General features: G+C 38.8%; 3 protein-coding genes across 7 annotated transcripts; all 3 read left to right on the top strand.

Annotated features, from left to right (window-relative positions):
• Positions 1 to 17,673: 17,673 nt before the first annotated feature.
• LOC130920725 (lymphoid enhancer-binding factor 1-like) lies at positions 17,674 to 192,868 on the top strand. 4 transcript variants are annotated; one of them, XM_057844123.1, is made up of 11 exons: positions 17,674 to 17,742; positions 31,459 to 31,695; positions 33,292 to 33,349; positions 47,182 to 47,309; positions 134,981 to 135,110; positions 146,040 to 146,130; positions 149,826 to 149,945; positions 150,144 to 150,306; positions 153,898 to 154,005; positions 162,747 to 162,795; positions 187,278 to 192,868. In XM_057844123.1, the coding sequence occupies exons 2-11, from the start codon at positions 31,498 to 31,500 to the stop codon at positions 187,355 to 187,357; spliced, it is 1,125 nt and encodes a 374-aa protein (XP_057700106.1). In that variant the 5' UTR covers positions 17,674 to 17,742; positions 31,459 to 31,497; the 3' UTR covers positions 187,358 to 192,868. The 4 variants fall into 4 exon arrangements, with proteins under 4 accessions (XP_057700106.1, XP_057700108.1, XP_057700109.1 ...); XM_057844125.1 differs by lacking the exon at positions 17,674 to 17,742 and adding an exon at positions 167,210 to 167,251 and having other exon boundaries at positions 31,071 to 31,695; XM_057844126.1 differs by lacking the exon at positions 17,674 to 17,742 and adding an exon at positions 167,210 to 167,251 and having other exon boundaries at positions 31,071 to 31,695; positions 162,753 to 162,795.
• Positions 192,869 to 197,262: 4,394 nt separating this feature from the next.
• LOC130921015 (zinc finger protein 431-like) lies at positions 197,263 to 226,061 on the top strand. Of its 2 annotated transcripts, none has more exons than XM_057844616.1 (6): positions 197,263 to 197,557; positions 203,915 to 204,046; positions 206,231 to 207,147; positions 211,479 to 211,674; positions 213,101 to 213,187; positions 215,683 to 226,061. In XM_057844616.1, the coding sequence occupies exons 2-6, from the start codon at positions 203,917 to 203,919 to the stop codon at positions 216,387 to 216,389; spliced, it is 2,037 nt and encodes a 678-aa protein (XP_057700599.1). In that variant the 5' UTR covers positions 197,263 to 197,557; positions 203,915 to 203,916; the 3' UTR covers positions 216,390 to 226,061. The 2 variants fall into 2 exon arrangements, with proteins under 2 accessions (XP_057700599.1, XP_057700600.1); XM_057844617.1 differs by having other exon boundaries at positions 213,104 to 213,187.
• A 1,829-nt stretch (positions 226,062 to 227,890) lies between these two features.
• On the top strand, positions 227,891 to 251,796 carry gaa2 (alpha glucosidase 2). The gene is made up of 21 exons (XM_057842368.1): positions 227,891 to 228,038; positions 232,464 to 232,563; positions 232,689 to 233,222; positions 233,935 to 234,080; positions 234,160 to 234,325; positions 234,420 to 234,516; positions 237,835 to 237,954; positions 238,048 to 238,166; positions 238,760 to 238,891; positions 238,960 to 239,070; positions 239,134 to 239,247; positions 239,341 to 239,425; positions 242,015 to 242,132; positions 242,207 to 242,340; positions 242,416 to 242,567; positions 242,685 to 242,833; positions 248,133 to 248,274; positions 248,357 to 248,455; positions 248,532 to 248,696; positions 248,768 to 248,914; positions 251,070 to 251,796. Exons 2-21 carry the CDS (start codon positions 232,483 to 232,485, stop codon positions 251,130 to 251,132), a joined length of 2,874 nt encoding a protein of 957 aa, XP_057698351.1. The 5' UTR covers positions 227,891 to 228,038; positions 232,464 to 232,482; the 3' UTR covers positions 251,133 to 251,796.
• The last annotated feature ends 13,628 nt before the right edge of the window (positions 251,797 to 265,424 follow it).

Below are 265,424 nucleotides of genomic sequence, written 5' to 3' on the forward strand. Positions count from 1 at the left end.
TAATAAATGATACTTATGTTTGTTTGTGAAGGAGTTGCCGAAGCTTATGCCAATAAACGGCGCGGTCTAATGAACGCCTGTGTCCACTCACCTTTCTCTGACTCTTAGCTCTCAATGTGCAAAAAACTGGCGTCATTGTAATCTGTTTGCGGTAATGCATGAGCGGGTCATTCCGCGCATGCGTTAAATGCGTGAAATATTTTAACGCGATTAAATCCAGCACCTCCGCGACCCTCGTGAGGAATGAGCGGCATGGAAAATGAATGAATGAATAATTCAAAAAAATTTATTACCGCCCGCTAACGCGATAGATTTGACAGCACTAAATGTAACATTGGCAAAATTTGTGACCGAGACCTGAGCCACAACTGCCAGGAAGATTAATTCATAGCATTCATCATGTCATATTTTATGATCGTTTTTTTTTTTTTTTTTTCGTGTGTTCGGACAAGTGTTGTTATTTTACATCACATTACACCCTTAAAATCTGGCAAGAATATTGTTTGAAATTCTAACAAAAACATGTTTATTTCTTCATCGATCCCGGCCACCTGGTATGTCGTATGTCTTTTGAACGACAATCAAACGGACGACCCTCTTGTTTCCGCCATTGCTGCGCAGGAAAAAGGTGACCTCAGCACAATTTGGCAATTGCGGACATATCAAAAGGTATTCGGACTTCGCTGGACGGAGATGAAAACGGAGACTTTACCCAAGGGTGGCTTGTTTACGAGCATTAGTCCGAGTCAACGCCAAGGCAACTCCGTGGGAGCAATGAAACCAGTGCTGGAGAGAAAATAAAGGCTTTGGAAGGTCAACAAAACGGAAGTCTTTCTGCTACTTTTTATTCAAACACAAGGACGTTCGGTACACGAGTGAATGTTTACTGAGCATTCCGCTATTGTCACGTGCCTCGAAGGTGTGTCGGTGCGAAAGGGCACCCTCGAAGGACTTTTCTTGAGCAGGCTCTGCGAAGCAGATGGCGAGCGAGACGTGGCTGGAAGGGGTTTGGCTTCATGGGACTTCCTTTGGGATTTCACGGATTCAAACTTGGATGGAGCCCTGCGTCTATGGCGATGACGAATAGTCCCGGCAAATATTTTCAGTCATAGTTTTACAGCAAGTGGGACACTTACATCGAAACGGTGATATATAGTGATACTTTATATCCCAAAAGGTTATCGATTAATTAATTGGAGCCACCTGGAAGGCAAGAACTATATGTAAAAGTTGTCAGAGTTTAGAGGACGCTTGCTGTTAGCATTTGCCTGATGCTAACGTGAACACGACTGCTATGCTGCTAACGCTACGAGTTACATTTATCGTGTGATGATTACTCAGCACAGACCTTTAAAGGCTAAAGCAACCTTGCATCTTCTCTCTGGCCAAGGAAACGAATCTTAACGTGTGTGCAAGCCGGCATGGAGACTGGAGATGACACAGTGTTGAGTTGGGAAAGGGGGAGGCGCAGCACGTCACGAGTGACACAACCATACACTTCTACGATGCAGGCTGACTACTGTAATTTTCAGACTACAAGTAGGCTTGCCACCCGTCCCTTGAAATACGGAATGGTTCCGTAATTGGGAATTAAAAGTTGCGTTCCGTACTGAACCAATACGGAACGCAGTTTAATCCGTATTTCACAATTGTCCCATGGGGCGGTGCGCCCAGCCCATGCACATCTGGCACACACAAACACACACCTGCGCTCATGAGTGAACACTGAACCAACAATAATGAACAAAAAGGGAAGGAGATATTAAAGACAGCAAGATAGTTATCTGCCTGCCCTCTGCTGTCTGCCCTGCACTGCGCTCCACTTCCGGGTTCGTTGCCTAGTTATCTCGCTTGCTCTGCTCAGTGCACCGCCCCGCGCGTTTTCAAAACAAAGGTGTCTTCAACACCGGACGCTCAGGACACCCCACCTCATCCTCAAAAGAGGAAACGTCTCCAAAAAATAGACTGGAGTGGGAAGAGGGTATATGCTCTTGTATATGGATAACATAGAGGCTATATTTATATTTACCTTCATACATCTTGCATTGATAGGAGCATAGCTAGGCTATTTCAGTTGCTACTATGGTTGATTATTTTCCGGAATGTTGATTTTTTAAAATTTTTTTATAAACATGCATATATTATTAATCAATATGGAATGAATTTAGGTGCACATAAAGAACATCTTATTGTGTTTTGCTAACTAATGCTCCTCATTTGGAATCATTCCTAATAGATTAACAGCAAATAAACACTGAATAAATAGTCCTACTGCTAATATGTATTATCTATTGATTGATTAATAGTGATACAAAAATTAAAGCAATAATTTGACATCATCCTACTCCTACCCTCTAAGTTACTGCAGCTGAGGTGACACAGGTATAGCACACAGTAAAACGTTGCCAGAGCTACAATATGGTAAATGGTGTTATACTTGTATAGCGCTTTTCCACGTGCTGACTGTGGACACATGCTCAATCAGAAGATTTTTATGTGATTCCAAAATGGTGAAGAAAATGACTGGGGAGAACAAAGCAAGAGGCACTGTTGAAACAAGTCCTGGGTCCAAAGGCAGTGGGTGACGTGCTCAAGATCTTAACATCACCCATCCCATTCTCCATACAGACCGATGCCTCGAATAAATTGAGCAGGAAGATGTTTCCCCTTGCTGTCCAGTACTTCAGTCCAGCGTCTGGGGTCACCAACAAAATGCTGGACTTCATAGAGAATGCAGACGAGTCAGCTGCTGGAATTGTAGCTCTCCTGGAACATTCCCTTAAGAAATTTGGCTTGTCAATGGGTCACGTGACTGGATTCAGTGCCAACAACAACTCATTTAACATGGCTGAATCCACCTGCTCCCTGTTAAGGCCAACATAAGGTAAATTTTTTTGTTTGAGCTAATATTTTTTTATGCATTTGTAATTTAATTTAGAGATATATTTAGCTGTTATTTGTGGGAATATGTGCTTGAACAATTTGTTTAATAGCATTGTAAAAAAAAAGTTAGCATTTTATAGCATTTAAGCTTGCAAAAGTTAGCCAATTGTTCTCTTGTTGGACTTAGCTACAGCCCTAATGTTGTTGTTGCTTTAGCAGACTGCAAGGCAATGCTGTCGGCGCTGGACAAGAGTAGAAGTGCGGCCACTGAATTACCGTAATTTTCGCACCGTAAGGCGCACCTGTGTATAAGACACCACCCACCAAATTTGACACGAGAACGGCATTTGTTCATAGATAAGCCACACTGGATTATAAGCCGCAGCTGTCCTTACAGTATTATGGGATATTTACACCAAAAGGTAGTAACTGGTAACATTTTATTTTTGACAGCGGCATCATAAGGCTGTCATAAGACCAAATGAGCCACCATGAAGCTTTGAACCAATTGGCTGCAAAGCTTCATTTCTTCAAGACACTTCATTTGGCCAACACTGTTCTTTTGAGGGAGACAATCAACCTGTGCGTCCACCTGCTGTCAACACTGTTGTTGTCCAACATGCCTCCTAGCATGCATTGCAGTGCTACAGATATAAATAACAGTCATAATTCATGTTCTAAGCTAATTATTTCTTCAGTTACTGTTCTAGTTGTTTCATGCTAGTTATAGAATTTGGTAACACTTAATTTGACAGTGGTGCCATAAGACTGTCATAAGACCATCATAATTATGTTATGACACTGCCATGAGCATTAATGAATGCTTATTACAGACATTTTATTTAAACAGGCAAATTATCTCACTTTTGAATGGATGTAAATGATCCGAGCTGTACATAAATGGAGTTAGTGAAATAAATTATTAATTCATTCATAAATGCCATGTCATAATGTCATGTCATAATTATGATGGTTTTATGGCAGTCTTGTGTCGCCGCTGTCAAATTAAATTTTAACAACGCAACAAATAAGCCACACTGGACTATAAGCCGCAGGATTCAAAATGAGGGAAAAAAGTAGGGGCTTATAGTCCAAAAATTACGGGAATTATGTCCACCAAAAACACACGTGTACTAGAGGTGTGGAAAATAATCGATATGGATTGTGGTCGAGATAAAAAGGTGCGCGATGCGAGTCTATCGATTCATTCACTGTACATCGGTGTAAAGACTGCATTCAATCAAGAGGCATTTGTTTGCTGTGTGTTTTATCGGTAATCTTCAACGTTGCATCGATATTTTCCACGTTGTACTGCTTTCTGTCCTTTTTCCCGAGGTGTCTTGAATGCACCATCGGCTAGTGCTACAAGTTAACATGGCGGAGGGTAGCAGCCAGTGTTGTTAATAACGGCGTTACAATATAACGGCGTTACTAACGGCGTTATTTTTTTCAATAGTGGGTAATCTAATTAATTACTTTTCTCATCTTGGCAACGCCGTTACCGTTACTGAGGACGGAAAGGCATGCGTTACTATACGTTACTATATTGGTCGAAAAGTCTGACGGAGACGGACTCACCGAGACGACAGAGCAGAGCAGGAGTGGGGAGGAGGCAAGAAAGTTGTGACGGCGAGCAAATGCGATGCTAGGTAGCTCCAATAATACATGTTGTAGCCGATAGCCTACAAACTACGCCCGCATGTTATGGTAGATATGGTAGACATGGTAGATATCACATGTACTGTATATAGATATAACTAGATGCAAAATAACAGACATGGCACTAAATGCGTTAGTAGACAGCCGCCATCTTAAAGCAGTAGACTTTTTAGGACGGCTCTGTTGTAGAGAACCTTCCTAGCGAACCTATAAGTAACTTTTTATCTAAAATACTTCTAAATCGGCAAAATCTTGACTTGAATCTATCTTTAAATGATGAAACAGTTTTAAAACTTTCATATGTCAAAAGTAGAGAGAAGGGAACTAATGCAATAATGGGAGCAATTTTAACAACTTTTAACAGTTGATTCAGGGTAAAGGGTAAATTAGGGTAAAGAATTGGGCTCGGGCCAATTGTACCAAAAACTTTCACAAAAAACTTCACATAGTGTGGCCAATGTTTTTTTTTTTTTTTTTTTTTTTTTTGAGGAAAAAAAAAAAAAAGTAATTATCACCAATTACTTTGCCAAGTAACTAATTACTCTTACATTCAGGTAATTGAGTTACTAACGCAATTACTTTTGGGAGAAGTAATTTGTAACTATAATTAATTACTTTTTTTCAATAAGATTAACAACACTGGTAGCAGCAATGGCGCTGAAGCGGATCAGATTTTCAATGCACCCTCAAAGTTAAAATCCCTCGTTTGGCAGTACTATGGATTTTACAAGAAACATGGCAGACTTGACAAGACTCACGTTATTTGTAAAGAATGCCGCGCTTCTAAACCTTACAACGGCAGCACAACATGGGAACTCACTTGAAGAGAGCATGGTATCGACGTCGCGAAAATGACGACAATGCAGGGGGCTAACAACAAGACTGTTGAGAAGGAAGAGAAGATAACTGATTATTATGGCAAGAACAGTAAAGCTACTACTTTTGTGAAAGGTTATTATTTATTGTTTTTTTAAGTATGGACATTGCACTTAAGACACTGTGAGAGTGGTCAATTTACAGCAGATGTCACTGCCAAGTTGTTTGTGGTCTTCTTTGCACAATCAGTTGTGTGTATTTCATATTAGGTTTTGTCTGGCAGACAGGTATGTAGACATTGTAAAGTGTTACTTTAATTCACTCATCGAGAGTGATTAATGTTACTGTAACGTTTACACGTACAGAATCTTTAAGCTATCTTTGTTTTGTTTTACTCTTATATTAATAGACCAAAGCCTTTTGTAACATACCGTAATTTCCCGAATATAAGGCGCACTTTTTTTCCCCCAAAATCAACTTGTAAAGTCATGGTGCGCATTATAAACGGGTACATGGATGGAGACAGAAATATATATTTATTACATATATATATATAAACCGATTTTTTTTCATTGACACGGCCACGTTGTGTTGAAGAAACGTATGTGGCAACCCGTTGCCGACCATTACGGTACGTGACGTCACCGTTTTGTTTCGGTAATACTTCACTCTAATCGGCCGAATGATTTCGTCTGTGATAAATTCTGCTTTTTTCACTCTTCATAAAGCACAGAATTTAGTTTCTTGAACTCATTTGAGTCGACGTTTATTGCAGCTCCGCAATTCGGACCATAACAAATGTAAGGACACACACTTCCTGTGTCCGTCAACTATATCGGTCCCTCGGGAAACTCAAACCCAAATAACAATAGTTCCTTTTGTTACTGACGTGTTGACAGCTATGAGCTCTCACGGATTTCTGATTTACGTTCTCACTTTCATTTTACCGTATCAATCCATGGAAGAAACATTTATTCATCATGAGGAAACGAGCAAGTTATACAGAAGCCTTTAAAAGAGTCACATCTGTTTTGTTTTCTCTTAGAATCTGGTAAGTTGGAGAAGTTGTCAAATCATATTATTACCGTAAATATTGTCAGTTTACGGTCATGTTTTGAACTACCAATGTGCTATGCTTGTGCTGTGTTTCACCAGTCAGTAAAATGACATCTCTGTATCTGTACACAAGCTCTGTTTTCTTCTAAAATTAGGGTGCGCGTTATAAATGGGTACAATAATTTTCCCTAGATTTTACAAGTAAATTTGGGGTGCGCATTATACACGGGTGCGCCTTATATTTGGGAAATTACGGTACTTAATTGCCATATTATTTTTTGTTTGTTTGCTTGCTTAGTAAATAAAATACGATATATCATTTTTGCTTCACACTGAATCGCGTTTGATTGAACTCATTTATCAAAAAGCATCACAAACAGGTGTATCGCACTTTATCGAAGTGCATCACATCGTATCGGGAACAGCTTGTATCATTTTAAATTGGGATGGAGGGTGAATCATATCGCATCGTATCGAAAACATGGATTAATCGCAAGTACCGTATCGGGCAGGGATTCAGTGTATCGCAAATTATATTGTATCGCTGGCAGGGCATCGAGATGCATATCTAATCGCCACAGTAATGGAGATCCACACCCCTAACGTGTACAGAACGATACAAACACTGTATATGGCAGAATTTTTTTCTTTTCTTAACACCCCTACACCAGACACTACGCCTTGCCACAGTAGTGTGTTGCGGCACAGTAGTTGAAAGACACTGGATTAAACTCTCCAAAATATCCTTAAGTGTAAATGTACTCCCCCTTTATTGTTGCGAGCAATTTTTCAGAAGGTGCTAACCAGATTCAAACTACAAGCTCGTGAAGCAAACATACTAACCAGGATAGAACCTACTTTCTGACACCAATCTAATAAATCAAGTGGAATCCAAACAATGACATAATAGGAACCCGCAGCCAGAAGTGACGTTACTCTCCGTCAGGATAAAAACTGATAACCCTCCACACGCACACGAATCCGCTGAGAGCCAAAGCAGACTAGGTGATGTTTACTGTTTAGCCCCGCGTGTTGATGAGATGGGACAAGCAAGCCGATAAGAGCGGCCCGTTCTGTTTGATCTCCGGCGGCTACAGACGCAGGAGCGGGGTCAGTGAGGTGCAGCGTGCGCTGATAGGAACTGGATGAGGTTAGGTTGAGAACGGAGGGGGGTCAACCCTGACCCCTACACGGCGGGCCCTGGCGCAACGCTCCGTGCTCTCTCCAATAACACAGTAGGATGAAAGGAGCGGCGGTGCGTGTGTGCTGGCAGGACCGCGCCACTTCACTTCCCCTTTGGACCTGAAGAATGCAACACAAACAGAATGTAGTGGAGAAGCCATGCCGGGCCACAATAAACAAACAGTGGTGTGCCACTGAACGGATCAATTGCAGTGTATACTTTCTCCTTTGTTGGTATTAGTGTTGGGCCAAGTGAATCACCAATTTGGAGACTATGGTGAATCCTAGGTAGAGATTTTGTGTGCTTTTTAAAGAGGCACTTGACTCAGTTGCCAATATTTTGAACTGTTTCATGCATAAGATCCAAATGGAACTGTGCCATTGGTTGAAGTGTGTTATCCAAGTGTTTTTTTTTTATTTTCTTGCGATCACATTGGGAAACTAAATCCTCTGGCAGATGCTAGGATTTGAAATTTTGCACAGTTTGACGTGACACTGTGCGCACAAATGTGCAAGTACCCACCCCTTTTTGTTCATTTTTCACGCCCAATATTATCAGGAGCGCACACTTTTGGGAAAATATTTTGTGGACTGATGAAACCAAAGTTGAATTGTTTGGGAGCAACGCACACAGTCATGTGTGGAGGAAAAATGGAAGGGTTCACCAACATCAACACCTCACCCCTACCGTGAAGAATGGTGGAGGGAGCATCATGATTTGGGGCTGTTTTGCTGCTTCGGGGCCTGGACAACTTGCAATCATTAATGGAAGAATGAATTCCAAAGTTTATCGGGATGTTTTGCAGGAAAACCTGAGGCCGTCTGTCAGACAGTTGAAGCTAGAAAGAGGATGGATGCTGCAATAAGACAATGATCCAAAACACAGACGTAGAAACACTTCAGAATGGTTTCAGAAGAACAAAATACACATTCCGGAGTGGCCAAGTCAAAGTCCGGACTTAAACCCCATTGAGATGCTGTGGCATGACCTAAAGACAGTGATTCATGCCAGACATCCCAGGAATCTGACTGAACAACAGCAGTTTTGTAGAGAAGAATGGGCCAATATTAGTCCTGAATGATGTGCCAGACTGATCTGCAGCTACAGGAAGCCTAGTGGAAGTTATTGCTGCCAAAGGTGGGGGCTGCTCAAAATATTAAATGTGATGGTTCACTTACTTATATTTTTCCTCCTTCTGTCATTCTTTGCATACTATCTCTATCAGTAAAATATGAAGAAGTATAAATTTTTGGGTGGTTTTAGTTAAAGCAGAGACTGTTTTTTTCATCTGTGTGGGTTTGACAAAGAGCAGATCATATTTGACGGTGATTTGAAATGTGAGAAATTCCAAAATGTTCAGATACTTTTTCATACCACTCTACCTTCACGAGGCTAATAGGATAAGACAGAAGCAAAATTAAAATAATTGCCATTCTAATAAATGACACAATATGAAGTAAGTAATAGTATATACAGCTTAAAATGTAATTGAAAGGTAAATTAAATACTGCACATTTTAATGATAAAGTGTCCAGTTTTGTCAAGTTGACCAATTCAAAATGCTGTATAGACATTATTATTATTATTTACTGTGCCGTCCCATGCATTTCATAATCCCTGTCTGGCGACAGGTCTGCATGCATTTCTAATTCCCCGCCCATAGACCTCATAATGTGTTGACGGGACATGGGGCGCGGGGCCGATTCATTGAGGAGCTATCTCCGTCAAAGCTGACCGAGTGGAAACACAGGCAAAGAGCTTTTTCCATGAAAATTATCGTGAATAAATGCTTAAATCCCTGAATTCTTTATAGATATGGACGTAAAAGTCTCGATTCTTGGTTAAAAGCAAAAACAAAACGTGCAGTTAGCATTTATTTTATGTAAATATCGCAAACTATGATGCTAGTCAGTAAGCAAATTAGCGGCCGCCATATCACAGACAAAGAGCTTTTTGTGTTGAAAATTCTTGTGAATAAATGCTTAAATCCCTGTATTCTTTTAAGATATGGACGTAAAACAGTCTCGATTCTTGGTTAAAAGCTAAAATACCGTGCAGTTAGCATTTATTTTATGCAAATATCGCGAACTATGATGCTAGTCAGTAAGCAAATTAGCGGCCGCCAAATGTAAACAAAGAGCTTTTACTGTCGAAAATTCTTGTGAATAAATGCTTAAATCACGGAATTCTTTATAGATATGGACGTAAAATAGTCTCGATTCTTAGTCTAAAGCAAAAAAAAAAAAAAAAACGTGCAGTTAGCCTTTATTTTACGTATATGTTTCGAACTATGATGCTAGTCAGTAAGCAAATTAGCGGCCGCCATATGTAAACAAAGCGCTTTTTCCGTTGAAAATTCTTGTGAATAAATGCTTAAATTCCTGAATTCTTTATACATATGGACGTAAAACGGTCTTAAATCTTGGTTAAAGCAAAAAACCGGGCAGTTAGCAGTTATGTTACGTAAATATTGCGAAGAATGTCAATGCTGTAGCGGTTAATTTCTCCCATTGATTTTTTTTCACAATGTTTCAAAATGCATGCATGGTACGAAAAAAATAATAATTACCTTGAATCCTTGAACAAATCACTCCTGAGCTAATCCTTCCTGTTTGTATGTGGTACAGCTTTCATACTTTTTCAACCTAAATCCAGCATTAGATCGCTGCATGTGACCGATTGCTAATAAATGAAGCGGAGTGTAGGACTGCCCCCTACGGGAAGGTGTGGTGCAGTGAATGGGGAATGTGTCACGTAAATAGATTATGAAGTCTATGCACTGCCTGCCGACCGGTTTGCTTGAAATTTTTTCTACTTGTGCGCGGTGTACATGAAAAATTCACTCACCTTACTGACGACGAAGTAAACATTTGACGTGTTTTTCGCCAATAAAAGTTCCTTGTTAAATCCTACTACGAAATATTTGTAGCCCTCAAGGCTTTTGTAGGTTTTCAGAGTTTGGTCAGTCTAAGTACTTTTGGGCGTTTGTCAGGTAATGAACATTTTGGCAGCAAATATGGATCCGTTCACCCGATATGTGTAATCTTAGTAATATAGCTCTGACAATCTACAGTATGCCTGGGAATCGTTGTATCTTGTCGAAAATTTCGCTAATTTCCATTTTTTCCTCCCTGTGACGTAAAATTACGAAGAAATGCTGTGTGAAGTCCAAGCTGGCGGTAAATTGTCATCTGGGCGGAAATTTGATCATATCATGATTCACGTGACGTAAAAAACCTTCCATACATATACAATTACTGCCGTCTAACTTTGACATGATGGCTCCTCAGCCTGTTACGTAACCCTGTCAAATCCTGAAGAAAATAAGTAGTTTTCGCTCTATTGCTTTTTATTATAATTATTGTTTACAGGCTTGTGAACACGAAGCTGCATTGATTATAAAGTTCCTCAACTGTGCAGAAAGTGTAATTTTGTGTCGATTTCCCACCGAAATTGACCCGAAAATTTTTGCATTCTTATAAGAGCCAATTTTAACCATGTAGACACACAGATAGGGATTTTTATCATTTTATATGGGCAGAACATGGCTGCAAATCTTGACAAATCAACATTAAACATGAAATTTTTAATCCATTGATGGCAATCCAATCCATATTTGACTGGGACCAGTTCAAATGGCTTGGATGTCTATTGCCGTCTATTTAGGAGAACGACTTAAGCTAGCATGCTAACCTTATATTGATTGACTCTTCATAAAACATTCTTGTGCGTGTGTTTGTGCCTGTGCAGCCCTATCCAGCTGTCACCTGGGAAAACTAATGGGCGGTTTAACACTTGGCTGACCCAGAAGCCTCGAGGGAAGTTCATGCTGTATTTACCTACAGGCTTCACCCAACTGGGATGCCCGCCATATTGGCGACAGACTGGAGGAATTGATGAAAATGTTAGGTAAGTGTTCATTTGAAAGTTGTGCCGAAGAATATTTCATTTTCAGTTGATGTCAGATGTACAATCATTTTTTTGTCGATAGGGATGTCCTGATGCAAATTTTAGAGCTATCGATCCAATTTTTCAAAGATTTGTTTTTCTAAAACTGTTCCAACGCCGATCAGATTATTTTTAGACCAGTACGAATAATGCAAAAATAATGCAAGCAGTACATGATAAATCATACTTTTTGTATGAAAGTAAGCCCTGCTACTACCTCCTCAAGAAATGTGTGGCACCTCAAGATAAGAAATCAGTTCGTTCCAGAGTGGCTTTTCATATCACGATTCATTATACGACGTATAATGAATCACATTTTACATGTATATTCATTTCGAGTTCTACTAACACATCACATAAATTTGCTGTGATGTTGTCTGATTGCTTGTCTTTATTTGTAATGTACTAACGAGTTTGTAAGGCTCGTTCTACAGATGTTATCACATGACTACTCAAGCTCATAGCAAACACTGAGTGCTAAAATATGATCTAACTTCAGCAGCCATTGCTTACTGCAAGTACTCCCCGGGTTAAGACGTACTTGACTTACACGATTTCGACTTAATGACGTCGGAGTCTCGTCCGCCATTTTGTCTCCAGTCATGCAATTGTGCTTTTTGAAGCTTTTTTACTTCCTCCACTTTTGACAATTTGTAAAGCTGTAACATACATATGTTGGATGTTCAAAACGACACGCATTTTAACAATAAAACACTTGACACAAAACAATTGGTGTTCAAACGTCCATCTAGTCTGATCAATATGTAAATTTAGTATATTAAATTAGCCTAATATGTCAAACAAAACTCTGCTATCTTAAATGCTAATAATGCTAACGTATTTACAATTCTCATAGCAAATAGCTCACACAACTCCACAAACTGTAGCTGTAAACTTAATTACAAATGCATACACAAAACATATATTAGCTGAAACAACTTACAGCCTTATGTGGGCCAAACCAGAGCGCAGCTATCCTTTATTCATGTCAGATGTCGGAGTCTGCTTTTTGGTCTTACAAGGAAACAGTCCGGCCAGACCCAACGCTGCCACCAGAGGTCAAAGTATCCTCCTTCATTAATCAAAATACAATACTTTTGGAATGAAATCTAGAGGTACTTAAAGTGTTAAATCTGACTTACGCGGAAATTCGGTTAACATCGCCAACGTGGGAATGGAACTCTTTCGTAACTGTATTTTGCTGTTTGCGTCTTAATAAAGCATCTCTTGTCAGTTAAAGTCTTCTTTAGCCCCTAACTGATTTTTGGAGCCGATATTCATTTGCAGTAAAATTGTGAACATTGGTGTTAAAAAATTTAATAATGCAAACTTTGAACTTCATTGAAATGCCTAAAGTGTGTTTATTGAATCACACAAATAGAAAATAATAGCTTCAGAAGTGCCTGAATTTACTAGACTCACAACCCAGTGGTTGTGGGTTCGATTCTCCGCGCTGATGACCTCGTCAAAGTATGCTTAAGATATTAGGAAGATATTAAGTAAGATATTAAACCTAACGTTGCTCCTGGTGCTGTGTCACCAGTAGGCAGATGAGGATGTAGTGTGAAGCGCTTTGAGGGCCTTTAAAAGGTGGAAAGTCACAATACATGTGTAACTCTATTTACCATTACCATTTAACCAATCAGAGGATGGGGCGAATACTATTGCAGGAGACAGCTGGCAGGTGAGAGAGGCGCAGCTGCATTTGAGCCGAAATGATGCAGTTTTATTTTTTTCCCCCCATATCGGCCAGTCAGATCTAAAAAAAGACTGATACGGATATATGTCAAATTTCCAAATATCGGTGCCGATAATCGGTCTATCTCTACTTACGATGGCTCTGAAAACACATATGAATACTGGATCTGTCCTAACGTTGTTACTAGATGTGTGCATCGGCACTGCCCTCACGATTCGATTCGATTACGATTTGGAGGGGCACGATTCGATTCAAATCAGAGGGTCACGATTCGATTCAGTTCGATTCGGCAATGCATCGCGATGCATTAAAGCCTGGGATGCATTAAAATTCTAGAGCAAAGCATATTTTTCGTGAATCATGAGGCAACACAAGCGGTCAGACATTAAACAACTTTTTATTGGCTCTTGTGTCACTCCTGGTTGAAGTCAAATGAAAATACTTTCAGATATATATATTAAAAAAAAAAAAAAAAAAACAGATCACAGCATTTAATTAAGTCTGAAACCTCGGCGTAATTATTGACTCAGACCTAAAATTTGATAGCCATCTAAAGTCCGTCACTAAATCCGCTTATTACCACCTAAAAAATATAACCAGAATTAAGGGGCTTCTGACACAACAAGACATGGAAAAACTTATGCATGCATTCATTTTCAGCAGATTGGACTATTGCAACGGTATATTTACAGGTCTTGATAAAAAATCAGTCAGGAAGCTGCAGCTAGTACAGAATGCTGCAGCCAGAGTCCTCACAAATACAAGGAAGCTGGACCACATTACACCGGTTTTGAAAGCGCTACACTGGCTTCCAGTGAGTCAAAGGATAGACTATAAAATACTACTGCTCGTCTACAAAACACTTAATGGCCTTGGACCAAAATACATGCTTGACTTGTTAGATTCCTATGAGACATCTAGACCCCTAAGGTCGTCTGGAACCGGTCTTCTGCATGTTCCAAGAACAAGAACCAAGCAGGGTGAGGCAGCATTTAGTTACTATGCTCCTCACCTCTGGAACAAGTTACCCGAACCTCTGAAGTATGCTCAAACTGTTAGCTCTTTTAAATCAGGGCTAAAAACGCTTTTGTTTAGCACAGCATATCCATAACTGTCTATATATTTCAATCTACCTGCTTTCTATTCCTCTTGTGCTTATCTCCATTGCTGATTTCAATTATTCTTAGGAGTAGTAGTTTTTGTTTTATTTTTTTATTTTTGTTTTATTTGTATTTATTTATTTTAATTCTGTGATCAAGTGCGATCTTTTGTCTTGGTTACGTTGTATTGATTTAAATGTGATTTTTATGATCTTCATGTGATGTAAAGCACTTTGAATTGCCTCGTGTTGAGTTGTGCTATATAAATAAATTTGCCTTGCCTTGCCTAGTGCTTTGAATGAGACCATGACTTTCTCTTTTTTTTTTACACACAGTAGCAGCCTTTCACACAGTACAACATCTGAACTCATGTGCAAAATCAGTAATAACAGTCACTGTATTTTAGTCACAACGACCCATTAATAAAAATATTCAAATAAATATTAAAGAAAATGACAAAGAAAATATTGTAGTGCAGCAGCATCTTTATCGCAATATCAATCCAGGGATCAGTTCAGTTGCAAACAAAACATCAACTAAATTGCAATGTAGAACAAAAGTCAAATGTAGGCCTAGCCCACTATATATGTGCAATAGAGATTAGATCGGGCCTAAAAAATCCAGCCCGACCCGAAACGGCCCGCTGGTATTGAAGCCCGACCCGGCCCGATCAATAACTAGATTTGCAGGCCCAGCCCGAAAAACCCGATTTTTTTTTTTTTGGAGTGACGCAGAAAAAAAACGCTGCAACGGCAATTTATTTTCATTTCTTTGAGTTGGCAGAAAAAAAATGCAAGTTTTCTTAATCTTTAAATAGATTACATATTTTTATGATCATTATAAAAGCATTTACACAACGAAATAACGATGGGAAAATTATATATATATATATAAAAAATAAAAAAAAACCTTGGGTTTTGCAGACACACAGAGAAGATTCAAAAGGATCACATTTCTGTTGCGTTTGTGTGCATAAATAAAAGTGTCCTTCGTACGAATTCTCAGTTGGCAGAAAAAAACGCAAGTTGTCTTACTGTTTAAATAATCTACATATTTTTATGATCATTATAAAATCATTTACACAACGAAATAACGCCGGGAAAGTTTAATATTAAAAAAAAAAAAAAAAAAATTTGGTTTTGCAGACACACAGAGGAGAAGATTCAAAAGGATCACATTTGTGTTGCCTTTGTGTGCATAAATAAAAGTGTCTTTCATAACGAATTCTCAGTTGGCAGAAAAAAATGCAAGTTGTCTTACTGTTTAAGTAATCTACGTATTTTTATGATCATGGTAAAATCATTAACACAACGAAATAACGCTGGGAAAGTGTAATATCAAAAAAAAAAAAAAAAAATGCGGGCCACGGCGTTCATGTGCGAGCAAATGCACAATACAGAGAGCCTGCTCTCGGTTTTATCCCTTTTTTGTTTAAAAAATTTTTTAATTTTTTTTATTTATCAGTCCGGCGCGGCGGCCCGACCCGACCTGAACATGAATGCTTAACATTTTGGGTCGGGTGTTAATCTGGTTCGGGCACAAGATCTAACCTCTAAGAGATAGGACATAATATAACAATGGCTGAAGTGGAGAAAGAGGGAGTGAGAAAGATTATTGATGCACCTAAGACATTGAAAGCAGACATCTGGAGACATTTTGGCTTCTACGAGGTTGGTGGGAAACTTGACCAGAGTCATGCGGTGTGTAAAAAATGAAACTTGAGAATAATAATACAAATGGGGAAACCAAATCCGTTGCGTCACCGGAATTGCGCAGGGAAGATTTTTGAACGTACTTATATATTTTAAAATGCGTTGAATCGATTCGGCTTGTTGCCCGCATCGAATCGAATCGTCCGTGCCCCGCATCGGGATGCATCGCCGCATCGATTATTATTGACACCACTAGTTGTTACTAAATTTGATAACTGTCTGATACTCCAAAAAATAGCTGAACTGGGCGCTGATACCGATACCGAGTATCGGGTCTGATTTCAAACTTTGCTGGAACTTTTTACGAGTTTGTTGTTGCATTTCTAAACACATTTTCGAGCGCTAACTTTGCCGACGTGTGTGCTCGCCCGCAGCTTCTCCTTCCAAACGTCAGCGTTTCCGTCCCGATCCTTTCATTTTAATGATAGTTTGGCTGCGAGGGTGGCCATAAATCACCAGATCATACATCTTCTCCTTCTCCGCCGTACCCCCAAGACACTTTCCTCCCCTTTATGTAGCCGCCTACCAATCCAAGCCCGATAATCACTCACCTCGGTCGGACCTCCCCCGAAGGAGTTATGAGTTGAACTTTTTGTTTTTGATTAATGGCGTCTCATCACACTTTTAATTGCCGGCTCTTTTCATCCTAATTTGACGTTTGTTTCCCGTCCCGGCGGAGGGCTGTAATTTTCACATCAAGGAAGTCGTAACGGATGACGAGCAGGTGAAGGGATGAAGGAATTAACCTCTGAGCCGGTAAGTGACGTATCGGCCGCGCTCCGCAACGGCAGCAGCGGGGCGCCAAACTGCAGACAATTAGCCGCGTGTCTTGTTTGAAGTGTTTTCGGTTGCGGCGAAACGAGAGCAGATTACAGATGAGACAATAATAGACAAACTCCAGTCTGTTGTTACAACAAAGAGAATTTTGTAACAATTTTGAAACAAATATAGATGTTGTTTTTGTTTTGTCTTTTTTTTTTTTTTTTAACTTTTTTTTTCCCCCTACTCTTTTTGAAATATGTTTGGCTTTGTTGCTCCAGTCTTTTTTTTTGCCTTTAATATTCCTCTTTTGAGTTTTTTTCTCCATTATTTTTCATAAACTTTGGTGCCATCTTACTGCCTAGAATGTTTCATTAACTCTTTCAGTCCAATAGTGTGGCTCTTTTCATCCTTTTGCTGCAAATTTAAATGAGTTTGTCACTAGTAGACGTCCAATCAGTTAGAACTGGGAGGCTTGGCAGTGAACGGACGAATGTTCAACCAACCACTATCAAAAGATTGAAGCGGGAAAAATCCCCTTTGGGCTGCTAATAAGTGCTTCGTAATGGAGAATTAAGCTGGGTTATCATACCAATGTTACATTTCAATCAGAAAATACAAAATGCCATTGCCGGTAGCCTTGCTGTATTGGTGTCATGCCCTGAGTTGAGTTTTCTTAGGATTTTAGTGTGCCTTGTCCATGTGATTACCCATTGATTTCACCTGTTGTGGCCTGCTCTTTGGGTCTTGACCAATCCGCTGCCTCTTGTATCAACCACCTGTGTCTCATTGTCTCGTTACCCCATGTCTGTATTTGAGTTCCCTATGTGCGGTCTGTTCTTGTTTGGTCATTGTCTATCCAGGTGCCTATCCCAGTGTTGCAGATATCCTATAAAAGCCTTCGTGTTGATATTCCCAAGTTCCAAAGTAAGTTACAATTCCTGGTCTTTTGTTTGATCCCACTGCTTTTGTTTGTGCTTTGTTTGTTGATTAACTAACATTAAATCGTTTTTGAGTTCGCCGCCGCCCTGTTTTGCCTCCTTTGACTGTGACAATTGGTTGGTATTAGAGCCTAGTTCGGGCCTAAAAAATTCAGCCCGACCCGACACGGCCCGCTGGTATTGAGGCCCGACCCGGCCCGAGCTCGATCACTTAACTAGATTTGTAGGCCCGAGCCCGAAAAACCCGATTTTTTTTTTTTTTTTTTTTTTTTTTTTTTTTTGAGTGACGCGGAAAAAACGCAGCAGCAGCAATTTATTTTCATTTCTTCGAGTTGGCAGAAAAAAACGCAAGTTTTCTTAATGTTTAAATAATCTACATAATTTTTTTAGAATTATCAAAGCATTCACACAACGAAATAACGCTGGGAAAGTTTGTTAAACATATTTCTGAGTGTGTGGGATATTGTTCTCACATGGACGCGCCTCTCTGACAAGGAGAGGGAACAGGAGAGGGCGGCGCCTCGGCCGTGCAGCGGGAGGACAAGAAGAAAAAGCGGCCGGCGCCACGGCGTTCGTGCACACGCACAAGCAAAAGCGCAATACAGAGAGCATGCTCTCCATTTTTGTTTTTGTTTTTTTTTTTTTAAATAATTTATTAGTCCGGCATGGCGGCCCGACCCGACCTGACCCGAACGTGAATGCTTAAATTGTGGGTCGGGTTCGGGTTCGGGCACAAAATCTAACCTCTAGTTGGTATACGTATTTGTACTTGTAGAACAAGCTCAGGTACTTGCAGTAGATGCGCGTGTACTTGTCCTGCAAGTACATTTGCTTGTGTGTACTTATTCTACAAGTGCGCGTACTTGCGTGTCTTGTTGTACAAGCGCGTGTACTTGTCCTACAAGCGCGTGTTCTTTTGTGTACTTGTCCTACAAGCGCGTGTACTCGCGTGTACTTGTCCTACAAGCGCGTGTACTCGCGTGTACTTGTCCTACAAGTGCGTGTACATGTCCTGCAAGCGTGTGCACTTGCGTGTACGTGTCATACAAGCACGTGTACTTTCGTGTACTTGTCCTACAAGCTCGTGTACTTGTGTTTACTTGTCCTACAAGCATGTGTACTTGCATGTACTTGTCCTACAAGCGCGTGTACTCGCGTGTACTTGTCCTGCAAGTGTGTGTACTTGTGTGTACTGTCCTACAAGCGTGTGTACTTGCGTCTACTTGTCCTACAAGCGTGTGTACTTGTCCTACAAGCGCGTGTACTTGTCCTACAAGCGCGAGCACTTACGTGCACTTGTCCTACAAGAGCGTGTACTTGCGTGTACTTGTCCTACAAGAGCGTGTACTTGCGTGTACTTGTCCTACGTGTGCGTGTACTTGCGTGCACTTGTCCTACGTGTGCGTATACTGACGTGCACTTGTCCTACGTGTGCGTATACTGACGTGCACTTGTCCTACGTGTGCGTGTACTGACGTGTACTTGTCCTATGTGTGCGTGTACTGACGTGTGCTTGTCCTAAATTTCCTTGTACTTGTGTGTACTTGTCCTACAAGCCCGTGTACTTGCGTGTACTCGTCCTACAAGTGCGTGTAATTGTCCTAGAAGTGCTTGTAATTGTCCGAGAAGTGCGTGTACTTTTCTTACAAACGCGTGTACTTTCATGTACTCATCCTACATGCGCGTGTACCTGCGTGTACTTGTCCTGCAAGTATGTGTACTTGCGTGTACTTGTCCTGCAAGTACGTGTACTTGCGTGTACTTGTCCTGCAAGTACGTGTACTTGCGTGTACTTGTCCTACAAGTACGTCTACTTGCGTCTACTTGTCCTACAAGTGCGTCTACTTGTCCTACAAGTGTGTGTACTTGAGTTTACTTGTCCTACAAGTGTGTGTACTTGTCCTTTAAGCGTGTGGACTTGCGTGTACGTGTCCTTTAAGCGCGTGGACTTGCGTGTACGTGTCCTACAAGTACTTGTCGTACAAGTACGTGCACTAGTACGAAAGTTATGTGTTTGTACACAAGCACGTGTACTTACACTAACAGCTTGTGTATTTGCACATGTAAAGTTTTCTTTATTTTCTTTATTTAAAATGAAAAAAGAGGGAGCAAAAATAAAATTTAATTTTTTAATTAAAAAAAATTGTTTTAATAATTTTAACAATAAAAAATAGTAAAAATACAGGAAAAAAATACTTGTGATCATATATTTTGATCAAATACTTGCGATCATTCACTACCAACCCCTCCCAGTTCAAATGGATTGCACGTCCTTTATCGTCAATTGCGGCCAATGAGTTGAAATGTGGCTGACTGGGTCCAATATGAATATTTGGTCACTCTTTATTTGAATGCTGCTGATGACAATGTACCAAAACTTTCATAACATAAGCATGACACCTGTCATGAACATGTATGAAGGTTTACAATATCCCCAAAACTCAAAGACATTTGAAACAAAGCCAACTTTGCATCAAAAGTAACATAATTTACAGAATGACACTGTCATAAGCATTCATTCAGTTTCATGACAGGTGTCATGTTTTTCAGAACAGTTTTATGACAATGTCATAAAAAGCATTTAAATAAAGTTTAACCTAGTATTCAATACTTAAATTCTCTCTTACGGTAAACGGTCTCTTACTTTAAACTTTTTTTTTTTTTTTTTTAGATTATAATAATTCAAACACCAACATTTGCATCTTTTAACTCATTCACTGCCATTAACAGTGATGTACATCAAATCTTCTTCAATTGAGATAGCTGACATTAACTAATCATGTTTCACTGTCATCGACGGCGACAGACGTCCAATCAGATTAGATGTCTGTGATAATACTAATCTTTTTATCTTTTGAGCAATATAGTTTTTGAGTGAATGATAATTATATGTATAAAAAAACTACAGTACTGTATTCAACATTGGGACCCTTCTCGTCTAATTTGGACTGAAATAAAAAAGGAGTAAAAGAGGAGGAGAATAAGTAAGAGCGCTACATTAGCATTTCTGCGCTAATGAGTTGATCGGAGTGACCCCTCTGGATGGCACATGAAAAGGAAGCGTTCCTGCTGCGTTGTGACCTCAATTCACTTTCCTCGCACTACGCGCATACTACATTTTGCATGGTATATTAAGACAAAGTGTATATACTGTACTACAGTCGCATACACACACGTTGGAGTCATATTTCAACATCAGCACAATTTGATCGCCCGTATAGGGTTACATACTGTGTGAATGTTCTAAAAAAAGGCAGTGGATTATGTATGAACTGGATTTTTATCGGATAATGTGAATGGACGGTGATTGTTTTACTATAAAAATGTTCAATTTAGACAGAAAACGTGATACTTTGCTGGAGAAATTGTATTTTTTGCAGCAAAAAAAGGCTTGTTTTGCAATAAAATGGGATCTTTGTCCACCTTAGTATTTTAATCTGCCACAAAAATTACCCTGCAATTCTGTCAGATAATGCTCAATTTCTCCCACAAAATGATTGCAATTGCAAACGCTTTGGCATAGAGATGCCGATCGATCGGGTCCGATCACGTCATTTTCAAAGTATCGGCATTGGCAAAAAAATATCGGCCATGCCTTTTTTTAATATATATATATATTTTTAAATTAAATCGTTTTCTAATTGTATTTAACGTTACAGACATAAAATGTTACACTCATACAGAGTCTTTAGTTTAGGCTTAAAGTAGGGTTATCAAATTTATCCCAATAACGGCGGTAATTATTTTTTTAAAAAATATATCACGTTACAATATTTAACGCAATTAATGCATGCGCTGCACGACCCACTCACGCATTGTCGCGCTTAATCTGTAATGGCAACGTTGGGGGTCTCAGAGCGGAACTTAGTCACATGAGTGTTTTCCGCCATTTCTTACCTAAAAATGCAATTACGCTTGACAACACACATCACTTAAAAGTTAGGATTTTTTCCCACGTGTTTCAATTGAATTTCTATTCGTTTCAAGCTATTTTTAAGTTCTAGTTAAGTTTTAAGTTAGTCTGAACTGTAAGTCCTGATAGGATTTTGAGTTTTTGCAGTGTTCAAAATAAATGTATGATACAAGCTGTATTGGAGCACATTAGGGACCAGTGCTACTTGGTGTTTTATCCAGCAATGACTACTGAGCCAAAAACTGATAGTTAGCATGATTAAGTTTTTATTTTACACCCTCATCACTCCACAGCGCTATGTTATGTTAAAGCCTGTATGTAAGACACGTTAGCCACGCATCGACAGTGGTCATACTGTAATTAATAGAAATCTAGCCCTCCGCAGGGCTAACGTTACGTGAGCGAGTGACAGTAACGTTAATCTTATTTATTAGTGCTTAGCGCTCTTTATTAGCGCTTAGCGCTCTACTGCTTTAAGATGGCGGCTGTTTACTCACGCCGCTGACTGTCATTTCGCATCCAGTTCAAAATACATGTGATCTCTATGAGACGCATCAGACGCTACCTGATACCTGCTACCGTTATGCGGGCTAGTTATTAGCAACGTCGGCATCGTTTGTACCGACTGTCGGCTGCTTTTTTTTTTTTTTTTTTTAATTGCTTCTTCCTCTACGCACGTGACATCAGCGCATTGTCCCGCACTAAAAGTAGTCCGAGCAAAACGTGATGCTTAGAGCTGTCAAAATTAAACGATTACTCGAGGTGAATAAAATTACTCCGATCAGTTTTTAAACTCGAGTTACTCAAGTATTCGTTTCAGCTCTAGTATACACATGATACTATATGTGTGTATTTTTATATATATATCTATATATGTATTTGTTTTTCTACTTAAATATTTATATATGTTTATATAAATATAACTTGTATATGTTGATATGAATATCGAAAATTACTTAGGTGCTATAATTATAGTTGAGACCTGGTGTCCACTTATGTGGATATCACATTTTGGGTCATGTAGGCCACAATATTAACATTTGGTATCCTCGTGTGGCCTACATAACCCATTTTGTGATGTCCACAAATTTGGACTACAGCTCTTTATAAGGTTTTTTTTTTTTTTTTTTTTTTACCAAAATTATTCACTTGCCTTATCCCTTTAATGCCAGCAATATGAAGCAATTATCAGAGAATCCTAAAATTTGAAAAATAAGGTCCTAATGAAACCTTTGTAAAAAGAAAAGTCAAAATTAATATGCGTAATAAGCGCTCATATATCTATAACCCTTGCTAAATCCTGTTTGTTTTTCTCATGGAACCTGCAGATGCATGTCTTGACTTGCATCCATAATTTTTTTTTTTTCAAAAAGAAATGTCAAAATTCTGAATTCGTCTCAAAATCATGAAATTTTAAGTGTATCAAATGTGATACATTTGGCAATATAGGGTTAAGAATGGTTAAGAAATGATATATATTTACGCTTCATAAAAAGAAATTGTCTCGCCATTTTATTGATTTTTTTTTTTTTAATTCACGAATAATTTTCAAATTTAAAACATGACTTCATAATTTTTAGATGGTGACAATGCACAATTTGTGTCAGAATACAGCATTTGTATTGCATAATCTAGCATAATGTAACAGAATGGGCCCTGCAGGCCTGCACTTTAATAGGCCACAAATCCTCTTTTCCCCAGCATTAAAAAGCATATCCAAGGTAAAATCACCTTTAAAACAAATTATAAATGAAAAAAAAAGACACACTTCCCGTTAAGGTGCTTTTAGGGGGTTGAGTTGTGAACAAGGCGACTAATTAAATTAAAGAGTTACGGTAATGAGGCAGAACATGCTGCATCTTCTCGTGTTTTTTTTTTTTTTTTCGTGGCTGAAAACAACACGAAATCTTCGAACGATTTTCTTTTTTATAAAAGCTGGCTTGTTGGGCTCTAATTAACTCTCTTATGAAAGTGTGTGTGTGCTCTTTCCGCTCTACTCTGGAATGCCGCCAGTCCCAGCTCTTTTCCACGCGCGCCTTCCAAAACTCCAAAAGCCTTTGATCTTATTTTTTTCACCCCCCCCCTACTAATGTCTCCCTAGATCTCTCGCTCTCTCTCTCTTTTTCTCCCTCGCTCTCTTTTTTTCCTCCATAATGTGTGTACGTCTCTCGCTCAGCTGCTGGAAATGTTGGCCCGGCTCCACGCTCGGACCAAATTTAGTCATACAAAGGGGAGGGGGGACATGGGGGGTGTCAAGGGGGGAGGCGGTGAGGAAGCGGGTCGGGAAGAGGGGAAGGAGGGGGGCTACAGGGATGAAAGAGCCAGCCGCTGCCAGATCAAAGGCAGCCGCAGCTCCGCCCCCACTCACCCCCCACTCCCACCCTCTTCCTTCTCACCCCCTCCATCCTCCTCACCCCTCTCCTCACTTTATAAAGTTGAGCCGGCTCAGTCTGACTGGGATTCTCACGCATGCCAGAAACAGCGTAACAGAGAAGTTGATGATTTTCTAAGGACATTTTTTATATGACTATTTTAGTGTTTTAAAACATCGCAGTTTCGATCCAGATCGATGTACAGTGGTACTTCTAGTTACGAAATTAATTGGTTCCGGCAGTAGTTTCGTAACCTTAAAATTCTGTAAGTAGAGACACGTTTTCCATGTAAATGCCCTAATCTGTTCCAAGCCCCCCAAAATTCAGATATAAATCTTTTATACTGCATAAAAATGCATCAAAATATGGAAAAAAATACATGTTGCAATTAGATTACCGTATTTTTCGTACTATAAGTGTCAGGAATGAGCGGGCAGGCAGGTGGTGTGGACCCAAATGCAGGGAAACAAAAAAAGGCAGCAAGGCAGTGAACTCAAAAAACGTTTTAATAATAACTAACAAAAATCACAAAGTACAAACAAAAGGACTATGGATCAACAAAACTTACTTAAACGGATGGACAGGTACGCGAGGGCTTGGACGGGTCTTGACTTTGTTAAAGACAGACATAGACAATGACGCAACAAGGAGTGACAAGAAACTGGGTCATTATATACGCAGACAAGGGGTAACGAGACGAGGAACAGCTGGGTAACACAGGTGGATGCAGATTGCAGGATACACTGGGAAAACACACACAGGTGAGAGCAATGGGTAATCACAGGGACAAGTCACACAAGGAGAAACCAAACACAAAACCTAACAATAAGTCGCAGTTTTTTTCATAGTTTGACTGGGGGTGCGACTTATACTGAGGAGCGACTTATGTGTAAAATTATTAACTAGGGCTGTCAAACGATTAAAATTTTTAATCGAGTTAATTACAGCTTAAAAATTAATTAATCGTAATTAATCGCAATTAATCGCAATTCAAACCATCTCTAAAATATGCCATCTTTTTCTGTAAATTATTGTTGGAATGGAAAGATAAAGGCACACGACCGATATATACTGTACATACAACATACTGTACATAAGTACTGTATTTGTTTATTGTAACACTAAATCCACAAATGGCATTAACATTCTTTCTGTTAAAGTGATCCACGGATAGAAAGACTTGTAGTTCTTAAACGATAAATGTTATAGTTACAATTGATAATAATTTTATATTAAAACCCCTCTTCATGTTTTCGTTTTAATAAAATTTGTAAAATTTTCAATCAAAAGTAGAGTTAATATAATAAAAATAGAGTGACCAAAGTCTAAGTTTTACGTGTATTTTGCATAGCTATTTTGATATGGAATGCCAGTTCATTTTGCATTGTTGTTAAACTATGTCAGAATAGGGCCTCATTACTATAGACTGAAGTGCTTTTCTTTTTGTGAACATTATTTTTTTTGGGAGAGATAGCACAACAAAAATAATATTCCTTTCACTAAACGGTACTTACAGTGAGGAGAACAAGTATTTGATACACTGCCAATGGGTTTTCCCATTGGCAGTGTATCAAATACTTGTTCTCCCTACTGTATGTTTGTTGTGAAGGAGTTGCCAATAAACGGCGCGGTCCAAAGAACACCTGTGTCCACTCGCCTTTACTGTATAACATATCTGTACATATCTTACCCAAAATACAACAAGAGACACATAATTGCCACTAAAAGAAAGAAAACTTAACGAAATATGTGTGGAGCACAAATAGCAATCTGCATTGCATTGTGAATACAGCATAAACGTCTCACAACTACTAATTCTCCCACGTTGAGAAGAAATAACATGAGTATGGAACGGCGCTGCCCCCAAGCGGCCGGCGGCATTCTCTTCACTCTTAATGTCCATAAACGGCTTCACTGTAATCTGTTTGAGGCAATATGCGAGATGGTCATTCACCCAAGCGCCAGCAGAGGGCGGCAGAACTCCATAACAACATGTAAGCGTTTCACTGTACTGTCATTTAAATCTGTCGGAGCGGGACATCTGCGTTAATTGCGTCAAATATTTATATGATATGATTAATTTAAAAAATTAATTAACGCCCGTTAACGCGATAATTTTGACAGCCCTATTATTAACACATTAAGATAACATGTTATTTTGGTGTTTTGGAGTGACACTGAAGGTTTGGTAAACTTGTTAGCATGTTCTTTATGCTATAGTTATCTGAATAACTTAATAGCTATGGCCACGTTCGCGTTCTGCCTTTGGCAATGTGTGTTCAATTGTATTATTGACTTTTTTTATCTTGAAATGCATGCTTTTAGTTTGTGGCGCTTTCACGCCCACGTGGGGGCGCACTTGCACTTGTTTACGTGAAGAAGAGCGCTCACACGCCAGGTGAAGACCGACAGCTACGTAGGTCTCACTGAGTGGGCGAGTTAGCTAGACAGAAACACTGCTGCGAACCTACGTTCATTGTTTATGCTTGTAAAATATCTCTACACAGGCAACGACTGTGTGTATCATCTTTTCTGTTGTTGTTGTGTGTTTTCCACCAGCGATCGGACACTTAGAGCCAGTTGTGTGGTTGTTTGAACGATGCGCTAATGCTAGCGAACGCATGCTAACCGTTTGTGTCATTTAATTGCTGTAAAAGCACCTAATTAACATTTATTTACGTCGACGCGAACCTGTTTGGTATCGAGGACGAAATTGATTCAGCAAATTATACGGACGTCCAGCATCGTCATTTGGGAGTTTAGTCCGCTGAATAGCCAGGACCGAGCCGTAGCGTCCTGGTGAGGACAGTATATTTGCATTTCGTTGTTCATGCACTGTACACTGTACACTTATTCAGCATGTTGTTCTCTATTGTATTTTTATATTAAATTGCCTTTCAAGATGACATGTCTGTTCTATGTGTTGGATTTTATCAAGTAAACTTCCCCCAAAAATGCGACTTATACTCCGATGCGACTTGTATGTTTTTTTTCTCTTCGTTGGGCATTTTATGGCTGGTGCGACTTATACTCAGGTGCGACTTGTAGTCCGAAATATAAGGTATTGCACAATAAACATAAAATCAGAGTTGTGCATAATGTAAAAAAAAACAGGGGTGAAAATGGGCCAGAACGGTCAGGAACGCAGTTCTGGTATAAGACTCAGGGCCGGAACGCTGTTCCGGTATACGGTGCTTTGATTCCGAAAATCTGACGGCAACTGTCAAAACTCGATGTAAAAAAATAAAAAATAAAAAATACAAAGCTGCCACACATGCATTTAATGTCCAAGAAGAAAACAATGTACCAACATCAGATTTAAATACACAAGTGTTGACAACAAGCATAACAAAGTGCTTGTGTAGCGTAATCCGTTTCCACCGATATTTATTATTAATTTTATTCCGATATTTATCATTTATTTTATTCCACGGACGGCATGGAGGTTTCCCCAGCTGCTGCAGTTATCCAAGTCTGACGATGACAAGTCACGTCAATGTGCGAATGCATGCAGCAAAGCAAAACGCCTGGACTCATTTATCCGTTCAATTGGGTGACATACTGACATGTGATCACCAGATAGTTACTGTAGCTCTGATTGGTTAAAATGTGCATGTTTTCTGAAACAGCTAAAAAAAAAAAAAAAAAAAGGGGGCAATGCAACAGAAAATGGATCAAATCTTTAAGGGCAAGGAAAGAGTTAAGGTGGCGTATTTATAATATTTAGCTTTATTTGCTCTGATGAGGAGGTTCAGAACATCTTAGCTGTTAATGTGCATTCTGGACTTACATTTGTTCATTTATGTTAGGCTACTCATTCATTTCCTTATGATTTAAAAACGTCAATGTTTGCGCAATCTTCTAAATATATTCCATTTCACTCTGCATAATATAAGTCATTAGTACTTATTTTTCTGAATGTAAGTTACTTATCTTTATTATTAAAAACACAACAAAAAATAAATGCTTACATTATCTTCAATTTTAATATACATCGTATGTTCTTCTAAGTAGTTGAAAATGAGATTTGGCATTTAGTATGTGAGGAAATGAGGGAAAATAAAAATTAGGAGATGGAGGTTGGGGTTATAGCTGTTTTTGTTAACATTGTTTTGCAAAAATTTTGAATAAAAATCAGTTTTGTATGTGTTATAGAAATAAGTGACCAAACAGTTTTCTTTGCATTTCAGTAGTTTTGCCCCCCCACAAAAAAAAAAATAAAAAATAAAATTTCGGGCTCAGTGGCGACCTTCACGTTGAGTTCCGGCAAGAAATTCTAACCACTTTCACCCCTGAAAAAAACTAAGAATAAAGAATAAAAGTTCATGCGCTCATACAAAGTTGTCGGAACATGAGGGGTAAATGAAGAGGATGCTGGGATGCGCACATACCGTAGAGGTCCCTTATAGCCAATTGGATGGCAGGAATGCTAGGCAATAGCCAATGGCAGAGCAGCTCTAAGTTTGTTACGATCAGTAAACTCTGGGAGCTGCGAGTACTTGCTGTACTGTATTTTTGTCCTTCTTAACCTAAAATTTCTTTCGTAACAAGAGGCAATACTTTCCCGTTGAGGCTTGTCGTTACCTGAAAATCTGTATGTAGAGACATTTGTAAGTATAGCTAGTCCCCGGTTACAGAACAGGAAGTGAACCAGGAATCTCCCTAAATGAATAGGCAGTGACTCATACTCAATAGAAAGTGACCTTTAAATATCCTGAAAATCAGATACACTGGCTGCGAATGCTCTGGTTTTAATTGAACGAATGTTCATCGCCCCTCCCGGTCCTAATACAATGGGCGTCTACCGCCTTCAATGGCAGCCATTGAGTTAACAGAGACACTTTTCTAGTGGAAGATTTTGGAAGCAACTTGTTGGTTTGTTTTTATTTTTATAAGCAGTGACAACTTTTAAAAAAGGATATATTGTTTCCTGGCAGGAGCATATCGATAACCTTTTAGGATACAAAGTATCACGATATATCACCATTTTGATATTTTGTCACACCCTTAGTTCTCAGCAGACAATCGCATGAGTCACTATGATCTGAGTCACAAGTGAGTACTGAGTCTTACCTGTTGTGGGCAAGTCGAGTGGAGTCATGAGATTACGTCGAGTGGAGTCATAAGGTTACGTCGAGTCCAGTCACGACGTTACGTGGAGTCGAGTCACGAGGTAACATTGAGCGCAGTCATGAGGTTACGTTGAGCTGAGTCACAAGGTTACGTCGAGTGACGAGGTGACGTCGAGCAGAGTCGCGAGGTAACGTCAAGTCTGGTCATGAGTTTACGTCGAGCGGAGTCATGAGGTTACATCGAGTGCAGTCACAAGGTCGAGTCGAGTCACGAAGTTACGTCGAGTCGAGTCACGAAGTTACATCGGGTCGAGTCAAGTCACGAGGCCACGTCGAGTCGAGTCACGAGGCCGAGTCGAGTCAAGTCACGAGGTCGAATCGAGTCACGAGGCCGAGTCGTGTCACGAGGTCGAGTCACGAGGCCGAGTCGTGTCACGAGGTCGAGTCGTGTCACGAGGCTGAGTCGAGTCACGAGGCCACGTCGAGTCACGAGGCCACGTTGAGTCGAGTCACGAGGTTACGTCGAGTCGAGTCACGAGGTTACGTCGAGTCGAGTCACGAGGTTACGTCGAGTCACGGGGTTACGTCGAGTCGAGTCACGGGGTTACGTCGAGTCGAGTCACGGGGTTACGTCGAGTCGAGTCACGGGGTTACGTCGAGTCGAGTCAAGTCACGGGGCCACGTCGAGTCAAGTCACGAGGCCACGTCGAGTCAAGTCACAAGGCCATGTCGAGTCACGAGGCCACGTCGAGTCGAGTCACAAGGTTATGTCGAGTCGGGTCACGAGGCCACGTCGCGTCGAGTCACGGGGTTAAGTCGAGTCACGGGGTTACGTCGAGTCGAGTCACGGGGTTACGTCGAGTTGTCACGAGGTGACCTCGAGTCATGAGGTGACGTCGAGTGACGAGGTGACGTCGAGGCACGAAATGACGTCGAGTGATGAGGTGACGAGGTGACGTTGAGTCACGAGGTGATGTCGAGTCACGAGGTGACGAGGTAACGCCGAGTCACAAGGTGATGTCGAACGGAGTCACGAGGTGACGTCGAGTTTGGTCACGAGGTTACGTCGAGTCACGAGGTCGAGTCACGAAGTTATGTCGAGTCAAGTCACGAGGCCACGTTGAGTCGAATCATGGGGTTACGTCGAGTCGAGTCACGAGGTTATGTCTAGTCGAGTTACGAGGTGACCTCGTGGCGAGTCGAGACTCGGGTCATGTCGAGTCAAGCCGAGTCACAGGTTAGTCAAGGCCTTCACAATGGTTTCCTAGCCCACCCACAAAGTACCCAGGTTTATCTTTGAGGAAAACCTTCCTGTCAATGTAAGTCAATGTAAAAAAAACTATGCAGTATAGTCTATAGTGAGTTTGATTGTTTTTGGATTGCCAAGCTGCTCCGTGAGGATGTGGGGAGAGTGACCAAAGCGACCAAGCGGACCACTGGGAGGTCGGAACCAATCTACTATCAAAGTTGTTTGAGTCAGCTTGTCGAGTGGCGTCTTGCGGTTATGTCGAGTCGAGTCTTGAGGTTGAATCGAGTCTTGAGGTTGAGTCCTGAGGTTGAGTAGAGTCTTGAGGTTGAGTTGAGTCTTGAGGTCGAGTCTTTGGGTTACGTCGAGTCTCGAGTTATTGCCTCAAAAGTCAAATCGAGTCTCGGACCCTCCCAGCTCAAGCGAGTCAAGTCCGATTTGAGTTGCGAGTCATCCAATTTGCGACTCGAGTCTCAATGACTCGATTGCAATTGTCTGGTTCTCAGTGTTTCAAAATTTCCATGCAGGATTTAGGAGAAACGTCCCCTAATGCAGAAAAAAGGGGGGCCCCACCACGCATGCTTGTTTTGAGCAGCGGGTGCACGCGCCCATTTGTTTGGGAGAAGTACGTAAAGTGGGAGTGTCAATCAGTGCTGACTGGAGAGGAGGAGGAAAAGAAGGAGGAGGAAAAAGGAGGAGGGAGCAGCTCCATGACCAACACACGCTCACACACACCGGTTACATTACACCGTGGAAACGCTGCGGGAGCGCTGGGAAAGTCTTCTCCGCGGACTGTGCGTGTTTTGTTTTTATCATCTTTCCTTTCCCCTTACGTTCCCATTTTCAAGACTGGATGCGCACATCCGCACCTTCTTTTTTTGCTTCTCCTGCTGGACCTGAGAGGGACTATCACCTACTTTTTTGGGTTTTAGTGTGGATAAATCATCTTTGACTGAAAAGTGGTGATTTGTTGGACTTTGCTGCGCTTTTGTGTTTGCTTTCCCCTCTGCAGAGGGGTCAACAACTTGGCTCCTTCCATTGGGAGTTGCGACTCTTTCTCCAACGCATTTTTGTGTGTTTTTTGGTTTTGTTTTTGGAGGTGGGGGGCGATTGCGGGTGCGAAAAGAGGCGAGACAACATGCCTCAGTTGTCAGGCGGAGGGGATCCGGAGCTGTGCGCCACCGATGAAATGATCCCCTTCAAGGACGAGGGAGAGCCGCACAAGGAGCAGATCTTCGCCGAGCTCAGCCACTCGGAGGAGGAGGGAGACCTGGCGGACATCAAGTCGTCGCTGGTCAACGAGTCCGAGGGAAGCCCGAACAGTAACAGCCTCGATGTGAGTCATTCATTTACTCTTAAAAAAATTAGCAAATGTTAAAAGAAAAACAAAAAACGAGGCCTACACCTTTCATTCATGCTAAAATAGGGCTAAAATTGGAAAATTAGGTGCTCCAAAATCTATTTTCAATGCATTATCATTTTGATTTAGTTGATATTTTATAAATGTTTGTCTTTTAATCTGTTGCGAATTTTTGTGAAGGTTTAATTTTGCACTGTGGACCGGATAAAATCTCTCGCCGGGCTGTTTTAAGGCCCAGGAGCCCTATGTTGTGCATCAATTTAGACAATGCATTATGCAATTTTTGATTTATAATTTCAAAAGTATAAAGGTATTAATGCACTTTAGATCAATTGGTTAATGCATTTTAATTAATTTGAATTGTGTTTTATAATATACATGTTCAAAAGAATCATCTTAATTCTAAACAATAATTGTAATACGTAGAAGATAATGTTTTGAATATTATTATCACTTGACCTGACGTAATATTTAATGTATTTCTTTTTTTGTTTTTTTTGCGAGAATGCATTTAGGTTCAATATACAAAAATGCTGCAGTCGTTGGGTTTCAACAGAATTAAATATGATTTTTTTTTTAAAATTATAAATGCATTGAGAGGAGTCAAAATGAACAGTGGTGTTTTTTTTCTTAAAATTGATACATTTTCCATTTTGTGGTATTTTTCAAAATACTTCTAATGTTTTTTTCTTCAATATTTAATATATTTTCAGTTAAAATAAAATGTGTAATAAATATTATCATGGTGTGAACTCCATTAAACATCAAATGTCTCAACATAAAACCAAATAACTGTGGCATTCTGACATTATTTCAGTAAAATATTCACTCCATTTATTCAAAATATTTGTATCATTTTCCAAATGATGCTTGTTTTTCTTTTCTATATAAACAATTGCATTTTTCCCCATATAATATTACAAAAACAATGCATTTTTAACTCTTGCATCACAAAGGATTTTGCTTCACGTACACACACACACACTTACAAAAAAAAAAACCAAGCAACTTATTGGAACGTTCACTCATTAACCGCCGTGTTAATGAAATTTGGGGACCCCTATCCCGGATGAGACTGCGAAAATACCCGAGACGTGACGTCTGACGTGGTCTGAATGTCAATGAGGATGCACGACAAGTTCCTCTCCGCTCAGCTGGAAGCCATCCTAAGGCTGTGTGAGTGCGTACCAGGTCTTCTTGACGTAAATTGAGTGCACGAAATCCACCTAAAACTACAAATTCAATTTGGTTAAAAGAGAAAAAAAAATGACAGCCTTGTTAGACGTTGAATCGAAGCTGGAATGAGTGAAGTCCTAGGAAAACAAGTTAATTTGTTAAACCCCTCAAGGCCACTGCGCCTTAATTAAGTGGGAGAGACGCTTGTCTGAAAAACGTTTCAGCGTGCGCCTTGTTGACAAGCAGCAAAAAAAAAATAAAAAAAAGGAGCAAATTCATCCTGCTTTGGGTTCTTCTGCGGTCTTCTGACCACATCAGCGACTTGACGTGTCTAACAGCATCTGAAGGCCCTCTCAATCAATTCACCGCCATTCAATTTCTCTTTTTTTCTTGCAGGCGGCGAGACAGTCCCAAGACTCGTATCACGAAAAGCACAGAGAGCATCCCGACGATGGTGAGTGATGCGTAACGATTTGTTTTTTCGGGGAATTCTGTTCTTAGGCGAGGAAATAATGTGTTCAGACTGCTTAATATGAGGCCTTTTTGGTCAAAATATTTCATATACATGGGGAGAACCAATAAAGATCAACGACAAGGTTTAAAAAAATTAACCCCATTAATAATTATTAATTTTAAAACCCTCACAAGGCACTAATTGGCAGTGGTGGATGAAGTACAGGTAGTCCCCTGGTTACGACGTGGTCGACTTACGTGATTTCGACTTTACACCGCCGCCATTTTGACCCCAGTCGTTTTTATTTAAGAGTACCTTACCTCACATTATCTTATTTTTCACTTTAATTTATTGATTAGGGCTGGTAAACGATTAAAATTTTTAATTGAGTTAATCACAGCTTAAAAATTAATTAATCGTAATTAATCGCAGTTCAAAACATCTATAAAATATTCCATATTTTTCTGTAAATAATTGCTGGAATGGAAAGATAAGACACAAGGCGGATGTATACATTCAACATACTGTACATAAGTACTGTATTTGTTTATTATAACAATAAATCAACAAGATGGCATTAACATTAACATTCTGTTAAAGCGATCCATGGATAGAAAGACTTGTAGCTCTTAAAAGATAAATGTTAGTACAAGTTATAGAAATTTTATATTAAAACTAGGGCTGTTCCGATCATGTTTTTTTTTGCTCCCAATTCAATTCCAATCATTCCCGATAATTTTTCCCAATCATATACATTTTGGCAATTCATTAAGAAAAAAATGAATATAAACTCGGACGAATATATACATTCAACATACCGTACGTAAATACTGTATTTGTTTATTATGACAATAAATCCTCAAGATGGCATTTACATTGTTAACATTCTTTCTGTGAGAGGGATCCACGGATAGAAAGACTTGTAATTCTTAAAGGATAAATTTGACTTTGTATATTGTGACTAAATATTGCCAGCTAGCTTGTTGAGCTTTCAGTAAATGATACTGTAGCCATTTAACTTGTGCCGAAATACATGATGGGAAGTGCAACCATGACTGTGCGTCGTGGTACCAATTGATATATGTTCTCTGCGTTGGGAAATAACATAGGGTGTTAAGAAAAAGATCAACTATTACGTTTCTTTCCCACATTGCTTCCCACGATTATTCTAATCGTTGGGAGAGGGATTGTAAGGCTTTAGCCATTTAAAAAAAGGCTCCAAAGGCTGCCAAAATTCACTCTACTCATTTTACGCTGCCTTTTAGCTCTATATACTGTATGGGTAATACGCCGCCATTATAGATTGAACGCGACAATGCGTGAGTGGATCGTGCAGCGCATGCCTTAATTGCGTTAAATATTGTAACGTGATAAATGTAAAAAATATTAATTCTCGCCGTTAACGCGATAAATTTGATAACCCTACCTTAAGCTTAAACTAAAGACTCTGGAAGAGTTTAACACATTATGTCTGTAACGTTAAATACAATTAGAAAATGATTTAATTAAAAAAAAAAGTATATATATTAAAAAAAGGCATGTCCGATATTTTTTTGCCAATTTCGATACTTTGAAAATGATGTGATCGGGCCCAGTCGATTGGTAAATAAAACCCCTGTTAATGTTTTCGTTTTAATAAAATTTGTAAAATTTCGACTAAAAAATAAACTAGTAGCTCGCCATTGTTGATGTCAACCCATAAAATCAGTCGCACCCAAGCGCCAGCAGAGGGAGACAAAAAACACAAATAACAAGTGGACATGACACTGCTGTCATTGTAATCTGTTTGAGCGGGGCATGTGCGTTAATTGCGTCAAATATTTTAACGTGATTAATTTTAAAAAATTAATTAACGCCCGTTAACGCGATAATTTTGACAGCCCTATTATTGATATGACGTTTACTTACCTCACTAAACGTGAAATTGTTCAGTTTTACAGACAAAAAACAAGGCAACTGTGCTTCTTGAAGCTTTTAACTTCTTTCACTTTTGACAATTTGTAAAGCTAAAACACATACACTCAACAATAAAACACCCGACACAAAACAATTGGTGTTTAAACGTCCATCTAGTCTGATCAATATGTAAATTTAGTAGATTAAATTAGCCTAATGTGTCAAACAAAAGTCCGCTATCTGAAATGCTATGAATGCTAACATATTTACAATCCTCATAGCAAATCGCTCACACGTAACTAGACGCGTGCAAGATTTCCGATTCTCAGATTATCCGCGATTCGGTCGTGGAAGATTTGAGAACGATTCACAAACATCCAAATTCCGATTATTGAAATATGCCAAATAAAGCGGAACTAAAACACAGTCACAGTCGTTAAAAAAACAATAATACCTGACTGCAGCCGACAGCCGCTTCTAACAACGCCCACGTTTCTAAAAACTACATCCACATAATGCTACGGTAGATATCACATGTTTATAGAACTAGATGCAAAATGACAGACTCAGCGGCGTTAGCACATATATGGAGAACTAGATAGGAAATGACAAACTTGCTGGCGTTAGTAAACAGCAGCCATTTTATAGAAGTGGACTCCTCAGAAAGGCTGTTGCAGCGAACTTTCTGAGCGAACCTAATTAACTTTTTTATCTAAAATACTCCTAAATCGGCAAACTCATGACTTGAATGCATCTTTAAATGATGAAAGTTTTAAAACGTTCACATATCGAAGGTGGACAGAAGGTAAATTATGGAATAACGGGAGCAATTTTAACAACATTAACGGTTGATTCACAACGTTAAGATAATTGAGTGTAGTTTAAAGCTGCTGATACAGAATGGGGACTTGAGTATTTTATTTACTGTTTGAACTGTTAACTTGATAGTAGTAGTTTGTTTAAGCCTGAGAGGATTTTTGTACAATTTTTGTTACTAATGTATGAAACATTAAAAGCAGCTAATAGCTGGGGGGGTGTATCAATAATCGATTTATAATCAAATCGTAGCCTCTGAATCGTAATCGCAATCGTCTTGTTATGTTAGGTGCTCCAAGATTCTCACTTCTACACGTAACTCCCTAAACTGTAGCTGTAAACTGAAGTACAAATGCATACACAAACATATATTAGCTGAAACAACTTACAGCCTTATGTCGGCCAAACCAGAGCGCAGCGATCCTTTATCTAGTCAGACGTCTGACCCCAGTAATACACCAGGCAGATTTATGGCGCGTCAACGTTGCTGCCGCGTCAACGCAGTGAAACGCAGCCGTTCAAGTCAAGCAGGGAGTGCACACCAGTCGCGGTGCGGCCGCGTTTTAGACGCGTCCTAGAACCAGTTCAATGCTGTAAAGCTGTAATATGTACACTTATGTTTAAAACGACACGCATTTTAACAATAAAGCACTTGACACAAAACAATTGGTGTTCAAACGTCCATCTAGTTTGATCAATATGTAAATTTAGTAGATTAAATTAGCCTAATTTGTTAAAAGTCCCCTACTTTAAATGCTACGAATGCTAACGTATTTACAATTCTAATCGCAAATCGCTCTTCTGCAACTCCATAAACTGCAGCTGTAAACTGAATTACAAATGCATTTACAAACATATATTAGCTGAAACAACTTACAGCCTTATATGGGCCAAACCAGAGCGCAGCTATCCATTATCTAGTCAAACGTCTGACCCCGGTAATACATTAGGCACGTTTCTGGCGCGTCAACGTTGCCGCAGCGTCAACGCAGCGAAACGCAGCTATTCAAGTCAAGCAGGGAGTGCACACCAGTCGCAGTACGGCCGTGTTTTAAACACGTTCTAGAAGCGGTTCAATGCTGTAAAGCTGTAATATATACACTTATGTTCAAAACGACACGCATTTAACAATACAACACTTGACACAAAACAATTGGTGTTCAAATGTCCGTTTAGTCTCATCAATATGTAAATTTAGTAGATTAAATTAGCCTAAATTGTCTAACAAAAGTCCGCTATCTTAAATGCTACGAAAGCTAACGTATTTACAATTCTCATAGCAAATCGCTCACACATAACTCCATTAACTGGAGCTGTAAAGTTAATTACAAATGCATACACAAACATATTAGCTGAAACAACTTACAGCCTTAGGTGGGCAAAACCGGAGCTTAGTTATCCTTTATCCACGTCAGAAGTCTGAGTCTGCTTCTCAATCATACGAGGCAAGAGTCCAGTCAGACCCAACGCTGCCACCAGAGGGCAGTGTATCCTCCATCATTAAAAAAATACAATACTTTTCAACTTTTTGGATTGTTATTTTGTAGGGGTACTTAAGAGGTCAATTCCGACTAATGTGGAACTCGTTCGTAACCTACCTGTACTACCTGTACTCATTTTTTTCTACTTAAGTAAAAGTACAGATACAGGTGCAAATAATTATTCAATTAAAAGTACAAGTATCTAAGAAAAAACTACTCTAGTAAAAGTACTTGCTTTAAAATTTACAAGTAAAAAGTAGATGCAAAAAATATAATATACATTTATTATATATACACATACACTACCGTTCAAAAGTTTGGGGTCAACGCGACCCCCTAATTTTTTAACCGTAGTGTACATACAAAGATCTGAGTCAAAATTCAAAGAAAGGACCGGAAAATTCATCGACTGCTCAGTTTTATTTAAAACAATGCAGTATTCAAAAAACAAGCAATAAAATTGACTGCACTGTAAACAGAAGTTTAACAAGGTCAAAAACGCCAAAACTTTGCTTAATGGCGGATTGCAAGCAACGATCAGGTGCAAACCGTCCCCTATTGGACAAGAGTGTGGTGTTTTTTTATTGGTCAATATTTTGTTCATCTGCCTAATCTTGCTTGTACTCTTGTTGCTGCCTCTAGTGGTATGGTATGGTATAGTTTCTTGGAGTTTATCGATTGCGCCGGAGGCATGAAAACTAAACTATCAATTCACAATGAGAAAAAAGAACAGGTGACAATTTGACTGGGACTTAAAAAGTACAAGTACCTGCTGTAAAATGTAGTGAAGCAAAAAATACCTCTTCATATTTGTACTCGAGTAAAGCAAATATACACAAAAATATACTTAAGTACAGTAACGAAGTACTTTTAGTTTGTTACATTTCACCAATCCTCATTGGACTCACTGGCTGTCATTCACGGAGCTAGACGTCCAATCCATTTAGCTCCCAGTCTAAATGGATTGGACAGCTAGCGCCGTCAATGGCAGAGAAAGTTCAGTTTGAACAGCCAGTCTTCTCGGTCAGATAGGAAATTTTCGATTGACCCCCCCAAAATTTTCCCTTTGCCTTTAAACACAGGTTTTTTGTAAAAAAGTTTCAAAATGTATCTAATCCTACAATTTTTTTACCAGATCACATAATTTACACATCAAAAATTCCTGGACGGTAAGGGGCATAAAAGTTGTAATAAGAATTTGGCAAAACTGTCCCATTCATTTCTAATGGGATGCCATTGACAACCATGTACGTCCAAATTTCACATTCATTTTTTTACCATTTACCATGACAGCCCATTGACATTAGACTGGCGCCCAAATAAGTCGATGCCATTGACAGCCATGTACGTCCAAATTTCCCATTCATTCTCAATGGCAGAAAAACCAGTGTGGTTGTGATTTTTGGCCAGAAACTAATACCATTACAGCCCAGTGACTTTCAACTGGCGCCCAAGTAAGTCGATGCCATTGACAGCCATGCACCAGTGTCTCTGATATGTCCCCAAATCAACAGGAAGTGACCTGATATCAACAGGAACTGTCCCCAAAATGTCCCCAAATCAACAGGAAGTGACCTGATACCAACAGGATATGCCCCTGAAATGTCCCTAACTGATATCAACAGGACTTGTCCCCCAAATTTCCCCAAATCAACCTGGGCGGGCCTTAGATCTGTATCTCCCACAATGGAGTTTTGCTACGTGGTTACCTTTGACATCACAGTTTTTCTCATAATAACTTCAAAATAATTACTGTCCAGAGCCTGAAATCATAACATTTGAAGTCAAGCAATTGCCCTTAACGATTAATCTATTATGGAAATAGTTTTGAATTACTCTACGCTGGAGTTTTTCTAAGTGGTTACCTTTGACATTACAGTTTTTTCATAATAACCTGAGAATTATTATAGTCCAGAGCCTGAAATTATACCATTTTAAATTAGGACATGACTAATACTGATTAATCTATCATCAGAATACATGTAGATTAATCGACAATATTGTTTTGCTCCGTGTTTGCTTTTAACATAACCGTTTTTCTGGAATAATCGGAGAATATTTACAGTTCAGAGGCTCAAATCAGACAATTTGAAGTGAAGCAATGGCTTTTCATGATTAATCTATTATTGAAATAACTGTAGATTAATCAAAATTGAAATTTTGCAGGATGGTTACCTTTGACATCACAGTTTTTTCCTAATAATCTGAGAATTATTACAGTCCAGAGCCTGAAATCATACCATTTAAAATTAAGACATGGCTAATACCGATTAATCTATGATCAAAATAGTCGCAGATTAATTGACAATATTGTTTTTCACTGTGTTTGCGTGTAACATAGCTATTTTTCTGGAATAATGAGAGAATATTTACAGTTGAGAGGGTGAAATCAGACAATTTAAAGATAAGCAATGTCCCTTTACAATTAATCTATTATTGAAATAACTGTAGATTAATAGAAAGTGAAATTTTGCTAGGTGGTTTACTTTGACATCATAGTTTTTTCCTAATAACTTAAGAATTATTACAGTCCAGAACCTGAAATAATAACATTTTAAATAAGTACATGGCTATTACCGATTAATCTACGATCAAAATAGTCGTTGATTAATCGACAATGTTGGTTTGCTCAGTGTTTGCTTTCAACATAACCGTTTTCTGGAATAATCAGGGAATATTTACAGTTGAGATGCTGAAACCAGACATTTTAACGATTAATCTATTATTGAAATAACTAGATTAATCAAAACTGGAATTTTATTAGGTGGTTAGCTTTGAAATTCCAGTTTTTTCCTAATAACCTGAGAACTCATACAGTCCTGAAATCATAACATTTTAAATCAAGACAAGGCCATTACCGATTAATCTATCATCAAAATAGTCGTAGATTAATCGAAAATATTGTTTTTCTCAGTGTTTTCTTTTAACATAACAATTTTCCCGTAATACCATGAGAACATTTGCAGTCCAAAGGCCGAAATCAGAACATTGTAAGACAAAAAAATTGGGTATTGATGATTCATCTACGATGAAAATCGACTTAGATTAATAGACACTGCTGCGCCATTTGGCGTTCATCTGTAACGTAACGGTTTTTCCATGGTGATCTAAGAATACTTCAATCAGGGGCCTAAAATCAGAAATTTTAAGACAAAGTAATTACTAGTAATGATTAATCTATGACCAAAATAGTAGATTAATCGATACTGAAGTTCTGCTTATAACATGCACTCAAATGCATTTGACGTCCATCATCGCCAATGAGCTAATTACACAGCCCCGTCTCCAAATTTAGCTCCTTCCCGCCGGCACCATTCACGCGTCGGCCGCAATAAACGCGGCGTCGGGGTTGCATGCGGGCGCCGCTCGGGGGCCGGGCGGGCCTATTGTGGCGCGACCTCCGCTTGGCGGGTCATCGGCGGGGCCTCTGAGGCGGAGTGTGCCTCCCCCTTTGTTCCCCTTTCTCTCCGCCCCCCGACACCCCCGTTCCTCCTCTCAAACCAAACACTGTCTTTCTTCACCACGTTGCCGTCGGGCTAAATACCACAAACACACCCGCGAAGCCCCCCCCGCCCGCCGCCGGCTTTATTACACAGTCGAGTGGCGAGTGGCGCTGAATTGAATGCTCTTGTATAAAGAGCCGCCTCCTCCTCCTATTCTTGTTGTCGGGTCACACAAGAACAGTTGGGGCGTCTCCTGTTTTGACACACTCTGTATGTTCGTCTAATTGCTGCTAATTGGCACAGAGGGGCTCCATTGTTCCTGTGCATAATACAGTTCAGTCCGAGTCTTGTGTGGGGCCTCGGGTTAAAAGCCATGTCATCATTCAGGGTGATTTATTGACATGAGTCGTAGCAACACATGGACTACTACTACAAACTACCACATCTACTTTTTGGATACAATAATAATAAATACATGGATAAATACATACAAAAAACGTACAAAAAAAATATAATTCATGGGGTGAGATTTTTATAAATCTTGTCAGAGGAGATTTAATAGAACATACTTTGCAATCATACTTGAGCATATAGTTAAAAAAAAAAAAAGCATCTAAAAAATTGGAACATTATGTAGTTTTTTTCTCTGTGATTTTAATGATTAAACTTTTCCAGAAAGTCAGAGTCATATAAGTAAAAATTTTTTTTTAGTTTTCCCTAAAAATTGAATTTACAAAAATTGGAATACATTTTTTTAGTAGTTTATTTATTTTATTTTTTTTAATGATTTTTTTTTTAGTAAAGTTTTAAAGGATAGTACATTTTTTTTTTTTTTTTTTTAAAGTGCAAAAAAATAGAAACCCAATAATGCATAATATACAATAAAAATAAAATAAAAATTGGAATTTTTGAAATTCCAATTTTGGGGATTTTTTTTTTTTTTTTAAATAAAATAAATAAATACAACAGGTAGTCCCCAGTTTACGACATACCCAACGTACGTGATTTTGACGCCATAGTCTCGTCCGCCATTTTGTTGCCGTTTTGTACTAAATATTATTAATATGACATGTAATATGTGTTTTTGGATAGTTATATAAGATTTAGGGGGACTTAAAGCAACACAATTTTAATCAATACATGGATAAATACATAATTTTTTTTAAAAATCATAATTAATGGGGTGAGGTTTTTATAAACCTTGTCAGATTACGTCATTTAATAGAACATACTTTGTAATAATACTTGAGCATATAATTTAAATAAAACAAACCAAAAAAAAGCATTTCAAAAATTGGAATATTATGTAGTTTTTTTTCTCTATGATTTTAATGATTAAACTTTTCCAGAAAGTCAAGAGTACTTCATATAAGTTAAAAAAAAAAAATTGTTTTCCCAAAAAATTGAATTGACAAAAATTGGAATAATTTTTTAAAAGTAGTTTAATAGTTTTTTTAAATGATTTTTTTGAGTGTAAACTTTTAAAGGATAGTAAATTTTAAATTTAAAAAAAAAAATCCAATAATGCATAATATACAATAAAAATAAAATAAAATTTGGAATTTTTGAAATTCTAATTTTTTTTTTTAATTAAAAAAAAATTAAATAAATAAATCAGGTAGTCCCCTGCATTCGACATACCCAACGTACGTGATTTTGACGCCATAGTCTCGTCCGCCATTTTGTTGCCATTTTGTACAAAATATTATTAATATGACATGTAATACATGTTTTGGGATAGTTATATAAGATTTTGGGGGACTTAAAGCAACACTAAGTTTTGGTCGATTTTCGCGACACCGGTGGACAAAAGCGGTAGCGTTTCGCCTGAAGAAGACTGCGTTTCCCATTAGGACCAAAATGTCACAATTAGGGCTGCAGATATCGATTATTTTATTAGTTGATTAATCTATTATCTAGTTAGTTCGAATAATCAAGTAATCGGATTAGGAACATTTAACGCGTTGCAGGATCAATTTTAGGAGATGTAAAACCAAGGCTTGCCAAGATTGTGCCCATTATGCCCATTATGCAGAATTTCACTTTTATATAAAAAATAAATTAGAATACCTGAGCTTAAAATAAATAAATGACGATCTAATGAGGACTATAAGGCACACTTGACTATAAGCCGCACCCACCAGATTTTACTCGAAAAATTCATTTGTTCATAGATAAACCGCATTGGAATATAAACCACACATCGTGTTATCATGTATTACCGTATTACCTGCCAATGACAAGCGAATGACTGGATGGAAGGATGGAAAACAGCAACACGATTCGACGTCTGTGATAGTCAATGGCAGCCAATGAGTTACAGGATGCTTTCTCCAAAAGACATTAGCCGCAGGGTTCAAATCTGGCTAAAAAAATAAGTTTAGAGTCTGAAAATTAGACAAACATACGATTTTACTCGCTGAATTTCTTTTTTGTCATTTTTGTTATCCGCAAACTGGTCTTTTGCTTGTTCAATTAGTTCTTTATCGATAACATCTTTTAAAAATGACTTGGACAATAATGCTATCATGCTAACAATTTATGACTGTTGTTGCTTATGTGATTTATTTGGGTTTGTTTGGTTAGCAAGACTTCGGTAACATTACTCCTTTTCACAAATTTAACATAACCACTCGCAATCTGCATTTCCTGTAACCCTTTATAAGATAAATGACTATTTTTGGTCATTTAAAAACCTGTTATGTAGGCCGCAATATTAACATGTGTGACCTATATGATCGATGTCCACATGAGTGATATATATTTTTTCAATTAATTATTATTTTTATTAGGGCTGTCAAAATTATCGCGTTAACGGGCGGTAATTACATTTTTTAATTAATCCCGTTAAAATATTTGACGCAATTAACGCACATGCCCCGCTCAAACAGATTAAAATGACAGCACGGTGTCATGTGCACTTGTAACTTGTTTTTTGGAGTTTTGTCGCCCTCTGCTGACGCTTGGGTGCGACTGATTTTATGGCTTTCAGCACCATGAGAACTGTGTAATTATTGACATCAACAATGGCGAGCTACTAGTTTATTTTTTGATTGAAAATTTTACTAATTTTATTGAAACGAAAACATTAAGAGGGGTTTTAATATAAAATTTCTATAACTTGTTCTAACATTTATCTTTTAAGAACTACAAGTCTTTCTATCCATGGATCGCTTTAACAGAATGTTAATGTTAATGCCATCTTGTTGATTTATTGTTATAATAAACAAATACAGTACTTATGTACGGTTTGTCGAATGTATATATCCGTCTTGTGTCTTATTTTTCCATTCCAACAATAATTTACATAAAAATATGGCATATTTTATAGATGGTTTGAATTGTGATTAATTACGATTAATTAACTTTTAAGCTGTGATTAACCTGATTAAAAAATTGAATCGTTTGACAGCCCTAATTTTTATGTATTTTTTTTTTAAATTGACAACATATAATTATAAATGGAAAAAAACAAAGTCAAAATGAATAACAACAGAAATACACAATCGTTATGGTTCCCAATAACACTCTAAAGTTGATTAATAATGAATCAAACAGCATTAAAAACAAATACCATTTTAAAAAATCCCTTTTTTGTTTACAATTTAAAAAAAAAAAGAATAAACATTGTAATTTAATAGTTGAATTGAGTTAAAGAATTGCAGTTGTAGCGTCTTTTATTGACGCTTTTTTTTTCTAAATAAGAAAATTAAAATAAATACACTATAGAAGAATATTTGCAGTTTTTTTTTTCTTTTCAGATATTTTAATTGAATAAAAAGTAACTGACTTTAACATTTTTTAAGTAAATAAGTGAATATTTAGTATTTACCATTGCCTGCCATTGACAATGATAGACGTCCAATGCCTTTAAACTGAAAGAACACTGCCAGTCAAAATGGATTGGACGTCTCGCGCTGTCAGTGGCAGCCAATCAGTGCCCTATAAAGAGTTAACTCAGGGTTAACAAAAATATTTCAATACAGCCAGTGTTGTTAATAACGGCGTTAGAATATAACGGCGTTACTAACGGCGTTATTTTTTTCAGTAATGAGTAATCTCATTAATTACTTTTCTCATCTTGGCAACGCCGTTACCGTTACTGAGGCGGGAAAGGCGTGCGTTACTATGCGTTACTAATTTGGGTGAATAAAAAAAGTCTGAGAGAGACGGACTCACGGAGACGAGAGAGCAGAGCAGGAGTGGGGAAGACCCCGTTGCAAACGCGATGCTAGGTGGCTCCAATACAGTGGCGCACCACCAGTGGGGTGGCCAACCAATTTATAGGGGTGGCCGTGGCCACCCCGCTTGCCAGTATATCGTTAGATTGTTGTAGCATCAGTTATGCATTTCCTCCCAAATGAATGCATTTGTTTTGTTTTGTTAAATGTAGGGCTGTCAAATTTATTGCGTGAACGGGCGGTAATTAATTTTTTAAATTAATCACGTGAAAATATTTATCGCAATTAACGCATTCGCGGTACGACTCACTCACGCATTGCCGCAAACAGCCTACAATGGCGCCGTTTTACTTATATACAGAGATAAGAGGCATTGTCAAGTGAGTGGAGTAGATACAAGCATTCATTGGGGCCGTACTTTTAATTGGCAAAAGCTTTGTCATCTCTCCCACATTAACTATAAATATTGTGGGAAGCGACGTGGGGAAGAATGACAGGAGTTGATCTTTTTCTAAACACCTTGTAGTGTACCCAACGCAGAGAAGATATAACATTTGCAGCCACCACACAGTCATGGTTGCACCACTTCCCATCATGCATTTGGGCAAAACAGTTAAGTCGCTACAGTATCATTTACTGAAAGATCAACAAATACACTAGATGGCAATATTTAGTCACAATATACAAACTCACATTTATCCTTTAAGAATTACAAGTCTTTCTATCTGTGGATCACTTTCACAGTAAGAATGTTAATAACGTTAATGCCATCTTGTGGATTTATTGTTATAATAAACAAACACAGTACTTATGTACAGTATGTTGAATGTATATATCCGTCTTGTCTTATCTTTCCATTCCAAGAATAATTTACAGAAAAATATGGCATATTTTAGAGGTGGTTTGAATTGCGATTAATTACGATTAATTAATTTTTAGGCTGTGATTAACGCGATTAAAAATTTTAATCGTTTGACAGCCCTAGTTAAAAGTACACCTTATGCCTAATATATACATAACACAATAAAACAAAATTGTTGTGGAACTCAAAATGTTGACTGGACAGTTATGGACGATGCACATTAAATCATTAGTAACATCAAATATTACACAATACACCAAAGTATATCAGTAGCTGTGTCCTTAAGTCTTTCTGATAGTTTTCCCCTGACCTTTTTACTGCAATAATATAATGAAAACCTAAAATTATGGCTTTTAGTTCTGGCCACCCCTATGAAAAATTTCTGGAGGCGCCGCTGCTCCAATAATACCTGACTGTAGCCATAGCCTACAAACTACGCCCACATGATACGGTAGATATCACATAGAACTAGATGCAAATGACAGACACGGCTGCATTGGGAACATGTTTTAAGTACTACATGCGTTAGTAAACAGCCGCCATCTTAAAGCAGTAGACCTTTCAGGAAGGCTCTGATGTAGAGATCCTTCCTAGCGAACCTAAGTAACTTTTTTTTTTTAAAATCTAAAATGCTCCTAAATCGGCAAAATCTTGACTTAAATCTATCTTTAAATGATGAAACGGTTTTAAAACTTACACACGTTGAAAGTAGACAAAAGGGAACTAATGCAATAACGGGAGCAATTTAAACAACTTTAACGGTTGATTCACAACTTTAAATAACATCCACACATAGCAAAGGTTACTATCTAGTTATCGCAATACCCTTGTGTCTAGTTAAGTGGAGGGTAAAGAATTGGGCTAGGGCCAATTGTCCCCAAAACCCTTTAAACTTCACATTGTGTGACTTTTTTTTTTTTTTTTTTTTTGGAGAAAAAAAACCATGAAAATTATCACTAGTTACTTTGCCAAGTAACTAATTACGCTTACATTCAGTTACCAATGCAATTACTTTTTGGGAGAAGTCATTTGTAACTGTAATTAATTACTTTTTAAAGTAAAATTAACAACACTGAATACAGCAACCAAGTATTTGTATAATGTTTCACTCCAACGTCATTAATTTTGTCTATTTTGTTTGTTTTGTAATCAGTCAAACATCAGGACTTGTACATCAAAGGCCACTCGTACCCGGGCTACTCCAGCTACATCATGATGGGCAACATGAATGACTCCTACATGAGCAATGGTGGCTCCCTTTCTCCGCCCATGCCCAGAACGGTCAGTACCAACTTCAATCCAAGCATGTAAACAAACTGGATTATCAGAGAAAATGTAACTAATACACTATATTCACCACCACAACGAATGAACCTCCTAAAATATCAATTATTTTGAGTCAAGAAATAAGGATTTACCATTATTCCCCCTGCTTCCCCTGTCTAATGGCCTAAAGATCAGTCAATGGCGGCTTCCTGCGTGTCCTCGCAGCTGTCCGAGCTAATGTTGTTATGGCCACGCGTGTCTCCGTGTCGCATCGTGTTACAACATAGCACGAGGGTTTGTTATCTTTATTTCTTTGAAGTTCCATGTATCGTAATTCTTGGTAGTATTTGAACTGGTCCAGAGGCTAATCGTTGCAGCTGTGCTTAGTGGTGACACACCTAAAAGTGTAATCATGATTAATTACAGTTGGTGCTTGTTTTAGGAGTATATTTTGGAGTATTGTTGGAGTTTTTTTTTTAGGTATTTGAGGATTTTTTTTCTTAGAGCTGAAACGAATACTCGAGCAACTCGAGTAACTCGAAGTTTAAAAACTGATACGAGTAATTTTATTCACCTCGAGGAATCCTTTAATTTTGCCAGCTCTAAGCATCATGTTTTGCCCGGACTACTTTTAACACTAGAAGTCCCAGAGAATTCTGGTACTCCTACTAGTCCCAAACAATGGCCGATATGGCCTCTACCCTGGAAAACCCAGAGGTGGCAAAAATGACCCAAGTGCTTTTGAATCAGCAAGTCGTTTTCGGACGGACAACAGCCGTTCATATGGAAATGCAACCACTAGACAAACATTAACTTCAGACAAAATGACCACAATCCATACTCCATGCCCCTGATTCAGTCCTTCTAAACCACAGGTGTCAAACCGATTCCAGTAAGGGCCTAGTGGGTGCAGGTTTGCTTTCCAACCAGTGACGAGGACACCTTTTCACCAATTAGATCTTTTACATGTGTAATCAGTTAAACTTTGTCAGGTGCTGCTTGTTTCAGCAGGAAGTTCATTGGTTAAACTCTCTGCGCGTTATCGGTTGGAACAAAATCCAGCATCCACTAGGCCCTTTCTGGAATCGGTTTGACACCTGTGCTCTAAACTATAGACACAATTCCTGCTTTACACTCAAATTGCAGTTCAAAAATGCTTTTTTTTCTTCTCCAAAACAATGTACACATTTGGGTTGTGTGGAGTATAGGAGAAGTGAATTAAAAAATGTGTAAAAAGTGTCAAACTGCATAAAGAAATGTAATTAAATAAATGTAGCTTGACTTGAACTGACACAAACTATCACATGAGTCACAGAGGAAAGGCCAAATCGGCCATTGCTAGGGAAAATTTGGAGTGTTAGTCTTGGAAAAGGCCAAGTCGGCCTCTGCTGGGTTTTCTAGTGTTAATGCGGGACAACGCGCTGATATCACGTGCGTAGAGGAAGCAGCAATAAAAAAATACCTTACTGCAGCCGACAGCCGTTACAAACTGCGCCGACGTTGCTAAAAACTACGCCCGCATGTTGCTACGGTGGTAGCCACATGGTAGCAGGTAGCGTCTGATGCGTGTCATAGATATCACATGTACGTAGAACCAGATGCGAAATGACCAACTCGGCAGCGTTAATGAAACAGCCGCCATCTTAAAGCAGTACACTTCTGAGCGCTCATAAATAAGATTAACATTATAGTCACTCGCTCACGAACGTTATCCCTGCGGAGGGCTAGGTTTCTATTCATTATGACCGTGATGCGTGGCTAACTCTTATATACAGGCTTTATTTAATCTGTGAAAACAGCGCTGTAGAGTGATTAGGTTGTAAAATAAAAACATAATAATGCTAACTGTCAATTTTAGCTCAGTAGTCATTGCTGGATAAAACACCAAGTAGCACTGGTGCCTAATGTCCTCCAATACAGCACAGCATTTATTTTGAACACTGCAAAAACTCAAAGTCCTATAAAGACTTACAGTTTAGACTAACTTAAAACTTAACTAGAATTTATAGCTTGACACAAGTGGAAATTCAATTGAAAGACGTAGGAAAAACCCCTAACTTTTAAGTCATGTGTGTTATGAAGCGTCATGACATTTTTAGGTAAGAAATATATATATATTTTTTTTAAGATCTGAAAGCATTTGGAGTAAAAGCAGTGAACTAGTCTCTTTTTTAGTCACATTTGAGATGCAATTGTTGGCTGTTTTCAACAATGTACACTGAAAATAAAGACATTGATTGACTAAAAATCATTCAATAATACATGAAATGCCTTATTTTCTCATCTATATGTATAATTGCTCTTTACCTAAAAAAAAAAAAAAAGATTTATCCGATTACTCGATTAATCGATAGAATTTTCAGTCGATTACTCAATTACTAAAATATTCGATAGCTGCAGCCCTATTTTTTTTTCCATTTTCTGAGAGTTATTTTTCATCACATAGCATTACAGAATTTTATGACGGTGTATTAGGGCCACACAACAAAAAATTGACTACGATATTACGTGAATAAACTCATATGTTGTAATACAAAGAGATTAATGTAGTAATCGTAGGAGAAAAAAGTTGTAATGGTAAGAGATTAAAGTGATACTAGAGATCGACCGATATGGATTTTTCAGGAATGATACCGATTATTAGAGATATCGGGTCCGATCAAGTCCTTTTCAAAGTATTGGAATCGGCAGAAAAATATCGGCCATTCCTTTTTTTAATATATATATATATATATTTTTTTAATTAAATAGTTTTCTAATTGTATTTAACGTTACAGAAATAATACGTTACACTCATCCAGAGTCTTTAGTTTAGGCTTAAGATAGGGTTATCAAATTTATCCCAATAACGGCGGTAATTATTTTTTAAAAAATGTATCACGTTAAAATATTTAACGCAATTAATGCATGCGCTGCATGACCCACTCACGCATTGTCGCGCTCAATCTGTAATGGCGCCGTTCTACCTATATAGAGAGATAAAAGGCAGCGTAAAATGAGTAGAGTGAATTTTGGCAGCCTTAGGCTAAAGCCTTACAATCCTTCTCCCTACGATTAGAAATATCATGGGAAGCAATGTGGGGAAGCAAGGTAGCGATTTATCTTTTTCTTAACACCTTATGTTATTTCCCAACGCAGAGAACATATATCAATTGGTAGAACTGCGCACAGTCATGGTTCCACTTCCCATCATGCATTTGGGCATGGCTACAGTATCATTTACTGAAAGCTTAACAAATACCCTAGATGGCAATATTTAGTCACAATATACAAAGTCGCAAGTCTTTCTATCTGTGGATCCCTCTCACAGAAAGAATGTTGATAATGTAAATGCCATCTTGAGGATTTATTGTCATAATAAACAAATACAGTACTTATGTACTGTATGTTGAATGTATGTATTCGTCCGAGTTTTATTCATTTTTTTCTTAATGCATTGCCAAAATGTATATGATGGGGAAAAATTATCGGGAATGATTGGAATTGAATCAGGAGCAAAAAAAAGCAATTGGATTGGGAAATATCGGGATCGGCAGATACTCAAACTAAAACGATCGGGATCGGATTGGGAGCAAAAAAAACATGATCGGAACAACCCTACCGATTATTATTAGTTATAGGGTCCAATAACCAATTTTTGGAGTCGATATTCATTTGCAGTAAAAGTGTAAAAATTGGCATAGAAAAATTGAATCTTGACTCTGAACTTCATTGAAATACTTGAAGCATGTTTGTTGAATCACACAGATAGAAATTAATAGCTTCAGAAGTGCCTGAATTTCCTAAACTTAGAAACATCCCTTATAAAGTTGAATAAAATGTTAAATAAGTAGCTCTCTAAAATTTTTTCGTAGAAGATGTTAACCACGAATATAAAAACAGGTCTTGTCTAATGTACACACTAATCACAGATATAACAAATACATAACCCAGTTTTAAATTGTTTTTTTTTTTTCATTTCGGCCGGTCGGGTTAAACGTCAAATTTCCAAATATCGGTGCAGCTAATCGGCCCGGCTGATAATCGGTCTATCTCTATGTGATACTATGTAACTTTATGTAATATTATGAGAAAAAATTTAATGTTACGGAATTTTATCTGATACTACAAGAAAATCGTCGTAATGTTATGTGATTTTATGAGATTAAAGCAGTGATATTACAAGAATAAAGTCATACGTTGTAATACTAAAAGATTAAAGTCGTAATAGTATGAGAAAAAAGACGATTACAGGTAGTCCCAGGGTTACGACGTACCCGATTTACGTGATTTCGACTTTATGACGCTGGAGTTTAATTCGCCATTTGGTCTTGTTTTTTTTTTTTTTTTATCCGAGTCGCGTAAACAGTACCTTAATGCACTTGTATTGTTGCTAGGACTCGGCGAGGACAATACAGTTACATGTTAATAATACATGTTTTTGGATAGTTATTTTGAGATTTAGGGTGTATTTAGGGGTACTTAAAGTTTTAATTCCGATTTATGCATAATTTTGTGTTACGTCGCTTACGTAGGAACGGAACTCATTCGTAACACGGGGACTGCCTGTATAATCATAATACTACGTAATTTTTTGTGATATTACGAAAAAAGGTTATGATTATTATTGTATTGATTATTGTATATTTTATGTAATATTATGAGAAAAAAGTCGTAACGTTATGTGATTTTAAGAGTTTAAAAACATGGTAGTACGAGACAAAAGTAGTATTACGAGATGTAACTGTATCCTTGTTTTTCAAAACAAAAGCAAATGTTTGTGAATATCATATTTTTATTAATTACAAATATAATCCTCTAGGGCTACAGCTATCGATTATTTTAGTTGTTGATTAATCGATGAACGAGTTAGCTCGAATAATCGAGTAGTTCGATAAGGAACATAAAAAATTTAAATACCTAAGCTGAGCCTCAAATGGTATTAAAAAATAAACAAATGAGGATCTATGTACAACAAAAGAATAATTGGCTAAACTACATACCAAAAGTCCACTAGCTGAAATGCTATAAAATGCTAACGTTTTTTTCACAATGCTCTTAGCAAATGGTTCAGACACATATTCCCACAAATAACGGCTAAATATACCTACAAACTAAGTTACGAATGCATTAAAAACAGTAGCTCAAACAAAAACCTAGCTTACGTTGGTCTTAACAGGGAGCAGTTGGATTCAACCATGTGCAATGACGCAGACCAGAGGGCAGTGTATCCACCCTAATCAATAAAATAAATGCAAACACTTTCAAAATAAACCATTAATATCAACGAATATTTGAAGCAACAAAATTTAATTCTAATATTTTTTTTCTAATCGAATACTTGAGTTAATCGATTAATCGTTGCAGCACTGTTATCAGGAATGCAGAAAACAAAAAATATTTACAATTTGGGCCTTTTCTCAATAAAAACAACTAGGGCTGTCAAAATTATCGCGTTAACGGGCGGTAATTTTTAAAATTATTCACGTTAAAATATTTGACACCGCTCAAATTGAAAATGACAGTACAGTGTAATGTCCGCTTGTTACTTGATTTTTGTTGTTTGGCGCCCTTGGCTGGCGCTTGGGTCCAAATGATTTTATGGGTTTGGGGAGTGAGCATGGTGTAATGACATCAACAATGGCGAGCTACTAGTTTATTTTTTGATTGAAAATTTTACAAATTTTAATAAAACGAAAACAGTAAGAGGGGTTTTAATATAAAATTTCTATAACTTGTACTAACATTTATCTTTTAAGAACTACAATTTTTTTTTTTATCCATGGATCGCTTTAAGAGAATATTAATAATGTTGTGCCATCTTGTTGATTTATTGTTATAATAAACAAATACAGTACTTATGTACCGTATGTTGAATGTATATATCCGTGTTGTGTCTTATCTTTTCATTCCAACATTAATTTACAGAAAAATATGGCATATCTTTTAGATGGTTTGAATTGCGATTAATTACGATTAATTAATTTTTAAGCTTTAATTAACTCGATTAAAAATTTTAATCGTTTGACAGCCCTAATAACAACAAATAATAATCAATAAAATTTAATAATAAATAACAAAATAAATAAAGAATAGAATAATGCTACTGACTATTAAGAGGCTAAAAAAAGGATTAGACAATTTTGAGGTCAACAACCGCTCGAAACGATTAATTGACTCGATTAGTTGTCGCTTAAACGTGAAAGCCCTAACCGGCTAGCATTGGGGGCATCATCGTCCCAGTTCAAACGGACATCCATCGCTGTCAATGGCAGTCAAGGATTTAATCTGACTCTCAATTTTGCTGGGTTGCGAAAATTTGAAAAAACAGACGCTATCTGAATTCTCCATGCCTCCGATCACATGGAATTGCTTGAGGAGGTCTGCTTGGAGAGACACCAGAGGAAATTACCTTTCCTAGCAGACGTACTATACGAATCCCTGCCAATTTTTTTTTTTTTTTTAAACCTCACGTTTTTTTCGTTTACCGCATTTTTTATTTCTCTCCCGAATCGTCTTCTCTCGGAGCCATCTTGGATAAAACAGTAGTCGTTTCTCGAACGCCTTTGTCTCACCCGACGGCGGCATCGCAGACACCGCGTCCGCCGCAGTATATCTGCAGGCCCGGGATCAGTTTTCACTCACATCAAAGGCTCCTTCTTTCTTTCATTACCCTCCATATTCCTTCCCCCCGTCACAGTCGTTTTGGATTCATTTCCATTCACCATGACATTCCTGCACACATGCCGTCCAGCCATGACAGAGCTGTCGGGAGCTGATGATTGTCAGCAGATTTTTATGTGTTTTTTTCTTACATGCAAACGGAGACCAGGGGGCAGCTAACAAACTACTGACATCATAACTCGTTAGATCGCTGTTAACACCGCAAATAGATTATTGCAGTCAATGGCAGCCAATGAGTTACTTTATGAAATAACATTAAGGTCGTTACAACAGTAAAATTTCTTTTATGTGTCTCCTGAGTTGCAGTTTTTCATGATAATCTGAGATTTTAAATCAAGATGCTGAAATTTTAAAACAAACAATTACTATTAACGATCAATCTATGCTCAAAAATAATTGAAGAGTACCGTAATTTTCGGACTATAAGCCACTACTTTTTTCCTTCATTTTGAATCCTGCGGTTTACAGTCCAGTGTTGATTTATTTGGGCTAATAGATAACACTTTATTTGAAAGCAGCGTCATAAGACCGTCATAATTATGACAAGACACTATCATTGGCATTACTGATTGATTATGACAGATGTCATTAAGTGTCATCTGGCAAATTATGTCACTAACTCCCATTTATGTCCAGCTCGGATCTTTTAAATCCATTCAAAAGTCAGATAATTTGCCGGATAATACTAAATGACATCTGGTATAAGCTTTCATTCACACTCATGACACTGTCATGTCATAATTATCATTGTCTAATGACAGTTTTTTTCGTGCCACTATCAAATAAAGTGTTACCAAATACCATAACAAGCACTTAATGAAACAACTGGAACAGATAATGAAGAAATAATTAGCACGGAACATTAATTTTGATTGTTATTTACATCTGTAGCGCTGTAACGCATGCTAGGAGGCATGTTGGACAACAACAGCATTGACAGCAGGCGGCAGCTGAGGGTGACTGTCTCCCCTACGGGAGCAGTTATGGTCGAATGAAGCTTGTTGAAGCAATGTTTTGCAGTCAATTGGTTACAAGCTTCATGGTGGTTCATTTGGCCTAGTGACAGAGAATTATAATACAGTGAGGACAGCTGCGCCTTATAGTCCAGTGCGGCTTATCTATGAACAAATGCCGTTTTCGTGTCAAATTTGGTGGCTGGCGGCTTATAGCCAGGTGTGCTTCATAGTGCGAAAATTACGATAATCGTTTTGTCTGAAATCAGGCAGTTTTTAATCCAAAAAAATACATTTTGACAATTAATCAGTAATCATATTATTTGCAGTTTAATCAATTTTGTAGCTCTTCTTCGCGTTCACATTTGACGTAACAGTTTTTCCTAATTAATCTGCGATTAATTATTAATTAATTAATAACATTAATTAATAGTTAATTAATTAATCCGGACCCTCTGACGAAGGCGGAAGTGTTCGCCGAAACATGTCAGGTAAATAAAACCACCTACTATTGCCTGGGATAAAAGAAAAGGTTTGACGAATTTATAAGTGTAGGCAAGAAATGAACTCTGTTCAACTAATCCGAGATTATTTTCAGTCCATGGTGCGAAATTAGAACATTTTAAATCAAACGATTACTATTAATCTATCTAATCTATGCTAAATAATAGTTGAAGATTAATCCTTTTGGCTAAAATCAGACAAGTTTTAATACAAAAAAAAATACTGTTTGACGATTAATCCGTGATCATATTAATTGTAGGTTGATCAATTTTGCAGCTCCTCTTAGCGTTCACATTTGACGTAAATTTTTTCCGAATTAATCCAGATTATTTTCAGTCCATGGTGCGAAATCAGAACATTTTAAGTCAAACGATTACTATCAACGATTCATCTATGCTAATTAATAGTTGAAAATGAATTTTGGCTAAAATCAGACAAGTTTTAATACAAAAAAATAAATAAATACTGTTTGACGATTAAACTGTGATCATATTAATTGTAGGTTGATCAACTTTGCAGCTCCTCTTAGCGTTCATATTTGACGTAATTTTTTTCCGAATTAATCCGAGATTATTTTCAGTCCATGGTGCGAAATCAGTTCATTTTAAGACAAACAATAACTATTAATGATTAATCTATACTCGAAAATAATTGAAGATTATTCATTTTGGCAGTAATCAGACAATTTTAAATACATAAAATACTCTTGACGATTAATATATGATCATATTAATTGAAGGTTGAACAATTTTGCAGCTCCTCTCAGCGTTCAAATGTAACGTACCAATTTTTCCGAAATTCTTTTCAGTCCATGTCGCGAAATCAGTTCATTTTAAGACAAACAATTGCTATTATCGATTAGTCTATGCTCAAAAATGATTGAAGAGGAATCGTTTTGGCTGTAATCAGACAATTTTAAACACAAAAAAAAATTCATCTTGACGATTAATTTGATATTATTGTGGATGAATCAACTTTGCATCTCTGTTTAGCATTCAAATTTGACAGTTTTTCCATACTAATCCTACAATATTTACAGTCCAAGGTCTGAAATCAGAACATATTAAAAAAAAATTACAATTAACGATTAATCTATGTTCAAAGTCATCGTAGATAAATCGACACAGTAGCTGTCATATATGCTGTATACAGTTAAGAACATTTATAGTCCAGAGGCTTAATTGTCTGAAAAATGGTTCATTTTTGAGAAATTCTGATTTGTGTATCATCGTCAATGCCAACGAATTAATCATTGAAATCCTTTCCATTTTGTATGTACTTGCATTCTTTCTGAAAGATATTAATATACTGCATCGAAACTGACTTAATGAGCCAAAACATTTTCCGTGATAAAAATAATACCAGAAATCAGCAAGGCGGTAAATACTTTTTTTTACTGCACTGTAAATATACTCGCGACTTAATCGCTTTTTTAAAAAATGGGCTAGCAAAGGGGTGATGTGTGTTAGAAGCTTTTGGCATGCCTTCACAGATGACGCGTGTACCGTTTGAGTCATAGTCAGCTCGCCAAACCTTCAGGATGTCATGACAGGCAAAGGGAGGGAAGAATCTGGCTCGTTTGTGGCTTTGATGAGGATGTTTGTCTGAGTCGCCCAAACTAAATCGGGATTTCAAAATGACGGATTCTAAATAAAGACCGCGCAATGGATCTATTCCAGGAATAGCCTGCCGCCGTCATGTCCTGGCTCTCGTGTAGGCATTGGGGGAAATAAAAACGGAAGCGTACTTCCTGCATTGACACGCAGGTGATCTCCATCTGTGCTGGAACATCTGCAGGAGAGGGGATGGAGTCGTTGAGTGTTGCAGGGGTGGAAGTTGTAGTTTGAAGGAGTTGAGTTTGGTGTGTTGTTGTTTCACATTGCCTCCTGACTGAGGGGAAATGTATGGTTCTTGAGAACCAGAGTACCCACGTTTAATGGTTTACCAGATTTAGATCTAGAAGACAGTTGACTGGTTCAGTTCAGTGTATTTACCTCATTTTTTGGACTATAACTCGCACCCAGAGGTGGGTAGTAACGCGTTACATGTACTTACATTTACTTAAGTAACTTTTTTGTGAAAAATGTACTTCTAACGGTAGTTTTACTAAGCTAAAATTTTTACTTTTACTTGAGTAGATTTGTGAAGAAAAAAAAAGCTACTCTTACTCCACTACTTTGGGCTACACAAGAGTCGTTATATTGTTCTTTATTCTCCATATTAGATGGGTTTTTTTTTTGTTTTTTTTTTTGCCAGCGATACCAAGAGTAGAGACGTGCCTGGTGTATTACCGGAGTAGCTCTATCGATTTCACCAATGAGACGTCGCAACAATAATCACATGACTCCATTATACCAATCAGATGCAAGCTTGCAGTTCTATCGTCACGCCAGCCTGTTCAAACATGTCTTTAAAGCAGTCATGTCATAATTATGATCATCGTACGACAGTCGTATGGCACCACTGTCAAATAAAGTGTCCCCAAATACCATAACGAGCAATTAATGGAACAACTAGAACAGTAACTGAAGAAATAATTAGCACAGAACATGTATTTCGTCTGTAGCGCCGCAATGCATGCTAGGAGGTATGTTGGACGACAACATGGTTGACAGCAGGTGGCAGCAGAGGTTGAATGTCTCCCCCAAAGGAGCAGTGATGGCCAAATGAAGCTTCTTGAAGGAATGAAACTGTGCAGCCAATTGGTTCAGAGCTTCATAGTGTTTCATTTGGTTTTGTGAGAGTCTTATGATGCCGCTGTCAAATCAAGTGTTACAATTTAATATTTTTTGGAGTAAATATCTCATCATACACTGAGGACAGCTGCATCTTATAGTCCAGTGCAGCTTACCTATGAACAAAAGCCGTTTTCGTGTCTAATTTGGTGGGTGGTGTCTTATAATCAGATGTGCCTTATAGTCCAAAAGTTATGGTAGTTAATAAGTTGAGATGTTGCAGATTTTTATTCCCTGCGAATTGGTTATTTGTAGGGTTGTTCCGATCATGTTTTTTTTGCTCCCGATCCGATCCCGATCGTTTTAGTTTGAGTATCTGCCGATCCCGATCCGATTGCTTTTTTTTTTTTTTGCTCCCGATGCAATTCCAATCATTCCCGATAATTTTTCCCGATCATATACATTTTGGAAATGCATTAAGAAAAAAATGAATAAAACTCGGACAAATATATACATTCAACATAGAGTACATAAGTACTGTATTTGTTTATTATGACAATAAATCCTCAAGATGGCATTTACATTATTAAAATTCTTTCTGTGAGAGGGATCCACGGATAGAAAGATTTGTGACTTTGTATATTGTGACTAAATATTGCCATCTAGTGTATTTGTTGAGCTTTCAGTAAATGATACTGTAGCCATGCATGATGGGAAGTGGAACCATGACTGTGCGTAGTGCTACCAATTGATATATCTTCTCTGCGTTGGGAAATAGCATAAGGTGTTAAGATAAAGATCAATTGCTACCTTGCTTCCCCACATTGCTTCCCATGATATTTCTAATTGTAGGGAGAGGGATTGTAAGGCTTTAGCCAATTAAAAAAAAGGCTCCAAGTGCTGCCAAAATTCACTCTACTCATTTTACGCTGCCTTTTATCTCTCTATATAGGTAAAACGGCGCCATTACAGATGGAACGCGACTATGCGTGAGTGGGTCGTGCAGCGCATGCATTAATTGCGTTATATATTTTAATGTGATACATTTTTTAAAAAAATCAATTACCGCCGTTATCGGGATAAATTTGATAACCCTACCGTAAGCCTAAACTAAAGACTCTGGATGAGTGTAACATACTATGTTTGTACGTTAAATACTATTTAATTAAAAAGTATATTTAAAAAAGGCATGGCCGATATTTTTTTGCCGATTCCGATACTTTGAAAATGACGTGATCGGACCCGATCGATCGGCCCGCTAGGATTGTAAAGTACTGCGGCAAACCCTGCTGCACCTTCTCAGTCATTCTAAAGGTTCCCAAAATATACCACGTTTTATGTGGAATCAGTGCAGCACGGTTAGCTAGATAGACATTGCTGTTTTAGCAATTGAGGGAATTGTCACCGCTGTTGGTGGAACATGGCCATCGGGGGTATAATTGGCAGGGACCACTGTGCCGCGCTGGTATGATGTCACACCATGGTCGCCCTGACCACAAACCCACAAGCAAGCTAAAGGTTTGACTGCAGCAAAGTAGTCTCTCCCTCCAATGCTCTCTTTCTCCCTGTGGATGCTCGATTTTCGATCTTCACGGCAAGGAAGATGTTGGATTTGAGGAGGGGGCACGGGGGCTACAGTGCCCGCACATTTCTTTTTGATGTAGCGGGAACGTGACGGATCTAGCCAGGCAGTGTCTCGCAGCGTGGAATCACTAACCCGGGCTTACCTAACTGGATTTGGTTGAAGCGCTCGAGTGACATCTGCTCATGCCCTTAGCACTACTGTGGAAGATCCCTGTTATTGAGAACACTGCATTACCAGCAAGCATCCATGTCCGCACTGGATGTACTTAAAGAGTGTCGGTCCCCAAACATCAGTACTCATCCGTAGGCCCTTTGCTAGCGAAAGATGTCTTCTCCTGGGTTTTAAAAGTAGACCTGGCAGTCATTTTTAATTAGCGTTGGGTTCTTGGTAAGAATTGTCCTTTGTAAAGGGTCTTTGGATGCTAAGAAAGTCCTTAAAGTGATTTGAGAAGCAGCTGGATCGCACGTGACCGCAGCTCTCAGTTGCACTCCGGCTGGATGATCTCAATAAAGCAAGTGACATTGATGTCATCTGTATTGCAGCTTTTACCGAGCGGCGTAAAATGCGCATCGTGCCAAAGGGACCTCACACACGAGAAACACTTGGCTCTTTTCAAAGCTTTTGTAGTTGCCGCCGCAGCTCGGCTGTTTTTCTCAACCACGCCATTAACGCGTGGGTTCTGCTACACACTCGTTCCATATGTACGACTGAAACAACGCCACGTGGTTGCGAAGACCTTATCGGCGCCTTTCATGCAGTGGAATGGAGCGCAGCCATATTGTGAGTGCTTCTTTTTTTAATTACCTCTGAGTGTCGTTTCTAACGTTGAAAGCGGATTGTGATTTATTTCGCTGTGTAGGGGGGGTCACTATTTGGACTCCAGGCCGGTAGGAGGCAGTATGCACTAGGGGTGCAACGGTTCAGTTAGCCCACGGTTTGCTTTGAACCTCGGTTTTGGGATCACGGTTTCGGTTTGCGTTTTGCTTTTTTTTTTTTCTTAAACTGCCTTTATTTTGCTTTTAAAAAAATGAAATAAACACTTAAAATGTAAACATTTTCGACTGTTAAAATGCCTCTTAGCTCTTTGGCTAGTGTAGTGACCAGGGGTAGCGTTAACCGAATATTTTCCGTCGTTGACCTGTTTTTTAAAACAGTGACGGAAAAAACTGAAGTCCGTCCGTCATTTTGACAGGTTGCAATTCACACCCCAGACCACAGGGTGGCGAGTGAGCATATTAATTAGCTATTGTCTCTCTTAATGCATGACGTCGTTGGCTAGTCTGTCAGAATATTGTAGCGTCACCGGGGTCTGGCGGCGGCACCGTGATTGACACATCAACGCGAGGTTCTTATTGGTGCACCCGGTGTGCCAGCGTGTCATCCAATTGGTGGACTAGATTGCCGCCTGTGTATAGACCCCAATCACATGACGTCACAAGTCCGCCCCCCTGACTGGAGCCGCCATATTGTGTGTCAGCTCGTCGTGTTTACACATTACCGCTACGTACACGCCTCCTATTACAGCGTGTTTTTCTGCTCGTTAACATTAATAATCAAAATGGTGAAGGCGTGTGTGGCGGTTGGTTGCAGTAACAGAGAAGATAGACGGAGAGACTTGAAGTTCTACCGTATTCTGAGAGACGCGAAGAGGAGAGCGAGATGGACTGCTGTAATTCGACAAGAAATCTGGGCACCAAACGATCACCACAGACTATGTAGTAGTCATTTTATATCTGGTAAGATGCATTTCATATATATTTAGAAGATTTTGGGCTGACAACCACAATTAAGATCATTGTGTGACGTTGGTGATTGGGGTCTATATAGTTGCCTCTTTTTCTTTGGGGGTGGAGTTGTTGTTTTGTTGGTGTTGTTGGCGGTAAGCAGAGTAAAAAGAGGGAGAAAAATACCACGACTTCCGTGTCTAATTTTTCGCCGCCAAGCAAGCGTTACAATATTAATTAAAAATGAATGAAAACTAAATACTATTGAATATGTCATCATTATCATTTTAAAAATATAAGTGACGGGTAAAAATAGATTATGACCGGATTTTTATGACTCTGTCAGTCAAAATGACAGACTACGAAAATGTCTAGTGCAACCTCTGGTAGTGACTGACTACTGAAATACACACACAGTAGTAAAAAAGTTACTTGGCAAAGTAACTGGTGATACCTTTCATGTTTTTTTTTTTTTTATTATTATTATTAAAACAAAAAACAAAACAAAAAAACAACGAAGTAACCTTTGCTATGTTTGGAGGTCCTTTAATGTTGTGAATCAACCGTTAAAGTTGATAAAATTGCTCCCGTTTTTGCATTAGTTCCCTTCTGTCTACTTTCGACATGTGAAAATTTTAAAACTGTTTCGTCCTTTAAAGGACTCAAGTCAAGATTTTGCCGATTTAGGAGTATTTTAGATAAAAAGTTGCTTAGGTTCGCTCATAAGGTTTACTACAACAGAGCCTTTCTGAGAAGTTTACTGCTCTCAAATGGCGGCTGTTTACTAACGCTACCGAGTCTGTCATTTCTTATGTAGTTCTCTATGCATGAGATATCTAGGCGTAGATTGTATGTTGTCGGCTAAGTCAGATATTATTGGAGCCACCTAGCCTAGCATCGCGTTTGCTACCGCGTCTCAACAAACACTCTTCCCTCTCCGAGTCTCTGACTTTTCTCGCGTCATTCAACCAACACATTGTCTCGTTGCAGAAACGATGACCAAATCCGAACGGATGAAAAAAAAAAAAAAAACTAATGCACGAAAAACGTGCATGTTTTGAACGTGATGTACGGCGTACACATTTAAAAATGAGTGCTCACTTGTACAAATTACGACGAGACCGTACAGCTTGACAGGTATGAATTATAGTGGACCGTCACAGTTAGGTAGTAGCACTCTGTAGCACGGGACGTCCAACTATCAGTGGTCAGGGCGAAACTATGTGCTTTAGCGAAATCATCTTCGATGGCTTTGCGTGCTATTTCATAAATGTCAGGGATTACGTTGTTGGAGAAATATGTCCGCGAGGGGACAATGTAACGCGGGTCAAGCGTTGCAAATAAATTAACAAAGCTCGCCGTGTGTTTTCACTGGTGTCATCTTCGGGGTTGTCCTGCCCTGAGAAAGTGATATCCGTGGGTGATGCCGGCTGAGTTGCCGGAGTCATGTTATAAGTGTTGCCATTAGCATGGGGAACAAGCGCTGAGCAATGTTTGCAATTTTTTTTCTTCAATATTTTCTCTCCCTCCGCATTGTAGTCCACGGGGAAACCAAAATGTTGCCACACCGCAGATTTGAAAGAAGCCGGTGCGTCCTCAAAATTCGGTCTCTCCATGCCTCCGCTCTCCATAGCTATTTGCTTCTTTCTTGTTTCACTTTCACTTCGCCCGTAAGCGAGAGAGGGCGTAACTCGGCTTGTATTACACAGGTGCTTGACAGCGATCCGACATTTACTTGCGGGGCGGGAATTTCTCCACAGCGGTGCTTCACGTCACACACAGGCACACAGAGCTCGATCAATTCATTCCACAAGCGTTCGGAATTCATTAATTGCAAAACCGAAAAGGCGCGGTTCATAAAGGCGTATTGAACCGTACAGGGCGAACCGTACGGTTCGGCTTTGAACCGCAAACTGTTGCACCGCTAGTATGCACAGAGTGTGTGGTTGCGTTTCGGGATGCAGTTCAGTTCCGAAGAGATGCCGCCCATCCTTACCGTGCAATTGGATGCGGCTTAACCAAATCGAGTTACAGGCGGGCGCTTGGAGCCAGTCAGGAGGTCAGTCAGGCCACACCTGCTCAATGGGCTTCACTCTGCACATGCAGCCTGGTGCTCTCCAGGGTCAGTGAAGGAGCCTGTCCAAGGTCGTCCCTAATTCCCCCGTTTTGTTTTAGAGGCCCCAGTGTGGACTTCCTGATCAGAAACAGAGTCATGTCCTGCCTCTGATGCTACCCCCGAAGTCGGAAAATAGCCAAGGCGAATTCGGACCCCCTCTCTGTGTCGGTGCCGTTAATACTGAACAGCCGCGCGGCATTACGACTTATCCTTACACACAGTCGGCTTCCCACATCTGTTGCTGCTTTGATACTGCCTCCAAAAATGGAAAATTGCCAGATCTACTTCGTACCACTGTTCCGTCTCAATTCTTGTAAAAGGCAGCTTCTCTCCTCCGTTACCAGACTGAATCTGCCTTTAAAGCAAGATAGTTGCTCGGTAGATTTTTCTCCTCGTTCCTTGTTAAAGAGCCGCATCAAAACATTGTGGTAATAAGCTTACAAGCAGCTGTCTGTTACAACTCAAACATGACCTCTGAAGTTGATTTTTAACAATGTTTTTAGCCTATAATTATCCAGATAAGGTAGTGGGGCAAACTGAAACTCCATTCACTATTTTGGCGATGCTATCCGGCGTTTCATGGTCCAGATCGTCAATCCTTCTCGCTCGCATTTGAAAGCTTAGGTTTGAAAAAAATTACATATATCCATCTTGCCTCTTCTGTCCTCAGGTTTTTTTGTTGTTTGGCTAAGCAAAGCAAATGGCCGTCTCTAAGGTGCTAGTCACATGATTTGTTTGAAAAATAAGTTTGACCCATTAAAAATTTATTTTTTTCCATTTCATTCATTTTTGTTGTTTGTTTTATTGCTTTGCAACATTTACCGGCAAAGTCTTCATTTTAAATCCCTATATTAAAAAGCCAATTACATGCAATGACATTTTCGGCCAACACACATCAGAATTTTTCGATTGATTGATTGATGATTTTGGTTAACTTCAATCCCTCGTGACGGCTTTGAAATAAATTAATAATAAATCGGTCTCAGGGAATTAGCGATTAGCGTAATTTCTGGACTGTTGGGCACCCCTGATTACAAGCCTCACCCAGTACATTTTTAAAGGAAAAAACATTTTGTACATACATAAGTATCTCCTGTCTATAAGCAGCATGAGATATTGACTTAGAAATACACAGTTTTCAAAATTTTAATAACACACCTTAACTTTTTGGTCCAAACAGTGCCAGCAAACATGGCAGTTATATAGCAGCGACACGGAAGTTACACAGCATCAACACGGCAGTACGGCACTAATTGGGCTGGTTATTAAAAACAAAAACCTCTTTGTTAGCAATCTTCATCTTCCTCCTGTGCACTCAAACCACGGAAGTCTTCACCCTCAGTGTCGGATATGAAGACGCCCAGATACACTTCGCCAGGCACCTACTTAGTCTCTCCTTCGCTGTCGCCTTCAATGTCTCCCATAATGAGGCAAATTCACTCTTGAGCCCGTGCCGTCCTCCTGTCACCCAGCAGACTGGCCCCTCGAAACCCGTTGGTGATGGTGGACTTCTTTCACACCGCTTCACGCTGCCAGGCTCCCCCGGCATACCTGTGTTAAAGCTGCTCTTCGCATGCGGCAAGTCTTGGCAAACGATCTCTCGCCGCTAGTCATCCAAGCGTCCCATACAACTCTGATGGCCAATTTAATTTCTTCTAGCATTTTCCATGATGCGGGTCTGCCAATTCTACTCATGCAAAAAGACGAGGGCCCGCCACCGCTATTCATGCACAAAGTTAAACCACCAGTAATAGTGCAAACTAGTGTCTTCCTCGACACATACAGAGGGGCAAATAAGTATTTAGTCAACCACTAATTGTGCAAGTTCTCCCACTTGAAAATATTAGAGAGGCCTGTAATTGTCAACATGGGTAAACCTCAACCATGAGAGACAGAATGTGGAAAAAAAAACAGAAATCACATTGTTTGATTTTTAAAGAATTTATTTGCAAATCGTGGTGGAAAATAACTATTTGGCTTATACCAAAAGTTCATCTCAATACTTTGTTATGTGCCCTTTGTTGGCAATCACGGAGGCCAAGCGTTTTCTGTAACTCTTCACAAGCTTTTCACACACTGTTGATGGTATTTTGGCCCATTCCTCCATGCAGATCTCTTCTAGAGCAGTGATGTTTTGGGGCTGTCGTTGGGCAACACGGACTTTCAACTCCCTCCTCACCCCGTGGCGTCAAAATGATAACAAGAACGGGGAGCAAAAATTCCAGAACCACACGGGGGACCTAGTGAATGACTTACAGAGAGCTGGGACCACAGTAACATAGTCTACTATCAGTAACACAATGCGCCACCAGGGACTCAAATCCTGCACTGCCAGACGTGTCCCCCTGCTGAAGAAAGTACACGTCCAGGCCCGTCTGCGGTTTGCTAGAGAGTATTTGGATGATCCAGAAGAGGACTGGGAGAATCTGTTATGGTCAGATGAAACCAAAATAGAACTTTTGGGTAGAAACATAGGTTCTCTTGTTTGGAGGAAAAAGAATACTGAATTGCACCATACCCACTGTGAAGCATGGGGGTGGAAACATCATGCTTTGGGGCTGATTTTCTGCAAAGGGACCAGGACGTCTGATCTGTGTAAAGGAAAGAATGAATGGAGCCATGTATCGAGAGATTTTGAGTGAAAATCTCCTTCCATCAGCAAGGGCATTGAAGATGAGACGTGGCTGGGTCTTTTAGCATGACAATGATCCCAAACACACAGCCAGGGCAACAAAGGAGTGGCTTCGTCAGAAGCATTTCAAGGTCCTAGAGTGGCCTAGCCAGTCTCCAGGTCTCAACCCCATAGAAAATCTGCGGAGGGAGTTGAAAGTCTGTGTTGCCCGACAACAGCCCCAAAACATCACTGCTCTAGAGGAGATCTGCATGGAGGAATGGGCCAAAATACCAGCAACAGTGTGTGAAAAGCTCGTGAAGAGTTACAGAAAACGTTTGGCCTCCATTATTGCCAACAAAGGGTACATAACAAAGTATTGAGATGAACTTTCGGTATTGACCAAATACTTATTTTCCACCATGATTTGCATATAAATTCTTTAAAAATCAAACAATGTGATTTTCAGTTTTTTTTTTTCTCTACATTTTCTCTCTCATGGTTGAGGTTTGCCCATGTTGAAAATTACAGGCCTCTCTAATATTTTCAAGTGGGAGAACTTGCACAATTAGTGGTTGACTAAATACTTATTTGCCTCATTGTATACTCCACGTATCTCACTCCCACATTCCATGCTCGAGCGCCCCTGGTGACTGTCAGAAAAATGCACAAATTGGCAGATCATCGCACACGCCGCAGGACCCAAAATGACGGAAAAAGTTGCGGCTTGTAGTCCGGAAATTACGGTAGCAATTTTAGTTAGTGTCCTCTGTGATACAGTGAATTGGAACGTTGACATACAGGGTGCCCTTACGTCCCTGCATCAAAAGTTTGAATCAGGTTAAGCTCAACATTCCCTTACACTGCTCCTCAAGTGAGTAAAAAGATGAATAGCTACCATTGAGGGACATTGTGGGCTCCAAATTGGGTGGCGGGGGACAATGAGACCACAGGAGTGAAACATGGGCGCAAATGCCGCCGGCTGTGTCCAGAATTGGCCGAGGCGTCAACAGAGCCCACTTTGTTCGCCGGGCGAAGAAGCAAGCGCTATGATCAATAGCAGCTCTGTGGCACGAAGCTAGATGGTCAGCGCTCCTCACCGCCCCCCCAGCCCTTCTCTGTCTCTCTCTCCTCCTCCTCTTTGCTGTTTCGTATTTTTTCAGAAGCTCATTATTTCTTTCTGCTGTGGGTGCACGCATGTATCTGACAGCGCTAAAATATTAATGGTCCCCAGTGTAGGAGGTTGGTAAAGTAGACCTGCATAGTTACAGTACAAAGAGGAAGGGTGGTGGAGGGGTTTATGAGCCAAGTTGTTCTGAAGCGAAAGCTGTAGCTCTCTCTTGCAGTTTGGTTAGATGTCATAGGCCAGTGGTTCTCAAAGAGTGGTACGAGTAATGGTGGATTGCAAGCAATTATCAGGTGCACACCACCACCTAATATTCAAGAGTGCAGCCCATCTGAAGGCATGATACTCTCACTGCTGGTTTTTATTGGTCAATATCTTGTTCATCTGCCTAATCTTGCTTGTGCTCGTGTTGCTGCCTCTTGTGGTCAGTTACGGTATAGTTGCACGGGGCTTGTCGATTGAGCCGGAGGCATGAAAACGAAACTATCAATTAGCAATAAGGGAAAAAGAAAACAAACAAAAGTAACGGGTAATGCAGGCGGTAATTGGAAATGTAGTGGAGTCTAGTCTTGTCTGAAAAAAATATTTTTTAGTAATTTAAATTAGCCTAATTTGCTTACCAAAAGTCTGCCAGCTTTAATGCTATAAATGCTAACATATTTACAATTCTCATAGCAAATCGTTCACATGTAACTCCACGAACTGTAACTGTAAACATAATTACAACTGCATACACAGACATATATAAGCTGAAACAACTTACAGCCTTATGTGGGCCAAACCAGAGTGCAGCTTTCCTTTATCCATATCAGACGTCAGAGTCTGCTTCTCAGTCATGCAAGGCAACAGTCCAGCCAGACCCAACGCTGCCACCAGAGGGCAGTGTACCCTCCATCATTAAACCGTTAGACTCCGCGCTGTACAATCGGGGACACCGGCGCCCCTTGATTTCTGTGGGTCTGTTGTCATCCTCATAAAGATGTCATTTTTGGGCAGTATATAGACGAACAGTAGGTCTTTCATCCAACACGAGATGTCAGCACTATCACATCATATTTAAAACCAGTTTATAAGAGGCGACTGAGAAAGTCCAGTTGAAGTTCGCGTCAGTAACCGCCATCGTGCATCCATGATGTTTTGTATCACGTCCCTGCTGGTGTAATCAGTTTTTCTCTGTAAGCAGGATCTGTGTATTATTCTTATTATTTAAATACAGGTGGTTTAGCTCATTTCAATTTATTTTATTTAAATGGGCTATTATTTACTTTACTATGTGTTTGTGTTTTGCAAATGTGATCTAGTATTCATTTATATTGCATATTTTATGTTGTATAACTTTAGTACCTATGTGAATATTAGTTCCTACTTGTTTTGATGTGGTAGGAGGGTTTTGTATTGAATATGGGGCCGTGTTGGTTATTATTATAGCAGAGAAGACAACTGTAAATCGACAAAGACAAGTCAAGTGTGCCCCGATCTACCACTCAAGAGATCTGATGGACTCAAAAAGTGGATTACGATTGCATATTAGTTTGAAAATCGACCGGATCCTCCGTATTTTTACATGAGTGACATCCGGTCTGCCCGGTCTGCCAGCTAGTAGTACTGACGCAGGAGGGCCGTGTCTCACGTCAAATAATAAACTCTGCCGTTGTTTTTGCGTGCATCGCGTTGAGCCGCTTCTGGGACTCAACACGCGGCCGCACTGCGACTGGTGTGCATTCGCTGATTAACTTTAACGGCCGCGTTTCACTGCGTTCTCGCGGCGGCCACGTTGTTGCGCCGTTGACGTTTCTTTTTGTCCGACCGTGTTGGTCCTCATTATAGTAGGGAAGACGGAGTAAATATAATCTACACAAAGAAACTGTAACCCGGTCGACTCACAGCCTCGAAAAGTAAGGGTTACATTACGTCTAGGGATGAGAATCGAAATCCGATTCCAATTCCGAACCGGTTCCTAGTGTTTCGAGGCCTCGACATCACAATGAAAAAGCCTTAACGATCCCTTTAACGATCCCGAAAGACACATATTGCGTCGTGACTGTCTTGTTGTCCAGACGCATCAAACTAGCATGGGGCCGAGAACCACCCGCTCCAAAGTTTGGCTCCACTTCACCAGGAAAGAGGGTGAAAATGAAAGGTTACGATGGTTTTGCACGAGCATTGCAGCCGTAAACATAACAATGACAGCACGTAGGTTCAAATGCTCGAAGGTGTGTCTTCACTTCACGAGGAAAAATTACAACAAAACGACTTGCAGTCATTGCAAGGTGGAGATAACTGCATCGGGAGGGAAGGTGGAGATAACGGCATTGGGAGGGAATAGACTACACTGTCCTCACCGAGACGCTAAGGCTTAGTCCTGGCTATACAGCTAGCTAAACTCCGAAATGACGATACAGAAGATGTTGGTATAATTTGCTGACTTTATTCAACTATCACTTGAAGAGTGAAACTAAAAATAGAAATGAAACAAATCAATTTCGTCCCCAATAACAAACAGGTTTGCATAAACGTAAATCAGCGATGATTAGTTGCTAACAGTCATAACAAAACGGTTAGCATGCGTTTCTAGCATTAGCACATCGTTCAAACCACTACACAACTGGATTTAAGTGTCCGATCGCGAGTGGAAACACACAACAACAACACAAAAGATGATACATACAAGCGTTGCCTCTGTAGATATTTTACAAACATTAACAAAGAACGTAGGGTCGTAGCAGTCTTTCCCTCTCTCACTAACTCGCTCACTCGCTTGGATGCGGCATTTCTTCTTCTTGGCGTGTAAGCGCGCTCTTCTTCACATGAGCGCGTTCTTCTTCGCGTGAGGAAGCGCAAGGGCGCCCCCACTTGAGCGTGAAAGCACCATAAAAATTAAAAGGCATGCATTTCAATATACTGGTAAATACATTTTAGCTGGGGTCCTCAAACTACGGCCCGCGCGCCAAATACGGCCCGCCTCAACATTTGGTCCGGCCCCCTGAACAATACCAGAGAGCATTTTGAATTTTTTTTTTTTTCTCTCAATAGTGTTATTTATTTTCTGGCCTTTTTCTGTGAAGAATTCAGAGGGGGTTATTTGGTTATTATCTATTTGATTAATAGTGTTATTATTATTTATTATTATTGTATTATTATTTTTATTTTATTTACTTTTGATCCGTGAAGAATCCAGAAAGGGTTATTTGATTGTGACATTCTGAAAAACAATAATTGTTTACATTTAGGCACTCCTGCAATCGTCACACTTTTTCTGTTACAAACTGTCCCAGGCTCCTCATCAGAGAAGGATAAAGTTACATGGCCCTCACAGGAAAAAGTTTGGGGACCCCTGCAAGTTTAACACATATTGCCAACGGCAGAACAACGACCTATATGCCAATATATACCAATATTTTTTATTTCTATTAGAAAAATGTTTCAGTAAAATGTTACACATTCTTGTGCATTTGCCACTTATTGCCACAGTTAATATTGAGGCTTTGGGGCTCTTTTGACCTCATTGTGAATTTGTAAGGTTGTGACTTCTGATTAACCAAACTTGATGCCAATCAAAGCGTTTGTTCTTCTTTTTCCCCAAATTAGAATCGATAAGAGAATCGATAAAGAATCGTTAAGCAATATCGATAATGGAATTGGAATCGTAAAAATCCTATCAATTCCCATCCCTAATTACGTCAGAAACTCGTTCAGTACGCCCCCGTTCCGAACCGAACGCCAAGTACCGAAATTCAATACGAATACATGTACCGTTACACCCTTAGTTCTCAGTCATACAAGGCGACAGTTCAGCCAGACCCAAAGCTGCCACCAGAGGGCAGTGCATTCTCCGGTATTAAACAAAATACAATATTTTTGGACTGTTTGGCTAGTTATTATGTTGGGGTACTTAAAAGGTTAATTCCGATTTACGCGGAAATTTGGATTACGTCGCCAGCGTAGGAATTCAACTCGGGAGGGCTAGCACTGATCGAACCATCACTGTCAACTCTCTCAGTCAAAATGGATTGGATATCTATCCCTGTAAATGGCAGTGCATGAGTTAATGATTAATCTATGATCAAAATAGTTTTAGATTAATCTTTGCAATGTGTCGAGTTAATGTTGGCGCTAATGGTGTTACTCCGAGAGGGTTGCACTTGCTGTGAAATGTTTGAGAACAACCGTCGTAGGCGATTTTAAACAGGTGGGATTTAAGATTATAGGAAGCAGTATTTTTTCTGAATCCCCGCTTTAACGACGACAGGTTTGATCCGCCCACTGGAACACATGAGAGGTCGTGCCACACAATGCCGAGGGAGTTAGAAAAAAGGCTGTCGCTTCATTTTGTGTGGTCTCGCCCATAAAAAAGCATTGCCCTTTGACTGTGCGGGGGAAGAAAAGAAGCCTGTCTTCAATTTTTTCGGGAACCCCATAAAAGTTTGTCGCTCCTTTCATATCGGCGGCGGAATTAAAAACAAATGTCGCCCCCTCCTCCCCTTTTTCGAACCGGCCAATTACGGAGTCGTGAAAATAGGAATCACTCGGCAGATCTCCTTCCCCGCCCGTTCCGTCCAGCTTTCTTCCTCCTTCCTCACTTTTTTTTTTTCATCCGCCTCCTCCTCGCCTTGTTTTTGAAGCAACCAAAGGGAGGTGTTGTGGAGGGGGGGTGTGGGGGGGATCACTGATGTCAAAGTCAAAACCAAGAGCATTAAGAAAACTGGCGAAATGCAATACAGCTGCAATCCGACATGACGCTAGAAAATAGGGCTGAGGAGCAGAAAGCCTCTCTGCCGTATTCCCAGGGCGCGCAACTGCTCCCGGCCTTGGCTTTGATCTCTTCAAAGCCTCCTGCCTCCTACTAGATGGAGAGTCTTGGCTGCGCGAGCGAGCGCCGGAGAGGCAGGGGAAGGAGGGGGTTCTTTAGCGAAAAGAGAGGGGGTTGCTAGCCGTTATCTCCCCCCCCCCCCCCCCCCTTTCCGGGGCTGAAATCAATCACAGTTCCGAAGCAATTACCGTGACTCGCCAATTTACGGATTTTTTAGGGGCGGAGCGAAACTTTGTTATTAGCTGAAAATTTGCTGGTTTTGTGTTCAGGCCCAAAAAATGAGCGCAGACACTAAGGATCATTTTTGATGCAGTGTTGTTTTCGTCAACAGTTACTACGACAAAAATATTGCGTCGACGAACAGTTTTTTTCAGGACGATGACGAAACGATAACGAGCTAAAAACGTGTCATAGGCGGAGGTGGGTAGTAACGCGTTACATTTACTCTGTTACATTTACTTGACTAACTTTTTGAGAAAAAAATGACTTCTAAGGGTTAAGGAATTTGACCTTTTAGCCAGATTGCCAGAATCACGCCAGCCAAACTGCCAGAACCGCGTTAGCGCAATTGCAACGACCCAGGCCGCGGCGGTATCCCGACAACCCGGCCAAAGGGCCAAACTCCACCACGCGCTCACCTTATACCCTTGTACTGACTCCATTTTAAAAGCTGGATCAAGGCTTCGAACCACAAGTTTACAATTTATTACAAGTCAGCAGCAATCGTACAGCACAGAAAGACCCAGGCAAGGAGGCAAACTGGATCCAAGAGAGGGAGTTCTTCAGCGAAAAGAGAGAGGGGTGCTAGCCGTCATCTCCCCCCACCCTTTCCGGGGCTGAAATCAATCACGGTTGCTGGTTTTGTGCTCAGGCCGAAACGATAAGTGCAGAAACTAAAGATTATCTTTATGCAGTGTTGTTTTCGTCGACGATTACTACGACAAAAATATTGCGTCGATGAACGTTTTTTTTTTCAGGACGATGATGACATGATAACTAGGTAAAAACGTGTTTTGGGCGGAGATGGGTAGTAACGCGTTATATTTACTCCGTTATATTTACTTGACTAACTTTTTGAGAAAAAAAATACTTCTAAGGGTTAAGGAATCTGACCTTTTAGCCAGATTGCCAGAATAACGCCAGCCAAACTGCCGGAACCGCGTTAGCGCAATTGCAACGACCCGGAAAAAATTGCTTCTAAGGCAGGGGTGGGCAAACCGGTCCTCAAGGGCCGTAGTGGGTCCTGGTCTTTGCTCCAACTGATCCAGCAAGGACAGTTTAACCAATTAGGTTTCTGCTGAAACAAGAAGCACCTGACTGCGATCAACTGATTGCGCTTGCAAGACACCAGACTGGTAAAAAGGTTTCCTCATGATGGGTTGGAACAGAAACCCGCACCCACTGCGGCCCTTTGTGGAATAGTTTGCCCACCCTTGTTCTAAGGGTTAAGGAATCTGACCTTTTAGCTGGATTGACAGAATCATGCCAGCCAAACTGCCAGAACCGCGTTAGCACAATTGCAACGACCTGGGCCGCGGCAGTACTTCGACAACCCGGCCAAAAGGCCAAACTCCACGCGTTCACCTTAGTCTTAACCCCTTGTAGTGACTCAATTTTAAAAGCTGGAAAAAAGGCTTTGAACCACAAGTTGATAATTTATTCCAAGTCAGCAGCAATCATACAGCACAGAAAGACCCAGGCAAGGAGGCAAACTGGATCCAGGAGAGGAGGGGGTTCTTCAGCGAAACGATAGGGGGGTGCTAGCCGTCATCTCACCCCACCCTTTCCGGGGCTGAAATAAATCACGGTTCCGAAGCAATTACTGTGACTAGCCAATTTACGGATTTTTTAGGGGCGGAGCGAAACTTCGTTATTAGCTGAAAATATGCTGGTATTGTGCTCAGGCAGAAACGATGAGGGCAGACACTAAGGATTATTTTTGATGTAGTGTTGTTTTCGTCAATGATGACTATAACGAAAATATTTCGTCGAGAAACAATTTTTTCATGTTGATGATGAGACGAGCTAAAAACGTGGCTTGGGTGGAGATGGGTAGTAACATGTTATATTTAGTTGAGTAACTTGAGAAAAAAATACTCCTAAGGGTTAAGGAAGCTGACCTTTTAGCCAGCCAAACCGCCAGAACCACGCTAACGCAATTCCAACGACCCAGGCAGCGGCAGTATGTCAACTACCCGGCCAAAAGGCCAAACTCTGTGCGTTCACCTTAGTCTTAATCCCTTGTACTGACTCCATTTTAAAAGCTGGAAAAAAGGCTTCCAACCACAAGTTGACAATTTATTCCAAGTCGGCAGCAATCATACAGCACAGAGCGACCCAGGCGAGGAGGAAAATTGGATCCAGGGTCACCAAATCACAAGTCAACAAAAGTTTTCCGGGAAAATGACGACGATTGCAGATTGGGTCTTGTAGTTCGTGCATCACAGTTGCGGAGTCACTGCTACTGAGGCAACCGGAATAGGAGGTTTTGTCCACCTCAGCGCCAAACAGGGCATTGAGTGTTGAAGTTCTCAGCCTTGGTCTTCTTGTGTTATCAAATGGATATCAAGCGTTCTTTGTGTTAGGGCAGCATGTCTTGCCTTTGTTCTAGATAGTCCAGAGTTGGCCCCACAGAAGAGCTGATGGCGGTTTTGGTGGTCCAGACGTGGGCTTGTAGATGTCTTGCCTATCATCTGCTTGTCAGCGTCAATCTCGCTCAGTCAGCTGCATGACGCACGTGTTGGGCTTCTGTGGTCAGAAGGCGTCCTGTACCTCTTATGCCCTTATCTGCCCGTTGTCTTGGCGTTGCAAATTCTAGTCATTTCAAGTCCAACTGTTCATAGCATCTAATATATTCTGCTTGTTTGCTTTAACTCTGATATAAATGCTATTTATTTTATATTGGGTGAGTTAGAGTAATACAGTCAAAGGGGCAAAACAAACAGGAGGTGACGTCGCTCGCGTTCAATATATTTTCTGTGGGACGAGCGCTACGAGGTGAAAATCACCAACCCTCTTGCGGCGATGCGACAAGCGGCGTTCGTGCATGAGAAATTTCGCGCTCACATAAGTACACGTGCACTCGCGGACCAGCGAGGTAATTTACGAAAATACGGTTCTATTTCTGTCGCCTGCCGCTACAACAAATCAGCAACAGATTTAGTGACTGACAAATCACCTGCGAGTACACTGGCCAACCCAGAAATTGACATCCACATGCCACACTTCGTCAACATGGGAATTTAAAAAAAAAAAAAAAAAAAAAAACAAAACAAAAAAAAAAAGGTCAACATAGTATTTTTTTTTTTTTCATTTTATTTATTTTTGTTGCTTTATTGCTTTACAACTTTTATAGACAACATTTTACCGGCAAAGTCTTACTCTTAAATTCATATATTGGAACGTCAATTACTTGCAATGAGGGCCACGATAGGGGGCTATGCTCTCCCTCCCTCCTTAACAGTGTTGGGCACGTTACTTTAAAAAAGTAATTAGTTATAGTTACTCACTACTTCTTCCAAAAAGTAACTGAGTTAATAACGGTTTCACTCTATAGTAAAAGTAACTAGTTACCAGGGAAAGGAACTATTTCCGTTACTTTAAAAAGAAGTTGTTGTATGTCAAAGAATTTGAAATTTTCTGAGCATTATTCGAGTCAGTTGAATAGAGAAGAAAAGACAGGTAGTTGTGTTATAGAACCTTGTAATATTTATTGCACCTCACCAGCAACAGATTTATCCTACACTTGAAGTGCAACAAAAATAAACAGATTTGAATTGCTTACCACAGATGTCGACAAAAGCTTTGCCCCGGGACATAAATTACACTTTACATGCACGTTCTTTCCTTGAATTTCGACCAACTTGAAATAGAGTTTAAATCTCCACCTCGTAAAGGACAAATTTTCCTCTGAATGTTCTGTCATCATATCCCTCTGCATCTGTTTTGCGTGTATGTGTTTGCCGCACGCGCTGTTCCGGTTTTTGTGTGACAACACTGGCTCTGAAGTATTAGTGAATCGATGATGTCATTTCCTGTGCCACCAAACCCTCCCCACCACCCACTGCCACCTTTCCCTGCCCTGCAACCCCCATTGCCTCTTTCCCTCCGGTGCCATATCTCTATCCCTCATGCCCCACTGCAGTCGGCTCCAAAATGCAAGCTTGGCCAAGTTTCCTGCCTCGGGCACTCAATTTACTATGGCTGGAGTGAGGGGTGGGGGGACGAGTTGGGGAAGCTGAAATGTTTCTCATCTCCATTGTGTCTTCGCACACTGCAGTGTCGTCATTTTCTGCCTAAGAAAAGTGGGAAATGCAAAACATTGGCAAGATAATTGACTACCTTGCCGCAAAAATGCTGAAAATGTTCAATGTTTACTGAAAACTCTACAAGTAATTCATCCCTTTCCAATAAAGAGAGTAATTACAATATACTTGAAGGCTTTACTCGCGCTCATACACATGAATACACCCGGCGCAGTACAGTCCCTGACAAAAGTCTTGTCGCTTATCCATTTTGTAGAAACAATTGCTAATAACCTGACTTTTAATTATCCAATTGGCTTCAGAAATGGCTCATATGAAAGCTAAGACCCTCCCAAATGATGTTGAATGTACAAAAATATATTTGTTTCGCTGAAAAAATATTTCTCATTTAATGAAGACATTAAGGTCAAATTTTGGCAAGACAAAAGTTTTGTCGCCTACAAAAAGTAGTGTGAAAATTGAACAAAAAATGTACTTCAAATACAAAAATATGCTACATAACATAACCGAATTAAGTAGTGGTGCTGTGAGATTAAAATTTAATATTTTGTATGACTTCCATGGGCTTGAAGGACTGCGTCAATGCGGTTCGGCAAGGATTCGTACCATTTATTGATCAAGTCATCAGGAACATCAAAGAAAGCAGCCTGCCTCCCAGAGTTCATCAACATTCTTGGGTTTCGTCTTCCATGCTTCCTCTTTCATCCTACCCATGTCTGGTGACTGGACTGGTCAGTCCTGGAGGATCTTGATCTTCTTTGCCTTGAGGAACTTTGAGGGAGAGATTGAAGTATGCGATGGAGCACCATCCTGCTGCAGAATTTGTCCCTTTTTATAGTTAGTAATGTAAAAGGCAGCTAAGATTTGTTGATATTTCAGACTATTTATGTTGCCTTTCACCCTGCAGATCTCTCGCACACCCCCATACTGGGTCTAACCCCAGACCATAATTTTGCCACCACCAAACTTCACTGTTCTGTGGCAAAAGGTGGATTTTTCAGATGAATCTTCCGTTGAATTACACCACAGTCGCCGCAAATATTGCAGGAGACCTACTGGAACCCGCATGGATCCAAGATTCACTCAGAAAACAGTGTTTGGTGATGGCAAAATCATGGTCTGGGGTTACATCCAGTATGGGGGTGTGCGAGAGATCTGCAGGGTGGAAGACAACAAAAATAGTCTCAAATATCAATAAATCTTAGCTGCCTCTTACTTTCCTAACCATAAAAAGGAACAAATTCTGTAGCAGGATGGTGCTCCATCGCATACTTCAATCTCTACCTCAAAGTTCCTCAAGGTAAAGAAGATCAAGATCCTCCAGGACTGGCCACATTAAATGATAAATCTTTTTTCAGTGAAACAAATATATTTTTGTACATTCAACATCATTTGGGAGGGTCTTAGCTTTCATATGAGCCATTTCTGAAACCAATTGAAAAATTAAAAGTCAGGTTATTAGCAATTGTTTCTACAAGATGGATGGAAGATGGAAAATATATATAACATTGAAAAAAAGTATTTTCAAAAATATTGACAAGTCGTTCAGTTCAATTCCAATTTTTTCAGGCATGCGACCCCAAAGTTTTTTTTTTTTTTTTTTGCGCATTCAATAAAGTTTCTTTTCGAACAGGTCACTGAGCTGCGTCACATGCAACGTCACACAGCTTACTCTTCTGCCGTTTGCGCGCTGCTGTCACTTCTACTCGCCGAGACGCCGACTAATCCGAGGAAAACAATGACAAATACAGCTCATCCTATTCCTTGAGTTACTGAAATAATGCATTAGCTTGCACTAAATTTAGTTTTCGATTCATTCTGCACGTTTCAAAGTCGCTTGCTCAATCCAACCGGCCGTTGCTTGCTTTCCGTGTCTCCTTTTCCTTAGTTGGCGCCTTGCTCGTCAAATTATTAAAAATGTCCACATTAGGTTCGTCATTCTTGACATCACAACGGCTCTTGGGATATGTAGTCTTTTGTGCTGCTTTCGGTTTTGAAAAAAGGACAAGAAATGATGGAAATATGGATATAGACGCATGGTACATTACGTTTTAATGCATATTTATGAGTGCAATAAAACTATAAAAGTCAAATGACATTATCTCCCGTTTTACTTGGTCGAGTGACTTCAAATCAAAAACTGGTGTGGACATCAACTTCCGTACTTTCAAATGAGAGCAACCAGGGGCACGTGGGTGACGTAATTACAGCGTTACGAGGCTTCAAACATGACATGCGTAAACGTGTTGCATCCGACACGTTCGGTGTTAAAGGGTTAAACGCATCAGGGCCAAGCATCTCGCTGACAATGGCTTTGCAAGCAGGTAGTAGTAATGTCTCTGCCACAGTGTGGGATGTTTTGGATTTAGCAACAAGTTCAGCAACAAGGTAACTGGCTTTGAGAGATTTCTAATTTACCTTTGTAGTTTTTCTTAAAAAAAAAAAAAAAAAACTTGCCTGTTTCTCTGTGTTTTCACAAAGGCAAACAAAATAGTCCATCAACTTGTTTTAAAGTGACGGAAGGACGGAAGTTTCGTTTGGTGATGACGTTTAAACTTGCTTGGCACCACGGCGCTATCGGATAGCTGCTCGTGTCGCGTTCAAGAACTGCTCGGATTTCTACCCATCAGCCACCTTGCTGTCCTCGACAATGTGTTGGAATAAAACACAGAGGGGAGGATTGACGGTCATCACATATGGATAAGGTGGCTGATGGCTAGAAATCCGTTGCCTGGCTCTGCCAGACTATTCTCCCTGTATTTTTCAAACACTGAGAGAAATAGTCTGGGAACCATCCCATTAACGGCCTTTCGAGCAGCTCCAAAATCAATCGACAAATCAGATTCGTTTATTTGCGTGACATGTTCTTCACGAGCAACACGTCACTCTTGCGCGTCGAAAGTCGTCTCTTCAACAACACAAATGGTGAACGGGAGAGCCGAGAATATGTTCCAATCCACGGTAAAATCAGTTTTAAATTACCTAAAACACATCGACACGAGTCATTGACAACAGTCTGTCTCGCGCTAGCCATGTCGAATAAACTCCGCTCTCTTCGTATGTTTACTTCCGCGCGCAAGTCCCTCGTCCTGCCCTCGCCATTTTCATAACGTCACGTCTGCCAGTCGCTGATTGGTCCACTCCGCTGTCTGTTTGCTGTGGCTTGCTCCGCCCTGGAAATTGTATCCGCATGAATGGTGGCCAGACTCAATAGCTGGAACAGCGGTGAGTCTGGTGTACCAGGCAAAGAAATCCGAGCAGTTCTTGAACGCAACACGAGAACGCAACCTTCTACCCAATCTTTCCTTCCTACTGCAACTCCGCCCGACGACGTAAAAAAAAAAGAAATTGATATTGAATAATTTCTCGCGGCACACCTGACGATCTCTCACGGCACACTGGTTGAAAAACACCGGTATACTGTAATGTATACTTTAGTATAGTTAAAACATTTATTCTAAGTAATTCATGATGGTATTTGCTTTGAGAATACTTCTAATAAAAATATTTAGATTGTAAAAGAAGTACATTTCTAATAAATGATCAGTCTATTCATTATTGCTCTATACGCTGTATGTAATATATTTTCATCTTAAATTAATGCAGAAAATGCACAAATTATTGTGTAAAGATTCACCAGAATGCAGGAAATTACGGAGTGGATACTCTAAATGTGTGTGTGTGTCCCGGGACTGGTGGTGGGGCCCAAAGTGATATCTTTTCATGGGGCCCGAAATCCCTGGCAGCGCCCCTGAATCTATGGTCAAAATTGATTGACACAGCTCTGCTAAATGTCGAGTTGAAGAATGTATCAGACTACTCGATTGTGAAAGTTGTACCCAACGTTAACCCATTAGCTGCCAGTAACGGTTATTGCTAGCTCCTCCCAGCTCAAATCGATTGGACGTCTATGAAGGAAGTCGGCGTGATGTCATGACTACGTCACCTCGCTTAGCAACGTGTCGCCATTTTGCGAAAGGGGCATGCACAGCTTAACATTCCGTAGGCAAATGTCTGAAATTCATACAGTGCCTTGCAAAAGTATTCGGCCCCCTTGAACCTTTCGCCACATTTCAGGCTTCAAACATAAAGATATAAAATTTTAATTTTTTGTCAAGAATCAACAACAAGTGGGACACAATCGTGAAGTGGAACAAAATTTATTGGATAATTTAAACTTTTTTAACAAATAAAAAATTGAAAAGTGGGGCGTGCAATATTATTCGGCCCCCTTGCGTTAATACTTTGTAGCGCCACCTTTTGCTCCAATTACAACTGCAAGTCGCTTGGGGTATGTTTCTATCAGTTTTGCACATCGAGAGACTGACATTCTTGCCCATTCTTCCTTGCAAAACAGCTCGAGCTCAGTGAGGTTGGATGGAGAGTGTTTGTGAACAGCAGTCCTCAGCTCTTTCCACAGATTCTCGATTGGATTCAGGTCTGGACTTTGACTTGGCCATTCTAACATCTGGATACGTTTATTTTTGAACCATTCCATTGTAGATTTGGCTTTATGTTTTGGATCATTGTCCTGTTGGAAGATAAATCTCCATCCCAGTCTCAGGTCTTGTGCAGATACCAACAGGTTTTCTTCCAGAATTTTCCTGTATTTGGCTGCATCCATCTTCCCGTCAATTTTAACCATCTTCCCTGTCCCTGCTGAAGAAAAGCAGGCCCAAACCATGATGCTGCCACCACCATGTTTGACAGTGGGGATGGTGTGTTCATGGTGATGAGCTGTGTTGCTTTTACGCCAAACATATCGTTTTGCATTGTGGCCAAAAAGTTCAATTTTGGTTTCATCTGACCAGTGCACCATCCATCCATCCATCCATTATCTTCCGCTTATGCCGGGGTCGGGTCGCGGGGGCAGCAGCTTCAGCAGGGAAGCCCAAACTTCCCTCTCCCCAGCCACTTCAGCCAGCTCCTCCGGCGGGATTCCAAGACGTTCCCAGGCCAGCCGAGCGACATAGTCTCTCCAGCATGTCCTGGGTCGACCCCGGGGCCTCCCGCCGGTGGGACATGCCCGGAACACCTCTCCAGGGAGGCGTCCAGGATTCCAATGGTCTGATGCTCCTTCCATTTCAATATGATGGCTTGCACAGTGCTCCTTGAGATGTTTAAAGCTTGGGAAATCTTTTTGTATCCAAATCCGGCTTTAAACTTCTCCACAACAGTATCTCGGACCTGCCTGGTGTGTTCCTTGGTTTTCATAATGCTCTCTGCACTTTAAACAGAACCCTGAGACTATCACAGAGCAGGTGCATTTATACGGAGACTTGATTACACACAGGTGGATTCTATTTATCATCATCGGTCATTTAGGACAACATTGGATCATTGAGAGATCCTCACTGAACTTTCTGGAGTGAGTTTGCTGCACTGAAAGTAAAGGGGCCGAATAATATTGAACGCCCCACTTTTCAGTTTTTTATTTGTTAAAAAAGTTTAAATTATCCAATAAATGTTGTTCCACTTCACGATTGTGTCCCACTTGTTGTTGATTCTTGACAAAAAAATTAAATGTCATATCTTTATGTTTGAAGCCTGAAATGTGGCGAAAGGTTGCAAGATTCAAGGGGGCCGAATACTTTTGCAAGGCACTGTATATTTCAGGTGTGTTTTGCGTCTTTTTTCATAAAAACACCTTAAACATGGCTTACTATTATCACGAGTCACTGCCAACAGACGCGAGGAGGCGATACAATTTAAAATTACCGTGTATTGGCTTACAAATTTGCCCAAAGTCGCAGCTGATAGCTGGATAAACAAAGGAATGGCCTGCAGTGGAGATCGGAAACATCTACAACTACCTCATAAAGTCACCCAGTAAGTTGACCTTTATCAATTACGTGGAATATGTACTGTGCGGAACTGAGAAAATTGGTAGTATTGTAACGAATCGAGTTATAATGTGGCGGGGGTGTTAGCATGTGTTCCTGAATGCACCGCATGACGTAGAGGGGTGGGGGAGGTGCGGAAGAGCGAGGGACGTGCCTTCCGTGTTTACGTTTGTTCTGGCGGGTGAGATATGTGCGTTGGCTGCGGCAGACAGCAGTCGTGTTGTTCAATAAGTTTCCACAAATAAAGAATTGCAATCTGATACAACGGTTGACTATTATCAACGTTACAGTATATACGAAGTGATTATTTCTGCCGGAATCGGTAATTCGCCTCCAAGCATTATTTAACCGTGAACACGTCACGGCAAAATAACCAATTCCCACCAGGCCAATAATATACCGATTGACTAATCAGTGCAGTTCACGGCAAAAGAAAAAAAACGCTTTGCGAGTTGCTGGTTACGGTAAAAGTAACCACTGCCTAGTCTATTGAATCGTAGCAGCTAATTGGGGCAAAAAATAATCGATTAAACTCACCAGTAATAAAATGTCGGCTGCAAACGTAAATGTGCTTGGATTTAGGCTCCCACAGGCGAGAATAGTCCACGGAACCGTCTTCTTTTACTGTTCCTCGATTAATTGCTTTCAGCCATTTGTTTATTTTCTTCTCACGAGGAAGAATGAATAACTTCAAAAGCGGCTCAGAACTCTTCCTTGTGTGACAACCCGCAACACAGCAACTTTTAGTCATTCCGACGGAAAAAAGACCGCAATGAAGACAAAAGTTCAACGCGTTTGTATTACAATCAGTGTTGTCACAGATTACTTGAAATAGTAATTTAATTACTGATTACTGATTACGCCTCAAAAAAGTAATCTAGTTACTTTACTGATTACTTCATTATCAAAGTAACTGTTTTTAAGTTTTTAAAAGTAATCTATCAGTTACTTTTTACCCATTTTTCTCCCTCTGCCGCTTCAACATAAGAATGACAACAGAAAAATGTCATCACATGTAATTGACTTTCCAATGATTGAATTTAAAGGGGAATATCAGAATTTCGTGCTAGCTTAGCCACTCCAGAGCCCTGAAACTAACAAATATCTGACAAACTGCTTGGAATTTGTTGAAATCAACTCCACCGACCAATTAAACCCCGCTAAGATTAAGCCTAATGTCAAAACTTCTAAATTTCGGGTTATGGTTAACAGCATATCAGTGCCAATGTAAAACAATGCAAACTGTCGGCACAATAATCAACAACACACAAGTGGATTGTACAGTGCAATTAACACAAAGGTGGTGGCGGGCGCGGATGCGCGTGCAGCCATGCACATTAACAACCCGGAAGTACTCCTCTCAACAAACACGCGGTCAATTTCGCCACAAAACGTGGCGGCAACTAAGCACTTTACACTCAATCGGACTTACAACACATCCCACAGATGCTAAACGAACACATAACCTTACGGCATAAATGTGGAACACGCATATGATGTAAACAAAGCTTGCCAACTTGGAGCGATGACTGCCCGTCGTTGCGACGGCAAAGCTACGAAACGGCCGCGCATGTAGGGGGTCCAACCTTTTGCTGATACCCTCCAGAATGAAGGAAAAATACTCACCTTCATTCATGGATATCCACAGATCAACATTCCCTCGCAACGTCTCAACATTTGGCGCGAATGTCCACCCGCCTCAGTCCCACAACACGTGACGCGAGACCAAAACAGGAAATAGCTAAGAGGTTTTCATGGAAACACGTACCGGGAACCTTTTATTTTAGCATTTTCCATTCAAAATGCTCTTCGTACATGACTACAATATTCTTCATTCTACATACGTTACGAGGCAATGAAAAAAATAGTAACGCAGAGACACTAAGGAAACTAACTTTAATCAGATTACTGGTGTAGAAAAATGAACGCGTTAGATTACTCGTTACTGAAAAAAGTAATCAGATTACAGTAGCGCGTTACTAACTAACGCGTTACTGACAACACTGATTACAATGCACGACAGAGCAACTGCTTGTGACTCGTCTTTTGCCCCATTTTCAATATGGCGACGCTTTGTTGTGGCTGGTGACGTCATTAAATGCCCGGATGTCCGACTTCCTCTATTCCCATCAAGGCCAGTGAATGAGTATGAAGTATTGTTGTCGAACACGATATAAACGCTGTATATTAACTCGATACAGCACGGCTGCTTAGTTTTCATTTCCTACTGTAATTTTCTGTTATGAAATCTCATGTGATTTCTGTTCTATTTGCGTCATCGGAACGTCGTTCACGGGATCGTTCCGATTGGTTGTTTCGCGTAGAGGCCACGCCGTGACACCATTGCCTCATCGTCGGTTTTGTGTGATGAAACGGCAGAAAAACACACTCGCCGCACGTCACATTAACACAATTAACTGAAATAAAAATGAGCCCTTCATTAAAATGCTGTTTTTGGAGCGAATGGCGGTTTCACGCGAGTCGTGTTTGCTGGAAATAACTGATCTTTTCAGCCCCTCTCTTCTCGCTGATGTCACCGGCATGAGAACAAGGCCTTGTTTTTCTTTTTTTTTTAACCCCCCCTCAGCAGTCACTTGATGCAGGATGATGAAACCCACTTAGATATCTAGCAAGAATATATTAGTTCCTCTGACGAGCTCGCCCGGCGCTTCGTGTTTCTTTTGATCATGGAGCCGCTCTTTCGCTCTCTCCGGCTGATGGAAGGCACTCGCTTCCCTCGCGGGATGCGCGCATTAAATAAATTAGCTATACCGTCCTATTACGAACAGGGGTTGAGTTGAAACAAAGCCGAGGAGGAAACAGGCCGCGGCTTTTGAAATAGAAAGGTTGGCCGCCGCTTGTTTTTACGCGGCTTCAATGGAAAACTCGACGGGGAGCCTTCAAACCCAACGGGGGTCGTAAACTTCCCTCGGGGTAGCGGAGGCGAGGCGGGCAGGTGAAGCTTTTTATGTCCCGCGATGGCGATGCATCACACGGGCGTCCTCCGCTTTGAGCTGACCGTCATCAAACGACGCATCAAAACCGCTAGATCAATCCGTAGCGCCTCTGTACATGAGATGAAAGATGCTGAAGCGGATGCTTGCGTCATTAGAAACAGCCTATCAGTTTTGATTAAGTGTCTCACTGTCCAATCACGTGGTTCTTTTCATCTTCCTGCTGGGAATTGAAATGAGTTTATGACTAGGAGACGTCCAATCCTGGTCGTTTATTGCTGTCAATGACAGTCAGTGAGAGAAAATCGTTGTTGACAAAAAACTGTAGTGCTGTACAATATGACGATACAAATCACCAAAACGATGTAAAAACTTTTTATCAACGTTTTACGTGTCTCTCGTTATTATCGCCGTAAATAGACCTGCTTCCGCAATGCACATTTTGACCAGAGATGGCACCCAATTTGCACTGACTTCCATATTCATACTAGGGTTGGGAATCTCTGGCATGAAGCAGATTCGATATGTATCTAGATACACAGGTTACGATTCGATTAAAAAAAATGATACATTCTTAAGGCCGAGCGATTCGATACAGTTTAACCCTTTAACACCGAACGTGTCGGCAGTAGACCCGGCGGCATGGGCGGGCATTAGGGGGCCGTGCCCGCCCTGAGGGACGGCTGTGCCCGCCCTAGCTCGATTAAACTGTACTGTGTAATTTTTAAAAAAAAATCTTCCACAAAAACACACACACCGGGAGAATGAACCCTATATTCCAGTGTTTTTCAACCGATTGTGCCGCCGCCGTGAGAGATCGTCAGGTGTGCCGCGAGAAATTATCCAATGTCGCTTTTTTTTTTAACATCGTCGGGCAAAGTTGCAGTAGGAAGGAAGGAATGGGGAAAAAGTTCTCGGTTGTGTGCAGATGAGTCGTGTTGCGTTCAAGAACTGCTCGGATTTCTAGCCATCAGCCACCTTGCTCTCCGTAACAATGTGGACCCCAGCACTTCTACTGTTCATTATTTGACTCGAAGTGTCGATATATACAAAAGTGTCCTTTCCATTTTATCCATATGTGACGACCGTTAATCCTCCCTCTTTGTTTTATTCCAACACATTATCGAGGACAGCTAGGTGGGAGATACCTAGAAATCCGAGCAGTTCTTGAACGCGACACGAGCGGCTATCTAGCGCCATGGCGCCAAACAAGCTTGAACGTCATCTCCAAATGAACGCCCGTCGCTTCAGAACAAGTCGATTGATTATTTTGTACGCCTTCGTAAAAACACAGAGAAATGGGCAACTTTTTTGAGAAAAACTACAAAGGTAAATAAGAACGCCCTGAAAGCCAGTTACTTTGTTGCTAAATCCCAAAAGTCCCAAACTGCGGCAGAGACGTTAATACTACCTGTCTGCACAGCCATTGTCAGCGAGACGACCAGCCCTGATGTGCTTAAATGCATTGCTCAAGTCCCCTGTCTGATAGTTTTTCAAGCCTAATTGCTGAACGTTTCACACTGAGTAAGTATAAATACTGAGAAATTATTTTATAATTAAATATACTATACAGAAAGTAATTTTGGAACATTTTGTTGTGGTGTGCCGTGAGAATTTTTCCAACGTAAAAACGTCCCGTGACTCAGAAAAGGTTGAAAAACACTGCTCTAGTCATCCTATCTTGATCTGTCGTCTTCAATTCAACCAATCAGAACATCGAATGTAGGCAATTTCTAGCCAATCGCAGATAAGGGGGGCAGCCTGAGTAGCCGGCCATTGTGTACTGTGATTGGATAGGGATTGCTCCGGTTACAGAAATGGCGATTGAGCGGCTCCTCCGTTGCTAAATCAAATTGGAATGGACATCCGTGTTTTTTTCAAGAAACTAAAGACGAACTCAAGCCATGACAAAGACATGGCCAAAAGTCAACATGAACCGATAGCGCTGCCACCTCCTGCAGTTTCACTGACTGACACTATCATCAGAAAATATAATGGGTAAAAACGCCACTTTTACGGCTAAATTTACATTAAAGAAGTGTGCCCCCCCCCAAAAAAATGTAATGCCCCACCTGTAATTTCTTTCTGCAGCCGGGTCTGTTTGGCAGCGACACGTTTACGCATATCGTCTTTGAAGCTTCGTCATGCTGTAATTACGTCATCCACGTGCCGCTGGTTGGTCTCATTTGATAGTGCGGAAGTTGATGTCTACACCAGTTTTTATTTGAAGTCAATCGACCAAGAAAAACGGGAGATAATTATATTTGAGTTTTATAGTTTTATTGCACTCATAAATATGCATTCAAACGCTGCATGGACCATGTATCTATCTCCATATTTCCATCATTTCTTGTCCTTTTCAAAACCGAAAGCAGCACAAAAGACTACATATCCCAAGAGCCATTCTGATGTCAAGAAGGACGAACCGAATGTGATCATTTTTAATAAATTTCCGAACGAGGCGCCAACGAATGAAAAGGAGGCATGCGACGCAAGCAACGGCCGGTTGGTTTGAGCGAGCGACTTTGAAACGTGCAGAATGAATATAAAACTACATTTAGCGCGAGCTAATGCATTATTCCATTAACTCAAGGAGGAAGATGAGCCGTATTTGTCGTCTTTTTCTTTGCATGAGTCGGCCTCTCGGCGAATAGAAGTGACGGCAGCGCGCAAATGGCGAAAGAGTAGGCTGTGTGACGTTGTGTGTGACGCAGCTATGTGACCTGTTCAAGCTTTATTGAGTGCGCAAAAAAAAAAAAAAAAAACTTTATTGGGTTGCATGCCTGCAAATTTTGAATTGAACTGAACTACTTGTCAATATTTTGTAAAATACTTTTTTTCAATGTTATATATATTTTTTTCTTTACTATAATCTTTTCAATTTTTATGTAGATGTGTTTTCGAGAAGCTTGATTGCATGTAGGTATATACTTTTGATAAAGTGATGGGTACAACACCTAACTTCACAAAGAGATATCCTCCATACCCTTTTTGTGTTAGATGATATATATAATTTTTTTTCTCACTATTTTGCACTGTATATAACCTGTTTTGACCATAGTATGTGTAAAGGCCAAAAACGACCATGACCATACCTGCCGTTTGTGTTGAATTGTCAAACATAAAACTATTCAATCTTATTTTTTTCTATTGAATGTTTATCCTAACAAGTTGAATAAATATGATCAAGCTTCAAAACGGTTGGTCGAGCATGTTTGGTTGTCAGTGGGACGTCAACATTACAAATTTTGAAAAAAAGATTTTGGGATTTTTTTGTCTTTTTGGGTCCAAAATGTGGATTAAAATTGGTCAGTGAAGAAAACAACAGTTTGGACATGAAGTTCAAGGTGTCCTGAAAAAAGGGAGCCAACTTGGCCATTGTAAACAATTTTTTCTTTGAAATATAAAGGCAACATCAAATGCGTGCAAATTCGGCCAAAATAGGCTTAGGTGTTAAAGGGTTAAGAACGATACGGTTCGATACAGAGTGAAAACAATACGATAGTAAACATTTGTTGCGTGTGTTCGTACAGTATTTTAAACATATAAAAAAAAATACCTCGTTAGAAGAAGTTAGACCTCTTTGACAGCCAGAAATCTTGCTTGTTTGTAGGTGACCAAATACTTATTTTCCACTCTAATTTGCAAATAAATTATTTAAAAATCAAACAATGTTGATTTTCTGTTTTTTGTTTTCCACATTCTGTCCGTCATGGTTGAGGTTTACCCATGTTGACAATTACTGGCCTCTCTAATCTTTTCAAGTAGGAGAACTTGCACAATTGGTGGTTGGAATGGAATTTTATTGTCATCATCATCGGTATCATTGACAATCATTGACAATTACAAAATGTGATATGATTTGCCCGAAGGAACCGAAGAAAAAGACAAAGGCGGACGGGATGAAGCATATGCTTATCAGTTTCCCGTCCCCCATACAACTAAAGACGCACATTCAGGCATGGAACATATATCAAAACTGTACAATAACACAATCAAAAATCTGGGTTTAGTAACTTAGCGACCAGTCAAGCAGCTCGATTAATTTCAGGGTGTACAAGGTTATGGCTTTATCATGTCCCTGACATTTTTGCATCTGTTTGCTGTGGAACATTTTGTTGTGGCTATGTGTGTGGCAAAAGTGATTATGTGTTATCAAAGCTGGTGTGAGTAGCGACTCAAAATGCTTTTCTTAGAAGTCTCTTAAAAAGGATACAGTATATTGTTAAGGTGTACATGGTAGCAACAATTGGCGCACACAAAGGTCACTGTAACAGTTTCATCAGACATGAATGTATAAAATCAAACAACATGCTCTACATATTTCATCCCAAGATTAATGTCTCTACAACGAAAACATGCTTATTATTCGTTTTATACAGTATCTTGACTAAATACTTATTTGCCCCACTGTATATTAATGAGTAAAACAATGTTACTTTTTGTTGTTTACTTGGAATTAAATCAATTTATTTTCAAGAGATAAAGAAAAACAAGATCAGAATTTAATATGTGAACATTTCGTAATAAAGAACTGAATATTTCATGGGTTGTTCTAATTTTTTCACATGCCCTGACTGTATACATATAGTATTCGATTAATTGCTTTGAATAATTGTTGATATCTAGTTTTTTGCTTGTGTTGTGCTTCATACAAGCAGATGGAATATCTTTTGAGTTTAAGAAAATAGGACTGTTGGGAAACAATGATCAATGTTTTTATGGACCAAACCAGTGATGGCTTGGCGTTCATGCTTGTTTGTCGATACGTGCCATTGCAAATAGCAATAGCAAATAGATTCATGGATGATGTATTGCGATTGTTTCGTGTTGTTTTAATGTCCTTTTTCACTAATGCCTTAGTTTGCACGTGTTGCAGCTGCACATGGTTTTGTATCTCTGGCATCAGGTGCACCAGCGCTGCCGCGACATACGACCGGCTTAAGGACTTTGTTTTGTGCTCGCGCAACCCAACATTAGCATCTCTTTACAACTATCAGAATGAAGCAGACGTCGTCCTCCGCCGCGTCCTATACGCTCATTGTTTTGTTTGTATTGAAGCGCTCGCAAGCACAACAAAAACCGAGCGCGAGGCTAATTGACAAGGGGTGGAGTTCTCGCGTGTTCGGATGACCTCCTTTAAGAGCTTCTTGAGGTCTGTGGAGAAGAAGAAAAGATATTTGTTAGGCGGTGGTATATCATATAAGAGGGATCTTTAGAGCAAATAGCTTGATTGAGGGCTAATTGTGGTGCGGTCCATCGTGTGGGTCAGCCGAAAGGTTTTCCATGTGATCAAACATTATGAATGATGCTCGTAAGTACCGTAAAAAGTACATAGAATGCGAAGTGAGGATTTACGCGTAAAAAAGAAATGTTATGCTAAGACTAGTTGGTGTAAAAACCAAATAGTGGCGGGAAAAAAATACACAAAATGCAACGATTAATCTATGATCAAAAGAGTTGTAGATTAATCGGTACTGCATCTCTGATCAGCATTCACCTTTAACGTAATTTTTTCCACACTAAACTGAGTATATTTGCAGTCAAAAGGATGAAATCAGACAATTTTAAGACAAATAATGCCTACAAATGATTAATCTATGATCAAAATGCTCTTAATCGAAACTGCTGCACTGCTTAACGTTCATCTTTGACGTAACCGTTTCTGTTTAATAACCCGAGACTATTTACAGTCAAGAAAATGACATCAGAACGTTTTAAGACAAACTATTACTATTTACGATTAATCTATGATCAAAATAGTTGTAGATTAATCAACACGATTGTTCTTTTTTAGCCGTCACCTTTGATTTAAATGTTGTCGTTTAATAATCTGAGACTATTTAGTCGAGAAGATAAAATCAGAATATTTTAAAACGAACTGTGACTATTAACGATTAATCTATGATCAAAATTGTTCTAGATTAATCAAAGCGTTTGTTCTGTTTAGCATCCACCTTTAAGTAAAAGTCGTCAATCAATAATCCAAGACTATTTACAGTCGAGAAGATTAAACCAGAACGTTTTAAAACAAACTATTACTATTAAAGATTAATCTATGATAAGAATAATTGTAGATTAACTAACCGACACTGCTGTTCTCTGGTTAGGCTTCACTTTTTGACGTAAATGTTGTCGTATCATAATCTGAGACTATATACAGTTGAGAATCTGAAACCAGAATATTTTAGGACAAACAATTACTATAAACGATTAATCTATGATCAGAATGGGTATAGATTAATCAACACAGCTGGTCTGTTTAGTGTTCACCTTTGACGTAACCGGTTTTGTATAATAATCCGAGACTATTTACAGTCAAGAAAATGACATCAGAACATTTGAAGACAAAATATTACTATTTACGATTAATCTATGATCAAAATAGTTGTAGATTAATCAACATTACTGTTCTTTTTTAGCCGTCACCTTTGATTTAAATGTTGTCGTTTAATAATCTGAGACTATTTACAGTCGAGAAGATAAAATCAGAATATTTTAAAACGAACTGTGACTATTAACGATTAATCTATGATCAAAATTGTTCTAGAATAATCAAAACGTCTGTTCTGTTTAGCATCCACCTTTAACGTAAAAGTCGTCAATCAATAATCCAAGACTATTTACAGTCGAGAAGATTAAACTAGAACGTTTTAAAACAAACTAGTTCTATTAAAGATTAATCTATGATAAAAATAATTGTAAATTAACTAACCGACACTGCTGTTCTCTGGTTAGGCTTCACTTTTTGACGTAAATGTTGTCGTATCATAATCTGAGACTATATACAGTTGAGAATCTGAAACCAGAATATTTTAGGACAATTACTATAAACGATAAATCTATGATCAGAATGGGTATAGATTAATCAACACAGCTGGTCTGTTTAGCGTTCACCTTTGACTAAAGTTGTCCGATAATGACTTTTTAACCGATATCCTGATATTATCCAACTCCAAAAATCCAACACCCATATCAAACCGATACCGATATATGCGTTCGTGGCATATTATGGCGATTGTATTTTGATGCCTCACTGGATGCTTTAATCATGATAATGCTTGTCAAGTTCAAATACAAATCCCAAGCATCTTAGTTTGGAGACATCTAATGGTCAATAAGCATAACTGCTGTGCTAAACTGTGACCAATCCTTGTACAAAGGCAGAAGGCTTCTACATTCACTTTGAACGCAACATGCATAGTAGCTCGAAACCGATAATGAAAAAACGATGTCGATATTATCCAATATCATTTAAAAATGCTGTCATCGGCCGAAATTATCAGCTACCCAATAATATCGGACAACTCTACCTTTGACCTAACATTTTTTTGTATTATAATCCGAGACTGTTTAAAGTTCAGGAAGATAAAAACAGAACATTTTAAGACAAACAAATAACAATTAACACAATAAAACAATTAACATTTAATCTATGATCAAAATAGTTGTAGATTAATCGACACTGCAGCTGCGTTCAGCGTTCATCTTTAACGTAACAGTTTTTCAATTAAAATCCAAGAATATATTTTATTACTATTAACAATCAAAATAATAGGGCAGTAGGTGGGTCCCACACTTTTTCTGTATGGCGTGTCTTCCGGGGCGTGGCCTCTTCTTCGTCTGGGCTGCCGGTTGTGGGGGTGGTCAGGGCTCTGGTCTTGCACCACCCCGCAGCGGGTTCTCAATGCTTTCCTGCATTGGCTTCTAAAGGTGGGAATTTTGCACCCCCCCCCCCCCCCCCCCGGCATCCCCCACCCACCAGCTTTTAACTGCTTTTAATGTTTCGACATTACTTGCAAAAATTGTACAAAAATCCTCTCAGGCTTAAATAAACTACTATTTCAGTATCAAGTTAACAGTTCAAAACAGTAAATAAAATATGCAAGTTCCCATTCTGTATCAGCAGCTTTAAAGGGATCCTCTATTTTTAAGACAAGTAATTCTTAAAAGATAAATGTTAGTATGAGTTATAATAATTTGATCTTAAAATCCCTCTTAATGTTTTTCTTTTAATAAAGTTTGTAAAATTATTTTAAGTGATAGGTCGCCATTCTTGTTACGTTGCAGTGCGTGACGTCACCGGGCCCGTTGCCAAAATTCTAGCGTGTCACTCGTTAGCTTTCCCAACATGTCGTCGGTTCTGCCTTTCCTATCTGAACCAGATCTGAAAAGTGAGGAGCAGGACAGCACTGTCGGTCGTTCACAAGACGAGTTTCAGGGAAAAATGCGTGCAGCAAATACCTGATAAGACAAAAGTTGGGCAAAACTGGTGATGCGAGAGTCCAGTTAGGAACTCCAGTTGGGAGCGAGAGCGTATGCTGTCCGGTTTTATTAGCAGATATTCAAGGTAAGCATATTGCGTTTTCAAACTTATCCCAATATAATTATGTAGATTGTTAGCATCCAGAGCTGTCGTGTGCTTTACATACAGTACAGGCCAAAGAGCACACCTTGTAAAATCCATGTGTCTTGTACATTGTAACGCGTGGTAGCTAGGATGCGCGTATAAAAGTACCAAAAAGGGGAGAAGCTTCAACCTATGCAAATTTTATTCACAAAAAATATTTCCACTTTGACCACTCTTCACTCGGGAGCTCAGCAGTACGCAAACACGCGTTCCCTGATGAACTCCAACATTGTTGTAAGGTCCATGTCAGAGTCACTGTCGTCACTTTAGCGTGCCATAGTGCTTTGATTATTTGGTATGATTTGGGGAAAACTCCCACGAAGAATAGTCAACAAAAAAGATAGCAATAGTCATCCAAATCCGCGTTTTTTACTCACTCGAAGATCCAGGAATTAGACCGATGCCATGGCAATGTCGCAGCCGCGATCAGGCCGTCGATTCCACCAAATAGACTGATCCAAAAAGCTGCTGTGGGACCGACAAGTAAAAAAAATAGACAGATCCGAAACCAATATTGCAGACGCGGTGGGACTGTCGGATCCAGAAAATAGACGGATCCCTTACTTGACCGAGGATCCAGGAAAAATGGTCAGGCGCCAGTTGTAACGCGTGGTGGGTAGGATACGTGCATTCAGGGACCAAAAATGGGGAGAAGCTTCCACTGATGCACATTTATTCACAAAAAAAAAAAAAAAAATCCACCTTGACCACTCACTTCACTCCCCTTGTTTCCATTTGACTGGAAATTGCATCCAAAAGCAGCACATCGTGGCATTTTACTTCGCGAGTTTAGGCAGCAATAAGCAATTGTTGAACACGCTACACATTTAGAAAGATCCCAGTGACGTCATCACTGCGAGCCCGCAAACCATGGCGCCAACTAACGGTCAAAATATGTAGTAAATATTATAAAATATTGCCATTGATTTAACATTTTATGTGTTTCTAACAACATATTTTAGTACAAGTGTACAATTGTGGTTTATTAGAGCCTACATGTATTAAGTTAGAGGATCACTTTAAACTACATCCAATTAATTTAATGTTGTGAATCAAACGTTAAAGTTGTTAAAATTGCTCCCGTTATTCCATAATTTCCCTTCTGTCTACTTTTGACATGTGAAAGTTTTAAAACGGCTTCATCTTTTAAACAGAATAATACCAAGATTTTGCTGATTTAGGAGTATTTTAGATGAAAAGTTGATTAGGTTCGCTCGGACGTTTCGCCACAACAGCCTTTCAGAGAAGTCTACTGCTTTAAGATGGTGGCTGTTTACTAACGCCGGCAAGTCTCTCATTCGCATCTAGTTTTATATACATGTGATATCTATCGTAGCATTATGTGGACATAGTTTGTAGCGGCTGTCGGCCGCAGTCAGGTATTGTTTTTTTTGTTTTTGTTTTGGTTTTGTTTTTGTATCTAGCAGCATAAGTTGTCGGTCCGTTCCTCATTGCGTCCCGAAGACTCTGCTGTGTTTTAGTTCTGCTTTATTTGGCATATTTCAATAATCGGAATTTGGATGTTTGTGAATCGTTCTCGAATCTTCCACGACCGAATAGCGAATGATCTAAGAATTGGAAATTTTGCAAGCCTCTATTGGCTTACCCTCTCTTTTCTGCCCGGGTGTCCTCGTTGGGTCGGCGGGGTATCGCTCTGTCCTGCTCCGGGCCTAGTGGGCCGTGGGAGTCCCGTGTCTTTCGGGTTTGCGGTGGTGGTTGGTGGGCCAGATGGGCGGGCGGTGGTGGAAGGGTGTGGTGGTGCTGGTGTGTCCCCTAATCCCTTCTCTCTTGGCCGGTTAATGGTGGTGTGGGTGGTCCGGGGGACCACCCTGGACTCAGGGGGATGACGGTGTTCCCCTTGCTGAAGTTGCGAGAGGACGGATCGGCTGCGCTGTGTCACCTCCTTGATTGGCCGGAGTGGGGCCGTGACCCTGGGTCGGCCCCCGCGCAGCATTTCCTCTTGCATGCAGGACTATCACACATTTGATGGGACTCACGCATGACTGGGTGCAATTAGACACAGTCAACTAGAGAAACTCTCAGCGCCAGGGTTAGCGATCAGGCAGCATAAACAAGGATGTCATCATATCCACACTTATTACTTACATAATACTGGGTTCTACGTCTCACATTGCTGACTTGTGTACGCCCCATCCCTCCTTTTTCTCCTCTGTCATCAGGCCAACCACATGGTATCAACTGGAAATACAGTTAACTAACGATAGAAATATATCCATAGTTAGCGTCGGCGTTGAATGTATTTCTTATTGCTTGTTCTTCTCTTGTCATTCTTTCCTTTTCTATTTCAATTTTCTAGAATAAACGAAACACAATGAATAAATGGGAGTTTATCATACTGTCATGTGACACATAGAACTGTTCAGACCAATTGGACACTCAAATTCCCTTTCTCCGTGTCAAGCAGCTGAACAGGACAATTTAAAAAAAAGAAGAAAATAAATAAATAGTAGGGCTGTCAAATGATTAAAATTTTTAATCGCGTTATTTACAGCTTAAACATTAATTAATCGTAATTAATCGCAATTCAAACCATCTATAAAATATGCCACATTTTTCTGTAAATTATTGTTGGAATGGAAAGATAAGACACAAGACGCATATATACATTCAACGTATGGTCCATAAGTACTGTATTTGTTTATTTTAACAATAAATCAACAAGATGGCATTAACATTTAACATTCTGTTAAAGCGATCCATGGATAGAAAGACTTGTAGCTCTTAAAAGATAAATGTTAGTACAAGTTATAGAAATTTTATATTAAAACCCCTCTTAATGTATTCATTTTAATAAAATTTGTTAAAATTTTCAATCAAAAAATAAAGTAGTAGCCCGCCATTGTTGATGTCAATAATTACACAATGCTCATGGATCGCACCCAAGTACCAGCAGAGGGCGACAAAACTCCAGAAAACACAAGTAACAAGTGGAGAATACACTGTACTGTCATTTTAATCTGTTTGAGCGGGGCATGTGCGTTAATTGCGTCAAATATTTTAACGTGATTAATTTTAAAAAATAATTACCGCCCGTTAACGCGATAATTTTGACAGCCCTAATAAATAAATAAAAATATTTACAGATTAATTGACACTATAGCTCCGGTAAGTATTCACAACACTTTTGAAACATGATCATTCAATGATAGTCACCCCAGTTCAAATGTTTTGATTTTTATCGCTATACATGGCAGTGAAAATAGAGCTACTGCTGTTTGAATGTACAGCTTGTCTGCTTTTTTTTGTTCATAAAATTGCATGACAGTGGCCATATCACATGCTCTGTGAACGGCCACAGGCTTTAAATTGAGGGTGGAGGGGGGGGCATTCCTTCAGCCATGTGGGGGTCATTTGAGGACAAGTGAGCCAGCCCAGAGTCAAAATACATGACATGGCAAGGTCAAGCCTAGGTCGGGCCGCAGGTGTCCCGGCACCTGAGGGTCTCCGGGTGACCCTCCTTGACATCTGCCCCGCCCAGATCGCGCACAAAAACGAGGTGCTCGCCGAGCCGACGATATTTTTGTCGCTGCTATTCTGGCTCGTCATGTGAGTTGGAGAGCATCCGTCTGAAAAGTAGGTCAATACGTCTCTCGCCCCCCCCCCCCCCCCCCCCAAAAAAAAAAGAAACCCCGCCATCAGTTCCCAGCCGTTGAAAAACGCTCCCAGGCATGGCGTCTTGTGTAACGTGGCTTAGCCCCGCGCTCTCCTCTCCGCAGGTAGAGTCGCACAATGAGACCCCCGCCAGACTCCTTTTTCCCACCCCGTCAACGCTGAGCTCCCAAATCCAAAGTGACAGCCATTCACGCCGAGAATATACCTGGGCGCGAGCTGAGAGTCGAGGGAAGCGGGGAGCGCTATCTAGGCGGCGCAGGCAAATCGGCTCGAGGCGGTGACGCGCGAGGGGGGCCTCGACGACGAGGCCGGCGGTGGCCATTTTGGTTTCGATGGCAAGTTGAGGAAAGAATCGGCACTTTGAAATCACTGCAGAAAAATGACAAAACACTAATACTCTCTTGTCATTATTTATATATTTCTTTTTTTTATGCTTAAAATAGTGCTTTAGAATAAGTTTGATTTATACTGTTTCACTTGATTAACTTAAAGTGCTTTACTGAACCCGTTTTAATCACTAAACGCAAAATTGATGTATAACATGAGTTTTGATTATTATTTTCTTAATGATTTTTAATAATCACTTCATCTAATCAAAGAAATTTTAGTTGTCGGTTTTTGAAAATTGTTTTCATAGCATTGTTTTTTTTTTTTTTTTTTTTTTTTTTAATTCTTAAGTAATGATACTATCATTGTATTTGTAGAATTTCTTAAAATTGATTTATTTTTGTATGAATTTGTTAGTGAATAATGATGATAAATTTTCTTTAGGAAACTAGTTTTATTAAAATTATATACGTATTACTTTTGTAAAGTAATGATATTATTGAAAATTTAGTGTTTCTGTATTTTATAGAATTTATTAAAAACATTTTTTTAAAAATATTTCAGTATTTTGTATTTGTAAAAATACTTTTTTAATGCATAACAAATATTTTTGAAAAAAATACTTTTTAGTTTTAATGTAGTTTTATGAAGAAAAAAAATCATAATTATTTAATCTGAATTATTTTGTTTTAAATTCCTTTTCAAATGTAAGGATAAAAATATTATATAACTTTTTAATTTAATAATTATTAATATATTTTTTTAATTTAATCGTTTAATATATAAAAGTTTAATTTAATTTATTATTTTTAATTTTTCAAAATTGATTTTTTTCATTATTTTGCATCAAGTATAAAAATACTTTTTAAAATTTTGGAAAAATACTATTGTGAACAATTTTGAAATTGTATTATTTTAAAAAATATATTTTCATTTTAAAATCATATGAACTTAATTAAAATGTATTATTATAGAATATGATTTGTAATTCTTACAATTAATTGTATTATATTAATTGTATTAATTAATCTTACAAGTAATTGTAAAATTATTTCTTTATTATATTAAGTTATTTCAATCTTATTTCTTTATTATATTAAGTTATATAGAAATGGTATTAAAATATATAGGATTAAAAGAAAAAAAACTTTTATAATTATTTTGAAATAATTACTGTTCCCACATTTTTACAATATAAAATATAATTAATATAAAAAGATAATGTATTATTGAATTATTTTGTATAATGTGTAAATAATTATTTAGTGTAAAACATAGAATATTGGAAACAACTTATAATTTATATTTTAAAATAACACATTTTTAATTTATTTTTAACTGACCTTTCATCCATATGTAATATATAACGTAATATACATGTTATATACAAAAGATAATAATTTCATATTGTTAAATTTTCATTTCTTATTTCAACGACTTTTTTCTCAACTTGTTTATCCTCAAAACACTTGCCTAAAAGCCAGAGTAGCGCCCCAGCGGACTGTCACTGCCATTTTTATTTGGGTCCACCTCTCGGGGCCTCGTTGGCCGTGCGCGCCGGCGCCAAAGCTCCCTTGGCCTCGCCGCTAATGATAAATCATGCAGCGTTTCTATAAATAACGGTGATTGAACGGGAGAGAAAAGTCCGACGCGCTCCAAACATTTGCCTCCTCTGAGCACGTGGTGGAGCTTTGCGGAGGAGATCCCGGTTAAGGCTCCCAGATTAACATTCCCCGTGCTTGAAAACACGCACTCCATCGCGCCAATTAACCACTGATGCGGCCTAAATGCGGCTTACGCCTCCCGAGATGTTCATTTATTTCATATTGCTGGAATGGAATATCATTTGGAGGACGTCATTTTGCCATCGTTCGACATATTTGAACTGGGAGGACTGGATGTGAATGCGTATCTTTCAGTGCCATTGACAGCAGTATAAGTCCAATTCATTTCAACTGGGAGGAGCAAATGAATGAATGGCGTCTGATCAGTTTACAACTAGTTGACGTCCAATCCGTGTGAAGTGGGAGTATGGCAGTGAATGAACATTCATTCATTTGCAGCCAATAAGTTAATTCTGGTACATTTCAGGTCATTTCCTGCTGATTTTCGGTCACTTCCTATTCTTTTTGGGATATTTACGGGTCACTTCCTGTTGATTTTGCAGCATTTACAGGTCACCTCCTGTTGATTGCGGGACACTAAAAAAGGAAGTGACTCAAGAATGCCCCCAAATGAATAGGAAATGACTCAAGATTAGATATGTGCCGATTACCGGTTTCAAGGTTTACTGTTGTATTAAAACGTCACTGTTTCAAAACCGCAAAAATTTTCCATCCTACCTTCTCTAAGGTATTATCTAGTTTTTATGTCCCAAAAATGCAGGGAGAAATCCCTCGCTTGCAGCTGCAGGGCTCAACTCTCCCCCACCAGTTGTTGCTCAGTGTCAGTGAGTCAGCTGTGCTACATGATGGCTGGAGGAAAGAAACTTAAGAAAGTTAAGAAACTCCTGAACTTTTTCCCCCATTGAAGAAAACGAAATCGCTGCTGTGGGAATACTTCGGGTACAGAAAATTGGCCGCAGCTTAGAGGAGGAGGGCCAACTGACATGTAAAACATGTTTGCGTAGGGTGGCTACCGAGGAGGCAATACCTCCAATTAAGCCTGTCGCAATATGCAATAATTCCATTTATCGCGCGATACATAAAAATGAAGGCGGTAATTTTTCCGTTGCGATTTATCGCCTCGCGTGCACGTGCGGCAGACGTGCTGTTAAAAGTTCAGATTCCTCGTTACCAACTGCGCAAAATGCATCTTCGTTCCAGGTCCGGCAAAAACTAGCGCCGGAGCCAATCATTCCCATTATATCCTATTGTTCAACTTATACCGGCCACGTCAGTCCTCTGGAGTGACTGTGTGAGGACCATCTATGGCGCGCCGGTGTTCTTGACGTGTGGGCGAAATGTCAGGAGTGACATTTCACGCGGGGGGGCTATTTTTCGGCACAACGCCGGATTTTTACAACGAAATTCGCCAAAACATTGTTACCGACTTGGCTGCTACAAACAACCTCACTTTGACAACGAACAGCTGCTTCAAACTTGTCCTGTTTATGAAAGTCGATTGTCATATGTTGGTGTTGTGTAGTAATGAGCAGACGTGACTGCAGCGGCGCTTGCTAACTTTTTTAATGCGCGCACACACTAGATATCATGAAATGGCAAACTAGATTGCCATTGGCTACGTGAGCCCAGAGTGATTATGGGAAACGTAGTCCATATACTACATCTCTAAACTGTCATGACTGAATGGAAGTTAAGAAGGCCAAATCAATCCATACCAGTGACTATAGATAATGTTGCAAATATTGTTAATTCAGTACGTGACACAGATGGATTCGGACCACAAATAGGACGTCTTGCTCATGTAGTAAACCTAGCTACCTAGAGAGCTGTAGCAATCAACGGTGTGCCCTGCCTCACTTTACAAACAGTAAAGATTGTTCTCAGCACTTTTATACAATTTTTTTTCAGATCAGTAAGATGTAAGCACATAAATATTATGCACTAAAATGCATGTTTATTTGATGGCAATTTAATTTTTGCTCGTTAGCAAAAAAACAAAAAACAAAAAACGAAACAAAAAATATAATTTTTTTTTATTTTTTTTTTTTACAGAGCATTAAATGTATTGAATCGGATCGAAAATCGTGTCCCCCGTATCAAAAATCGTACCGAACCATGACTTAACTGTATCGTTGCATCCCTATGGAACACCATTGCAGAAGCTATGACGGGATAAGTTTTCATTTGCCTAAATGCTTAAGTTATTAAGTGCAATTTTTTATTTTTATTTTTTTAAACACATTTTATTTATTCTGTGTTTCTGTGTGGTATCAATATTATTGTTTTTTACATAAGGGGCATGGTCTATTGTTTTTAGTTGTGATTTCTTAAAAAGTATTTTTGAATTTAAGAGTAAATATTTATTGGGTTTAAATGGGTGTACTTGATCTATTAATATATACTGTATTCTCACTGTGTTATTGTAAATTGGTTAAAAAAATTGGGGGGGCGTAATAATATCGCAATAATTTTTGAGAAATATCGCACCATAAAATTTGTTATCGCGACAGGCCTACCTCCAATATGATTTCGCATTTATACAAAATTAAAGGCTAGTAAACACTGTTATGAACATTTCCCACCAGCTACGAGAGTTAACTCTAGCATGTTTAGTGTGTCTAGCAGTGGTAAAACGTGGTGTTTTTTTTCTCTCTAGCAATGACTGTGTTGAGACCGAGAGCGTGTGTAAAATGTTTACATGATACGAGTCATACACACGTGCTTTTTATGGAAAAAATTCAATTATTTTTGTTCTGATGGTAATAATGTTAAGCTGTGGCTGTGTGTTTAGGCTCACCTAAAGGACTGCATTTATTTTATTTGAATTTAGAATATTGTGGTTTTTAATTTATTTTAACTTAACATTATACCTATGTTCCAATTTGCTTATATGTTTAAAAAAAAACAAATCCTGTTCAATGGAAAAAAGTTTTTTTTTTTTTTTTTTTACCCAGATACCTCAAAGTAACACATTTTAGAGCTGTAAATGCAATGGGACCGTGAAACCGTGATATTTTGCCTTAAGGTTATAATACCTCAGAATCTCATACTGGCACATGCCTCCTCAAAATCAAGAGGAAATAACCGGTAAATACCCTCAAATGAACAGAAAGTGACTTGTAAATGTCCACAAAAGACTGGATGTGAATGCTGTGGTTTCAGTGCCATTGATGGCGCTAGACGTCCAATCCAGTCAACATAAAATAAATGTCTTGCAGTGTCTGACCAAGCCATGATAGGAATTACTTTACATTTAAGTGAGTAGGCAGAAATTTAGTATTAGAAATATAAATATAAACATACGGTATATTTTGTAAACGGCACGAGTGGTTAGCACGTCCGCCTCAAAGTTCTGAGATCAAGGGTTCAATCCCAAGCCCTGGTCTTCCTATGTGGAGTTTGCATGTTCTCCCTGTGCCTGCGTGGGTTTTCTCTTGGTCCTCTGGTTTCCTCCAATTGCATGGTTGGTTGATTGAACTCTAGAAATTGTCCCTAGGTGTGAATGTCCGCGTGACTGGTTGTCCGTCTCTTTGTGCCCTGCGATTGGCTGGCAACCGATTCAGAGCGAACACCTCCTAGTCCCCATAATTGGCCTGGATAGGCTCCGGCAACCCGCGTGACCCATGTGAGGGTAAGCGGCTTGGAAGATGAATGAATATATATACATATATATATATTCATTTTTTTATGTGGCATCAATACAATATCGACGATACCACACAGGTATAAGAATCGGTATCAGGAGCCCAAAAAAATGGCATCGGTGCAAGACTATAAATATATATACAAGTAGTCCGGGGTTACGAACAAGTTCCGTTTAAAGGCTGGGAATGTAACCCGAATTTCTGCATAGGTCAGAATTAACCCTTTAATTACCCCAAGATACCGCCTGCACCTCAAAATAACTGTCCAAAAACATGTATTATACATCACATTAATAAGATAAAGTGAAAAAATAAGTTATATGCCGTTATATTCAATGACTATTTGGGCTTTAAAAAAAATAAAATAAAAAAAACTTCGGGCTTTACTCGCGACTGAGTCGCCATGCTGATAGAAGAGGGCGCTGTGGAAAGAGTAGGGAGGGGGGCGAGAGAAGGGGGATATCACGGCCGCTCAGGTTGCCAGCGCTGCCTCTCTTAATTCGAGCCCGTCGTCCGAACACATCAAACCGGATCGGGACTCGCAAGAGGAGTCCGTGAGAACAAGGAAGTGGGACTTCACGGCGTCAGGAACTGCAGGACGGTGGCGACCGTACTAAGGGAGGAGAGGATCCTGACATGGCAAAAATTAGGTAATGTTTACGCAACAACAACAAAAAAAAAAAATTCTTTTAAAGAACTGGAGACAGAATGGTGGACGAGACTCCGGCGTCGTAAAGTTGAAATCACGTCAGTCGGGGATGTCATAACCCAGGAATATTATATAATTACCGTAATTTTACCGCACCTGACTATAAGCCGCCACCCACCAAATGTGACACAAAAACGGCATTGGTTCATAGATAAGCCACACTGGACTATAAGCCGCAGCTGTCCTCACTGTATTATGGGATATTTACACCAAAAGATATTAGCCGATAACACTTCATTAGACAGCGGCATCGTATGACCGTCAGAAGACCAAATGAACCACCATGAAGCTTTTAACCAATTGGCTGCAAAGCTTCATTGCTTCAAGAAGCTTCATTTGACCATCACTGCTTCCTTGGGGGAGACAGTCAACCTTTTATGCCACCTGCTGTTAACTTTGTTGTTGTCCATCATGCCTCCTAGCATGCATTGCAGCGCAACAGATGTAAATAACAATCAAAATTCAGGTTCTTTGCTAATTATTTATTCAGTTGCTGTTCCTGTTTGTTTAAATAATTGCTAGTTGCGGTATTTGGTAACACGTTATTTGACAGTGGCGCCATAACACTGTCATTAGACAGACATAATTATAACATGACACTGTCATGAGCATTAACGAATCATTCAGTTTTATTCGGCAATTGATCTCACTTTTGAATGGATGTTATGGTTATGGTGTTATATTTGTGTAGCGCTTTTCCAACTTACAAGGCGCTCAAAGCGCTTTACACTACATCGCCATCCATCTACTGGTGACGCAGCACCAGAAAAGATCCGAGCTGGACATAAATGGAGTTGGTAACATAATTTGCTGGATGACACTTAATGACATTTGTCATAAGCATTCAGTAATGCCCATGATAGTGTCATATCATAATTATGATGGTCTTATGACAGTCTTATGACGCCGCTGTCAAATAAAGTGTTAGCAAATACCATACCAATCAATTAATGAAACAACTGGAACAGTAAATGAATAAATAATTAGCAAAGAACAAGAATTTTGATTGTTACTTACATCTGTAGTGTTGCAATGCATGCTGAATATTGATTGTTACTTACATCTGTTGTGCTGCAATGCATGCTAGGAGGCATGGGTTGCCTATTAACACAAATAAATCAAATAAGCCGCACTGGACTATTAGCCGCAGGATTCAAAATGTACAAAAAAAGTAGCGGCTTATAGTCTGGAAATTACGGTATATATATATTTTAAAGGGAAAGTAATTATTGTCTTAATTTTTTCATTTATTTTCAAAATGTGTTTTAGTTTTTCCTTTATATTAGAAAAAATATAAATATTCTCTTTTTAGCTATTTTATTTTTCATTTTTATCTTTTAGATGTTTACAGTTTTAATTTAATTTAAAAAATGTTTTTAGTTCTTTCCCCTTCATCTGAATTGGTCACTTTTCCTGACCGGCCAGGGACTGCTGATGAAAATTAGCCTAATTCTGGCTTTTAGATAAATATAAAAAAGGAACAAAAGGGATTTAATTCCAAAATATAAGAGAAAAAAAATGAGGAAAATTATAACCTTATTTTATTATTAGTATTATTTCATATGATCTCTTTATTGTGTTTTTTATATTTTTATTGTAAAAATTGTTAAAAAAGAAAAACTTCAGGACTTCAGAAATTTTATTTAGAAATGTATTTTACTAAAAATCAGTCAATGTCCATGATTTACTTTTGAGGGCTACACAAAATAATATAGTGGCCCAATTCGACCCCTGTTAACTAAAAAGTTGGTTAGATTTTGTTTGCTTAAGGCAGATAGATTTAATTAATCTAGATGTTTTGCTAAGAAAAAATATTTCTTTCAAATTCGAAAATTTTAGCGAGCTAGTTGGCTAAAATTACAAGAATTTTAGCCAGATAGCTAGCCAAAAATGAGTTAAAGTGTTGATTTTTTTTTAGCCAGCTAGACAAAAATTCAAGAATTGTTGCTAGCTAGCTAGCTATCTTGTTGTTATTTTACATCTTCCAATCTTTTGCTGTCAGCCCTCCAAATGGAATTGATGTCAATCACCATCAATAGCCCTTAAACATCATTCATACATTCCACCTCTGTACCCCAAAGTTATTATTTTCCCGCCTTGAAAAAGCTCTGCCACATATAAGAAAAAAAACTCAAAGCAAATCGAGTCTTTTTCTTCTGAGGCTGCCGCATTTCACACAAATTATCCTCGTCGAGATCGTCGGTTGCCACAGTCGGCATGAGAGCGAAAGAAGCGTGATTGGTTTGCTCGGAGCGCACGCGCTTCCTGCCAGCTGGAGGATGATGGGTAATCCATCTCGTGCTGTTGGAGACACTCTGCTGTTAATAGCGCCTTTGTGCTGCCGTGTAGACTCGTTCGAAGCGTGCCGCCGAGCGTGACCGCATTTGACATTACTTACGCCGAGTGGGAAAACGGCACTGTTGTTCAAACTGCGGGTTGGGACCTGATTTGTATGACGATGTTTCGTACGGTTACGGTAAAAAATATAGTAATGGTGCGGATTATTTTCCAACAGGTCACAATAAAAAGCCCCTTTTAGCTTTAAACTCCTGTGTTCTTGCCAAAAACTTTAACAAGGGCTGGATAATCTGGGCCCAAAAAAATTAATCATGACTTTAACTATTGTTGCGTTGATATTATTGGTACAGATACAGCACTAAAATGATGTAGTGCTGCAACGATTAATTGATTAACTCGAGTATTCGATTAGAAAAAAAGATTCGAAATAAATTTTGCTGCTTCGAGTATTCGTTTAATTGAAGTGGCGTTGTAATGGTTTGTTTTGAAAGTGTTTGCATTTAGTTTTATTGATTTGGATGGATACACTGCCCTCTGGTCTGCCTCATTTCATGTGGCTGAATCCAGCTGCTCCTTGTTTAGACCAACATAAGCTAAGTTTTTGTTTGAGCCAATATTTTTCGGTGCATTCTTAATTTAGTTTAAAAGTATATTTAGCCAATTTTTGTGGGAATATGCGTCTGAACCATTTGTTAACAGCAATAAAAATAAAAAAAACTTTAGTATTTTATAGCATTTAAGGTAGCGGACTTTTGCTATGTAAGTTAGCCAATTGTTCTTTTGCTGCTTGTACGTAGATCCTTATTTATTTATTTATTTATTTTTATACCATTTGGGGGTCAGCTCAGGTATTTTAATTTTTCCTTTCCTTATCCGATTACTCGATTATTCGGACTAACTAGTTCATCGATTAATCGACTACTAAAATAATGGATAGCTGCATCCCTAAAATGATGTCATCAATCTCGAGGAGTACTAAGAAATAAATCTCACAAGCTGCACGATATGTACTCTTTGAGATCTAGTTTGCAATTGCCCTACCCAAGATGGCTGCCAGCTATTCACACAGCTGTAAAAAAATGGGGTGCTAGTCGCCCTTTCCATGATAATGACAGATCGACGTCCATTCCCCATCAATGGCAGACAATGAGTTAAGCAGCTGACCAAATATTGATAGCAATTACCCAGATAGCAGACCGACATTGAATAAACGTTGATTTTTCCATCAAAATCATCAGTATGGTTGACATAGAAATTTTCAACCTCAAGTGACTTTGAAAAAACGTTGTTCTATGGCATGTCATGCGATGGTTGAGTTAACATTGTTTCATAGTTGATGAACTAATGTTGATAAATAGTTGATTTATGATTGACCGGGAAATATGATTGAAAAGTCATTGAATTATGGATGAGCGGGCATTTTGATCGAAAACAACATTGATTCAGCGTTGTTCCAATATTATTAATAATCGAAATGACGTTTAGGTTTTGTAAGGATTTCAACGTTGAAACAACATTAATTGAGGGTGCAAAAGTGACGTTGATTCAACGACATCTTTTCAACGTCGGTCTGCTATCTGGGTACTTTACATTGAAGTGAGTATAAAGTAGTTTAGTATTAAACTGTGTTGTTTTCGTCAACGTTGACGATAACGAAAATATTTCGTCAATGAACACTTTTTTCATGACGATGACGAGACAATAAGGAGTTAAAAACGTTTTTTAGGAGACTAAAACATAACAAATGAATGCCAATTTTCGTCCGACAAGACGAGAATGCGCAATAGTTTCCGTCATATGTTCACAATGTGGGACATTTTATGTGTAGTTAGCCTACATGTAGCAGTGTCTGATTATGTCACTCGTAAAGTACTGCCCGCCTCCCTTCCCGACTCACCAGTGTGTCGTCTCCAGTCTCCATGCTGACTTGCACACACGGTAATATTTGTTTTCTTGGCCAGAGAGATTATGCCATGTTGCTTTAGCATTTAACTCATTCACTCCCAGCCATTTTAACCGGAGCAAGGCCCTTCGCTTCCGGCCGTTTTACTGGATTTTGACTGATTTTGTAAGGCTCACAGAAAATTCTGTTCTATTGCTATATAAACATGGTACCCATCAAAAGAAAGATTAGACTCTCTTCTTTCAGCAGGAAAAAAAAGTTCATATCTTTGTCCATTCTTTAGAAATCAGCATTAGAAAATAGCTTAGTTTGAGCAATTTTCCAATTTCAGATGAAAAAACGGAAAAATGTTGCCTTTTTGTGAAAGCATACAGTACATTTCAAACATAACTTTGACTTTAACACAGCTATTTTTCGCCTATGTGACATCCCAAACATCTGTTTTCGTTCTACAAAAATAACAAACAACAAGACAAATAGAGATTTTGATCGCAAAGGAACAATTTATTTACACATAACTAAACTATTGAACTATTTGCGCACATAACAAGGCTCTCGTCTACTCCCGGTTGAATGAGGTGGCTCCCAGTAATCTGATGAGTCCGGATCAAGATCGGTCTCACTTTTTCCATCATCTTCATCATCTTTATTGTTGGTTTCAACCTCGGGCTAAGGAGTAACGCAACGTGAGCGCCGCAGAACGCGTGTGGAACCTGACGCTGTTGTGGACGTCACCATCTATCATCAAGATATTTTTTTTGAATCCTTCTTTGACGATGGTTTCATTTTCTTTTCAAAACACTCCTCCAATGTCGTTTGCCTTTTTTTCCTGATCGTTCTTCACATTTTTCTCAAATTGTCACGCGTCTTCACAAGATCCCTCCAACTTCCATTTCCTGACTATTTTTCTTCACTTCCTTTCTTGGACCGAGATGAGTTCTTACCAAATGCGCTACTGACCTCCAGTGGCCAGTTTTATTGCTTTAAAATGGGTTTTGAGCTATGTGCATTGTATCTTAGATACATAGGAACCTATAGATGCCTCTTGTCAAAAAATGCAAAAGACATATAAATGCTTCTTTGGGACACTGAAGCAATAAAAAATAGAAGGTATTTATACGTTTTTGGGAGCAAATGAGTTCAAAGTCTTTGCTGAGTGATTATCACACATTAAATGTAACTCATAGCGTTAGCATAGCTTTCGTGTTTGCATTAGGCTAATGCTAACAACTTGGCCAGAGAGATTATGCAATGTTATTTTAGCCTTTAAAAACCTTTGCTGAATGATCATCACACACTAAATGTGACTCGTAGCGTTAGCATAGCTTTCATGTTCGCATTAGGCTAATGCTAACAGCGAGCGTCCTTTAAACTCTCCAACAACTTATTCTTACGAGAGGTGCACGATAATTATTGGTCCGATAATAGGAATTATGACGTCATCCCAATAAATCCGATAACATATTATCGGCCCTATTAATAATCTTTTTGGCACGGTGTTGGGATTTGTGTGTTTGTTTCCACTCCTGTTTTTCCTGTATGCAAAGTTTTGTTACTGTCTTTGTTTTGTTCATTATAATAATGTTCATGTCATCATGAAAATTTTGATTCGGTCAAAGGCAAATCTAAGCTGAATCAACCACTAGTATTGTTGACCTACAGGTGTTCATAAACTCAAGTGAATATACATTGAAAATTATGTGTATATATATATATATATATATATATATATATATGTATTAGGGCTGTCAAAATTATCGTGTTAACGTGCGGTAATTAATTTTTTAAATTAATCACGTTAAAATATTTGACGCAGTTAACGCACATGTCCCGCTCAGACAGTATTCTGCCTTTTGGTAAGTTTTACAGCAAGGTTTTTTTGTGCTGTCTAACAGCGAACTCTTGTGGTCGCTTTGCGACATGGTTTATTGCTTTCTTGCCAGTTCAATATGGCTGCATGACGTCTCGGGCTGACGCCTACGCTGTAATGTTGTGCTTATATGATCCTTGGACAAGATTTGTCCGTAAGTATGGTTGTTGTAAATAATGCACATATTATGTTAGTAAGGGAAATGTTATATTTTTTGTATGGGACGCTTTCTGTTTGTTTTGTGAACCTGTATAGCGTGCTAAGCTAACGTTGTTGCTAATGCAAGGCTTGTGTACTTTTTTTTTGTAGTTTTATGACGGTCTAAAGAGGACAATGGTTTGAGGCCATTTTATTAATAAATCAGATGAAAAAGAAGTCTGATTATTATGGCTTCGTTCACTAGCTGTCTAGCTTTGGAAAAAGTAGACGCTTCGGAATGAGGACAGCATAGACAGATTTAAATGACAGTAGAGTGAAATGCCCACTACAGTCCTTGTGTACCGTATGTTGAATGTATATATCCATCTTGTGTCTTATCTTTCCATTCCAACAATTTATTTTACAGAATATATATATAATTTACAGAGAAATATGGCATTTTTTATAAATGGTTAGAATTGCGATTAATTGCGATGAATTACAATTAATTAATTTTTAAGCTGTAATTAACTCGATTAAAAATTTTAATCGTTTGACAGCCCTAATATATATACACACACACACACACACACACATATATATATATAATCGGTTATCGTATCGGTATCAGCCTTGAGGAGCAGGAAGTTATCGGTATTGGTTTCAAAAAATGGATATCCTGCACCCCTAATTTTTACATACAGATAGTGGTGTCCAGGTGGCAATGATCAATTGAAATTAATGTACTGTGTTACTGCTGAGTGTGCATAATCACCAATTTCATTGTTTTTTTAGATGCTACAACATGTGCTCGTCTGTTAATGTTCATTCCAAATAATTGGAAACCTTTATTTATTAATTTTGGAATAGAATTTTACAATTTCACAGACAAAAACATTTTTAGTAAACGCCGACTAAAACTAAACAAAATGAATCGAGTTTTCGTCAACAAAAACTAGTCGAAGACACATTTTGAGATGACTAAACTATCATTTATTTTTTGGCTGACATTGACGGCAGTACTGTAAATTTCAGACTATAAGCCGCTACTTTTTTCCGTCATTTTGAATGCTGCGGTTTATTGTCCAGTGCGGCTTATTTATTGATTTATATGGGTTAATAGGTAGCACTTTATTTGACAGCAGCGTCATAAGACCGTCATAATTATGACATGACATTATTATGAATGCTGAATGCTTACGTCATTAAGTGTCATCTGGCAAATTGTGTCACTGACTCCCTTTATGTCAATCTTGGATCTTTTACATCCATTCAAAAATGAAATAATTTTCCAGATAACACTAGATGACATCTGAAAAAGCATTCACTAATGCTCAAGACAGTGTAATGTTATAATTATCTTATCTAATGACAGCCTTATGGCGCCACTGTCAAATAAAGTGTTAACAAATACCATAACTAGCAATTAATGAAAAAACTCGAAAAGTAACTGAAAAAATAATTAGCACAGAACATGAATTTTGATTGTTATTTGCATCTGTAGCGGTGCAATGCATGCTAGGAGGCATGTTGGACAACAACAGTGTTGACAGCAGGTGGCAGCAGAGGTTGACTGTCTATTCCAAGGGAGCAGCAATGGCCAAATGAAGCTTCTTGAAGCAAGGAAGCTTTGCAGCCAATTGGTTCATAGCTTCATGGTGGTTCATTTGGTCTTATGACAGTCGTATGATGCCGCTGTCAATCGAAATGTTACCGGTTAATATCTTTTGGCGTAAATATCCCATAATACAGTGAGGACAGCTGCGGCTTATAGTCCAGTGCGGCTTATCTCTGAACAAATGCCCTTTTCGTGCCAAATTTGGTGGGTGGCGGCTAATAGTCAGGTGCGCCTTATAGTGCGAACATTAGGGTAGATGTCCAATCCATTTCAAATGGGAGGGGCTGGAAGCGATCATTGAATTTCTCTCTTTTTACTAACTACCGCAATACATACATGACCTGAGTAAGGTAATAATAACTATGTGCCCTGTAGTAACCACTGAAAGGGTTAAACTGTTTATTTTATTTGAAAAGTGTCATACGTTTCCCGAGACGCATCGGTGTTGGAAACTAGAGCATCCCCTCCTCCACTCCCTCATTGAAAACCAGTAGAGACCAACCTGAGGAAGCTTAAATAAATAACCAATTAGCATTTCGTGCAGCGGGTTGAACCCCAACAGTACGACTAACTAAGGAAGCATCTATTGGCAGGGACGGTTCTTTGTCCAGGGGGCTTAATGTAACCAAACCCAATTAATGGAGAAGAAAGCCCCGCCGCGAGCGAGGTGCGGAGGAGCGCCACCAGCCCGGGGGGTGTAATGAGCGGAACAAGCGGAGCCGAGCGCCGGGACCCGAGCGGAGGAGGCTACGAATAACAGGAAAAGCCTGCCCGGGAGACAAATTTACATCTGTGAAGACACCCCCTGATCTCCCGCCTCTCTCGCTCCCTCCGCATTTTAATCATAAATCCGGCACGCTAGTCAAAAGTTGACGCTGAGGGGAAGCGCCGACACGAAAGGCCGAGGCTGGTCGGCGGAAGAAAAGTGGAAAATGTAAAAAAGGGGCTAAAGGATCAAGTCATAAACTCCCGACCGATTTGGATTTGCAGTAATGTGACGTTAAAATAACTTTTGCAGCTCAAGACGCTCAAACATACTAAAATAGACCAGAGTTGAGTTAAATTAGCTTTTATTTCTGCTGCAAGGGGAGAATTCTAGTTCTCGGAAAGATGACTAGAAAGAGATTTTAAGATCGAGATTGTAGATTGAGAAAAATTTAGGACCGTTTCGCTGTTAGACGTGACAGACAATCGATCAAGTTTCGGGGAAATGTAGCGTGATTTTAGTTTATTCACACCAACTGAGGTCAACTAGCTTAATGCTAATATAAAAAGGAAGGGGCGATTTACATGCTAACGAATATTAGCATCATGGCTCAGTATGTACAGTGGGGCAAGCCTATCAGTTTTGATTAAGTGTCTCACTGTCCAATAACGTGGTTCTTTTCATCTTTCTGCTGGGAATTGAAATGAGTTTATTAGTAGGAGACGTCCAATCCATTTGAACTGTTCGGTCGTTTATAGCTGTCAATGGCAGTCAGTGAGTTAAAATTTGTTGACAAAAAATGAGTCAGTAGTACGTTATGACGATCCATATCACCAAAACAATATAAAAACCTTTCATTAACGTTTTACCTGGCTCTTGTTATTATCGCCATAAATAGACCTGTTTCTGCAATGCACATTTTGGCCAGAGATGGCACCCAATTTGCACTGACTTCCATATTCATAGTACAGTGATTCCTCGCTACTTCACAGCTCATTTTGTGCCCTCAGCGCATTGCTGATTATTTAAAAATCTTGTTATAAGAATAAAATAGTTCTAAAAACATATTTATGTACACTTTATTTACATATACAGTGGAGCAAATAAGTATTTAGTCAACCACTAATTGTGCAAGTTCTCTCACTTGAAAATATTAGAGAGGCCTGTTATTGTCAACATGGGTAAACTTCAACCATGAGAAACAGAATGTGGGGGAAAAAAACGGAAAATTTGATTTTTAAAGGAGTCATTTGCAAATCTTGGTGGAAAATAAGTATTTCGTCAATACCAAAAATTCATCTCAATACTTTGTTATGTACCCTTTGTTGGCAATAACGGAGGCCGAACACTTTCTGTAACTCTTCACACACTGTTCCTGGTATTTTGGCCCATTCCTCCATGCAGATCTCCTCTAGAGCAGTGATGTTTTAAGTCTGTCGTTGGGCAACACAGACTTTCAACTCCCTCCACAGAGTTTCTATGGGGTTGAGATCTGGAGAATGGCTAGGCCACTCCAGGATCTTGAAATGCTTTTTACAAAGCCACTCCTTTGTTGCCCTGGCTGTGTGTTTGGGATCATTGTCATGCTGAAAGACCCAGCCACGTCTCATCTTCAATGCCCTTGCTGATGGAAGGAGATTTTCACTCAAAATCTCTCGATACATGGCCCCATTCATTCTTTCCTTTACACAGATCAGTCGTCCTGGTCCCTTTGCAGAAAAACAGCCCCAAAGCATGATGTTTCCACCCCCATGCTTCACAGTGGGTATGGTGTTCTCCGGATGCAATTCAGTATTCTTTCTCCTCCAAACACGAGAACCTGTGTTTCTACCAAAAAGTTCTATTTTGGTTTAATCTGACCATAACACATTCTCCCAGTCCTCTTCTGGATCATCCAAATGCTCTCAAGCGAACCGCAGATGGGCCTGGATGTGTACTGGCTTTAGCAGGGGGACACATCTGGCAGTGCAGGATTTGAGTCCCTGGTGGCGCATTGTGTTACTAATAGTAGCCTTTGTTATTGTGGTCCCAGCTCTCTGTAGGTTATTCACTAGGTACCCCCATGTGGTTCTGGGATTTTTGCTCACCGTTCTTGTTATCATTTTGACGCCGCAGGGTGAGATCTTGCATGGAGCCCCAGATCGAGGGAGATTATCAGCGGTCTTGTATGTCTTCCATTTTCTAATAATTGCTCCCAGAGTTGATTTCTTTACACCAAGTGTTTTACCTATTGCAGATTCAGTCTTCCCAGCCTGGTGCAGGTTTACAATTTTGTCTCTGGTGTCCTTCAACAGCTCTTTGGTCTTGGCCATAGTGGAGTTTGGAGTGTGACTGACTGAGGTTGTGGACATGTCTTTTATACCAATAATGAGTGAAAACAGGTGCCATTAATACAGGTAACGAGTGAAGCCTTGAAACTCCGAAAAAAACTGCGACTTATATGCTGAAAAATACTGGTATTTAAATTTATGTATGTCTTCTTTTTTTTTCAAATTTATTATAATAATTTATTTTTTTCAAGTTTTTTTTTTTTTTTTATTAGTTCATTCTTATTTAACATTCTTGACATTCTTTATATAGTTATATAGATTTTAATTCTTTTAAAATTCTTTTTGCAGGCACCATTATAATATGTCAAATAGAGGCAGCAAAATATTATCCCGACGGCCACAATTGGCCCCCGTGCGGCTGTTTTGAACTCCTTGACATAAAGATTCACACAATAAGCATTTTTGAAAACATATTTCTGTCTTTTACCAATAATTTAATCATTCGCTCCCGGTTCAAATGGATTGAACATCTATTGCCGTCAATTTCAGGAAAGTGGGGCATCCAAATTGGGTTACATGAAAGCCTTAGAATTTTGTCACTTGAACTTATCAGCACATCAATTTTGGAGCCTATCCCAGCTGACTTTTGCACTGTTCGTCGTCCAATTGCAGGGTACTCACGGACAAACATTTCACACCCATATTCACATATGGGAATATTTAGTCTTTGATTAACTTAATATGTTTTGTGGGAAATGTGGGAGAAAAGGCCAAATTACCAAGAGAAATACTGTAATATCCATGCCAGGCCAATAGTTGGCGATGTCCTTTGTTACTAAAGAAACAGTATATGCACAGATAGGCTTTTGGAGATCGTTTTTTAGAAACTTATAATTATGCAAATTTGGAAGAATAACACTACATGTCGATTTCCCTAAACCTAATCATAACATAGTGCAAAAACCCTTAACCCGTGGGTATCAAACAGGTGGCCTGGGGGTCAGATCCGGCCCGTTGCATAATTTTGTGTGGTCAGCAAAAGTAAATCATGTGCATCGACTGTATGTTTTTTGCAGGTTTAATCTCTACCAGGTCCCCAGTCAAATTGTAATGGACGTCTATTGGCATCACAAACCCACCAACCCAGTCACATGATCACTTCTCCTCCACACGCCTTAGTAAACTCAAGCTGGATGAGACTTCATGGGAGTTAGGAGACTTTTTCTAAAAACACCTTTCGGCGGAAGCTCGCTTAAGTCGCAACACTTTGCCAAAATTTTGGAAAAAACGCTTTTATTTTGCGAAAAACTGTTATAGTACACAGTGACTATCTGTTTCAAATGTAGCGAGTTAAAGTAAAAATCCTTCTGGAAGATGTTCTACAAATCTACAAAAATACCGGAATGGAATATTGGTACTTTGTTGCTAGCTGCTAATAGAGATTCTTTACTACAATGGGGATATAACCTAAATTCACACTTAAAGGGGAAGTTCAAAATTTTTGACATCAGGCTTAAGCTTCGAGTTAGTGAGGGTTAAATTAGTTGGTTTAGTTGAGTTAAACAAATTCTGTGTAGTTTGTGACTTATTTGTTAGTTTCAGGGCTCCGGAGTGGCTAAGCTAGCACAAGTAAATTGGGCTAACTTAGCATAGCAATAAAAGAAATAACATATGCACACATGAAAATAATCAATGACCAATTCAGTCATTAGTGTTGGCTATGTTTTCAGGATAAAATTATTAAAACTTACCATTGCATGTCAATAATTGGAATATGAACAGCAACATTTGTAATCCAGCAGCTCTGCAGAGGAGCAGAGCGGAGTGATATCCCATCAGTTTTTTTCACCGCTGACTTTTTATGTCGGAGCGAGCAGAAAAGCAATCGCATTTTATGTTGTTCCTTGTTCTTCATGGGGAATTTGTGGAAACATTCCTTTGCCCATTTCTTCTGTCTGCTTCCAAAGCCCCTAAATGCACATTTCACCATGTTGCCGTCCGTCAATTAACTCAGCAGACTGATTCATTCGAAGAAGGTGGGAAGTCAGAGTTTCCAACCTATGACCTGGAAAAATATCTTTGGGACGCCTCCACTATTTGATGGCTTACGAAAAGTCAGTTTTGCTGGAGTTCAAAATGTCTTTTGATCCTAAAAATAAAATTTAAACAAAAACGTCAAGATCAGCCATCTTTGCTGTTTACATTGGCTTGGAACGCTTTGAGGTCGCAACTGGTACAATCTAAGTGGAATAAGTCTGACTTCCCTACTTCTTCGAATGCAGCGTGAGCACGAGCGGTCGAAGCACTCCTTTCTATTGGGGTCATATTATGCATCTAAAATAATAGCGCTGCAGAATAAAGTGAATTACAGCACTTTGGTGTGACATTGTTTTGGCCGCGTGGGAATGTGGAACAATGTTCTGCATTTTGAATTTATTTGACTATGTTGGACCTGTTCGAAGATCTGTATCGTTTTTAATTGGTTTGCTAAATTAGCCCCATTGACTCGTGCTAGCTTAGCCACTCCGGAGCCCTGATACTAACAATTTACAAACTGCACGGAATTTGGAGAAATCAACTCTACCGACTAATTAAACCCCCGCTAACCCGAAGAACTTCCGCTTTAAGTCTTTAAAACATCTATTGTTAATTTACGTTAATCCAATATTGAAGTCAAACAGATAATTTGAAGGCTCATAAAGATACTCAGTTTTATGTTTTTGGTCTTCTTATTCTTGTGGACACTAACGAAAATGGTTACTCCTCCGTTATTCATGGATGCATCAGAATAAATTTAGTCAGTTTATTGTAGAAAAGTATACGCATCGATCCTTGAAGCCAGATTGTTATTTTTTTGTTTGTTTTAGGGCTGAAAAAGTAATTACGCATGCTAATGTAGTTATTGGGAACAGGGCGGCAATAGTTCATTTGAAGTTGTTTAAATCATTTTTTAAAATATGTTACTTTGTGCATTTTTATATCTTTTTTATTTTTCTCTAAATTCTAAACTTTATTTTTCATTACTGTAATGTGTCAAGGAAGAGCAACCAAACTAGAACTTTTCTTTTTTTTTTTTTAATACCGTACTTTTTACACTATCAGCTGCTACTTTTTTCCCTCATTTTGAATCCTGCAGTTTATAGACCATTGACGCTTATGTGTTGATTTATTTGGATTAATAAGTAAAATTTAATTTGACAGCGGCTTCATAACACTGTCATAAGACAGTCACATTTATGACACTATCATGGGCATTACTGAATGCTTATGACAGATGTTATTCAGTGTCACCCGGCAAATTATGTCACTAACTCCCTTTATATCCAGCTCAGATCTTTTACAGCCATTCAAAAGAGATAATTTCCCAGATGACACTAAAAGACATCTGTATTCATTAATGCTTATGACAGTGTCATGTCATAATTATGATTGTCTTATGACAGTCCTATGACCCCCACTGTCAAATAAAGTGTTACCAAATACCATGACTTGCATTTAATGAAACAACTGGAACAGTAACTGAAGAAATAATGAGCACAGATCATGAATTTTGATTGTTATTTAAATCTGTAGTGCTGCAATGCATGCTAGGAGGCATGTTGGACAACAAATGTGATGACAGCAGGTGGCAGCAGAGGTTGACTGTCTCACCCAAGGGAGCAGTGATGGCCAAACAAAGCTTCTTGAAGAAATGGCTTCATGGTAGTTCATTTGGTGTCATGACAGTCTTATGATGCCGCTGTCAAATAATGTTTTACTGGTTAATATCTTTTGGGATAAATATCCCATATTACAGTGAGGAAAGCTGCAGTCGATAGTCCAGTGCGCTGTATCTATGATCAAATGCCATTTTCCAGTCAAATTTGGTGGGTGGCGGCTTATAGTCAGGTGTGCCTTATAGTCCAAAAATTACGCTACTTGTTAGCTGCCATTAACGGCACTAGACGTTCAGTCCGTTTTGACTAAATAAACATTTTCTATAATTAGAATAAAACAATCCCACCTTTTGTAATTTTATTAAATAAATACATGTTACTATTCACAGGCTCAAAAAAATTTAGGTCAGCAATGTCTTAAAACGATTCATCAACTATCAAAATACTCGATTCATTTGAACATTACCTCATTGTCTGCCATAAACAACCATAGACAGACAATTAATTTAAGCTAGGCTGTGATTGCTCATGTTTCAATGGACGTCTCGCACCGTCAATGGCATCCAGCAAGTTAAAAGAGACCGGGGGAATCTTTCTATTGGTATTTTCCGCCCCGATTGACAAGGAAAACATTGAATTTGGACGTTCCTACGGAGGCTTGGCCGGCCCTTCACAAGTACTAGTACTCAGATGTGGTTTTTAAGGGAAATTCATTGTGCGGAACTGAAGCTGGCGAGAAGCCGACTCCTTGCGGGAGCCGCTCCAGAATATAGCAGCACGGGCAAACCACACATTTGGCACACCGGCTCCGTTCGGGGTGGGGAAGGAAACGGCATGTTTCATTCCCTTTTCTCTCTCCTTTCCAGCTTCCCTCTGATACTTGCCGCTTGTGCATACAGTGTTGAGTAACTCACCTCCCCCCTTTGGTTTCACAGCATAGCTTTTGTACTCAATTATACCACTTCTGCTGAGTGGAATGGGGGGGGGGTGTTTTTTTTTTAATTTTTTTTATAGTAATCACTTCCCACTTCTGTAATTTATATGCAATGAGGACTCCACGCGCCTGCAGCGACAATAGCGTGTGAGCTGCTTCATAAACAGTCGGTGGATGGCAGATTCCTGTGCTACTTGTTCATGGGGGGCTATTTTGGAAAACAGAAATGAGTGTGTTGTAGATTTATTGTGATGATGCTGAAAACCTTTTTAATGGTACACTATTATTTCGGGGTGGGAACCTTTGCAATACAAGGCTCACGATGTTGGTGATACAACAATTATCAATACATGGGTCAGGAAATCATTCTAGGATAATATACAAAACAACTAATAAACGGAAAAACAAGCCGTTTCATTCTTCTTCTGTGAATTGGGGTTTATTATGAGTAGATGTCCAATCCATTTGAACTGGGAGGGTGGCAGCGAATGAAGATTTGTTCATTCGCTGCCATCATAAGCGGATTTTAATGGGGGGCCAGGCCCCTCCTGGTGTCCGAAAATTGCATGTCATTGCATGTAATTGACTTTTCATATATATATAATATATTAGGGGTGTCGAACGATTAAAATTTTTAATCGAGTTAATTAAAGCTTAAAAATGAATTAATCGTAATTGATCGCAATTAATCGCAATTCAAACCATCCATAAAATATGCCATATTTTTCTGTAAATTATTGTTGGAATGGAAAGATAAGACACAAGATGGATATATACATTCAACATACGGTACATAAGTACTGTATTTCTTTATTATAACAATAAATCAACAAGATGGCATTACCATTATTAATATTCTGTTAAAGCGATCCATGGATAGAAAGACAAGCTATAGAAATTTTATATCAAAACCCCTCTTCATGTTTTCGTTTTAATAACATTTGTAAAATTTTCAATCAAAAAATAAACTAGTAGCCCGCCATTGTTGATGTCAATAATTACTTACACAATGCTCATGGGTGGTGAAGCCTATAAAATCAGTCGCACCCAAGCGCCAGCAGAGGGCGGCAAAACTCCGAAAAACACAACAAGTACACCTTCCACTGTGCTTTCATTTTGTTGCTGTTTGAGCGGGGCATTTGTGCGTTAATTGCATCAAAAATTTTAACGGGATTAATTTAAAAAATTAATTACCGCTCGTTAGCCCGATAATTTTGAAAGCCCTAATGTATATATATATGTATAAATTGTAAAGCAATAAAACTGCAACAAAAATGAATGAAATGAACAAAAAAATATATTTTTATAATGGGTCAAAATTATTTTTCAAGCACCTTAGATGATCATTTGCTTTGCATATCATAAAAAAAAAATAATAATAATAAAAATAAAAAAATTTAAATGATTTTTTTTCTATGATCGAAAATATATATATATTTTTTTTGATTGAAGCGACTTTTTTGGGGGATTGAATGATTTAGACACAGATGTTCTAATCATACATAATATGGCCCAACACAAAAAGGATTGCTTCAACCAAAGAAAACTTTTTCAATGAAAAATTAAGTGTTCAAATGCAAATTTTTTCTATCTCAAATATTTTTTTCGCATTCAAAAACTTTTTCTATGATTGAAATTTTTCTTTTTGTGATTGAAGTGATTTTCTTTTTAAAAATCTATATATTTTTTTGAAGCAACTTATTTTTTGACTGAATAATAAAAAAAAAAAGTCCTAGCCAAAATGTGGCCCAAAAACAAATCGACATTACTTCAGTCAAAAAAGTTGCTTCAATCAAAAAAAAAATGAAAAAAATAATCAGAAAATCAGAAAAATAGCTTTCACATCCATTTTTTTTTTTTATTTCAAATGTATTTTTGCATTCAAACACTTTTTTTTAATTGAAGCGACATTTTTTTAGGGGGGGGGGGTTAAATAATAAAGACACAAATCTACCTCCATCATAAAAATGTCATAAGACCGTCATAATTATCACATAACACTATCATGGGCATTACTGAATGTTTATGACAAATGCCATATGGCAAATTATGTCACTAAATCTATTTATGTCCAGTTCGGAGCTTTTACATCCATTCAAAAGTGAGATAATTTGCCGGATAACACTAGATGACATCTGTTATAAGCATTGATTAACGCTCATGACACTGTCATGTCATAATTACGATTGTCTAATGACCGTCTTATGCGCCACTGTCAAATAAAGTGTTACCAAATACCATAACTAGCAATTAATGAAACAACTGGAACAGTAACTGAAGAAATAATTAGCATATAACACGAATTTTGATCATTATTTACATCTGTTGCACTGCAATGCATGCTTGGAGGCATGTTGGACAACAACAGTGTTGACAGCAGGTGGCAGCAAAGGTGAGCAGTGATGGCCAAATGAAGTTTCTTGAAGCAATGAAGCCAATTGGTTCAAAGCTTTGATTGTTCATTTGGTCTTATGACAGTTCTATGATCCCGCTGTCAAATAAAACGTTACCGGTTAATATCTTTTGGTCTAATTATCCCATAATACAGTGAGGACAGATGCGACTTATAGTCCAGTGTGGTTTATCCGTGAACAAATTGCACTTTCGTGCCAAATTTGGTGGGTGGCGGCTTATAGCAGGTGTTCCACCAAATTCCACCAAAATTGGGTGAGGAGAACTTTGAGGGAGTGGAGGAGTAGCAACCTATATTATACTCAAGAATTTACATGATGTTAAAACGTGTTGAAAGCCAAATATTTTTGTGATAAGTCAAAGGTTTTCTACAAGCTTAATTGAATGATTAAGGGGAAAAGTCATTGAAACGGAACTCTGTTATGAAAACGAAGTAGTTGTTGTGCTCTTTCTGTTTTTCTGTCTGTCTATTGACTGTTGTGGTTGCAAATGTGCAACCAAATATCCATAAATTTGTGTATTGGTCACAGAGGCCTGACTCTTTTCCTCGCTTGACTTCACCACAATAGGGCGGCTATTTATTAACAAGCTGACTGAAATCCCATCTGACAGCTGTGACAATAAGAGGCTTCTGTGCTGCATGGTTTCTTTTCACTCTAGGTGTCGCTGTCGTTTTCAAATCCTGCTGCTTTTTATTAATTCCGTAGACCAAGGGTCCAAACCGGTCCTCAAGGGCCGCTCTGAGTCCTGGGTTTTGTTCCTACCGATCAAGCACAGACCATTTAACCAATGAGGTTTGTGCTAAAACAAGCAGCACCCAACTACAATCAACTTATTACATTATTGGTGCAAAGTTGCCATCCTGTTTTGTAGGAAATCCTGCACCCACTGAGGCCGGACGAGGAATTTTTTGGGGACCCTTGCCGTAGATCGACCGGTGAAGTGTTTTACATTGCTGACTGGTTTTAGTTCAAGACAAATTTCGAAGGTTATAGTTAAGTCCGGGATCCGATTAGTTGTCTTTGTCTAAACTCCCAAAAGTCTTGGTCGTGACTTCTGATACAAGTCTTGGTCTTGGTCTTGGGTTAGGCTCCCCAAAGTCTTGATTTTGATTTAATTTCAGAGATAGAGGCAAGTCTTAGGTCTTAAGTCTTTGGGCACTTTCACATTAGACCAAGAGGAAATGGTCCAGTTGGAGAGCTAGATCGCAACAACACCGGCAAATGAGTTGTTGAAAAAGGTTCAGAATTCACGCAGCGCCAACCGGACTTTCTGAGTAGCATCACGTGGACGAAAGGTGCACTCATTGATTGGACAAATAGAAAATACCTCCCTCCTGGGAGGTGAGGGAACATGCATTACGCTACATTACGTGCAACGTCACAGCACCATGCTGCGACGCTGCACGTAATATAGCATAATTTAAGTTGCCGCTCAGCCAGTGGCGGGGTCGCTCCTTCCCGACTTGATGCTGAGTGAACTGGAGTATATAAAAAAAAAATGCATAGGGGAAAATTAAACCACGAACCGCGTGTTACCCCATGTCAGACAGGCGCGCAATCGCTCTCACTTTTGTGACTTTTTGGACTGTCAAACTGTTGCCACTACCAGGTGAGAGACTCATTAAACGGCCACCCTGTCTCTGCCACTGTCACTCACACGGTCCATTCAGGAACAGCATGCAAAACACAACCGCCACATGAGAACCCGATTCTGTGTATCAAATGCAACTGCTTCGCGCAGCACAACAACATTTTGCCATGGTTAATCATCCGTCCTCTTGCTATTGTTGATTTTGAATAGCGTGCGCACTCTACTTCCGCTTCCAAGGATGCCCTGCGTGTAGCGTCACAGCCTGGAGCATCACAGCTTCAAACTGTGACGCTGTACGTAAAGTAGCAAAAGCTCCAGTTGCCGGGTGCGCTTAAAGCGGACCGAGACCATCGATTTTTAAGCGGACCAGAGTTCATTTGTTTAGTCCGATTAGAGTTCGGATGCGCGTCACATTTACACAACGAAGCGGACTATGTGAGATAAGGAAGATCCGTTTAAAACAGACTAAACAGTGCTAGTGTGCCCTTAGTCTCTGTCTTTCTTTTGTCTTGATACTGGTAAAGACTCCCAAAAGTCTTGATCTTGACTCATTTTAAGTGATCACTGATAAGGGCAGATTTCTGATACATGCAAGTCTTGCTCAGATCTTTGTTTAAACCAGGGGTGGGCAAACCGGTCCTCAAGGGCCGCAGTGGGTCCTGGTCTTTGTTACAACCATTGTAGCACAGGAAGTTTAAGCAATGAGAGGTCCGGGGAAACACGAAGCACTTGACTGAAATCAACTGATTGTACTTTGAAGACACCAGACTGCTGTAAAGGTGTCCTCTTGATGGGTTGCAACAAAAACCCGCACCCACTGTGGACTTTTGTGGAATAGTTTGCCCACTCCTGGTCTATACTCCTCAAAGTCTTGCTATTGACTTCATTTCTGGGATATCTGATAAATGAAAGTCTTGGTCTCAGTCTCTGTATGTTTTGATCTTGCTTTTGAAATAGACTCGTAAAAGTCCTGAGGTCTTGGTCTGTTTCAATCTTGGTCTTAGTTTTAACTCACAAAAGTGAACTTAAAGGAATCCCAGCATAATTTCGTGCAAGACCTGGTTGGGTCTTGGTTTTGTTTCGGTTCTTGGTTTTGTTTTTGATCCGCAAAAGCGATTTTGACCCAATCTTAGTCTGATTTCAGGCAGTGCCTTGTTTGGTGTTAGTCATGTTTCTTGGTATAGACTTCCAAAAGTCTTGATCTCGACTAAATTTCAGCTATTTTCTGAAACGCGCAAGTTTTGGTTTTGTTTCACTCTTGACTTTGGTCTAGAATGTCTTGATCTTGACTTAATTTCTGGGATATCTGATAAATAAAAGTCTTGCTTAAAGTGTTGAGGTCTTGGTCTGTTTCAATCTTGGTCTTAGTTTTGACTCTTAAAAGTGAACTTGAACGAATCTCAGCCTAATTTCGTGCAAAACCTGGTTGGGTCTGGTTTTGTTTCGGTCTTGATTTTGTTTTTGATCCGCAAAAGTGATCTTGACCCAATCTTAGTCTGATTTCAGGCAATGGCTTATTTGGTGTTAGTCATGTTTCTTGGTATAGACTTCCAAAAGTCTTGATCTCGACTAAATTTCAGCTATTTTCTGAAACGCGCAAGTTTTGGTCTTGTTTCACTCTTGACTTTGGTCTAGAATGTCTTGATCTTGACTTAATTTCTGGGATATCTGATAAATAAAAGGCTTGCTTTTGGCTTAATTTCTGGGATATCTGATAAATGAAAGTCTTGGTCTCGGTCTCAGTCTCTGTATGTTTTGATCTTACTTTTGGTATAGACTCCTAAAAGTCTTGAGGTCTTGCTCTGTTTCAATCTTGGTCTTAGTTTTGACTCTCAAAAGTGAACTTGAAGGAATCTCAGCCTAATTTCGTGCAAGACCTGGTTGGACCTTGGTTTTGTTTCAGTCTCGGTTTTGTTTTTGATCCGCAAAAGTGATCTTGACCCAATCTTAGTCTGATTTCGTGCACTGCCTTGTTTGGTATTGGTCATGTTTCTTGGTATAGACTCCGAAAGGTTTTGATCTTGACTACATTTCAGCTATTTTCTGAAACAAGCAAGTCTTGGTCTTGTTTCACTGTTGACTTTGGTCTAGAATGTCTTGATCTTGACTTAATTTCTGGGATATCTAAAAAATGAAAGTCTTGGTCTCCGTGTCAATCTCTGTATGTTTTGATCTTGCTTTTGGTATAGACTCCTAAATGTCTTGAGGTCTTGGTCTGTTTCAATCTTGGTCTTAGTTTTGACTCTCAAAAGTGAATGTGAACGAATCTCAGCCTAATTTCGTGCAAGACCTGGTTGGGTCTTGGTTTTGTTTCGGTCTTGGTTTTGCTTTTGATCCACAAAAGTGATATTGACCCAATTAGTCTGATTTCGGGCAAGACATTGTTTGGTCTTGGTCATTTTTTGGTCTTGGTCTAGACTCCCAAAAGGCTTGATCCGGACTAAATTTCAGCCATTTTCTGAAAGGGGCAAGTCTTGATCTTGTTTCAGTCTTGACTTTGGTCTAGAATGTCTTGATCTTGACTTAATTTCAGTGGTTTTGGGCAAGTCTTGGTTAGGTCTGGGTTGTGGTCTTGAACCCAACACAGCAGGCCAACCTCTGATACTATCTCTGAAGTTGGCAAATCATCCAGTTGACTTTACCACCCTTGTTACAGCAACAAAGAAAAATAGCTTTTTTCCAGACAGTACGAAGGGAGGAGGCACTCCATTCTCCAACCGGTAATGAGCGAGATGTGGCGGCGCACCCGCGGCGTCATGCGGTCACGGGAGCTCGTACGCCTCACGCTAGCGGCGTCGGGTTCCCGCTTGGGACCTTCCCAGAAGGTGGGGGGTCTTAACGCCGTGCCAGTCTGCGAGGGGTTCTGGGAAATGCACGCATTCCTGTCGGCCCAAAGTTTGTGTGTGCGTGCGTGTGTCTCGGGATTGGGCGAGCAAGAGCTGGCTAGCATTGGCCGCTAAGCACTTAGGAATGTCGCCTTGGCACCTCACCACTAAAACACCACCAAAACAAAAAAGAACCTTGTTGCCGCACTATAATAATGAGTCGCCTGGAGCATCATATACTCAAGACAAATAAACGCCTCCCCCCAAATAGATGCCCTGGGGAAAAGAAGTGAGCAGTTAGTGTAATAATTACCTTAGTTCATAGATTAGTGATTCGCAACCACTGAGAGATCCATCAGGTGGGCTTCAGGAAATGACCCCATTTCATTTCAATGGTCCACAAATTAGGTGTGCAAATCACCAATTTCAGGACGATATGATTGTTATGATATTTGCTGATACTACAAGGTTTGCCATGAAAGCCATAAAAACGCAAAGTTTTGACATTTGGTTGCTGAAACATTTCAGACATTTGAATTGAAAGCATTCATTTAACAACAATGTGTCTAAAATATGTCGAGGTTGATTGATGTTTTTAGTTTCCATCCATTTGATTCGATCGTTGCTTGACTAATAGCTGTATTAATACAAATCGATGTATAGGTGCGCCCCTACTATTTACTTGCGACAATTATGAAATGATGGTCAATATCAACCACTAGTTCTTCAAACCATAATTCAGTTTCTGATTGCAGTTACACACTCAGACAAGTTTTTAGATTTTTTTTTGTCTGAGTATCAGATCTTTTGCCACGTTTAATTTCGATTGACGGTAGAGAACGCTGTTGGACAAAATGGCGGCTCCCCTAAGATGATACTTTTTTTTTTAAACTAGTAGTTTTAAGGAATCTGCAATGAAAACATAAGAAACTAAACATTTTAGTTACATATGAAGTAAGTGTTAACAAAATTGGCAGCACTGAATACTTTTCGCAAACAATACTTTGTAAGTTGTTGATATAACAAATTTTGACAGTGTAAAATGAGCATACGCTTGTGAGTGTTAATATATTTTTGAGGCGTTTGTGTGTAAATATTTATTGCAAAGAGATGCTAATTTTCTTTAGCGGGTGAATGGCTAATACAATTGTATATTATCTAGGGCTGTCAAACGATTAAAATTTTTAATCGAGTTAATCACAGCTTAAAAATTAATCGTAATTAATCGCAATTCAAACCTCTATAAAATATGCCTTATTTTTCTGTAAATTATTGTTGGAATGGAATAATAAGACACAAGACGGATATATACATTCAACATACGGTACATAAGTACTGTATTTGTTTATTATAACAATAAATCAACAAGATGGCATTAACATTAACATTCTGTTAAAGCAATCCATGGATAGAAAGACTTGTAGTTCTTAAAAGATAAATTTCAGTACAAGTTAGAGAAATTTTATATTAAAACCTCTCTTAATGTTTTCGTTTTAATAAAATTTGTACAATTTTTAATCAAAAAATAAACTAGTACCTCGCCATTGTTGATGTCAATAATTACACAAATCAGTCGCACCTAAGCGCCAGCAGAGGGAGACAAAAAACACAAGTAACAAGTGGACATGACACTCTGCTGTCATTTTAATCTGTTTCAGCGGGGCATGTGCGTTAATTGCGTCAAATATTTTAACGTGATTAATGGAAAAAATTAATTACCGCCCGTTAACGCGATAATTTTGACAGCCCTAATATTATCGTTAATATACCGTGTGTTCATGTTTTTTTTTTTTTTTTTTTTTTTTTTTTTTTTTTTGTACAAGATGTTTGTAGTTTTCCATGTTATGTGTTTCCCTTAATTCTTTAATACTGTTGTCATGATACTAACATTTTCCCCCCCAAAAAATCTAATTTCTCAACTATCTCAACCTCAAATTATGGTGATCAGATCACCATAATTTTCGGACTGTAAGGTGCACCTGTCTATAAGCCGCCACCCACCAAATTTGACAGAAAAATGGCATTTGTTCATAGATAAGCCGCGCTGGACTTCACACTATTTGACAGCGGCACATAGGACTGTCATGAGACCAAATGAACAACCATGAAGCTTTGAACCAATTGGCTTCAAAGCTTCATTGCTTCAAGAAGCTTCATTTGGCCATCACTGCTCCCTTGAGGGAGACGGTGAACCTTAGCTGCCACCTGCTGTTAACAATGTTGTTGTCCAACATGCCTCCTAGCATGCGTTGCAGCGCTACAGAAGTAAATACAAATCAAAATTCATGTTGTGTGCTAATTATTTCTTCAGTTAATGTTCCAGTTGTTTCATTAATTACTAGTTATGGTATTTGGTAACACTTTTTTTGACAGCGGCATCATAAGACTGCCATAAGACCGTCATAATTCTGACATGACACTATCATGAGCATTAATAAATGATTATAACAGATATCATTTTGTGTCATCTAGCAAATTATCTCACTTTTAAAAAGATGTAAAAGATCCGAGCTGGACATAAATGGAGTTAATGACATAGTTTGCCAGATGACACTTAATGACATCTGTCATATAAATTTATTAATGCCCATGATAGTGTCATGTCAGAATTATGACGGTCTAATGACAGTCTTATGACGCCGCTGTCAATTAAAGTGTTACCTATTAACCCAATAAATCAACAAATAAGCGGCACTGGACAATAAACCGGAGGATTTAAAATTATTGTTTATAGTCCGAAAATTACGGTAAGTGTAGACTAATCGCCGTTGAAAACTACGGAAAGTGTAGACTAATCGCCGTTGAAAACTACGGAAAGTGTAGACTAATCGCCATTGATTAATCTCTCATTGACTGTATATTAATCTCAGATTAATTGTGACTATCTCCGATCGATTTCCGATTGATCTCAGATCAACAGTCGATAAATCTCAGGTCGTGTGCAAAGTGAGCGCATGACAACAAATTTTTGGCAACAATGCAACACTTTACACAATTTAAGTATTGATATTTTGACACATGTTCAGTTTACCTCACCTGTAATCTGATAAACCGCTTGAAAACCAAATATTGAACCCTTTGTGAAGGACTTTTCAAAATCTGTCAAACTACCGTAATTTTTTAACTATAAACCGCTACTTTTTTCCCTCATTTTGAATCCTGCGGATTATAGTCCAGTGCGGCTTATTTGTTGATTTATTCGGGTTAATAGGCAACACTTAATTTGACAGTACTGTCATAAGACTGCCATGACCGTTATAATTATGACATATGGGCATTAATGAATGATTATGGCAGACTTCAATAAGAGTCATCCGGCAAATTATGTCACTAACTCCATTTATGTTCAGCTCGGATCTTTTACATCCATTCAAAAGTGAGATAATTTGCCGGATGACACTAAATGACATCTGTTATAAGCATTTATTCATGCTCATGACAGTGTCATGTCATAATTATGATGGTGTTATGACAGTCTTATGGCACTACTGCCTAAAAAAGTGTTACCAAATACCATAACTAGCAATTAATGAAACAACTAGAACAGTAACTGAAGAAATAATTAGCTCAGAAAAATAAATGTTGGGTATTTCCATCTGTAGCGCTGCAATACATGCTTGGAGGCATGTTGGATGACAAGCGTGTTAACAGCAGGTGGTGGCAGCAGAGGTTGACTGTCTCCCCCAAAGGGAGCAGTGATTGCAAAATGAAGCTTCTTGAAGCAATGAAGGTTTGCAGCCAATTGGTTCAAAGCTTCATGGTGGTTCATTTGGTCATATGACAGTTTTATGATGCCACTGTCAGATAAAGTGCGACCGGTTAATATCTTTTGGTGTAAATATCCCATAATACAGTGAGGACAGCTGCGGCTTACAGTCCAGTGCGGCTTATCTATGAACAAATGCAGTTTTCGTGTCAAACTTGGTGGGTGGCGACTTATAGTCAACTGTGATTTATAGTCCGAAAAATCATTTTGATGTAAATACAGTTGATTTAAAAAAGTTTTTTAAAAATCTGCAAATCTTGATCTTAAATTCTTTAAATTTTGAAAAAGTTATTTCTATCTATATTTCTATCACAACTACATTTATTAACTTATTCAGTACTGAAGATATATTTTCGATTGTTTTCACGTGTTTTTCATAGAGTTTAGTGTTAGTATACTGTGAATTCGGAGTTGTTGTTACCTCATTGGCTGCCATTGACAGGAGAGATGTCGGATGCCGATCAATCGGGTCCGATCACGTCATTTTCAAAGTATCGTAATTGGCTAAAAAATATCGGACATGCCTTTTTTTGATATATATATATTTTTAAATAAATCGTTTTCTAATTGTATTTAACGTTACAGACATAATATGTTACACTCATCCAGAGTCTTTAGTTTTGGCTTAAGGTAGGGTTATCAAATGTATCCCGATAATGGCGGTAATTAATTTTTTTAAAAATCGTATCACGTTAAAATATTTAACGCAATTAATGCATGCGCTGCACGACCCACTCACGCATTGTCGCGCTCAATCTGTAATGGCGCCGTTTAACCTATATAGAGAGCTAAACGGCAGCGTAAAATGAGTAGAGTGAATTTTGGAAGCCTTTGGAGCCTGTTTTTAATTAGCTAAAGCCTTACAATCCCTCTCCCCACGATTAGAAATATCGTGGGAAGCAATGTGGGGAAGAAAGGTAGTAATTGATCTTTTTCTTAACACTCTATGTTATTTCCCAACGCAGAGAAGATATATCAATTGGTAGTACTACGCACAGTCATGGTTCCACTTCCCATCATGCATTTGGGTATGGCTACAGTATCATTTATTGAAAGCTCAACAAATACACTAGATGACATTATTTAGTCACAATATACAAAGTCACATTTGTCCTTTAAGAATTACAAGTCAGGTACAGGTGGGTACAGTAGCCAAAAATCTTACTCAAGTAAGAGTAGCGTTACTTCAAAAATGATATTACGCAAGTAAAAGTAAAAGCAGTCATCCAAAAAATGTGCTTAACTACAAGTAATGAGTAACATTGTGAGTAACTGCTTACAATGTTTGATTTTTTTATTTTTTAAACGTATTTTTTTTTCCTCAGCACAAAGTTTTCTATATGAACTAGGGCTGCAGCTATCGAATATTTTAGTAATCGAGTAATCGACTGAAAATTCTATCGATTAATCGAGTAATCGGATAAAACATATTTTTAGGTGAAGAGCAATTATAAATATACATGAGAAAACAAGACATTTCATCCAAACTTGAACCATTTTCAGTCAATCAATGTCTTTATCTTCGATGTATATTGTTGAAAACAGCCAACAATTGCATCTCGGATGTAACTAGAATTTTTTAAAAAAAGACTAATTCACTGCTTTCACTCAAAAAACCTTTAGCTCTTTTTAAAAAAAAAAAAAAAAAATATATATATATATATATATATATATATATATATATATATATATATATATATATATATATATTACCTAAAAATGCCATTACGCTTGATAACACACATCACTTAAAAGTTAAGATTTTTCCCACGTGTTTCAATTTCATTTCTCTTTGTGTCAAGCCATTTTTAAGTTCTAGTTAAGTTTAAAGTTGGTCTAAACTCTAAGTCCTGATAGGATTTTGAGTTTTTGCAGTGTTCAAAATAAATGTATGATACAGGCTGTATTGGAGCACATTAGGGACCAGTGCTACTAGGTGTTTTATCCAGCAATGACTACTGAGCTAAAATTGATAGTTAGCATGATTAAGTTTTTGTTTTACACCCTCATCACTCCACAATGCTATGTTATGTTAAAGCCTGTATGTAAGACACGTTAGCCACGCATCGACAGCGGTCATAATTAATTGAAACCTAGCCCTCCGCAGGGCTAACGTTACGTGAGCTAGAAGCGACAGTAACGTTAATCTTATTTATTAGCGCTTAGCGCTCTTTATTAGCGCTTAGCGCTCTACTGCTTTAAGATGGCGGCTGTTTACTAACGCTGCCCAGACGCGGCCGAGTCTGTCATTTCGCATCTATTTCAACATACATGTGATCTCTATGAGACGCATCAGACGCTACCAACGTAGCATCGTGCGGGCTAGTATTTAGCAACGTCGGCGTTGTTTGTGGCGGCTGTCGGCTGCAGTAAGTTTTTTTTTTCCCTTCCTCCTCTCCGCACGTGACAGCGCGTTGTCCCGCATTAAAAGTAGTCCGAGCAAAACGTGATGCTTAGAGCTGTCAAAATAAATGATTACTCGAGGTGAATAAAATTACTCGGATCAGTTTTTAAACTCGAGTTACTCGAGTTGCTCGAGTACTCGTTTCAGCTCTAATATGAACTAATATTATTATTATTATTTTTTTAATCGTTTTCTAATTGTATTTAACGTTATAGACAAAATGTCTTACACTCATCCAGAGTTGTTTTGGCTTAAAGTATGGCTATCAAATTTATTGTGTTAACGGCGGTCTTTTTTTTTTTTAATTAATCACGTTAAATAATTAACACATGCGCTGCACGACCCACTCACGCATTGTCGTGTTCAGTCTATAAAGATGCCGTTTTACCTATAGAAAGCGCTAAAAGGCAGCGTATAATGAGTAGGGAGAATTTTGACAGCCTTTAGAGCCATTTTTTATGTGGCTTACAATACCTCTCCCAGCAATTAAAAATAATGTGGGAGGCAATGTGGGGAAGAAAGGTAGTAGTTGATCATTTTCTTAAGGCAAATTTAGGCAAATTTATTTATATAGCACAATTCAACACAAGGCAACACCCTATATTCTTTCCCAACGCAGAGAAGATATATCAACTGGTGCCCCTACGCAAAGTCATGGTTGCACTTCCCATCATGCATTTGGGCAGAAGTTAAATGGCTGCAGTATCATTTACTGAAAGCTCAACAAATACACTAGATGGCAATATTTAGTCACAATATACAAAGTCACATTTATCCTTTAAGAATTACAAGTCTTTCTATCCATGGATCCCTCTCACAGAAAGAATGTTAATAATGCAAATGCCATCTTGAGGATTTATTGTCATAACAAACAAATACAGTACTTATGTACTGTATGTTGAATGTACAGTATATATTCGTCCAGGTTTTATTAATTTTTTTCTTAATGCATTGCCAAAATGTATATGATCGGGAAAATTATTCGGGAATGATTGGAATTGAATCGGGAGCAAAAAAAAAGCGATCAGATCAGGAAATATCGGGATCGGCAGATGCTCAAACTAAAATGATCGGGAGCAAAAAAAGCATGATCGGAACAACCCTAATTGACAGCAATCGACGTCCAATCGGAGGGAAATGAACGAACCCCAGTCGAAACGGATTGGACGTCGACTGCCGTCAATGGCGGCAAATGATTCAAGAAAACAAAATCTGCAAATTCCGCACAGTTGTCCGATTGGTGCTGCGTCCCAGAGGTGGTCCCGGGCAGGTCTGGGCTCCATTTGCGTGTCTGAGCGCTACCATGTGTTCAAGGCTGTTGAAGCGTGTAAGGACTGTTTGCAGAGCAGCGGAGGGGAGGGAGAGGGTCCAGCCACAACTTTTCAGGGTTTGGCTCAGGACTATTTTCGCTGTCAGAAGGCAGGCTGTGAGTCAGCGATGATATTAGGAAGGAGGGGTGAGTGGTGTTGATTCCACCCGTGCTGCAGACGTCTCTCCCTTCTCTTCCCAAGCCTCCCCCACCGTTCTCATCCTCGCTAACGTCCCCCCCGGCTCTTGCTCTGTAATGAACTCCCCTTATTCACTGGCTAATGACCGCCTTTGATCTTCCAGCTGAAAGACCCCTCGCTTTTTGCATCCCGCTCTCCTTTGACTATTTTTTTTCAACGCCCAAAAGGCTCTGAGACAAAGTTTAGAGTTTCCCGCCAGCTAAAAATTGCATGTTTTTGCACTCATCTTTAAATTTCTAAATTATTAGAAAATATTGGTGTTTTAATTTATTGACTGCCATTGACTGCAATGGACATCCAATCCATTTTAAGGCAGTAAAAGAGTGAAACTTTACATAGAAAGTATGCAGTATTACATGCTAATCTTTTGAAATCTGGTGTGATGTTTTATTCTGACCCGCTTGCTAATAAAACAACAACAACAAAAAACTATATTAAAATTTCTAACATTGTCAAATAACTTCAAAATGCAGATCATTGTTCGAAATACCCTTGCGGCCAAAACAATGTCACACCAAGCTGCCGTAATTCATTTCAGTCTGCAGGACTATTTTATTGATGCTTAATATGACCACAATAGAGAGGAGTGCTTTGGCCATATACAGTGGGGAAAATAAGTATTTAGTCAACCACCAACTGTGCAAGTTCTCCTACTTGAAAAGATTAGAGAGGTCTGTAATTGTCAACGTGGGTAAACCTCAACCATGAGAGACAGAATGTGAAAAAAATAAAATAAAATAACAACCGAAAAACACATTGTTTGATTTTTAAAGAATTTATTTCCAAATTAGAGTGAAAAATAAGTATTTGGTCACCTACAAACAAGCTCTAACCAGTTTTAATGAGGTCTAACGAGGCTCCACTCATTACCTGTATTAATGGCACCTGTTTTATTGTTGGTATAAAAGACACCTGTCCACAATCTCAGTCAGTCACACTCCAAACTCCACTATGGCCAAGACCAAAGAGCTGTCGAAGGACACCAGAGACAAAATTGTAGACCTGCACCAGGCTGGCAAGACTGAATCTGCAATAGGTAAAACGCTTGGTGTAAAGAAATCAACTGTGAGAGCAATTATTAGAAAATGGAAGACATACAAGACCACTGATAATCTCCCTCGATCTGGGGCTCCATGCAAGATCTCACCCCATGGCGTCAAAATGATAACAAGAACGCTGAGCAAAAATCCTAGAACCACACGGGGGGACCGAGTGAATGACCTACAGAAAGCTGCGACCACAGTAACAAAGGCTACTATTTATATTTACAATATTTTTATTATTATTATTATTTTTATAATATTATATTTTATTACAATATTATAATATTTACAATTTGACGCCTCGATGATAGGACGTCTATGTTCTTTTGATTCTTGACTCATTTACTGCCATTGACAGACATAAACATTAAAGACATTGAATGACCATGTTTCAGTGCCATTGACAGCGATAGAGTATCGCCGTCAATGGCAGCCAACGCGTTACAGACGCCGTGGGAGGCTTCATTCACTGCACTGAAAATGGCTCATCATTTTTGTTTTTCCACTTACTTGACCTTTTACATCTCTTTTGAAATTGCTCATTGTTGTTTCTTCTCCTACGCAGTCCAACAAAGTTCCCGTGGTGCAGCCGTCCCACGCCGTCCATCCTCTCACCCCGCTGATCACGTACAGCGACGAGCACTTCGCCCCGGGTTCCCATTGCGGCCATCACCCTCAGGATACCAAACCGCAAGGTAAAACAAACCAATCAATTTAATTTAATTTAAAAAATGAAAAAGAATTTTTTTTTTTTTTAATCTATAATTTTAGAGGGGAAAAATGACAATACAGTGATCCCTCGCTACTTTGCGCTTCAAACTTCGTTCCCTCAGTCCATCACGGATTTTTTTCCCCAATAAATATATTCAGATGAGCTGTCCCGATCTGGCCACGTCGTCCCACCCTCCTGCTGCTTTTCTTAGTCAGGCAGTGCAATGGATTTGCCTATTAAAGTTAACGATGATTGACAGACATAAGGTTTGATCTGGCCAGTGATGCTCGGTTAAACAGTTGCTGTGGCAACTCACTGTGTGTAAGTGAGCATCTTGATCGGATTTGAGTGGCGTCACTCCCTGAAGTATTTGCTCAGTGAAGCATTTAATAAAGATAAGCATTTTCTACTTTATTTTTGTTTGAAAATTATTCAGTGGAACAGTAACATGTTTAAAACGTATCATATTTATTACATTTGAAAAATGACGGTTGACTGTATTTAGTTTTTTTCCTTTTTTTATTATTTAAAATGTTGATATATTTAAAAATATATATATATTAAAACATTTAATAGAATAGAATAGAATATGTCAAAAATACATTAAAATATTTGCTGTTTTTTGTTTTATTTAAAATATTCCTTAAACAAAATGAATACAATTTACAAACATGTAATGAAAATATATATATATGTATCGAAAAAGAAATGAAAAAATTAAACAATTTACAGTTTTTAAAAAATACATACAACAAGAAAAGTAACGAATCAATTCAAACTATTTTGCTTTTTGTTTAATTTGAAAAAAAAAAAAAAAATACAAAATTATAAACCATACATGAGAGCATATTAACAATTAATTTCACTTTCTGTAGTATTTCAGAGCACTTTTAAGTGTCAGAAAAAAGTTTTTTTTTTTTTTTAAATACCAAAAAAAAAGTAATTTCCAATATAGAATAAAAAAGTAAAAATTCACATCTGTTAATTAAAAAACATTTTTTAAAATGACAAATGAAATTTTACTGTTTTTTTTATTTATTTATATAATTTCATTTAGAATATTCCTAAAAAATGAAAATAATTGAAAAACGTAAGAATGTTTTTTAATGAAATAAAATGAACAATATACATTTTAAAAATACAATAAAAAATGTAACAAATAAATTCACAATATTTTCATTTTTTTCTGAATTAAAAAAATTACATTAATTTAAATTAAAAAATTAGCACATGTTGTCCGGTCCAGGTTACGAACGGGTTCAGTTCCTGCGCTGGCGATGTAACCCGGATTTCCGTGTAAGTCGGAATTACCTTTTAAGTAACTCTGAACACCTTCGTAATATTTTTTTTAAACATCCAAAAATATGTATTTTACATCATATTAATAAAATAAGGAAAATAAGTGAAACTGGTGGACGCGGCACTGTTATTCAACTGAAAAAAGGGGGAAAAAAACAACTAGAGACAAAATGGTGGCCGAATCATCAGCATCATGAAGTCGAAATCGTGTAAGACCGGTCCGTGTAAACCGGGGACTACCTGTACATAAAGTATGAAAAATGAGGGAATATTTACAATTCAAATCACTTGCTGTGGTATTTCAGAGGACTTTTAAGTGTCCAAAAAGTTTTGTTTTTTTTAATTAACCAAAAATAGTCATTTGCTATATAACAGCTTAACAAATAAAGACACAATCCTCCACTCCTTTTGACGTTTTTCTGATTGAAAGAGAAGTAGAAGGGTGACGTCGCTATAAATAAACCTGAGTGTACTTTGGCGTTAGCTGTCAAAAAACTCCCAAACTGTCACGTGCGAGCCGTCTTTGCCTCGTTTCTTTCTCCAAACTCATTTGAAGGCACCCGTGGGACGCTGCCCTTTCCCTCCCTCCTTCCCTCCGTCTTTTTGTAGCAACATCAAGCCTGCCGAGCTGACAGCCGCTCTGGCGCGGCCGCCGTTGTTTTATTTCCATCCGCTCCCCTGCACCTTTTTTGTCTCTTCTTTCTATTCTTCCTTTCTTCTACTTGAAAAGCGGCAGAGTGATCAGACGCCGATGTAGGCGACGAGGTTCAGAGGGAGCGTCTATAAATAAGGAGGTGGAAGCGAGATGAAGGCGACTGAAAGAAAACTGCGCTCGCTCCACATATGTCAGGAGAAGCGGGCTTCAGAGGCGTTCTACAAGCAGGAAATAGTTCACGGAGATCCTAACAGAACACAAACATTGTTGTCAGGTACAGTCGATCAAGTAGGTGACGCGTGCTGAGAAGAAAAGCGTGTGTGGTGCTTTTATTCCGCCTGTCAAACTTGAAGCATTTAATGTCATTACACGGTAAAAAATAGAACTTCCTATTAGCGTATTTCCGGACTATAAGTTGCTCCAGAGTATAAATCAATCTAGTCAAAAAATACGCCAGACAACGGGAAAAAAAACTAAGTCCTACGCTGGCGACATAACCCGAATTTCCGCGTAAATCGGAAGTAGCCCTTTAAGTACCCCTAAAAACCCTGCAAATCTCAAAATAACCATCCAGAAACATGTATTTTACGTTATTGGACTGTCCTCGCCAAGACGTTGGAGCTACAGTGGTATGAAAAAGTATCTGAACTTTTGGAATTTCTCACATTTCTGCATAAAATCACCATCAAATGTGATCTGATATTTGTCAAAATCACACAGATGAAAAAATAGTGTCTGCATTAACTACAACCCCCCAAACATTTATAGGTTTTCCTATTTCAAAGAGGATAGTATGCAAACAATGACAAAAGGGGGAAAAATAAGAAAGTGAACCATCACATTTAGTACTTTGTGTCCTTGGCAGCAATAACTTCAACCAGACGCTTCCTGTAGCTGCAGATCAGTCTGGCACATCGATCAGGACTAATCTTGGCCTATTCTTCTCACCAAAACTGCTGTAGTTAAGTCAGATTCCTGGGATGTCTGGCATGAACCGCTGTCTTTAGGTCATGCCACAGCATCTCAATGGGGTTCAAGTCTGGACCTTGACTAGGCCACTCCAGAACATGTATTTTGTTCTTCTGAAACCGTTCTGAAGTTGACTTACCTGAGTGTTTTGGATCATTGTCTTGTTGCAGCATCCATCCTCTTTTTAGCTTCAACTGTCTGCCAGACGGGCTCAGGTTTTCCTGCAAAACATCCTGATAAATTTTTGAATTCATTCTTCCATTAATGTTTGCAAGTTGTCCAGGCCCTGAGGTAGCAAAACAGCCCCAAATCATGATGCTCCCTCTACCTTTCTTCACGGTGGGTGTGAGGTTTTGATTTTGGTGAGCTGTTCCATTTTTCCTCCACACATGAAGTCGTGTGTTACTCCCAAAACAATTCAATTTTGGTTTCTTCCGTCCACAAAATATGTTTCCATAACTTTCTGTGGAGTGTCCAAGATCCTATTTGAGAACATTTAAAGAGCAACATTGTTTTTTTTTTTAGACAGCAGTGGCTTCCTCCGTGGAGTCCTTCCATGAACACCATTCTTGGCCATAGTTTTACATACTTGTAGATATGAGACTGTGCCAGTGATTTCTGTAAATCTTTAGCAGAAACTCTAGGCTTCTTTTTTACCTCTCTGAGTATTCTGCACTGAACTCTTGGCTTCATCTGTGGTGGACGGCCACTCCTTGGGAGAGAAGCAACAGTGCCAAACTCTCTCCATTTGTAGACAACTTCTCTGACTGTACATTGATGAACATCCAGACTTTTAGCGATGGTTTTGTTTCCTTTCCCAGCTTTATACAAATCAACAGTCCTTGTTCACAGGTTTTCAGACAGCTACTTTGACCAAGCCATGATGCACATCAAACAATGCTTTTCATCCAGACAATTCTTATCAGGTGTGTGTTTTATAGTGGGCGGGGCAGCTTTAAACCACTCATCAGTGATTGGGCACACACCTGACTTAAAATGTTTGGTAAAAACTGGTTTCAATTGCTCTTTAACTCTCCTAAGGCAGAGGGTTCTCTCACTTATTTTTTCCCCCTTTTGTCATTGTTTGCATGCTATCCTCATTAAAATATGAAAACCTATAAATGTTTGGGTGGTTTTAGTTAAAGCAGATACTGTATTTTCATCTGTGTGATTTTGACAAAGATCAAATCACATAAGATGGTGATTTTATGCAGAAATGTGAGGAATTCCAAAAAGTTCAGATACTTTTTCATACCACTATAAGTCTTAGCTAGACAACGAGCTAAGCTCCGAAATTGTGATGTCAGACGTCCATGTAGGGTTGCCATCTTTCAGAAATAATGTGTTGTTGACGTCAACGCGGCGGCGCTGTGAAAATAGAAGAAGTCCCTATTTTAGGCCCCACCCGGCGAAAATTCACTCAAGACTTTCCACTCTATCCATAACTGCCGCTGTCGGTCACCTTTGCCAAGAAGTCCTCTCCCACTTACAACAATGAATGTGTTGCCGCTTAAACCTTCACACTAGACTGCCGCTAGTGTGAAACGGCCTTAACAGTGCTGCTGCTAGTGCTAACATCAGCATTCTTTAGCTTAGCAAGCTACTACTTTGCAGCATTTCAGCTCAACAACGGCCACTTTGACAGCTTTTTTTCAACTTTTGTAGCATTAACACAGCCTTTTACTCTTGATTTTGGCAAATACTCAGCTCACTAAAGGTCCTGTTAGCTTAGCTTAGCTGTAGTGACTTCCCGTACTCTCCTAGGATCCAATGAGTAAGTTGTCGTCCAGCTAGCCAAAACGTTCCGTGTATCTTCCGTTCTCTGTTCAGGCCACATATTTTTCTTCATGTATCTCCAGAGACAGTTTAAGACTGTCAAGAGTTATGTAGCTACTTTATGTAGCTTAAACTCTCTCTGAACGCTTGCCAAAAACAGGACCAATACAATTCTAGCCTGCTCATATTTCCATTCAAAATAAACAGTGTTGGCAGATTTGTTTCCAGCAGCTATTGTTAGAAATATATGTACACTGTAGTAAAGTACAATGCAGTAGGAAGCAGTGCTGAGGCCTACCGGCAAAATCAAAGACTTACAGCGTTACCTCGACATACGATCTCTTCGACACACGATCTTTTCGACATCCGACGTAAAATTTGACTCGCCATTTGTTTCTATATCCGACAATATGCTCTAAATATGAAGATCTATGACAGCATCGCAGTCTCGTTGTTTTCCCGCAAGACTGACGCACGGGATATTTTCTTGTGAGAGAAATCAACATTGGTTCCAACAATATTAGTACAGGTGGGGAAAAAAAAGGAAAAGATGAGTCGTACCATTTACACGAAGAGGGATATGATTGAAAAATATGAGCGTGGGGTGCGCATCCGTGATATGGCTCAACAATACAGCCGTAAACTGTCTCGCTAGGCCAGACATGTCCAAAGTCCGGCCCGGGGGCCAAATGCGGCCCATGGTCAAATTTCATCCGGCCCCCAGCCTCTGTCATAAAATCAAAAACATCTGGCCCGCACACAGACTTAATAAACTGCAACCAGCATATGAAGCAGCTTACACACGAAATGCTGCTCCTCATTTACTCACTAAAAGGCAGCAGCACTTTAACCCTTTATTGCCAAATGTATCACATTTGATACACCTAAAATTTCATGATTTTCAGACTAATTTAGAATTTTGACATTTCTTTTTGAAAAAAAAAAAAAAATGATGGATGCAAGTCAAAACATGCATCTGCAGGTTCCATGAGAAAAAAAACATGATTTAGCATGGGTTATAGATATTAGAGCGCTTATTGCACATATTCATTTTGACCTTTCTTTTCACAAATTTGAAAAAAAAGGTTTCATTAGGACGTTATTTTTCAAATTTTGGGATTCTCTGATAATTGCTTCATGTTGCAGGTATTTAAGGGCTAAGCAACATTACTCTGTGTGACCCTCTACTTCCAATTTCCTAAAATGGCGACGATCGACAAAAAAAGTTGACTGTGACGGCCGACGCTTCAAGAATAGGTGGAAATTGAACTATTTCTTCACTAAAATACGCAACAACTGTGTCTTGCCTCATTTGCAAAGAGACAGTCGCTGTTTTTAAAGATTTCAATGTGAAGCGATATTACCAAACAAGACACGCTGACATGTACGACAAGATTACGGGGAAGATACGCAGCGAGAAATTGAAGAAACTTGGAGCTAGTTTAATTTCACAGCAGAAGTATTTCGCAAGAGCCCGAGAGACGAAAGAGAACGCAGCAAAGGCTAGTTGCGAGATTGTTGAAATTATTCATTAAAAAAATAATAAAGCAATGTGACACACTGAATGGCTTGCTAACTTTTGCTTAAATATATTGTTCTACGTAAAGGACGTCAGCCAAGGTCGGCCCCCCATGTTTTTACCACGCCAAATCTGGCCCCCCTTTGCAAAAAGTTTGGACACCTCTGCGCTAGGCGGTCCTCCTCCGTTCACCAGTCTTTATAAGTTAAGGAGGCAATTATTATTGTGGTAACATCACCAAAGAAATCGCCAGCTTCGTCAGGTTTCTAATCATTTATTCCATCAACTTGTGCCTAGTGTCCCCCGCAGCAAGTAAACAAAGTTAAAGTGAAGCTCACGCTGTGAGCCACGCGATGCGTTCAGGTACACCACGAAAACACATTTGAACCCTGTTTTTTACATTATTACAGGTATTATTTTTATAATTACTGTATTGGCCCGAATATAAGACGGCCCTGATTATAAGACGACCCCCTCTTTTTCAAGACTCAAGTTTGAAAAAAAGACTTTTGAACAGCAAATTAATTTTTATACAGAAAATAATTACAGTACATCTGAAACAAATGATTATAACAGTATATTTGAGAGAAAAAGCATGTTATTTTGCCTCATTCAAATCTTAATATCTGAACATTTCAATATGTAAATTAAAGTGCAATCACATTCGTAAATGAATGGCTTCTGGTTTTTGAAATGTAAATAAACCAATCTATTGTGATAAAACAAAACATTTGCAATAACTGCATCAACCATCAAAGTGAAGTCTAACTGTAACTGTAGTCTTGAAAAAAATCTTAATAGGGAAAAACATTACAATAAAATAATGCAAAATGGTTAAACTTGAGAGTAGCTGAGATCTGACATGACAGAACATCGCTTCAATGATATCTGGCGCCATCTAGCGTCGTGAATGGGGAGAGTAGCTGAGATCTATCATGACAGAACATTGCTTCAATGATATCTGGCGCCATCTAGCGTCGTGAATGGGTATAACGTCTGGACCGCGAATGTAAGACGACCCCCTCTTTTTCAGTCTTATTTCAATGCAAAAAAACACCGTCTTATATTCGGGCCAATATGGTATTATTATAATGATATTATTATTCCAATTTTTATTCATAATTTGTTTGTTATGCACTTTGTAATTCATATTTGCAATAGTAACATCAATATTTATTAAAGATTTAGTGTAGGTTTTCGGGCTGTGGAACGAATTAATGGCATTATAATGTATTCTTATGGGAAAATCCTGCTCGACATACGACCATTTCGATTTACAAACAAGGTCCTGGAACGAATTAACTTCGTATCTAGAGGTACCACTGTACTTTAAAAACCTATGCCGTCACTCGTTTGGCTTTGCGTCAACCCTCGGCCACCTAACGCAGAGGTGAGGCCAGTACCTCACAAACCGAGGCCGTGCACAAATTTGACTGGATTTCGACTCCAGGTATCTTGCACATCCGGCTCGAAGGACCATTTAAAATGTCAAGTTCAAATACAAACCCTTAGGGGGACTATAATAAACATTACAAAAATAAGGAAAGAAGGCACTCGCTTTAGTTGAAAAGCTCGCAAGGAGAAGGAGGGAAACTATATAATGCAATAGTAGACTACAAAATACAGTTTCCACAATTGTTCTGATCCTTAGGCCACCTTCCCTATTCTTTCTATTTGGGATGGCCCTAGCAACAAAGGAGAGTGTCAACCTTAAAAGGATGGGGAGCCAAGTGTGTGACACATTAATGAATGGCTATGTGTTTACATGTAGTTAGGGTTAATACGTGCGTGTTAGTACATTCCAGCAAAGCAAGGCTGTGTTTGTCCTGCTGTCTTTGTCTCGAGCTTTCAAATAATTATTTTATTGGTTTAGTTACATATAAATATAATCAATACTGGAAGAGCACAAATTTTTTTGGTCCTCTCGCGGCTAGTTTTGGCTAATGTTTATTCCATAGTTGGCCAGTATAACATTTCAGAAGATGATTGATGTTGAAAATTCTATATTTGAATATTATATAAGTCTCCCCTGTGTATGTCGCAGGCTCAGCCAAAGTATGAAAAAGTGCGAATTATACTCGGGCTTATCATTGCCTCGCCTTATTATGTCTTTATGCATAACACTACAGTACAACTTCCCATTTTAACATGTTTTACACTAAAACTTTGCAACTTTTACAATGCGATAAACTTCCTTTCCCTTCAATTGTCATTACAGTCGTATTTTTATTAAGTAAAACAAAATGTGCTAAAACGTAGCCGCGTCCTTCACGGAGCAACGGCGTCCCGGGCCGCCTCAGCGGGCTCATACTTTGATCTGCTCGTTAATTATGAAGAACAATCAGCGATCTGCTCATTATGGGATGTAATATGCGCAAATGGGCGGGACGGCCGGTCCAGAGGAGGCCCTTTGAACATTCTCACGTAGATCTCGTTGCGTCTTTTGGAAATGATAAAACGCTGACTCCGATTGAAAGAGAGAAGGTTTGACTGGTGAAGCCGGAGGAGGAGGGGTGACGGTAATTAGCCACCTTCGGGGCGCTAGCGACAAGGTTAACGCGCCGCGTTCTACGCCCTCGGGAAGGCTCTACTCGGAGTGGGGGTGGATTAGTGGGCAGGGGGTCGCGCTACACACACCACGAAGCTGGCTTTGCAAATCTAAGCCCCTCTCTCAGAGGAGAAAGAACCCCTCGGACCACAAAGATATCGGCAGGGAGAAAAGACCGGGGCTCCGTAGGGGATTAGAGCGAGCGCCTAATCTGTTGGCATTCGCCGTCTTGGTGTCTACGTCCACGTATTGTCCATTTCGTCTGTCGGAAGAGCGCTTTCTAGCACCTTATTTAGCGTCCTCAGCAAAGCTTTTAGTACATTTTTCAACAAACACGAGGGTTCACTTTGGTTCAGTTCAGATCAGCATTTTTACATGGATCAAATTGCAGGATTACAAGAATACATTTTTCAAGGCGATTCATAACAGAAGTGTCGTCAGCGTTGTATTAACTTCAGCTCACTGTCGGCCATTGACAGCGATAGACGTCAAATCCAGTTGCTATAACGTTCAACAGAGGTGTCAAGCTCATCATGGTCGCGGGCGAAATTGTAGTTATGGTTTCCTTTGGAAGTCTATTATCTTGGCTAACTCATATACAGTAAATGTTAAAAATCATTTGGCTGCCATTGACATCACAAGATGTCCAAACCATTTTGACTGGAAGGGGAAAATTAATGTTTATCGTTAATAGCTACAAATCAATAATTAAATTATTGACTCAGACCTAAACTTTAACAGCTTTTTAAAGTCTATCCCTAAATCTGACTATCCATCCATCCATCCTTTATCTACTGCTAAATCCCACCACCTGTGGGAGGGGCCAAAGGGGTCGGACACGTAGTGAGTTGGGCGGCGGCCAAAGGCGGGGGCCTTGGCAGTCCAACCCCCAGCTACGGAATTCTGACTGCCGCTTAATCCATGGATCGTGTCGCTGGGGCAGCAGCTTTATTTAGCACGGAAGCCCAGACTTCCCTCTCCCCAGCCACTTCAACCAGCCCCTCCGGCGGGATCCCAAGGCGTTCCCAGGTCAGCCGAGAGACATAGTCTTTCCAGCGTGTCCTGGGTCGGAATTCTGACTAGTACCACCTAAAAATGCAAGGAAAACAGACCTTAGCACACCGGTTATGAATACACTATTCTGTCTTCCTGAGAGTTAAATGATAGGCCTACAAAACACCTAATGGACCAAAATACATGCTGGATTTTTTTTTTTATCCATATGAAACATCCAGACACCTTAAGACACCTGGAACTGGTTTGTTTTCTGTTCTACGAACAAGAATCAAACAAGGTGATGTGGCATTCAGTCATTATGCTCCTCAACTGCGGAACATATCACCTGCAGATCTGAGTTGAGGTCAAACAGTTAGGCTGCGTTCAGACTGCAGGCTTATCTGATTCCAATCAGATTCTTCCTCAAATCTGATTTTTATGGCTGACTGTTCACACTTAATTTAGCAAGTGTCCAGATCTGGGCTTGTTCAGACTGGGCCGCATTATTGACACACCTGACAGGTTGCTGTGGCAATGAAGGAGTCATCCAGCATTGAGCGACATTACGGACAGTCAAATCATATCTGTCCTGTTCTGACTGAGAGGTATCTTGTCCATATCTCGTTTATATCCGTCTTGCAAAAATCTAATTTCTGTGCTTTGTGATTGTTCAGACTACAAAAGAGCCATCCAGTTTTCAATATGGATGGGAGAAGAATAGTATATTGGCTGGCAATTTGAACACGTTCCTTTAAATCATGGCTAAAAACTTTGTTGACTGTAGTATATCCCTAATTGCCTTTACTTTTCAAATCTGCAATGTATGACGTGCGGGTTCCAATTTTAATTGTTGTTTTATTTACTGTGTCTTGCTGATTTATAAGTGACTTTCATACATTATTTTATTTGTTTTCATTTATTTCATTTTATATCTTTTTTTTGCTACTTTTAATGTGATGTAAAACACATTGGATTACCATGTGTTCAATTGTACTATACATATAAATTCGCCTTGCCTTGCCACTATAACGTTATTCTACAGGTTTCCCGTTTTTTGAAAGGTTATTTTCTAGCAACCTCTGGCATCAGTATTTTTACCATAAATTTAAAAGAGTTTTTTACAGTTGTTATGAAATTATTTCTTTTGCAGGACTCTCCCGGCATCATCCAGGACCAGACATGGCCAACTTCTACTCACTGTCTCCAGGCGGAGTGGGACAGCTCACGCCACCACTAGGATGGTCAGTCAATCTCTAATGCTGCGTTCAGACAGAGTGTTTTTTCTTTTTTCGTCACGAGATAGGTCCGTATAAAAAGCCAATGTTAACGCACCTGTAAGGGCGACAGGTGGCCTCGCGAGTCCCGACACGGGTCAGGCTCGATACGATGTTGTGTGTTGAATTTTCACGCTGCAAAGACTGAGTTGATCTTTCTGCAACAGATTTCAATGATGACAAGGAAGCAGCTAATCAAATGTGTTTTCTAGAGGTGCAAAACTAATCGATTAATCGACAACTAATTGATTAGCAAATTAATCGACAACTATTTTGATAACCAATTAATCATTTAGGACTTTCTTCACTTTAAACTTGTCTAAATTCTTGAAATTATAAAATACACATGACTTCTCAGTTGTAAATATTATCAGATTTCTTCATTGTATTTTCGTTAAGTCAAAGTAGGACATGAACAAAAATCTGCTTTTACTTTGACAAACAACAATTCATATTGTTGCCAATTTTCGGACATCTTACTGTCTGAACTAGCTTACTAATATGGCTGCAACAACTCATCGTCTAAATTCATAAATAAATTAGTTGCCAATGAATTTGATAATAGATACAGTTTTAGACTACAGTTAAGTCAGGAAGCTGCAATAAAATATTATTTTGAAGGAAATAGTCATCCGTTTGGTCTTCATTGATACTTACAACATGGCTGAAACAACTTTAAGGTAAATTGTGAAGGTAATTAAAAAAAGTGGCATTTGTCCCATTAATCGTTTAATTAATCATCCGATTATTCAATTACGAAAATTATCGTTAATTACAGCCCTAATGTTTTCTCAATAATGTGACTTCAGTTGTCAGACCCAAAATGTCCAACGAAAAGTCCAAATAAAGAAAAAAAAAATTAAAGAGTACTGCCGGAAAATATTAGGACCTTAAAGTGATCCTCTAACTTAAAATACATGTGGGCTCTAATAAACCACAATTGTTCTCTTTTACTAAAATATGTTGTTATAAACACATAAAATGTTAAATCAATGGCAATAGTTTATAATATTTAGTCCATATTTTGACCATTAGTTGGCGCCGTGGTTTGCGGGCTCGCAGTGATGACGTAATTGGTATCTTTCCAAATGTGTAGGATGTTAAACAATTGCTTATTGCTGCCTAAACTCGCGTAGCAAAATGCCACGATGTGCTGCTTTTGGATGCAATTTCCAGTCAAATGGAAACAAGGGGAGTGAAGTGAGTGGTCAAGGTGGAATTATTATTTTTAGTGAATAAATGTGCATAAATGGAAGCTTCTCCCCCTTTTTGGTCCCTGTATGCACGTACCCTACCCACCACGCGTTACAACTGGCGCCTGAGCATTTTTCCTGGATCCTCAGTCAAGTAAGGGATCCGTCTATTTCCTGAATCCGACAGTCCCACCACGTCTGCAATATTGGTTTTGGACCTGTCCATTTTTTTGATTCGTCGGCCCCACAGCAGCTTTTCGGATCAGTCTATTTTGTGGAATCGACGGCCTGATCGCGGCTGCGATATTGCTATAGGATCGGTCTAATTCCTGGATCTTCGAGTGAGTAAAAAACGCGGATTTGGATTACTATTGCTATCTTTTTTGTTGACTATTCTTCGTGGGAGTTTTCCCCAAATCATACTAAATAATTAAAGCACTATGGCACGCTACAGTGACGACAGTGACTCTGACGTGGACCTCACAACAATGTTGGGAGTTCGTCAGGGAACGCGTATTTGCGTACTGCTGAGCTCCCGAGTGAAGAGTGGTCAAGGTGGAAATATTATTTTTTGTGAATAAATGTGCATAGTGAAAGCTTCTCCCCTTTTTGGTACTTTTATACACGTATCCTAGCTACTACTCGTTACATTGTACAAGACATGGATTACACAAGGTGTGCTCTTTGGACTGTACTGTGTGTAAAGCACACGACAGCTCTGGATGCTAACAATCTGCATAATTATATTGGGATAAGTTTGAAAATATGCTTCTTCTTCTTTTTGTTTATTGGCAGTTTACCCCTCGCAATATGCTTACCTTGAATATCTGCTAATAAAACCGGACAGCATACACTCTCCCTCCCAACCGGAGTTCCCAACAGGACTCTCTCGCATCACCAGTTTTGCCCAACTTTTGTCTTATCAGGTACTGTATTTGCTGCACGCATTTTTCCCTGAAGCTCGTCTTGTGAACGACCGACAGTGCTGTCCTGCTCTTCACTTTTCAGATCTGGTTCAAATAGGAAGGGTAGAACTGACGACATGTTGGGAAAGCTAACGAGTGACACGCTCGAATTTCGGCAACGGGACCGGTGACGTCACGCACTGCGACGTAACAAGAATGGCGACCTATCACTTAAAATAATTTTACAAACTTTATTCAAACAAAAACATTAAGAGGGGTTTTAATATCAAATTATTATAACTCATACTAACATTTATCTTTTAAGAATTACTTGTCATAAAAATAGAGGATCCCTTTAAAGTCGCAATATTACAAGAATGAAGTTATACATTGTAATATTAGGAAAGAAATGTCGTAGTATGACAAGGTTAAAGCCGTAATATTATGAGAATTGAGACAAATGAAAGATTAAAGTCGTTTTGTTCCTTATTTTTATGTTACATTAACCGTAAGTTAAGTTTCGCGGGATGACACTTTTGGGGACGTTTAAGGTCTGTATCAACACAAAACTACTTTTGTCATAATATTAGGAGATTTAAGTAAAATTAGGAGAACAAAGTCGTCAAATTACGAGATAAGTAATTTGTTGCTTATTTTTACATTGCGAGAACCAGAAGTTCTTTAGTTTAGTAGGCTGAGACTTTTGGCGACGTAAGATTTCTGTCAACACAAAAAGTTTTTTCGAAGCTTTTTCGTTTCATACTACGAAAAACTTTTCATCATACGAAAGATAATACGTTCTGTACTAGAGGATTCCCGCTCGTAGCTATGCAATAATATAGCTACGTTTGACTCGAAATGTAAACAAACGAAATCAACACACCACAATGTGCTACACAATGCTCAAGTATATGAAGCAAAAGAAGAATTTAACTTTCAAGTGTTGCTTTATCAAGGCACAAAAAGCGAGACGAAATAGCTGCCGAAGTTAGTGCGTCTTTTAGCACTCTGTTTGTTTTGAGCTCGAATCGTCATGTGATAACGTCTGTACAACGAGCTGAAACTTAACTAGTGATACTTAAGCGCCACAAGCGGGCAACAAGGCATTACAAATAAAGATAGGCAATCAGAGGACACGACAGAAAATTGACATGATGTTGTAGTGTATTTTGGAACCACTTAGGCCATTTACATATAAAACGTGATTCATTATACGGAAAAAATCCTGATACGAAAGCCACTCCGGAACAAATAAATTTTGTATTTTGACCTACCACTGCATTAGGAGAATGAAGTCATAAAATTACGAGATTTTACGTCACGTGAACTGGAAGTTGTTCAGGGTACGCGGACTTCAAGTTTTGGTGTAAACACAAAACACCATTTGATGAGTTACGTAGCGCGAAAAAACGCAGCCGGTCTGAACGCACCATCAGAATTAAATTTCAATTCATTCACTGCCATTGACGGTGATCAAGGTCCAGTCTATTTTGACTCTCTCAGCCAAATTGGATTGGGCGTCCATTACCATTAAAGGTGATAAATCAGTATTTAATCCTCACAGGTTCTCCCACCACATGGTCCCGGGACCGCCCGGTCCTCACGCCACGGGGATCCCCCACCCGGCCATCGTCAACCCCCAGGTCAAACACGAGCCCCTGCACGAAACCGACATCATGCACATGTGAGTCTTCCACTTTCAGGTATTCCGCGTTTCGCTCGCAAAACTGCCTTATCTACAGTCCACCGCATCCAGCTGATAGACCCTGAAGTGGCGATGGCTGATTGCGGAATTATCCATGCTGGAAAGAGAATTTTTCAAGCCACATCTTGTCCGGAAATAAGATTAGAGTCCCGTTTTTTTTTTTTGGTTTGTTTCCAGGAAGCCCCAGCACGAACAGAGGAAGGAACAGGAACCCAAAAGACCGCACATCAAGAAGCCCCTCAACGCCTTCATGCTTTACATGAAGGAGATGCGCGCCAACGTGGTGGCTGAGTGCACGCTGAAAGAAAGCGCCGCCATCAATCAGATTTTGGGACGGCGGGTAGGTGAAACGAAGCATTTGTGTCACCATGTCTTTTACAATTTAATTCCTTAATAAAAGGAAAATAAAGTAACACTACGAGGGTAAAGCTCTTAATAGGAAATACTTGTACATTAATGTTGTTCTACGACAGCAAATTTGTATATTTTTGAGATTAGATTTTTTTTTTTTTCAATATTATAGTCAAAAATGAAGTCGGAAGTTTTTTTCCCCTCTAGATTTAAGTTGTTAATTTAAATGTAAAAAGTTGTAGAGGTAACGCTTTATTCGACAGTTGCGTCATAAGACTGTCATAAGACCATCATAATTATGACATGACACTGTCATGAGCATGAATAAATGCTTATGACAGATGTCATTAAGTGTCATCCGGCAAATTTTGTCACTAACTCCATTATGTCCAGTCTGGATCTTTCACATCTATTCAAAAGTGACATATCGAAATTTTCGGACTATAAGTCCGCCACCCACCAAATTTGATACGAAAACGCCATTTGTTCATAGATAAGCCGCACTGGGCTATAAGCCGCAGCTGTCCTCACTGTTTTATGGGATATTTACACCAAAAGATACTAACCGGTGACACCTTTTGTAAAGCGGCATCATAAGACTGTTCTAAGAACAAATAAACCACCATGAAGCTTTGAACCAAATGGCTGCAAAGTTTCATTGCTTCAAGAAAATTCATTTGGCCATCACTGCTCCCTTGGGGCAGATAGTTAACCTCTGCTGCCACCTGCTGTCAACACTGTTGTCGTCCAACATGCCTCCTAGCATGCATTGCAGTGCTACAGATGTAAATAACAATCAAAATTCATCTTCTGTGCTAATTATTTCTTCAGTTACTGTTCAAGTTGTGTCATTAATTGCTAGTTATGATATTTGGTAACACTTTATTCGACAGTAGTGTCATAAGACTGCCATAAGAACATCGTAATTATGAAATGACACTGCCACGAGCAAAAATGAATGCTTATTACGTATGTCATTTTGTGTCATCCGGCAAATTATCTAAGTATCTCGCTTTTGAATGGATGTAAAAGATCCAAGCTGGACATAAATGGAGTTAGTGACATAATTTGCCGGATGACTCTTATTGAAGTCTGCCATAATCATTCATTAATGCCCATGATAGTGTCATGTCATAATTATGACGGTCCTATGACAGTCTAATGACGCCGCTGTCAAATAAAGTGTTACCTATTAACCCAGATAAATCAACAAATAAGACGCACATGGACTATAAGCCACAGTATTCAAAATGAGGGAAAAAAGTAGCGATTTATTGTCCGAAAGTTACGGTAATTTTCCAGATGACACTTAATGACATCTGTCTTGACTATTAATGCTCATGACAGTGTCATGTCATAATTATGACGGTCTTATGACACTCTTATGATGCCACTGTCGAATAAAGTGTTACAGTTGTATGGATCGCGTCTTGATTTTCACTTCGATTGTTTTTTTTCGCTTATATTTTTTAAAATAAAAGCATTGTATTTTTTTCCCCTGCCTTTAGTACTGGAAACCGAAACTATTCGAAATTACATTTCAGTGCACCATTTAACCCCCTAATGACTTTTATTCATGTTAGATTACCATGGTGCCAGAGTAGAAAAAAAAAAAATCTGAGGTAATCTGTACCCACAGATTACTAATATGTGGGTACAGATTAGGGTAGTTTAGTCATCTGTACTCACAGTTTTTTAATCTGTGCCCACAGTTTTGTAATCTGTGAGTAGTAAACTGGCAGTAAATTTAGAATTAGTAAATTGTGGGTAGTTTAGTAATCTGTGGGTACATATTAGTAAACTGTGAGTACATATTAGTAAACTGTATCCACAGTTTTGTAATCCGTAGGTACATATTTTGTAAACTGTGGGTAGTATAGTAATCTGTACCCATTTATTACCTAGTGTGTGTGGTGGTTAGAAAACTGTACCCACAGATTATTAAAATGTGGTGATTGATTTCTAAACTGTAAAGTAATATGTATCCACAGATGAATACACTGGGTGCACTTTGGTAAACTGAAGATAGTTTAGTCATATCTTCCCTCATTTTTGTAATCTGTGGGTACAGATTAGTTATCTGTAGGTAGTTTAGTAAACTGTTCGTACAATTTAGTAATCTATGGGCACAGATAGGTAAACTGTATACACAGTTTTGTAATCCCTGGATGCATATTCGTAAACTGTAGGTAGTTTAGTAATCTGTATGAACAATTCAGTAATCTATGGACACAGATAAGTAAACTGTGTATACACACTTTTGTAATCTGTGGGTGCATATTAGTAAACTGTAGATAGTTTAGTAAACTGTAGGAACAATTTAGTAATCTGTGAGTCTGTATTAGTAAACTGTATCCACTGTTTTGTAATATGTCGGTACATATTAAGTAAACTGTGGGTAGTTTAGTAATCAGTACGAACAATTTAGTCATCTATGGACACAGATAAGTAAACTGCATACACAGTTTTGTAATCTGTTGATGCATATTAGTACACTGTAAGTAGTTTAGTAATCTCTGTGAACAATTTAGTAATCTATGGGTATGTATTAGTAAACTGTATGCACAGTTTTGTAATCTGTCGGTACATATTTAGTAAACTGTGGGTAGTTTAGTAATTTGTACCCCCAGATTACTTAAAACTGTGAGTAGAGATTAGTAACTGTACACATAAATTACTAAACTGTGGTGATAGATTACTAAACTTCAATATGTACCCATATATTGATAAAGTGGGTACACATTACTATGCTGTGGGTATACAGATTAATGCTGCAACGATTAATCGATTAACTCGAGTATTCAATTAGAAAAAAAGATTCGAATTAAATTTTGCTGCTTCGAGTATTCGTTTTTTAAAGTGGCGTTGTAATGGTTTGTTTTAAAAGTGTTGGCATTTAGTTTTATTGATTTGGGTGGTTACACAGCCCTATAATCTGCCTCATTTCATGTGGCTGAATCCAGATGCTCCCTGTTAAGACCAACATAAGCAAAAGTTTTGTTTGAGCTAATTTTTTTTTTTTTTAATGCATTCGTAACGTTTATTTTAGCAGTTCTTTTTGTGGGAATTTGTGTCTGAACTATTTGTTATGAGAATTGTAAAACAAAAAAAGTGGATTATAGCATTTAAGATAGCAGACTTTTGCTATGTAAGTTAGCCAATTGTTCTTTTGTTGTACATAGAGCCTCATTTTAAAAAAAAATATACCGTTTGAGGCTCAGGTATTTTAATTTTTTATGTTCCTTATTTGATTACTCGATTATTCGAACTAACTAGTTCATCGATTAATCGACTACTAAAATAATCAATAGCTGCAGCCCTAATACAGACTACTTATTTCATACTAGCACTTAAAAAAAACAGTCATAAAATGACTTCCTCCTATAGCTGTCCAATCCGTTTTAAATTTCAAATTTTGGATACAGTTGAGTTATTAAAACATTTTCATCCACCTAAACATTAGTGTTTTTCTATTTAGTGTCCCTCATACTCCTTAGTACTATCATGTTTTTTTTTTTACATTATTGTTGTCTTTTCTTCTCCAAAGTGATAACTTTTCTTCTTTTTGTGCTACATGTAGTGGCACGCGTTATCTCGGGAAGAGCAGGCTAAGTATTACGAGTTAGCCCGCAAGGAACGACAGCTCCACATGCAACTCTACCCAGGCTGGTCTGCGCGAGACAACTATGTAAGTACCAACAGTACAGCTCTGCAAAGGTGCGGGGATGGGTGTGTGCGCGCATGAACCCGTCGTCTCTGTGTGTCTGAGACAGGTTTTTTTGGAGAGAGACAGAAAAAAAAAAAGAACAGAGGCCCTTCAATAGTCCCCTGCATGCTTAATGGGCTCCTTTCGAGCCGACTCTTTGTTTCAGCCTAATGTGTAATTCATAGCATTGGATAGATTGCTTTTTATAGCCAGCGCTAGTCAAATTAGCCTTCTAATCACGGCGCTCTTGTTTGATGTTTGCATTTTTCAAAGAGCTTTTAGAAGAAATAACAACAAAAAAATTGCATGCGTGGACGGCAATCAATAATATATGAAGTCAAAGATATGCTGGGACCTTTATTTTCGTACTTTTGAGGTTAGTTATAGTGTTTCATCAATGCTGAACATTTTGAAGGGAAAAAAATGATTTCACTTTTAGATAAATTTCTGAGGGATAAAGGTTTTGATAGTTTCAAGCATAGACTTGACCATCAGTTTACAAGACAGCTCCCACAGATATTGCACCACGCCTTCCTGACCCAGGCAGAACGTTGAGTTGGCTTTCACTGTGATGAACTCAAACACACGCTGCGTTCTAACGCCAGATTTAGGTGGAATCAGGATGAAGGTTTTACTGCATACAAGCAAGCAGAAGTATAGTGGATAGTGAATTTGACATTTATTTTAATCTCCTCGAGTTGGCAGAAAAAAACGCAAGTTTTCACATTGTTTAAATAGTCTATATATTTTTATGATCATTATAAATGCATTTACACAACGAAATAGCGCTGGAAAAGTTGTTGTTTCTCGTATGAGACCAAAGCGCCACATTCGTTTACATTCAGTGAAGCCAACACAGGTTTCTGTATAGCATCTTCAACAATCTATTTGAATCCTTTCCATATCCCACTCCTACGGCTGTTGTTTGCTTTTCAATTACCCTGTCTTTAGTTTGTTTTTTACTCTTATAGCTGCTCCATATCGAAAAGGAAATACTAGGATGCTCGTGGAAGGCGCCAGGGGACGAGAGGGGATGATTGAAAAGAGAGCTACTGTGTTCACGTGCGCAGGCATGCACAGCGCCTTCTTCATTTTATCCAAATTATTTATGTTACTTAAAATCCATACATCATTTTAGTATAAATACTGTATATGTATATATATTCAAAAAAAAGTTAGCGAGAGAGAAGTCGGCCTGACACGACCGTAAATAATCACACATAAGTCGCTCCAAAGTATAAGACTCACCCTCTGCCAAACGATGAAAAAAACTGCGACTTATAGTCCAAAAAATACGGTAAATATTTCAACCTAAAATAATGCTAATTTTTTTCCCCAATCATTTCCTTTTTTTTCACAACGTTTCAAAGTCCATGCATGGTGCTATTTTATATCATAATTACCTTGAATCATCGACCAAATCACTCTTGAGAAACTCCTGCCTGCTTGTATGAACCAAAACTTTCGTCCTGTTTCCACCTAAATCCGGCATTAAAACGCAGCGTGTGTTTGAGTTTTTTGCAGTGAAAGCTACCACGACCCTCTGCGTGGCCCAGCCCCCTACGGGAAGCCATGGCGCAATGTCTGTAGGAGCTGCCTCGTCAACTGATAGTGATGTCTATGTATTTACCAAAAAAACAGAGTCATGACCTTGCAAAAATACAATAAAGTATTTGAGAGTTAAAAAAAAAAAAAGAAGAAGAATGAAGAAAAGCACACATATCTATTAGTGTTGCAACGATTATTTGAATAACTCGAGTATTCGATTAGAAAAAAGATTCAAATTAAATTGTGCTGCTTTGACTATTCGTTTAATTAAAGAGGCGTTGTAATCGTTTGTTTTGAAAGTGTTTGCATTTAGTTTTATTGATTTTGGGCGGATACACTGCCCTCTAGTCCGCCTCATTTCATGTGGCTGAATCCAGCTGCTCCCTGTTAAGACCAACATAAGCTAAGTTTTTGTTTGAGCTAATGTTTTTTTAATGCATTTATAATTTAGTTTATAGGTATATTCTGTCGTTTTTTTGTGGGAATATGTGTCTGAACCATTTGCTAAGAGCTTTGTAAAAAAAAATAAAAAAAAAACTTGAGCATTTTATAGCATTTAAGCTAGCAAATTTTTGCTATGTAAGTTGGCCAATTGTTCTTTTGTTATACATAGATGCTCTTTTTTTTTTAAATACCCTTTGAGGCTCAGCTCAGGTATTTATTTATTTTTTTGTGTTCCTTATCCGATTACTTGATTATTCGAACTAGCTAGTTCATTAATCGACTAATAAAATAATCGATAGCTGCAGCCATAGTATCTATGAAAACAGTTCAACTCTTGCCTTTTTAGTTTCAAGTTTAACGTCCGGACATTGCACGTTTTTTATGTGTGTGAAAGAGAGAGAGAGAGAGAGAGAGAGAGAGAGAGAGAGAGAGAGAGAGAGAGAGAGAGAGTGAAAGAGCACCAGCCTTTCTGAAAGTGTGGCTCCGGCACTCACGTTCACTCCACCACCGGCTCAAAAAAAGACCCAAAAATAAGGGGAAAAAATGAAAAGAATTTGGGGGGGAAAAAAATAAAACAGCGCTTTGTGGTGTTTATCTGCCTCCCCTCGGACATCGACGGCATCCTTCCTCCTTTCCTGCCTTTGCTGCTGCGCCGCCAAACACAAACGCCTTGCTGAGAGACATTTCCTTGTTCATATATCTTGAAATGAATGGAATGATTAGATAATAGCTACTTGGACACAGTACACTACCCTAGCACAGGGGCGGAACTGAGGGGGTTGCTGAGGGTGCGAGCACACCCGGGTCTCTAAGGGGCCTGGTTTGCGGGCGTAAAATGTGAGTGGTTGCGTGAGCGGAGGGTCAAAGAGAAATCTAAGATGATTCGAGGACAGCTTTGTTAATAACGGCGTTAGAGTATAACAGCGTTTCTAACTGCAATATTCTTTTCAGTAGTGAGTAATCTAATTACTTTTCCCATCTTTGCAACGCTGTTACCGTTACTAAGGACGTGAAGGGGCGGGTTACTACAATTTGGTTGAATGAAGCACGAGTTGTCAGATTTTGTATTATTACATAATACATTTTAAATATTATTGCTTTCATTTATGGAAAAAACAAGTTTATGTGTCTTTGGTTTCTTTCACTCTCCCTACCCAAAAAAATATACATCCAAAGTGAAGGAATCTGACCCTCTAGCCAGACCGCCGGAATCACGCCAGCTGAACCGCCGGACCGGCGCTTGCGTAGCTCCAACGATCCGGGCCGGCGAGACTCCGGCAATCCGGCCAGAAAGGCAAACTCCACGCGTTCACCTTAGTCTTAACTAGAGGTTGGAATCTTTGGGCACCTAACGATTCGATTACGATTCAGAGACTCCGATCCGGTTATGAATTGATTATTGATGCCCCCCCCCCTATTTTTTTTTTTTTTTTTTAATGTTTTGTATATTTGTTCCAAAATTGTTCAGAAATCCTCTCAGGCTAAATAAACCAAACTACAATTTTAGTATCAAGTTACCGGTTAAAAACAGTAAATAAAAAATACTCAAGGCCCCATTCTGAATCAACAGCTTTGAACTACATTCAATTAATTTAATGTTGTGAATCAACCGTTAAATTTCCCTTGTGTCTGCTTTCGACATGTGAAAGTTTTAAAACTGTTTCATCATTTCAAGATAGATTCAAGTCAAAATTTTGCCGATTTAGGGGTATTTTAGATAAAAAGTAATTAGGTTCTCTATAACAGAGCCTCTAGAGAAGTCTACTGCTTTAAGATGGCGCCTGTTTACTAGCGCGGGAAAGTCTGTCATTTCACATCTAGTCTAGATATATGTGATATCTACCATAGCCGTATGTTGCTGTGTTTGTAGCAACTACCAACTGGGCGCTGTTTGTAGCGGCTGACGGCCGCAGTCAGGTGTTATTCTTTTTTTTTTACCTAGCGGCATTAGCTGCACATGATATTTACTCTCGGTCCGTTCCTCATTGCGTCCCGAAGACCGCGCTGACTGCGTTTTATTTCCGCTTTAACTTGTATAATTCAATAATCGGAATTTGGATGTTTGTGAATCGTTCTCGAATCTTCCACGGCCGAATCGCGAATAATCTAAGAAACGGAAATTTTGCACGCCTCTAGTCTTAACCCTTTGTACTGACTCCATTTTGAAAGGTTTAAAGAAGGCTCACCGAAAACAAGTTGACAATTTATTCAGGTCGACAGCGATCAAAACGGCAAGGCGAAACAGAAACACTCAGGAGGGGAGGCAAACTCGTTCCAAGGTCAACATATCACACATCAACAAAAGGTTCCCGAGAAAAAATGACAACGCTTGGTTAAACATTCAGTCTTTTGAAGGCTCTCACGGGGCGGGTTGTGGGCAGGAAGAAGGGTGTGTTTGGGATTATTGTCTGTTTGTGGATTGGACAGGATGATTCAGGAGTTACTGTTGTCCGGGCAAGGAGAGTTGTGGATTTTTCCACCTCAGCGTCACAGGGGCTCTTGGAGTCTTGTCAGTAGTGTTATGAGTTGGATATCGAGCGTTCTCCGGTGTTCCTTGTTTTGGGCATAGCATCCCGCCATTTGTTCTACCGCCATTTGTTCTGGACTGTCTGGGAGAACTGATTGCGAGTCAGTTGCATGACGCACACGTTGGGCTTCCATGATAAGAAGGTGTCATGTACCTTAATGCCCTATATTCAAACAGTTAGATGGTGCCTACGAGAGAAGGTACTATATCCTTCAAAAGGAAAAGCAAAAACTAAAAGCAGTCATGAGTTTGGAGTTTTCTTGGACTGCGTGTGTACGTCTCCTCTCTGCTGGCAGATTAGCTTCTGAATAAGTGGATTAGCAGCCAAGCAAAAGTGCTGCTCATATTTGATGAGAGAATCTAGAGTATTATTCCAGCACCCCCCTCTATGATCTCCCTGGAGGGGGGTCGCAAATCCGCCGCACCGACGTGGGAGCCACGCGTTGGAACGCATCCGCTGCCATTGACGGGGATAGAAGTCCACTGGATTCACGTGCAATGTTGATTAATGTAAAACGATTTTGATCGGAGATAAATCACAAATAGCTGTTGTTTGCCTTCAAATTGTCTGATTTGATGTTGCGTATTCTCATATTACAATAGAAAAACTGTTAAGTCAAAGGGGAACATTTAGTATAGCTCCATCTATAGTTATTTAGTTTAGGAGTGTCAAATGTACCGGCGCCGTACATTGGCCCTGTAAAACCATTGATTTTGTGGGATCGCACATGGCTCACCTTCTTGTCTGCTTTTACATTCGTTAATGCTCCCCTCCCTTGCAAAATAGATTGGACGTTGTTAGATTTGAAGTCAGTGGCGCCACCAGGGGGTGGCCAGGGGTGGCCACGGCCACCCCTATAAATTGGTTGGCCACCCCACTGGCCACCCCGCTTGCTAGTATATCGTTAGATTGTTGTAGCATCAGTTATGCATTTCATCCCAAATGACTGCATTTATTTTGTTTTGTTAAATGTAGGGCTGTCAAATTTATCGCGTTAACGGGCGGTAATTAATTTTTTTAATTAATCACGTGAAAATATTTATCGCAATTAACGCATTCGCGGTACGACTCACTCACGCATTGCCGCAAACAGCCTACAACGGCGCCGTTTTACTTATATACAGAGATAAGAGGCATTGTCAAGTGAGTGGAGTAGATACAAGCATTCATTGGGGCCGTACTTTTAATTGGCAAAAGCTTTGTCATCTCTCCCACAGCAACTCTAAATATTGTGGAAAGCGACGTGGGGAAGAATGACAGGAGTGGATCTTTTTCTAAACACCCTGTAGTGTACCCAACGCAGAGAAGATATAGCATTTGCAACCACCACACACAGTCATTGTTGCACCACTTCCCATCATGCATTTGGGCAGAACAGTTAAGTCGCTACAGTATCATTTACTGAAAGCTCAACAAATACACTAAATGGCAATATTTAGTCACAATATACAAACTCACATTTATCCTTTAAGAATTACAAGTCTTTCTATCCGTGGATCCCTTTCACAGAAAGAATGTTAATAATGTTAATGCCATCTTGTGGATTTCTTGTTATAATAAACAAATACAGTACTTATGTTGAATGTATATATCCGTCTTGTCTTATCTTTCCATTCCAACAATAATTTACAGAAAAATATGGCATATTTTAAAGATGGTTTGAATTGCGATTAATTACTATTAATCAATTTTTAAGCTGTGATTAACTCGATTAAAAATTTTAATCGTTTGACAGCCCTAGTTAAATGTACACCTTATGCCTCATATACACATAACACAATAAAACAGAATGGTTGTGGAACTCAAAATGTTGACTGGGCAGTTATGGACTATGCACATTAAATCGTTACTAACATCAAATATTACACAATATACCAACGTATATCAGTAGCCGTGTCCTTAAGTCTTTTTGATAGTTTTCCCCTGACCTTTTTACTGCAATAATATAATGAAAACATAAAATTATGGCTTTTCGTTTTGGCCACCCCAAGATTTTAAGTGGCCCCATCTGGCCACCCCTATGAAAAATTTCTGGACGCGCCACTGTTTGAAGTTCTTGCTAGCTGGCGTCGTCCAGATATGTTGCATCCCGGCTTGAAGGACCAAGAAAATGTGAAGCTAGGTTTATGTACACCTAGCTTGGCTCAAAAGAACACACAGTAAGCCGATGCAGCTTTTGTGGAGGTTGTTAGCTGCTGTAATGGCAACTCTCTTTATTCAGGGTAAAACAAAATGATGGGAGGGACAGAAAAGCAACATAGAACATAGAGTAGAATAGATAGACTACATGAGTCCACATGGGCCAGGAAGAAGGAAAAGCTGACTAGACATAAATTATCATATCTGGTGACCAGTGTTGTTTTTAGCGTCCCTTTTATTCTTTTGGACGAAAATGCTCATTAGTCTTAGTCATATTTTAGTGTTTAGAGAATCCATTTTTTTTCGTGTTTTTCCAACTTGAGTGAGGAATTACCTTGACGATTTGAACGTGACAAGTCGCACATAAGCGGACCAATTCAAATCCGATCTGGGTCACTTTCGTATGTGGTTTAAATCCGATCTGGGTGGCATGTTTTCAGAATTTGGCGGCAGTCTGAACTGTCAGTCTCCCAAATTGGAATTCATGCAGCAATTACGTCAGCAAAGAGCGAGAGCGGCACGCAAGACGGCAACGATGTAGCTGTTTATTAGCCTTAGCGCCTAGCTTGAACTTGGTTTTTACTTTGCAGGAGGCGGGCTTGACCGCAGTCATAAAAAATACAATGAAGACAAAAATTAGTGCACATTAGTAAAACTTGAACGGGCTCAATGGACAAAGGCTGTCTGAACGGGCACGCGTAAAAAATGGATATGACAAAAAAAAGAATTTTGCAATAAGACCTGCAGTATGAACTGTTGAAATTTGCCTCCCCAGCCAAGCCGCACGGAAACAGCGACAGCTGAACAAAGTGCCGCTCTGCCGATGCTGCCTCCGCGCGCGCCAACCGGGAAGGCGGAACTTCGCGCGTTCACCTCTGATATTAACCCTTTGTACTGACTCCATGTTCCAAAGTTTGAAAAAGACTCGCCAAAAGCAGGTTGACAATTTATTCGTCAACAATGGTCAAAAACAAGGCAAAAACAGACGACAGAGGGACAATTCTGGATCCAAAACAAGGCTACATGTTTCCGAGCAGCAAAATCTGTCTTATCTCAGTGTCGGGTGTTTTTTATGTCCGTGGGCCGGCCGAAGGTGCGTCCAGGCGTTGCTTTGGTATCATCCCTCTCTGGCCGGTTTCGGGCTGCTTAGGTTCGTGCGTGGATGGGATGTGGTTGCCACAGCGACCGACGCTGGTCTTGACATCACAAGCGCCTGCTATCAACTTTGTTATCTGGTCTGGCACTACTTGTTTTAGGACAAAGCGCGCTGGTCTTTGTCCTTGTTCGTTTGTCGGGAGGACTGATTGCCAGAGTTGGTGCGTCAATCTTGCTCGTGGCACACACGTTTTGGGCTTCTGTGATAAGATGGCGTTGTGTATCTATTCTGTTTCTTTAAACTATGTTGTGCTATTTATTTTACATTAGGTGTGTTAGAGTAGTGCAGTCCTACAGTGAATATGAGAAATGATACTATTCCCTGATTGATTATATTACGTGTGTTCGAGTAATGCAAACAGTTAGACGGTGCCTACAGTACGATTTTTCCTTTTACCCCCTCATGAGCGCCGATAAGGTGATTCACTTTACTGTGTTCAAGGCCACTGAGTGGAGTCTGCCTAAACTATAGTTAAATTAATGTGTTATACTAATGCAAACAATTATATGGTGTGTGCGAGAACGGTACCTTTTCCCTTCAGAACCTAGCAAGAATGTGTTCGTCTTTGTCGACGAAATCTCATAAAAATACCTACTGTATACTTTTTCCAAATAAGCAGACGAATTACGTTTGTTTTGAATCAAAACAGGCTGTTATCCTGGTAGTGAATGATCATGTTTCCGCACCATTGACGGCTATGGACGTCCAATTCAAACAGTCATATTGCCTCTCAGCTGGGCTGTTTTGTTGACGGCGTGGTGGGGCTTACTGGAGTGCATGCCGGCGGGATGTCCGGCAGGGGATGAGTGAACATGACAGTCAGCGGCGGCCAGCGGCAGCCGATCAGAGTGGTCTAGTGAGCGTGAGTGCTGGAGCCACACTTTATGCGTTCCTCTGTATATTTTTAGGGGAAGAAGAAGAAGCGGAAGCGGGAGAAGATCCAGGAGTCGGCCACCGGTGAGTGCTCGCCCTTCTCACATTTCGTTTTCATCTCGTCGGCGTCACCACCACCTTTGGGATTAGTCTGGACGTTTTCGAGGCGACGATCAGCTTGTTTGATTGTTTCCCAGCTAACATGGTTATTTCACTGCTATAGCCGTAAATTGTAGTGAACGAGTTGCGTTTCCAGGTAAAAGTGCAACCTCCAAAGTCGAAACTTTTACTCATTCAAAGTACTTTTGATTTTAGGGTATTTTATTGTTTTACGTTTTTTTTGTATAATTTTTAGTCATTTTATTTCATTTAGAAAGTTGATTTTAATCAATATAATAATAAAGGACACCTTTTTGTAGCATGGTCTTTCATCATTTCTTGATTATCGTATTTTTCAGAATATAACTCGCATCTCAATATGAGTCAAACCAGCCAAAGAATGCACAAAATTTACAAAAAAACATATAAATTGCAGCTGGACTATACATTGCATTTTTAGGGCAATTTTTTCATTACAAGCAGTCCCCGGTTACGACTTAGGGGCCGTTCACATGGAGACTCTCCGAGAATACGAACAATTTCAAATTTGCATCTATATGGGCCCGTCTCCATTCGAACAATGTCGCAATTCCGCATGAAAACAATGTAGTATTCATGCCAAACCGTAGGGGGCAGTGCAGATTTACAAGGTGACAGCGAATGATGCACTTTGACCCCACCAAGCTCATCAACCCGGAAAAAAATATGCCCGCCCACTCGAAGCAATGGCATTTTTCTTTTGTTCCAAATGGCACAAAAATGGAAACATTCAACATATTTAATTTAAAAATATTATTAAAACAGTAAATTAAAGCCGACATTCCGCCATATTAGCTGTTTTTAATGTTTAGTAGCACCACTGCGCACGCCCAATGCAGGGGTCGCGTTAACCTAATATTTTCCGTCGTTGACCGGTTTCTTAAAACGGTGACGGAAAAAACTGAACTCCATCTGTCATTTTGACAGGTTGCAATTTACACCCCAGACCACAGGGAGGCGAGTAAGCATATTAATTAGCTATTGTCTCTCTTGATGCATGACGTCGTTGCCCTTACTCGAAATGTCAAGGCAACTGAGTGTCCGAAGTTTCTTCAAAAAGCCCCAAAACGACGATGGTGTTGATAAAAGAGGTGAAAAAAGAGGGAGTGATGCAGTGGAGGATGAAGGATGACAACGAATCAAGTGAATCGCCGGTTCACTCCTCACCGGGGCGAGCAGTTGAAAACGCCGCCAATTACCAAGAAGAGCAGAATTGGTAACACGGTGAAAGCGGCAAAAAGCCAAAAAAGCGGACCAGACTAGCCAGAGCCTGAAATTATTTCAAGGAAAATATGGAGGGTGCCACCACTGTGTGTACTCTTTTTGCTAAGCTGAGCTCGCATACCACGGTAGCACGTCGGCTATGAACGAACACTTGACGCGCCGTCACCCAGGTGTATTTTGGAAGACAACAGGAAACAACAAGCTAGCGGATTGTAAGTCCATATAACTTTCTAACGATTTTTTTTAAAAATTGAAGTTTCCTTTAAGTGCGTCGTATCAACGTGCAATTTTATTTAATAATAATAATAAATAAATAAATAAATAAATATATATATATATATATATATATATATATATATATATATATATATATATATATATATATATATATATACAGTGCCTTGCAAAAGTATTCGGCCCCCTTGAATCTTGCAACCTTTCGCCACATTTCAGGCTTCAAACATAAAGATATGAAATTTAATTTTTTTTGTCAAGAATCAACAACAAGTGGGACACAATCGTGAAGTGGAACAACATTTATTGGATAATTTAAACTTTTTTAACAAATAAAAAACTGAAAAGTGGGGCGTGCAATATTATTCGGCCCCTTTACTTTCAGTGCAGCAAACTCACTCCAGAAGTTCAGTGAGGATCTCTGAATGATCCAATGTTGTCCTAAATGACCGATGATGATAAATAGAATCCACCTGTGTGTAATCAAGTCTCCGTATAAATGCACCTGCTCAGTGATAGTCTTAGGGTTCTGTTTAAAGTGCAGAGAGCATTATGAAAACCAAGGAACGCACCAGGCAGGTCCGAGATACTGTTGTGGAGAAGTTTAAAGCCGGATTTGGATACAAAAAGATTTCCCAAGCTTTAAACATCTCAAGGGGCACTGTGCAAGCCATCATATTGAAATGGAAGGAGGATCAGACCACTGCAAATCTACCAAGACCCGGCCGTCCTTCCAAACTTTCTTCTAAACAAGCAGAAAACTGATCAGAGATGCAGCCAAGAGGCCCATGATCACTCTGGATGAACTGCAGAGATCTACAGCTGAGGTGGGAGAGTCTGTCCATAGGACAACAATCAGTCGTACACTGCACAAATCTGGCCTTTATGGAAGAGTGGAAAGAAGAAAGCCATTTCTCAAAGATATCCATAAAAAGTCTCGTTTAAAGTTTGCCACAAGCCACCTGGGAGACACACCAAACATGTGGAAGAAGGTGCTCTGGTCAGATGAAACCAAAATTGAACTTTTTGGCCACAATGCAAAACGATATGTTTGGCGTAAAAGCAACACAGCTCATCACCCTGAACACACCATCCCCACTGTCAAACATGGTGGTGGCACCATCATGGTTTGGGCCTGCTTTTCTTCAGCAGGGACAGGGAAGATGGTTAAAATTGACGGGAAGATGGATGCAGCCAAATACAGGAACATTCTGGAAGAAAACCAGTTGGTATCTGCACAAGTCCTGAGACTGGGACGGACAATTATCTTCCAACAGGACAATGATCCAAAACATAAAGCCAAATCTACAATGGAATGGTTCAAAAATAAACGTATCCAGGTGTTAGAATGGCCAAGTCAAACTCCAGACCTGAATCCAATCGAGAATCTGCGGAAAGAGCTGAAGACTGCTGTTCACAAACACTCTCCATCCAACCTCACTGAGCTCGAGCTGTTTTGCAAGGAAGAATGGGCAAGAATGTCAGTCTCTCGATGTGCAAAACTGATAGAAACATACCCCAAGCGACTTGCAGCTGTAATTGGAGCAAAAGGTGGCGCTACAAAGTATTAACGCAAGGGGGCCGAATAATATTGCACGCCCCACTTTTCAGTTTTTTATTTGTTAAAAAAGTTTAAATTATCCAATAAATTTTGTTCCACTTCACGATTGTGTCTTAATTGTTGTTGATTCTTGACAAAAAAATTAAAATTTTATATCTTTATGTTTGAAGCCTGAAATGTGGCGAAAGGTTGCAAGGTTCAAGGGGGCCGAATACTTTTGCAATTATTATATAATGGAATTATATAATATTTTATTATTATTAAATGTATTAGGATCATGGAAGGTCCCTCTTGGGGGGGGAATATATATATATATATATATATCCTGTATATACATCATATAATAAAAATATATATGGAAACACAGCACTGGCCTGCTTACTGTAATACATGACTGCACTAATGTTAGTTACTTTATATCATAAAGTATTACTGTATTATTGTGTATATACATATAGTGACTGCATCAAGATATAGTCATTTTAAAAATTTAAGTCACGGGTAAAAATAGATTATGACCGGATTTTTATGACCCTGTCAGTCAAAATGACAGACAACGAAAAAGTCTAGCGCAACCTCTGGCCCAATCAATGTGACGTGTATGAGTGCTGACGTTATCGGCGCAGTCTCACGCTGCGGGAGCCTTTGATATGCATGCGGAGCAAGCCCCCCTCAATCCACCGCAATCGGATTCTTCCACTTTGGAGGCAGGATTCAGAATTTTTCGTCTTCGCCAACACCATATGCACGCGAGGCCATTCCGCTACTCAGTCATTGCGTCTCTGTGTCGCAGAGTCCCCATGTAAATTGGCCCCTACTCGACTTTATGACACCGGAGTCTCGTCCGCCATTTTGTCTCTCATCTTTTTATTTTTTTAGTCGCACAAAAAAGTACCTAATTGTACCTCACCAGTATCTTATTTTTTAACTGTACTTTATTTACATGACTTGTTCTGTCCTCATTAAATGTGAAGTTGTTCATCTCGACAGATAGCAATCAAAGCAGCTAGGGGCTGGGGATACTTTTAGGTTGCTTTTTGTCTGTCTTTTGCCGTCAATATGTATTATCAATATCCATTTCCCCTTTTCGTCACAACCACAACACATGCACACATTATTCCCAGGTACACTAAATCGAGGTCTTCGAACGAAATTTTTGGTGTCTTTCTGTACTTGCATCCCAACAAAAAGTCAAATTGTATCCAAATTTGAGCTTGAATTCCAAGCTCTACCAGTTTTCGACTTTCGAGGATGTATCTTCTCGTTATGTTGCAACCGAACAGGCAGAAATTAGCTCCAAATCCTCCACGTTGTTTTTTTAAAAGATGCCGTTTTCTGCAGGTACGGGCCAGAGAATGAAAACGGCGTACATCTGAGAAAATGGTAAGAGACATCTCGCCTCCCCTCTTTTCCTATTACTAGGTCATCTTACAAGTATAAGGGCCAAAGAAAGAGGGAAAAAATAGGACTATGTGAGTTGTACTATTAGTACGAGAATAAAGTCGTACTGCCAGTACGAGAAAAAATAAAGTTGTATTAATTGTACGAGATTAAAGTCGTAGTACAAAATAGAAGTCAACAGTTGCCATTATATACGTATTAATCGTAAAAAACTTATCAACTGGGCAGTCGCTCTTGGAATACGTCACAGGCAGCAGTACCGTAGCATTTTGTGCAGCGTGTCAATTTCAATGCTCGCTAATTGTGAAGAAATACTTCTCCGTGTCAATTTGGAATTTCCTCTTTGATGACGAAACCCTGAAAAAGAAGCATAGCTACTTAGAATATAACATTCAACTAAATACACAAACGCAGAGCAATTAATACAAGACTAATAGAACATACTATACTGCATCTCTGAGTACACATATAACCCAATATACAACAGAAGACACATGATCGACATTAACAGGAGATAAACTTACAGAAAGGTGTATGGAGCACTATAAACGTCGCTTAGAACTAGTCCTTATTGTATTCTGTAACTATAGATGGTCCGATTTCAAAGTATCGGAATCGGCAAAAAAATATCGGACATGTCTTTTTAAAATTTTGTTTTTTATTTATTTATTTTTTAATTAAATCGTTTACTAATTGTATTTCACGTTACAGACAAAATGTCAGTCTATAAAGGCGCCGTTTTACCTATATATAGAGCTAAAAGGCAGTGTAAAATGAGTAGAGTCAATTTTGGCAGTCTTTGGAGCCTATATTTAATTGGCTAAAGCCTTAAAATCCCCCTCTGGAGAATTAATAATATCGTGGAAAGCAATATGGGGACGAAATGTAGTAGTTGATCTTTTTCTTAACACCATATGTTGTTTCTCAACGCAGAGAAGATATATCAATTGGTGTCACTACGCACAGTCATGGTTGCACTTTCGATCATGCATTTGGGCAGAACAGTTCAATGGCTACAGTATCATTTACTGAAAGCTCAACAAATCCACTAGATGGCAATATTTAGTCACAATTTACAAAGTCACATTTATCCTTTAAGAATAACAAGTCTTTCTATCCGTGGATCCCTCTCACAGAAAGAATGTTAATAATGTAAATGCCATCTTGAGGATTTATTGTCATAATAAACAAATGCAGTACTTATGTACTGTATGTTGAATGCATATATTCGTCAGAGTTTTATCCATTTTTTTCTTAATGCATTGCCAAAATGTATATGATCGGGAAAAATTATCGGGAATAATTGGAATTGAATCGGGAGCACAAAAAAAAAGCAATCGGATCGGGAAATATCAAGATCAGCAGATACTCAAACTAAAACGATCGGGATCGGATTGGGAGCAAAAAAACATGATCGAAACAACCCTATCTGTAACTGCCTGATCTCTCACCAAACAGTCAACCCAGTAGATGGCAGTAATGCCCCATGATACAACGGGTAAACAGCCAACAAAAAACAAGAGGAAGAAGTACTCCTTCTCCTGCTCCTACTAGTAGGAGCCACCTCAACGCAGGCAAGTGCTCCCCCCTAGCGGAGGGAGGAATTTCTTCAAATTGGTCCCGTGAAAAATCATAAAAACTTGACATTGTCATGAATTTCTAAAACCCAGCCGGACGGTAAAAATAGGATCTAAAAAGAGGACATTTGGTCACCCTAGTTTAACATACTTCAGTATTTTGTGGTGAAGTGAGTTTCTCAACCAATCTCAAGCCAAATTAAGGCTAAATGTGGGAAGGAGCTTGCTAGCGAGGTTCGATGGAAAAATGACCGCACTGTCTTGGTGTTCAATACATTCATTTAGACTAGACTTGCTTGTATAATATCTAGCAATTTTAGCACTTTAGTTGGAAAAAGAATTAAGTTTGTCTGAAGTAAGTTCTACTTAGCTAACATAGATAACATAGCTAAGTAGGTCTGCTCTTGAATGCCATTCACAGCAAATGCACCGCTTCTTATAATTTTGGGAATAGGGTTGTTCCGATCATGTTTTTTTGCTCCCGTCCGATCCCGATCGTTTTAGTTTGAGTATCTGCCGATCCCGATATTTCCCGATCCGATTGCTTTTTTTTGCTCCCGATTCAATTCCAATCATTCCCGATAAGTTTTCCCGATCATATACATTTTGGCAATGCATTAAGATAAAAATGAATAAAACTCGGACGAATATATACATTCAACATACAGTACATAAGTACTGTATTTGTTTATTATGACAATAAATCCTCAAGATGGCATTTACATTATTAACATTCTTTCTGTGAGAGGGATCCATGGATAGGAAGACTTGTAATTCTTAAAGGATAAATGTGACTTTGTATATTGTGACTAAATATTGCAGCCATTTAACTTCTGCCCAAATGCATGATGGGAAGTGCCACCATGACTGTGCATAGGGGCACCAATTGATATATCTTCTCTGTGTTGGGAAAGAGCATAGGGTGTTAAGAAAATGATCAACTACTACCTTTCTTCTTCCTTTTTAATTGCTGAGAGAGGTATTGTTAGGCTTTAGCCACATAATAAAAGGCTCCAAAGGCTGTCAAAATTCTCTCTACTCATTATATGCTGCCTTTTAGTGCTATCTATAGGTAAAACAGTGTCATTATAGATTGAGCGCGACAATGCGTGAGTGGGTCGTGCAGCGCATGCGTTAAATATTTAACGTGATTAATTTTAGAAAATTAACTACTGCCGTTAACGCAATTTGATAGCCCTACTATAAGCCAAAACTACTCTGGATGAGTGTTAGACATTTTGTCTGTAACGTTAAATACAATTAGAAAAACGATTTAATTAAAAAATATATATATGTATTAAAAAAAGGCATGTCCGATATTTTTTTGCCGATTCCGATACTTTGAAAATGACGTGATCGGACCCCATCAATCGAGATCGGGGCATCTCTACTCGCCTAAGTATCCTTGAGCAAGATACTGAACCCCACATTGCTCCTGGTGCAGCGTCACCAGTAGGTAGATGGCGATGTATGGAGTTTTTCTACCATAACTCCCGTTCATCCATAATTTGATAACTTTTCAATCATATTTCCCGGTCAATCATAAATCAGCTAATTGTCAACATTAGTTCATCAATTATAAAACAATGTTAACCCAACCATCGCCTGACATATCATAGAACAACATTGTTTCAACGCCACTGTCAGGTGTTATTTGCATTTGCGATATTGATTCAACATTGTTTGTTTTTGAAAATTTCAATGTCAACATTTATTCAACGTTGGTCTGCTCTCTGGGATACTATTACGTATTCTACACAGGTCATTCAAAATCAATGGAAGGATTTATACTAGTACTTCATTGTCGCTCCCAGCTCAGGTAAGCTAACTTATACATAGTTTTAAGAATGTAACATAATAGTGAATTTGAATGTGCATTTCGTTAGCCTATATTTTAGAAACTGTTTTATAAATAAGAAAATCCTACATCTTTGGGCTCATCTACATCGAATTAAAATCAATGGAAGGACTTATGCTAATACTTCATTGAAGCTCCCAACTAAGGTAAGCTAACTTACATAAAGTACATAGCTACATTAGCCGTACATAACAACACGACTTTCATCTTGTACTAATAGTATTTTTTTTCCCCCTCTCGTACAAATAGTATGACTTTTTTTCCCCTTGTACTAAAAGAACAACTTTATTCTTGCACTTACAGTACGACATTAATGTCGTAGTCCAATTTTTTTTTCTTACTTTGGCCCTAATACTCCAACGTGTCATCTAGTATTGAAAATCTTCCCCCCCCCCAAAAAAAGAAGCTAAACAGACTAATCCTAAAAAAGGTCCATGCCATAGTCATTGTGTCCATTAAAATGTTTGTGTCTTGGAGCAGAAACAGTGGATTTAAAATAAGAAAACATGTGTTTCTTCATCTATTTTTCTGTAAGAGAATCAATCCAGAGTGATTTATTTTTTGGGAGTTTATCACGTCACCGTTACTCCATATGGTCTCCATGTGTCGCGTCTCTTTTGTCAAGCAGACATTCGGGTTTTTTCTTTTTTTTTTTTTTTTAAATGAGCTGCTTTGCCTTAATAAGATTTCACGCTGTCTGTTGTACAGACACAACAAAAGGCGAGATGTATTGATTGAGAGTGTCAAAAAGCGTCACCTGAGCTCAAAAAGGAGCATTGTTTGGCAAGCTGCGGTTTGTTAGCTTGTTTTCAACGTTTTTTTGTTGTTTTTTTAACTCGATGTCTTGCTTCTGAAAGCAAGGTGCGCTAGAGGGTTAGCATATTTGTTTCACAGTCCCGTTTCAAGTTGTGACTATGAATTTTCTCATTAAATCCAAAAGAATTGTGGTTTCATGATAAACGTGTACATTTAGAAAATACATTTAATTTATACATAATACAATTATTGGTGGTAACTTTGCATGTAATGCAAAAGCTACCGTATACTGTATAATATTCCCTTTTTTTTTCAATGGCGTTTGACCCACCAACACATTTTGTACAACAAAAACGACCGGAATTCTCATAGGATGCGGGCTCTTTTTCATTTGACACCCAAAAAATGACCGCCGAAAAACATGAAAAACATTGAAAAAAAGTGACATTTTAAAAATCTACTTGTCGTACAATTTTTTTCCCAAATCACATAATACATGCACCAAAAAACTGAGGACGCTAAGGGGCACAAAACATCTTGACAGTTTTTGCTAAAAACGTACAGCTTGACCAAAATTTGCCAAAAACATAGCCATTTGTTTTAAATGGCCAAAATTTCCCATTGATTTCCAATGGCCCTATTTGCAATTCATTTCAATAGCACAAAAACCTCCATTCAGTCCTATTGATTTCCAAACCAAAGGACCCGATATGAACAGGAATTGACCCTATATGAACAAAATTTGACCCTGAAATCAACAGGAAGTGACACGATATCCACAGGAAGTCAGCGATGTCTCAAAATCAACAGGAAGTGACCCCTAGGGGTTTACACACACATACATACATACAGAGGTGGGTAGTAATGCGTTACATGTACTCAGTTACATTTATTTGAGTAACTTTTTGAGAAAAATGTACTGCAGAGAGTAGTTTTTGTAAGTCATACTTTATACTTTTACTTGAGTGGATTTGTGAAGAAAAAAACACCACTCTTACTCCGTTACATTGGACTACACAAGAGTCGTTACATTTTTTTCTTTTTATTCTATGTATTACTTTTTTTTTTTTTGCCAGCGATGAAGGCACTAGAAGGCACTCATGCTCTTTGGATGAATAATGCTTCATTTCTTTCTTTTTTTTTCTTCTCTCGCCGGAATTCAATTTTTTTTTTTTTTTTTTTTGTATTTCTTTGGCTTAATGTGGTTATGTAATGGGTTACTGTACAGTAGCATTATAACAACAGTTCATTAAAAAAAAAAAAAAAGAAAAAACATACTGTTGTTTAAACAAAATCGAACAAAAATAAGCAGTTACTCACGTTACCCATTACTTGAGTATTCTTTTCACTACTTTTTTACTTGTACTTGAGCACTTTTTTTTGGATGACTTACTTTGAGTAATTTTATTTTGAAGTAATGCTGTTACTTGAGTAAAAAAAATTTTTGCTACTCTACTCAGCTCTTATATTATTAGCAAAAAAGTTGAAAAATATTTTTTATTTAAGTATTTGATTAACCTACATTGTCCTAATCAAATAAATAAAATATGTATTTATATATGTACAGGTCATTTTCAAATTCATAAAAACCCTATAATATTTTCATCATATCTGTTTTAAATTTTTATCAAAGAAAGAAAATAGATTGTTGAACTCGCAACCCAAAAAAATTAATTGAAAATTTTATAACAATTAATACCAATTCAGATATTTTTTGAAAAATATTTTACATTTGATAAGAAAAGTATACATTTTATTAGCAAAAATGGTTTACTTTCCCTACCAAAAATGTGTATTTTTTTTTAAAGTGTAAATTTCATCAACAAACATGTTTTATTTGTATTTTACATTTCCTACATAAACAATACCTCTGATATATTAATTTGCGTTGTCCTAATCAAATAAATAATTGAAATGAATATCTTTATATTGGTCCATTACAAAAAAAAAAAAAAAAAAAAAAAAAAGACATACCCAAAACACACTCATAAAGATTTTGCAGACATTTTTCAACAACTTAGACAAAAAAAAAATTGAGGGGGGGGGGGGGGGGGGGGGTACATTTCATAACAAAATATACGTTTTATTAGCAAAAATGACTTTTCCTATGAAAAATATATAACACAACTAAAGATGCCGATCGATCGGGTCCGATCACGTCATTTTCAAAGTATCGGAATCCTTTTTTTAATATATATATACTTTTTAATTAAATCGTTTTCTAATTGCATTTCAGGTTACAGACAAAATGTCTTACACTCATCCAGAGTCTTTAGTTTTGGCTTAAAGTAGGACTGTCAAATTTATCGCGTTAACGGCGGTAATTAATTTTTTAAAAATTAATTACATTAAAATATTTAATGCAATCAACGCATGCGCTGCACGACCCACTCACGCATTGTCGAGTTCAATCTATAAAGGCGCCGTTTTACCTACCGTATTTTTCGGACTATAAGTCGCACCTGAGTATAAGTCGCACCAGCCATAAAATGCCCAATGAAGAGGAAAAAAACATATATAAATCGCACTGGAGTATAAGTCGCATTTTTGGGGGAAATTTACTTGATCAAATCCAGCACATAGAACAGATATTTCATCTTGAAAGGCAATTTGAAATTAAAATACAATATAGAACAACACGCTGAATAAGTGTACAGTATGATAATGTTACATGATGCATGAACAACAAAATGTGAACGTGGCCAGTATGTTAACGTAACATAGCTATTAAGAGTTACTCAGATAACTATAGCATCAAGAACATGTTAACAAGTTTAGCAAACCATCAGTGTCACTCCAAAACACCAGATTAACATGTGAAATGATATAAAAATGTGTTAATAATTTCACACATAAGTCGCTCCTGAGTATAAGTCGCACCCCCAGCCAAACTATGAAAAAAACTGCGACTTATAGTCCGAAAAATACGGTATATATAGAACTAAAAGGCAGTGTAAAATGAGTAGAGGGAATTTAGGCAGACTTTGGAGCCTATATTTAATTGGCTAAAGCCTTAAAATCCCCCTCTCAACAATTAAAAATATCGTGGAAAGCAATGTGGGGAAGAAAGGTAGTATCTTTTTCTTAACACTCTATGTTATTTCCCAACGCAGAGAAGATATATCAATTGGTGTCACTTCGCACAGTCATGGTTGCACAACAGTTAAATGGCTACAGTATCATTTACTGAAAGCTCAACAAGTACACTAGATGGCAATATTTAGTCACAATATACAAAGTCACATTTATCCTTTAAGAATTACAAGTCTTTCTATCCGTGGATCCCTCTCACAGAAAGAATGTTAATAATGTAAATGCCATCTTGAGGATTTATTGTCATAATAAACAAATACAGTACATATGTACTGTATGTTGAATGTATATATTCGTCCGAGTTTTATTCATTTTTTTCTTAATGCATTGCCAAAATGTATATGATTGGGAAAAATTATCGGGAATGATTGGAATTGTATCAGGAACAAAAAAAAAAGCAATCGGATCGAGAAATATCGGGATCGGCAGATACTCAAACTAAAACGATCGGGATCGGATCAGGAGCAAAAAAACATGATCGGAACAACCCTAAACACAAAATATTTTCTGAATATTTTGTGTCCATTTTGAACAAATGAATATATTTTTTTACATTGATTTTCTTGGCATTTTCACCAAATGCAAACACTTTGGTCTCCATCTGATCCAAATGAGAGGACGAGCGCCTTAAAAAATGTCTGGCTGGCTATTTCCCTCAGTGCCAGCATCCTGTTATTCCACCCCAAAATCCGCTCACTTGTGACTAATCTGCTCTTGCGTCAAATACTCCACAAAGGTTTTCACCCTGTCGATCGATTCATGACCCAGTAGCTCCCCAAATTGGACTGCTATTCTCTTTTTCTTCTTCTTCATCCCTCCCTTCTTCTTCTTTGGCCACAGTTGGCTTTCAAAGCACTAAGAAGCCACTCTATCTCTGATCCAATAATTAGCAGCGCCGAGCCGCGGCGGGACGGACGCTTGGCTTGATTCTCGGTGACAGCCCTTAAAGTCGTATGCATAATGCCTGGGATCCTGCAGTCAATTTATGCAGATCCCGCAGAGCTGAATTGAGGTTAGTGAGAGAGAGAAAAAAAAATCTGCACGTTTTGCTTAGTGTCTGTTTTGAGTGGACGGTGGTAAAATTGATAAAAGTTTTCCTTTTATCAATGTGTTAATCACAAGTTGATGTCCAATCCATTTGAAGTGGGAGAGTGGCAGTAAATGAACAAATGAGCGAATGAACTTCCATCCTTCCCACTTCAAATGGATTGGACGTCAATGTCCGTCAATGGCAGACAATGATTTAACTACGTAAGTAGGCTGCCACGATTAATCGACTGATGTATAACTAATCGAGTATGAAATTACAGTAGAAGTACAAGTATCTGAGAAAAAAAATTACTTGAATAAACAGAAACAGAAATAAAATAAATTTAAGCAATCTGGTGCGCACCAGAAACTACCTGGTACACATTAGCATTATATCACATTTAAGCTAGCGGACTTTTGATATGCAAATTAGCCATTAGTTGCATTGTTGCAATTGGCTAAATTGCATAGCTAAAGTCTGCTAGCTTAAATGCCATATAATGCTAATGATTACAACAATTGGCTAACTTGCATAGCAAACATCCGCTAGCAAAATGCAATATAATGCTTATGTTTACAACAGTTGGCTAACTTGCATAGCAAACGTCCGCTGGCTTAAATGCTAAATTATGCTAATGTTTACAACAACGGCGTACCGCAAGCAACACGTCAATTTTGCTCATTAATATTCAGTACGTTAGCAATTGTTGCTTGGCGGGACAACATCCCGTTTGTCCCTAATAGTAAATGCATGGCAATAGTGTACGAACGAGATGTTTACTGAGCTAAACCTACCAATTCTGTCCGAAAATTATGTCCCTGGTGCCAAATTCACTGGTAAAGATGTGGAAGAACATACAATTGTTCAGTTAAAGAGATGGCTTGAGTGTCAAGGGCTGAAAAAGAGTCAACCCAATCCAGAGGTAGCTTTTTTATTAACAGCTTTTTCTTGTGTGCATTGCCTTACGCCACTGACAATGACATCCTCCTGTTTCAACAATATATCCTTTACCAGCATATGCCCTGTCTTTCTTATATATTATATCTTCTGGTTATCTTACGTCTCTGACCGTCCTTGGAGGTAATTTATATTGCTATTTTTGTGTAGCGATCGCAAATACTACTCAGTGACAGCCAACAAACACTTTTAATTTTTTCATTAATAAAAAAATCTTAATTCTATAATTTATTTACACTTCCCCCTTACTAAAGTTGTTTTTTTTACCACAGAAAAAGGAACAACAGTGGCAGTCAGATTCCATTTTAATTTTTTCAGGTCATTCATTGTCAAACAGAAGCAGCATGGCAAAACGCCACGCTAAAAAAATAAGTAAAAATATCAAAATGGCTTACCTCCTTGTCCTATGTAGGACCATGCCCCCCAACATGTTTACTGCATATAAAGGTGAATGGCTTCACCTTTTGGAGGTCCGCGCAAGTTGATCCATTCTTCACATTATTTCCTCCAAGTTTTTGGCTTCGGGAAACGTATTAAGAAAACATCATTCATATGTCGTAATGTCTTGAGTCGTTTCTACAAGTTCCATAGCAACAGTGTTAACTCGGCATGTTGTTTTTTGAAAGATTACTGGCAGAAAAAAGGAGTAATAACATGAGTTGTATGCGAGGGCGTGTCTATTTTGACCCACTTCTGGGTTAAGATGGCAACTTAGTATAAAAATAACGTTCGTACGGTACGCTATTGGCTAACTTGCATAGCAAAATTCTGCTATCTTAAATCCTATATTATGCTAATGTTTACAACAATTGGCGAACTTGAATAGCAAAAGTCCGCTAGCTTAAATGCTATATAATGCTAATGTTTACAACAATTTGGCTAACTTGCATCGCAAAAGTCAGCTAGCTTAAATGCTATATAATTTTCATGTTTAGCAGATACTTTCTGGTGCGCACTAAAAACAATCTGGTGCACACCCGTTTTTAAAAGGCCATTCATTGAAAGTGCCTTATAGTGCGGAAAATATAAGGCATAAATATAGTATTGGTTAAAAAATATATAATAATAATAATACTCAAAGTAAAAAATTCCGAAAAAATATAGCTAAAAAATGGAAAAGGTTGAAATAAAAAATCATAAGATTAAACAAGAAGAAATAAAAGTAAAAATAAATGTATAAAAATATGTATTACCTTTTAATTAATGCTAAATTAATAAATAATGAATTATTAATAAATGTATAAAAATAATAAATAATAGAAATGAGTAGTTAATATTTTAATTTTTAAAATATTTATTAATTTTACATTTTCTAGCATTTCTTTTTTCAATAGTATTTTTTATTTTTTAATCAAAGGATTTTACATTTTTAGTTGTATTGTGTTTTTGTTTGAGAAAGATAACATATTTTATCAACAAAATGTTTCCATATTTTATGATTTAAAATCATTTGACCCCCAAAAAGTATACATTCTGACCAAAAAGCAAAAAATTTACATCGGTGTAAAAGTAAATGATCAGCAATAAAAATTTAAGTAAAATGTAGGGTTTTTTTCTAACAAAATATTTTTTTGCTTATGTTTAGTTTTAGTTTTGTTTTTTGTTTTTTTTTCAATAAAAAAATATTTTTAGCAAATTTTTTTTTAATAAAGTGTATATTCTAGCAATAATACTAATATCTTATATTTAGGTCTTCATTTTTTTAAGATCTTTTTTTAAGAAAGATAATGTACAAAAAAAAAATCCTTAAAAAACCCACTTAGGGTCTCTGTATTTATATTAATTTGTGTATGTGTTATGGTAGTTAGCATAAGTGTGTCATAATATCATGACAAATACATTTTCCCTTAGATTTAAAGCAATTCTATTGCCAGTTATTCTAGAAACATGTTTTGTTGACTTTTTACAGTCCATATACGTGTCCGATATCATAAACAATGAGATTAGATGTCCCGGTGTGATACATATGCAGTCGTCTCAGAGCATATCTGATGTTTGTCGTCCGTCCTTTGAGAGGAAGAAAGCATGAAAAGAAGCTTGTCGTAAAGCCCGGCCTGTGTTTGTTGACACGTGGCCCGTTGTTTAGACTGCTCCATCGCGCGGGTCGGCCCGGAGTCACGGGCCCATTGTTAAGCGCCCCGCTAAACGCCGCGAGGGCCTTTGTCGTGTCTCCGCCGCTTCCTGAATCCGAGTCGCGGGACCTTGTTATCTTCTTTGGAGGCGAGACGATGTTACTTTTATTTCATTTGCGCGGTTTAATAAAGTTTTCCCCCTCCGCGTTCACTTTAAAGCGGGACCACAGTGAAAGAAGCGGTCATTGTTCAGACCTTTTTGAACGTGCCGGTACCCCCCCTCCGCCCCCTTAAACTGAACTGTGTCCAGACTGTAGCTGTGCGGGCCCCCCACGGTCGCCGCGTCTGATGTGGCCAGCGCCTCCCATTAGTCACACCCATACATGTCTGCGGTTTGCGGGCACACTTTTTCAGGTTGGGGCCCAGAAAGGGGTGTTGGAGAAAGTGTTCAAGTGTCTCCAGGTGCCTCTTTTAACTCATTGGCAGCCACTGTCAGCGATAGATGTCACAGATGAACAGTGTCGATTAATCTACAATAATTTATATCATAGATCAATCGTTGGGAGGGATGGTTTGAGTTCATCTTGTCTGATTTCAGCCTCTCGACTGCAAGTATTCTCATATTACCTTAGAAAAACTGTTATGTCAGAGGTGAACATTTAGCAGAGTTGCTGTGTCGATTAATCTACAACTATTTTGATCAGAGATTAATAGCTGAAAACCACTACTGTCTACTTTAAATATTCTCAAATTACAATAGAAAAACCGCGATGTCAAAGATGAACATTTAGCAGAGCTGCAATGTCGATTAATCAGCAACTATTTTGATCATAGATTAATTGTTGAGAACCACTACTTCACTTCAAAATTTGTTTTTCGGCCTGTCTACTATAAATATGCTCACATTACCATAGAGAAACTGATATGTCAAAGGTGAACATTTAGCAGAGTTGCAGTGTCAATTAATATACAACTATTTTGATCAGAGATTAATCGTTGAAAACCACTACTTGACTTCAAAATCTGTTTTTCAGCTTGTCTACTATAAATGTTATTAATTTATAATAATTATAGATTAATCGTTGAGAACCACTACTTCAAATATTGTTTTTCAGCCTCTCTGCTATATTCTCTTATTGTAGTAGAAAACTGCTATGTCAAAGTGAACATTTAGCTGAGTTGCACTGTCGATTAATCTACAACTATTTTGATCATAGATTAATCATTGTCGATTAATCAACTATTTTGATCATAGATTAATCATTGAAAGCCATTGTTTGACTACTAATTGTTTTTCAGCCTCTCTGCGATAAATATTCTCAGATTATAATAAAAAACTTCTGTCAAAGGAGAACATTTAGCTGAGCTGGACTGTCGATTAATCTATAAACAATTTAGACTATAGATTACTCGTTTAGAACAATTACTTGACTTCAAAATCTCCGTTTTTCAGCCTGTCTACTATATTGTAAAATTATAATAGAAAAAGTGTCATGTCAAAGATGAACATTTAGCAGAGCTGCACTGTCGATTAATCTACAACTATTTTGATCCTAGATTAATCGTTGAGAACCACTAATTGTCTACTAATTGTCTGTTTTTAGCCTCTCAGATACAAATATTCTCAGATTATAATAGAAAAATCTATGTTAAACGAGAACATTAAGCAGAGCTGCACTGTCGATTAATCTACAACTATTTTGATCATAGATTAATCGTTTAGAACCACTAATTGACTAAAAATCAGCTTTTGAGCCTGTCTACCATAAATGTTCTCAAATTATAATAGAAAAACTGCTATGTCAAAGATGAACATTAAGCAGAGCTGCAATGTCAATTAATCTACAACTATTTTGACCACAGATTAATTGTTGAGAACCACTACTTCCTTTCAAATTCTGTTTTTTTAGGCCTGTCTACTATAAATATTTTCAAATTATAATAGAAAACCAGCTATGTCAAATGTGAACATTTAGCAGAGCTGCAATGTCGATTCATCTACAACTATTTTGATCATAGATTAATCGTTTCGAACCACTAGACTTCAAAATCTGTTTTTCAGCCTATCTACTATATCAAAGGAGAACATTTGACAGAGCTGCAGTCAATTCATCTACAACTATTTAGATTATAGATTAATCATTTAGAACCACTACTTGACTTCAAAATCAGTTTTTCAGCCTGTCTACTATAAATATTCGCAAATTATAATCGAAAAACATCACCAGAGCTGCACTGTCGATTAATCTACAACTATTTTGATCATAGATTAACCGTTAAGAACCACAAATTGTCTGATTCTTTTTTTAGCCTAATACAAATATTCTCACATTATAATAGAAGAATTTATGTCAAAGGAGAACATTTAGCAGAGCTGCACCGTTGATTCATCTACAACTATTTAGATTATAGATTAATCATTTAGAACCACTACTTGACTTCAAAATCTCAGTGTTTCAGACACTACTATAAATGTTCTCCGATTATAATAGAAAAACAGTTTTGTCAAAATTGAACATTTAGAAGAATTGCCGTGTTGATTAATCTAGAACTATAATGATTATAGATTAAAGCAATTGTTTAGCAATTAGCCTCTCTAAAGTAATTTTTCCCGGATTATAATGAAAATACTGTTATGTCAAAGTTGAACATATATCAAAGCTGCAGTGTCTATTTATCTACAGCTATTTCGATCATAGATTAATCATTAAAAGTGTCTCTACTGGTAATATTCTCGAATTATTGTAGAAAAACTGTTATGTCAAAAGTGAACATTTAGCAAAGTTAGCCATAGCGATTAATCTACAACTCTTTTTCGTGATAGATTAGTCGTTGAAAGCCATTGTTTGATGGCAAATGGACTGCTTTTTAGCCTCTCTACTGTAAATGTTCTCAGAAAAACGGATACGTCAAAGATGAACATTTAGCAGAGCTGCACTGTCGATTAATCTACAACTATTTTGATGACAGATTAATCGTTGAAAATCACCTCCAGACTTCAAATTCTGTTTTTCAGCCTCTCTACTGGTAATATTCTCGAATTATTGTAGAAAAACTGTTATGTCAAAAGTGAACATTTAGCAAAGTTAGCCATAGCAATTAATCTACAACTCTTTTTCGTGATATATTAGTCGTTGAAAGCCATTGTTTGATGGCAAATTGTCTGCTTTTTAGCCTCTCTACTGTAAATGTTCTCAGAAAAACTGATACGTCAAAGATGAACATTTAGCAGAGCTGCACTGTCGATTAATCTACGACTATTTTGATTACAGCTTAATCGTTGAAAATTACCTCCAGACTTCAAATTCTGTTTTTCCGTGTTTCTACTCTAAATATTCTCGTAACTGAAAAACTTATGTTGATTGTGAACAATTAGCAGAGCTGCAATGTCGATTAATCTACAACTATTTTGACCATAGATTAATCGTTAAAAGTCATTGTTTGACTCCAAATTGTCTGTTTTTCAGCCTCGCCACCATTTGTATTCCGGGTTACAATATAAAAACTGTTATATCAAAGGTGAACATTTAGCAGAGCTGCAGTGTCGACTATTTCAATCACGACCTTACAAGGGCTACCGTAACTTTACATAGTTGGTGAATTCGTAACGTGCATGACTGTTCTGTTAACAAATGCACAACCCAGTGAGCCTGACTTGATCTACTTAGTAAAGGGAAGATAAACTTCTTTGTTAAATTACGCAAGCGCCAGAATAAATTTTAATCAAATGCTCATTTATTTAATATAAAACTGAGGCGCATCTGAGGATTCAAAGAGTCGCATTTGGGTCCGGAGCCACGGGTTGTTCACCTCTGCACTGGCTAAAACGGGGGATGTTAAAATGGCTGTTCAAAGGCGGGCCTTTTTCAGCCGCGCCGACCTTTGATTGGCCGCGCGGGAAGTTGAAAGCGGCGATTGAGACGTGAGGCCGCGTCAGTTATCTTAACCTCACGCACTTCAAAAGCCCGCCGGAGAGATTCAGACCCGGGACGGGGATCACCGAGCGTGTGCGAACAGAAGAGGGCTTCATTTCCTGCAAAAAAAAAAAAAAAATGGCCAGCCGGCATTCCTGAGCGCTAAGAGGGGGGGTCAAGTTGCTCCTGAATCTGGGTGTTTGTGTCGGCCGGACCTTGTGAAGTGTTGGCCCGCTGCCGCCTCCCCTCCTCTTTTCCCGGAGCAGGAAGGCCGGATCGTTTCATGTCTGCGGCGGCTGCGAGGGTGGGGGTTAGTCAGGGGGCGGCGTTCCCTCCCTCCCGTGCACATGTGGTGAAGATGTTTCAAATGCGGCCAACAGGAAGAAGCTAACTTAAGCAGATATGTCAATCGGTTTTTAAGGGAGCGTCTGCGTTTGATTGTGGTTACGACTTCAGCAAAAACTAAAAATGTGCGCTTGAAAAAAAAAGTTGAAAATGTTTCTTGTTAGAATAAAGAAAAAAACTGTAAATACTAGGAGTGCAGCTATCGATTATTTTAGTAATCGATTAATCGATGAACTAGTTACTTCGAATAATCCAGTAATCAGATAAGGAACATGAAAAATTAAAATACCTGAGCTGAGCTTCAAACAGTATGAAAAATAAATAAATGAGGATCTAAGTACAACAAATGAATAATTTGCTAACTTAAATAGCAAAATTCTGCTAGCTTAAATGCTATATTAAAAAAAAACGGGTTTTTTGTTGTTGTTTTTTTAAACTCTTTACAAATGGTTCAACCACATATTCCCACAAAACAACTGCTAAATATACCTATAAACTAAATTACGAATGCATTAAAAAAAACATTAGCTCAAGCAAAAACTGAGCTTATGTTGGTCTTAATAGGGAGCAGCTGGATCCAACCATGTAAAATGAGTTATGTCATATTCACTGTTGCCACTAGAGGGCTGTGTATCCACCCAAATCAATAAAACTAAATGCAAACACTCTCAAAACAAACCATTGCAATGCCACTTTAATTAAACAAATACTCGAAGCAGCAAAATTTAATTCGAATCTTTTTTCTAATCGACTTACTCGAGTTAGTCCATTAATTGTTGCAGCGCTAGTAAATACTTTGTCTGAGGAAGAAAAGGTTTTTCTGTCAAAATGTGTTTTTCAAAAGGACTTTTGTCAGCAGTGTTGTTTTTGGCAGCCCATTTAAAAAATACATTTATATTTTTAAGTATATATTGGTTTTCTTTACATTTTTTCTTATTATTTTTGGAGTTGTAAAGTGCTCCATTATTAAAGGGTACCATGGATAGAAAGAAGTAGTTCTCAAAAGATCAATTTTAGTACGAGTCGTAATAATTTGATATTAAAACCCCTCTTAATGTTTTCGTTTTAATAAAATTTGTAAAATTATTTTAACTAGTACGTCGCCATTGTTGTTGACGTCGCAGGACGGTCACGTCACATGGGTACGTTGCCGGACTCCCACAGTGTCATTCTTTAACTACATAAACATTTTTTCGGTTCTGCCCTTCCAATTAGAACCCGAGTGGAACATTAATGAGAAGGACAGCAAAAGCAAAATGAACAGGAAAGACTAGATGAGAAGAGTAGCGTTCATGTGTCAAGTTCGCTAGTGACAGCACTCTCCTGCTGTATTGACAAGAACAGGAGAGTGTTTGGTATCAAAATATGTTTGCAGATCTTCACAGTAAACTATTGTGTGATCAAACACAAGTTAGCATCCAGAGCTGTTGTGTGCTTTCCATATGGTTAGGGTATACAGTGAAACACAGCAGCTTGATTATTCTTGCTGATCACCTGTGCATCACAGCACATGAAAACGTTGATGCAGTTTGCCTCTACCGAGACGTCTAAGGGTTCCGTGACCGGGAGAATGCTGCCTTATCTTATTGTTGTCACGTAAAAGCAGATGTCCAGATTGTTGATCATCCTGCCGGTGTTCTCAGATTCATCAGACTCTATCAGATGTTGCCGGAGCGTGCTTCCCGGTGAATAAGCGACACGGAAAATAAACAAATTTGTTAAACTTAGTTTGATTGCTGGCTATTCGTATCATTTTCTGCCCAACAGAATACAGTCCATGACAAAAGTCTTGTCGCTTATCCATTTTGTAGAAACAATTGCTAATAACCAGTTTTAATTAGGGTTGTTCCAATCATGTTTTTTTCCTCCCGATCCGATCCCGATCGTTTTTGTTTGCGTATCTACCGATCCCGATATTTCCCGATCCAATTGCTTTTTTTGTCTCCCGATTCAATTCCAATCATTCCCGATAATTTTTCTCGATCATATACATTTTGGCAAAGCATTGAGAAAAAAATGAATAAAACTCGGACGAATACATACATTCAACATACAGTACATAAGTACTGTATTTATTTATTATGACAATAAATCCTCAAGATGGCATTTACATTATTAATATTCTTTCTGTGAGAGGGATCCATGGATAGAAGGACTTGTGACTTTGTATATTGTGACTAAATATTGCCATCTAGTGTATTTGTTGAGCTTTCAGTAAATGATACTGTAGCCATGCCCCAATGCATGATAGGAAGTGGAACCATGACTGTGCGTAGTGCTACCAATTGATATATCTTCTCTGCGTTGGGAAATCACATAAGATGTCAAGAAAAATATCAATTGCTACCTTGCTTCTCCACATTGCTTCCCATAATTCTAATCATAGGGAGAAGGAGGGTAAGGCTTTAGCCAATTAAAAAAAGGCGCTAAAGTCTGCCAGAATTCACTCTACTCATTTTGTGCTGCCTTTTATCGCTCTATGTAGGTTAAATGTTGCCATTACAGATTGAGCGTGACAATGCATGAGTGGGTCGTGCAACGCATGCATTAATTGCGTTAGATATTTTAATGTGATACATTTTTTAAAAACTTATTACCACCGTTATCGGGATAAATTTTATAACCCTACCGTAAACCTAAACTAAAGACTCTGGATGAGTGTAACATATTATGTCTGTAACGCTAAATGCAATTAGAAAACGATTTAATAAAAAAAAAATATATATATATATATTAAAAAAAAGGCATGGCCGATATTTTTTTTGCCGATTCCGATACTTTGAAAATGACGTGATCGGACCCGATCGATTGGGACATCTCTAGTTTTAATTATTCAATTGGTTTCTGAAATGGCTCATATGAAAGCTAAGACCCTCCCAAATGATGTTGAATGTACAAAAATATATTTGTTTCAGATTTATCATTTAATGAAGACATATAGGTCAAATTTTGGCAAGACGTTCTGTCGCCTACAGAAAGTAGTGTGAAAATTGAACAAAAAATGTACTTCAAATACAAAAATATGTTACATAACATAAGCGAATTAAGTAGTGGTGCTGTGAGATCCAAATGTAATATTTTGTATGACCTCCATGCGCTTGAAGGAATGCATACATGCGGTTCGTCAAGAATTCATACAATTTATCGATGAAGTCATCAGGAACATCAAAGAAAGCAGTCTTGCATGCCTCCCAGAGTTCATCAACATTCTTGGGTTTCGTCTTCCATGCTTCCTCTTTCATTCTGTTGATGTCTGGTGACTGGGCTGGCCAGTCCTGGAGGATCTTGATCTTCTTTACCTTGAGGAACTGTGAGGTAGAGATTGAAGTATGCAATGGAGCACCATCCCGCTGCAGAATTTGTCCCTTTTTATGGTTAGGAATGTAAGAGGTAGCTAAGATTTGTTGATATTTCAGACCATTTATGTTGCCTTCCACCCTGCAGATCTCTCGCACACCCCCATACTGGATGTAACCCCAGACCATGATTTTGCCACCACCAAACTTCACTGCTTTCTGAGTGAATCTCAGATCCACGCGGGCTCCAGTAGGTCTCCTGCAATATTTGCGGTGACTGTGGTGTAGTTCAATGGAAGATTCATCTGAAAAATCCACCTTTTGCCACAAAACTGTGAAGTTTGGTGGTGGCAAAATCATGGTCTGAGTTTTTTTTTGTCAGGGACCCTAATGACGCCTTATTTTGCACATTGAGATCTAAGAGGCAGAGAAAGGAGTGGAGACAGGCGTTCAGATTCGTAGTTCGGACCGCGCCGTTTTTTGGCATAAGCTTTGGCAACTCCTCCTTCGCAACATACAATTGAACATAAGTATCATATAGTGAAAATACAACAAAAATAATATTCGTATCTCTCAAAGAATGATGTTCACGAAAAGTGCTTCAATCTGTATTAATGAGGCTCTGTTCTCACAGTTAAACAACAATGCAAAGAGAACTAGCATTCACAAATTCAAAATCAAAATAGATATTGAAAATACACATAAAACTTATTCAGACTTTGGTCAAACTCTATTTAAACATTTTAGCAGCTCACCACATAAACTGTGGCTGGCAATATTTAGTCACAATATACAAACTAAGATGCTGGGAGCCATTATCAGGACTCTTATTTCAACTACATTTTGACTTCAGATTTTGTTATATACTTTCACGGTAAGCATGTTTTCATGTTGTATAAGAAATGTCATGCATTTATATTTTCCAGAAATATCTTTCAGTAAAACTTTCGAGAAGACATTTTGAGGGGGGGAAATCAATATTTTTAGGAGGAATATTTTTCATGAAAGTGTCCTGTGACTCATGTATTTCCCAATCATCATTTCCATGACGTGTCTTTGCCGTTGCCATGGCAACAACTGACCAGCCTTGTTATCTTCTGTTGACCTCAGGAGGAAAACGGAACAACTTCTCCTCATGCAAAGCGAAGGCAGCCGCTGCGGGGCCTCTGCTCGAGATGGAGGCCTGCTAAGATTCCGCCGAGATCCTCAGAGGACCCCCACCCCTCCCTTAACCGCCCCTTCCCAACCCGCCCCACCACTTATCACCTCACAGCCCTTCAAAGTTCCGCCTCACACTCCCTCTGCTGGAAAGACACTGAACTGAACACGACAATCACCATCGCTCACGTTCTTTCACTCGGTGTGTGTGCGTGCCACTTCCTGCACACGCATAAACAAGGCAACACCTGAACACTCCATTTAAGTTATTGTAAGTTATTTGTCAGCTTTTTAGGAGAGAAACCTACAGGCCGCAACAAATAAATTCAGTGTTTATATGATGCCGTTGACGGGATAGACGTCCAACTCATGTCGACCGAAAAAGTATGAAGTAAATCTGTGCCGTCGGAGTTTGAATATGAATTTCGAACACTGAGTTTTTTTTTACCCATTGAATGAAATTCAATCGCAATAAATTCAGTTGCAAAAAATTATTTTGCAATAAATTTAGTTGCAAAAAATATTAATTTGCAAAAAATCAGTTGGAAAACAATCCTTCAAATTAGATTTTTACTTTTAATTTTATTGCCAGAGACGCCAACAGTGGCGCTACCAGTTTCACCAATGAGATGTCGCAACAATAATCACATGACTCCATTATACCAATCAGACTCAAGCTTGTCATTCTATGACCACGCCGGCCGGTTCAATCACGTGGCGTCTTTCAAGCAACGTAAAAAGTCAAGTATTTGACACAGAGGGCTACCGTCAACATGACTCGAAAGTGGAGATTTTAACCTCTCTCCCATTTTTTATTTGGCCCTGATTGCCCACAGAAAACTGGAGATATGATACTTAAAATTTCATAATAGGAAATATGTTTTCTCCACTGGAGGGCACTCATGCTCTTTGAATGAATGATGCTTCATTGCTGTATTTTTTTTTTCTCGCGCTGGAATTCAATGATTTTTTTTTTTTTTTTTTACTTGTACTTCAGTACATTTTTGGGGGGGCTACTTTTACTCAAGTAATATTATTTTGAAGTAACGCTACTCGAGTAACATTTTTGGCTACCTTACCCACCTTTAGTTGCAATAAATACAGCTGCTTATACATTTTGCACAAAAATCAGTTGCAAAAATTCAGTCGCATTTCATTTGCAAGAAATCAGATGACAAATAATCCACAGCAAACATTCTCTACTAAAATAAAATTAGTTGGAAAATTTAAGTTGCAAACATTTAGCTGCAAAAAAAACTTCAGTCGCAATAAATTGTGTCAAAAAACTAGCAAAAAAAATTATTCACAAAGCAATTGGGTGGCAAAAAAATAAATTCGCAAAAAATGTAGTTGCCAAAAAAATCCTGCCACAAAAACGAGTAGAAGAAACTTCAGTCACAATAAAATCAGTTGCAAAAATATTTGGAAAAAAATTCTGTTGCAATAACTTCAGTCAAAAAACAATTCAATGGCAAAAAGTTCAATCACAAATTCATTCAGTTGTAAAAAAAATTAATTCTCAAAAATTCAATTGAAAAACAATGCAGCTACAAAAAAAAACTTCAGTCGCAATAAATTGTGTCAAAAAAACTAGCAAAAAAAATGTATTCACAAAGCAATTCGGTGGCGAAAAAATTAATTCGCAAAAAATTTAGTTCCCAAAAAAATCCTGCCACAAAAACGAGTAGAAGAAACTTCAGTCACAATAAAATCAGTTGCAAAAATATTTGGAAAAAAATTCAGTCGCAATAACTTCAGTCAAAAAACAATTCAATGGCAAAAAGTTCAATCACAAATTCATTCAGTTGTAAAAAAAAAAAAAAAAATTCATTCTCAAAAATTCAATTGAAAAACAATGCAGCTACAAAAAAAGGAGTCAAAAAAAAAATCTGTCGCAAAAAAAAAAAAGAGTTGTATTAAATTCAGCTGCACATCCATTTTGCACAAAAATCAGTTGCAAAAATTCAGTCGCGTTTTATTTAAAAGAAATCAGGTTACAAGTATTCCGGAGCAAAAAATCTTTATAAAAAAAATCAGTTGGAAAAATTCAGTCACAAACATTTAGTTGCAAAAAACTTGAATCACATTAAATTGTGTCAAAACAAAGTCATTAGCAAAAAAGCTTAATCACAAAGGAGTTCAGTTTCGAAAAATTCATTTGCAAAAAAATCAGATGCAAAAACAAATTCCAGCCACAAAAACAGGAAAAAAAAAAAACAAATCCGTTTCAGTAAAATCAGTTATATTTATTTAATATTTATTTAACCCTTTAAGGTCTGGGCCTATTTTGTCTGATTTTGCATGCCTTTGAAGTTGCCTTTATATTTCAAAGAAAGAATTGTTTACGATGGCCTGGTTTGGTCCCTTTTTTTGTGACACCTTGAACTTCATGTCCAAATTGTTGTTTCCTTCACTGATCAATTATAAATCATCATTTTGGGCCCAAAAAGACCAAAAATTCCAAAATCGTTTTGTCAAAATTTTTAATATTGATGTCCAATTGACAACCAAACATGCGTAACGAACCGTTTTGAAACTTTGTAATATTTATTCAACATGTTAGGATGAACATTCAACCAAAAAAATTTAGAATAAATAGTCTTATATTTGACAATTCAACATAAACAACAGGTATAGCCATAGGCGTTTTTTGCCTTTATACATGCTCCAGTCAAAACAGGTTATATACAGCAGACCTAACAGTGAAGAACAGTGAAAAAATATATACCATCTAACACAAAAAGTGTTTAGAGGCCATCTCTTTATGAGTTTAGGTATTGCGGCCAATCGCCTGATGAAAACTATGTACACACAATCAAGCTTCTTGAACACACATTTATATACACAAATTGAGAAGATTGATGTGGGAAAAAAAATATATATATAACATTGGGGGGGAAAAAGCATTTTCAAAAATATTTACAATAAACAAGTTAAATTTTTTTCAGTCATACCACTCCGAAAAGCAGTTTCGTCCTGGAATTAGACACGGCTACATCACACAGCTCACACTTCCATGGGGTGTCGGTCCTCTTTCCACCCTTCCATTTTCATTTCACTTTGCTTTCATTGTCACTATAAATGTACATGAAAATAAGTCAGTATTTATGAAAATAATAAAGTATAAAATAAAAATATATACAGCAATAAATAATAATGGAAATCTATATGTATGACAATAGAAAGAATACCATAGCTGAATATGTGCTACATCCCTAATCTTCATATAGAAAGAAGAACACCACAAATTATAAATTCCTGCCTGGGATACCCACAGTGCACGTACGACTTTGATCTGATATGCACATTTTATTATTATATACACAAACACACACTTATATTGCATCAAAATTAACTTTGTCTTGCAATATCAAAAGAAACTTTCAAAAGAAACGTTTTCAGCATGAAAAAAAAGAGTGAGTTGGTTTACCTCTGCTCGTCGATGGCGTCACCCACGTGTTCAAATCCGTCACTATCTTCACTCGAGGACTCTTCCGAAGAAGACAATGATGACGAATTCGGACCATCCTCTTCGTCAAGTTGATCAGAAGCACAATTGCTTGCGCTAAATTCAGTTTTCCGTTCATTGTCAAAGTCACACAAAGTCGCTGCTCGATCCAGCAGTATCCAACTGGCCGTCGCTCGCCACCTCGCTGCTTCAGAACAGTCCTCCTCCCTCTCGTTCGGTTGAACCTTGCACCGCAGTTATATTTATAAAAAAAAAAAAACGCATTTTGTGCTTCCACTGTGACTTCGAAAGGGTTCGTTTGATTTGTGTTTTTTTCATGGAGCTTCTGTTTTGAAAAAGGACTAGAAATGATGGAAATATAGACATAAACAAATGATCCATGCAGCGTTTTAATGTTTTTTTGAGAGGACAATAAAACTATAAAACTTAAATGACAATATCTCACGTTCTAGTTGGTCGATTGACTTCAAATAATAACGAGAGTAAACCGCAACTTCCGCACTTTAAAACGAGACCAACCAACGGCATGTGGGTGACGTAATTAAAACGTGAGGGCGCTTCAAAGACGACGTGCGCTGAGGACGCGCCGGCGCGTCCTTCGACTCTCAAGGGTTAATAAACAAATATTCTGCACAAATTCAGTTGCAAAAGGTTCAGACACAAATAAAATTAAGTTGCAAAAAAAATCTGAAACATTAAATTCAGTTACAAAAACTAAGTCACAAAATAAATCAGTTTTTTAAAAAATCTGTCGCAAAAAATCAGTTCCAAAAATTTCAATCACAAAAATTGAGTGGCAAAAATTCAGCTGCAAAAAAAATACTTCAGTCGCAATGAATTCTTTCAAAAAAATTCAGTAGCAAAAATAATTATCACAAAGGAATTCAGTTGTGAAAAATTCATTCGCAAAAAATGTAGTTGCCAAAAAAATCCTACCACAAAACCAGTCAAGTAAAATAAAATGTGTTGGAAAAAAATTCAGGCACAATAAAATCAGTGGCAAAAAGTTCAATCAGTTGCAAAAAAAAAAAAATCATTCACAAAACAAAACAAATGCAAAAAAAAAAAAAAAAAAAAACCTTTTAAATGATTCAGCTGCAAAAAAATAAATGGCAAAAATTCAGTTGCAAAAATTTACTCTCAAAAATGAACTCTAAATAATTTAAGTCACAAAAACAAATAAGTAAATATCAGTTGCTACCCGGAATTTGCAAATATTTTTTTGCAACTAAATTTTTGCAGCTCAATTGCGCTAATAAAAAAAATCTTGTGTTAGAAATACATATTCAAACTTTAATGGCACATATTTACTCGCTGCCAACTTTCCCAGTCAACATTAATCAGACATCTATCTCCATCAATATTGCTCTCGACCCTTGGAACTTCCCTATTGGTTGGGTCAACATTCCCGCCAAATGGACCAATCACCTCTCTCGTAGATTGCACTAGAAGGAACATGGAGGGATCTCATCTCGACATTTTTTTAATAAGTTGGACCTTTTCTCATGTATTATTTTTATCATTTTGAGCCCTTTTTTCATTATTTGGTGTATATTTCTTTTTTCTTAATATTGTTTTTTTTATATATATGTATATATATAATGCGATATAAGAACGTAAGCGTTGGAAAGCCATTTTCTTTTTTTTTTCTTTTTTTTGATAATCTTGTAAATTTACATGTGTGTTTGTATTTCCCTCCCCTTTTCAGACTAAGGCCTATATTTTATTGACAGACAAGCAGACAAATGAAGCAGATATATATTTAGCCCAGCACTTGGCGGTCTCGCTTTCATAGCAATTGGCCGTTGTTTTCTTTTTCCTGGTAGCGAAAATTGTGAGCTCTTGTTTTTTTCTTTCTTTGTCATCCCTCCACAAGCAAGCATCTCTATGATATTTTCTCTATTTTACTATTGATGATGATGATTATGATGACTTGATCCCATGTTGATATGATTTGGGGTCACTTTGGTCTTGGAGAAGCGCGTTTGCTCCCCAAGTGCTCGTCTTGTAACTGTTTCCACGTTTTTTGTTGTTTTTTAAGAAAAATCAATAAAAAGGCACCATTTGCTCATTTGATCACTCTTGTGTGGTGGTATAAAAAATGGTTGTACATACACGTCCAAACTAGAGGAGCATTCAAACTCTTGTTTGTCAAATTCAATTTGGACTCGTGACCTGTGACTATATGACCCCAAAATTTACCGTATTTTCCACACTAAAAGGCGATAAGGTGCACTTTCAATGATTTGTCTATATTAAAACTGTTCATTCATAGGAGGCACTGCATTTTTAGGTGTAGTAGTAGTAGTAGTGGTTGCAGTTGCGCTATGCATCCACTAGATGGAGCTGCTCATTTGATCACTCGTGTGTGGTAGTATTGGACGTTTGCAAAGATACAGAATAAGAGAAGATGCAAAAAAATGTTGTAGTACATACACATCTAAACTAGAAAAGCATTCAACCTGTTGCTAGTTAGCCAAATCCAATATGGCCTTGTGACCTTTGACCATATGACCCCCAAATTTACCGTATTTTCCGCACTGTAAGACAAATCGGAGTAGAAGGTGCACTTTCAATGAAAGTCCTATAGTTTTTTTATGTATTGCACTGCATTATAAAGCATAGTACAGGCAGTCCCCAGGTTAGGATGTACTTGACTTACGCGATTTCGATTTTACGACGCCACTTACGCGATTTCGATTTTACGACGCCAGAGTCTCGTCCGCCGTTTTATCTCCTATCGTTTTTTTTTTTTTTTATGTCACATAAACAGTACCTTATTGTACCTCACAGTATCTTATTTTTTTACTTTACTTCATTAATATGGCGTGATCTGTCCTCACTAAACATGAAGTTGTTCAGCATGACAGAGAGCAAACAGGGCAATTGTGCTTTTGAGGCTTTTTACTTTCTTTACTTTTGACAATATGTAAAGCTGTAACACACATATGTACACTTATGTTCAAAATGACACGCATTTAAACAATAAAACACTTAACACAAAGTTGGTGTTCAAACATCCATCTAGTCTGATCAATATATAAAATTAGTTGATTAAAGCGGAAATGTGAAGTAAGGTTGGCCAACCATGTTTTTGAATAATATCAATGGCTAAACAATTATAAGCATATTTTCGTTATTTTTTTCAACGCAACCCTTCCAGGTGCTTTCTTTAACCCATAGCAACGCCCTTGACAACGAAAATGCTTTTCTTCGGCAATCTTCGGAAATTTTCGGAAATTACGTCACACTGAGAAGTGCGAGGGAAGTCCGCCATAGAACAGTATTGTTTGTTGCATTGCTTCTCGGTAAGATGCCACGGCGGTGTGTGGCGATGTTTTGTTCTCACTCAAACGACAAGCTGTATGAGTGGCCAAAGGATAGCAGGGCACATAAATGGACATCTTTCGTTCGCACGAAGCGAATGAATTTCACGCCATCATCGAGTCGTGTTCTCTGCTACAAACACTTCAAAGATGCCTGCTTCCTTCACCGGTCTGCTTACGATCAAGGATTTGCCAAAAAGTAAGTGTGATTTTTGGATAGATGACTGATGACTTTGTCAAAGCAGAGCTGCCAACTGCTGTGGAATGAACAGTAAAAGCTAGCGACGTTAGCCAAAAGCTAACTCGTGGCAATCCCCGGCCATAGTTGTTGTTGCATTCGCTAGGTTAAGCGTGTTTAAATTGTGCTTCATCTACAATCTTGTCCGAAAGGGTTAATCCACTGTCAACTTTTTCTCTGAAAACAAGACAGAAAAGCGGAAGGTTGGCTTTCGGCTGTATGAACAGGATGGGGGGATAAATGCAATAGTCCACCAGGCTGGACGCTTCTTTTGACTTTGCTATGAGCTTTTATGAAATGTTCGCTGCCCACTATTCACGCCTACAAAAGCTTTTTCGGCGGGAGAAAAAAGCAGACGAGGAGGTGAAATACGTTCATTTAAGATGTCACGTTCCAGTTTGCTCAGGCCAATATTTGAACCAGCCTTCGTCTATGTCCAAGATGGAAAAGAGAGAAAGAACGCGACAACTAAGCAGGTATAGAAACTTTGAAGAGTGTGTGCCTGTTTTACGCTGTTGGATGATTATCTATGTTTATGTGCTGTGTGCTAACATTACTAGCTGAGCTAACATTGTAGTCTATCGTGAGGAGTGCACAAACCTCAGAATATTTGTTATTGATTTGTAACAATATAAGTATGTGTGAGAAACTATTAATTCCCACATTGATTTATTCGTCGCTTTGTTCTGTTTCATTGGCTATGTTAATTCATTGGCTGCCACTGACGGCTCTAGACGTCCAATTCATTTTGACTGGGTTGCAATCAGAACGACTTGGGCGTTCACCGCTGTCAATTGTACTCAAATATTAGCATCCAAAGACAGTCCTTCCAGTTTGAATAAGTTGGACGTCTATCATTCTCAATGGCAAGCAATAAGTGAAAAGAGACAATAATTTGTTTACAAGAATCTTGCAATAATATAGTGTTGCTGTATTCATTCAGAAAAATGTTACACTGAAATGTATTCTCATAGTCTATGAGAAGACAAACGTTTTTGACATTGTCCACGACATTTATTTTTTTCGTTTTTAGCTGGGATAGGCTCCAGCACCTCCGCAACCCTCGTGAGGAAAAGCGGCATGGAAAATGAATGAATGAATGAATAATAATACCTTGATTTTGTCTTTATTAGTTTTATCACAGAATATTGCGGCTTGATTTCCCGACTCGTGTCGTTATTGTGAGATATCCGTCATCGTGAGCCTGGTATCGCAAATTGTATTGTATCAGGAGGTACCCAGAGGATTCCACACCTTGTTCGGACACATCCAGGCTTGTAAGCTACCTCCAGCCCATAGAAGTGTGGGTAAAACTGATGTCACGTTTGTCCCAAAATGGTAGTGTCCGTGAGCTGTGTCATTTTCTGTATTTAAACATTATTTTCTCTGTTATCATAGTTCTAAGAAATTCGTGATTTGCATATTTCGATTATTTGAGCAATCATTTTCCACATTAAATTCATTTATACTACACAATGTCTTTCCCTTTAATCAGGGGTTGTTTCTTTGACAGAGTTCATGACCAAAAAGTACGTTTGTGGTTATTATCTTATCATGTATAAAATGTTTATTTCACGTATGGATGTTTTTTTTACGTGTGTTTCTTTTTTTTTTTCTTTTTTTTTTTTTTTTTGATAAAGTAATCACGCTACGTGTGCTTTACTATTGACATTCGGTAATGTTTTTCCTCTGCCACTGGATGTCGCCATATACAATCAGAATACATAATAATAGCAATCCTTTCTCACCAATGATTTATCCTGTATGGAGCATTAGGAATACTGTATAATACTCCCTCTTAATGTTTACACTTTGACTTACTTTCTTTACTTTTAAAAATTAAGTCGAATTTTTAGCCATAATTTCTAAATGTAGCATAAGAATGTTATTATTTGGTATTTGAAACAAGTGAATCTTAGTAGTAGTAGTAGTAGTAGTAGTAGTAGTGCTGTTCAGTTGGTAGTTTGGTAGATATGATAAATAATAATAATAATAATAAATATATATACATCGCATAACCAAAAACACACACACACACACACACACACACACACACACACACACACACACACACACACACACACACACACACACACACACACACACAAAAACCCACAGAAAAAAAAAAAAAAAACATTTTCCAGAAAGGTTTAGCTGACTGAGCAAAACTAAGGTTATTTTTGGATTCGGCACATCCAAATTAACCGAATTCAATTAGAAATATTTAGATAATTTTTTTGTTGACCAGTTCCTGTTGAATAAAAATAATACATTTGAAAATATATATTCGTACTTTAGAGAAAAAATGACATTTTTCCAGTTTGACATGTTATAGAGCAAACCAGTTAGATAAACACAATCTACATGTGTTTTTATATTTATATTCTGAAATGCCCATTTGAAGTACATATTGTCCTGTTTGAGAGAAAAACAAGTTGAAAATAAAGTATTTTACATCGATTCATTAAACTGGATAGAGTATTTGTTTGCAGTTGTTGCACTGGAATTTTTAAACCAATAGATGGCAGTAATGCACCGTTAAGAAAATTAATGTTTTTGTTCGCACTGTTGTTTTGAATTACAATACTGCTGTGAACTTTTTCATATTTATTTAAAAAATAATAATAATAATAAAATAAAAATTAAAAAAAAGAAAAGAAAAGAAAAAGAAACTAAACTCGTTAATGAATGTCCCAAGATTTGTGGTTTCACCCTTGTAACACTCCAACAACAAAATCACTTTTAGGAAGCCCTCTATTAACAATTAAAATGCGAATTTTATTGTGATATCATGCCGGAAGTTACAGTAGTCCTTGACATAACCGACAGCAGAGCTACGTTAAACTGTTATCACGTTAAATATATTTCTAGATATTTATGTTTTTACAGTGGCGTTAACTTTGCTTAAAAGTAATTTCATCATAAAAACAAATCTGTGCGCCTTTATTATTTCTTGACGGGGGAAAAAAATAACCGGAAGTCTTTGTAGTTTGTGCTGGCATCAAAGCTAAGCGGTTGAATCAACCGAACGCTTCTTTTATTAAGTTAAACAATGCCAAAAATATACGCATTTAACTGGAGACGTCATTATTATGCTACCAGGAGTGGAAAAGGAGAAGATTTTTTTTGACACTTTCACTAAAACCTTTTTTCGAGGGACTACTTTTTTGTTACCTGGGGGAAGACATTAAACGCTCAGGTTGGTTGTCTAGTCTATTGTTATTGTTAGCGAGGCAAATTTACGAGGTTTACTTTGTTCTATTGTCACTGATCTTCGCTCAGCGTCTTTTAATTATGTCATTCGCAGAAGAGGACTTTTTACCGATTAGCCTTTAAGGCTAATCGTAACGCTAATTGCTAATTTACGAAGTGAACGCCAAGCAGCGGCAAACCGGCTGACAGCATCTTAAGTGACACCTTGGTGTGCACTTTAGTGTGTTTTTCATAAAGTATGACTATGTCTGACTGGTGGAAAAATGCAGTATTCAAGGAGAAAGCTGGAAATATAAAAACAATCTCGTTGAGCTAATGCTAAGCTATCTGGGCTACTAAGTGGAGTGTCACTGCAAAAGCCTGCAGAAAACCTTTTGGGTAAAACACAACGTTGATGAAGCATAAGCCACATCTTATTTATTCGTATATTGTGTATATTCTTCATCTTAAAGTTGCAGTGTCGTTTTGTGTTAAAGTCTGGCTAGATTCACACTCCCCTTTGAACAAAGCATCCTCCCTGATGAGGTGTCCTTGAGCTTCACAATGGATGACTTCCAGCAAGGAACCAGTGTTGGGAATATAGGCCTGTTTGAATGCATCTATAATTAAAAAAAAAACTAATTAAAATGTATATATGGCTCAACATTTTTTAATAAGATGAAAAATGTAACATATTCTATGTCCACAAAATGATTGTTTTCTGTGTTAGCGACAATGTCTTGTGGAATATGGTAGTGCACAACAGGGAAAAATATAAGCTGATGATAAATTTTTAACCAATATCCAGATATTGTTCAACTCCATATGCGGTTGTTGACTTAATATGTTATGGCTAATTGTATTGTGATGCCCTACTGGATGCTTTAATAATGATAATGCGCACATAACAAATCCCAAGCATCTTAATTTGAAGACATCTAATGCTCATTAAGCATAACTGCTATGCTAAGCTGTGACCAGCCCTTGCACAAAGGCAGGCAGAAGCCGTCTACATTCGCTCTGAAGGAAATACGCATATTGGCCCAAAACGGATCATGAAAAACCAATGTCGATATAATCCAATATCATTTTAAAATGCATTTCTCGGTCATTATTACCTGATAATATCAAACAACTGTTGTTTTAATCATACACAGTATTTCGCAAGACTGACATTTCGCATCGATAAACTGGTTATTGAAACGCCTGAATTTTGAGAAGAAGAAAAAAAAACACTTAAATATCGCAATAACGTTATATTGTATTCATGAGGTGGTTTTTCTATATGTTCAGGGATTGTGGTCAAAAAGTTGATGCTTAAGACCTTTAAACCTTTATAGAGCAAGTGAGTAATTTGAACATTTATGGACATACTTGTATGCACCTGTATCATTTTGTAGGGAAAGTGACTATTTTTGGTCATTTATAAAAACCAAAATATTAGCAATTTGAAAAAAAAATCTTTATTTTATTTTTTTATTATTTTGAATAACTTTATAAATGAATACAATCTTAATAAAAAAGAAATAACTAGGGCTGTCAAAATTAGCGCGTTAACGGGCAGTAATTAATTTTTAAAATTTATCATGTTAAAATATTTGACGCAATTAACGCACATGCCCAGCTCAAACAGATTAAAATGACAGTGTCGTGTCCATTTGTTACTTGTTTTTTTTTTGTGTTTTGTTGCCCTCTGCTGGCGCTTGGGTGAGACGGATTTTATGGGTTTCAGCACCATCCATGAGCATTGTGTAATTATTGACATCAACAATGGTGAGCTACTAGTTTATTATTTGTTTGAAAATTTTACAAATTAAAACGAAAACATTAAGAGGGGTTTTAATATAAAATTTCTATAACTTGTACTGACATTTATCTTTTAAGAATTGCAAGTCTTTCTATCCATGGATCGCTTTAACAGAATGTTAATAATGTTAATGCCATCTTGTTGATTTATTGTTATATTAAACAAATACAGTACTTATGTACAGTATGTTGAATATATACAGGTATATCCGTCTTGTCTTATCTTTCCATTCCAACAATAATTTACAGAAAAATATGGCATATTTTATAGATGGTTTGAATTGCAATTAATTCCGATTAATTCATTTTTAAGCTGTGATTAACTCGATTAAAAATTTTAATGGTTTGACCGCCCTAGAAATAACTAAAATTAAAATGACTAAAAACGGAAATATACACCGGTTACGGCCACAAATAACACAAAAGTTGATTTTCAGTTTTTACAATATTAACTCACTGCATTGCCATTGACGGCACTAGACGTCCAAGCCATTCTGATTGGGAGGATCGAATTGGTAAGATGTCTTTTACCGTCAATGGCAGCCAGTGAGTTAAATGAGTGACGTGTAGGGGTTTCAAAATAATAATTGAAAAAAAAAGTCCTGCATGAAAGGGTTCAGATATTTCAAGAGGAAGTACTTTTTTAAATTTATACGCCACAGGATTTGACATATCGAGTCCTATTTGTTGTTTTGGAAACACAGCTAGTATCGGTTCGGAATTCAATATCAATAGCGTACCGCACGTAACACGTCACCTTTTGCCATTAATATTCATGACGTTAGCAACTGTTGCTAGGGGGGTCAAATTCGTGTTTGTCCCTCATGCTCGATGCATATAGTGTATGAACGAGATGTTTACTGAGCTAAACCTACCAATTATGTCAGAAAATGATGTCCCTGGTGCCAAAATCATTGGTGGAAGAACATTGTGGAAGAACATACAAACGTTCAGTTAAAGAGATGGCTTAACTGTCAAAGGGCTGATCAAGAGGTAGCTTTTTTATCGACAGCTTTTTCTTGTGTGCATTGCCTTACGACACTGATGACATTCTCCTGTTTCAACAAGCTATCCTTTACCATAACATGCCCTGTCTTTCTTATATATTATATCCTCTGGTTAGCTTTCCTTTACCATAACATGCCCTGTCTTTCTTATATATTATATCCTCTGGTTGTCTTACTTCTCTGACCGTTCTTGGGTGCAATGGATATTGCTATTTTTGTGTGGCGATCACAAATGCTACTCAGTGACAGCCAACGAACACTTTTAATTTTTTCATCAATAACAAATCTTCACTCTATTAATTTATTTACACTTCCCCCTTACTAAGTACGGTTGTTTCTTTACAACAGAAAAGGTAAAGCTGTTAAATCTAGAGCCTACCTTTGGGCATGAACAGGCTTACTACAAAAAGGCCAAGGCCAAACATGGCTATTTTATTTGAATATACGTATTTTAGAAAAATAGGCCTACATGACTATTGTGATATATAAATAAATAAAAAAATTTTTTCCACATCATTCATTGTCAGACAGAAGCAGCACAGCAAAACGCCATGCTAAAAAATAAGTAAAAATATCAAAATGGCTTATCTCTTAAATGACTCTTGAAATGTTTACTGCATATGAAGGTGAATGGCGTCATCTTGCTGGCATTAAACTGGTCTTTTGGACGTCCGCGCAAGTTAATCCATTGTTCACATTTTTTCCCCTCTGAGTTTTTGGCTTCGGAAAATGTATGAAGAAAACCTCCTTCATATGTGGACGGTTGTAATGTCTGGTGTCGTTTCTACAAGTTCCATAGCAGCAGTGTTTAATCGTCATGTTCTTTTTTGAAAGATTACGGCAGAAAACAAGCAGTACTAGCATTGGTTTTATGCGAGCGCGCTTCTAATTTGACCCCCTTCCAGTTTACGATGGTGACATCACGCAGCCTTGCTGTCTAAAAATAGCATTCGTGCGGTACGCTGTTCAATCAATCCTCCTAATCGATTAAATTCCTTGGTAGCAGAAGCCAACACCATTAACTTTGAAATTGGATGTTTAAGCAGGCAATCTGGTGTAATTCAAGAAGACTGGTTACACACAAATAGAAGTTTTTTTTTTTTTTTTTTTGAGTTAGTTTCAAAGATGTAACGTGAAAATCTTGACACAGGTTCTCCATTTGTATATTTCTGGTAGAGCCGGGCGGTATACCGAAATTTATCGTTACCGAAATTCTTCATGATGACCGACGTAATTTTGACCATGTCGGTAAATTCGGTAATTTAATAAAACACGGAAAAAAAATGTTTTTCATCCCGCTATGATTCTGTGTTGTTCGGCCATGTTCATTCCCGTTTAAGAAAGCAGTCAGTGTGCGTACGTATGAAGTCACGTGGTTATCAGGAACTCAAACAAACAGAAGCCCAGGAGGGTAACACTTGCGGCTAAAGCTAGTGACCAATGTGATATAGTCAGGCTCAAGGAAGCTTCGCCAAACTTTCACCCAACATTAAGTAGACTCTTGGCGGTCTCCAAACAGGCTTTCACCCGCTTTCCTCCCGGGTTCTCACGACTTCAGGTGACCAAGCTTTCTACTGGTAGCCAGACCACAGGCTAACGCTAGCAGCTAACGCTACAAATGAACGTAATTAAGTCGGATAGCGGCTCTATCCTTGTCGAAACGGCTGAACTTAGTGGATTGGGCACGGATTGCATCTAGCAATTAGTATGTTGCGTTATTTTGTATCTGTGTTAGTGTGTGTTTATTTTTTATCTTTTATGATGGTAAAGCATTCATCATAAATTACAATACAACAGTGAAGCCTATCATATGACCGTTTAATGGCCACAACTTTTTTCTGTATATGCTTGCTTTAGTCTGATTCATTACTGCCATCATAAAATCTTAAATGTTTCATTGGCAAAAGAGCAATATAGCTTTAATGCCTGTGTCTGTGTGGGGGGTGCATGTGTGCGTGCATGTATTAAAAAATACTCTGGAAAAAAACCTGCAACTTTGAAGTAAACAGTTGTGTTGAGTAATTATGTCACAGCAGCCACTAACAATAATTTGTCTGTTTGAAGTGTACTGTTCAAGATGTAAATCTGTTTGCACAGTCGTCGTCTTGATTTTTATAATGTTGTACATTGTTCAAGTCATACGAGCTGTAATAAATGTTCATACTTGAATTCTTATTGTTTACAAGAATTTTTATACACTTTATTTAAAGCTGTTAAAAATAAATAAAGCTGGTAAATAAATTAACGAGAAACAGTTAATTTGTATATCATGCATTGATTCAGATTTTCAAATTAGATAACAGTCCGCTTGGGTGAATTTATCGTCATTTATCATTATCGAGGTAAATCTGCAGAATTTACCGTGATACTTATTAGGGGTGGGCGATATGGCCTTAAACACGTATCACGATAAATTCAGCAGATTTACCTCGATAACGATAAATGACGATAAAGTCGCCCAAGCGGACTGTTATATAATTTGAAAATCTGAATCAATGCATGAAATACAGATTAACGGTGCATTTTTTAATAAATGCACGCATACATGAACCCCCAAACAAACAGACACACAGACAGACACACATACATTAAAGCTATATTGATCTTCTGCAAATTAAACACTTAAGATTTTATAATAGCAATAATGACACAGAATTAAGCACATACAGAAAAATAGCTGGGGCCATTTCTCGGTCATATTATAAGTTTCACCGTTGGATTGTGCTTTATGCTGAATGCTTTACCATCACAAAAGCTATCAGAGAGATCACACACAGTCAGATACAAAATAACGCGACATAGTAATTGCTAGATGCAGTTCGTGCCCAATCCACTCATTAAGTTCAGCCATTTCGACAAGGTTAGAGCCGCTATCCGACTCCATCATGTTCATTTGTATCGTTAGCCGCTAGCGGCTAAGGCCGCTAGCGTTAGCCACTAGCGTTAGACTGTGGCCTGGCTACCAGTAGAAAGCACTGAAAGCACCATCTCCGGAAATCGTGAGAACAAGGGAGGACAGCGGGTGTAAGCCCGTCTGGATGCCACCAAGAGTCTACTTAATGTCGGGTGAAAGTTTGGCGAACCTCCCTTAAACCACACTCCATCACATTTTGCTTGTAGCGTTAGCTGCTAGCGTTAGCTTACCGGGCTTCTGTTTGATTGGCTTCCTGGTGATCGCGTGACTCCCTACATAAGTACATTGACTGCTTTCTTGAAGGGGAATGAACATAGACGAACAACACAAAGTCAAAGCGGGATGAAAAGACTATTTTCTTGTTTTATTAATTTACCGAATTTACCGACATGGTCAAAATTACGTCGGTCATCGTGAAGAATTTCGGTGACGGTAAATTCTCGGTTTACCGCCCAGCTCTAATACTTACTTAAGGCCATATCGCCCAGCCCTAATTTGTGGTTCTTGCTGAATAAACTAAAAAGCATTGGAATCGATATGCAATAGAATCACAACCTAAAGAAGTGAAATTCAGTGTTGTTTTTTTTGTTTGTTTTGTTGAAATATACAAATCCCTGATATCATGGGTTTCTTGCAGTGATGGGCTCCCAGAGCCCCGAGCAGTTTGACCCATCTGTGATGATGATGACCGAAGAGGAGCACCTGCAGCAGCAGGACATCGGTTGCCTGATCAACTCTGATGGAGAAGAAGTGGATTTGTCTGACATCCGTAAGTCACATAACAAGGGATGTGCCGATCCGATCACGTGATTGTAAATCGGGCAGATCGCACCATTTTTCAGAGAATCGGGTGAAAAGGATCTGGTTCTTTAATTTAAAAAATGTCTGGTGTAGCTTGCATTTGGTACTTAACTCATTCACTCCCAGCCATTTTCACTGGAGCAACGCCCTTCGCTCCCGGCCGTTTTACTGAATTTTGACTGATTTTGCTAGGCCCAAAGAAAATTCTGTTCTATCGCTATATGAACATGGAACCCACCAAAAGAAAGATTAGACTCTCTTCTTTCAGCAGGAAAAAAAGTAAGTTCATATCTTTTTCCATTCTTTAGAAATCAGCATTAGAAAATCAATTTTAGCAATTTTTCAATTTCTGATGAAAAAACAGAAATTGAGCTTTTTGTGAAAGCATACATTTCAAACATAACTTTGACTTTAACACAGCTATTTTTTGCTTTAGTTACATCCCAAAAATCTGAATAATGTTTTCCTTTTACAAAATAACATAAACAACAAGACAAATAGAGCTTTTGATAGCAAAGTAACAATTTAGTTACACATAACTAACTGAGATGACGCTGTTGTGGCTGCAACAGCCGGGTAAATTTTTCCCTCATTGCCGCCTGTCTCATAAAAATGGATTTCTTTGAGTTTCTGCGAGCAGCACGGACTCAACGACATCGTACGCTGCACTGGTGGTCCCGGTCGTTCTGCTCGGTCGTCCAGCGCCTGGTATCCCGGGCATCCTCTCGGTTGTTCTGTTCGGTGGTCCGCCGCCTGGCATCCTTCTGCCGGCACCCTGGCCGTGTGGCCGTTCGTTGCCGTTGAATCGGGTTGCGGGTCTTACCAAATGCGCTACTGCCCTCCAGTGGCCAGTTTTGTTGCTTTAAAATGGATTTTCAGCTTTGTGCTTTGGAGCTCAGTTGCATCGGAACCCAGAGATGTCTCTTATGGAAAAAAAAAAAACGTAAAATACGTATAAATACGTCTTTGGGACACTGAAACAATAAAAAATGGAAGGTATTTATATGTTTTTGGGAGCAAATACATTAAAGTTATCGATGATTGACAGGTTTGTAGTAGAGATGTCATCCGATCGATCGGGTCCGATCACGTCATTTTCAAAGTATCGGAATCGTCAAAAAAATATCGGCCATGCCTTTTTTAAATATATATATATATATGTTTTAATTAAATTGTTTTCTAAGTGTATTTAACGTTACAGACATAATATGTTACACTCATCCGGAGTATTTAGTTTAGGCTTAAGGTAGGGTTATCAAATTTATCCCGGCAACGGCGGTAATTAATTTTTCAAAAAATGTATCACATCACAGTATTTAACGCAATTAATGCATGCGCTGCACGACCCACTCATGCATTGTCGCGCTCAATCTGTAATGGCGCCGTTATACCTATATAGAGAGATAAAAGGCAGCTTAAATGAGTAGAGTGAATCTTGGCAGCCTTTGGAGCATTTTTTTTAATTGGCTAAAGCCTTACAATCCCTCTCCCTACGATTAGAATTATCATGGGAAGCAATGTGGGGAAGCAAGGTAGCAATTGATATTTTTCTTAACACCTTATTTTATTTCCCAACGCAGAGAAGATATATCAATTGATAGCACTACGCACAGTCATGGTTCCACTTCCCATCATGCCTTTGAGCATGACTACAGTATCATTTACTGAAAGCTCAACAAATACACTAGATGGCAATATTTAGTCACAGTATACAAAGTCACAAGTCTTTCTATCCGTGGATCCCTCTCACAGAAAGAATGTTAATAATGTAAATGCCATCTTGAGGATTTATTGTCATAATAAACAAATACAGTACTTATGTACTGTATGTTGAATGTATGTATTCGTCCGAGTTTTATTCATTTTTTTCTTAATGCATTGCCAAAATGTATATGATCGGGAAAAATTTTTGGGAATGATTTGAATTGAATCGGGAGCCAAAAAAAACAATCAGATCGGGAAATATCGGGATCGGCAGATACTCAAACTAAAACGATCGGGATCGGATCGGGAGCAAAAAAACATGATCGGAACAACCCTAATTTGTAGCTTTGATATTCGCTATCATCTGTCTATCATTGCTAGTCTGCTTCTGTTCTAAGTCTGTGCTCCTGTTGTGGTCGCATTGACGCAATTCATGTTTTTTCCCCAGGAGAGACCACCGAAACTCCCTCCACCGCATTGGGTCAAAGAGAAAATGAAAAGCCTGCCTCGTTCCACACCTGTTCCGTCTGCGGCAAAGACTTCCCTTACGCCTCCAAACTCCAGCGCCATCTGCGCACGCACTCGGGAGAGCGTCCTTTCCCATGTTCCATGTGCGAGAAGAGATTCCCCGAAAAGGGGCTGCTGATGATCCACGAGAGAGTTCACACGGGGGAAAAGCCCTTCCCTTGCACTTTCTGCGAGAAACGCTTCGCCAGTCAAGGCGAGCTCCGACTTCATCGCAGGACGCACACGGGCGAGCGGCCGTACCGCTGCACTATCTGCCTGAAGAGCTTCTCTCGCCACTGGCACCTCAAGACGCACCTGGACGCCATGCATTCTGAGGTAGTGGCCGGTTTTACGAGAAAGAAGTTCCCGTGCTCGGACTGCGAGAAGAGCTGCAACTCCGCCGCCGAGCTGCGGGATCACCAGAGGACTCACACGGGCGAGCGGCCCTATCAGTGCTCCTTCTGCGATAAGAGGTTCGCTTTGTCGGGCACATTGGTGCGGCACGAGCGCCTACACACTGGGATTACACCTTACCACTGCGCCGACTGCGGCAAGACATTTGCGCAGCAGTGGACGCTCACCACACACATGCGGACGCACACCGGCGAGAAGCCGTACAGCTGCACGCAGTGCGACAAGTCGTTCGTGGCACCCGGGGAGCTCCGCAGGCATACCCGCATCCACACGGGGGAGAAGCCGTACTCGTGCGCCGACTGCGGGAGGCAATTCTCCTTGGCGGGGACTTTGAGGAACCACAGGAAGTCGTGCACGCAGAGCAAGAACGGAGCCAACGCAGGCGAAAGCGGAGCTGGGGCGTCACCGGAGAGAGAACAGGAGGGCGATAATATCAGCACTGAGGTGAAAAGATTTAATCAAATGATCGTGATTCCGTGCCATTAAAGGCAATAGACATCCAATCCATTTGGACTAGGAAGGGGCTGGCAGCGATCGTAATACAGTGCCTTGCAAAAGTATTCGGCCCCCTTGAACCTTGCAACCTTTCGCCACATTTCAGGCTTCAAACATAAAGATATAAAATTTTAATTTTTTGTCAAGAATCAACAACAAGTGGGACACAATCGTGAAGTGGAACAAAATTTATCGGATAATTTAAACTTTTTTAACAAATAAAAAACTGAAAAGTGGGGCGTGCAATATTATTCGGCCCCCTTGCGTTGATACTTTGTAGCGCCACCTTTTGCTCCAATTACAGCTGCAAGTCGCTTGGGGTATGTTTCTATCAGTTTTGCACATCGAGAGACTGACATTCTTGCCCATTCTTCCTTGCAAAACAGCTCGAGCTCAGTGAGGTTGGATGGAGAGTGTTTGTGAACAGCAGTCTTCAGCTCTTTCCACAGATTCTCGATTGGATTCAGGTCTGGACTTTGACTTGGCCATTCTAACACCTGGATAGGTTTATTTTTGAACCATTCCATTGTAGATTTGGCTTTATGTTTTGGATCATTGTCCTGTTGGACGATAAATCTCCGTCCCAGTCTCAGGTCTTGTGCAGATACCAACAGGTTTACTTCCAGAATGTTCCTGTATTTGGCTGCATCCATCTTCCCGTCAATTTTAACCATCTTCCCTGTCCCTGCTGAAGAAAAGCAGGGCCAAACCATGATGCTGCCACCACCATGTTTGACAGTGGAGATGGTGTGTTCAGGGTGATGCGCTGTGTTGCTTTTACGCCAAACATATCGTTTTGCATTGTGGCCAAAAAGTTCAATTTTGGTTTCATGTGACCAGAGCACCTTCTTCCACATGTTTGGTGTGTCTCCCAGGTGGCTTGTGGCTAACTTTAAACAAGACTTTTTATGGATATCTTTGAGAAATGGCTTTCTTCTTGCCACTCTTCCATAAAGGCCAGGTTTGTGTAGTGTACGACTGATTGTTGTCCTATGGACAGACTCTCCCACCTCAGCTGTAGATCTCTGCAGTTCATCCAGAGTGATCATGGGCCTCTTGGCTGCATCTCTGATCAATTTTCTCCTTGTTTGAGAAGAAAGTTTGGAAGGACGGCCGGGTCTTGGTAGATTTGCAGTGGTCTGATGCTCCTTCCATTTCAATATGATGACTTGCACAGTGCTCCTTGAGATGTTTAAAGCTTGGGAAATCTTTTTGTATCCAAATCCGGCTTTAAACTTCTCCACAACAGTATCTCGGACCTGCCTGGTGTGTTCCTTGGTTTTCGTAATGCTCTCTGCACTTTAAACAGAACCCTGAGACTATCACAGATAGAGGTGTGCAAAATTTCCGATTCTTAGATTATTCGCGATTCGGCCGTGGAAGATTCGAGAACGATTCACAAACATCCAAATTCCGATTATTGAAATATGCCAAGTAAAGTGGAAGTACAACACACTCAGCATGCCGCGCGGTCAATGAGCAACGGAGCGAGAGTAGCTAAACATCATGCTTCTCATTACCCGGCCCCTCGGGTAATGCCAATGCTCAACTCACGGCTCTAGCTCAACTCATGCCACGAGATAAAAAAACACAACAACATACCTGAAGCTGCTACAAAAGTACGTCATCCACATAATGTTACGGTAGATATCATTTATATAAGACTAGATGCACTGTGGTAGCGGTAGCGTTTGCAGCACATCTACAAAAAGCTAGATGCAGACGTAGTAAACGGCCGCCATCTTAAAGCAGTACACTTCTCTGCAAGGCTGTTGTAGCGAACCTTCCAAGCAAACCTAATTAACTTTTTATCTAAAATACTCCTAAATCGGTAAAATATTGACTTGAATCTATCTTTAAAATAGTTTTAAAACTTTCACATGTCGAAAGTTGACAAAAGGGAAATTATGGATTAACGGGAGCAATTTTAACAACTTTAACGGTTGATTCATAACATTAAATTAATTGAATGTAGTTTAAAGCTGCTGATACAGAATGGGGACTGGAGTTTTTTATTTACTGTTATTTTTGTATATTTGTTTACTGCTATATGTTAACTTGATACTGAAATAGTAGTTTGGTTTAGCCTGAGAGTATTTTTGAACAATTTTGGAACAAATGTACAAAATATTAAAAAAAAAAAAAAAAGGGGGGGGGGGTGCATCAATAATCGTTTTAGAATCGAATCGGACCATCTGAATCGTAATCGTAATCGAATCGTTAGGTGCCCAAAGATTCCCAGCTCTAATCACAGAGCAGGTGCATTTATACGGAGACTTGATTACACACAGGTGGATTCTATTTATCATCATCGATCATTTAGGACAACATTGGATCATTCAGAGATCCTCACTGAACTTCTGGAGTGAGTTTGCTGCACTGAAAGTAAAGGGGCCGAATAATATTGCACGCCCCACTTTTCAGTTTTTTATTTGTTAAAAAAGTTTAAATTATCCAATAAATGTTGTTCCACTTCACGATTGTGTCCCACTTGTTGTTGATTCTTGACAAAAAAATTAAATTTCATATCTTTATGTTTGAAGCCTGAAATGTGGCGAAAGGTTGTAAGATTCAAGGGGGCCGAATACTTTTGCAAGGCACTGTATCTATCGCCGTCAATGGCAGCCAATGAGATCCGAACTAAAATATATCCGGGTTTGTGCAGGTCCTTTAAATCTTTGAAAATTGCGTAATTTTGCGTAAAGTCCTTGAAAAGCCTTGCAAATGTACACGCTCGTTTTGAAGTTGCTGTCCCTTGATGTCCTGCGCCGCATCGTTGCTCCCAAGAGTACAGTGCATCTGAGTCTGTTCGTGAGTAGTTTGGAGTTAAATCAAGCGAACAGTAAACAAATAGAGTAATATTTAAATTAGGGCTGTCAAAATTACCGCGTTAACGGGCGGTAATTAATTTTTTAATTTTTTAAATTAATCATGTTAAAATATTTGACGCAGATTTAAATGACAGTACAGAGAAATGCCCACATATTAATTGTGTTTTATGGAGTTTTGCCACCCTCTGCTGGCGCTTGGGTGCGACTGATTTTATAGGCTTCAGCACCCATGAGCGTTGTGTAAGTAATTTTTGACAACAACGGCGGGCTACTAGTTTATTTTTTTTATTGAAATTTTTACAGCTTTTATTAAAACGAAAACCTTAAGAGGGGGTTTAATATAAAAATTCTATAACTCGTACTAACATTTATCTTTTAAGAACTACAAGTCTTTCCTATCCATGGATCGCTTTAAAAGAATGTTAATAATGTTGATGCCATCTTGTTGATTTATTGTCGTCTTTCCTATCCATGGATCGCTTTAACAGAATGTTAATGTTTATGCCATCTTGATTTATTGTTATAATAAACAAATACAGTCCCTATGTACCGTATGTTGAATGTATTTATCCATCTTGTCTTATCTTTCCATTCCAACAATAATTTTTACAGAAAAATATGGCATATTTTATAGATGGTTTGGATTGCGATTAATTGCGATTAATTATGATTAATTAATTTTTAAGCCGTAATTAACTTGATAAAAAATTTTAATCGTTTGACAGCCCTAATTTAAATGCATACATGTGAATTGGCGTGGTTTGATACAATACTTTTATGGCACGGCAAATAGGGAAACCCAAAAGGGTCAAAATTAAATAAATCTTGAAATACATACGATTTTGATGAATAACAGACAAACTGTGTAATATGGACCTAAATTGTAAAATAAGGTAATATTATGAAAGAGATTTTACTAGATTATTTTCTCATGATGTATTTTTCTACAATGGGGAAAAAGACTTCTTTGGAGAAAAAGACGTTATGAAAAAAATGTCTTTGATCGCAAATCTCATTTTTCTGAAAACGACATGAAATAAAAATGCTATTGTGGAAAAAGGCATAAAAAAATATGTGAAAAAAGCTTTTTATCTTGTAAAATCTTTTTCATTATAATATTACCTCGTTTTGCAATTTGAGGTCCATATTACACGATTTGCCTGTTTTTTTTAATCAAAATGTATTTCAAGATGCTGTTTTTATTTATTTAATTTTGACCCTTTCGGTGTTCCATATTGGTTGTGCCATAAAAGTATTGTACCAAACCACACCACTTCACATGTATGCATTTAAATACTACTCTGTTTCTGTATTATTCCCTTTTTGTTTACTATTTATTTAAAATTTCATTGTGATGAAATCAAAAGGTCTTGTAGCAATAATTCCTTGCAGTTCAAATGTATTTGATGTCTATCAGTGATTTTAATCTGTTTTTCCTTTTCATTTCAGATATCTGACATTCCAGCTGCACCAAGCATTAAAGCCTCATCCACTTCCTCCTCTTCTCCTTCCTCTCCCTTGGAGGACGGCAACTGTGCACAAGCAGCTGAGTCCGACAATAACCCAAACGAGCACGAGGATGAAGTTTCTAGTCCGCACGTGAGCGTCGTCATCAAAGAGGAAGAAGAGGAAAAACCTTTGTGCGGTATATGGACATGACAATGACACCATGATATTTCAAATATACAGTGCCTTGCAAAAGTATTCGGCCCCCTTGAACCTTGCAACCTTTCGCCACATTTCAGGCTTCAAACATAAAGATATAAAATTTTATTTTTTTGTCAAGGATCAACAACAAGTGGGACACAATCGTGAAGTGGAACAAAATTTATTGGATAATTTAAACTTTTTTAACAAATAAAAAACTGAAAAGTAGGGCGTGCAATATTATTCGGCCCCCTTGCGTTAATACTTTGTAGCGCCACCTTTTGCTCCAATTACAGCTGCAAGTCGCTTGGGGTATGTTTCTATCAGTTTTGCACAGAGATCCTCACTGAACTTCTGGAGTGAGTTTGCTGCACTGAAAGTAAAGGGGCCGAATAATATTGCACGCCCCACTTTTCAGTTTTTTATTTGTTAAAAAAGTTTAAATTATCCAATAAATGTTGTTCTACTTCACGATTGTGTCCCACTTGTTGTTGATTCTTGACAAAAAAATTAAATTTCATATCTTTATGTTTGAAGCCTGAAATGTGGTGAAAGGTTGCAAGATTCAAGGGGGCCGAATACTTTTGCAAGGCACTGTATATGGCGGAAAACACTGAGGTGACTTGAAGTTCCACTCTGAGACCCCCAATTTGGCCAAATTTCAAAATTGTCCAAGATGCATGTGTGATACAAGCTGAGTTTCAAGACACAGCTGTGAATGGCCACAGCCGGAATTAGGGGGGATTTTATTGGTGAAACACGTTAAAATTACAAGGGTCGCATTGCCGAAATCGCAGACAAGGAGTGGCCGAGATTTTTAAATATTTACCCCTTTAAATGTTTTTTTTTCTTTGTTTTGATCAATTATTTATCATCTACAATATTGGGGAAAATGCAACAGTAACAAAAAAATACAATTAAGCGATAGTTATGAGGTAGATATCTGTGACCTATTTACTGAAACCATTTTTTCATTGTGACGTAATTTGATTAAAAGTTTAAAATATGCAAGTGAATAATTTTAAAAAGTCGTTTTTTTTTTTTTTTTTTAAACTAAATTTTAGACATCAATTGATGATTCTAAGCTAAAAATTATAGACATTTCGAATAATAAACATTCTTTTTATGGCTGGGTTAAAACAAAAGCGGTTGCGCGTTGTCTGTAAATGGGGGTCTCCAGGGTAAAACGGACAGATTAGAAACAGTTTGGGGGCTTATTGCGCCATGAAACCGCTATGCCAGCATATAGACATATTGTTTTATCTAACACAACAGTTCTTTTGGCTTAAAATACAGCAGTTTCTTTTAAATAGGGGTGTAAGAGCAGAAACTGCTTTTTCAGCCTTGTCTGCGTTTTCCGCCATATATTAATGTGAAACATTTCAACTCAAGGTGTTTTGGTGTGTTGTCCCCTTGTCAACCAGAAGATGCGTTAGCTGCAGAATGTCCTGCTGAGGACAAAAGTGGACCTCCAGTGAAGGAAGAAGAGAAAGACAATGATGTTATCAGAGGTGGGTAGTAACACGTTACATTTACTCCGTTACATTTACTTGAGTAACCTTTTAAGAAAACTGTACTTCTAAGAGTATTTTTACCAAGCATTACTTTTACGTGAGTAGATTTGTGGACAACCAACTTTACTGCTACTTTGGGCTACAGTAGTTGTTACATTTTACCTATTAAATATTAGATTTTACTTTTTTTTTTTTTGCCAGAGATGCCAACAGTGGCTCTACCAATTTCACCAATGAGACGTTCTCCTAAAAATAATTTCTGCAACGCAGTAAATGTTCGTTTTTCGATTACTCGATTATTGGAACTAACTAATCGATAGATTAATCAAATACCTATTTTAGTAGTCGATTAATCGATGAACCATTAGTTCGAATAATCGAGCAATCGGATAAGGAACATGAAAAATTGAATTACCTAAGCTGAGCCTCCAACGGTATTAAAAAAAAATGAGCAGTGGGGCAAATAAGTATTTAGTCAACCACTAATTGTGCAAGTTCTCCCACTTGAAAATATTAGAGAGGCCTGTAATTGTCAACATGGGTAAACCTCAACCATGAGAGAAAGCATGTGGGGGGAAAAAACAGAAAATCACATTGTTTGATATTTAAAGAATGTATTTGCAAATCATGGAGGAAAATAAGTATTTGGTCAGTACCAAAAGTTCATCTCAATACTTTGTTATGCACCCTTTGCACCTAATAATAATAATCACTCACTGTTCCTGGTATTTTGGCCGATTCCTCCATGCAGATCTCCTCTAGAGCAGTGATGTTTTGGGGCTGTCGTTGGGCAACACGGACTTTCAACTACATCCACAGATTTTCCATTGGGGTTGAGATCTGGAGACTGGCTAGGCCACTCCAGGACCTTGAAATGCTTCTTACGAAGCCACTCCTTTTTTGCCCTGGCTGTGTGTTTGGGATCATTGTCATGCTGAAAGACCCAGCCATGTCTCATCTTCAATGCCCTTGCTGATGGAAGGAGATTTTCACTTAAAATCTCTCGATACATGGCCCCATTCATTCTTTCCTTTACACAGATCAGTCGTCCTGGTCCCTTTGCAGAAAAACAGCCCCAAAGCATGAAGTTTCCACCTCCATGTTTCACACTGGATATGGTGTTCTTTGGATGCAATTCAGTATTCTTTGTTCTCCAAACATGAGAACCTGTGTTTCTACCAAAAAGTTTTATTTTGGTATCATCTGACCATAACACATTCTCCCAGTCCTCTTCTGGATCATCCAAATGCTCTCTAGCGAACCGCAGACGGGCCTGGACGTGTACTGGCTTCAGCAGGGGGACACGTCTGGCAGTGCAGGATTTGAGTCCCTGGCGGCGCATTGTGTTAGTGATAGTAGCCTTTGTTACTGTGGTCCCAGCTCTCTGTAGGTCATTCACTCGGTCCCCCCCGTGCGGTTCTGGGATTTTTGCTCACCGTTCTTGTTATCATTTTGACACCACGGGGTGAGATTTTGTATGGAGCCCCAGATGGAGGGAGATTATCAGTGGTCTTGTATGTCTTCCATTTTCTAATAACTGCTCCCACAGTTGATTTCTTTACACCAAGCGTTTTACCTATTGTAGATTCAGTCTTCCCAGACTTGTGCAGGTCTTATGTCTCCGGTGTCCTTCGACAGCTCTTTGGTCTTAGCCATAGTGGAGTTTGGAGTGTGACTGACTGAGGTTGTGGACAGGTGTCTTTTATACCGATAATGAGTTAAAACAGGTGCCATTAATACAGGTAACGAATGGAGCCTCGTTAGACCTCGTTAGAAGAAGTTAGACCTCTTTGACAGCCAGAAATCTTGCATGTTTGTAGGTGACCAAATACTTACTTATTTTCCACTCTAATTTGGAAATAAATTCTTTAAAAATCAATGTTATTTTCTGTTTGTTTTTTCCACATTCTGTCTCTCATGGTTGAGGTTTACCAATGTTGACAATTACAGGCCTCTCTAATCTTTTCAAGTAGGATAACTCGCACAATTGGGGGTTGACTAAATACTTATTTGCCCCACTGTATGTACAACAAAAGAACAAGTGGTTAACTTACATAGTAAAAGTCCACGAGTTGAAATGCTATATGCTAACTTTTTTACAATGTTCTTAACAAATGGTTCAGACACATATTCCCACAAAAATAGGCTAAAAATACCTATAAACTAAATAACGAATGCATTAAAAAAACATTTGCTCAAACAAAAACGTAGCTTATGTTGGTCTTGACAGGGAGCACCTGGATTCAGCCATGTGAAATGAGGCAGACTAGAGCCAGTGTATCCACCCAAATCAATAAATCTAAATGCAAACACTTTCAAAATAAACCATTACAACGCCACTTAAACGAATACTCGAAGCAGCAAAATTTAATTTGAATCTTTTTTTTCTAATTGAATACTCGAGTTAATCGATTAATTGTTGCAGCACTAGCTGCAGCCCTAGATTTGACATTTGTACCCTGACTACAATCCTTTTCATGGTGTTTCCCCAGCATGTCCAGGAGATGGCGGCGTCACATCAGAATGTGACAAAATGAGCCCGCTGACATCCCCGGCGAAGGATCAACGTAACAACAGCAAGACTGCGAGCTCGTACTGTTGCGGCTTGTGCGGGAGAGACTGCCACAAGATGTCGGCCCTGCAAATCCACATGCGGATCCACTCGGGAGAGAAACCCTACCAATGCACCCTGTGCGGGAAGCAGTTCACCCAGAAAGGGCAGCTCAAAGGCCACCAGAAGGTCCACACGGGGGAGAAACCCTTCGCGTGCCCGGAGTGCGGCAAGTGCTTCGCCCACTCGGGCGCCATGAACCGACACCGACTGACGCACACGGGGGAGAAGCCCTATCACTGCTCTCTGTGCGAGCGCAGCTTCAACCAGTCGGGACGCTTGCGGGAGCACGAGAAAACCCATTTTGGGGACAAACTCAACTGCCCCGAGTGTGACAAAACCTTCACGCGCTCCTCCAGCCTCAAGAACCACTTAAGGCTGCACACGGGCGAGAGGCCGTACAGCTGCGACGTGTGCGGCCGCGGCTTCAGCCGCTCGCAGAGCCTCAGGTTGCACAAGCGCAAGCACGAGCTACTGCGGGGGGAAGAGGAGTCCGGCTTCAGTGTGGGGGACGAAGACTTATCGGACAATAATTCCCGCGCGGATATGTGTATAACTGTCAAAAATGAAGAGGATCTATTTATATAACTTAGACACTTTAGGAGTAAGTTTAAACTGTAGTTAGTAAAAGGTGAAAATGCATGACATGGAGAGACCATGTAAAAACAAGTTTGGACTCATTCAGTTCTATTGATGTCAATACACGTCCAGTCTGGTTTAACTGGGAGGGTTGACAATGAATTATCATGTTTCGGTGTAATTACCGAAGATGAATTTCCAGTCCATTTGAGCTGGGCTGGCAGCAAATTATTTACCCATTGGCTGCAATTGACATTGATAAATGAAATAGTTGCTTTAAAAATCAGCTGTTTTTACTCTAAATGTCAGGTCAACTACAGTGGTATGAAAAAGTATCTGAACCTTTTGGAATTTCTGATTAAAATCACAGTCAAATGTGATCTGATCTTTGTCAAAATCACACAGATGAAAAAACAGTGTCTGCTTTAACTAGAACCGCCCAGACATTTATAGGTTTTCATATTTTAATCAGGATAGTATGCAAACAATAACAAGGGGGAAAAATATTTAAGTGAACCATCACATTTAATATTTTGTTGCTCCCCCTTTGGCAGCAAGAACTTCAACAAGATGCCTCCTGTAGCTGCAGATCAGTCTGGCACATCGATCAGGACTAATCTTGGCCCATTCTTCTCTACAAAACTGCTGTAGTTCAGTCAGATTCTTGGGATTTCCGGCATATAACGCTGTCTTTAGGTCATGCCACAGCATCTCAGTGGGGTTCAAGTCTGGAGTTTGACTTGGCCACTCCAGAACATGTATTTTGTTCTTCCAAAAGCATTTTGAAGTTCTGTGTTTTACATCATTGTCTTGTTGCAGCATTCATCCTCTTTTTAGATTCAAATGTCTAAGAGACTGCCTCAGGTTTTCCTAAAAAACATCCTGATAAACTTTTGAATTCATTCTTCCATTATTGATTGCAAGTTGTCCATGCACCCCCCCCCCCACCCTTCTGTCATTGTTAGCATGCTATGTTGTAGTTAAAGCAGACAGTTTTTTCATCTGTGTGATTTTGACAAAGATCAAATCACATTTGATGACTATTTTATCCCTATATTGCCAAATGTATCACAGTTGATACACCTAAAACTTCACGATTTTAAGACTAATTCAGAATTTTGACATTTCTTTTTACAAAATTGAAAAAAAGGTTTCATTATTTTCAATTTTTCAAATTTTGGGATTCTCTGATAATTGCTTCATCTTGCTGGCATTAAAGGGTTATGCAGAATTGTGAGAAATTCCAAAAGGTTGATACTTTTTCATACCACTTTATTTCACTTGACTTTTCCATTTTTAATGGAAAACCTGCAGCGAAGTATACTGAGCTTATGTTAAGTAAACTGAACTCAAAATGTTAAGTCAATGTTTATAATAAGCCAATCTAAGCGAGATTCAAACCTGGGTCATTTTAAAGATTGTGCAATGCTGAGATAACTGAGCTAAACAGCCTGGCCACCTTTGGTACCACGCACTTTTTTGAAGGCATCGGCAGTGAAGCTAGGGCTAAGTGCAAGAAGTTTTTGCACAACATAAACATTTTAAATTAGCCCAAATTAACATTTCAAGTTAACACATTTCAAGTCGTTCTAACTCAGACATTTAAGTTTTTCCCCAAAAAACTAATTCCAGTTAAAACATTTTATCAAGTTGTTAACTTGTGAGTTACAAATTAAAAAACTCCCCAAAAAACAAGTTACTGAAGGAAAAATGAAAATTTGAGTTGTGCCTACTTAAAATCTTAAATTTGCATTACTTATCGGAGGTTTTATTTTGCACAGTGTACATCAGGGGTGTCCAAACTTTTTGCAAAGGGGGCCAGATTTGCCGTGGTAAAAATGTGGGGGGCCATTCTTGGCTGGCGTCCTTTACGTAGAACAATATATTTAAGCAAAATTTAGCAAGCCATTCAGTGTGTCACATTTGCTTTATTATTTTTTTAATGAATAATTTCAACAATGTCGCAGCTAGCCTTTGCGGCGTTCTCTTTCGACTCTCGGGCTCTTGCGAAATTCTACAGCTGTGAAATTAAACTAGCTTCAAGTTGCTTCAATTTCTCGCTGCTTGTCTTCCCTGTAATCTGTCGTACATGTCAGCGTGTCTTGTTCGGTATTATCGCCTCACATTGAAATCTTTAAAAACAGCGACTGTCTCTTTGCAAATGAGGCAAGACACAGTTGTTGCGTATTTTAGTGAAGAAATAGTCTAATTTCCACCTATCCTTGAAGAGTCGGCCGTCACAGTCAACTTTTTTTTTGTTGTTGATTGTCGCCATTTTAGAAAATTGGAAGTAGAGGGTCACACGGAGTAATGTTGCTTAGCCCTTAAATACCTGCAACATGAAGCAATTATTAGAGAATCCCAAAATTTGAAAAATAAGGTCCTAATGAAACCTTTTTTTTCAAAATTGTGAAAAGAAAAGTCAAAATGAATATGTGTAATAAGCGCTCTAATATCTATAACCCATGCTAAATCATGTTTTTTTTTTCTAATGGAACCTGCAGATGCATGTGTTGACTTGCATCCATCATTTTTTTTCCAAAAAGAAATGTCAAAATTCTAAATTAGTCTGAAAATCATGAAATTTTAGGTGTATCAAATGTGATACATTTGGCAATAGAGGGTTAAAGTGCTGCTGCCTTTTAGTGGGTAAACGAGGAGCAGCATTTCGTGTGTAAGCTACTTCATATGCCGGTTGCAGTACTGCTGACCAATTTATTAAGTCTGTGTGCGGGCCAGATGTTGTTGATTTTATGACAGAGGCTGGGGGCCGGATGAAATTTGACCACGGGCCGCATTTGGCCCCCGGGCCGGACTTTGGACATGTCTAGTGTACATTGACCACACAGGAACTATGTCATATTAATTGTTACTAATAATACTAAAACTAAGGAAGCACATAAGGAACCTTCCAGTGGTGATTGCTCTAAGACTGCAAGGGGAGCTCAACTAAAATGTCAAATAAGTGATCAAATGTATACTATTGTGTGTACATGTCATTGACAAAGTATGCGCTGCAACGCGCTCAACTTTTGTTGAGAATTCGCTTCTTATTCCTGGGTATGATACGGCATGCTTTTCGTTCATATGTGAAGCTTCTCAGTCCCTTAAACAGTGTGGACGCTGTGCATCTTTAGAGTTAAGAATGCATTGTTTGACTATGGTAAAACGATTCATTGGCAAAAGTCTGGGTTTATGCCACCATGCCACACATCGGACGCTCTATTTCTCTGCATGATGATTGGATGATCTGTCTTAGGCTGAATCCCTTTTGGATTGACAGCGAAATGAGCGACTCAGTGATTTTGTCATATTAACATCCATGGGAGGCATTTTTCAATTTTCATTCCGTTGTTCTGAGTTGAACCGGAGACTTTCATAAGCGTTAAAAATGACTAGCCAAAAATCAAGCTTCTATTTCTGTTGTATTTTTTAGGGTCGTTCCGATCATGTTTTTTTGCTCCCGATCCGATCCCGATCGTTTTAGTTTGAGTATCTGCCGATCCCAATATTTCCCGATCCGATTGCTTTTTTTTTTTTTTTTTTTTTTGCTCCCAATTCAATTTCAATCATTCCCGATAATTTTTCCCGATCATATACATTTTGGCAATGCATTAAGAAAAAAATGAATAAAACTCGGACGAATATATACATTCAACGTACAGTACATAAGTACTGTATTTGTTTGTTATGACAATAAATCCTCAAGATGGCATTTACATTATTAACATTCTTTCTGTGAGAGGGATCCACGGATAGAAAGACTTGTAATTCTTAAAGGATAAATGTGACTTTGTATATTGTGACTAAAGATTGCCATCTAGTGTATTTGTTGAGCTTTCAGTAAATGATACTGTAGCCCAGAGGTTGCGCTAGACTTTTTCGTTGTCTGTCATTTTGACTGACAGGGTCATAAAAATCCGGTCATAATCTATTTTTACCCGTCACTTAAAATTTTAAAATGATAATAATGACATATTCAATAATATTTAGTTTTCATTCATTTTTAATTAATATTCTGTCTGAACAAGCTTAACAGAGAATCCACACCGTGCCATCACACATCAAGCAGATGAATATGTAACTTTTTCTCCGCAGTGACAAAAACAGCTGACTGTGGCCCCAGTAGGTAGGCTACATATGGAACAATGAAATTAACAGTTCACCTGCTGTGGCCTGAACGCAGTCTCACACCTTCCTCCTGGTGCGCATGGACTTGAATTGCGTACCCGCTTGTGCAGTCCCTCTTTTTTCACCTCTTTAATCAACACCATCGTCGTTTTGGGGCTTTTTGAATAAACTTCGGACACTCAGTTGCTTTGACATTTTTCCGAGTAAGGCCAACGACGTCATGCATCAAGAGAGACAATAGCTAATTAATATGCTCACTTGTCACCCTGTGGCCTGGGGTGTGAATTGCAACCTGTCAAAATGACAGCTGGACTTCAGTTTTTTTCTGTCACCGTTTTAAAAAAACGGTCAATGACGGAAAATATTCGGTTAACGTGACCCCGGCTGTAGCCATTTAACTGTTCTGCCCAAATGCATGAATGGAAGTGCAACCATGACTGTGTAGTGGCACCAATTGATATATCTTCTCTGCGTTGGGAAATAACATAGGGTGTAAAGAAAAAGATCAACTACAACCCTTCTTCCCCAAATTGCTTTCCCACGATATTTCTAATTGTTGAGAGAGCGATTTTAAGGCTTTAGCCGATTAAAAAAAGGCTCCAAAGACTGCCAAAATTCACTCTACTCATTTTACGCTGCCTTTTAGCTCTATATATAGGTAAATCGGCGCCATTATAGATTGAACGCGACAATGCGTGATTGGGTCGTGCAGCGCATGCATTAATTGCGTTAAGTATTTTAACGTGATTAATTAAAAAAAATTTAATTACCGCCGTTAACGCGATAAATTTGATAGCCCTACTTTCAGCCAAAACTAAAGACTCTGGATGAGTGTAAGACATTTTGTCTGTAACGTTAAATACAATTGGAAAACGATTTAATTAAAAAATATATATATATTTAAAAAAGGCATGTCCGATATTTTTTTGCTGATTCTGATACTTTGAAAATGACGTGATCGGACCCGATTGATCGGCATCCCGATCGATCAGGACATCTTTAGTATTTTTCTATTGTGGCTACTTGTGTTCGGAGACTTGACTTCTGGCACTCCAGTTACTTCCCCTAATGAGTACCGGGTGCTGCTGAGCCCCTCCGCCGTCACAAAGCACTCACAGTTGAACACACTTTAAGCTTCCCCTCATTGAAAGACCAGCATCCGCCACTGGAACCTTCCTACTGCTCTAACACATTTAATGTTGTTTCATGTATGAATTCATTGGCAAATTTTGATGGCGATGGCCCCTCCCACGCCAAATGGATTGGACAGTGAATTAATTAATATACAGTGCTGGCCAAAAATTTTGGCACCCCTGCAATTCTGTCAGATAATGTTCAGTTTCTCCCAGAAAATTATTGCAATTACAAATGCTTTTGTAGTAATCTCTTCATTTATTTTGCTTGCAATGAAAAAACACAAAAGACTTTTTTTTTTAATGAAATCATTATCATTTTACACAAAACTCCAAAAATGGGCCGGACAAAAGTATTGGCACCCTCAACCTAATACTTTGTAGCACAACCTTTCGACAAAATAACTGCAAACAACCGCTTCTGGAATCCCACAATCAATGAGTTTCATACAATTGTCTGCTGGAATGTTAGACCCTTCTTCTTTTGCCAACTGCTCCATGTCTCTGAGATTTGAAGGGGGCCATTTTCAGATCTCTCCACAGGTGTTCTATGGGATTCAGGTCTGGACTCATTGCTGGCCACTTTAGAAGTCTCCATAGCTTTCCCTCAAACCATTTTCAGAAGTGTGTTTTGGGTCATTGTCCTGCTGGAAGACCCATCGCCTCTGAAGGAGACCCAGCTGTCTCACACTGGGACCTACATTATGCTGCAACATGTGTTGGTAGTCTTCAGACTTCATAATGCCATGCACACGGTCAAGCAGTCCAGTGCCAGAGGCAGCAAAGCAACCCCAAAACATCAGGGAAGCGCCGCCATGTTTGACTGTGGGGAGCGTGTTCTTTTCTTTGAAGGCCTGGTTTTTCCCTGTAAACTCTATGTTGATGCTTTTCTCCCAAAAGCTCTACTTTTGTCTCATCTGACCAGAGAGCATTCTTCCAAAACGTTTTTGGCTCTCTCAGGCAGGTTTTGGCAAACTTCAGCCTGGCTTTTTTTTGTCTCTGGGTCAGACGTTAGGGTCTTCCTGGGTATCCTACCATGGAGTCCCTTTTCATTCAGACGCCAGCAGATAATACGGGTTGACACTGCTGTACCCTCGGACTGCAGGACGGCTTGAACTTTTTTGGGTGTTAGTCAAGGATCTTTATCCACCATCCGCACAACCTTTTGTTGAAATGTCTCGTCAGTTTTTCTTTTCCGTCCACATCTAGGGAGGTTAACCACAGTGCCATGGGCTTTACATTTATTGATGACACTGCGCACGGTAGACACAGGAATATTCAGGTTTTTGGAGATGGACTTGTAGCCTTGAGATTGCCCATGCTTCCTCTCAATTTTGATTCTCAAATCCTTAGACAGTTGTTTGGTCTTTCTTTTTTTCCATGCTAAATTTGGTACACACAAGGACACAGGACAGAGGTTGAGTCAACTTTAATCCATTTTAACTATCTGCAACTGTGATTTAGTTATTGCCACCACCTGTGATGTGCCACAGGTAAGTAACAAGTGCTGTTAATTACACAAATTAGAGAAGCCTCACATGATTTTTTAAAGGGTGCCAATGCTTTTGTCCGGCTCATTTTTGGAGTTTTGTGTAAAGTGATAATGATTTTTTTTTATCTCTCCATTCTCTTTTGTGTTTTCATTTATTTTGCTTGAAATGAAAATATTTATTTTGTAATTGCAATCATCTTCTGGGAGAAATTGAGCATTATCTTAGAGAATTGCAGGGGTTCCAATACTTTTGGCCAGCACTGTAGCTTTACTAATCACACTTCAACTCATTTAAATACATTTTTTAAAGTAGCAATGTGACAATATTTCCCTAAAACGACTTGAAATTTTTAGAATGGACCATATACATGAATGGACACTCCAACTTTAGTAGAAACCATGGATTTTAAAAATATATATATTTTTGTAAACTAGTTTATTTGCCAAATTAGTTGGATGTTTCAAATTGTTTCACTCACCCTAAAAACAACTTAAATTTTGCAAATGGAACTTTTAACTAGGGTTGTTCCGATCATGTTTTTTTGCTCCCGATCCGAGCCCGATCGTTTTAGTTTGAGTATCTGCCGATCCCGATGTTTCCCGACCCGATTGCTTTTTTTTTTCTGCTCCCGATTCAATTCCAATCATTCCCGATCATTTTTCCCAATCATATAAATTTTGGCAATGCATTAAGAAAAAAATGAATAAAACTCGGACGAATATATACATTCAACATACAGTACATAAGTACTTTATTTATTATGACAATAAATCCTCAAGATGGCATTTACATTATTAACATTCTTTCTGTGAGAGGGATCCACGGATAGAAAGACTTGTAATTCTTAAAGGATAAATGTGACTTTGTATATTGTGACTAAATATTGCCATCTAGTGTATTTGTTGAGCTTTCAGTAAATGATACTGCAGCCATTTAACTTCTGCCCAAATGCATGATGGGAAGTGCAACCACGACTGTTCGTAGGGGCACCAATTGATATATCTTCTCTGCGTTGGGAAAGAACATGGGGTGTAAAGAATATGATCAACTACTACCTTTCTTCCCCACATTGCCTCCCATGTTATTTTTAATTGCTGAGAGAGGGATTGTAAGGCTTTAGCCTCATAAAAAATGATTCCAAAGGCTGCCAAAATTCTCTCTACTCATTATACACTGCCTTTTAGTGCTATCCATAGGTAAAACGGTGTCTTTATAGATTGAACGCGACAATGCGTGAGTGGGTCGTGCAGCGCATGCGTTAATTATTTAACGTGATTAATTAAAAAAAAAATATTACCGCCGTTAACGCAATAAATTTTATAGCCCTACTTTAAGCCAGAACTACTCTGGATGAGTGTAAGACATTTTGTCTGTAATGTTAAATACAATTAGAAAACGATTTAAGTAAAAAAATATATATATATTAAAAATAAGGCATGTCCGATATTTTTTTGCCAATTCCGATACTTTGAAAATGACGTGATCGGACATCGATCGGGACGTCTTTACTTTTAACTGAAAAGAGCAGTGTGGATAGTAAAATAGTGCATATACTTTATTGATCAGTTCTGTTTTTTCATTTATGCATTTGTTAAAGAGAAGATAGCAGCTAATAATTGCATGCCTCAATTGAGCTACACAAAACGGAAATGAGAACAATCAAGAGATGAAAATGATGATGGTCATGCTTATTTTATATGGCCTCTCTATATTGCAGATTTTCACCAATTGCCAATGGTTCAGGAATGTATCCCCCGAGATTATATTGCAATGGAAAAACACATTTAGCAGGAAACTGTATTTGCTTGAGTGGGTCACCTATAATGTGGCGCATCCGATCCAACCTGGTCCCCGGGCCTTTAGTTTGACCCCCGTGTTTTTGACTGGAAATAGTACCTCTTTGAGGACATCCTCAGTAGCTTTAACGTTGTGGTTGTTACACTCAAAGCTGAAATAAGCATCACAAACACTAGTAGAGCTCTGGTGAGCATCACTGTTATTTATCCTTGCATCCAAATATACACTTTTTATAATTATGTACTGTCATGCAGTATTTGCTACTTTCTATGTTAGCTAATTTTTTTAAGGACAGGAGCAAGTGGAACTACTAGTAAAGTACAAATATGGAAAGAAAAATGATCATTTTTATCATGTGTATGTATGCCAAAAACCATTTTGCCTTTGAGTACACTTTATTTAATTGTTATTATTAGTGTTTTAATCAAATATGTGGTCACCTGGTTAAAAATCTCTTTGTTATGGCTGAATTTGAGTTTTTAATTTAATTGAACCGTGGAATAAAAGTATGGATTCCCTTTGTGTTCCAAGTTTGTGCCACGCATCGACAGTGATCATAATTAATAGAAACCTAGCCTTCCGCGGGGCTAACGTTACGTGAGCTAGTGACAGTAACGTTAATCTTATTTATTAGCGCTCTTTATTAGCGCTTAGCGCTCTACTGCTTTAAGATGGTGGCTGTTTGCTAACGCTGCCCAGACGCGGCAGAGTCTGTCATTTCACATCTAGTTTAACATACATGTAATCTCTATGAGACTCATCAGACGCTACCTGCTACCAACGTAGCATCGTGCGGGCTAGTATTTAGCAATGTCGGCGTTGTTTGTAGCGGCTGTCAGCTGCAGTACGTTTTTTTTTTTTTGCTTAGTCCTCTACGATTCAGCGCGTTGTCCCGCATTAAAGGTGGTCTGAGCAAAACGTGATGCTTAGAGCTGTGAAAATAAACGAGGTGAATAAAATTACGCGGATCAGTTTTTAAACTCGAGTTACTCGAGTTGCTCGAGTATTCGTTTCAGCTCTAATATATATTTTTACAAGGATCGTGCGTAACATTTCAAAACTGTCAAAAACAGCGTTTCCCGTTTGAATTAACCCTAAAATACCTGCAACATGAAGCAATTATCAGAGAATCCCAAAATTTGAAAAATAAGGTCCTAATGAAACCTTTTTTTCCACATTGTAAAAAGAAAAGTCAAAATCAGACATGTCCAAAGTGCGGCCCGGGGGCCAAATGCGTGGTCAAATTTCATCTGGCTCCCAGCCTCTGTCATAAGATCAATAACGTCTGGCTAGCACACAGACTTAATAATTTGGTCAGCAGCACTGCTACCAGCATATGAAGTGGCTTACACACTAAATGCTGCTCCTTGTTTACCCACTAAAAGGCAGCCGCAATCTAAGCAAAATTACCCCGTGTGACCATTGACTTCCAATTTTCTAAAATGGCGACCATCAACAAAAAAAAAGAAAGTTGACTGTGACGGCCGACGCTTCAAGGATAGGTGGAAATTGGAATATTTCTTCACTAAAATACGCAACAACTGTGTCTGCCTCATTTGCAAAGGGACAGTCGCTGTTTTTAAAGAGTTGATTGTGAGGCGATATTACCAAACAAGACACGCTGACATGACAAGATTACAGGGAAGATGCGCAGCGAGAAATTGAAGCAACTTGAAGCTAGTTTAATTTCACAGCAGCAGTATTATAGAGCTCAAGAGTCGAAAGAAAACGCTAGTTGCGAAATAGTTGAAATTATTAATTAAAAAAAAATAGGGCTGTCAAAATTATCGCGTTAACGGGCGGTAATTATTTTTTTTAGATTAATCACGTTAAAATATTTGACGCAATTAACTCACATGCCCTGCTCAGACAGATTTAAATGACAGTACAGTGAAATGCCCACATGTTAATTGTGTTTTATGGAGTTTTGCCGCCCTCTGCTGGCGCTTGGGTGCGACTGATTTTATAGGCTTCAGCACCCATGAGCATTGTGTAAGTAATTATTGACATCAACAATGGCGGGCTAATAGTTTATTTTTTGATTGAAATTTTTACAAATTTTATTAAAACGAAAACATGAAGAGGGGTTTTAATATAAAATTTCTATAACTTGTACTAACATTTATCTTTTAAGAACTACAAGTCTTTCTATCCATGGATCGCTTAAACAGAATGTTAATAATGTTAATGCCATCTTGTTGATTTATTGTTATAATAAACAAATACAGTCCCTATGTACCGTATGTTGAATGTATATATCCATCTTGTGTATTATCTTTCCATTCCAACAATAATTTACAGAAAAATATGGCATATTTTATAGATGGTTTGAATTGCGAATAATTGCGATGAATTATGATTAATTAATTTTAATCGTTTGACAGCCCTAAAAAAAAAATAATAATAATAAAGCCAACGTATCACACAGCATGGCTTGCTAAAATTTGCTTAAATATATTGTTCTACATAAAGGACGTCAGCCAAGGTCGGCCCCCCACATTTTTACCACACCAAATCTGGCCCCCTTTGCAAAAAGTTTGGACACCCCTGGTCAAAATGAATATGTGTAATAAGCGCTCTGATATTTATAACCCTTGCTATGGAACCTGCAGGTGCATGTGTTGACTTGCATCCATCTTTTTCTTTTTTTTTTTTTCAAAAACAATTGTCAAAATTCTGAATTGGTCTCAAAATCATGAAATTTTAGGTGTATCAAAAATGTGGTACGTTTGGCAATAAAGGGTTAAGTAGTTTTACAAATTTCGTAATGATTCATGAATGCAACATGTCGCCAAAAGAATGGCGAAACGAAACATACGATCTTCAGAACGTTCTCAAATTCGTGTTATTGATTTGTACGTCCAAAATGTCAACGCAGCATTGTAGCTTGATGACGGTTGATAAGTAGTTAATGTATGCGAGTAAAAAAAAGCGTGGTAAATGGGAGGACCCTTGACCGGAAGTTATCGCATTTACGATGCTTTTTAATGCAGCACGGTAATAAACAGCACCACACTCAACATTAGCATAGTGCAAACACGCATTTACCCGTCGGGTCATGTATTTCCAGAGCCTGTGGCTTGATTTGTTTGCTTAATATTCAGGTAAGAGCATCTTAAACCAACGACAATTTCAAATTCGTTTGACAGGTTGTCTAAGCTGCTGCTAAGCTAATGATGGCTAGCCTGTGACAGGCGAGTGTCGTCGTAATAATAATTATTTTTTACCACCATATATGTCACAATTGGGATAAACCTCAAACTTTTTAGTCTAAAGTCGTGTTTACGTGATTGTTCACAATGCGGAATAAGAGAAGGTAAGAAGAGAACGGGTCACGGGAGGTCAGTTTTTTTACACTTGGGAACGGTCACGTCTTATTGAATATTATGTAACATTACTTGTTAATAGTTTTATTACGCGTTATCATGCAGTTGGCACGATAGTTTGTGTGATAAAGTTGACAAAAGGGACGGTTTAGACTGGACTTTCACTAATGCTGAATAAATGCAAAGTTGTGAGTATAAAGTCACATGGCACATTTGACAGACTGTTACAAACCAAACGTAAGCAGAAAACATTTTTTTCTCATAAGAATCGTGGCTAACTTCCTAAAAAGAGTCATGAGGAACCTTCTGAATAAGGATATGACAGAAAATGACACTGCATACGGGTGCAGTCATTTTATGTCAGTTATATCCATGTGCATACTTGGCATGTGCCGGGTAGAGATTCTGACGGTATGATAACCTTAAGCCAAAATATCACGGTTTCACGGTATCGTGGTATCGGAATTACAGCTCTAAAATGTGTTCCTTTTAGACTAGGGGTCCCCATCTGCCGGGCCCCGGACCGTTACCGGACCGTGGCGTATTTGCTACCGGGCCGCACAGAAATAATAATTTATTAACGACCGCATTCTGGCCGAATTAACCCTGTGCCCCTGCTTAACACACCAATATCCCTGTCCACTCTTGATATAATACTACAGGATAGATTAGGATGATGTCATAGAAATCCATTGATTGGACTGCTAGCAGTACATCTTGTTTTGTGTGGATAATAAGGGTGTAACGTTACATTTGTATTGAACCGTTTCGGTATGTGGTGCTCGGTTCGGAACGGAGGCGTACCGAACGAGTTTCTGACGTAATGTAACCCTTACTTTTCGAGGCTGTGAGTCGATGGGTTGACAGTTTCTTTGTGTAGATTATATTTACTCCGTCTTCTCTACTATAATGAGGACCAACACGGTAGGACAGTATAACCCAGAAACGTCAACAGCGCAACAATGTGGCCGCCGCAAAAACGCAGTGAAACGCGGGCGTTAAAGTCAATCAGCCAATGCACACCAGTTGCAGTGCAGCCGTTAGACGCGTCCCAGAAGCGGCTCAACATGACGCACGCGAAAAGAACTGCAGAGTTTATTCTTTTACGCGAGATGCGACCCTCCTGCGTCAATACTACTACTGGTAGCTAGGATTGGGCAGACCGGAAGTCGCTCGTGTAAAAATATGGTGCATCCGGTCGATTTTCAAACTAATATGCAATCGTAACCCACTTTTTGAGTCCATCAGATCTCTTGAGTGGTAGATCGGGGCACAGTTGACTTGTCTTTGTTGATTTACTGCCGTCTTTTCTGCTATAATAATAATCAACACGGCCCCGTGTTCAATACAAAACCCTCCTACCACAACAAAACAAGTAGGAGCTAATATTCACATGGGAGCTAAAGTTATACAACATAAAATATGGAATATAAAGGAATACTACATCACATTTGTAAAATATAAACACATAATAAAATAAATAATAGCCCATTTAAATAAAATAAATTGAAATGAGCTAAAACACCTGTAATTAAATAATAAGAATAATACACAATACTATAAGATCCTGCTTACACAATTAAATTTATTAATTTCTGTGCGGTGCTTTAATTTGAGAAAATCCACCAATAAGCTTTTGAAAACCATTCATAAGAAGAAAAAAAAGATTCATTGAGGCATTTCATTTGTAAAATACATGTTAAAATCTTTGTCATTGGGATTGCTTTTCTCTTTAGCACAGGACTTCTTTTTTCTTCTTTCTTTCAGAAAGAAAGCTGAGCAATGCGCGGGGTCTGAAAGGCAAATTGTTGTTGGATTATCTTTAAATACTCGCTACTTTTTCAGCAGAATTCTAGCTTTGTATAGGCTAATGTTCCTATTGTTGAAAGCACAAAGGTGTGTAATAAAAAACTAGCAGATTTATATTTTGCATTTTGTTTTCTTACTGTACCGAAAATGAACCGAACCGTGACCTCAAAACCGAGGTACGTACCAAACCGAGAATTTTGTGTACCGTTACAGCCCTAGTATATAATATATCTGTGTGCGCTTGTCCTCGATAATAACGTATTACTAGGCTGCGAGCAGAGCACATTTGTTCCCGGAAATAATTAGCCCCCACACGAACGAAGATGACTGGAAAATAGATGTCTTTGGAGATCTTTTTTACGGCGAAAAGGGCACCTGACGAGCCAGAAGATGACCTCAAAGACCCACGAACTGTGAAGGAGTGGATTCGTGACCTGTTTGTGAATAAACCGAGTGATTCGAGTATGTCTGTGCAACAGGAGGATCAGCTTGTAGAGATTGCAAATGATGGCAACCTTAAACGTACATTTTAGACAACAACTCTACCAAGGTTCTGGATTAAAGTCATTTCGTAATATCCTGACATCGCTACGAGAGCATTGAAAACCTTGCTACAACACCGTATCTTTGGGAAGCGGGCTTCTTAATTAATGCTTAACGACAAGGTGAAGTCTTTAATGGTGAGAGAGCGGTGTGCAGTTGTTGTGTGCAGCTAATATGGCAGGATGTATCTGAGGAGAACTTTACTACATGTCGTTCCATGGTCAAACATAAGTTAATATTCATTTCGTTAAAGAAAGTTTGTAGTGTTTAGTTTGGAATCGCCGCATTTGCGGCCATGTTTAACGTTACGCGCATGCGCAGAGCCGCATCGTTGAAATTTTTGATGGGTTGCAAAATTTGTCAGAACACCGGTCCGTGAAAAAAAAGACCCAAATAACACCAGTCCGTGGTGCAAAAAAGGTTGAGCACCCCTGTTTTAGACATCTGGGTCAGACTTCATAACTATTGACGGGGCGCGGGGCCGATTAATAGGGGGGCTGCATTCTTGGTGTGGCTGTCAAAGCTGACCGAGTGGTATCACAAAGAGCTTTTTCCGTTGAAAATTCTTGTGAATAAATGCTTAAATCCCTGAATTCTTTATAGATATGAAAGTAAAACAGTCTTGATTCTTTGTTAAAAAAGCAAAAAAACGGGCAGTCATGCATTTATTTTACATACAGTGCCCTCCATAATTATTGGCACCCCTGAAAAAGATGTGTTTTTTAGCTTCTAATATATTTTTTTAATTCAAATAATATGGGACCTTAATGGAAAAAAATCCAACCTTCAATACAAGTGCATTCATTCAGTGGGGAAAAAATCCCACATAAAGAAAAAAATATTTGACATCAAATAATGTGTGTCACAATTATTAGCACCCATGGTGTTAATACTTTGTACAACCCCCGTTTGGCAACAAAACAAGGTCTGGAGACTGAGATGGCCAAGGGAGGAGCTTGATTTTGTGTCTGGTGAACCATTTCTGTGTAGATTTGGCCATTTGTTTAGGGTCATTGTCTTGCTGAAAGACCCAGTGACGACCCATCTTCAGCTTTCGGGCGGAGGGCAACAGGTTTTGATTTAAAATGTCCTGGTATTTTAAAGCATTCACGATGCCATGCACCCTAACAAGGTTCCCAGGGCCTTTGGAAGCGAAACAGCCCCACAGCATCACTGACCCACCCCCGTACTTCACAGTGGGTATGAGGTGCTTTTAAGCATGCGCATCTTTTGTGGCACGCCAGACCCACTTAGAGTGTTTGTTGCCAAAAAGCTCAATCTTTGTCCCACACAAAAATACACACGGTCCAGGCTTCAACTGGGACCGTGTGCTTTGGTCAGATGAGACCAAAATTGAGCTTTTTGGCTACAAACACTAAGTGGGTCTGACGTGCCACGAAAGATGCGCATGCTGAAAAGCACCTCATACCCACTGTGAAGTATGGGGGTGGGTCAGTGATGCTGTGGGGCTGTTTCGCTTCTAAAGGCCCTGAGAACCTTGTTAGGGTGCATGGCATCATGAATGCTTTGAAATATCAGGACATTTTAAATCAAAATCTGTTGCCCTCTGCCCGAAAGCTGAAGACTACCTGTGCTGATAATTGAAAATGTTTTTTAATTATAGTCAAAGAACCTTTAGCTTTGTGACCTTTCTTACCTTGCTTGACACATGAATTCTTTGCAGTATTCCTGGAATATCTGGATATTATCTAAATTTTAAGTTAAAAAAAAAAGGTCTTATTCACTAGGCAATTATTAACTTGCAAAATTGACCAGCTTATGTTTGCTACGCTATGACATCTCCACCTGAAACATATAGTTCAGTGCACTTTGTCCTGTTTGCTCTCTCAGACACTCACGCGGCGAAATCATGGTGTCTTATAAGCTGATACACCCAGAAGATGTGCACCTAACTGAAGGAAATCGCCTTGACGATGACGAGGACGAGCTGGTGAGTCAAATAAGTTATGATTCAGTGTTCTGGGTTCACGTGTTTGCTATATGTGGAATAGAAGCCACAATCATGAAATCAAACACTTGTTTAGAGCATTAACGTTCACTTTCTTCTGTCTGAAGATGTCACAGTCAGAAGGAGCCTCTTTGCTTCCCCGTCGTCTGCCGTGCTCGGTCACGACGGCTCTCTTGGTGATCGGCTGCCTGCTACTTCTCCTCTGTGGAGGTTGGTTGGTGGGCACCATGTTCTGGCTTCACCGCCCTTCCAACTTGCTGCCGCATAAACACCCGCCACCAGCCAGCACAAAAGCCAACACCTCCGAGGCTTCCTCTCTCTTCGGCGAGATTTGCGCTCTAACCCCGGAGACGTGGCGGTTCGACTGTTACCCTGAGAGAGGAGCGGTGGTGACCAGAGAGATGTGCGAAGCGAGGAACTGTTGTTTCATCGCCTCCGAAACGCCCCCCTCGGGACGTAATGGTATCCCTTGGTGTTTCTATCCTCCGGATTTCCCCTCCTACTCGGTGAAGTCGGTGAACGACACCAGCTTGGGGCAAAAAGCAACGCTTGTCAAAGATGTAAAGACTTACTACCCTGCTGACATCATGACTCTGGAGTTGGACGTCCGCTACGAGACGGACACACGGCTACGTGTCAGGGTAATGCCGAACGATTTATTGTTTTTTTATATATATACATATATATATATATTTTAAATATTGCCAACTATGAGGCTAGTTCGTAAGGAAATTAGCGGCCGCCATATGTAAACAAAGAGCTTTTTCCGTTGAAAATTCTTGTGAATAAATGCTTAAATCCCTGCATTTTTTATAGATATGGACGTAAAACTGTCTCAATTCTTGGTTAACAGCAAACAAAATGTGCAGGTAGCAGTTATTCTACGTAAATATTGTGAAGTATAATGCCAATGCTGAAGCGGCTAATTTCTCCCATTGATTTTTTTTTACAACGTTTCAAAATGCATGCATGGTACGAAAAATATAATTACCTCGAATCCTTGAACAAATCACTCCTGAGACAATCCTTCCTGTTTGTATGCGGTACAGCTTTCGTACTTTTTCCAACCTAAATCTGGTGTTGGATCGCTGAATGAGTTGACTAACTGCGACCGACTGCAAATAGGACAGCCCCCTACATGAAGGCGTTACGCAGTGACTGATGGATGTGACCCGTCAATACAATTATGAAGTCCATGTATACATATAATCGAAATTACGAGTTCATATTTTTCTGTGATTGTACTAGTGCTTGTTGATGATAGCTTAGCATGGTATGCAAAAGCTTCTATCTATAAACTCGTAGAAAAATTGTGTTTGATTCTTGTCTGTGCTCGTTTTTGCTATCAACTAGATCACAGACCCTTCAAGTTCTCGCTACGAGGTTCCCATCTCCATTCCCACCGTCTCCAAGAAAGCAGAACATCCCGACTACACCGTGGAGCTTTCTAGGGATCGGTTTGGTCTTATCGTGAGGAGGATCTCAACCGGAGCTGTGCTGTAAGTCATGCACTTTAGATTTGGGGGAAGTAGCGCGACGTCTCATAAGTCACAATATGTTTTGTTATTTTTTCAACAGCCTAAACACCACCGTGGCTCCTCTCTTGTACGCCGATCAGTTCCTGCAGTTTTCCACCTCTTTGCCTACCGAATTTATCTACGGCCTGGGGGAGCACCGCTCTAACTTCCTGCATGACGTCCAGTGGAACACTCTTACCATGTGGGCGAGAGATGTGCCTCCCATGGTGATGTGAAATTCGATTTCTCAACAGATGTGTGCTTTACCGAACAGTTTAAATGTTAACAAGACTTAACTAATGCAGTAGTTTTACATTTTAGGAAAAAACAAACCTATATGGAGTTCATCCCTTTTACCTTGCAATGGAGAAGGAGAAAAATGCACATGGATTCTTTCTTCTTAACAGCAATGCAATGGGTCAGTATTTAGCATTTTTGACATTCAAAATGGAGTCCACTCGTCATAAGTTCAGATTTAGCGATGATACAGTGAATGTGCCCCCCGAAAAATTTCCTCTTGTCTTTTTTGAAGGTTTTAAGTAGAGATCGACCAATATGGGTTTTTCAAGACCGATACCAATTATTAGTAGTTAGCTAATATTAATTTGCAGTAAAAGTGTAAAAATTGGCGGAAAAAAATTGAATAATGCAAACACTTACCGTATTTTTCGCACTATAAGTCGCACCTGAGTATAAGTCGCACCAGCCATAAAAGGCCCAACGACGAGGAAAAAAACATGTATAAGTCGCACCGTAGTATAAGTCGCATTTTTGGGGGAAATTTACTTGATAAAATCCAACACATAGAACAGATATGTCATCTTGAAAGCAATTTAAAATAAAAATACTATAGAGAAAAACATGCTGAATAAGGGTACAGTATTATAATGTTACATGATGCATGAACAACGAAATGCGAACGTGGACGGTTTGTTAATGTAACATAGCTATTAAGAGTTATTCAGATAGCTATAGCATAAAGAACATGCTGACAAGTTTACCAAACCATCATTGGCACTCCAAAACACCAAAATAACATGGGAAATGATATAATAATGTATCAATAATTTCACACATAAGACGCTCCAGAGCATAAGTCGAACCCCCAGCCAAACTATGGGAAAAAAAACTGTGACTTATAGTCCGAAAAGTACGGTAATTGAAATCCCTAAAGCGTGTTTATTGAACAACAGAAATGGAAAATCATAGCTCTGGAAGTGCCTGAATTTCCTAGACTTAGAAACAGCTCTTATAAGGTTGAATAAAAGGTTAGATAAATAGCTCTCTGAAATCTTTCCACAGAAAAGAAAGCCCTGATGACCTTGTCTAAGTATCCTTCAGCAAGATACTCAACCCCATGTTGCTCCTGGTGCTGCGTCACCAATAGGTAGATGAGTATGTAGTAAAGGTGTAACGGTACATGTAATAGTATTGAACCGTTTCGGTACGTGGTGCTCGGTTCCGAACGGACGCGTACCGAATGAGTTTCTGACGTAATATAACCCTTACTTTTCGAGGCTGTGAGTCGATCGGGTTACAGTTTCTTTGTGTAGATTATATTTACTCCGTCTTCTCTACTATAATGAGGACCAACACGGTAGGACAGTATAACCCAGAAACGTCAACGGCGCGACAACGTGGCCGCCCCGAGAACGCAGTGAAACGCGGGCGTTAGAGTAAATCAGCCAATGCACACCAGTCGCAGTGCGGCCGCGTGTTAGACGCGTCCCAGAAGAGGCTCAACGCGACGCACGCGAAAAGAACAGCAGAATTTATTATTTGACGCGAGACCGGAAGTCACTCGTGTAAAAATATGGTGGATCTGGTCGATTTTCAAACTAATATGCAATCGTAACCTACTTTTTGAGTCAACCAGATCTAATGAGTGGTAGATCGGGGCACAGCTGACTTGTCTTTGTTGATTTACTGCTGTCTTCTTTGCTATAATAATAAGCAACACGGCCCCGTGTTCAATACAAAACCCTCCTACCATAACAAAACAAGTAGGAACTAATATTCACATAGGAACTAAAGGTATACAACATAAAATATACAATATAAATGAATACTACATCACATTTGTAAAATATAAACATATAATAAAATAAATAATAGCCCATTTAAATAAAATAAATTGAAATGAGCTAAAACACCTGTAATTAAATAATAAGAATAATATACACATCCTGCTTACACAATTAAATTTATTAATTTCTGTGTGGCGCTTTAACTTGAGAAAATCCACCAATAAAGGTTTTGAAAATCGTTCATAAGAAAATATTTCATTGAGGCATTTCATTTGTAAAATACATGTTAAAATTTTTGTCATTGGGATTGCTTTTCTCTTTAGCACAGACTTCTTTTTTCTTCTTTCTTTCAGAAAGAAAGCTGACCAATACGCGGGGTCCGAAAGGCAAATTGTTGTTGGATTATCTTTAAATACCCGCTACTTATTGAGCAGAATTCTAGCTTTGTATAGGCTAATGTTCCTATTGTTGAAAGCACAAAAGTGTGTAATAAACAACTAGCAGATTTATATTTTGCATTTTGTTTTCTTACTGTACCGAAAATGAACCGAACTGTGACCTCAAAACCGAGGTACGTACCGAACCGAGATTTTTGTGTACCGTTACACCCCTAGTATGTCGTGTGAAGCGCTTAGATGGGCCTTTAAAAGGTGGAAAAGTGCAATACAAGTATTTTAATATCGGCCGGTGGGATTAAAAAGAAAGGCTTATACCGATGTACGTCAAATTTCCAAATATCTGTAGTTTTAAGTCTAATTTTCCAGCGGGAATAAATATTCAAAAAATTCCAAAAAGTGTAAAAAGGAAATCGGAGGCTTCTGAGAGAACTTTATGACAACATTTGCTATTTATTATTAGGTGTGAATCAGTGTTGCACCAATACCGATACTAGTATCGGTACCGATACATCACTAAGATGATGTCATCGGTGTCTGGGAGTACTAGGAAACAACGTAACGATGCCGTGCAATATGTACTTTTTGAGATGTAGTTTCAAACAACCGGTTGCCCTACCCAAGATGGCCGCCGAAGTTAAAAAAAAAACAAAAAAAGTCACGAGACATAGACATCCAATACATTTGAAGTGTCAGGATGAAACGTCATTCGCTGTCAGCCCTCTGACTTCAAATGGATTGGACGTCTAGCACCGTCAACGGCAGACAGTGATTTCAGCAGTCTGACCAAGTCATATTAGCAATTACTTTACAAATGAGTATGCAGTTAAGTGTAATGCAAGAAAAAAAAAAAAAATTTCAAAAAACTTAGCCAATTGCTATTAACTCCTTGGCTGCCACAGTGATAGACAGCCAATCCATTTTGACTGGGAAAAAATACTTAATGACAATTTTTAACAAAAAATAACTCACTGGCTGCCATTGACGGCACTAGATGTCCAATCCATTTTACCAAGTCGGGTTGGCAGTGATCATTAATTATACATTTAATAGTTAAATTTCACTTAATGCTATAAAAATGCAGCGCAAGGATGATGTTTTGACTTTTTTTTTTTCTTTTAGGCAGAAACATTTTAGATATTTGAATAAAACTGTTCTTTTAAACAAAATCACATATCTAAAAGATGACCATGTTGATCTGTATTGTGCTTTTCGATCGATTTGATAGGATCGTTGCTTAACTAATCAATGTATTCCTTCAGATCGATATATCTTAACACCCCAGATGTTAACTTCCTTATTCAATTCCTCCAGATGTTGTACTGCAACCTGCCCCAGCCCTCACTTGGCGCACAATCGGCGGAATCCTCGACTTTTATGTCTTCCTTGGTCCCGAGCCTGGAACTGTGATTGAACAATATCTGGACGTCATAGGTATTTAAGACAATACCCTGAAGCGGGTACATAAAGTACACGGGATGACAAATTTAACGATATGTTCAATATTGCTTCATTCTTTCTCCTTAGGTCGTCCAGCGATGCCGATCTACTGGGCTTTAGGTTACCACTTATGTCGCTGGGGTTTTAACTCGAGCAACTCCACTTGGGAGGTGGTCAAGCGCATGAGAAATAATGGGATACCTCAGGTAGCATGGATTAGTGCCGGGCAATATGATAATATAACGATAGCAAATCATGTCTCGTCATAAATTCCTTTTATCGTCACTATTGTCAATTTCGATCATATAAATATTGACAACTCTGAAGTTCTAATACGTATTGCTACAATAAATTATGCCAAACGGCCACTAGAGGTCCATGTATCAGCAAACCAGGGGTAAATCAGGGGTAAATCACCACACGACATAAACATATGGTGGGTGAATAAAGCAAAGTCAAAGAAAATTATTGAAAACCTATTTTTTTTTAACAAAACTGCAAAAAGATGGCAACATTTATCGATATTTTGATTGATTTCAACCGTGCTGAACCAATCGATATATTGATGCCAGATAGAGTAATTGTTACACAGCTCATTAATGAACAAAGTCACTGTTACAGTGGAACAGCATTGACCACTAACAAAGACGATAAACACGTAATTATTAACATTTTACAAAAAGTCACTGCAAGGCATCCTTGGTTCAAGTCTCAATATAATATTGTGATATATTTTGGTTAGAATATTTCCATTTTGCCCAGCACTACTTGTAAAACTTTCTACTTGTTTCATTCCAAGGATGTTCAGTGGAATGATATCGACTACATGGACCGAGTTCTTGACTTCACTTATGACCAAACTAACTTTGCCACATTGCCCGCCATGGTGAAGGACTTGCACGCTCACGACCAACGCTACGTGATGGTCATCGTAAGCGCAATAGCCCACACGTATTCACATATTTTTTGTCAGCGATGTCTGACGGGCTTTCTCCACAGGATGCCGGCATCAGCAGCGTCCAGACTGAAGGAACCTATTGGCCGTATGATGACGGACTCAAAAGAGGCGTTTTCATCAAAGACACGGAAGGAAAAACACTGATTGGCAAGGTGAGAATGAAGAATTAAGGATGCATTTTCCAGGCTAAGGAAACAAAAAATCTTTTTTTTCAGGTATGGCCAGGGCTGACAGCATATCCCGATTTTTCTGATAACGTCACTCATGAGTGGTGGTTTGAGAATCTGAAAAGGTTCCATGATCAGGTGGAATTTGATGGATTGTGGATTGTAAGTATCTTCACTTTGACAAATTAAAATGAGTTTGGTCATTGGCTACCACTGGTTTCTGTTGACCACTTCCCTTATCGTCATTTTGTTTAGGACATGAACGAACCATCAAATTTCGTAGATGGGTCGACTAATGGCTGCCCCTCAAACAATTTGGATAATCCACCATATACACCAGGTAAGCTAAAAAAAATTGTGAAAATATTTTGGTTTATTGATGCTATCTTTCTTGAATTTCTTACCAGCAACAAGTCTTATTAGTAGTCATTCGTTTATTACAGGGATGCTTAATATTTCGGTTTGGATTTAGCATCCTCTGTGTTTTTTCAAATTACGTTTTACAGTAATTATACTCAAAGACATCCTGACACTTTGTGACCATCATTGTGAGGTGGTTGGCACAAAGAGATTTTCTTTAAAAATGATGAAAGTCTTGTAAAATATTTTGGTGTTTTTTTTTTTTTTATTACCATAATTAATGCAGACATTAACAAGTAAAGGTGTGTGAAATTTCCGATTCTTAGATTTTTTGCGATTCGGCCGCTGAAGATTCAAGAACGATTCACAAACATCCATATTCAGATTATTTAAACATGCTAAGTAAGGCGGAACTAAAACACAGTCAGCGCGGTCTTCGGAATGGAATGAGGAATGGACCGAGAGTAAATATGTTGAACTCATGCCGCTCGATAAAAAAACAATACCTAACTGCGGCCGGCAGCAGCTACAAACAACACGCAACTACAAACAACACCCAGTTGCTACAAACTACGCCCACATAATGCTACGGTAGATATAACATGTCTATAAAACTAGATGCGAAATGACAGACTCGCCAGAGTTAGTAAACAGCCACCATCTGAAAGTAGTAGGCTTCTCAGGAAGGCTCTGTTGTAGCGAACCTTCTGAGCAAACCTAATTAACTTTATTCATTTTTAAATGTGTATGCCGTACGTTACGTTCAAAATCTGCACATTTTTCGCGCATTACTTTTTTTTTTTTTTTTTTCATCCGTTCGGATTTGGTCACCGTTTCTGCAACGAGACAATGTTCGTTAATACGTTGGTTGAATGACGCGAGAAAAGTCAGAGACACGGAGAGGGAAGAGTGTTTGTTGAGACGCTGTAGCAAACGCGATGCTAGGCTAGGTGGCGCCAATATTTCCTGACTGTAGCCGACAGCCTACAATCTACGCCTAGATACCTCATGTATATAGAACTACATGTGAAATGACAGACTCTGTAGCGTTAGTAAACAGCCGCCATTTTAGAGCAGTAAACTTCTCAGAAAGGCTCTGTTGTAGCGAACCTTCTGAGCGAACCTAATTACCTTTATATCTAAAATACTCCTAAATCGGCAAAATCTTGACTTGAATCTATCTTTAAATGATGAAACAGTTTTAAAACGTTGAAATGTCTAAAATAGACCAAAGGGAATTCATGGAATAACGGGAGCAATTTTAACAACTTTAACTGTTGATTCACAACATTAAATTGATTGAATGTAGTTTAAAGCTGCTGATACAGAATGGGGACTTGAATATTTTATTTACTGTTTTGAACTGTTTCCTTGATACTGAAATAGTAGTTTATTTAAGCATGGATTGATTTTTGTACAATTTTTGTAACTAATGCACGAAACATTAAAAGCATCTAATAGCTTGGGGGATTTGTGGGATTTTCCACTGATGTTGTTTGTGTGTTTTGCTTTTTTAAGACAGTTTACAATATTATTTGCACGTTTTACTGACTGACTATGCTATTTTTGTTTGTTATTTATAATGTTTTGTGTTTGTCACTGAATAAACAGGTCAGTTTCTTGTTAGGAACCGTTGTGTGTTATTCAAACTCACCTAATTCAGCTGACTAGTTGTTATCAAGAGTACTAAAACCTTTTTCAACATGAGTCTGACAACTAAGTAAGGAGGCTAAATAACTTAAAACTTTAACACATGCTCAAATAGGCCGGTATCGGTATCGGCCAGCATCGGTATCGGATCGGAAGTGCAAAACAGTATCGGATCGGAAGTGCAAAAACCTGGATCGGGACATCCCTAATAAAGACGGAAGTCGATGCGAACGCTTTCGCACGAATCCTGCAAGGAGGGCAACGCAACAAAAGAGACAAAAGGTTTTGTCCGAGGCGGGGGAAAAAATGGAGGCTATCAGGGACAAAATGATACTCAAGACTAAACAGTGGCGCGGATTTCACTCACTGGCGTGAAACCCCCCAACCCCACCCCAACCGAACTCGTCAGGGCAGACAAGTTCGGGTGGGGTGGGGGGTTTAGCCACACTAAGTCACACGGTTGATAACCGTCATATGCTATTGCTTAGGCACAGCTAGATTCATTACCTTATTATTATTCATCCTTGACACAGCCGCTGGAAACAGAAATTTCGTTTCAATCATCTGCAGGCGACCAGGAGATCATGATTTCACAGCATTGTGCGGTTGTGCGGTGGTCCTAATGGGAAAAGCAGTTTTCATTCAAGTAAAACACTAACACTTTTGTCAACCGGCGTCGCTAAAATTGACCAAAACTGAAAAGTTACCTTGTGTTGCTTTAGTCTAAAAATTTACCTCATAGTAATGTTTAACTCTACAGTTGAGACAAATATCATTTTTTAGATTTTTTTTTTTTTTTGGGTATAATTCTGAGCGTTGAATACTTGGATTGTACAACACCGCCCTATGGTGGTTGAGTTATAGTAAGTGTGACAACCAACCCCATTCGCTCCTAATGTATAACTATCTAAACTTTTAGGAGTGTTGGGAGGTTTGCTGCGAGCCAAAACGGTGTGCGCGTCAGCACCGCAGAAGCAATCGACACATTACAACCTTCACAGCTTATATGGACTCATGGAAGGGGAAGCTTCTGCAAAGTCAGGAAATGACTAAAATCCACTTTGTGTCCACTTTTTCTGCCATTTGATCGACCATTTTCTCTCCTCTCCAGCGCCCTGAGGAGGATCTTGGGAAAAAGACCTTTTGTGATCTCTCGCTCCACCTTCCCGAGTCAGGGAATGTACACTGGCCATTGGCTGGGAGACAACAGAAGCCAGTGGCAGGACCTTTACACTTCGATAGCAGGTCAGCAGGGCTTATGAAACCATGCTTTCATACATGGTTTCGAGGATTTGATTCATCTCTTTTCTCTCCTTTCAGGAATTTTGACTTTTAACCTCCTTGGCATCCCGTTGGTGGGAGCTGACATTTGTGGCTTCAGCGAACAGCCGCAGGAGGAGCTGTGTATTCGCTGGACGCAGTTGGGCGCATTTTACCCCTTTACTCGCAACCACAACGCCATTGACATGAAGGTCGGGCTCCAACAACACAATAGAACCAACCAAGTCATGCAATATGATTTCAAATGTATTTGTTTCTTTTTTTTCTTCCATTTTTTGCCTCAAAATTCAAATTTACTCTCTTTATAGCCACAAGACCCAACTGCGTTCAGCCCGCTAGCCAGCACCGCCATGAAGAAAGCTCTGCTGCTGCGTTATTCCCTCTTTCCGCTCCTCTACACGCTCTTCCATCACGCACACGCAAAGGGGCACACTGTAGCTCGACCACTCATATTCGAGTAAGTAAAAAAATACAAATGAAATCTGTTTGTTTGGGAAAATACAAGCAAAGATTGGAATGAAAAGGTAGAAATAGACAGCGATAAGACTTGCAGATATGACAAAGATTGTGCATCGCTTGGCTTCACTGTGACTACGGTGATAGATGAGGAAAGATCGCTGTGTATATTGTGTCTCAAAATGTTGGCAGCAGACTGCATGAAGCGAATTTATTGAGTTTATTCAGCGAAAACATGACAAATACTGCCAGCAGTCCTACTGTGTTTATCACAATTCTGTAAACAACTAGCAAATGTGGGGATGATTTGCTGTACTGGTCGGTAAACTTACCCGAGTCACTTCCTGTTTTTGAGGCGGTAACTTCATGTTGAGTTTGGGGCATTTCCACGTCACATCCTGTTGATTTTGGGGCAGATTTGAACTATTTCTTCTCTGCTTTGGGCCAATTTCTGTTGATTTAGGGGCATTTGTGGCTTCCCTTCCTTTTTGGGGGGTGCAGGAGGTGTGGTAATGACCACCAGTAGATTTTTTTTGTACGTTAAACATCAATAGGACTAAATGTAAATGTTTTTGTGGATGTTAACCCTTTTAGGCACATGGTCAACAGCTATTTAAAATTTAAGGCGATGTTTTTAGTCATTTAAAACTTGAAAAAAAACAACATTTTTTTTACACTTTAAGCCTTTAAGGCAACACTCGGTAACTTTTTAACCTTTATAAAATATTTTCATAACATTTGTGATACAGTGGGGAGAACAAGTATTTGATACACTGTCGATTTTGCTGGTTTTCCCACTTGCAAGCCATGTAGAGGTCTGTAATTTGTATCATAAGTTCTCTTCAACTGTGAGGGACGGAATCTAATACAAAAATCCAGAAAATCACATTGTATAATTTTTAAATAATTGTATTTAACTGCATGACATAAGTATTTGATACATTACCAACTAGTAAATATTTTGGCTCTTAGTTCTTTTTTAAGAACCCCTCCTGTTCTCCACTCATTACCTGAAGTAACTGCACCTGTTTGAACTTGTTACCTGTATAAAAGACACCTGTTCACATGCTCAAACAAACAAACTCCAACCTCTCCACAATGGCCAAGACCAAAGAGCTGTGTAAAGACATCAGGGATAAAATAATAGACCTGCACAAGGCTGGGATGGGCTACAGGAAAATAAGCAAGTAGCTTGGTGAGAAGGTAACAACTGTTGGCGCGATTATTAGAAAATGGAAGAAGTTCAAGTTGATGGTCAATCTGCCTCGTTCTGGGGCTCCATGCAAGATCTCACCTCGTGGGGCATCACTGATCATGAGGAAGGTGAGGGATCAGCCCAGAACTACACGGCAGGACCTGGTCAATGACCTGAAGAGAGCTGGAACCACAGTCTCGAAGAAAACCATCGGAAACACATTACGCTGTCATGGATTAATATCCTACAGCGCACGCAAGGTCCCGCTGTTGAAGCCAGTGCATGTCCACACAGGTCTGAAGTTTGCCACTGACCATCTGGATGATCCAGAGGAGCAATGGGAGAAGGTCATGTGGTCGGATGAGACCAAAATTGAACTTTTTGATCTGAACTCGGCTCGTCGTGTTTTGTTTGGAGGAAAAAGAAGGATGAGTACAACCCCAAGAACACCATCCCAACCGTGAAACGTGGAGGAGGAAACATCATTTTTTGGGGCTGCTTCTCTGCCAAGGGTACAGGACGACTGCACCGTATTGAGGGGAGGATGGATGGGCTATGTATCGCCAGATCTTGGCTGACAACCTCCTTCCTTCAGTGAGACCCCTGAAGATAGGTCGTGGCTAGGTCTTCCAGCATGACAACGACCCAAAGCACACAGCCAAGGCATCTAAAGAGTGGCTCCGTAAGAAGCATCTTAAGGTCCTGGAGTGGCCTAGCCAGTCACCAGATCTGAACCCGATAGAAAATCTATGGAGGGAGCTGAAAGTCCGTGTTGCCCGGCAGCAGCCCCGAAACCTGAAGGCTCTGGAGAAGATCTGCATGGAGGAGTGGGCCAAAATCCCTGCTGCAGTGTGTGCAAACCTTGTCAAGGACTACAGGAAACGTTTGGTATCTGTAATAGCAAATAAAAGTTTCTGTACCAAATATTAAGTTCGATTTTTGTGATGTATCAAATACTTATTTCATGCAATGAAATGCAAATTTATTATTTAAAAATCATACACTGTGATTTTGTTTTTTTTGTATTAAATTCCGTCCCTCACAGTTGAAGAGAACTTATGATACAAATTACAGACCTCTACATGCTTTGCAAGTGGGAAAACCAGCAAAACGGGCAGTGTATCAAATACTTGTTCTCCCCACTGTATGTCAACAGACAATTAATTGAATGACACCTCTTTCATATCTTGAGTGGATCTTTATAACTCTATTATAAGATGCACACAGACTACATTTCATTGTGTCAAAGTGTCATTTTTTCAGTGTTGTCCCATGAAAAGATACACTTAAATATTTGCAGAAATGCAAGAGGTGTACTCACTTTTGTGATACACTGTATATTCATTACCTTATAACTTTTCATCCTTCACACAGTCACTGGAAACAAAAATGTTGTTTAATCCATCTGCAGGCGGCCATCATGATTTACGACACGATGCGGGTGTGCGCTGGTCCTCATGGGAAACGCAGTCTTCCTTAAGGCAAAACGCTCCTGTCAACCAGCGTCGCAAAAATCGATTAAAACTGAAAAGTTACCAAGTGTTGCTTTAACATTTTACAGAGCAAGTGACTATTTGTGGTCATATAAAAAACGTAAATATTTGCTATTTTCTTTATTATGTTTTCAATATTTTAATTATTATTCTATTTTTAGATTAAAAAATTAATACAATACAGTGATCCCTCGATACTTTGCGCTTCAAACTTCGTGCCTTCAGTCCATCAGATATTTTTTTCAATTAAAATAAATACAGATGAGCTGTCCCGAGCGATCGCGTAGGTCACTCTCGCTCCCTCCCGCTTCCTGCTCTTTGATCGTCAGGCACTGCACTGGAGAATTAAAGTTAACGATGTTGACATATGTTTGTGTTTGATCTTGCCAGAGTCCCGGACTTCAGAAGTGCTACATGCATCAATCATCGTTTAACTTGTTAAACAGTTGCTGTGGCAACTCATTGTGTGTAAGTGACCAGCTTGAGAGGATTTAAAGAGACTCAGTATGAAACATTTAATAAAGCCAAGCATTTTCCTACTACTTTATCCTTGTTCAAAAATAATTTGATAGGACGGTAACATTTTTAAAACGTATCATAATTACTACATTTGAAGTGCTTAAAAACCATTTATTAAAATATATTCACACGTATAAATATATATATATTTTTCAAATTATACTTTAAGTGAAAAAACATGTCTTATACAGTGGGACAAATAAGTATTTAGTCAACCACCAACTGTGCAAGTTCTCCTACTTGAAAAGTAATTGTCAACATGGGTAAACCTCAACCATGAGAGACAGAATGTGGAAAAAAAACTGAAAATCCCATTGTTTGATTTTTAAAGAATTTATTTCCAAATTAGGGTGGGGAAAAAAGTATTTGGTCACCTACAAACAAGCAAGATTTCTGGCTGTCAAAGAGGTCTAACTTCTTCCACTCGTACCTGTATTAATGGCACCTGTTTTAACTCATTATTGGTATAAAAGACACCTGTCCACAACCTCAGTCAGTCACACTCCAAACTCCACTATGGCCAAGACTAAAGAGCTGTCGAAGGACACCAGAGACAAAATTGTAGACCTGCAGCAGACTGGGAAGACTGAATCTGCAATAGGTAAAACGCTTTGTGTAAAGAAATCAACCGTGGGAGTGATTATTACAAAATGGAAGACATACAAGACCACTGATAATCTCCCTCGATCTGGGGCTCCATGCAAGATCTCACCGCGTGGCGTCAAAATGATAACAAGAACGCTGAGCAAAAATCCCAGAACCACACGGGGGGACCTAGTGAATGACCTACAGAGAGCTGGGACCACAGTAACAAAGGCTACTATCAGTAACACAATGCGCCGCCAGGGACTCAAATTCTGCACTGCCAGACTTGTCCACCTGCTGAAGAAAGTACACGTCCAGGCCTGTCTGCGGTTCACTAGAGAGCATCTGGATGATCCAGAAGACGACTGGGAGAATGTTTTATGGTCAGATGAAACCAAAATAGAATTCTTTGGTAGAAACACAGTTCTCGTATTTGGAGGAGAAAGAATACTGAATTGCATCCGAAAGAACACCATACCCACTGTGAAGCATGGGAGTGGAAACATCATGCTTTGGGGCCGTTTTTCTGCAAAGGGACCAGGACGACTGATCTGTGTAAAGGAAAGAATGAATGGGGCCATGTATCGAGAGATTTTGAGTGAAAATCTTCCATCAGCAAGGGCATTGAAGATGAGGCATGGCTGAGTCTTTCAGCATAACAATGATCCCAAACACACAGCCAGGGCAAAAAAGGAGTGGCTTCGTAAGAAGCATTTCAAGGTCCTTGAGTGGCCTAGCCAGTCTCCAGATCTCAACCCCATAGAAAGTCTTTGGAGGGAGTTGAAAGTCTGTGTTGCCCGACAACAGCCCCAAAACATCACTGCTCTAGAGGAGAGCTGCATGGAGGAATGGGCCAAAATACCAGCAACAGTGTGTGAAAAGCTTGTGAAGAGTTACAGAAAACATTTGGCCTCCGTTATTGCCAACAAAGGGTACATGACAAAGTATTGAGATGAAGTTTTGGTATTGACCAAATACTTATTTTCCACCATGATTTGCAAATAAATTCTTTAAAAATCAAACAATGTGATTGTCTTTTTTTTTACCCCACATCTGTCTCTCATGGTTGAGGTTTGCCCATGTTGACAATTACAGGCCTCTCTAATATTTTCAAGTGGGAAAACTTGCACAATTAGTGGTTGACTAAATACTTATTTGCCCCACTGTATGTATCTCTTTCCAATGCTAAATCTGAATAAAAACGTTGAACACGCACAATAGGGGGGGCGCTACTTTGTTTTTCACTTATAGCTGCGGGTTCTGGACCACATTAATGGCGAAAAACGAGGGATCACTGAATGAAAACTAAATTAAAACTAAAATAGTTGAAATACATACATTTTTTTCTCCGTGGTATTTAACTCATTGCATGCCATTGATTGCGATAGATATCCATTCCATTTAAGCCAGGAAGACTGTGAATGCTCATGTTTCAGTACCATTGACGTCTAGCGGCGTGAATAGCAGCCAGTGAATTAGATGAAATATCGCATTTCTGATCTCAACAGATTTCCAAAGGACACAAAAACGTACAAGATTGATAAGCAGTTCCTCTGGGGGCGGAGTCTCCTGGTGACTCCCGTGTTAGAACCTGCAGTCGACTTTGTGGAAGGCTACTTCCCAGAAGGACTGTGGTATGACTACTACACGGTAAGTAACACCTGGATCTAAACGTCAGACAGTCAAATCGTTATGGAGTTCTCACACGACTGATTTTGTACCTTTCACCCAGGGCGACGCGATAAACAGCACGGGTGAAGACATTCGACTCTCTGCTCCTCTTGATAAGATAAACCTGCATTTGAGAGAAGGCTCCATTATCCCGACGCAGGTAATCTTCATCGTACCTACTGTAGATTAACATGTATTATGTGTTTTATGAGTATTACTTTGCGTTTCATGGAAAGACTCCCAATCTGACCTTATGGGTTAGTAGCGGGCAGCCACTTCACATGGTTTCCGCGCTTTCTGAGAACGGTACAGCCTGTGGCGATTTGTTCTGGGACGACGGAGAGAGCCTGGACACTTACGAGAACAACCAGTATGCTTACATCGTCTTCAGCGTGGCTCAGGTTTGCACACTGCAGAAAAACTACAGGATTCTAGAGGGCATATTAACAAACACATCTGACTTCTTTTGTAGCAAACGATGACCTCTCAGGTGCTTCACAACCACTTGGAGGCCACCTACATCACTGTGCAGTCGGCGTCCTTCTACGGTGTGAAGGAGAAGCCCAGCAAGGTGCAGGTTAACTCCAAAGATGTGACATTTGCCTACAGGAGCAACAAGGTGAGAGATGCTGTAAAGCATGGTGTCAAACTAGTGGCCCTGGGACCAGATAAGGCACGACACGTCATTTTGTGTGGCCCGCGAAAGTAAATCGTGTGCGTCCATTTTTATTTTTCTCTATTTTGTGAACATTTTTGTTGCCTTAGATGAAACATTGAAGACTCTGGGAGAATGGTGATTTACCGTAATTTTCAGACTATTCACACGAGCACTGTTTGGTCTGTTTTAAACGGACCAGAGTGCTTATTTTCAGATAGTCCAATTCGTTTTGTAAACGTGAATGCGCATTCGAACTCTAGTTCGGACCAAACAAACTGGTCCACTCAAAAATCGTGGCTCTTAGTCCGCTTTAAGTGCACCCTGCTTCACTTGTGAATGCAACCGGAGCAGGGTGTGCTTTTGCCACTTTATGTGCAGCTCACAGCATGGAGCAGTGATGCTCTAGGCTGTGATGGTACACGTAGGGCATCCTTAGAAGCGGAAGTACAGGGCGGATGCTATTCAAAATCAGCAAAGGCGAAGATCACAGACGATTAGCCACGGCCAAATGTTGTGCTGCACTAAGCAGTTGCGTTTGATACACAGAATCAGGTTTTAATGTGGTGATTGTGTTCTGCATGCTGTTGCTGATCGTACCATGTGAGAGTGACTGTGTGTTTGTGCATTTTTCTTATTTTTTATATACGCTAGTTCGCTCGGCATAGAGTCAGGAAGGAGCGACCCCGTCGCTGGACGAGCAGCGACTTGCTATGCTGCACTACATTGCGTTTTTCTTGTTGTTTTGTTTTGTTTTGGGTTTTTTTTCGAACTTGCATGCCTACGAAGTTCTGCTTCACAAAAATTATATACAATTTAACATGTAAAAATAATGCTATGCTACATTACGCGCAGCATGACAGCACCACGCTGTGAAGCTCCACACTCCCTCCCCGCACAGGAGGGAAGTATTTCCTCTTCTATTTGTCCAATCCATGGGTGCGCCTTTTTTTCTATGTGACGCTACTCGTAAAATTCGGTTGGCGCAGTATGAATGCTGAATTTTTTTCAACAACTCATTTGCAAGTGTGGCTGCAAGGTAGCTCTCTATCTGGACCCTGTCCTCTTGGTCCAGTGTGAAAGCACCCTAAGGCGCTCCTGACGATAAGCCGCACCCACCAAATTTGACACGAAAACGGAATTTGTTTATAAATAGGCCGTACCAGACTATAAGCCGCAGCTGTCCTAACTGTAAAATGGGATACTGACATCAAAAGATATTAACCGGTAACACTTTATCTGACAGCAGGGTCATAAGACTGTTACATTTATGACATGACACTGTCATGAGCATTATTGAATTCTTATGAAAGATATCATTAAGTGTCATCCGGCAATTTATCTCACTTTTCAATAGATATATGATGTAAGATGTCTGTATCAAAATGAGGGGGGAAAAAGCAGCGGCTAATGGTCTTAAAATTACAGTACTATTTTTTTCCCTTTTATTAACATTAAAAATGAAAAACTTTAAAAAAAAAAAAATTTTTTTTTTAAATAATAAGTAATTATAAAAAAAAGACTTTCAAATTTTCCATTTTGTTAAATTTAAAAAAAAAAAGATTTTTGAATAATAAAAATGTAAATAGTTAAAAATGAAATAAGAATTTCAGAGAATATTTACTTTTCTCTCAAAATTTGAAATATTATTTTCTTTTTAAATAGTTGAATAAAATAAAATGTTTTTTTTTTTAATTAAACAATAATATTTACTGTTTTTCTCAATTTTTTGGTATTTTTTTTTTAATTAAAAATCTTTTTTAAAAATGTATTTTTATAAATTCTTCTATTTAAGCTAATTAAATGTGAGTAGCCCAGATTGCCTGCCCTTTATGTGACGTCATCAATGCTCTTTTATATGCACCTGTGTTCATCAGTATGTATGTGCATGGGTAGAACTAACATCACAAAATGGCTGCGCCCATAAACTCTCATTGTTTCTTGTTTTCAAACATTATTTTCTCCATTAGAGAGGTCTAGAAATTTATGATTTACATACTTTAATACAGTCTTTCCAATGAATGTCATTTATCCTATGTGTTATCTGTCCCTTTAACTCTTTCGCTGCCAATGACTCGCTGGTCTTGACCTTTACCTCTCTGTCTTTCTGTCCTCGCAGGTTTTAACGGTAGAAAATCTCGGCCTTAAACTCAGCCAGAACTTCACCATCAGTTGGAACTGAGGCCTGCGCCCATTAGCTTTGTGTTGTCATGTACCTGCCGATGATCTCCAAGTAAGCCTCAGAGACTGTCACCTCATAAATTCAGTCAGATTTCTTATGTGTTTTAGTGACTGGACTGAGAATGGCTTCACCCAAGTACATTCTAACTTTGGGCAAGGACACTTTTTTTCATAGTGTGTGCACGTTTTTGGCAAGAGTGTATTTTTCAAAATATATTTTGAAATGATATTTTGTATGGTGAGAAGGAAGACTAAAATTAATCTATTTGAGTGCAGTAAAAAGGATAAAAACCCTCCAGCTGAATAGCAAGGATATATAGGATAAATGCAAATATACATTATATTTCAGTAAGCATTTCTTTGTGGATAAATGCACATAAACCTGTATAAGTGCATTCATGTTCAGTAGGGTCTAGGTTATGTATTTAAGGAGGTTGTCCCTGTCACCCCAAAGGCAAGACTTCATGTGCAATAACAAGGAGACAACTGTGAATGCTGCTACTTTTGCACTAATTTATGAGATGGACAAATGTGCCTTGTGATTTCTTTTGCATTTTGTTGTAGAGATGCTGCTTGCTGGCAGAATTATTTTTCATAATATCACCTTGGCCTTTCTTGCATGTGAAAACTAGTGCCGCAATAAAGTATTTGAGTAAGTGAAGGCATTTTTTCACTTGTACTGCACACTACTTCCGCTAGATAGCAGCATTTTCCCTTTTTTTTTTTGTCTAGCTCTGGTTCTTAACCTTGCTAAAGGTACGGGTTTCGCAGGTGGATTCACCGAACCCTTTGGAATTTAATAATAAAGCCATTTTTTTTCCCGAATTCAAAACCTAGAAAAGCTAACATCCAAGTGAATTCTTGTTCAAATTTCTTCCAAATTTCAAATTTACTATAAATTTGGCATTTTGCTGTTGATTTTCATGTTGAAAAATGAAAAGAAACACGTGTAATTACACACTGTTCTTTTTTTTGCTTTCGTGTCTACATTCAGATTTTGTTATCACATCCTTGCATCACATACTATTTTCATGGCGTAAAATGACGCAATTTAATTATCTACACGGTTCACGCTGTCTGTAGGTCTGTTATACTCAGTGTTGTTAATCTTACTGAAAAAAAGTAATTAATTATAGTTACAAATTACTTCTACCAAAAAGTAATTGCGTTAGTAACTCAATTACCTGAATGTAAGAGTAATTAGTTACTTGGCAAAGTAATTGGTGATAATTACTTTTTTTTTTTTTTTTTTTTTTCCCCTCAAAAAAAAAAAAAAAAAAAAAAAAAAACATTGGCCACACTATGTGAAGTTTTTTGTGGAGGTTTTTCGTACAATTGGCCCGAGCCCAATTCTTTACCCTAATTTACCCTTTACCCTGAATCAACTGTTAAAAGTTGTTAAAATTGCTCCCATTATTGCATTAGTTCCCTTCTCTCTACTTTCGACATATGAAAGTTTTTAAACTGTTTCATCATTTAAAGATAGATTCAAGTCAAGATTTTGCCGATTTAGAAGTATTTTAGATAAAAAGTTACTTAGGTTCGCTAGGAAGGTTCTCTACAACAGAGCCGTCCTAAAAAGCCTACTGCTTTAAGATGGCGGCTGTCTACTAACGCATTTAGTGCCATGTCTGTCATTTTGCATCTAGTTATATCTATATACAGTACATGTGATATCTACCATGTCTACCATATCTACCATAACATGCGGGCGTAGTTTGTAGGCTATCGGCTACAACATGTATTATTGGAGCTACCTAGCATCGCGTTTGCTCGGCGTCACAACTTTCTTGCCTCCTCCCCGCTCCTGCTCTGCTCTGTCGTCTCGGTGAGTCTGTCTCCCTCAGACTTTTCGACCAATATAGTAACGCATGCCTTTCCGTCCTCAGTAACGGTAACGGTGTTGCCAAGATGAGAAAAGTAATTAATTAGATTACCCACTACTGAAAAAATAACGCCGTTAGTAACGCCGTTATATTGTGACGCCGTTATTAACAACACTGGTTATACTCAGTGCTTAAAGGGTATGAAAACGCAAAGGGGGGGGTGAGACATCAATAGAACCGTTATGTGCCAAGATAACAAATATTGATAAAATTAACAAAAAAATCAATCACATTAATGAGCAATTATCGAAAATGACGAACATTTCCGAAAGTGTTCCGGAAACAGCCGAATGGGGCGGAGACGTCATAACAAGGAAACCAAAGGTAGAGGCAGGTGCCATCGTTGTTTATCAACAAGGGAGTTGCGTTCGTGTTTTATCAAAAAATCGCTAAAATGGTTCAAACCTGTCATGCTATGTGGTTTACAAATAGCCATTTGTCGCAGTGTAGTACCCATGAGTTCCCGAACGCGAGAAAAAGAGCTGGACTACGCAGACAATGAGTAAAGTTCGTCAGTGCTAAGAGGGCTAGTTTTGCAATTTTACAGGGAAACGGGAACCTGACGAGCCAGAAGATGTGCCTACAAGCTCAAAGAAAACAAAATTTATGCTACTTCCCAATCACTAAAGACCCACGAACTGCGAAGGAGTGAATTCGTGACCCGTATGTGAATAAATCGAGTGATTCAAGCATGTCTGTGGAACAGGAATATCAGCTTGTAGAGATCGCAAATCACGGCGACTTAAACGTACATTTGAGACAATAACTCTACCGAAGTTGTGGATTAAAGTCATTTCGGAATATCCCGACATCGCTTGGAGCGCGTTGAAAACTGTGCTACAATTTCCAACATCGCTAGCTTGACGCTAGCTTCTCTCACTCTCCCATCTTGTCTCAACGAAACAAACTCAGCCCTCCCACTGATTCAGCGGGTGAGTTGTATTTTTTCCCTGCATTTAACACAACGGGGCTAAAAACAAATGCTATTTTATATTTGCTGTATTTTTCTGCCGCACATTGCCGGTGTTCTGACAAAGTTGGCATGCGCGTAACGTTAAAAAGGACGCGAATGCAGCGATTCCTTAGTACACACTACAAACTTTCTTTAAAGAAAGGAATATTAACTTACGTTTGCCATGTTTGGCGCACACAACAACTGCACGTAGCCCTCTCACTTAACGACTTTGCCGTGTCGTTAAGCGTTCATTTACGCCATTTCTGTGTTGCACATGTATGTTTGTGATGTAAATAGTTTTTTAGCACCATTGGATAACATTGAGAGTCCAACTGAATATAAAAGTGGGACACCGGTCTGTGAAAAAAAGACCCAAATCACACCGGTCCGTGGTGCAAAAAAGGTTGGGGACCCCTGCTCTAATCCCATTCATATTTGTGTCGGTTGGCAGAGCGAAACCGATGATAGCATATTAAATGATCATTATTCTATACATTATTTTGCGGTCACGGTGTATCAGCTTCACAAACAGAAATGCAAAACATACCATTTGGTGTTTCCCACACGAACTGTTGGCGGGGTTTCATCAGTGTGATTGCTCCCCTCAATGATCCTTTCATTAGGCTGCATTGGCTTTCGTTTGGGCTCAAATTGATAACCCAAAACACCAAAGAAAGGTTCATAACTCTCCTTTTCACCATTAGAAGAATGTTCGTTACGTCGGATTTGTCGCTGCAACTAGAAACGTAATTGTCCGCCATCATCGCCGCCATTCAGTACTAAAGCACTGAGCCGGTTGTTTCCTTGTTTTGATGTCACGCACACAATCTGCCAGATTTCCGGGATCTCGGGGGCGGGTCTTTTTAGCTTGAAATTGACCCAAATTTCTCTCATTTTCTTGGTGTTGCGATGTTTGTAATTACACGAAGTGGCATTATATGAATTCAAAAGGCATGCGTTGATGGATAAATGATGGAATATTAGCATTTCCCCAGGTGTTGTCATACCCTTTAATTTGTAAATCATAAGGTGCCGGAACACAAAGTATATATGACAGCGCAGGGATGACTAGACTGGCACAGGTCCCGGAACATACCGAGAAAATGGTGCTGAAATCAACATGCAAATGCACACTTGCCATGCTGTGGGACTTACAAGCCTCAATTTCAGATAATATCCATGGTATAAATGTTATGACAACAATTTACAATTATTTAGGCTATACTCTGCACAGCACGGGCAATTGCCCACATAACCACAGGGGGGACTTAGAGTACACAGTCAGCAATTACTTTCTCAACAGGTCTAACTTATAAAACAAAGCAAAAAATCAGATTACAATAAATTAGGGCTGTCAAACGATTAAAAGTTTTAATCGAGTTAATCACAGCTTAAAAGATAATTAATCGTAATTAATTGCAATTCAAACCATCTCTAAAATATGCCATATTGTTCTGTAAATTATTGTTGGAATGGAAAGATAAGACAGTTATATACATTCAACATACAGTTCATAAGTACTGTATTTGTTTATTATAACAATAAATCCACAATATGGCATTAACATTATTAACATTCTTTCTGTGAGAGGGATCCACGGATAGAAAGACTTGTAATTCTTAAAGGATAAATGTGAGTTTGTATATTGTGACTAAATATTGCCATCTAGTGTATTTGTTGAGCTTTCAGTAAACGATAGTGCAGCGATTTAACTTCTGCCCAAATGCATGATGGGAAGTGGTGCAACCATGACTGTGTGTGGTGGCAGCAATTTATATATCTTCTCTGCGTTGGGATCAACACAGTGTGTTAAGAAAAAGATCAACTCCTGTCATTCTTACCCACGTCGTTTCCCACAATATTTCTAGTTGTTGTGGGAGAGAAGCTTCAGCTTTAACCAATTAAAAGCACGGTTCCAATGACTGCTTTTATCTACTTCACGCAATTGACGCTGCCTCTTACCTCTATATATAAGTAAAACGGCGCCATTACAGGTTGTTTGCGGCAATGCGTGAGTGGGTAGTGCCGCGCATGTGTTGATTGCGTTAAATATTTTAACGTGATTAATTTAAAAAATCAATTACCGCCCGTTAACATGATATATTTGACAGCCCTACAATAAATAACACAAATCCATTCTTTTGCAAGTCACCCCCCAGCCCCCTACACACACACACACATATCTTCTTTGGCCCCAAAGTTACCCCTGCCTTACAAATTGTGCAGCCCAAACCCGAATTTCCCATCAGGGTATTAGCCTGTTGCTCCGGCTGTTGGTGGTCCACATGGCTGACTGCTGGCGCTGAACCTGACCAGCTGCTGCCACGGTAGCAGCCTCCTGCCCCGGCTTGGCTAACTGTCCATGAACCTGGCTAGCTGCTGCGGCGCTAGCCTCCTGCTGCACCCGGTCCTGCCCGTTAACGTGATCGCTGCAGTGTCCCTCATCGCCGATTGTCGCTTTTCAGACTCCTTTTGAACCATTTTCCTTCTTTTTGAAGAAAGACAGTAAATGCAACTGTCTTTTTGGCATGTTGAAATACCATTTGATCCTGGCTGCTTGCTCCCCAGATGCTGCAAATTTCCAGTTTTTGTTGTTGTTGTTTTTTTTACATTTCAGGGGCGTGATTTGTTGGTCCAGCTTTTCAGTGCATCAACAAATCGCCAACTCTGACGTTAAATTTTTATAAACAACATTGTTACCAGCATCCCCAAGGGGCCGCTGTCCTGTTTCAGTGTTAACGGCATTGCCAATTTGGCGTAGAAGAAGAAGTGGGCGAGCGAAAAGGAGAGTTGCACGGGAGCGCGGTGTTGCCTGGCTGACTGCCCCTGCTGGTTTTTGTTTAGTTGATAAAAGTCTCCATGCAACAGCCATCTGAGGCGTCTGTGTTTTTATACACTACACCACCTCCCCGAAGGAAGAACCGGACGTAGGAACGACGACAAACAAGCCACGGAAATCGCCGGTCCACATATTATTATTATTTTCTATACAACAGAGGTGCCGGATCTGCCCAAATAAGTCCCGGAACATAAGGGTGCCAAAATCAAGAGGTGCCGGATCTTGTTCCGGCAGGATCCCGCACAAATTAACCACTGGTTATACTTCTTCATACCAAGTGCTAGTTAACTTTCCACTGAGCAAACCGATCCCTCCTCCCATTAGAGGGCTAGCAGTTGAAAGAAAGGGAGTAACTCATGTAAATTGAGGGCGAACCAGTCGAAAACCTGGTCAAAAACGTCACTTTGCCTAGACTGAGTTGGTGTACAAAACAGAACTCTGCATTTCTTACCTTCACCAAAACCCTGAGGCTTACTTACCGAACCCAAGTTGAGAACCACTGGTCTCGCTATTTTCTCTCCATAACTTTTTTGTTTTTCTTCCCAAAAGTAATTCAAACTCTGGATGATAAGGACACGTCTGGAAGGCTGTAAAGAGGCCAGTTCGTTCGCAAACCGTTTCCAGATGACTCATAAATCAGCCATTCATCAGTTTTAGGGGGGCGGGTTAGAAAGAAATGAGCAGCGGGGGTCTATCCAAAAGCATTCTGCTTCTCTGACAAGGGCATTTCCTGTCTGGATTTGGGAGGATTAGCTATGTGTGTGGAGGGCTTTCAGCCTACAACTCTTGTGTTTTGGTGCACCAAGTACAGGCATGAGACACTTTTGGGGGGGGGGGTTCTTAAAAACAGATTTCCTCTCTGGAATGCTTTTCTTTCTAAACGTGGCGTTTTGCGGTCTTGGGACTTGACACAACCACGCGCCTGTACATCTATCCTTGCGTCTTTGGTACAAGCAAGACTTTTGGGTTGGACATTGACACTTTCTGATCAAGATTTTTGGAGATAAGACTACTTATTTTAATTTTTCAATTTTAGGCTAAATACCACCTAAAAATGCAGCTTAGTCACCATAATAGCCATTTAAATACTATAGAATAGTAGGCCTAACTGTTTATTTGACACTTTTTAACAATAGATTTGTCAGGGGCCACATTTTAGATATGGTACGATGAATTGACTAATTAATAATAAATGTTCAATTGAATAAACTTTTTTGATAAATCACTTGGAGATATTGTTGAACTAAAATGATCCCTATTGTCTTTTTCGAGCCTCTCAATAGCGCATTTTATTTTAAATTTTCATTTTGTGCAATATGACAATTGAGTTTTAAGACAGGACAACGTAAAAACAAGTTAATTTATGTGTTTACATTTTTTATTATTAAAAAAAGGTGGAAGTAAATTTCTTTATAAATAAAAAAATTAAACTATTTTTGATTAAATTTTTAAAAACTATATATTTTTAATTCCTTTAAAACATTTTTTTTAAGTTTAATTTTTTTAGTTAAACATACAAAATGTTTTAATATTCTCTAAAGAGTAAACATTTTTTTTTTTTTAAAGAACTCGATTAATCTATCGACTAGTTAAAGATGTAAAACAAAGGCTTGCTTAGACTGCACTTTCAAAAGAGTATTAAATGCGAATACAAAATAAAATTCCCGAGTGTTTCTTCAAGCTACGCAGAATTGCACTTTCATTAAAAAAAAAAATACCTGAGATTAGCCTCAAACTGTTTAAAAAATGAGGATCAACAACAACAAAAGAACAATTGGCTAACTTACATAGCAAAGTCCGCTAGCTTAAATGCTATAAAATGCTTTTATTCTTTTTTTTTTTTTAACCATGTTCATAACAAATCGTTCAAACACATATTCCCACAAAAGACTGCTAAATATACCTATAAACTAAATTATAAAAGCATAAAAAACATTAGCTAAACAAAAACCTTATGTTGGTCTTTACAAGGAGCAGCTGGTTTTAGCCATGTTGAATGAGTTATGCCATATTCACTGTTGCCACTTGAGGGTAGCGTATCCACCCAAATCAATATAACTAAATGCAAACACTTTCAAAACAAACCATCACAAAGCCACTCTAATTCAACTAGTGCTGCAACGATGAATCGATTGACTCGAGTAATTGGATTAGAAAAAAGCTTAGAATCAGATTTTGCTGCTTCAAGGATTCGTTTAATTAGTGACGTTGTAATGGTTTGTTTTGAAAGAGTTTTATTGATTTGGTTGGATACACTTCCCTCTAGTGGAAACGGTGAATATGCCATAACTCATGCTGAATGCAGCTGCTCCCTGTTAAGACCAACATCAAATTTTTTTTTTTTTTTTTTGCTCTAATTTGTTTGTTTATCCATTCACTATTTAGTTTAGAAGTATATTTAATAGGTTTTGTGAGCATCTGTGTTTGAAAGATTTGTTCAGAGAATTGGGGAAAATAAAGATGGCATTTTATAGCATTTATGCTAGCGGACTTTGGCAATGCAAGTTAGCAAATTGTTCTTTTGTTGTACTTAGATCCTCATCTATGTATTTGTTTTTATATTGTTTGAGGCTAAGCTTAGGTATTTAAATTTATTGTTAAATGCATTGAAATTAAAGTGCAATTCTGCATAGGTTGAAGAAACACTCTGGAACTTTATTTTGTATTGGCATTTAATGCTCTTTTGTTAGTGTAATTTTAGCAATCCAATGTAAATATTATTTACATATACTAAAAATTAAATGTTCGTAATCCGATTACCTGATTATTCGAACTAAGTAATTGATTGATTAATCAATTACCTAAATAATCGATAGCTGCAGCCCTAAATTAAACCAATACTCTGAGAAAATTTTGATTCGAAGCTTCTTTCTAATCCAATTACTCAAGTTAATTGATTAATCGTTGCAACACTAGAGGACTAAAGGTATTATAATACTTACTCTAAATAGTGAATACTGAAATTTTATTGAAATGTAATTGAGGGGCAGTTTACATGGCGACTCTGTGACACAAAGACGCAATGACTGAGTAGCGGAAGCGCCTCGCGTGCATATGGTGTCGGCGAAGATGAAAAATTCTGAATCCTGCCTCCAAAGTGGAAGAATCCGATTGAGGGGGGCTTGCGTCGTATGAATATCAAAAGCTCCCGTGGCGCGAGACCGCGCCGATAACGTCAGCACTCGTACAACGTCACACTGGGTGTGCGCAGCGGTGCTACGAAACATTAAAAACAGCAAATATGGCGGAATGTCGGCTTTAATTTACTGTTTTAATTATATTTTTGAATTAAATATGTTGAATGTTTCCATTTTTGTGCCATGTTAATTGATTAATCGTTGCAACACCAGAGGAGTACAGATTTTATAATACTTATTCTAAATAGTGAATACTGAAATTTTTATTGAAATGTAATTGAAGGTCAGTTTACATGGCGACACAAAGACGCAATGACTGAGTAGCGGAATGCTTCGCGCGCATTTGGTGTCGGCGAAGACAGAAGGCGAAGACGAAAAATTCTGAATCCTGCCTCCATAGTGGAAGAATCCGATTGGGGGGGGCTTGCGTCGCATGAATATCAAAAGCTCCCGTGGCGCGAGACCGCGCCGATAACGTCAGCACTCGTACACGTCGCATTGGCCGTGCGCAGCGGTGTGGCTGAAACATTAAAAACAGCAAATATGGCGGAATGTCGTCTTTAATTTGGTGTATTAATAATATTTTTGAATTAAATATGTTGAATCTTTCCATTTTTGTGCCTTTTTGAACAAAAAAAAAAAATGCAATTGCTTCGAGTGGGCGGGCATATTTTTTTCCGGGCTGAAGAGCTTGTTGGGGTTATAGTGCATCATTCGCTGTCGCCTTGTAAATCTGCACTGCCCCCTAGGGCCAGGCATGAATACTACATCGTTTTCATGCGGAATTTCGACATTGTTCGAATGGAGACGGGCCCATATGAATGCAAATTTGAAATTTTTCGTATTCTCGGAGAGTCACCATGTAAACGGCCCCTTAGCAAGAAAAATGAAGTCGATGCAGTTTTGCAGGCCATAAAAAATGATGAGGCAGGCTGGGGATGACCCCAGGCCTTGGGTTTGACACCTGTGCAATGAAGGATATTGACTATGTCAGGGCGAAATCTGCATTAAACATCAGGCTGCTTTAGTAGTAGTCACAACAATACAGTGTTCATGTAGGCTTTAAAGATTAGTGTGGGTGTAGGTATCAAATGGTTGTGGCACACCCATTTGACAGGACAAGACAGGCTGACTGAGCATAAAGCAACAACCGCACCTTTTTAACCATCTCGTCGTTATCCTTGATATTGTACAAACACTGAGGTAGATCCCAAGGGTGGCGTTGATATACCAATTTTTTTTTTGAGCTCTCAAGTGCATTTCAATATAACCAATGAACAAATGTTGTTTTATGTCCTTTTGAAATAGGTCAGGCGTGCTTTAAAATGTGGTTAGGCCAGTTAGTTCCCACGCACTTAAAAAACAATTAATGACTGCCAGCTATGCTCTTAATTAAAGTACTTGTATATCTTTTTTAAAATTGTTCTGACATTTGCTTTTCTGATGCTAAATCACTTTATGCTGCAAAATGATGTTGACGTTGTTATGTTCGCTCCCAAGCATTCGTTTTAATGTGACCACAGCGTTTTTTTTAAAGGGAAAATGCTGTGAAAAGGTTACTTTTTATTGTTTGTATGCAAATCCAGTGGTACAGTGACTTGGCTTAGACATACAGGTTGTGCTACGCTTGCTTAATTTGTCTTGAGATGCTAGCAAAAATATGAGTTACTAGCACCAACAACGAGCGGTATACAGTCTTGTGAAAAAATTAGGACACCCAATTAAACATTCAGTTCTTTATTAAGAAATGTTCACATATCAATGCCTGATCTTGTTTTTTTTTTTTTTTTTATTTCGGAAAAGAAAATGATTTAATTGCAGGTAAACAACAAAAATTTACATTGTTTTTCTCATTAAACCAAATACATCAACAAAAATGCATATTCTAACTGAGGAAGAAGTTAGGACACCCTACCGCCTTATAGCTGGTGTCAGGCCCGGATCTAGTTTTACCCACCAGAGTGGGCACTTAGAAAACTTGAGGGGGCACCCCCAATGCAGGCTTTTTTTACCCCCTGCATTTCTCCGGGCTTGGGACTGGCGCAAGTAGGACACTGGCTTGTGTCCTGGTGAGGCTGCATTAATTTTTGGGGGGTTTATTTGTTTTTTGTTTGTTTGTTTGTTTTTCATTCATCTATCTACTTATTCTCGCAGTCGGCGTGATGTCACGATGACGTCGTCTCGCATTGCAACGTGTCGCCATTTTGAGATGGGGGCACGCACAGGTAAACATCCGTAGACAAACGTCTGAAATTCATATATTTCAGCTGTTTTTTGCGTCTTTTTTTCATAAAAACGTCTTAAACATGACTTATTATTATCACGATTCACTGCCAACAGACGCGAGGAGGCGATACAACTTAAAATTAGCGTGTATTGGCCTGCAGATCTGCCCATACAAAGTCGCAGCTGATACAGTGCCCTCCATAATTATTGGATTTATAATAATTGTGTGTTTTAGCTTCTAATATTTTTTTTCTAAATAATATGGGACCTTAATGAAAAAAAAGAGAAAAATCCAACCTTCAATACAAGTGTAATACCCACTGTGAAGTATGGGGGTGGGTGAGTGATGCTGTGGGGCTGTTTCCCTTCCAAAGGCCCTGGGAACCTTGTTAGGGTGCATGGCATCATGAATGCTTTGAAATACCAGGACATTTTAAATCAAAATCTGTTGCCCTCTGCCCGAAAGCTGAAGATGGGTCGTCACTGGGTCTTTCGGCAAGACAATGACCCTAAACATATGGCCAAATCTACACAGAAATGGTTTGTTCACCAGACACAAAATCGAGCTCCTCCCATGGCCGTCTCAGTCCCCAGACCTCAACCCCATTGAAAACCTGTGGGGTGAGCTGAAGAGGAGAGTACAGAGGAGAGGACACAGGTCTCTGGATCATTTAGAGAGATTCTGCAAAGCGGAATAGGTGAAAATCCCTCTTTCTGTCTTTTCCCATCTTGAGAAACATTATAGAAGATTAGGTGCTGTTTTGTTGGCAAAAGGGGGTTGTACAAAGTATTAACGCCAGGGGTGCTAATTGTGACACACATTATTTGATGTCAAATATTTCTTTATGTGGGATTTTTTCCCCACTGAATAAACGCACTTGTATTGAAGGTTGGATTTTTCCTCTTTTTTTTCCATTAAGGTCCCATATTATTTAGAAAAAAAATTATTAGAAGCTAAAAAACACATAATTATTATAAATCCAATAATTATGGAGGGCACTGAATACAGCTTTCATCTTCAAGGCACATATATTGCAACACTATTTTACTTTATTTTATTTTATATACATAGTATATTTTTTGTCAAGTTGTCATACATAAACAGCTGGTTTTGATCAGGCTACACGTACAAACATGCTTTTTCAAGATACATTAAATTCGATGCCATTGACAGCGATAAACGTCGAATCTATTTGAACTGGCAACATAACATTCATTTGCTGCCAACTTCCTAGTTCAAATGGATTGGATGTCCACTAGTGATAAAGCAGAAAGATGACTAGACGTTTGTCATCGTCTATGGCGCTGAAAGAGTGAAATCATTACCCAGATAGCAGACCGACACTGAATAAACATTGATTTTCCATCAAAACCATCAGTATGGTGACGTTGAAATTTTCGACGTCAAGTGAAATTGAAACAAAGTTGTTGTGTGGTATGTCAGGCGATTAGTGGGTAAATGAGGAGCAGCATTTAGTGTGTAAGCTACTTCATATGCTGGTAGCAGTACTGCTTACCAATTTATTAAGTCTGTGTGAGGGCCAGATGAAATTTGACCACGGGCCGCATTTGGCCCGCAGCCGCACTTTGGACATGTCTGTTCTATGGTATGTCAGGCGATGCTTGGGTTAACATTGTTTTATAGATGATGAACTAATGTTGACAAATAGTTGATTTATGATTGACCAGGAAATATTATTGAATTATGGATGAGCGGGCGTTTTGGTCGAAAACATGACATTGATTCAGCGTTGTTCCAATATTATTAATAATCGAAATGACGTTTAGGTTCTGTAAGGATTTCAATATTGAAACAACATTAATTGAGGGTGTAAAAGTGATGCTGATTCAACGATCGACGGCGGAATGTTGATCCAACATCTTTTCAACGTCGGTCTGCTATCTGGGTAGCTGCCATTGACAGCGATGGACTTCAAATCTATTTGAATTAACGCTACCAAGGTCCTCCTGGTCTAAATGGAATTGACGTCTATCTCCGTCTATGGCAGCCAATGTTAGTTTATGAAATAACATTAAAGCCATTATAATAGTAGAAAGGTTCTTGATCTGTTCCCTTTGTAACAGTGGTAGTATGCTAATGTTACTGTCTAGTCAAACATCAGAGTTGACTTATTTTTTTGTGTTTATAAGGTTTAGCCTTTTACACATGTATAATTGTTTTTTGTGTTTGAAGGTTTAGCTTTTTACACAATTTATATTTTATCGTGTAAATCAGGGGTGTCCAAACTTTTTGCAAAGAGGGCCAGATTTGGTGTGGTAAAAATGTGGGGGCCGACCTTGGCTCACGTCCTTTACGTCGAACAATATATTTAAGTACATTTTAGCAAGCCATTCTGTGTGTCACATTTGCTTTATTATTTTTCTAATTATTAATTTCAACAATCTCACAACTAACCTTTGTGGCATTCTCTTTCGACTTTCGGCCTCTTGCAAAATACTGCTGCTGTGAAATTAAACTAGCTTCAAGTTGCTTCAATTTCTCGTTGTGTATCTTCCCTGTAATCTTGTCGTACATGTCAGCGTGTCTTGTTTGGTAATATCGCCTCACATTGAACTCTTTAAAAACAGCGACTGTCTCTTTGCAAATGAGGCAGACACAGTTGTTGCGTATTTTATTAAAGAAATAGTCCAATTTCCACCTAACCTTGAAGCGTCAGCGTCGCAGTCAACTTTTGTTGTTGTTGTTGATTGTCGCCATTTTAGAAAATTGGAAGTCAAGGATCACACGGGGTAATGTTGCTCAGCGTGCTGCTGCCTTTTAGTGGGTAAATGAGGAGCAGCATTTAGTGTGTAAGCTACTTCATATGCTGGTAGCAGTACTGCTTACCAATTTATTAAGTCTGTGTGCGGGCCAGATGTTATTGATTTTATGATCGAGGCTGAGGGCCAGATGAAATTTGACCACGGGCCGCATTTGGCCCGCGGGCCGCACTTTGGACATGTCTGTTCTATGGTATGTCAGGCGATGCTTGGGTTAACATTGTTTTATAGGTGACGAACTAATGTTTACAAACAGTTAATTTATGATTGACTTGGAAATATGATTGAGTCATTGAATTATGGATGAGCGGGCGTTTTGGTCGAAAACATGACATTGATTCAGCGTTGTTCCAATATTATTAATAATCGAAATGACGTTTAGGTTCTGTAAGGATTTCAATATTGAAACAACATTAATTGAGGGTGTAAAAGTGATGCTGATTCAACGATCGACGGCGGAATGTTGATC

The sequence above is a fragment of the Corythoichthys intestinalis genome, chromosome 8 (genome assembly GCF_030265065.1).
Source record: "Corythoichthys intestinalis isolate RoL2023-P3 chromosome 8, ASM3026506v1, whole genome shotgun sequence".
Taxonomy (NCBI): domain Eukaryota; kingdom Metazoa; phylum Chordata; class Actinopteri; order Syngnathiformes; family Syngnathidae; genus Corythoichthys; species Corythoichthys intestinalis.

Coding starts and splice junctions, on each gene's coding strand:
- LOC130920725 (XM_057844123.1), top strand. CDS start 31,498: ATGCCTCAGTTGTCAGGCGGAGGGGATCCGGAGCTGTGCGCCACCGAT. Junction 150,307..153,897: donor ATCAGATTTTGGGACGGCGG/GTAGGTGAAACG, acceptor TGCTACATGTAG/TGGCACGCGTTATCTCGGGA. Junction 162,796..187,277: donor GATCCAGGAGTCGGCCACCG/GTGAGTGCTCGC, acceptor TGTTGACCTCAG/GAGGAAAACGGAACAACTTC.
- LOC130921015 (XM_057844616.1), top strand. CDS start 203,917: ATGGGCTCCCAGAGCCCCGAGCAGTTTGACCCATCTGTGATGATGATG. Junction 207,148..211,478: donor GCGATAATATCAGCACTGAG/GTGAAAAGATTT, acceptor TTTTCATTTCAG/ATATCTGACATTCCAGCTGC. Junction 213,188..215,682: donor AGACAATGATGTTATCAGAG/GTGGGTAGTAAC, acceptor GTGTTTCCCCAG/CATGTCCAGGAGATGGCGGC.
- gaa2 (XM_057842368.1), top strand. CDS start 232,483: ATGGTGTCTTATAAGCTGATACACCCAGAAGATGTGCACCTAACTGAA. Junction 242,133..242,206: donor GAAGGGGAAGCTTCTGCAAA/GTCAGGAAATGA, acceptor TCTCCTCTCCAG/CGCCCTGAGGAGGATCTTGG. Junction 248,915..251,069: donor TTGCCTACAGGAGCAACAAG/GTGAGAGATGCT, acceptor CTGTCCTCGCAG/GTTTTAACGGTAGAAAATCT.